We start from the raw sequence: 243,793 nt of genomic DNA on the forward strand, positions 1-243,793 counted from the left end.
ACCGGCATTGCGCTGATCCTGGAGTCTTCATAGCAGCTTCCTGGGTCTTTGCAGCTGAGCTTTTATAGGCTATTAACCCCCAGCCCTCTATGACAGAGGCTGCTACGTCCATTTTTAGCTGGGTACCTTACCAAAGACAACATGTCCTAGTCTCCCTTCCAGCTAGGTCTGGCCATGTGACTACATTCTGGATGTGAGCCAAAGTGGTTTGTTCTACTTTCAGGAAGTATCCTTAATGGGAGGGGATATGCCCTTTTTCTTCTTTCCTCCTTCCTATTGGTTGCAATGAAGTCATGGTGGCCGAAGCTCAATAGTCATCTTAGGTTATAAGGCAGGCATGGTATGCCGAGCGCAGCAGAGCAACAGCATAGACCAAACCAGAGTTCCTAACATTGTGGAGAGCTACACCCACTCTGCACTGACTACCTCCAGACTCCTTCCACATGAGCCAGAAATGCAAGGCTTGCTTGTTTAAGCCACTGATATTTGGGCTCTCCATTCCTCACAGTTTAATCCAAACTAATAGGTCCTGCTCACCACTGACCTTGCCTCCTTGCGTGTGTGGAGCAGTGGCAGCTCGTGTGATCCACTCCAGCCTCTGAGATGTACGATAGTGTCAGCCCTCTTCCAGCCCAGAGGTCTTCTCAATTTCTGTTTTCCGCTAAACTCTTCCTCTCCCAAACCCTGTGTCCGTGGTCCTCTAGGAATCACCTGGTGGCTTGTTTGAAATACAGACTGGTGGGCCCAGGCCTGGAGTTTCTGGTACTAGGCCTGGGAGGGGCCCCAGGAATCTGCATTTTAACATATACCTTCAGAGACTTTGATGCAGGTGGTTTGTGGACCAAATATTGAGAAACACTGCCTAAGTTTTATTTCATTTTATTTTGCTAATTTATAAAATTATGAAATATTTCAATCATATAGAAAAACAATGAATAATATGAGAAATACCTTAGTACCTACAACCCAGCTTTGTCAAATTTTACTTATTTTAACTGTTGTCAAGTATTGCATACTATGAATAACCCAAAACTTATCTATTCTTTTGTTGGTGGACAGTTAGGTTTTTTCCAAATTTTGGCTGTTACAAATAATTCTGGAATGAACATTCTTGAATATAGCTCCTTGTGCACACAGGGGAATTTAAAATACACTCTACATAAAGTTTACCACCTTCATCACAATTATACAGGGCACTTTACATACATGGTTCCAACTTGAGATCTTATAACAACCCGTGAGGCTACATGAAGGGGTGGTTACCTCCAGGAAACCTTTCTAGCACCAGCTCTTCTTCCTCCAGTTGTTCTCATCACTACTCGGCATGTACTTTCTCTGCACCATACACTCATGTGTCTCTATAATTCACATTGAAAACAACTGGTATGGTGGATATTGCTAGTTCCCACCTCATAGCCATTCATCCTTTTTTCATTATTACCAGAACATCAGTTTTACTTGGGACGGCAATATGCCCAGTTCTAAAAAGAACAAGAACATTACTCTCTATCTCCCATGCAGCTGGGTGGAGGACTCTGGCTAGTGAGGCTAAGTGGAAATCTGTTGAAGAGTCTGCTGGGCAGTTACTGAAAAGTCTTGTTTTCTTGATGCCTTCTCCTCCTCCTCCTCTTCCTTCTTTTTGTCTGAAACAAGGGTGAGAGGCTGGAGGTAGAGCCCCCATCTTGAACTATGAGACCGAGGCCACATGTGGAGTCTGGTGAAGCAAAAAGACAGGGGGAACCTGAGTACTTGATGGCATCATGGAGCCTGCATATAACCAGGTGCCCGCCTCTAAGGTTTCCGGTTACATCAGAGAAAGAAGCCTGTATTAGATTAAGTGTTCGTAGTCAGCTTTCTTTTCTTTGCAGCCATATACAATCCCTAATGGATACTAAGAATTTCACTTCACTTCTTCGTGTTTGCTCTATCTTTCTTTCAGTGGTTTATGGACTGGAGCTCTCTCTTCCATCAGAACAGATTCTTGGAGTGTGCTGGTCTGAATATAGGTGATGATAGGTGAATGGTTTTGGCTAATTAACTAAAATTTGATCTTTAAGATAGTAAATTCCAGGCAATTTAAGGCCATCCATCTTAAATCCATTTAATTGAATAATTCAGATTCTCTGCCCCAAGAGAATCTAATTTTTACCTTAATCTGACTGTTAGAAGATTGCTCTGAATGCAAATGAGTTATCACATGTGAAATACTGATTTAAACATTGCCTTCATAAACTTAGAGTTCTGTGTGCTTGAGTTTTAAATAGTAACATAAAGCCTAACATTTAAAGTAAGAGCTAATATAATAATCACTTATTTCCTTCAAAATTAGGGTTCATTTCTAGGGTTGGAAATTCCAGTGACATGGAAAGAGGTTTTGATAGTTCTACTGAAATGTATCTAGAGAAACTGTACCATTTTGAATATCGTGCATTAGTGTTCATTGATGTTTCATTTGGATCCTATCAGCATCTTCCTGATAAGTGCACAGTTATTTTTATGCTTGACTTCAGTAATGCTGAGCTACCTCACAGGAGGGCTTTGCAGAAATACTAATGAATATGATTGTCATGCTCTTTGCTAATATAAAGGGCCACCAAAATGCACAAAACAATAATATGGCACCATCTAGGCTGAAACATGCTGTTTGATGCAATTCTAGAAGTGGCATTGAAGTATTATAAAATAGTCATCTAACTATGTGCAGTGGACACCCAAAGCTAAAAATATCTGGATTTGTGTTTTGGAGGCAATGTGAGATAATAGATAATACTAACTTTTCATTTTTAATTGTTACTTTTTAGTGATGTTTTGATATAATTGTACCTATGATTTAAACAATAATTCACTTGAAAGTATCAGGTTCATACTTATAGTACAGTCATTCATACAGAATGAACTATATTATTATAAATTAATAGTTAAAGTTAGTAATACGTTATAGATGAGCTGTAATTTATGAAAATTTAAAAAAACATTAAAATTCATCTTAAAAAACAGAAATTAGGGCCTGATCTCCCTGCAAATAAGGCATTCTTTGTTTTCCCAGCAACACAGATCATTCATTAATTCAACAAATATTTAGATGACCACTATAGGCCAGGCATGGGGAAAGGAACTAGGGAGAGGTGTTGTGGGGATTAAATGGTACAACATGTATGACAACATCCTGTATACTCTTGGTTGCTATTAAAGAGAGCCAATAACAGAAAGGCCTCAGAGAAATAGAGGAGGCAGTCTAGAATAAGGAGAAGATGGAAATAATGGCATGGTCTGTTCTGATCAGGGCTTTGAAATGGAAGATGAGAATTTGGGGATTGCTTCCTGTAGCAGTGGGCAAATCATTGCAGTGCTTTAGGAAGGAAGTGAGGCCAGAGAGGAATATACTGTAATGCTCCATGGGATGGAGGATTTGGGATAAGGGATCAAAGGTGAACTTCCACCATGTGTGTTTTGAGAACATGTTTGCTCAGTGATCACCTGCCCTGATCAAGAAGACTTTAAACTGACCATGGAGAGAGAGGGGAAAGATGGCTTGATAAACCTGTCAAACAAGTTACCGTGGGGTAGGTATAGTAGTGACAGAAGAAAAAAGGTGTGGAATCTGCCCAGTGAGTCACAGGAGAATATAATTGGCAAAGGAGTTGGAAACAATACTTAGAGCTTCAGATATCCATATGCTGAGGGGCTGTGCCTACGTAATAAAAAATGTACACTTGAAATGATAACAGAGGAAAGTAAATATAGCTTCTTAAGGTTCATTAAGCTGTGGAAGCATGGGAATCATAGTGTGGGATGGGATTCCCATACTATTCCCATAGTATGGGAATCAACCCACTGCCAGTCACTATTGCATCAGATGAAAGGACTGAATTCACTGAATGTGAATCACCTAGAATGGTGCCTAGCACGGGTAGTTATTATTTGGAGTAGGAAAAATAGCTATAAAGCCTTTGTAAATTCCTGATCTTCTCTTCATCCCTACTCCCATCTCAGTAAATGCACCATAATCTTATCCAGTTTTGCAAACCTAGAAACCCAGCACCCTCCTACCTTATCAAAGCAAATGCCACATCTTGTTGATTCCACCTCATAAATATTCATGGCACTCATCCATTTCTCTGTCTCTCCACTTTACACTATGATCATCTCTGGGGCTGTTCCAATAGTTTCCTAACTAGTCTCCCCAGTTCTACTCTTACTCCACTTCTATCCATTTCTCACCATGCAGTCAGGGCCTTTGCTTTAAAACAAAATCCATTCATGTCACCTCCTATGTAAAACCCATCCATTGTTCCCCATCACTGAGGGTAAAGACAAAGATAACACTTTAACACAGCCTACAGTGCGCACTTGTTCTCGCCTCCACCTCCCTAGCCTCATCTCTCTGTCCTTGTTTGGTAGCTTTCAGCTCCTAAAATATGCCAGGCTCCTTCTTGCCATAAGATCTTTGCAGGTGTTACTTTGTTTGTCTAAAACAGTTTCCGCTGTCTTTGCCTAGTTAATTCCTATTTATCCTTCGGATCTCAGTTTACCTGCTGATTTTCTCTGGGAAAGCCTTCCTTGATCACCCATACTAAGGGAGTTCTCCTAGTACACATACTTGTAGCATCCTCTGCTTTTCTTCATCACAAGTTGTAACTAGTTTTTTGTAAAATTATTTCTTTAATGGCCCTCTCTCCTACTGGACTATAAACAACTAAGGGGAGAAACTATGTCTATTTTGCTCACTGTTATAGCTCTAAAACCTAGCAAAATGCCAATTAAATGGTGAAATACTCACTATATATTTGCTAAATAAACAAAGCACCTATAATCTATATCTGATTTAAAGATTAGATTAAGAAAAAACCCATTATGGTGCAGGATGTTGATAGTGGGAGAGGGTATGTGTTGGGGGTGGGCAGGGAGTGTATGAGAACTCTGTACTTTCAATTCAGTTTTGCTGTGAACCTAAAACTTCTCTAAAAAATAAAGTCTATTGAAATTTCTTTTTAAACTATTATGGAAAATTTCAAACAAAATTTTAAAAAATTAAAGAGAATAGTATAATGGATCCCCACGAACCCACCACCTTAGATTTTAGTATCATTTGAATGTTTGGGGTGACTAGTGAAATAATTTCTTTTTAAATTGACTTTAGATTTCATGACCAACATAAGAATAAAATGATTTACATTTATATATCCTGTGGAAATGATAAATTGCCTTTGTAAAAAGCATAGCATAAGTCTTCACCATTTTGGACTTTTCAGTCCCTAAAGGATCCTAGCGCACTTTCACAGCTACCTGATTTCACTGAACAGCAGGGCACATGGCATTGACCACTCACTATGTTATTTGGACATCAGAATGCACTGGTCCCCTCAAGAGCATTTGAAATCAACATGAAAACCCTAATTCATTTCAATGACCACTCACCCTTACACTTCAGCACTTTTAGACGAAAGCAAAGACAATTAGCCACTGTGAGCTATAAAAAAAAAAAGACTTTGAAAACAGTGACTAAGATGTTTACTCAAAGAAATACTTACAGTTCCTTCAATGTGTTGGGCTGCTTCGTACCCTCTAGGCCTTTGCACTTGCTGTACCTCTGTCCAGATGATGCCCCTGTGTTGATCTAGTGAACTCCTACTTTTCCTTCAGATCTCAATTCAAGTTCCCCCTCCCCTGAGAAGCCGTTGCTGATCCCCCTACTCTCCTCTCTACATAGATGGCCTTCTCTGTGTTCCGGTGTTATCCTTTGTAACCTCTGACCCTGTACTTAATCCTATCTGTCTTTCCAATTGTCTGTAAACTGTGTGAGAGCAGAAGTATTTAACTGTAGAGAGAGGCGTTATAATGTAGAAATTAAGCAACAACGTATAAATTTCAGTTTATGAGACCTGGGTTCAAATTATAATCCCAGCACTTACTGGCTGTGAGGCCTTAGGTAACTTCCTGAATTTGAGCCCCAGTTTTGTCACATGTTAAGTGAAGACACTAATACCTACATCATAGAGTTGTCATGAGGGTTATGAGAAATTATGAGTATAAAGCACTTAGAAGAATGAGTACCTAGCACATAGTTAATGCTCAAATAAAGATGTGTTGAAAGAAAGAAAAAGAACGAGAGGAAGGAAGAGGAGTGAATGCCTGCACAAAAAGCAAACAGATGAAAAATCCCCACAACTGTGAACAGATTCTTTTTTTTTTTTTTTTAAAGATTTTATTTATTTATTTTTTTTCCCCCAAAGCCCCAGTAGATAGTTGTATGTCATAGTTGCACATCCTTCTAGTTGATGTATGTGGGACGCGGCCTCAGCGTGGCCGGAGAAGCGGTGCGTCGGTGCGCGCCCAGGATCTGAACCCGGGCCGCCAGCAGCGGAGCGCGCGCACTTAACCGCTGAGCCACGGGGCCGGCCCCTGTGAACAGATTCTGATCCTTTTTTTTTTTTAATTTTTAATTTATTTATTTGTTCCCCCAAAGCCCTAGTAGACAGTTGTATGTCATAGCTGCACATCCTTCTAGCTGCTGTATGTGGGACGTGACCTCAGCATGGCTGGAGAAGTGGTGCATCGGTGCGTGCCTGGGATCTGAACCCGGACTGCCAGCAGCAGAGCGCGCGCACTCAACCGCTAAGCCATGGGGCCGGCCCCAGATTCTGATCTTGAGGATTGCTCTTCTCTATTTAGCAATGGCCATATTAGAGGGAATTAGACATTTCGAAGTTGAAATGCATACATTGCACTCTGTCTTTTATGGAGAAAAACATGCGTTTCAATTCATTTTCCACTGTTACCCTGAGGGGGAATGCACCAATCTGCCTTTCCACTTCTCCTTATCGGCTGATGTGATTTTCATCTTTCAACTGCTCTTTTGTATCTTTGGGCTCATTCATTGTTGACGAGCTTCATATCCTTTATTAATCTGAGAATTATATTTACTGGGCACCTAGTTGTACAGAGTATTACAGCTAACACAAATATGAAACAACATGGCTTTTTACCTCCGCGTTCCTATCGCCCAGGAGTTGGCAACATGAAGCATGCATGAGGTAAAGTGGTGGGTTAGGAGATTAATACGTGTAGCTCATGTGCTTGGGCATCTCCTTGCTGGAACAGGGACTCTGAATGACAGGTACTTTCATCTTTCTCAGAAAAGCTCAACTTTGCCTGGCACTGTGGTAGACACTGCAGGGGACACCAAGGAAACTAAGGCTCAACTCCTGCCCTCAAGGAGCTGACCATTGAGTGGGGGAGATTAGACGCTGAGATAAGTACAAGCTAAAGAAAATGCCACAGGAGAAACACAAGGAAAGTGCTCAAGGTTTCAAAGGAGGGAAAGGATGTATCAGGTTGGAGAGATAACAAAAGACTTTATTCATTCATCCCTCCGTTCATTCAATGAAAAATATTTATTGGCTGCCTATTATATGCCAGGCACTAAGCTAGCTATTAAGAACAAGAAAGAAATGAGCCAATATTCCTAACCTCGAAGACTTAATAATAAAGTGGGAGGGACATGTAAACAAACTATATCATTCATCCATTCATTCATTTATTCAACATTTATTGAGTGTCTGTTAAGTCCCAAGCTCAAGGATGAAATAAACATGGTCCCTGTGGCAAAAGAACCCATAGTACAGTTCAGGCAATACATATATAAACAAAAATTTCAATACAGTGTGTTAGGTGCTATGATAGGTATGTTAAAAATTGCAAAGTCACAAGGTGGAGAGTGAAGGGGCAGTTAATTGTTTCTGGCGTCAGGGAAGGCTTCTAAGGGGAGCACAATGGTGGGGATATTAGAGGATGAAGGACTTTGCCAGGTAGTTGTAGAGAGGTGGGCAGAAGAGTATTTGAGGCAGGTTGTACGACATGGCTGGAATAAGAAGCAAGAGTAGAGATGTTTTATAGATAGAGGACAGATTGTGGAGGGCTTATAAGGCCTGCAGCTGAAAGAATGGAATGTCAAGGTGCAAATGACTGCTCAGAGGACCTGGTGAATAACTGAGCTCAGAAGGGCATGGAGGGAACGTCAGGGAAAGGTTCACAGTGGAGCAGGTGTCTGAGACTCTTCAAAGATGTGTTGAAACTTGTTAGGAGACCAGAAAGATAAAAGCATTTAATTAGGAAGAAACAGTATTCTTCAGGAAGATGTTCCCTCTTCTTGGATTTTGATAGGTGCAAAGAATGGAGAGCAGGCATTCCAGAAAGAGAAAATAGCTTGAGCCAAAGGCAGAAGGCTCACACATATATAATTGAAGAGTAGTGAAAGCCTATGGAAGCAGCTTTTCCTGTGTTTCTAACGTCAGTTCTATTGTATAAATTGTATAAATTAACATAGCAGGGATGTCCTCCATCCACTCCTTTCTCTGTTTCAAGGATGGGTCTTGGGTATTCAGAGTTTGTTTGAAGTTAGGAGACCAAACTTGTTTTTACGGCCTCCAGATCAAACTTGTTTTTACGGCCTGCTACATGGCTTGAGGGCCCTGTGACAAAAAGGGCCCTGAGGCTCCAATGCAGGTGTGACCACTAGGTCCAGCTCCTCCTTCCAGACTGACCCACATCAAGGCCTTCTCCCTGTGTTGGGGGCTGGGGAGGCCAAAAAGGAACATCTCTCTTTTCTCCTTCTGAGTTTCGAATTAAATGAGAGGTAAGACCAGGAGGCAGACCATTAGAGATCAAAATATCAGCTTTATTTATTGATCAGGTTGACCTGAACAGTGTGGCTTGACCTGCAGCCAAATGGATTTCCTGAAATGCCCCTCCTGATCTTTGCTTACCCTGTAAAACTGCGGGCTTCCCCGTGCAGGGCAAAGCCTGCCTGGCCATGTTCACCACAGGGCAGACCAGAATGCAAGTGTCCTGTGGCCAGGCTGGCTCTGAAAGGACACAGAGAGAGAAAAGGCAGGGGCATCTGATTCATGGGTCAGGTAAGTCACCCCTTTCCTTGGGGCGAGGAGAAGCCCAGAGAGTTCCTCCATACTTTTCCCTTTCGGGGGAGTGACATGGAAATTCCCTTCTCTCTGAGGAATGTGAAAAGCAGGAAATAACTGTTGACCCCCATCCCACCACACACAGTAATTTCACCTTTTTTGCCCTGTAGAATTTTTACTTTCTACCACCTGATTAAGCACTTAGTCATTTACTTCTAAGTGGGAAATCTTTATCTCAAGTCTGCAAGCTCCTTGAGGTGGGGGAGCATCATGTAGTTTTTTTTTCAGTCTCTTCCCTCTCACACAGACTAGGAAGAGAGAGAAGGGAAGGAAGGAAGGAGGGAGGGAAGCAAAGGGGGAGAGAGTGAGGGAAGGTGGGAGGGAAGAATAGACCTATGGCTGGTGGTGACTCCCAGTGACTGGCTCCTCAGCTCTTCCCTGGCTCCAGTTGGCCCCCAGGGTCTCTGCCCCCACAGCTGGAGTCAGAGTCTTTAGCTGCAGGCTTTGGAACCAATCCTGAGGGCCAAAGCTCCTGGCCTAGTCTCAGGTCACCCTGTTCCTAGAATGGGGCTCCTGCTGCCTGAGATTCAGTGTCTGCCAAATAATTGTCTTGCTTGAATTCTGTTTACTCCCACTGGCCCTTCTGGAGATTGAGTCCTCTACCAGAACCTTCACTCTTAAGGCAGAATCCTTGTTTCTGGCCTTCTGTGCTGCCTTGTCTGGGCTGATTCCTGCCCCTGGCAGTGTGATGCGCCAGCACCCTCTTCCCTCTTTCCAAGCTCCCCCCTCTTGATGAGCCCTTCCCTGACCATTTGTATTGTTCTCAGCGAGTCTTGCTGGTTTCTGAGCCTCCACCTTCCCTCTCTGATTTGGCCTGTTTGATGTCACCAGATCCCTGGTTCTGACATCAGGAGGCTGATTTCTTTGAACAAGCACAAGCACTAACATACATCCAAATTAGGGCTGTCATTTGAAGGAATCACCTGAGAAGGTTGCATTACATGCCTAGTCCAGGGATGCTGCTCTTGTTCAAGGACACTTGTAGAATTCCTCTGTTGGAATTTCATAGAGTCACAGAGCAAGGACTCTGGATACCCCTCCCTCCCCTTCTACCCAGTTCTTCCTTTCACTTTGGATCTGGGGACGCTGAGGCTCTGGGAGCTTTGGAACCCACTGAGACCACACATCAAGTTACAGGAGAAGCTGAAATCTGCCCTCTGCTCTCCTACCACGTGACAATCCTTCAAAGCCAGCTTACAAGCCAGAGAAGAAATGATCTCATAACTCTACAGCTGTGGTGGTTAATCCTTGTTGAATCATGGAGTTGTTGGGGAATCTGATAAAAGCTAAAGACATGGTCCCTCAGGAAATTACATATACACTCAAAACTTCCACACACTCCAGGATAAGAACCGCTGCCCTATGTAAACAAACAAACACCTCCCCCCAAATTTCAACAGCAACTATCATGCAGCATGATGGTCTTCCTCATCCTCTAGACCTGCATCCAAAATGACTTCTAGCTGTTCCCAAATATCAAATCCCTGAAGGAACGAGATGTTCCTGTGCTGGGAGTTCAAAAGAACGTGCTGTAAGCTCAAAACGCATTTCCACAAAGAGCATTCCAAAGATGTCTGAAGAAAGCCAGGGTCCCTGGAAAATGCGGCTTCTCCAGATGACCACATGGAAGAGAGTAGCATCTGTGTTCCTGTCCTGGTCGGCTCTTAAACAATCAGTCCCTCTCCCTCTCAGGCAAAGCTCGTAGGGTGACTTTGGTGTGATAACTTCCTCTTTGCTAATTCAATGAAGGACAATTCCAAAGTTTAGCAGATACTGCCTCCTCCATGCAGGCTTCGGGGACCTCTCCAGACATTTATGTGCTTCTTCCTTCTTGTCCCAAAGCTTTATATAAACCTGCATCTCTATTTTCATCTCTACCTCTCCCAACAGACTTTGGGTACAGACCTGAAGGGCAGACACTGGATTCATGCATTTCATCATTTGACATTTACTAAGAAGCCACCATGTGTTAGCACTGCAGACACAATGGTGAACAAAACAGTGCTACAGACTCTCAAGAAGGCAGACAAACAAAAAATGACACAACAAAGTGTGCCTAATGCTCTCCTCTAGGAAATACAGGGTGCTTTACAGTCCAACCTGTCTCTTTGGGGAAGGGACCTTTAAACTAAGATGTGATGTGTATCTTCCCCAGGGCCCAGCACAAAATATGTGCTCAATCTTAAACATTTCCCCAGGCAAAATGCTCTGTGCTTGCCGGAGGGCTTACTCACTGAGGGCAATTGCTCACTAATTTAAGAGTGACTGTGGTGAACCAGGGCCTGGTCATTCGGAAATGATCCAGCTAGCATCAGGCCCAGCTGGTTACCTCCTTTAGCTCTTTCTAAGACATCTGTGAAGTGGTGGAAAAAGCAGTGGATTTAGAACTCTTGAAGGCTGTGGTCCTGGGGCTCTGTCACTGACTGCACTGGGGAGTTCTCGGGCCACACACTGTCCTTTTGTATACTGATGCCACCTCCCAGAGCAAAGGAAGCTATGAAAGCCCCTTTCAAACTTACGTAATCTCTATGTCTATCTATCCATCTAACCCATCGCCTAGCTGGTTCCAGCTTTGCAGAGGAAGAGGAGAACGGGGTAACTGTAAATTTAAGAGAACTGAGGGACGCATTGATTCGTAGAGCCTGTGCCTCAAGCCTTTTGCTGCCTCAGATGACCTGGATGTGCGAGGGAGGGGACAGTTTGAATTCCAGGCGGGCAAAAGGCCTTGGCTGAGAAGCTCTAGCGGATTTCACAACACAGCAGGGAAAGGCTTCCCACTGAGAGGCTGGGGGGCAGAAGAAGCTACAATTCTTCAAGTTGGGAAAGGGAGGAGGTGGGAGAATCTCGAAAGGCAGGATGAGGCTGGGTTAGAAAACCCCTGATTATCGGACACCGCCCCCCGCCAACAACCGCCACCCGCAAGCCATCTTATCTCAAACTAGTCTCCTGCCCTACCTATGACCCCTCCAGCGCGTCCCGAAAGACGCTGGCGGAGCAGGAGATGCCGGCTACCCCCGCATGGGCACCGCCTGCGCTGCCACCAAACACTTTCCAGACGCTTATCAGCGGTGCTCCATCCTCTCCTTTTATCTCCGATTGTGCCTCGTGCTCAATCCATAGCCTCAGCGTTCCTAGGCGGCCGGGGCCGGTAGGAACAAGAAGAAACAAATCGAGAAGCGTTCGGGCCTGGGACTACAACTCCCAGCAGACACCCCGCCGGCCCCGCCTTCTTGTGGGCGTGCCCGAGGGCGCCCCACGGCTTAAAGCGGCGAGATCTCTTTGTCGCTGGACTGCTCGGCGCTGATCCCGGGCATTCTGTTCCAAGCTGGGCAGAGTGGGGAAGTATGGTGTCTTTCCGTTTATGCGTGTTTGTACTTGAGCTAGCAAACAGCATAAAGCAAATAAGGAATAGTTAAGCGCGTTTAGAGGCTTCTCTCAGGTTAAGCAGCTTGTAACTGCTTCGCAAATTCTGAATTGTTGATTTAGCAAATGAGAACCTGAAAGATAGCTGTTACATTTCTGTAAGATAATTGTTTTCACTACCATGTCAGAGTGTTACTGAACCAAGTGGGCTCTCCTCCTGGTGAGTTAAATAAGACTACACCAGTGGAAGTTGTCTCACAAAGTAAAGTGTGTTTGTAACAGATAGGAGGCCATGAGGAATCATTTCCAAAGTCATGGCATCCAGAATAAAGGGAAGCAGGGACTTTTATTTGGGTTGGGGAATAAATATTCAAAAGGGAGAGGCGGGTATTCACTTGCACAGGCTCAGCTGGAGAACACGCTTCCACCTAATTATGCCTAAGCTCCTCCTAGAGAGATCTTTGCATTAAAAATAAGGCAAAAGGGCTGGCCCCGTGGCTTAGTGGTTAAGTGCACCAGCTCTGCTGCTGGCGGCCCGGGTTCAGATCCCGGGCGTGCACCGACGCACCACTTCTCCGGCCATGCTGAGGCCGCGTCCCACATGCAGCAACTAGAAGGATGTGCAGCTATGACATACAACTATCTACTCGGGCTTTGGGGGAAAAATCAATCAATCAATAAAAATTATTAAAAATAAGGCAAAGGTCATGGGTGTAGCTCTTGTGATGAGGTGTGGTCAGTTTCAGGATGGTTGGTAGTTACATCTCCTTAACATACAAAAGGAAAAGAAATGACTTGGAAAAACGTTTAATTGCTTCCAAACCCACCTTTGAGTTTCTGGAGGCACCTAGTCTGTGACAAGAGCAAGTTTATTTTCTTTTCTAGTTTGCAGGTGGCAATGGCTGATGTTTAGTCTCACTTATTTTCTCTAAAGACTCAACGCAATAAATAAGAGGTAAGTGTGTTTAAAGAAATCCTGCAGTAAATCATCCTGAAAAAGTAAAAGGTTATTTGTTGATTTGATGAAAAGTTTTCTACTTTAATTTTCTAAGTTTTAACTTTTATAATAAAGTGTTTTTAAAGTGTAGCACACTTGAAATCTTTTTGTAAGGCACAGATTTTAAAATTTACTTGTAATTGTAATCTAATATTTGACTAGGATGTAGAGGGGTGAGGTTTAAAACTGCTACTCTTTGCTTCTTGATTTCGGGAAGCAAAAAGTGACAGTGCTCAGATGGCATGAGGAATAACAACCAGAATGGTGCCATTGGGGTCCTAGGTCCTCATGACAAGAGTGGGTTTCTTGAACAGAGTAGTTACTGTGTTAAGAACTGACATAAAAGATTTTATTGGTTTAAGGCACTAAAATTTAAGAACTTCCCTACTCTCTGCTTCAAGTCCTAACCCTGATTTCTTACAGCCACTAATAAACCACCTCCACATGCTAACAATGAACTCCTTTTGTTTTTTGCAAACAAATACATTTTAAAGGCCTCAAAGGGAGTCAGTTCAGAACTTGAATGCAGAATAGTTGTTTTTTTTCCCTTGATTTTGGACTTCTCAACTTAAGCCTGCTGAGTTTTGTGACTATGTACGCGTTCAATCTGTTTAGTGTGGCATTTGTGGATAATATAAAATTGGCTAACTTTGCCAAAAATTGATAAGATGTATGATTTTTTACTTGTTCTTTGTGTGGAGGAGCCCAGCAATAGGCATACCGAAAAATGGAAATAATCGTTGATGTATAGTGATTTTTGAGATGACTAGAGCAGCTATTGTGCTCTAAACAAACCCTCCATACATTCTGAAACATTAAAGAGAGGAGAAAGCAATACTTGTGACATTTGGTAATATTTAAATTTTCCCCAAATTCTCAAACATTCTCTTTATAATCGGGAACAGAACAAGTTTTCTGGCTATCAACTCTTCTGTTAAGCCTTCAGTTTATGAAGTCAGGCAGCAGAGTAAGACAAGAAAGCATAAGATGTAAGACAATGTTATTGTGTACAAGAAAATTTCAACAGAACCTACAGACAAATTATTAACACTCTTAAGAGAGGGCAGCTGGAAATAAGTGCAATATACAGTAATCAAATTTATTTCTATCACCAACAACAAAGGACAAACATCAATTCGACAAAAGATACCACTTACAGTAGCAACAAAAAAACATCAGGAACCTAGAATAAATCTAAAAAAAGATGTGCAGGATTTTAATGAAGGAAAGTATAAAACTTTATTGAAAAACATTAAGAAAACATTTAAATAAATGAATATCTACATCATGTTCATGGATGAAAGGACTCTATTTTATATAAAACTATCAATTCTTCTCAAATCTATGTACTGAATGCCACCTGAATCAAATCCTCTGTAGTGGTTTTAGTGTTTGTATATTTACATACACTAAATAAATATTTAGTGTGTTTAGAGATTGTGTGTGACTTGACAAGCTTATTCTAAAATTTATGTGGAAGATCAGTGGTTCATGAATAACATATTTTTTAAAGAATAAAGTGGGGGCCCTACTAGATATCAAGGGTTTGCCCTACTAGAGATCAAGACATTTTATACAACTGTTGTAATTAGACAATGTGATGTTATTGCTGTAACAGGCAAATAGAGAACAGAACAGGGCCTGTGCATATATGGGGACATCTGTGATAGATCATCAGGAGAAGATGGACTCGTCAGTAAATGGTTCTTGGAATAATTGGCTAATCACATGAAAAAAAAAGATCTCTATCTCTCAACATACAAAAATAAATAAATAAGTAAATAAATTCTAAGAATTAGAGAACTTAGTCTAAGAAATGATTTCTCAAACCAGCCACATAGGGGCCAGCTGCATGGCGTAGTGGTTAAGTTTGGTGCACTCCACTTCGGTGGCCCAGGTTCATGGGTTCAGATCCCGGACGCAGACCTACACCACTCATCAGCCATGCTGTGCAATGACCCACATATAAAGTGGAGGAAGATTGGCACAGATGTTAGCTCAGGGCTAATCTTCCACAAGCAAAAAAAAAGAGGAAGACTGGCAACAGATGTTAGCTCAGGGGTAATCTTCCTCAGCAAATAAATAAACAAATAAAATTAATTAAAAAAAAAGAAGCCATGTAAAGTTCAAACCATGAAGGAGAAGATAGGCAAACCTAACTACATTAAAAACAAGTAAACAAACAAACAAACAAAACTTCTGTACATTAGAAAACATGAGTGAAAATGCAAGGCCCACACTGAGAAGACATTCGCAGCTCAAAAAGAGACAGAAGATTAATATTAGGGACATTTAATTACTACGAATCAATAAAACAAAGACAATAATACAATGTGCTGATATGATATAATAATGAACATAGATATGACCTGGCAACTCCCAGAAGAGGAAAACTGAATGGCTAATAGATAGTGAGGAGATGCTCAGCCTCCCCAGTAATCAGGGAAATACTAATTAAAACAACAAGAAGACATAGTTTCGCACTTCTCTGATTGGAAAAATTAATAAGACCAATAATATTCAGCATCGTCACAGATGTTGAGCAACAGAAACTCTCATCTACTGCTGAGATTAGTGTAAATTGGTTCAGTGTGGCAATATCACGAAAGTCAAGATTACAAAGCAAGTACACTTTGGGCACATATTTTAGAGAAACTCTTGTACATATGCATAAAGTGACATGTTGGAAAATGTTCATAATAGCAATGATAATGATAGCTAAAAATAGAATACAATGAAGATGTCCCTCAAGAGAAGAATGGATAAGTAATCAATTCATTCAATGGAATACTATAAAGCAGTGAAAATGAATGAATTAAAACAGCATTATCAACGTGTATAAATCGCAAAAACATAATTTGTGCAAGAAGAACGAGTTACAGAATGATGTGCACAGTGCCAGTATGATACCACTTATATAAAGTTTGAAACATACAAAACAATGCTACTTATTAATTATGGGCACTTTCATATGTAGAGAAAGTATAAAAAACATATATAGGATTAATAAACATCAAATTCAAGGGGAAGGAAGGAAATAAAATTGGAGGGAGCTTCAAATGTCTTTGTAACATTTTATTTCTTTATTTCTTGAAATTGTCCATTAAAAGAAAAAGACGGACTAACCTGTTTGGTGAACTGAAGTTAAACTTACATTTTCAAATAACTTTTGGAGTTTCCCTTATAATTCAATTCAATGAGCCATCACTCTCTAGAGGATCCCTTGGCACTGAGGACTAAGGCATGTAGGGGTCTTGCTGCCAGCCATCTGCCCAGCTTTCTGTCTCCACATCCCTGCAACACAGTAGGACTAGTGGAGATAACATGGTTAGCCTGCACTGAGGAGTTGAAATTGGCTAAGCATCCTTACTCTAGGAGCAGGGCAGGTGCAGGCTAAGAGCATGGCTCTCCACTACTGATCTGTGGTGGATGCAGATAGAAGCTCCGATTTTAAGCGTTAAACACCTCATCTCTTCGTAGGCATCTTGCAATCAAAATGGGCAAATTAATCTAATGGAATCCCAGATATTAGTGGGATGGCAGCTGAGCCATATTCTTGAACGAGGGTCTCTTCTCTCTGTCTGCAATTGGTTTTCAGTTTTAGAAAATGTGATTTTGGGAGTGGGTGAAATGGACGAAGAGGGTCAGAAGGTACAAACTTCCAGGTATAAAATAAATAAAGCCTGGGGATGTAATGTACAGCATGGTGACTATAGTTAGTAATATTGTATTGTATATTTGGAAGTTGCTAAGAAAGTAGATCTTCAAAGTTCTCATCACAAGAAAAAAGTTTTTTGTAACAATATAGGGTGATAGATGTTAACTAGATTTATTGTGATGATCATTTCACAAAACATACGTGTACTGAATCATTATGTTGTACACCTGAACTCATATAATGTTATATGTCAATTAGATCTTAATTAAAGAAAAAGAAAAGATGCTTTTTTATATCATTTTTTAAAGTATTGAAATGGCAAGAGATCCACCTGCAGAGAACATATTATACGTTGCTTTGCTGAAGATATTTAATTGTGAAAATACAATTTGGCTAAAAAGTTTTAATCCTTGTTTTCTTATTATTTTGGTAGTACACAGTCACTGTCATAATTGGCTTTTGAAAAATGTATCCAATCTTTTTTTTTCCCCCAAAACAAGAGCACTTGGAATGAATACTTCATAGGACTTATTGGCTCTTTACCATCTTCACCTTTATACCTTGAGTCATAGGTCCTCCTGGATTCTCAAGTGATGTGTATGACCTTGGAATGCTTTTCCATTTATCAGCAAAGTTTATTAATTAGGCACCTACACTTGCACAGTAGTCTATTGAGCGCACCTAATAAATAAGTTTTAAAGAGACACAGTCTTTGCCTGGTAGAGCTTATAAACTAAAGCAGTACCAGTTGTGCAGGCTGTTCAGTCTTCTTCTTTGGCCGCATGGTCATTGCTCACTCCTTTACAACCTCCAGATTGTTGGAATTGTTTGAGCCCAGGACTGTAGGTTCTGCTCCCCTGCACCCCCAGCCATGCAGCGGGCATTCACTACCCGCTTTGGCTAAAGGTGGTAGGAAAGAGCATCTCTGTCTTTAGGAACAGTCTGCTAAGGTTTTGCCATGGGCAGTTGGCTTTTTACCTTCTTAGTTGGTTTTAAACATGTGGTTTTCCTTGGGCAAAAAAACCAGATATAGCTTGTTTGGTAGAGTTGCACTCAGGGAAGGGAAAGGAGTCCCTATTTAGACCACAGTATAGAGCTCCAAGCAAAAGTCACCAAGGCAGTACCCGAAGCTAATAACACCCACCCACATGTAAACTTGATTCATTTTATGGGGCTTTTTCCCATAAGTAGTAAAGCCAAAAAGCATTTGCCTGTATACACATGATAAAATTCTAGTATCATATGACTGAAATAAATGGTAGCAGTTTAGATAAAAAATTTCTTGGTCAACAGAGATATGATCAACACAGTTTAATGTGAGAAGTCAGTTTCCACCCAAAAAGGCAATAGTTACTGAGGGTTATGGTGACTTGGGCAGCCATGTGTATAGGGGGTGGAAGAGAGCTGTCAACAAAAGGCACTTGATGCCTCATCACCTTCCCAGGGGACCATGTGAGAATACAATTTGTTTCTCGACCTTTTGTTGGTGGAATGTAAAGTATTATTAACCATCAAATGCCAACCATCCACATGGATAGTTGAATCCTTGGTGAATGGGAGAGGGGAAAATTTATGAGTTGGTTCATTCTCCTGTTTAGATTGCTGAGAAATTAAATGCTTCACAGCATGGTCATTTCTGATTTGCAAGTTCTCTATCCACATGATATCAGAAGGAATTATTTCCTTATTTCTTTTCCTTCTTTCCATTTTTCCTCTCCTCTTCTTCCTTTCCTCCCTCTTTCCTTCCTATCCATCCATCCATCCTTCCATCCATCCATCCATCCAATATTTACTGAGTACTTTCTATGTGCCAAGCTCCTTAGACCAGCAGCTGTGGTCCAGGAATAGAGTAGGTGGAGGCCTGTTCAAGGGCAGGGGCAGTGGGGATAATGAGTAGGGCAGAGAAGTGAGGGAATTGACAAGACATGACAACCAGTAGGAGGTGAAGGATGATGAAGGAGGAGCCAAGGATAACTCCTGACTGGAAGCCTTTTTTCCTCCCATTTTGTAGAGGTCTAGAGTCTCTGCCAGAAACTCTGGAACTTAAGTACCACTTAAACAAACAAAATGTGATAAGTACTGCATCTTTCTACATATATTTATAATGCTTAGACATGCCACCCCAAGGGTTTGTTGGGCAAAGTTTCACTTGATAACTATAGTCAACCAATATGTTACCATCCAGTGATTATGTATCAGTTTACATAATTAAAAGTTATAAGAAGCTTAAATGGCTGAGCTGTATAAATTTTTAATAAATTTTTGAACCCCAAAAGTCATATAAGAAAAACTAATGAAATATAGAACTATCAGATAGTTCAGGAGACCAACTCTAAAGACAGAGAACACTGATGAAAGAGAGAAAATGAGACACTCATGAAAATGAGACACATAAAAATGCATTGGGACTAATCACATAGAAATGCTGAGGGCAAATTATTAACAAGCCTGAAAAAGCATAACAAGAAATATTTGTTATTACAAAGAGCACTTCAATGCAGGAGTTAAAAATATACACTAAAGCCTGTTACGATAGGAGGATTTCTCTGGATCCTCTGTTTGAGACACCTACTCTATCACAAGAGCTTTTACAGGGGACACAGGCAGAGCCGAAAGCTGCAGAGACTATGTACAACTCAGTATAGACATCTCTGTGTTGCTGAATCTAATCACAAACAGCCATATGTTGCTCTCTCCAGAGCCTGATTATCAAACTCACTAAGTGCATCTAAGAACATTAAGTGCATAAGAAATATAAGTTCATTTTGCTTACAGTGAAATGTGTGAATAAATAAATGCATTAATACTTTAGTAAAATCTATTAAAATATGATGGCTTGTGGAGGTGCAAAGCACCAGAGGAGGATGGGGAAGGGAGAGCATTCATCTGGGAAGGGCTGCAATGCCATGCTGGTAGTTACCCTTCTGTGTCCTGGAACGTGGCCCTGAAGTCCCGAAGACTTGCACCATGCCAAAGAAAGTTGACATTTTCCCCTATGTGTTCTGCTTCCTAAGACAAGCACATCTCCTAAAGTAATTTTAGGAAGACTTCTAGTAATAAGAATAAAAGCAAAAATAGCTTTTGTCTCCAGTGCTAGAAAGGGAAATGGAGCTAGCAGAAGTGGAACGTAGGGCTCCTGAATCCCAGTCCATCAGTCTTCCTCCTACGTTGCAGAGCAACCTAGAATTTCACTTCATTTATTTTTATATCCAGCAAAATTCACTCTTTTTAGTGTACAGTTCTATGAGTTTTGAAAAATGCGTAGAGTCATGCAACCATTGCCAAAATTAAGATGCAGAACAGTTCTATCACCCCAAAAGTACCCTGTGCTGCCCCTTTGTAGTCGACCCTTTCTCCCACCTTAAATCCCTGGAAACCAGTGATCTAGTCTCTGTCCCTGTAGTCTTGCCTTTTCCAGAATGAAGTGCAAATGGGATTATACGGTAACAGCAACTTTTTAATTAGAGGATTTAAAACAAAAGCAAGCAAACAAAAACGAAAAACTAGAGCCCATTCCCTAAATATTCTAGTTAAATAAATTTACTGTGCCAGACTCCTCACATTTTCCTAATGCTTCTCAAAATATTTTTCCTGATTGAAGCAACTTTTGTTTCTCTTTCTCTTGGTCCTCACCCTCGATTGCTTAAGAATGTTGCGGGTAGCTTTGCAATTATTTCCTGCGTGGGAATGGTAGTGAGTTTGACTGCACAGAAGAGACTTGTTTTCTAATATTCCGTCTAGGAGAGAGGCAATGTTTTCTAGAAATTTTATAAACAATGTCTGAACTAAAGAGAACTCATTCTATGGAGTTCAATTAGGATTTTTCTGAAACAGAGCAGATCAGAAGGGTGTGGGAAGCCCAGGTAGGCCCACAAAAATTAGAAAAACTCTAAGGGCGCTCATGTCTGAAGGTCAACTTCTCACATAAGGGAACATACAAGTCCTGAAACATAAACATGTAAGGCATGCAAAGGAAAACCAGCGCTTGTGGGGTGTTTAGATGCCCACACAGACTCCATGAGGCAGGCAGACCAGCTGGAGGTATAGCATGAGTTAGTTGTCTTACTCTCCATTATCCTTCTCTTGCTCTTCATGATCCAGAACAAATAAATATAAAAACTAATGGTACAGAGCTGGATTTTACCTTGAATTCCCCTTGGCTATTATTGGTTTTTTATAAATGGATTTGAGGATGAGGGCTTGTTTTGTTCAATTCCATGAAGCATGGAATTAACACTACCTGTTGGGGGTAAGGATGGGGTAAAATTTAGGCAGCTTTCTGCCTTCTCCATCTTCATTGGTAGGGTTTATTGTGCGTCCATGCTGGACTAGGGTAGTTGGTGTTTGGCTGGTGCTATCTTAGTGTAGTTACCTTCTTTCTATTACATAGCCCATCTTTCCCTGCCAATTATTAAATCAGTTGTGTCAAACCGCTGTGTATGCCTGCTGGTTTCAACTCTGCCATTGTGCTTATGACCAGTATTAGACAGAGGAGCAGGGAATGGCATCGAGGGAAACACCATATAAACACAGTGATGGAGATAGTGGTGTGCTGACCCACAGGGGCCACCTATGCACAAGATCCCCGTATTTTCTCAACTCTCAAGTTGTGATAAAATCAAGGTCCTGGCAAGGCATTAATATATATTTTTATTTGTGAATGCATTATATACAAAGTCTTACCCAAATCTGTTATGCTTTATTAATAAAAATAAAACAAAATTCAGTTCTGCATTTAATAAATTTAACTTTTAAGATAGGAAAAAATAAATTCATGAAAGTGGTGGGTTTGATGTATAATCCCTGGCATCAGATGGTGGAACAGATGGTTTGTAAGCACACAGCAAAGAAAACAGCATGAGTTTACTAAGAGCAAGCCACGCTAAACTAACCTTGTTCACATTAATGATAGTGTTGACACTGATAGAAAAGAGAAATTTTGTGAAATCGGTGTATCTTGATTTCAGTAAGGTTAAAGTGTTTCCTTGAGGACAAGATGGAGAAAATTCACCTGAATGGTAATGTGGTAGATTTGTTGCTAGTTAAACATGTAGCTACTGGGCCAAGGGCAACCTCAAGACAGGTATATTGTGGCATGTCATAGGACTCTTAACTGTTCCCCAGTTGTATCAATAACTTGAATGAAATTTGTACATGCCTTTACACAGTATTTTGAGAGATACTGAATACAATGAATATCAAAATCAAGATTTTTTTAAGAAGAAAAAAAAAGCAGACTGGAACAACACCCCAGAGTAGTAAATGATTTGTAGTGAAGACAAATGTAAAGCCCTAAGCATGTGTCTTAAAAAATGCACAAGTAGGGCCGGCCCTGTGGCTTGGTGGTTAAGTGCGCGCGCTGCGATGCTGGTGGCCCGGGTTCGGATCCCGGGTGCGCATCGAGGCACCACTTCTCCGTTCATCCTGAGGCCGAGTCCCGCATACAGCAACTAGAAGGATGTGCAGCTACGACATACAACTATCCACTGGGGCTTTGGGGGGGAAGAAATAAAATAAATAAAATCTTTAAAAAAAAAAAATGCACAAGTATAGGATAGGGGAGAATTGACTTCTTGTTAGTTCATGAAAAGAGGACATGGAGATTTTAGTCAATTTCAAATGTTATGTGAGTCAACTGTATAAAATGGTTGCTGAATAATAGAAGAATAGTGTCCACGTGAGATGGAAATGCTCATCCCACGGTACTTTCTAATGGTCACACCAACGATAGTACTGTTTCTAGAACCACATGTTTGATCTTAGGAAGACATTAACAAACTGGAGCAGATCCAGATGATCTGATCGAGTTGATGGGGGCCTGAAGATCCCATCACAGGAAGAATAGGGGGACAGAATCAACATGTACTGAGTGTCTACTCTGAGCATAAGAGAAAAGGAGAAAAGGCTGGAAGTAAAAAAGAGGATGGAATAAGAATAAGTCAGCTTCCTAGGGGTTTAGTTAATAAGTAAATGTGTAGGAAGTAGCCCTAGAACACAAGTTATTTAGAATAGGGAAAGAGTCAATAGGGCATTCTACAGCTGTTGCTCTCTTGTCCTGAATAAGGCCTAGGGGTGTGCCTGTGTGCATGTGCAAGTGTATGTGTATGTGTGCTTGCATGTGTGCATGCACATGTATTGTATGTATACATGTCCAGGTAAGTAGGTAGCTAGGAGGCGATCAGAGTGTGTGTCTTAGTCAGTTTGGGCTGCTATAACAGAATACCACAGACTAGATGGCTTATAAACAACAGAAATGTATGTCTCACAGTTCTGGAAGTTCAAAATTGAAGTCCAAGATCAGGGTGCTAGCATGGTCAGGTTCTGGTGAGGACCCTCTTCCAAGTTGCAGACTGCCATCTTCTTGTTGTCTCCTTACATGGCAGAAAGGAGGTGAAGGAACTCTCTGGGGTCCCTTTTATTGGGGCACTAATCTTGTTCATGAGGGCTCCATCCTTATGACCTAATCACCTCCCAAAGGCCCCACCTCCTAATACCATCACATTGGGGGTTAGGATTTCAACATATGCATTTTGGGGGGACACAAACATTCAGTCCATAACAGTGTATACTCTTGCTCCGCCTCCTCCCACAGTGGTTCCCCCAGGAGAATCTTATTTGTCCTCAGGCACATTTGTTCATCATTCCGTGTTCACTCTTGTCACATACTTAGTGCTGGTCCTCATAGTAGGAATGAGAGATGCAAGGCTGAATAAACCCAGTTTCTACACAAAATGAGCTCACAATCTGGAGGGGGCAAATGGGCATTGTGGCTGCAAGTTGGCCCACTGAGGGCCTGAGAAGTGAAGTTAGGAGTCTAGAGTCACTGAGTTATCAGTGAAGTGACTAAGTGTCACCTGCACGGGCTTTCAGAGCTGGAGGGAATTTTGGGCATCTGCTCAGTGCATGGTTTTCAAACAGTACCTTGTGGAATCCTAGGGCTTTTGCAAAGCTTTCTTAGGGGTTGCAGTGTGTGAGAGGGGAGATCTAATCAGAAGACGTTTGGGGTCCTTCCCTACTCACACTTCAAGCAGAGCAGCTCCACTTCTATCTGCTTTATTTGTTCATTGTCCGGATATGAATTAACTTGAAGAAAGGGTACAGCTACTGCTAATGTTTGTCCATGCCCCAAGCCCACGCAGGAGGATAGTGAACAGCGGCCAAAAGGTATTGTGATTGGCTTGGTAATTAAAGAAATGTTTTTGTTGTATACCTATTATGTGCTTATAAAGACTGAAATCTATTCATTCAGTGATTTACTGAAATACCAAAAAATCAAAGATCCTATGTGCTTCTAAAATCCTCTTAAGATTTTCCCTCAGAAGTTTAGCTTTTTTGCAAGACTTCAAACTCTCTGAGGGTGAGAACTTTGCCCTACTCATTTCTGTTTCTCAAGTGAATAACACGGTGCCTGACACATAGGGGCATTCCAAATGCATGCTGAATATGTGAAGAAAGAATTAAGATAATGTATTAATTGGACCCAGAACAAATCTTCTGACTGATTATGGAAAACAAAATAAAATTCTGAACCTTATTCAATTCTCATTAACCTAATAAGCTGAATATATGTATATACGTATTTTCATTATACTGCATTAGCACTAACTATAGGAATCAAATTACATATTGATTGGTGTCAGAGAAGAGCTGAACATTTGACTCTAAAGCAGTGTCATTTCTTCCATCTGGGAACACTCAGCCTCCCATCCCTTCTTAGTGAATCCTGGAATCTAAGTCATCATGATAAAATTCTGCCAAAGATATTTCTCAGGAGGGATATGTAACTTCCTTCTCTGTGATACACTGACTCACTAAGCAGCTACCCTTATGAATTCCAATTAGCAGCAGTTCTTGTTCTTTCTGGTCAGACTTTTAGGCAAATCTAAAATCTTCAGGGATTCCTGTAGCCATTTTTTTTTTTTTTTTTGGTGAGGAGATCAGCCCTGTGCTAACATCTGCCAATCTTCCTCTTTTGTTGCTTAGGAAGACTGGCCCTGGGCTAACATCCGTGCACATCTTCCTCCACTTTGTATGGGACGCCGCCACAGTATGGCTCGACAATCGGTGCGTCGGTACGCGCCCGGGATCTGAACCGGCGAACCCAGGGCCACCGCAGTGGAGCGCGCGCACTTAACTGCTTGCACCACTGGGCCAGGGCCGGGGCCGCCCCCCGCCCCGTAGCCATTTTTGAGTGTGAGCTGAAAGCATTCAGACACTCCCCGAGGCACTCAGTAACCAACTGAGCCATGACTGTCTGGCTTGGCCTTGGCCAGACTGAAACCTGGACGTGGCGGTTCTCCTCAGAGGAGACGCCTTTGGGTGTGAAATAAAGACTACATGAAGAGATAGTGCATAGATAGGGTGCTTTTGCCAGTTTTACCAAAAGTGTTAACTTGTAAAGCTGCTACTAGTACACACACACTCACACTCACACACACACACACGCACACACGCACACACACAAATAACCACTGACATATTCATGGAAAGAGTCTTTAGTAAAGAATGGAAGCCAAGATTTTATATATAGACCAAGAAGGGGCGGGGTGATGTTCTTGGAAGGGAGTTGACAGGCAATAGCTATAAGTTATCCCAAGAAAGCAAAGAAAGGCCCCCAAAAGCTATGGGAGTGGTTAAGGATCCTGCTTTTGATTAGCAGCTCTTAAATTTTATACAGTCTTTTAGGGTTCCCCCTTTATATAGAGTAAATGGAATATTTTACAGATTGCTCCTCAGGCTCATATTCATACATTCTGAGGCCATGACTCTTAGGAGGATGTAGTGTTCCTCATTCTGGACAACTGAGTTCTATAGCTAAGGACACTGAGACAAACCTTTTGTCAAGTGTAGACTGGGTGTGTTGTTTCTTCTCCCATGAATGTGAAATGGTGCAGGAAGCAGAAACCCACTTTTAGCTGTGGGACTTATGTCAGTAGTACCTGTTTTCCTCAAAACAAATCCGAAATCTCAAAGATGGCTTCCATCTTTTCAGTGAAGTTCATTCTTCCTCTGAATTTGCTTTTTAAAAGCTGGAACTATCTTTTATTCTTTCATCCACATTTAATACATTTAGAGCACCTATTATATGCCAGATACCGCAGACACATTAGTTAACTAGCCACTGTCCTTATCTTCAAGGGTATACTGGGAAAACAGACAAGTGTTCCTAGTACGCACTGCTGCCTAAAAAGCCACCCAAACTTAATGCTGAAAACAAAACCAATAGTTTATTTTACTCATAAATCTCTAATTTTGGCAGGGTTCAGAGCACCAACTCATCTGTGTTCCATGTCTTCTGGGAAGTTCAAAGGCTGGGGGCTGGAATCACCTGATTTCAGCTTGCTCACTCTCTGGAAGTTGATGCCAGCTGTAGGCTGACATCTTAGCTGGGGCTGGGGCCACAACATCAAAATGTGGCCTGTCTGAGTAGTCTTTCCACTTCTTCACTGCATGGGGAGTAGGTTCCAAGAATGAGTATCCCAAGAGAAACCAGCACAAATTGCATGGCTTTTTCTGACCTTCTTTAGAACTCACACAGCATCACTTCTGGTGCATTCCATTCTCCAGGCAGTGACAAAAGCCCACTCATGTTCTAGGGGAGGGGAATTAGACTCCACCTCTTCATTGGACAAGTGTCAATATGCAGACATGTTTTAAAACTGCCACAAGAAAACAGACAGTTACCATGCAATGTGAAAAGTACTAAGTAGAAAGAGTAAGCACTAGGGCTTGGTAGAACCTCGGATTAACCCTTAACTCAATGGTCGGGGGCAGGAAAGACTTCCTAAAAGAAATTATATACAATCTGATTCCTGAGGAGTGAGTTGGGATTAGTCAGGAGAATGGAGGCAGCATGGTGGGAAGAGTGGTACATGTAGAGGAAAGAAAGAAAGAACTGAGCAAGTTTACAAAAGTACGAGTAATTTGGTAGAGCCACATGTAGAGTATGAGAAAGAGTGACAAGGTATGAGGCTGGAGAGGTGGCTATGAAAGGCCTTATAAATGATTATAGGGGTCTGGACCTTATCCTGCAGGCCATGGGCAAGTCATTAAAGTGTTTTAAGTAGGGAGTGACATGATCAGATTTGCATTTTATAAAAAAGACTTTGGCTGTAGTGTAAAGAACTTAGTATGGAGGAGGGATGGGGGTAAGACTGGCAGTAAATGACCAGTTCAAAGGCTGTTGGAGTAATCCAAATAAGGGATGATGATGGAGTAGGTTAAGGTAGTGGTGATAGGAGTAGAAAGAAAATGATAAAGTCAAGAGATCTTAAGAGTTAGGATTAATGGAACTTAGTGATTAACTGTTAGTTTGTGGGATGGAGAGAAAGGAGTCAAGGGTAAGAACAAGGTTTCTGCCTTGAGTAATCAAGTGATACCATTCACTCTTATATAGGACACAAGAAGAGGAAAGGTTTTGGGGGACGAGATAATGAGATGCTGGTGGATTCTATTTTGAGTTTGGAGTGCTTATGGGATATTCAGTGGAGCTATTCAATAGGCTGTTGGATATGTAACTAGAACTCATAGAGGAAGCCTGGGCTTTGAACAAGATTTGAGAGTCATCAGCATATTGAATTTATAGATGGCAATTGTGGACTTGGGTGGACAGAGTAAAAAGAAAGCCAAGAAGAAACCCTGAAGTTCACCAATATTTAAAGAATGAGGAAGAGAAAGAGAACCCCACAAAATGGATGGTAAAATAAGTCAAGAAAGTAGCCAGAAAGCCAGGAAGTGTGGCATTAGCCAAGGGAAGACTGTTTCGAGAAGAGAAAGGTGAACAATAATAGAGGCTGTAGAGAAGTCAAATAACTTGAAAATTGAAGAGGCCCCTGGGTAACTGAGACAACTGGGCCCCTGACATTCTCTGTTTTCTCCTACACCCTCTATGAAGTTAATCTCAGGGCAACGGGGTATCCCAAATTGCTCTCAAAATCAACTCCAATATCATCAATGAACAATATGAAATTGTACTGAAGATTTTGCGGGGCGGTAGAAGTGTAATTGCATACCACCTAGCAAAACTTGGTGAAAATCCTTTTTACCCATCTCTGTTCTTTCTCCAAAGTTTCTCTTCCTTTATCTCCTCTCTCTTCTCTCTGCATAAGCCTCTTTCTGCAGCTTCTTTGGTACCATCATCCCCCAATCTTTTATCTCTTTTCTTATCTTGTCCTCTCTCCCCTTTGCACTTTGCTCTGTGGGGCCATTAGTAATAAACAATTTTTAAAATATCACACTTGTGTTTAGCAACCTGGAGTTTTGAAACAAATTAGGCCAAGAACAATTTTAGTGTAGTGGTAGGGATGGAGGGCATGTTATAGTTGTTGAGAATCAATTAGACTTCCTGTTAAATATGTTAGATTAAACATACACATTTATCTCCATTCCCTTGTCAAACTTCACCAAAATGACAGCTGTGGCTTCCATGAAAATGTGCTCTTCAGACCTCCTGCTCTTGGGAGCATAACTCACCAACAGCCTCAGTTGCTACTCCTCTAGATCCACCACTGCCTTCATGCCAAGGCCACACTTTCTGTGGGCTGTTCCTGATGGTGCATGGTGGGGTACTAATATAAGCCTATTGCTGTGAGACATGAGATTCCTCCAGTGAGAGACACTGGCTTGAAGGCTCCTCATTGGCCTGGTCAAATCTTTCTTGGAACCATGATGTAGTCCTGGACTCTTCCTACTTAATCCTCAATTCCTTCCCTCCTTCCTTCCACAGGCGTCTAACCTCCATGGCAGTTGGAAGGCTCTGCTCCTCCCTTTCCACGCACCCCCCGCCCGCCCCCGTCTCTTGTGTGTCTAATCCAATCTTGACATCTGCTTCTCAGAAGACCCAAACTAACACAACTGTAAAATAAAAAAGGCAGAAATTTACAAGGAGAAAGAGATGACAGCAGGAGAGAGATATTAACAAAATTCTGGAAGATGGAAAGTTGTTGGATGAAAGGTAACAGACTTAGAGAGGAGAAAGATAAAACCTATGTGCTGACAAAGGGGCTAGCGAGCAAGAAGGAAGCTGATTTGAGTTGCAAACTCTCCAAAAGGTTCAAGAATTAAAAGCATAAAGCACTGGGGTAAGGCCAAAAATACAAGGAAATTGGTTGAAAAGTCTGCACAAAGAGCAGTAGATCACCGGATTTCTCCTTTCATCACAAGAATCCAGGTTCTCCTATTACTGTGTAAGGAGACTAGAGGTGCCAACCTTGGGAACACCAGGCCCAGGGGAAGGGTGATTAACTGCAAGTCTACAAACTGATGAGAACTACTCCCCTAATCCCTAGCAACTAGCAGCCCTCTCCTTAAGAAAGACTCTCAGAATGTCAACAGCCAGGCTTATATCTCTCCAGATAAGAGATTAAAGAATTCTTTTCTAGAGAAACTGGTTGACCCCAAAGAAAATAACTAGTGATACATCATTTGGAGTCCCCCAAACACAATCCCTAGGGCCAGGTCCAATCATCATGTAGTGAAATCCACCAGTCCATTTGCTGAATCTCCAAAAGAAACAGATGGACAAACAAACAAAAAGAGATAAAAGCAACTCAAAGGAAAAGAGAAACCAACACAGTGGTAAGAGAAACGTTTAAATATAAACCTTTTAGTTAGTAGCTTCAGAGAAATAGGAGTAGTTCTACAACTATGAAACAAAAATAAGATTCCCTAAAAACGGAACAGAGGACAAAAAATCTTTTGGAAATTAAAAATATGAAGGCAATAATAAAAAAGTAAGTAGAAAGTTTTATGAATAAGATTGTGGAAATATCAGTTAAAGTAAAACAAAAAATAAATGAGTTAAAAATAGGAGGAAAAAATAAGCAAGAAAATGGGAAAATCAAGTCCAAATCTGAGTAAAAGCAACTTCCAGAAAAAGAACCAAAAAGAAGAATATAAAAAAGGAGGAGGAGGAAAGAAGAAGAAAGGCATTATCAAATAGAAGAAAACATCCCAGAATTGAAGTCTGTGTTTCCAGAATGAAAGGGCCTTCTGAGTGTCCAACACAATGAATGAAAAAATTTACACCAAGGCACATTTTTGTGAAATTTCAAGACATTGGATCAAAGAGAAGAATTTACTTCCAATGTGTTCTCAAGAAGCTACTAGAGGATGTGCTCCACCAAGAAAAAGAGTCAACCAAGAAAGAGCTAGGTGGAGTGACCCAACACAGGAGAGCTGTGAGTCTCCATTTAGAGGCCTCCAATCAGCTCACACTTAAGATGCATCAGAGGCCCCCCTCTGCTAACCATCAGTTATTACCCAGTGCTCCCTTTTGTCCAGTTCCAGCATTGCAAATTTGAGACCCTAATCCTTACAAAATTCTTTTACTAGTGTCTAAATCCCTTCTTACTGTCAGTCCACTATTATAATAACCTGGTCCAATGATTTCCTTAATTAATTTATTAACTCACTTACTGACTGAGTGCCCACTATAGTTCAGTTGAATTTGAAGAGAAACTTTGGGGAAAAAATAGACATGAATAATCTTTTTCTGTTTCTCTTTGCATTTTTGTTAAGCCTTCCTTTCCCTGAGGCCAAGTTCTGATTTGAAAGAGGAACAGAAAGAATGTAGATAAAGAAATTTCTCCCTCCCTGAATTTTGCATAAGGTAGGTGTATATATACCTATCCTTTGAGCTACATATTGGACCCACTGTATGTGCCAAAGCCCTGCAAAGTAGGACATAGGAAAAAAAAGGTCTCTTTCTTCCAGGGAAATTATCAAGACCCAAGTGATGCCACAAGTTGTATTAATTTTCTAAAGTTTATATTTCTGAAATCTTACCTGTAGCATTTAAATTCTGTACCTCTAAGTGCAGAATGTTTTTGCCTTCAACCTACTTTGAGTTTTGAGAGATTATCTGAGTCATAGGAGGCCCAAATATTTAGCAATACTGGGGTCTGCACATGAGTTTCATAATTTTGATGTGTATTCAAGATACTGTTGGTACTTGTAGGGCATGTAGCAGATGCAGCTGATGCTGTTTCTGTCCCCTCTGCTCACTTATGCTCACTGGCAGCTACTGTAGACAGTTTACAGAGCATGGACAGCTTCGCTGAGCCCCTGCTTCTCTTTTTCTCTGCCTAAGGGCTTTCTTGGCACCATGCAGAGCTTGCAGAGCCTCAGACAGGCTCAGCCCAGAAGTGCAGGGGCATCAACACTCCTGGGGCAGGGGGCGATTCTTAACCAATGGGAGATGGGACTCTGTGGATAAATGCTCCAGTCTTCCCATCCTCCAGCGGAATGATTCTGAGCAGGGCTGACTCTGCTTTTGCATGACTTGAACTTGGCTGGCCTAGAGAGTGAGTGCTGCCTTAAATTTTGCACCCTGAGTGCCTCATTCACTCCACCCTGGTCCTGAATCTGATTCTGAGGCAAGTTCTGCAGTTTCTGAGAGAGTTCCCAGCAAGACCGAGCCCTAGTAGCTCATACTTGATAACCTACCCTTCACTGATGTTTCTCCTTTTCTTGTCTCACTTTCCGTACTTTCTCATTGGTGCATCCTGGGATTGCCTTTCAAATATGGTACCTACACCCATTTCTTTCTCAGCTTCTACTCCTGAAGGAACTTAAACTAAGGCAGGCACTGCTTAGAAATGACCCCCACCCCCACCCCCATTGCACAAGTGATTTATTTAAGCTTATGATCAGTTTATGATCTGATCCAATAGCTATAAAGGCTTATCTTCTCTGAGACAGAGCTGGGACTCAGATGCTTCTGGTGCTCAGGGTTAGGGAATTACTTCCTTCAAAGACCTCTTTGTACAAGTTCAAACAAATACATGTGTGCACTTTTTGTTTTTTGATGATTGAGGAAGGAGGTGTTGGATGTTGTTGCTCCTGTTTTGTTTTGTTTTGTTTTGTTTTTGGTGGAGAGGCCTTTCATGAAGTGTAAGGGGAGATAAAGACCATGGAAGGACAGGAAGGCAAGAATTGTCTGGATAGTCACCTCAAACTTTTCCATCACTTCGGCGTCATGACTGAGGGGCTGGTTGTGAGTGCCTGTGGGAATAGCGTCAGGGAAAGTAACAGCATCTGTGTTCATGAAAGACTGAGAAGGCTTGCGGTACACGCAGTCCTGCTTCGGGACCAAGGTGGCCAAAGGCAGCACACAATGAGCGACACATGCCCTGCACCCTCCTTCCCACCTTGGCCCCAGCCCTGGCCCCCAGACCACAGTGCTCATTTTGGCTTAGAGGCCAGTCTGCAAAAATGTGCAGAACTTGGTGGAATATTGGGAAGACCCAGGGCAGGGCATGGCAGCTGGACTAATGGAGAGTCCGCATCTCCCGTAAGGGTCTGGTGGGCTGCAGACTGTTCCCAACCAGGACAAAGCGAAGACTCTGGGTAGGAAGCCCTTGGGAAGGGGATAAATTCCTGAATGAGCAGGTACAGAGCTGACAAAGCTTGGGAGACTTTGTTCATGTGATCTACTTTGTACTCACCAGCTGGTGAAACCTGGGCTATTCAGCTATGTGATGTTTGCTATAAGCTTGCTGGCACCCACGTGATTCAAACAACCTGTCGGACAAAAAGCCTGGGAGTCATTTATCCTGGGCTCTAGCTCTATCACTAACAATAACCTTGGGCAAGTCATTGGACTCCTTTGTGCCTCAGTTTCCTTCATCTTATAATGATCTCATTGGGTAAGATGAAACCTGAGGTTCTTTTTAATGTTAAGATAACCAGAGTTCTTTCTCCAGAAAGTGCTCTTGGACACACGGAGGCCTAGAGAATGTCCCATCACGTGGCTCCTGCCTTGGAGTTCAGAAGTGGATCTCCACGGGCTGGGATCCTCTTTCTCTGACAATGCTCTTGGATAAAATGCCAGGTATGGTCAGACACTTGAAATTGAAGAGGAGTGTCAGTCACAGCTTTTGCATAAATGCCCACTTTGGGGCTTTATCTTAAATGTTTGAGAGACAACTCTTAAATTGATGTTTTATTGTCCTCGAGCCACCATATCTTTGTTGAGTTCATTGTAGATCATAAATTTGAGCATGAAACACAGTTTGCCAAACTGGCAACTAACGGCACCCATTTGTGGTTAGTTTGGAACGAACCCAAAAGTGCCTCTTGTAGCTGTCTGCTTATTCCCTGTCTGGCCTCTGATTTCTCTCCCATGCTTTACAACTGACACCTTTTTATTATTTTTACTCCCCACAGTGTTGGCAGATTGCTGTTTCAGAAAGTGAAATGGAATGCCTCCAGTGGAGATGTGATTTCATGGTGTCCCTGCTTTCGAGAGTGGAAAGTCCATCTCCAGGGGGCCATAATCTAGGAGCCCCAGAAAGACTGCTCCAAGTTAGTGGCCTCTCCCGGCCCAGGCTCTGCTGTGGGTGGCACAGCTGACCTGGCTGTGAACTGTCCGTTCATTTTTGACGAGCAGCCCGGCTGGACAGTGATCACACAAGACCAGTCGCACACAGCCACATGCTGCTCCACTTCAGAAGTAATTTTTAAGGAAGGATGTTGTCCTCGGGGCCCGGCAGGGCTGTTGAAAGAAAACAAAAATCACATGTGGTCTAAGCAGAGGGTCAGTGGGAAAGCACATGATGAAAAATAAACTTTTAAAAGCATATTATTAATTTCTGAATATGCCAATACAATCTAGTAATAATAATATCTAATATTTATTGAATGCTGACTATTTGTCAGCTATGTTCCAAGTACTTCTACATATATTAACTCACTCATCCTGACCACAAACCTGTGGGGCAGGTACTGTTATTATCCTTGCTTTAGAAATGAGAAAACCGAGGCCCAGAGATGGTAAATAATTGGCCAAGGTCACTGAGCTACTGAAGGGTCAAGGCTGGGATTTGAAACCAGACCGTTTGGTTTCAGAGTGTTCACACTTAATCACTCTACTGCTTCAAGAGCAAGGATGTTTCCGTCCACGTGAAGAAAGGAGCGTCGTTAACTATATTTCAGGCCAAATTAGAAGTGGAGGGGACATAAGGAAAAAACTTTTTTTTTTGGTATCTATATGAAATCATAGATGTTAACTAAACTTATTGTGGTAATGTCGCTCCTTCCTGCTTCCTCAATACCTGGCTTATCCCTTCACCATAACTTGTTTCAGGTAATATTGTCATTGCTTTCTCCCTCCCTACTTACTAAGCTATGAGCTCCTTCAGAACATGTAGAGTCTAGCACAGTGGGTGGCACGTAGCTGGTGCTCCATTAATGTTTACCGAGAAAAATGCCTAAAGCAAGTGTTACCACCATTAGATAATTATGGGCATTCAGAGATTCTGTCTTCAATCTTATGTAAAGAACTTTATTTTGGCTCTAATTATTCTGATAATTTTCTCAATCCTTTCATGTATTTTGGCTGGTTTGCACAAATTGTCGACACTTTATAAATATTTGACTATTTGATGATGAAAGGATACTAATATATGAATGAAGCAACCACTCTAAAGATGATGATAGTGACAATAAAATATATATACAAATAACATCCTTATTTTCAGGGCCAATCATGAAATCCTCCCTTTTTATTCATCCAAGTAAGGCAGGTGTGCAGGTAAAACTTGTAGGAGGATATGTTGTTCCTCTCCTGGACATGACAGGAGTTTGGAATTGTTGACACAGCTAATGAGCATTGGAGGTTCTTAAACAGAGTCTTTAAAAATGGGATTCGTTTGAGCATAATTTGTTTATAAAATATAGACAAAGCATTCGTTGCTTTTACTACAGAGTGAAAATTACAACTGATTACACACCTTGCCTCTGCTCCCAGGAGAGCTCCACTCTTTCCCTAAACAGTTGCTGACCCATCAAGGATACGTGGCTCAGCGGGGTTCAGGCCCCTCAACTTCTTTTGTCTCTTCTCCTTTGTCGTGGGGCTTACCATCTCCCACGGCAGTGCATTCATATCCAACACTTGCTTTGCTGCAGATCCTTATAGACTCCTTGCTCACTGCAGTTTGTCTTTACTGTGTTCTTTTCCTCTGTGCAGTTTACTCTCTTGCATATTAATTTTTTCCTCTTCTGGTGGTTTGTTCCCTTGGTTCTCTCCAGCACTCTACCCCCATTCTTGGAGCCCTTTGCCTCTACCTTCATCCTTCAGATCACCTTTGGGGCCACTTCTGCTTAGCTCAGCATTAATCCTATTTACTCACTAAAACTGTTCTTTGGAGTGTGTGGAATCTAAATCAGCACTTCTAGTAGTTAACTCTTGATTTTTAGAAAGGTCATTTTTTGCTCTCCGGGGAAAAGAAATGGAATTCTTAGCAAAGTTTCACCAGGGGAGTCTGTGTCCAGCCTCACGTCTGTCCTTCCCCAAAGAATCAGAACAATCTCCCTACCTGTGAAATATCTTGGCTTTTTTACCTTAAAGCTCAGCAGAATATTTTACATAATGTTTTGATGTGGTTGTATAAAATGGATCCCTGCTGATAGAGAAACACTTTTTGAAAAAAGCTTTGATTTTTTAAACAATGACTATAAGATGACTGTCCTGACCCTTACCCAACTTCTGAGCTCTTCCTATCAGGCTGGGGTGAGGGCGACTGGTAACAATAAAATAGAACGTTTACTCATTTATGTGAGTGCTTGAAGAAATTTGATTGAATATTTCTGTAATCTTGAAATGGATGAAAGAATCTGTAAACATTAAGTCAGAATCCCCAAAGGAAGAGATTTATAGATTTAACAAAGTAAAAAAGAAACGACGGCAATCTGGAAAAAATGTTTACAACACATATAACAGTTAAGGAGCTAAAACACTTGGTTTAAAAAACAAATAAGAAAAAGATAAACACTTGGATAAAAAAAGGTTGATAAACATGAAAAGATGCTCAATCTTATTAGTACAAAGAAAATATAAATCAAAACAATAAGTTAAATTGGACATAAAGACTGATAAGAACATTCATAAAAGGATGAAAAACTAGGCATATTCATACAAATATACGCCTATTAGAAAGGCTAAAATAAAAAATACTGACAATACCAAGTGCTGACAAGGATGTGGAGCAATTGGAACTCTCATACATTGCTGGGGAGAATGCAAAATGGAACAGCTACCCTGGAAAACAGTTTGGCAGTTTCTTGTAAAGTGAAACATACACCTACCATATGACCTGGCAATCTCACTCCTGGGTATTTATGCTGGAGAAATGAAAACTTATGTTCCTGCCAAAAAACTATATGTGAAGTTTATAGCAGCTTTATTCATAACTGCCAAAAACTGGGAAAAAATGTCCTTCAGTGGATGAATGAATAAACAAACTATGGTATATCCATGTAATGAAATACTACTTAGCAATAAAAAACCCCACCAGAACTATTGATACATGCAACAACTTGGATAAATCTGAAAAGCATTATGCTGAATTAAAGAAGCTAATCTCAAAAGGTTTCATACTTTATGATTCCATTTATATGACATTCTTGAAAAGACAAAAAATTGTAGGGACAGAGAATAGATCAGTGGTTGCCAAGAGTTTAGATGTGGGGAGGAGGTGTGCCTATAAAGAAATAGAACAAGGGAGATTTTGGGGAGAGGAAACTATTCTGTATCCTGATTATGGTGGTGGTGTAACAAATCTATATGTGTTAAGATCCGTAGAACTGTATACCAAAGGAAAAAAAAGTAAATTTTACTCTATGATAATTTTTTAAAAAACGCTAGGCATTCTCATGCCCTGTTCATGAGAGTATACATTGGTGCCAATTTTATGGAGGATCATTTAGCTATGTGTATCAAAATGTAAAGTATGTCTCTTTCTATTACCTTGCAATCCCACTTTTGCAAAAATACTCTAAGGAATCTTTGGGTATGTATGCAAACATAGTAGAAGGATGTTCATGGCTGCATTTTTATGATTTTAAAAAAGAGATACAAACTATATGTCTCTGGGGATTTGATTTCAAGTTATGATACATATGTACAGTGGAATATTATACATCCATTTAAAATGATATAAATCTATACCTTACATGGAAAAATGCCCATGATAGATTATGTAGTCAAAATAATAGTTAAAAAATAGCATATATGGCATGAACTTGTTTTAAAAAATGAGAAGTATGTGTCCAAATATATATTTATTCATAGAAAAGAAATTCTGGAAGAATGTACAGGAGACACATTGACAGAAGTCATCTGTGGGTAGTGGGCTTATAGTGATTATCACTTACCTCTTTGTACCTTTTTCATAATATTTTTATCTTTATACCTTTGTTATAGTCTGAACGTTTGACAGTGAGCATGTTTTACTTATATATTTTTAAAATTTATTTTGATTTTTATGAAAACCCATGCAAAGTCTGAAGGTTTGAGTTTTAGACCATGATAAAATTTTCCCAAGTCAAAACAGATATGTTCAAATATCATGTACTCCACAAAAGTATCCTGCCCAAATATACTATAAATGAGAGCATTTAGCTGCATATTTGTAGGACTGCTGAGACCAGCATTATTATTTCCACTGTTTAACTTTTCACCCTCCAATATGTGTGGGTTACTAACACTTCCTCATTTTTGAGGAATATTTGATATTTAAAATGTAATTCTTGGGCTGAAGAAACACAACTTCCAGGTATTTATATAGTTAAAAATCCAATAATGCACCTTGTATAGTATAAAGTGTATGATTCTATGCATGTGGTGATTGGGAGGATAAAATGGAAAGGTTATCTATTACTAAATTTGGAAATTATGTCCTGATAGATTGATGGTTGATTTAAATATAACTTCCTGTCAAGCATCTGTTTTTAGAATCAAATTACTTTGACTCTACAGTTTCCTTGAAGTCTCATAGTCTCACATTTCTGTTTGCATGGTTTTAAGAAAATAAAGAGTGTGAAAGTGCAAATTTAGTTTTCATTGTATCATATTTTATATGACACAATGGTCATTTCATAGAAATAATTGTCATTATCTCACTGAATCTTGGGTCATTCAAAACTCTCTCCCACATGCTGAAGATTCATTTGGGAATGCTTTTGTCTCCCCAGCTGCCCACATGTTTTTCTGATCCATCTCCTCTCCAGCTTTGCCTTATTGACCACCCCCAGTGGAGTGCTGACTGTTTTTCATCTTGCTTGCTTTGTTCATCTCCAGGGTTTAATTCAATAAACAAAGTGGCTTGGATCAAACTTTGGGCTCTTATGGGTTTGGATATGTTCTTTGGTCTCCTTTTTAGTTACCAAAAGAGAGTGTTGCTTTTGACCTTTTTGGCTCTTCCCTGCTGATTTTACTAGGCCTTTGATACTAGTAAAGGGTGAGATTTTTGAGAAAGTGGTGTTGCTTTTGTTAGAGGTGGTGATGCCTTTTATTGCTTTGTGACTCAAGTCGTGTTCAGTTATAATCATAAAAGTTTGTCTTAAAAAATAAAATTCAAACTAGCAAAAGTATAAACTCAGGGTTACCATCTTCAAGGAAAGATGTGATTCTTATTATTGATGCAGACATGAGAGTTCAGCTGTATGGTAAAAGGACTCTCAGCTAGGTTTAATTTCACCAAGATATAGGTAATTCACTGCCCTACGATACTCACATGCTCAGCCACTTCTCCCAACACACTCTCAGGGTGTGCAATGCACAAGTTTGTGTCTCCCTCTCCCCTCACCATACTGCCCCAAGAACTTCTAGGCCAAGGGGCCACAAACTCAGAATCTTATAGGGGCCAGGCAGGTAGTGCAGATGGGTAAGACAGGCTGTTTAAGAAAAACATGGATTAATGGGGAATTGAGTAAAGTGGAAACAGCATGTTCCATCTAGAGAGAACTTCTTTTCAGCATCAGCCAAGTGTTGCTATGTGGGAATAGGTCTGGTGTGGTCAGATCTTTCACCTTTTCAATAGAAGCAAGAAATAAAGATTTTTGTGTGACATTTCCAAACTTGTCAACTATTTCAAATAAAAGACCAACACACGGGGCTGGCCCCGTGGCTTAGCGGTTAAGTGCACGCGCTCCGCTGCTGGCGGCCCGGGTTCGGATCCCGGGCGCGCACCAACACACCGCTTCTCCGGCCATGCTGAGGCTGAGTCCCACATACAGCAACTAGAAGGATGTGGAACTATGACATACAACTATCTACTGCGGCTTTGGGGGGAAAAATAAATAAATAAAGTCTAAAAAAAAAAAAGTAAAAAGCAACGAAGACCACTGTTCCAAGATTCAGCTGTTTTAAAAAAAAAAAAAAAAAGACCAACACACTTTAGCCCAAACCATGTGTCAGAGAGCTGGATGTGGCTGTGGGCCACCAGTGTGCAACTTCTGATAAAAACTAAAGTGCATAAACTTGGGGAGTCCTAAGGCAGGATACCAGTGAAGGCTGTTCTGAGGTCAGGGCCAGCATGGACATAATTCTAGGCATGAACAAGGGTACATGGGACTTTGAGGCGCCGATCTTCAGTGGTACTGCTATGTGCTAGCGACAAAGCAATTGGTTGCTAAAAATTAGAGCCTGATTGGCCTCTCTAGATCTCTGTGGAGCCCCCAGGGCTCTTAGGCAATTCTAGGGAAGGGAAATCTCAAGAAACAGATACTGGACTTCCTGCTTATAGGCAAGCAGGGATTTGTGTAATTAAAGATTAAAAAGAGATATGACCGTATTTGAACTCTGGGCTGCTGAAGTGGTTTATACTGGTTAATCTAATTGAAAACATCAATTTAAAAATCCACAAATTGGAATTTTGGGAAAGAGTCACATTTATTAAGTTATTATTGGGCATTGAGGAAGAGTCATATTGTTGTTTGGGATAATAATAATAACGATAATAAATGGTCATAATAATAACAACGACTGTTATTTATTGAGCCTTTACCATATGCCGGGCACAGTACAAGCACTTCACATGTACTAACTCATCTAATAGCCATAGCAACCCTATAAGGTAGGTTCTACTATTACCTCCATTTGATAGATGAGTAAACTGAGGCACAGAGAGGAGAAGTAACATGCCCAAGGACACACACATATGTAGTATAAGGAATTTTGACTTAGCAGTGGACCCCTAGGATTGATTTAAAATCCTCTCACTTTACTTTTTTTACAGTTTATAAACCTACTCACCAAAAAGTTCTAGCTGTCTTAACCTTTTTCATCTCTCCATATTCTCTTCTATGCTTTATTACTGTGTACACATTCTTCTAAAATGTGTTAGGATTTATTGTTTCCATGTGGTAATTTGTGGTTTGCCTTTCTTCAGTTGTAAACCATCTCCTCCCACTACTTATCTACAAACTCTGTTCTTAATGCCATTTTTCTTAGCTAAAAAATAGCATATGTTTATCCTAGAAATTTTGTAGAATACAGATATGTATGGAAAAAAATTGTTCCTAATCCTACTATCCAGAAAATAGCGTTAACTTAGGTGAGATTCTTTCCATTCTTTTCTATGCATATATATTCAATGAAAAAGCCTAGAAATATACTAATTATTTTTACCAAATATAAATCTTATATACACATAACTATAGCTTTGCTTTTTACAATTAACATTTATTATGAGCAGTTGCCCATATCACTGCTTTTGAAAACATTTTTATTTTTAATGACTACATACAGTTCTATCATATGAGTTTACCAGAGTTTTAGAATTTTCATGCCATTAGATTAAATATTTTTGAAATGTTCACTCTTGCAGATAACATAGTGACAAACATTTTGAACATAAGTCTTTGACCATATTTTTGGATATTTTCTTAGGATAAATTCCTCCGAGTAAAACTAGTGGGTCAAAGCCTCTTAATGCACGTTGCTAAGTTGCCTTTCAGAATGCTGGGCCAATTCACACATCACTAACACCTTCAGTTTTTATAATCTTCATTTTTATATCATTTCCCTCTTTATTTAACCTCTGATTTTATTTCCTTGGATGTCCTAGGACTAGACCCTCAATTTAGCTTTCTTTTCTCATTCTAGTAGTGTGTCCAGGGCTGCCCATCCCCAGCAGTAAGTAGACAGATGTGGGACTTCCTGCTGAGCTCTGCTGGGTAACAGAGTTAATCCAGAGGAAACCAGCTTTAGGGTCAGCTCTGTGGGAAGCCCCAGGCCTCTGGGAATGGAGCCCATTCCCCACTAATTTACATACTTGTGGATGATTCTGCATGTGTAGGTTTCTGGGACAAGTAACCAGCTAAGAAATTGCTCAGATTTCACTGGACAACATCAGTCAAGTCTGAAGCATGGCAACAGAGAAGAGAAATAAAGGCCTGCTCCCATGGCATGGTCAGAGCACAATATCTGGACAGTCTTTGAGGAGGCAAAAACATTCATTCTTTCTAGACAATTTTAGAAGCTATGAAGGGTACTGATGCAACGATGGGCCAGACCAACACAAGACCACCAAGGGGGACAACAAAGGGAAGACCACACACTCCTGAAGGAATCGTCCCCAAAATGCTGAAGGGGAAAAAGAGAGGCTTGTCTCTCTAGGGGCCTAAGTGAAAAGGGACATCTGGAACAATTTCTAGGATTTCTTTGTTTTTTAATGACGTATACTGTTATTACTATGTCAGAGAGAAGGAAAGCTCCTGCCTAAGAAATAAAACAGTCCATCATCCTGGAAATCACAGCCAGGAATATGGATTCTAACAAGTGTCAAAAAAGCACTCTGAATAAGCAGAGAAGAATGCAGGATACATCAGTTCTGTTATAATAAATGCTTGATTTCTTTTAATCCCCAGAGTCCAATTTTCTTTTCAAACTTAAGGGTACTGTCTGCTCTCTGAATCTATTGTTACACTTACTGATGGATCTGAGCTGAGGGTATCATTTGCCTATTAATTTGAGTACTTAAAAAATATCTATCCATAATATTTCTTTATCTCTCTCTCTCTCTCTTTCATCTCCCTTCTATCTCGCGCCTTCCATCTAATGAAGGAAGTGGTTTTCATATCCTTTCTCTTTGGGCCCTTGTGCCTCCTGCCTCTAGAATAATAGCACAGCAAGTTACTTATTTAATCCCATTCATGTCCTTCCGTACTACTCTTACACAGCGGGGTAGGGGTGGAGATGAGAAGAAGGATTTCCAAGCAATGGGCAACTACACGAGCAGAGACATGGAAAGTTCGTGGAATGGGGGGTGGGGAGGGGGGAAGATAGGGATGGAAGAGGTTGGAGGAGGAAGCAAGGCCTATAATTAGTCTTCAAATGTCATGTTTGCAAAGGTCTTTATAGGTTTTCTTAAGGAACTTTGAGGGTATTTTTTCTCTGTAAGCAATGGAGAACCATAGGAAGTTTTGGGGGGGGCAAGATATGATTAGATAGTTTTTGGTTTTGTGTTGGTTTGCTTAGTTTTTTCCTCCCTACGCAAAAATCACTCCATTGTGATAGGGAAGATAAACAGGAAGGGGAAGAAACCAAAGGCAGGAACAGCAGTTTGGAGGTTACTGCAATGCAGAAGCCCAGACCTTCGGCTTGGACTTAGGCAATGGGGATGGAGAGGGAGGGACAGATTTAAGAGATATTTGGGAGGTTCAATTGACCTGACTTTGGTGATTTTTAGAATGAGAAGAGAAAGATAGGGATAGAGAGATGAAAAGTTAAGTGAGCATGACTATGATTTCGCATAGTCAATGTGTGGATGATGATGTCATTAAATGAAATAAAAAATGAAATGCAGATGGAGGAGGGAGATTTAAAGGAAAGATAAAAAAATTGCTTTGGCGTTTACTTGCAGAAATGTCCTGTTCAGTGTTGTGCTGGTAAATGTTGTGGGGGTAAATGTTAACTGGCTTTCCAAAAAAAGAAAAGAAGCCCTGATTGTATCGGATTTCCAATGGTGTAAAATATTCCCACCATTGGCCGATTTTAAGCTGGCTCCGTGGAAGTCACTTATTGCAGAGTTGGGAAGAGATATACACAGTCAGCTCTTTTGAGCTGGAGTGAGCCAACTCTAGCACACCACTGGTCCTGCTGGGTACTCGACCCTGCGTTAGGGAGCACAGTCGGGGAGCTCAGCAAGGAGATGAGAGCTGGCGATACAGGGTTTAAGTGAAGCCAAGGGAGTGGAGCATGTAGAAATAAACGGAGAAAACCAGTATTAGGAGACATATACATAAGGAAAGAGGAGACAGAAAAAGAGCAGTTAAAGAGGCAGGAGAGTCAGAAGAGAACCAGCTTCATGAAACACAAGAGAAGAACTAGTTTTGGGAAGGAAAGTGTGGTCAACAGTGTCAAATACCAGAGATCAGGTAGCCTGAGGACTTAAAGGAGGTCATCAGTGTTACCAGTTAACGGTCTTTCTGTGCTTGAGATATTTTTCTACATTAAAAATATTTTATAATGATGAAAATGAAAGCACGTATGCCTCTTTCTTTCTTTCTTTTTTTTTTTGTGAGGAAGATCAGCCCTGAGCTAACATCCATGACAGTCCTCCTCTTTTTGCTGAGGAAGACTGGCCCTGAGCTAACGTCTGTGCCCATCTTCCTCCACTTTATGTGGGACGCTGCCATGGCATGGCCTGAGATGCCGTGCGTGGGTTCGTGCCCAGGATCGGAACCCAGGCCCAGGATCCGAACCCGGGCCGCCAGCAGTGGAGTGCGTGCACTTGACAGCTACGCCACGGGGCCGGCCCTCTCTTTCTTCTTAAGGAGGTCATTATTAAATTTGAACAGAACAAAGTCAGAGTGGTGGGGGCAAGAGTTTGCCTGAAATGGGCTGGAAGTGAAAGAAAGGGAGGGAGCAGAGATGAAATTTTTCCAGCAGTTTGGCTCTTAAGGGAAGGCGAGCTTGAACGGTGGCAGGTTGGAAGGATGGCTTTTAAAAAGAATTATAACTCATTGATCAACTAGTAATTCAGGGGAATATATCTGTCTATAATCCAGGCTAATTTGTTGGTCCCAATGATAAGCAGAACAAATATCTTACTCAAGTCCAGAAGCAGTCATCGTTTTGAATCTTGCTTATGTGTCAATAAGAGACACATTAATACAGAAGGGGATTGCACTGGTCCAATTAAATTGAATTTGTAGGTATTGAGAGCCCACACTATACATGGTTTACTCCACAAATAATGGAGATTCCTTATATATTTTTAAGTTGAATATCAATTGCTTGATGATTTGTCTCTGTGTCTAACCATGTATTAGAATTACAATGACTCAGGGCCGGCCCCGTGGCTTAGCGGTTAAGTGCGCGCGCTCCGCTGCTGGCGGCCCCGGCCCGGATCCCGGGTGCACACCGCCGCACTGCTTCTCCGGCCATGCTGAGGCCGCGTCCCACGTACAGCAACTAGAAGGATGTGCAGCTGTGACATACAACTATCTGCTGGGCTTTGGGGGAAAATAAATAAATAAATAAAATTATTAAAAAAAAAAAGAATTAAAATGACTCAAATATGAACTGTAGGTCCTTTTATTCCTCTTTATGTGAAAGAAGTATTACCTATGTTTTTTTTTTAATTTTGAGGCACCTTTCATTCTTTAGGAATTCTCAAAAAAATCTAGCTATTAGGTCTTCTTAATTGTAACAATTTCAGCTTGAAAAGTTATTTTTAGAATACTTTTTTATTCCTCATTGACTTCCTGTAATACTCTATTTTTTTCAGAGTTTCCAGGAACCAAACAGTATGTGTACCAACCAAAACACATGGGTGGTGAAAATCATTGTTTTAAACAATATGTATACATACATTGATGTAGGCCGGTTAAAGGATATATATAAAGCAACCTCCAAGCAAAGCCTTTTAGGTAATCCCTAATTTAAAAGTCTCAATGGATGATAAAAATCGAGCTTCTCTGTAGCTCCATGACCTCTAGCAGGGTCTCCAAGGCCACAGCTGCCTGAAGGACAATTCTGTAACTAGAAGATGCCAGGGTCATCTGAGAATAGAACCTCAAGCCGCCAAGGCTGCTTTACAGAACCAGCTTCTCCTGAGCAACAGCAACAAAAAGGGGCCTTCCTACTTATTTGGAAAGGGTCACCTAGGGTGGGGACTTGGAGTTTTGGTGTTGGTGTTAGCAGGAATCGAAAGACTTGGAGAAAAGCTCACTGAAGCATACTCAGGAACAAATCAACCTATGACATTCAAGGGAGAGAATTCACACTTGTAAACTTTCTCCAGGGACACATTCTCTTAGGCTCTAACTTTTGGAATTCAGTATTTTTGTCATATGAACCTGTCACACTTGCAAAGTATGGGCTTGGTGTCAGCAGACTTATGCCCTTGTGTCACCTGGCCAAATCACTTAGCCTATTTAGGGGCATGTGCTCTTTTATTGGTAGAAATCAACGAGACTAATGAACATGTCTTAAATATGTTTCAAACATTACAGTGTGTTCATATATTCAGTGTAGGGGTGAGCAGATTCTTGACACCATAGGTTCTTAGTTAAAAATGATCAACTTTGGCTTTGGGGCCACAGACTTATGTATTTAGAATCACTGGCTGTCCTCTCTGGGGCTTCATCTTCTTCTTGGGCTCACCTCCTTTCTCCAGCGTCCTATCTTTGTCTTATTTGTACAGGATGTACAGTCACTCCTTCCTCAGTAGAACAGTCTAAGGGATTACTTTAATAGGGGTGTTCTTGGGAACCATAGCCTCCAAAATTCCAAAACGAATGATTTTGATGGGGGGATTTTAAGCACTGTGACAGGTAGATGGGGGCAGGGGGTAGAATGGGGCAGGGAAGAGAGAGTCAGAGAGACTTAATCACTCCCCAAAATCATACTTGGAATGGTAACACCTCCTCTGGGAGCTTTCCTTGATATCTAGAAGGTCAGAGAGATTACTTTTAACTCTTTGCTAGACCTAGAGTTTTAAAAGTTTGGCATGAGAAAACTTTATAGGCCATGGCTAGTACCTGCAAATGACATTAATAGTCAGCTAATAACACCCTCTTTGTTTACAGTGCCATTCTTCCGAGGAGCTCAAATAAACAAAATTCACTCTCAGAAAACCCCAGTGAGCTAGAGAGAGCATACATATTTTCTCCATTTTACAGATGAAGAAATGGAGGCAGAAAGTTGCAGATTAGGTGGTTCAGTCAAATTTGACCCCAGAACCCAGTCTCTTGGCTAGGGTTGTTCATTGATCCAGGCAAGAGGGGAGCCCTCTCTTGGGCCCTGGGTTTCAGAAGGCTTGACTCTGGCCCTCCTCAAACTTCATCCCTTCCTAAGGGTGAGCGGTCCTTCCTAAGGGTCAAAGGGCCATGCCACCAGAGTTATGAGTACGTAGACCCCAGAATTCCTTGCCCTAAGGCCCCTAAGTGCACTTCTAGGGCCTCCAGAGGCCTCCTCACTGGATCTGTCCTGAGTGTTGACAGTACCACTGATTTGTGCACCTGGGCTCAAGTTGTGGCCTTGATTGCAGTGTGGAAGGGGCTTGTGGAGCTGGTCGTCCACATGCACGCAGTGGAGTTTCTTCTTGAATACCATGGAACTGGGGGTGAGAAGAGAAGGGGTCTGGAGTCTGGCTCTCCCACTCCACCCCACTCTTGCCAAAACTCAGGTCAAGTTGTAAGGAGTCTGAAGGCGAACCTGCCCTTCCAGGTTGCTTCAAAGGTAACTTTGTCAAGGTAGGAGACATTTATTTTCAATTTGTTGACTTGATTTATGACCTAAATATTTAGACTTAAAGTATGTGGGCCTCCATTTGTACTCTTGCCTCTGTCCCTCAAATGTGATGGGTGGCCTTGCTCCTGACTGTCAAAGCCAAAGCCAGAGGAAAAAGCTGGTGAACTGGAATGGTTATATAATTTTACATGACTGCAATTCTCTAGCTGCACTTTGCAATCTATAGAAGCCAAAATACAAGCCCTGTGTATTTATCACTAGGACACTGACCAATATCATGAAAATAAAAAGGGGGCTGGTCGGGCCGGCCCTGTGGCTTGGTGGTTAAGTGCGCGCGCTGCGATGCTGGTGGCCCGGGTTCAGATCCCGGGTGCGCATCGAGGCACCACTTCTCCGTTCATCCTGAGGCCGAGTCCCGCATACAACAACTAGAAGGATGTGCAGCTATGACATACAACTATCCACTGGGGCTTTGGGGGGAAAAAATAAAATAAATAAAAAAAAAAAAAAATTAAAAGGGGGCTGGTCCACACTGTTCTGTTTTTTGCAGCCTCACCCTCCCCCCAGTTTACAAAGAGAAGGAGCAAGACGCTTTTCATTGGCCCTCCCAGGGACCTGGGAGGCCCTGGCCAGGAATCCCAAAGGCAGCAAGTCGCTATTGAATACCAAAGTCAGAGTTTGTGGTGGCAAACAAAAACAGCTAATTACCCAGAGGACTGTCCACCTTCCCCCACACCCCGGGCATTTGAAAGGAAAGAAAGACTAAAGGGTTGGCGTCCTGAGGGGTTTCAGCCTCGCGTTCTCTCACCCCCCAATCCCTCCGACTGAGTAAACTAACAAAAGAAGAAAAAAAAAATTGCGGAAAGCACGAGTTTAGAGGAAGCGATTTCCACCAGTGCTGTTGGCTGCCCGGAACGTGGACGAGAGAGAGTCTCCGGCTCAGCCCCAAGCACCGCGTTTCCCGCCAGTCCTAGGCGGGCAGGCCCGAGCCGGGGTAGGGGCGCCGAGCCAGGACGAGGTGATGCCTGCAGCATCCCCACCTACCACCCTCCGCCCCCAGCCCTGCACCGAGCCGCAGGACGTCGCCGGTTTAAGGGGCGGGGCGCGGCTCCACGTGCTTTCTGCTGAGTGACTGAACTACATAAACAGAGGCCGGGGAAAGGGGCGGGGAAGGAGGGAGAGAACAGGCTTTGACCGATAGTAACCCCAGCGCTCAGCGCAGCCGAATCTATAAAAGGAACTAGTCGCGGCAAAAACCCGGTAATTCCGAGGGAGAGTGAGTGGGGCCGGCGCAAGCCAAGCCGAGCTGACAGCTCTCTGCCTGGGCGCAGGTGGGCAGGGCAGGGGGCACCGCGGGACCAGCGCCGCCAGAGCCAATTTCTTGGGGCGCTTTGCTCGTCCCCCCCCCTTTTTCCTGGAAGGGATTTTCAAGGGGTGGGGGAAAGATACGCAAACACAAAAGTGGAAAACAGGTAAGAGGCTCTTCAGTGACTTGGACATTCTTGTTTTGTTTCTGGGCAGAGCAGGTTTTGAGAAGTGCTCGGTTTCAGGTACTTTGGTCCGAACCCCCATATCCCACCTCTTGCAACGCAAATGGGGCAGGGGCGGCTTAAATGGGGGGGAGGACGTCCTAGGACGAGCTCTGGCGACCCAGAGATTCGGCGCTGCTGCCCTCGGTGCTCGCCCGGCGGTGGAGCCCGGGGAGCATCTCTGGGCGTGGAGACCAGGGCGCAGTAGTCGGTGCAGTGGAATCGGGGGCTCCTGGTCGTGCTGGGGGCGCTGCTGCCGGAGTGGAGAGAGTGGCAGGTCCGGCACCCAGCGCTTCCCTTTGTTCCGAAGCGTCTGAGCCGGCTGAAAACCCTTCTGGCTGCAGGTAGGCCGGCGCCCACCAGGACAAATGCCAGCACTCAGTCCCTCCTCGGTTCTTAAAAAGCTGGTCTGAGTTGGGCTGTGACCTGGGCATCGGCCCCGTGCGCCCCGGACCTGGAGCGGCGGTCCTTGTTCCCCAAGAACTCGACTGGGAGGTGTCCCAAACGGGGTCCGTAGCGCTAGTGCTCACTTGAGGCCTCGGGGGCTTTGTTTGGCCTGGGGGTCCTGTCTATGGTCCTGCCTCCGTGAGCTTACCAGAGCTGGTGTCCCTGGCGCAGCAGGGGACGAGTTTTGTTCCTTTTAAAAACAGAAGACTTAGAGACAAGGAGAGTCTGTGGAAACTGGAGCTGAGGTACCTACTCTTCGCCCCCCATCTTCCTGCGCTTTGCTGCTTGTCTCTTGGGGCAGCCTCAGGCCCGGCACGGATGGGGAAGCTGGGGCGCGACGGTGCAGCAGAATGACCGGGAGTAACCCCGACAGGCGGTGCAGAACTCCGAGCCCCGCCACGCGGCTGGGCTCGGCGGTGGGGGTGGGGAGGGCTGGGCGCGGGCTGCCGGCGGCCTCGAGGGATTGGCCCGCAGCGCCTCCTGGCCGGGTGGCCTGGGAATCGGCCCCGTGGCCGGAGTGGGGCCGGGCTCTACGAGGCATTGTCGCTCGCGGGTTCCGACTGAGATCCCGTGAAGACGGGTGGTTGCAAACTGGGAGGAAACTTGGAGGATCAGGCAAAAGCCCATCTAGTGGTTTTTTGTTAGAATGTTTCCCGGACCCCGAGACCGTTGCTAAACCGGAAGGTTCTTGGGTCATGGGCCAGTGTGCCAGGGTTGTGTGTTGGTGCCTCTTCTTCAGCACTTATCAGAAAGAAGGAAAAAAGATAAAAAAGGAGAGAGAGAGAAGGAGAGAGAAAAAGGGAAAGAGAGAAAGAGGAGAGAAAGAAAAGCATCTGGCACAGGAAGTAATTGGCCCTTGTCTTTTGCAGCATAGATACCATCAGCTTTTAAAACGGGAGACTTATCAGTGACACCTCACAAAATGAGTGGATCATATATACATTCGTATAATAGAGGACAAATTTGATATTTTTAAAAACTTCCCTAGTGATGAAAATCAGCAAGTCATTTTCTAAGGCCGGATCTCGATTTACCTCTAAATAGAGCCCTGTAACAGACCCTGGACACTTTGACTTGGCGTATTTACAGTTCATGTGAGACGATGATTAGTCTAGGATTAGAAAGGGGTGATTAGCGCTTGGTTGGTTTCACCCTCTGCTCCAGGAAGTCTCAATGCAAACATTATTAAAAATGAATGAAACTGAAGGAAACTCAGTGACAGCTTTTTATTATCTTACGTAGTATGTACCTTATATGGAGAGAAGTTGGAATATTTTTTCATTTAAAATATTTTTTAGGGCTCTTCCCTCCCATTAACCAAATTGTTTATGCTATATTGGTAGTGATTGCAAATTGTTAATATCTTCGCTATTTCGATTTTTAGCTCCTAAAATAATTACATGGGCATTGCCTTAGACTCTTTAATTGTGAACCTTTTGGATATCTAGAAAATACCAATAGACATGATTTTTGCATTTCTAAAATACTCTCAAATCCAAATACGTTTTTATTTACTCTCTGGATATTAAAGAAATAATGCAAATATAATGCTCCTTATGATCAATTACTCCAGCATTAAATTTTAAAAGATCTTTCTGAAAATTTGTTTTAACTATTCTGAGAGAGGGCCTACACTAAAAACTGAGACCATCTTCATATCTGCATGTGGAAATAAGCATAAATGCCAAAGTTATTGCAATGTTTATTTAATAGACGCTGTTAAATAGCAGTATGTGCCAGGTACTTTTCCATATGCTTTTCAAATACTAACTAATTTAATCTTCACAATAAACCCATTTATTATCCCTATTTTACATATTAAGAAACTGGGAGGTTAACTGGCCACTCACTTTGCAAGTGGCAGAGCTAAGGTTTGAACCTAGCCAGTGAGCTCCAGAGTTCTTTAACTCCCACACCATGCAGTGAGGTGGTACAATTTCAGCTGCTGCAAGCAGAGGACTTTCTGAGGATGCTCACTATGTTCTGGCACATTCATCTCCTGTAGTCCTTATCAGAATTTACAGCCGGTATCATATTTCTGTTGTTGCTGTGAGTGGGCCAGCCAAATTCTCTTCAGCTTGCTGGGGCCTTGGTTGCATAGAGATTGCAACATCATGGAAAGAACATACAATAAAATTTACTCAACTCTAATTTCTTTACTTGGCTTAAAATGAAAACTTCACTATTGCTTCAGTCAAATATTTGTGAGTAAGTCTGTGATCTCAAAGTGATTTCCTATGCAATGTGTAGAAAATGGGAAGACAGTATTTGTCTGTAAAAGTGTATTAAAAAAAAGGAAAAGGGAGGAGAACTATTACTTTAGCTGTCAATCCCAACTTTGGTAAAACTTTTTTTGTTGGTTATAATACAATACAGTCTCTGCTTGTTCTCTCCCTAACTGTTGTGGACCTTTTGAAATGTTATTTCTTTTTTTTTTTAAATTTTTTATTGTTGAGATTTTTTTGTTTTTTTGTGTGTGTGTGAGGAAGATCAACCCTGAGCTGACATCCAATGCCAATCCTTCTCTTTTTGCTGAGGAAGATGGGCCCTGGACTAACATCCGTGCCCATCTTCCTCTACTTTATATGGGATGCTGCCACAGCATGGCTTGACAAGTGGTGCGTCGGTGCTCCCGGGATCCAAACCTGGAACCCCAGGCCGCCGTAGCGGAGTGCACGCACTTAACTGCTACACTACCAGGCCAGCCCCAATAAGTTATTTCTTTATTACTGCCATTACTGTCTAGGAATCAAAGTTAGGCTTTTCTTAAGGCATCTTTCTCTGAAAGTAAATACACTTTCACAGTCTGCTTTATAAAAGTGAAATAGGATGGGAAACTTTTTCTTATTAAATTGGCGTAGCAGGTTAGAAACAAACTCTTAGAAAGCATTTCTTCTTGGTAAAAACAGTTACATTTATTGTTGATTTACTGTATGCTGGGCGTTGTTTTAAGCATTTTACACATATTAATTCTGTTGATTCTCATGAGAACCACATGAGGGTGGGTACTGTTATCTTCATTTGAAGATGGGGAGACTGAGGCATAGACAGGTTAAGTAGCCTGATCATGGAGTTTGTAAGTAGTGCAGCTGAGGTTACATCCCAGGCAGTTTGGTTTCCAAGAATTTACCAATGTCGGGGTAAAGACTTGGTCAAAGTATCAATGTTTTGACAAATGAAAGACTAGCAAAAGGCAAAGAGGGATTCTCCCTTTTCATTTGGATATTTTCACTTGAAAATAGTTCCCTGGATAGGTAACCAGCATAGATGTTTTAGAGGTACATTTTAGAAATATATGAAGCCAGAGAGTGAAAATCTCATATATAAAATTGCTTTCAGATAGAGCCTTCGGATAGTCTGCATTCCACTGAGACCACAAAGTATATTAAAGCAAAGAGAATACACTCTAACAATGGAGGTGCATCAGACTTGGTTCCTAAAACAAAATAAAGTTTAAAATCCTGTCTTTTTCCGTTTTGAAAACCTACTTTAAGACTTGATTTTAGGGCCATCCTTCTCATAAGCTCTCCTGGATTCACTCCTCCCTGCCCACACTGAGTTAAAATTATCCCCTTCTTTTTTACTTCTATAGGATTGGATTCCAGCACTGTTCATGTCATGTATTTAATTGTGTTTTTTTGTTATAGTTAACATTTATTTGTCTTCCTCCTGAGTGTATGCTTCTCCAGGAGGAGGTCTTTGATTCCTTCTCCCCAGTCCTTAATTCAACCCCCCTGACATAGAAGGGGTTCAGTAAATGCTGACTTGAACCAGAGAGAATGGGAAACTGTTTGTTTCCCATATTCTAAAAGATGAATTAAAATGATGAGATAATCACAGAAAAGTATTAGAAATAGAATTATATGAGAAATAACTGTAGTTAAGGGTAAGTTTATGATAGATTGAGAAATTTTAGTGCGTACTTAAATTATTTAGGCCAGTTTACTTTTGTAGAACAAACAGTTTTGATTCCATTCAGTTTCATTTCTCTTTTTGAGGCAGCTGTGCTTTGGGAAATGCTATAGTCTGTGACATTTCACATTCAGATACTTTGATTTGCACATTAGTTAATTTTTTAAATAAGAATGAGATGATTCACTAAGTAATTCAGAATTTAAATACTTAAAAAAGACCCAAAATAACCTATTTTGCGTAGGATCTGTTCTTTGTTATTCATTCTTTTGGTGTATCTGTGTGTATTTGTTTAAAACTCTGCAACATTTTCTATCCCAAATACAACTTCCAAGAAGCATTTGGACGTTAAAGCATTTTATCTGGCTAGTCTTGAAGTCAAGATGTTTTATAATAACTGGTATTTAGTATGAGACATTTCCTAGGGACAATTTTGTATATATAAAACTAATCAGTTCATCATTTTGGGGAGAGGATTTTTGACTACCTTGAGAGTATGAGGAAAGCTATTGATTCTCTCTTCAGAAACAATATATGTAGGCATGTACACTCCAAATTTTACATATAATTATATTTTACATTTAATTCCAGAAACCCAGTAAGGAGCCATGTGACCTTGGGCAAGTCATTTTACTTTTCTGAGATTTAGGTTCTTGGTTTATAAAATGAAAGAGGCTAAAGTACATGACTTTTAAAGAGTCCTTCAAGCTTTTACATCCTCTAGCGGTAGGTTTGTATTTAGGAGAAAGGATGATCCTTTGATTGGAGTTGCCCAGAGGTATGTCCTGAGAGACATGCTCAGCATTAGTGTAACAGATCAGATGGATTTTGAGAGATAGAGGCAAAAACACCCAGGGAATGCACAGGAGCGTTCCTAATGAGAGTGATGATGGAAGAAAGGAAGATGATGGGAGGAGAGGAAGGTAGAGGAGAGAAAGCTTTGAAATTGCCTATTTTTCTGTATTAGGTGAACTAAGACTTGAATCATAGAAACAAAAGTGGATTCACATCTGAAATGCAAAGGAAGGAGGAGTTGGTTCATCTCAACTCTAAATTTCAATAGAGTCAAGATGATTTAGTGAGACATTGTTCTCATCTCCGACTCACCATTTGGAGAATCTTTCTGAAATAAAATATTCATTTGGCCTCTCCATCCTGGACATCTCCATTTTGGGTATAGGTTTTGCTTCTTATATTGCATTCCTGTTAAGCCAGTATGTGATAAAAAGAAAAGCTAACTGACTGCTAGGACTCATTCATTCTCCAAGAAAGGAGTGCCAAAGCCCATCCTAGGATGAGAATTAGACTAACCTTATAAGGGTATTTCTGAATATCTCAGAAGACTCTCATTGGGGGCAGGTGGGCAAGACACAAAGCTTTCTAAAGCAGTGTCCTGAATTTGCGGTTTGAGAGATCACAATAGGTTAGGACTAGAAGGAAGAAGAAGGAAGAAAAGGGAGCAAGAGGTTTCAGGATGGGAGGGGCATGGAAGGAAGACAGGAACTGCTAAGAAGTTGTTTAGGTTTCATATCCTTATTTACACTTGCTTTGAAAATTCCTGTAGGATGCCAGGTTGGGAATAATTGTTTTTTGCCGAGAGTCAAACCAAACTTGTTTTCTTGAAGAAGCAAGTCCCCAAGGGGATGTCAGCTTGAAATAAATTGGATCTTATATTTAGATGATCCAAGTTGAGATAAAGGCGACACTGATGGAAGCAGCAGCTTTCCTTGGAAAGGTAGAGAGAAAGTGAAGACCCAGACTAAGGAGTTTAGATTGACACGTAGACCCTTCTCCCAGATGCAGTGCCTTGGGTTGGAGGTGGCAGTCTATCTTACTGGGGTGAGGTGTGATCTCTGGTACTGGAAGAGGGAGGGAAGAGGAAGATATAATATGAAAAAAAAAATATATATATATATATATATATAAGCCTAGCCCTGGTGGTCTAGTGATTGATTCAGCAATCTCACCGTCAGGGAACCACACCCCCTGTCTGTCGATTGTTGTACTATGGCTGCTGTGGGTTGCTGTGATGCTGAAAGCTATGCCACAGGTATTTCAAATACCAGCAGTCACCCATGGTGGACAGATTTCAGCAGAGCCCCAGACTAAGACAGACTAGGAAGAAAGACTTGGCCACCCACTTCCGAAAAAATTGGCCATGAAAACCCTGTGAATAGCAGTAGAGCATTGTCTGATATAGCGCTAGAAGGTGAGAGGATGGCACAAAAGGACCAGGCAGGGTTCTGCTCTGCTGTACCATGGTCGCTAGGAGTCAGAATCAACTCCACAGCACTAACAACCAATATATGTATTAAATGTGTTAATATGCGAAAAACACCATTAAATTGAAATTTATTTGTTCAGCAAATATTTTTCAAATACCGTGTAAAGTACTAGATGCTGAACAAATAGCAAAAGACTTTAAAGATCTGCCACTGTAATGATCTTTAGCTTGGCATTCAAGGCTCTTTGAAATAAGACTCTGACCTCTTTTGACAGCTTCGTCCCAGATTATAAGAGGCACATGTGAAGGAACTGCATGTGGTTTTCTCACCAGTGATTAGCACATAGTGCGGCTTGATTTCAATCTGTTAACTGAATCTCCCTCTACAGGTTTTCCTTTTTTCCCTGACTTCTACTTTAAGATTCCCCCTCTTTCTATTTTTTGGCTCTTCCTTGTTCTGGAATCTGACATCCATCCTCCGTGGTTGCTTTTGTTTGCACTGTACCCTCTACTCATATTCCTCATTGACTGAAATTTTACTCATCGGCCGTGGGTAGATGAGAGCACGGTGTGGGCTAGACCATCCTCTGCATTAGGTCATTTAATCTTCACTGTGACCCTGAGATAGGCAGCATTGTAAGCTGCTTAAGTTATTTAAATTGACTCACATTTTTGTAATCATCAATATAGTTTTTTAAACTATATAACTAAAAAAATTAACCTTATATGGGTTCTCTAAATTGAAAACCCATAATAGTTGTCACAAATGGAAGGTAACTTAAGAAATAATTAGAATAAAAACAAATTATTTTTTTCAACAGCCTATCTGTAAAATAAACTTGCTTTCCAAAGGTGCTAGCTGATTCTGAGACTTGCTCTCGCTTTGTTAAAAAGAGAAGTTAGCAGGTGTTGAAGACGTGTTGAAGAAAGACCAAGCAAAGATTTTCTCCTTAACGTAGTAAAATTGTTATAAAGGCTAAAGAAGGGCTGAAAAGAGCAAAATTTTCTCAGTATGTGATTCAGTGTTTACTACTGTGCGTGTCCATCTCCTAAAATCTTCTGAGTATCGCTTAAATTCATCTCATATAACTCTGCACATTTGGAGAAATATCGAAGTTACCCCATTTTTCAGATGGTGCACCTGATACAGAGAGAAGTTAAATAGCTTGTTCCTGGTCGACATATTTGGCTAATGGCAGAGCCATGGATTCAAACTCAAGTCTGATACCCAAGCTCCGGGCAGTTTCCCTTCACTCAGTAGATCATCTGCTGCAGCTTTATCACGAAGACTTGTTTTCTGTTCTGTGGCTCATAGTGGCAGAATGGCTTGCGTAAATTCACTCTCCAGCTGTCATTAACTGGAAATTAAAATCTTGGCCCCTTGCCTCTTTGATCCAGGCTTCGTGATACTGTACTAGAATTTAGGGTAATATTTACAGTGTCCTTTTAGGAGAGAAAAAAGAAATTGTGTCTATAAAAGCCTATCCTTTTCAGCTTAAAATGGACACTTAAATATTGGACTGGCCTCATTTATTTATTATGTCTGTTGATCCAATTTGAATCTTAAGGGGTTTTTCAACTGGACTTTTTTCTCTCTCTCAAATAAAAATTGCTCCTTGGTTGTAAATTCGAATTGGAAGGAAATCTGCACAGAAGTCCTGAAGGTTGAAACTTTCCTAGGGACTGTTCCCTTTATGCAAAAGTACAAAACCCTGTGCTAATTTTGGCCAGTTAAGATTAATTGTGATTCAAGGCAGGGTGTTTTTTTTTACTTTGATGTTTGTGTTAATTGTAGTAAGGACCTTGAGTTCAATATGAAGAAAGCCTTTGGTCAAAGAATGTTTATTCAGTTATCAGTCTTGTGGCAGGATTTGCAAATTTAGTGGAATTCGTGCCATTTTCCAGTTTCCAACTGCAGTCACATTCATATGATCACAGTGTGGCTTTCTCCTCTACTGGGCAAATGGAGAGTTTTCCAAGGGTTGGTTTGAATGACCTCCATTAAGGGGAGTGGATGTGCTCCTGGAGGCTGCTGAGACCAGCAAGGCAATCTGTCCTTAGGTGCTCCATCTGGGGACTCTGATGCTCACCTGATGAGGACACTTAGCACGTGGTGCTTGGGAGATTGGACTGTGTGAATTTTAAAATGCCACTATAAAACCACAGTTGAAAAAAGGAGGCTAGCAGGAGTTCCACCCAATAGTTTAGTTCCATCTCTCCTTGAGCACTTTCTTCTCTGGCACATAAAATGTTTGATTTGTGAAAATCTTAATGACAGTAGCACTTTCTAGGAAGAATCCTCAGAATCATGATAATATGGGAATAATACAGATCTATTTCCTCTTGGAGGATCCTCCCAGACCTCAAATAATGGAGTTCACGTTGCCAGTATTTAAGAAAAAGGCTAATATCCTTCAGTTTTTGTTTCTCAGAATCACAAAAATGTGGATTTAAACTTGTGATCTTATTCCTCTTTTTTTTCTTAATCTAGTGAGGCAGCCAGCAAAGTGGTGTGTTTTGGTTATTATAGAGAAGGAGTGTACTTTAAAGTTGGGAGGGCAGGGCTTAGACCCCGCGCCTCTGGGTCTGCCCTGGAACCCCGACTACATTCTCACCTACCTAGTTAGCTGGCCCTCACCGAGCTGCAGAAACAGAGGCATCTCCGACACATGACATACGCCTGCACTGCCTCAGGAGCTGGCTGGTGAAAGAAGATGGACGTTCTGGAGAAGGTTGCTGGGTTTGGTCACATACTCTGAGCTAGAACTGGACAAGAGCCTGGAGGTTAGATAATTCATGTTGGCAAATGTAAAAGGAATCAAGTGTTGAGGTGGAAAAATTGTATCCAGCTATTGATAGCTTTCATTGAGTGGGTTCTTGACTTGAGCCTATGGGTTTAGAGTCCAAGGCACCTGACCAGTGCTGACAGTCTTGTATTCAGAGTTGATCCCCTAGGGGAGGTGTCCTTGTTAGTTGGGCTGTTTACAGGGGTTCTAGAGCCTCAGTCTAGCAAATTACAGATTCTCCTTTGCTCATGTGAAGTCAATGAGAATGAGTCTCCTTCCCAACAAATTAGAGTGCTTTGAGGAAAACCAAATTAAATGTACTCCTGTTAGAACTTGTGTTTCCTTGAACACAGCTGGAAATTTTGTCATGGTTTTGGGCTACCCTTTACTTTCAATGAAATTTCTGATTCGTTACTGTAGTGAATCAGCTTTAAACAATCTTTTCTCACCCCTGAGGTTTTACTTCAGAGGCCTTCAGTCCAATGTTTATGGAGCCCCGAGCCCCGAGTCATCCTGGGCACTGGGCTCAGTGTGGCAGAAAATAAGATGTTGAGACACAGTAGCTTGCTGCACATGGCTTACAATTTAGCAGGGACCACCTGATAAGTTGGTGCACTGGAGAAGCTTGTAGGGAGAGCAGAAAAGATGGAGGAATTATAAAGCCCAGATTGCAAATAGGCACTTGATTTAGAGGTTGGAGGAAGTGGGGTGGAAAGGAAAACTGCGGTAGGTGCTGAAGGCTTGGAGAAAGCTGCAGTGTGCCTGTATGGAAAAGAGGAGCCGACTGCCCTGAGTGTGGAGAGAGTAGTTTGAGTGGTGGGGGCCCCCAAAAGGGGGTTTTATGGTAAAACACTGGCCAGAAGTGGCATCAGGATATCAGGGTAAGCCCTTTACCTCTCCCGCCTGACCTGGGCACTGGAGAGAGCTCCAGTTTGTTCTGGAAAGGCCTGTGGAGGAAATAGCACCTTCTGTGGATAAAGAAGAGAGAAGAGAGATTTCTTTAATAAACTGCCCACTCTGTGCCCCACCCTTGATGAATGCTTTACCCTGTGAAGTCAGCAGCACTAATCATTATAATAGCCACTGTTTACCGGGTACTTTGTTCCAGGAACTGGCTAAATGTTTTTTATACATCATTAGCTCTGTTTTATGGAGAGGATACAGGGGCTCAGAGTCCCTGGAGTCCCAGAGCTGGTTGAGTAGAAGAGTCAGGATTCAAACACAGCTTTTTCTGCCTCCGAAACCTCCCTTCGCTCTACCTGTCAGTTCATTCAAGAAAATAAAAGGGTTAAGGCTGTTTGAGGGGGGTTTGCTGCATAGTTGCATAGGCCCAAAGGAAGGGGAAGGCAGTGAAGGGATTTGGGTTTGTCTGTCCCCCAAATCCTTTGAGCACTTTTATAAAAAGAAACCGTTTAGGCTGGGAGAAGGTTGAGCCTCTGAAGATGTTGACCCTTCAGAGATGTAAGCCAAACAAAATGGTTTTTGCTGATAGTCACTAAGCCTTTTATCCTAAAGTTCTCTTTGAAAACCCACTACAACAACAGGGAACATTATCCAATCAAGTTTTTCTGCAAAGAAAGGACTGCTCATGGAGGCTGGCTTGTGTTTCTATAACTTAGGGTGTTTATGACTTCAATAGTTTCTTCCCTACAGGTCCCTCTTATTTTGGCCTTATGATTGTGGTTGAAAAATTTTGATTTTTTTTCTATGACACGTAAAGTTGACAGGTTGATTTCTTTTCTAGGGGAAAGGTTCTTTTTCCTATGTTCTACATACCCCCCACCAGGGAGAAAGCAAATAGTCGTATTGCTTGCTGAAGTCTTCCTTTGAAGGTTGCTCTGTGTTTGTTTAGAGGAACTCAGCAGGGGAAGAAGGGCTCTCTTTAACATTTGATTAGAATTTCTCCATAATTGTACAGTGATGAAAGAAGACCTTGGGTGCAGGATAGATTCGCTCTCAGAAACCCTGGCTCTTGACAGTTTTAGAAGTCCTGACTGTTTTAGCTGATAGCAACTGGAATGTTGAGAGTGATAAATAGGGTCTTTGGTTGTCCAAATATCAATGACATGATAGAAATAGATTTAAATCTTTTGAGTCTCCTTTAAAATAGAATTGTTGACAGCGTGAGGAATTATGCTTCTCAAAGGCTAGTTACAGATTTGTGCAATATTCATGGTTCTCTTCTAACTTTCAGTTTTTATGGATTCTTTCATAGTCCTCATTTTGAAAATTAGCTATTAGCAAATAATTTTGTCCAGGAAATTCAATATGTATTCCAGGTGAAAGAAGAGTATGCAGTTATCTATAAACTTGTTACTAATAGTAAGTATGATGTATTTGGTAATTTCAAAAAAGTCTGCCTACGTTACAGATTGTTGGAATTGATAAAATTCACTGGATCGATATTTTTTAACTGGGTAGTGCAATAGCAGAGCCTCTTTTAGAATGATAGAAATCTTCTAGAATGATAGAATGGCTTTGTTTTATCCTTGACTTTTGTCTTGGAGGATTTCTTACACCTTTTGTCTCCTCAAATTTGAGTATTAAAGTGTTATGGTTTAAGTAGGAACACAATTTCAGGGGTAACTGAGTACTAGCTCGTGGCCTTTCTGCATGTCCCTGAGGGCCAGTGGCAACTAAGGGCAGTTTTACTGAAATTGTGGGTCTACAGGATGGTTGAGGAGTGCAAGGGGGTGGAATTTAAGGGCTAACAAGGATAGAGAGGCCTTAAGGGTAGAGAGCTCAGTAGCTTCTGGAGGCCAGAAAAGTTAAACTGAGGTAGTTAAATTAGCTTCCGGCTTAAAAAACCTGATGGGTTCAGTCTGGGAAAAATCACAGGATGACTCAAAATCCCCTCCCATCACCACAGCAGCCATGTCTTGTCTTCAGTCATGGGTGCAATGAGCCCGTTTCAGCCTGGTCTTCTGACTGTCAGTGACCCCGTTAGCCTTTTCCCTGAATGTGGCTACTGATCCAGAGACATATGCTCAAAGGAGGCAGTTAGAGAGCTGACCTTTTCCAAAGCAAGCATACTCTGTTGGGCTTACAGGTTTCATATCCTCATTTCACAGGACCATCCATATCTCTCTGGAGATGGGGTGCGTAAACATGTGATTTTTGCATCAACATCCATGAATAGGCAATCAGTCGAACTTGAGTGCCAACATATTTTCAATTCACATGTGATATTGTTAAATCCTGCCTTAAATCTACCTCCTGCGTTGTAGGTTACTGGCTAGCTATTTATTGATACTTACATCTAGAAACAATTTCATTGAGAGAGATACTGATAGCTGTCTTCAGAAATTTCAACTTCCATCTCACTTCTAGTAACTATGTGGAAACTTGTCTAAAAGCAGAATGCACACACACACACATACATTTATTTATTTATTTAGAGTTTAGAAAAATAGCTGTCATAACACCGCTGTTTTGAAGGATGAAGATTAGTCATTGACTGCACATTCTGGATATATAAACTATTTGGATAGAACTCGCAAGAAAAGTGTGTTTAGAAGAACAAACAGAATCATAGGAGAAATAGCATAGTGGGAAAAGGCATATCACAGTTGTTGAAAAAGTTATTCCTTGAGAAACCTGGGGGCAGGTTCTGACTCTAGGGGGTGGCTCTGAGCAAGTCACTTGATTTTTGGGGTCTCCACTTCTCTTTGAGATTGGAGCAGGGGTGTGGTGTGAGCAGATCTCCAAAACTGCATCAAATTCTTTCTGTCTGCTAATACAACAATCACCTGGAGTATGGTCTTTGCAAAAGGTTGTCCTCTTTGGCCTGTTCAGTCTCACTTCTCTGCCACAGTGAGAAATGGCGCCTGTGTGGTTCCTACCTGGAGACTGTCGTCTTCTGGAGCGGGCCCTGGCTAGGGGGTTGACTCCCAGCCTTAGGAGGAAGCTCGGTTCTAGAGCTGTAAGGCATGGCCTCACGTGCTCCCAGTGTTCTTGCAGGAAGCAAAAAGACCAACTGACGTTTTTGTTACTGCACAAACGCAGGGTTTCTGGTCGCAATGCAAACATGTGCAGTTTTTCCCCTTACTACATTTCCGTAGACAGATTTAATGCTTTAGAAGGGTAGAAGGCAGTCACGAGAAGTAGTTCGTGTTTTTCTTTCGGCTTCACCAAGTGGGAAAAAACCTACCTTGTCCTTTTAGTATGTCTTCCTCTTCCTCTTCTCTCCTCCTTTCTTCTTTATATTTCTTATCGCTCTTTGAAACTTACATGTGAAGTTCAAAAGAGCCAAACTGTTGTGGGGAGGAAGTGGGGGGGAGCAGTGTGGTAGGTGCTCACCGGGGTCGTCATTTCCCCCTTCACACTGAGCTTCCTGTGACCCTGTATTTTTTTCTTTTGCCAGCCCCACTGAGTCTGTCTGGCATTTCAGGTCTTGCTTTAGGGAAAAGTTAAAAGAATTCATAATCCCTGCTGTCACTTGGTGACCCTATTGCAAGTAACATATGGTCCACTCTCTCATTTCACTGTCCTAAAGGCTCTTCATCAGAAAGGAGTTACCCATCCCCATGACTTTCTGTCCCCTTAGTCTGCTTTATTTTTCTTCATTATTCCTACCACCCACTGCCAAACAACCCACTGTTATTTGTCTATTTTCCACCTCCCTGCTGGAGGAGAAGTTCTATAAGACAGGAATTTTGCCTCTTTTGTTCGTGCTGAATCTCCAGTGTCTAGAACAGTGCCTGGCATGTAATAGGCACTCAGTAAATATTTGTTGCTGCTAATGGGAGTCTTGTAGAGTTAAGGCTGAGTTGTTTGTTGAATGAATATGCGTTGAGTCAATATTTTATACACTATTCACCTTCCTAGGGAATCTCACAATAATCAGGCTTTACACTATGCAGTTCTTAGGTCTTCCAAGGCATGATTTGACTTGTGGATTATGTTAATTATTATAATAGAAGCTACTTTTTTTGGGGGGGGGTGGAGGTCAGATTATTGATGTATAATTTACATGCAGTTACATTTACCCTTTGTAAGTGTACAGTGTGATGAGTTTTCATAAATGTATATACTTGTGTAATCACTACCACAATCATGATGTAGAATATTTCCATCACTCAGTGCTCCTTTGCAGTCTGTCCTCTCCCCCACCCATAACCACTGGCAACCACTGATCTGATTTCTTTCCCTATTGTTTCACCTTTCCAGAATGTCATGTAAACCGAGTCATATAGTAGTAGTCTTTTGTGTCTGGCTTATTTCTCTTAGCATAGACTTTTGAGATTCATCCATTCTGTTGCATGTATCAGTAGTTTGTTTCTTTTTTTATTGCTGAGTAGTATTCCATTTTTATTTATTTACTAGTTGATGAACATTTGGGTTGTTTCCAGTTTGGGGTATTCTGTATAAGACTTCTATAAGCATTCACACACGGGTCTTTGTGTGAACATATGCTCTCATTTCTTTTGGGTAAATACCTGGGATGGGATGGCTGGCTGTATCATAAGTCTGTGTGTAACTTTACAAGAAACTGCTAAACTGTTTTACAAAGTGGTTGTTCCATTTTACATTCCCACAAGCAGTGGATGAGAGTTCCAGTTGCTTCGCGTACTTGCTAACACTTTTAAATTTTTAAAATGTTAGTAGTTCTAGTGGGTGTGTAGTGGTACCTCATTGTGGTTTTAGTTTGCATTTCTTGCAATTAATGATGTCGAGCATCTTTGCTTATTTTAGAAGGTTATGTTTTAGCAATCTGTTTATTTTCTGGATATTAATAACTTTAAAATATCGGTGGTATTGGAAGTGAAAATTTCTTTAGAAAATTGGTCAAAGGTTTGAACAGTCGCTTCTCCTAGATCCATACTGTACAAAAGAAGGTTAGGGTGTGAAAACTACCTGTTAAATTTTGGCAAGGGATGATCCACCTGGGTAATGGATAATGAGACCTGGAGAGAGTGCCCTAGCATTTGAGCATGAAGCTTGGCAGAAAGCAGATTTCATGGCTCCGCTGGCCTTGGCAGAGCCTGCTTGGTCTATAGCTAAACCTGGTTTTATGGGAAGCAGATGTAGATTCAATTACATTTTCCTGGGTGCCCCAGGAGTCACCTGGGAAGCTCAACAGTCCTTTGTGGCCTTCATGAGTGTGTGGTGAAGCCTGCAGAACATAGAGCTCCCTCTCGGGGGACAATTTGCCTGAATTCGTTAATCAGGCTTGAGAAATCAGTTACCACAGGTCCAGGAATGCCACCATCCTTATGTTCTGAAACCCTATTTCTCATGTCCATCTCTTAGTTGATTAACTAAGCAAACAGTCCCTGAGCGCTTACTACAAGTCAGGTACCATTTTTTATACTAGGGAAAACAGCGATGAAGGAAACAGGAATGGTCCCTACGGACTCAGAATGTGGGGAAACAGAGGCTGCCCCGGGAGCACCTAAGAGAGGTTCCTGACCCAGGTTTCAGTACAGGGGAGGTGATTGGGAAAGGATCCTGGCCAAGTGGCTGCTGAATGGAGACCTAAGGTTGAGGAAGAGTTAGGCAGGCTGACAGTTCTTCGAGAAAGTGTTTCAGGACAGGGAACGACTCCAGAAAGTCCCCGTGATGGGAAAGAGTGTAGCTGTTCACAGCCTGTCAGTAGTTTTCCGGGGCATCACAGGAGGTGGGGAGTGGTGAGGGAGGAGGCTGAAGTCATCAGGAAGACCACAGTGAGGACTGGACGTTATCCTCAGGGTGATGGGGAGCTGGCAAAGAGTTTTAAGTGGGGCATGTTTGGTTTAGTTGAATAACTTTGGTTGCTCTGTGATAAATGGATGGGAGAGGGAGACTGGAGGCAGGGACACCAGTGAAGTGGCTGTTGTGGTCACCTAGGAGCGGGATGAGAGTGTCCTATTGATTGGCTGTGATTGTGAAGCAGGACCCTTTCCAGCCAGTAACTGGAAATGTGCATAAGGGCAGGAGTAAATGTGCTACTAGCTTTGAAACATTGAGAAATCCAGTACATAGGACCACTTTCTTTTTAGTTCTGGTTTGTTTGTTCACTTCCCTGGAAAACTGATGTAGAAATGTCCTTTTGGCTTCAGTTACCCGAGCAGAGGGGTTTGAGCATTGCCAAACCCTCCTCTTTGGACAGAATTACTCCTAATGATGATCTGAGGTGGGAGGAGGGAATTATGCGGGCAGCCAGGGCCATGCCAATGTCGGTGGGGGAACTGGGGCAAGAAGTCTGCCTGTTTGCACCCAGCAAAGCCAGAACAGAACCTTCTACTGCTGCTCTGGGCTATTTCTTGCTCACCTGCTCTACGTGTCTTCTGGAGGGTCCCTGGTATCATAACGTGTGATCTGGAGACTCAGAAACTCTACTTTTAGGAAAATATTCTCCAAAAAAAACTCCTCCTGGGCTCTCTTCTCCTGAACTTCTATAGAGGTATGTCTTCTCTTCTTTTGAGATTCTTCAGTCAGGTTTAAGGGAGGCAGTCTGTGCTCTGGTTTGGCTCTAGGGAATAGAAAAGAATGTTTGGACAACATATAACCGTTTCTCTGCTAGAGGGTACCAATAGAACAGAGAAAGATAAGTTAGGGGAAAGGAACTCATTTCTTGGCACTTATAATGTGCCATGTTGGGAATTTGTTTATAATTTCATTTAATCTTTAGAACATCACGCAAGGTAGATATTGTCATCCCCATTTTATAATGAAGAAATGGATGCTCGGAGAACATAATGGCTTGGCCAACAGAGGGCATGTAATTGGGAAGCTGGAGCTAATTCATGTCTGGGCTCTTTCAACTAGGTTAATTTTCCTTTTAATTACAAACTTGTGTTCCAGCCTCCTCATTGTTACCTTGGGGATCTGAAAAGATTCATGTAGCTTCTAAATCAACTAAGCGATGCCTGGAGAGCAGCTTTTGCATGAGAAAAAAATCTAGCTAATTATTTATTTCACTGTTTCTGGAATGCAAGTCCTGTCCTAGGCCACTTACAAAACAATTTGGGATTACAAACGCGTGTCTCACCATTGCGTTCTGGCTCTCAGCGCTCGACGCCAGTCGACATCTTTAAACAACAAATTGCAAACTGACACAGTGCTGGTTTAACTCTTCCTTTTGGAGTGAGAAGTTTTGAGGGTGTGTGTCCTTCTAGAGGTTTGCTGAGCAAATGAAAAAGAAATGAAATAGGTCCTAAGGCTTGACTATTTCAGAGGAATTCCTGATTTGTTGGCTTGTCAATGAATGAATTAAAATACATAATAGTAGGGTCATTCCTTCTCAGACACTGCCGACTCTCTCCGCTCTCTTTTTTTCTCTAGAAGATTTTAATCCGGGTCTTGTAGGGTGGGGGACAGAAGGGTAAAACCCTACTAGAAGTTGACCTTTGCGTTGAGATCTGATTTGGACTCACAGACTTTTAGTCCAGTACTTGGTTTTGTATCCACAAGTGGTCACTACATTCTTAGCTCTTTTTGCTGTTTGTTCCTCATGCCTACTATCCCACTCTCACCCTTACTCTACTAGAGGCCACAACGATGAACTGAGACATTTTAGAAGTAAAGCTGGTTTCTGCCAAGGGTTCTTGACTACGAAGTGCCAGCAAGGCCTGGCTTTGACCTGTGTATCCCTTCGTTCTTCCACTTTTCATTTTCTTTCCCTTCCCCAACTTTAACTTTGGTATGACAACTTGTGATTATTCTAGCATTAAATGAATACAGTTGTTGAGTGGGCAGCTGGGAATGCACAGAACATTGCGTCCCCTGTTCGTGAGAACCTCATCTTCCCCCAGCATTGCAAAACAGTCCTCCAAGGAGTCAGCTGTGACACCTGACAGGAAGTAGCCAGGCCCTGTGTGCAGGTGCATGTGGAGCTAGGCCAGGAGTATGCATATGTCTGGACAGTGGGAGCTTGTCAGTTTCACAGGCAATGCTCTCTGCCTGCCTTAGCTGACTTGTTTCTCCACGGGATATTGTTTTCTTTCCACAGACACACAGAACTGGGATTGTCCTCATCACCTGGGAGCCAGGTGTCAGTGGCATTTTCTTGGTGTTTACTCACAGTCATCTAAGACAGGTTGTGGCTTTTCAGATTAGGAAACTGCTTTATTGATGGCGCCATTCATCATTTGAAGGACTCAACTTTGTGGCCAGATGAAAATGTAGTCTGTAGCGAATTTCAGGGAATAGCATAAGTTATTCCAGGTTCAAGGCAAAGTTTATCAATGCTGCTGACATTTTATGTGAGGGGAGGCATTTTGGAGAGAAGGGAGGTAGGTCTCTGGGATTCTAGTATGCCATTTCCAGCCTCAGTGTTTTGGCCACCTAAGATTTCTCACTTAAGTCTGTTTTCGTAACTGCATTTTTCATTCCCAAATGATCATACCCATGGAGCTAAAATGATTGGGATTATAATGACTAACTCCCAGGCTGCCACCAGAAAACCTCCAGAATCCCTGTTTATTGGAGAACCCCAAGGCTGGAAGCTGGGGACTCATGACCTATTGAGGAGCAGTCATGACGCAGACCCGGGTGTTGAGGTGACAGGTAAGGGGGCTGGAGCACCAGCCCTCATTGGCGTGTGGCTTTGCAGCAGTAACTAACGACTCTCTCCCCTCCTGCTTTATCTTTCAGTTAATGACCAGCCACAGCGTCCCTGCCGTGAGCTCCGGCCATTGCCTCCACGGGCTCCCCAGCCACACGCAGGTTGCTGTGGGTGCCAGCTGAGGTAACATGGCTTGTTGGCCTCAGTTGAGGTTACTGCTGTGGAAGAACCTCACTTTCAGAAGAAGACAAACAGTAAGCTTGAGTTTCTCCCGATTCTCCCATGCTTTTCTTCATGGTTTTGAGTTGGGGATTGGAGGAGGGAGGAAAGGGAGTCTTGTTGGTTTTCTCAAAGTGATTATATGAATCTGGCCCTGGTGGACACAGGACTGTGCGGTCCTGATATGGCCCTATCGCTTATCATAGAGGGCAGATTTGCAGCCAGGCAGAAATGTTAGCTTTGGTTTGTGGTAGTGTCCAGGCATGAGTTCTGACCTTGGGACTCTGGCACAGAATTGCCCCTGACCATCCCACTTTTTCCTTTTGCTGCAGTCCTGGGGGCCACCTGGCCCCCCAAGAGCATCTAATGGGCCCCCATATTTCTGGGAGGAGGGAATGAAGTGAGTTAATGACCCAGCTCTTAGAGATCAGAGACTTGATATCTTAGTTCAGTGTGGACTCTCTCCTTTCAGCTTTGATGGCAAGCATGGAGGAATATAAAACTGAGGTTTGTTTTATTTCTGTGGACAGTTCTAAGCCATTCACTTTCCAGATGGGACAGTAGTTCTTTGAGCAGTCCTGAGAAGATCATCTTTAATGTACAGGTGAATGTATTTTTCCACAGAGGAAGGTGGGGGATGGTGAACTCCTTGAAGCTCAGACATCAGCTTTTGCTTCTCTATCTCAGAACACTCTTAGAAATCCCGTCTAGTCTCCTGGGTTTAACTGCACCTCTCTGCAGTTGGCTTCTAAATCTCTGTTTCCTGCCCTGCCTTTTATTCCTGAATTCTAAGCCTACATCTCTATTTGGCTATCTTAACAAAGCTTAACATGTCTATAACCAAAATGGTCATCTTTCTTAGACTCGAAGAGCTATCAGGGACCTTGGAGAGAATTTAATTCAGTGTTTCTCAAATTAGAATAATGCTTAGATCTTCTTTAAAAGCACAAAAATGTCAAGGTCCCCTTGTGTTCACTAAATTTCTTTTTTACTTTAATGTTACTTAAGTATGTGCATATGTGAAACTAGAGATAAACCTCTTATACTTATAGTCTGTTATACAACCATATGAGCCATACATACTTACAAATTAAATGCAAACAAAATTGCAAAACCAATACAATTCAAATTAACACCGTAATATAGTAAGACAGCTGACATTGGTTAGCTGAAACCAAATAAGTAGTAATGTGAATATAGTTGTGAATGTTGTAGTGCTGATCTTTTGAGCTCGGACAGTCTATATGACTATGTGCTAACGGTTCGATTCTGCAACCATTTTTCCAATGACCTTCATTTGATGTCATTTGGCTTTCATTTGGTCCAATCTCATCATTCATAAATCGCATCTGCATCTGTTCCTTTCTCATTAGTCAGCTACAATTATATTGGTGCCAACATAATCACAAACACAAATATAAACTTAGGTTTTGAAATCTTGTGCCAGAACTTGGTTAGAAAGTAGGCATTTAGAAAGTCCGGATATGTTCAGTCAAGTTTGTTTAGGTGACCATTGAAATGAAAACACATAATGTTTAAAATTTTCAGAGAACTCATATATAATCCCACATGAATATATATGTATATATTCTAGTTTGAGAAACACTGATTTTTTTTAGCCCCTCATGTTACAAGTGGAGACCTGAATCCCCAGGTCACTAGTGAGAGGGTAGGAACTAGAATCTATATATCTTATCTGTCTTGGTAATAATAATAGTAACAGTAAAATATAACATAATATTATGTAATGTAATAAAAGCAAACACTTAGAATGAGCTTCCATGTGCTGGGCACTAAAGTGGGTTATTAACTAGATTAATCCTTTTAAGACCCCATGAAGTACTGTTATTTCCTTGTGTTGGGGAACTTGTGTTATTGTATTATTTCCTTGTGCTGGGGAATGTGAAGCACAGAGAGAGTTGAAGTAATTTGTCTGAGGTCCACACTGCTAGTCAGGAACACATGTGGGGTTCAGATCTAGATAATCCAGAGTTGGTACTCTAAACCACTATGTCAAATTGCTTTTCTGTAGTATCCTTATTTTTTCTATCCTCAGTCTCAAAATCTTGAAGTTTCTGACCTCTTCCTTGCCTTTGCCCCTGCCTCCTATGGCAGTTCCCAGGTCCTATATGTTCATCTCCTATCCTCATTTCTTAGCTCTGTGTGGTCCAGCTCCCCTGCCTCTTCTCATCCTGGTGGCAGCGGCCTACGTGATGGGAAACTGTCTCTGCCATGATGTGTCCATTAGCCAGTGACTAGTGGAAAGAACTGTATCATCTTAGCAGTGAAAGGAGGTCTCAAGGGTAGTCCAGTCCATACCTTTCATTTTACAGATGAGAAAACCGAGGCACAAAGCAGGGAAGGGATTTCCCCAAGCTCAGCCAAGGGATCAGGAGCACAGGGTCCTGGAACAGGAGGTGGGGTTGGGCCATTCAGGCTGTGCAGTCTCCACTGGTCTTGAGCGTGTTGCTTCTTGCTCAGTATAGCTTATGAGTTTGAAAAGAGTTAGGGTTAGAGAGATAGACAGACTTAGTCAAAGGCAGTTTGTAGCCTTGTGGCAGAGTTCTTGTTGGAGGAGGAAGTGGGAACACAGCATCCTAACACAAAAGGGCTTTTCTAGATAATCCACCACTGCCTGTGAGCTTGTCCTTGTTACCCCCCTTCCTGATTTCTGAAGGAAATGTATTTTGCTGAACCAGAAAGGAACATGGTTTATTTCAGGTCACAGATGCTTAGACTATCAGAGCTGGAAAGATCTGGCCTGTTCCCTGTACAGTTGGTGGAACTGGCATTTGGAGTAGGGGGCAGGGGTCCAGAGTGGGTCAGTCACGGAAGTAGCACCAGAACCAATTACTTGGTGGCCCTCCAGGCACAGGCCCTTGTTAGCAGGCTTTGCTTTATCTTCACTAAAGGTTTAATGTCCCTGGATCTTAAGTTCTGACTGGTAGCTACTTCCCAATCCACCTGGCTTGCATTTCTAGATTATATTGTTTAAACATTGGAACCCATTAAGGGTTTTGCTGCCACCTTGTTAGCTTGCATAGTCAGAACCAGTCCTGCCCATTAGACAGGGGAAGAAGTTAGCAGCTCCGTGATAGTTGTTGCCCACAGTGTATAGAAAATCATTGCTTGTTTCTCTTCTTCTGAGATCTGGAGTGTACACACTAGACCCCAGAGCCTGGCAGCTGGGATATGCTTAATAAGTATTTGCTGAATGAGTGATAAATGTGTTAAAGGGGCCATTAGTTTGCAGTCTCAAGGAGGCTCCCCTGCTAGAGGGGCCTGCGTGCTGCTGCCAGGAAGAATAGAAAGAATGTGTAAAAGCTGGGAGCCGAACAGTACACCTCAGAGCAACCTTGTTGAAAGGCAGCCGTTTGCCCTTTCGCTCAGTGGCTTTGTTTGCTAGTGAATCCTGGGGACCTCTTTCTTGTGCCCCCATTGTGCAGACTCATGGGGACATCAGCCAGGAGTAGCTTCCCGCTATTGCTGTCGAGCAAAGAATGCATTGAAATTGAGTTGTGGAAGTTGGGTGCAAAGCTCAGTTTGGGTCCAAAGTAACGGTTAACTTGTGTGGGTGGCGGTGATTCAGCACAAACAGGGCTTGGGACAGGAAGGGCAAGGGGCTTCAGAGTCCTCAGGATCCTCATCCAGTTTCAGGCTGAGCCAGAGGCCAAGGTCCCCGTGGAACAGATGGGACCGAGTGTGGCCATATGGCTTCTCTTTTTTTGCCTTTCCTATTAATTTTTTCAATTAGATCTGACTAGCCATGTGGCTGAGAAAATAGCTAATTCTAATTTTTGCATAAATTAGAGTATCAGTATTTGAGCATTGTTTAATGACAAGGAATAAGCTATCAAATAAATAAAAATTAAAACTCCTCATTTAAGAGCCATTAGAGAATTTTTACAGGGTAGATGAAACTCTCCACATCCCCTCTTCACTTTCAGTATCACCTGACACATTTCTTCTCTGTCCTTAGTCCTGGCCTGGCAGGGATGGTTCAAATCCAGAGAATAATTCTATTTATTATCTAATTCCAATTCAATTCTAATTCCAGCTTGACCACTATATGCCTCAATGGCTTAGAGAAACTCATTTCTCCTGAGTTTTAGTTTCCCCTTCTACGGAATGAAGAAAGTTAGAACAAATAGCCATTTATTATTTCATTTGGGTAAGTATTTATTGAGCATCTACTGCATGTGGGGCAATGTGCTGGGTGTACGGTAGTGAAGCAGACAGACACGATCCCTGCCCTCATAGAGCTTACGGTTCAGGGAGGGAAGCAGCTATGAAACACATTATCACATAGGTAAAAATATGATAATATAATAACAAACTGTGTTAAGTGTTATGAAGAAAAAAACCCAGACAAACTGTGGTACTATTAGACACTATCAGGCTGTGGTTAGGGACTTAATTTAGAATGGAAGGTCATGACATTTAAGCCGAGAGTCCTGAAGTTCAAGCAGCATTTGGCCAGGGGGAAGATCAGGAGCTCAGAGATCGGGGCCACTGTATTCCCAGCAGAGAGACTAAGGGTGTGAAGGCTGTGCAGCCAACACGTGTACCTGAGTCGAGGAACAGAAAAGCCAGTGGCACTGGTGGAGTGAATGAAGACTGGCTGGGGATGAGCTGGGAGTCAGCAGGACCACATCATGCAGGACCCTGGAGCTGGGGAAGAGCAACTGGATTTTATTTTGTGTGCAGAAGGAGTCCCTGAGTTAGATAAGTCATAATTACTGGGGTCAGATTGTGTGGCCCTTGGCACTGAGGGGATTTGAGTGACAATAGCCCAAGGAGACAGCTGTAATCATTACATACATATATACCATTTTATGCTCTGTTTTCTTCTTTCATTTAACCTTAATTGGTGTGTATGTTCCCATATTTCCAAATAATCTTCGTATTTATAATAATGAATCTTGACATGTAGGCTGCATTTTGTAGTTTTGGAAGTACTTTTATATCCATTATCGTCTTGATTTTCACAGCAATTCTGAGAGGTATGCATTACACTTTCTGTTTCACGGGTCAAGAAAGTATTGTAAGTTAGTAAGTTAGTCAGAGGAGAGGCTGGATCTTTTGGCCCCAAATCTGCCATGGGATGATGCTATTGACGTTTCTGGTAGCTTTACAGTAATCCAACGATGCTGTTTTTATTTTATAAGTCCATACCCTGCGGCCAACATTTAGATGTTTCCAGTATTTGCTGTTATAAATAAACTACTATAAAAATTTTGTATATCTAGCCTTTTCTTACTTTTGTGTTATTTCCTTAGACCAAAATCTCAGGAGTGGGATTATAAGGTCAAAGAGGAATGGCCCCTGAAGTGTATGATCCGATGTCCTTCCAAAGGATCAAACCAACTTAAAAAGCCACCATCAATACATGAGGCTTTATAGTTCTGGGAGGGCAAGCGTGGTTTTAAAAATTGTTTCCCCCCCCCAGCATTTCTCTGATTTGATCATAACGATTCTTTAATTTTCCAAGACCTAATTGAGGTGTATGGTATCAAGAATGGGTCTAAAATGAATTTTTCTTCATTTATGTCATGTCATCCCAGCAGCTTTTGTCAAACAGTGATTCTTTTTCTAGTTATGTTTGGAACATTTATTAAAATCTTCTCTGTGTAGAGGGCTATCTTGGGGTTATTCATTTGGTCATGTGATAAATATTTTTTATTTTGATGCTGATACAGCCCAGAACGTGCTATTACTTTGATGAATGTTCTGATATCTTGTGGATCTCATTGTCTCACACTTCCTTTTTGCCTCTCAGAATATTGTTTGATATTTTCATCTATTTCTTTTTCCCATTGAATCTTACTACCTTATCAAGTTCTAAAAAGTATTCTATCACTATTTTAATGCCCCAGGGACGTTTGGTAAGGTCTGCAGATATTTTTTGGTTGTCACAATCCTGGGCAGGGGTGGTTGGTGCTGTTGATGGGTAGAGGTCAGGGATACGGTAAACATCCTACAATTCATAGGAGGGCCCCTCACAACAGTTATATGGCCCAAAATGTCAATAGTGCTGCTGTAAAGAAACCCTGCTCTAAATGCTTGCTCATATTATCCCCATGTTATAGCTGAGGAATTACGAGGTGGAAAGTGCAAGGTGATGCTTTGGTGCTCCCCAGAGCAGGTCAGTGTAGCAATTCACTTAAATACCAGAATTATTATTTTAATACCCAACACTGAGAAAAAGCTTCTGAGTTTTTGACTTTGGTGAGAAACACCTTTTGAAAACAGTGTTCCTCTCCATCTCCCCCACCTCATGGGGGAGGAGGTGTGGAGGTGAGCGGGTAGGTACCAAAGTAAGATTAGAAGAGTTTCTAGAGGAGTTTCTAGCAGTAGAGCATCAGTCTTACTTCCAAGCTGTTTGTGAGGGCCTCTGTGAAGGAAAAGTGCTAAGCTTAGAGATGGGGGAGAAATCTGATTTGAATAATGAATGGAGCCAGAATGGCATTCCTGGCAGAAGTCAAGTTACGTTTCTAGAGGGAGGCTATTAGGAAAAGAAATACCTAGAAGATTCCCCTGAGTTTGGAAGTGAATTCTATGTTCAATGACAGAAATAATTTTAGAGGTAGCAAGTAAAAGGGCTCAGATTGAATTTTGTCTCTCATGAGTTCTCTGGGTGGTGTGAGCTTTGGAGACAGTCTCTTGATTCATTCATACATGTTAGTGTCTCAGCTCAGCAAGGCCTTTGAAAGATCAAGAGTCTAGATACTCTGGTAATAGAGCAGGGAGTGTAAGGAGGTTGGGGTGCATAGTGGCCAAGAGCGGGGACCCTTGAGTCACACTGGCTTTGAATTCTGGTTCTGCCATTTACCAAGCTTGTATCCTTGGGCAATTTATTAACTCTTTGAGCCTCAGTTTCCTCATTTGCAAAATGGGTATTATAATAGTACTAATGGGTTTTTTGAAGATTAAATGAGTTAATATACGTAAAGTAGTTAGAATACTGATACATAGTAAGACATGTTTAAGTGTTAGCCGTTATTATTATTACCAGTCTTTTTCTTACCTCTTTCCCTAATCTGCTTACACCCACTGGCTTCAGTTGCTGAATATGATTTGTAAGATTTTCTTTGTGCCCTTTGCTATCAGTGCCATGGGGAAGATCCATTCATTTTTTTCAACGAGTCAACATATTTTGAGCATCTGCTGCTCTGCAGGGTCCTGGATGTGGGGGCTGCAGGAATGTCCAGGAGCATAAGGCTTGATTCGTTGGGTCAGATCAGTGCTCAGGAGGGCTGGTGAGTGCTAGACTCCTCCTAAATGGCCATCCTAAAAGGTATATGTCGCACCCACGGCTCTGTAAGAGGCAGCATGGGTGCAAAAGCACATGGGGTCAGTAGATCTGGGTTCAAATGCTGGTGCACTCTCTTACCAGGCTATGGCTCATAACCTGTCCCAACCATAGTTTCTTCACTTCTAAAATGGTAGTGATACAACCTGCCTCACAGAGTTGCATAAAAATCCCTGGTACACAGTAGGTGCTCCGTGTTGGCTGTAACTATTATGAATCTACAGGCCACAAGTTCATTTTGCCTCTATGGAACCTGTTGATGTTTTTTGACCACGGCACCTTTTTTGACCACGGCACCTCGTGGGGTCGTTTCCCACCTGGGCCACTTGCTGTGTCAAATAGAATTTCATATGGTCTCCGGAGTTGGACAGAACTAGCCACTAATCTCAACCCTGCCACTGACTATCTCTGTGGCTTCCCCTTCCTTGAGCTTTAGCTGTGCCACATATAAAATGGAGACAATGATGGTTCCTACATCACAGGATTGTTCAGAGGATTAATATTGTAAGTGATTTTATTTAGCTGTAAGCTTGGAATGCATACAATTTTGTGTTCTGCATTTTTCATTTAATATTACATGGTTAGTAGTGTCATGACAAACATTGTTGTCATGACTGCATAGTATATTGTCTAGTAGGTGTACCATAATTTAATCATTTCCCTATTGCTGTGTAATTAAGTTGTTTCCAGGGCCGGCCCCGTGGCTTAGTGGTTAAGTGAGCGCGCTCCACTGCTGGCGACCCGGGTTCGGATCCCGGGCTCGCACCGACGCGCTGCTTCTCTGGCCATGCTGAGGCCGCGTCCCACATACAGCAACTAGAAGGATGTGCAGCTACGACACACAACTATCTACTGGGGCTTTGGGGGGAAAAATAAATAAATAAAATCTTAAAAAAAAAAAAAAAGTTGTTTCCAATATTTTGCAATTATAGTGTTTCAATGAATGAATAACTTCATGCATATAGCTTTTTGATATTTTAGATTTAGTTCTGTAGGATGTATTCTTGAGTATATTACTTGGTCAAATGGGATAAACATATCTTTTGAATACATATGGCCAAATTGCTTTCCCAAAGGGCTCAACTGATTTATATTTCCATCTTCATTATTCTATAAACTTCAGTTCATTCTCTTACTCAACACACATTTTTTAAGCCCTTATCATGTGGCTTAATGAGAAGAAGGTGACACTAAGGGAGAAGCTCCTATATAAATAGGGCCCCTGCTGTGCCAAGTGCTGTTAAAGGCTCAGAGTATCCTGGAGCTCCAGTGAGGGACATCCAACTCAGCTGATAGAAGAGGTCTTTTGAAAGCTTGGAGCTTTCAGTGTGTGTTGCCTCTTTGGGGTTATTTACAGAAATATTTAGCAAGACCAGCCCTGTCTTTGGTCTTGGAGACCCCATGACAGCATGCTTTCTTCCAAAGAGGGACCCATTTGTCTTTTCTTTTCCTGGTGTGCTATCTGTAGCAAACTATTCTTCATAGTTATATGGTAACAGTAGTTTTTTTGTTCCCTTAGAGAAGTAATACATGCTCATTATGGAAAATTTAGGAAGCAGAGGGAAGTATTGAAAAAATCACCCATGTTCTTATCACCCTAGGACATCCACTATCATCCTTGTATTTCCTTCCAAAAAGATTTAAAAAAGAGTTTAATGTGGAACCGTATCAGAGGTCTTTGGAAATTAAAAACAGATTACTTAAAATACCAAAAATCCAACAGCAAATAATAAACAAAAAACCAAAAACAATTTGAAGCACCAGCAATAGCAGAAAGGTCGAATTAATTATGATCTATTCACAGAGTGGAATATCAAGTTGCCATTAAAATCCATATTTCAAGAGAATATTTTATGGCGTGGGAAACACTCCCAGTATGATGTTAAATGAAAAAGAAAAATACAAAAGTATATGTACTATATAATCTCAATTTTGTAGAGAAAAGATATCATTTATGTATGCATAGAAAAAAAGACAAAAAATATTAACAGAGAACCATTGTTAGCTCAATTTACTAGGGAAGTACGATTAAGGGTAATTTATATTTACCTTTTGTTACTTTTTTGCATTTTTTTTAATTTCAGATTTTCCACAATAAAATTATATAGACTGGGGCCAGCCCGATGGCGCAGCGGTTAAGCGCACGTGCTCTGCTTCGGCGGCCCGGGGTCCGCAGGTTCAGATCCCGGGTGCACACCAACACACCGCTTGTCAAGCCATGCTGTGGCAGCATTCCATATAAAGTAGAGGAAGATGGGATGTCAGCCCAGGGCCAATCTTCCTCGGCAAAAAGACGAGGATTGGCATCGGGTGTTAGCTTAGGGCTGATCATCCTCCTAAAATAAAATATATATAGACTTGAGGATCAAGAAAAACATTCTGTTTAATGCAAAAGGGGGCTTTCATAGTAGTCTTCTCTTGGCTTCATGGCTCTGAAACCACAGTTGTAATTACTCTTAACCACAAGACCCCATGACTCTTCTGGGCTCTTTGGTGTTCATCCTAATTAGAATGTCGGAGTCTAGAAATGAAAGAGGTGAGAGACTTCAGGCAGTGTGACTAGTTGTCTGAACACACTGGTTCAATTAAATTATGTCTAATGATTTCCATCCTGACTCTGTGCTTATTTATCCCTGGTAACTCATTGATATAGGGTTGTCTTTTAGAGAAACCTCATTGCTTTAACCAGTGGATCATGCTTACTTACAAGTTTAATAATCTTCTAACCCATTGGAGAAGATGGTGACCAGACATTGATGGATGAGAAGAACTTTGCACTTTTTCCAGTCTTGGGTGCACACAGGTTCATATGGAACCATGTGTGTGAATTTCCACTGTCCTTTGGAGTCCTCTTCTCTGCCCCATGGGGCAACTTCGTGTGCATTTAAAGGGGCAGAGGTGGTGTGTATTTAGCACAGCAGGTTGCCCTGGCCCTCTCCTTTCGTCATTACGTACCTGATACCACACTAAGGCTAGGAATGCAGAGATGACTCAGATCCAGTGCTTGTCTTCAGGATGCTCATATTGCAGTGAGGAAGCTAGTGACAGAAACACATGATTTCAGGGGCTTAAGGAAAATGCTATGGGAGGAGTGTGCAGGGGTCTCTGTGGCAGCACAGGAGAAGCGCTTCTAACTCAGCCTGAGATTTTAGTAGAGGAAATCATGCCTGCTTGAATCTTGAAGAATGAGTCGAAGTGAGCCAGATGAAGCAGGGTGGGAAGCAGTTTCCCTTTCTTAAGGAAAACAGAGGTATGGAATAATATGTTGTAAGGTGAGAAATGCAAACAATTCAGTGTTATTAAAGCTTAGAGAGTGGTGGGAGAGGCTGGAGAAGTTGATCAATTATTTAATTAAGTTTCCTGTGGATTTCCCAAAGCCCAGAAGCGTTAGGTATCCATGTTATATTTTAAATTCACAGTGCTTTGTCTTATTTTCCACTCAGTGTCAGCTGTTGCTGGAAGTTGCCTGGCCTCTGTTTATCTTCCTGATCCTCATCTCTGTTCGGCTGAGCTACCCACCCTATGAACAACATGAATGTGAGTATCTGAGCATCCTGCCGGAGACTCACCACTGCAAGTGAAATCCAGGCAATGGGCATGGGCTAAGTTTAACCTTTCCAAGAGGCTATCTTTAGGAAACAGCACAAATGGTTTGGAACAGAAAAGCTAGGCTTCCAATTTTTTGATAAGGCATGAACTCAGGAAACTATTTTCAGTTCTAGTGAATGGTGATAATAGTAATTATTATAATAGCCAACATCTGTTTCATACATTTTAAATCATGAAAGTAAAATAGCCTTACTGATAGTTCAGAAAGTGGTGATTAAAAAAGCCCTCTAAGGCAATGCCTTACACTACTATCATCCGGTCCCTGTCAGTCTCTTTCATATGCGTTATGTCTTTATTACACAGTTGCAAATCCTGGAACATATCATTTTAAGCAGCATTTGTGTAGAACTTTTCAGATTGATTAGTATCATTTCATTTGATTCTCATAACAACCTTGTATAATAGACTTTATTATTGTTATCATTTGCTTTAATTTCTTGATAAGTAGATTGGGGCTCAGAGAAGTACAGGGACTTGTCTGAGGTCACATGTCTAAGTGACGGAGATGAAATAAAGCTCAGGTCCTCTGACTCTCAAGCGTGTGTTTTGATGTTGGCCTTCACAGTGAGCGTAGAAAATACAGTAGTGGCTAAGAACACAAGCTGTAGATGTCAGGTTACCTGGGTTTGAATCCTGGCTTCAACACTTACTAGGTATATCACCTTGGGCCCGTGACTTAGCTTCTCTACCTGACTTTCCTCATTTCTATAAAAGGGAAATAATAGAATACCTACCCCACACGGTTGTCGTGAGTGTTATCCCACATTCACAGTCTTTCTCTCTTGGCTGGGCTTGCTGGATGGATTGACACTGCAGAAATGTCCCAGTTGAAAAGAACCTCCCATTTGTGTGGGATCTTCACCTGGGACCTCTGCTCCATTGCCCCAGTGACTTTTCTCACCATTAACCAGTTCTACCCACACCCCGCCAGCCCCGTAGGCTTGCAGGATGGGGCCAGGGTCATCTTTTAATGTGTTCTTGGTCTGGCCCCATCTCTCTCACAGCACACCATGGCAGTTATTTCCCTTCTAATTTGCTAGTACACGTTCTACATATTCAAGTTTAAAAAAAACCCACAAAACCTCGAGAACATTCTACTAGACATGATTTTTTGATTTCTCCAAAAAAGAAAGGAGCATAAAATGAAATACACACTAAATATGTGGGCCTGGGAGGTAATTTTGCTTTCTCTTTTGGAACCCCAAAGATTGATGAGCAAATACACATTTAATTTTGTTTAAGCGTTACCCTAAGCCTCACTGAAGTACACGTTTTAGTGAAAACTCAGCTTTTTTGTCTGCTAGGCTATCCTCTCTTTGGAATGATCTCAAGCAAGCAAGATGGTGTAGTGGAAATAGCGCAGACTTTGGCATCAGACAAATTGGGATTGGTTTGGATCCTAGCTCTGCCACTTGCTGAAGTTGTGATCTTGGGCAAGTTGTTGCATTTTAACCCAGATCCCTCTGAATCTGGACCATAGATTCTCAGAGATATTGTGAAATTCCTGTACCTATAGAAGGCAAATGAGACTTTTGCCCTCCATCTATGCACTTTTTACAACCTTACCCCCCATTCTCACCACCTTCTAGGGACCTAGCTGGAAGGGCAGAGAGCTAAGGTGAAACTTGCAGAGGTATCTTGTCTCTGTGGTGTATAATTCTTCCCCATAAATCTTTCCCAGTTTGACCCAGAGCCATCAAGGTCCTAATCACTTCTGTGGGTCTTGGGAGTCCATTATGTTATTTGATTGGCATCCTGTGCACCCAACACCAAGTCCTCATCCTGCTTTTGTTTGCAAATCGGATGGGACACAACATATGGGGAAGGGTCTTTGCTTCACCCACCAAGGAGTAGCCTGAAACACCTTCACTTTCCATTGCCCTGTGCTGCCTGGAGCAACACTACCCTGTCCTTGGTGCCAATATCTCCAGGAGGTTAAAAGGGAGAATCCCTTGGTCCTTCGAGTATTTGGTTGGGTCACATAAATCTCCCCTGAATGAGGAGCTGCTGACTTAGGCAAGGGACCTTGTTTGATTTTCCTTGAACTATTAACAGGGAGATAAGGAGGTGGTTAACTGAGTAAATGTTCAACAGGCCAGAGTCCCTGAAGGGGGTGGCCACAAGGATCAGATCTTGTTACATCCTTGCTCTGGATATTTCCTCTCTGGTTGGAATATGGATAGAAGAAAAGGACAGATAGAAGGACCCCAATATTGAAATGCAAAGTATAGCAAGTCCTGGCTGTGGGTTAACTTCCAAGGAGACTCTCTCTCATCACATTTGCATGAAAATAGTAAGATGAATAAAACAGGGTTCCCACTTTGGAGGAAGATGGTAGCTCTGAGATGGAAGGAGTGTTCCAGCTGGACACTATTGTACTATTGCAGGCTCACCACACAGGGCCTCAATAACCCCGACAGGCCTATTCATTGAGCCTGTACCCTGTGCCAGGCACTCTGCTACATGCTTTGCCTGTAAGAGCTCATATAACACTCACTGCAGCTCTGTGAAGTAGATCGTAATTTTATCACTATTTTACAGATGAGGAAACTGAGGGTTAGGAGGTTCAGTGACTTGGCCAAAGTCACTGCTTAGCAAGTTGCAGAGACTGGATTTGAATCCTAGTTGGTCTGACCCCAAAGCCTGTGAAGATACATGGCTCTTTGCCACCTAGAGCCATGGTTCTTAATGGTTGTTAACTCTTTTGGGGTCACAGATAACCCTGAGCATATGATGAAAGCTGGAGCCATGGCCTTCTGTCCAGAGGAATTCACACATGCTTGGTCCTCAGGTTAAGAGCCTCTGGTTCCAGGACACATTTATCTTGATCTTCATAAGCAGCATCCATGGCTGACTGCCACAAAGCAAACTGTGCCTTTCACGCCTACAACCAGCCCAAATGCACCCCATCTTGCTGTTTGTAAGAAGCTCCTCCATATTGAAGGGAAGAGAGTGAGGAGATGACCTATTGGATGGAGCTCACTGTTTTAATGAGTGACAAAACAGCAACAACAACGAATGTCACTTCACAGATGACATCTCACCCCAAGTCAAGCATGTTTAGTAGGTGCCTTTGAAGAGCTTGTGAGCTGGCAGAGGAGGTGAAACTAACATACATTTGGCCGACAGAGGACAGTACCAGAGGGGATTGAGAAGAGCTAGAGTATGAAGGAGGCCACAGGTGTAAGGGAAGGAGCGTGGGTTGGGATCACAGAAGTGTGGGTTCTATCCCAGTCCTGCCCACTGACTCCCTGAGTGTTCTTCATCAGCCACTTTATCTTGCCGTAGTTTCCTCCTTAGGGTGTGAGGGAATTTGATGAATTCATCCCCAGGGCCCCTCTATGTCTCTGAAAGGTGAGGCAAGTGATGGAAGATGAGCTAAGGATGACCAAGTACTTGCTGGATGCCAGACACTTTCTGTCTATGGGCTAATCTGCCCTTCTGGTCACTTTCCCAAGGTTGGTGTCATGAATCCCATTCAGAATGTCAAGTAGATTAAGAACCGCTATCTGATGCCAAGTTTCCAACTAAGGGTCAGATTAGTCCAGAGGTGGCAGGTCTCTGGGATGTGGGGAATGGGGCAGACAGATTTGAGATGGAGCAGTGTGTGGGTGGAACAAAAAGAGATGGACAGGACTTCCTATCAAGTCCCCAAATCACTTCAAAGAATGAATGTTTCTCTTTGTGTTTTTCTTCTCTTCAATTTCAACAGGCCACTTTCCAAACAAAGCCATGCCCTCTGCAGGAACGCTTCCTTGGGTTCAGGGGATTATCTGTAATGCCAATAACCCCTGTTTCCGTTATCCGACTCCTGGTGAGGCTCCCGGGGTTGTTGGAAACTTTAACAAATCCATGTAAGTACCAGATCAGATTTTCCTTCCCAGACTTGTCAGTTAATACTTTTCTTTCCCTTCTCAACCTCTGGAGAATTTCGAATGGCTGGATTTGATTGAAGTTGCTTTTGTAAGTGTTTGTGTGATAAAGTCTGCAAAATGAGGGCAGGGAGAATTGCCGCCAGGATTTCAGACTGGGAGCTTATGTGGGTGCATTTTAGGTGTAACAATTGTAGCTAAAATTTGTGTGGTTGGGGCTGTTCCTTCAAAAACTGACTAAGTTGGGCAGGGAGACACAGCATGTCAGCTCTATCCTTTAATGAGTCCACTCTTGTATCAAACATTTACTGTGCATCTGAAATGGCTGGTCTAGGAGCTGGTGGGAGGGGTGCAAAGATGTGCAGAGGGAGGGGCCTGCCCTCAGAAGCTCACAGCCAAGGCTGGGAGAGTTTGGTCCTCTCTGCTCTCAGATCCCCTCTCTTCCTCTCTCGTTGCCCTATCATACTGCAGCATCTTGCTGCCTGCAGGTCTTTCTCTTCCCTGGGCGTGAGCTCCCTGAGGGCCAGGATGCTGCTTTCTTCACTTCTGTATTCCTGGCTCCATGCTTTAACACCAGACGTTAGCGTGGCTTAATAAGTGTTTGCCGAATGAGCCATTGAAGATTCTTGCAATTCACAGAACCATGGCTTGAGTTAGAATGGATTAAGAACTGTAGGAGAGGTATCAAGACAGTTCTGAGGAAGCTGCAGCCGGGGTGGGCAGGGCCGTGTTATACTGTTCATGGACCTTAGTCTTTGTAGCTTTCATGGACCCCTTCTTCTATGCAAAAATATTAAAAATTTTATTTTATAACTGTGTTGGTCTAAAGATGAATGTAATCTAGGCTGGATTCACTGTCATGTACAGTCATTCTGAATTTCGTTTTTTATTCTGATTTTAAAAGAAATTAAAATTTTTTGTGGACCCCTAAGAGTATCCTGGGCCCTAGGCACTGTGCCCACTGTGTGTCATGGATAAGTCGGCCCTGGGGGCGTGTGTTTGTGTGTTTGTGAGGGAGGGCTTCCTGGAGAGGAGGCACATGGTCTGGGCCATGAAGGGTGGTAAGATTTGCTTGTGTGGACACGTGGGAAAGGACATTTGGGGCAGGGATGGTGGGTGGGTGGTTGGAGCACAGGGTATCAGTGGAGCTGGGTGTGGGATGCAGTAGGAGTGGGCCAGGGCCTGGCAACCAGGCTGGGGCTTGTGCACCTGGCAGGTACTTTCTTTAAGCCAGAGAGTCAGCCAGCCTAACCAGGGCTTTTCTGCTTTTCTTGCACCCCCTACAGTGTGTCTCGCCTCTTCTCAGATGCTCGGCGGCTTCTTTTATACAGCCAGAAAGACACCAGCATGAAGGACATAGGCAAAGTTCTGAGAACGTTACGGCAGATCAAGCGTTCCAGCTCAAGTAAGCGAAAGCCTTCTGCATATTGGTTCCTAATTGGAAACTGACCTGCGCCAGGGAGATAGCAGCCCGGTGGCCTGACGCTTATTCCTGTTAGCTCTTCCCTACGGGGTTTCCTCCTCAGTGGCTGGGCTGTAAGGCCTCTCTGCAGGAGGTGCCTGAGAAGAAACTAGGAAGACAAGGAGGGTGCTGGCCTCCTCTGGGGAGACAGAAGACAAATCCCCTGAGTGAAATAGCACAGGCTTGGCGTTAGGACCGTTAGGGGTGCAGGTTCCTGCCCACTTCACTTATTTGGGCTTGGCCATATGGTTGCAGTGAATGGGCAAATTTATAGACAGGGGATACATCTGTGCATATAAGAGCAATTAAAGTTGCAACTTGATATGGATAAGTGAAAGTTAAGCATTTATTTCTAAAAGGAAAATGCAGTTTATCTTCCCTCTAGTCATTTGATTTAGTCTGATGGGCGGTTGAACTCTGATCTTTAAAAAGCGAAATCTTTCTCTCGGATCTGGTAAGTGCCCAGACAGTTTATTGCATGCCATTGAGAAAGTGTTTGAGATGCTGGCAGTTTGCTGACTGAGGCATTGGCTAGAAGTCATGGAACAGCCTCCTAGGCTGTGGCCTACCAAGAGGGCAAGGGGCCGTGGGAGCAGTCAGCTGGGTGCAGGCAATGATCACGTGCATGATCTGTAGAGAATTTAAAAGCAGTAACGAAGCCACCTAAAAGTCGGTCTGCTTTTTATTATCACCAGGCACTGATGGTTCTAAACAACGGCAGTGATAAATGACCCCCATCATGGGCCAGCTGCTGCCACTGCTCCAGGAAAGTACTTGTCACTCAGTTTGGTGTTTCAGGAGGGCTGGGGTGGGCCAGCTTTTGCTGAAAGGCCTCCCAGTTTGTGATCCACTTGCTGAAAGAAGAAATGGTATAAAGTGCTAGAGTTTAAACCAGACTTGGATTGGAGCTTTTTCTTGGGGAGCCAGAACTGTGCATTTCCTGAGTAGGAAAGAAGGCAGTGGGCAGTGTGGGACCTGATGACAAAGGGAGGCAAAGTAGGGTGGCACGGAGGCGGTGTCACTTCACATCAGATGTGTGACTGTGCTTAGGCTCCTGAGTCAGCTTCGAGGAGCTCCCAGATGGACCACTCCTGGCTGCACAGCCAGGCCATCTGGATGCTGTTCCCTTGCCTGTAGGTTCCTGGTCCTGCACACATGTGTGCCCCAGTGCAGGACACAGAGAGGTAGCAGCCCCCAATCACAGCATCAGTCCTTCCTCATCTACTGGAGGGCCCTTGTCTGGTAGAGCAGAGGCAGAGCTAGGGTTATTTCTTCTACTACAGAAAGACAGTGTGGCCCAGAGGAAAGAGTGCTAGGGTATCTTATTTGCTAGATTTGTGACTTGTGAATAAGTCATTTAGGCCCTTTTGGACCACTCTTTTCATCTGTAAAATGAGGACAATAGGAGAATCTATCTCATAGGATTTTTGTCAGGAATAAATGAGATAAAACATTTAATTGCTTAAAAACAGCATCTGGCACATAGGAAGCACTTAGTGAATATGAGCTGTGATTACTTTGGAGTGGTGATATCTTGGCCAAGCCATTTAAACTCTCTGAGCCTTAATTTCTTATGCTTTAGAATAATAGGTAAGTTAGTTTTGCAAAGTAAAATGTAAACCCTGAAACAGTGTTCTGAGCACTGTATTTCTGTTAATGCAATCTGAGATTGCGTTAGGCTCTTTGGCATCCGCGTCACACTGTTGACTCATATTCCATGTGCCGTCAACCAAAATTGCGGATTCTTTTAAATATACAATATTGCAAGTTGCTTGTTCTCCATTTCTTAATGGTGCTGTTGGCTTATTGAACCTAAAGGGAAAGTATCTCTCTCTTTTCTGTTTTGCAGTTTTAGATTCCCCATGTCATCTTGTCCTACCAAAACCATTTTAGATTCTGATTTTGCTATGTACTATATTTGCTGCTGCTTGTTGTTTCCTGTCATGTAGGAATTTGATAAATAGCTCTCTTTCTTCTCATTCAAGCCATTGGTGACTGTGGGACCGAAGCTTGAGGTTTGGATCAGTCCACTGGAGACTAACAACCCCTTTGAGACATGACCACTCAGGCTCTTAAAGATCCACCAACCTATGTTGTCATCAGTGCTGGGCCACTGGGCTCCTGCTCCTGTGATCTAGGTGGAGGACTTGTTCTTTCCTTCAGCTTGCATGTGCTAAATCCATTGGACTATCCACCGAAAATTTGTGGATATGGGAGTCTCTCCTCAAATACTCTCTTCTAGTACCATGGTTTCCTGGGCTGAAGCTTCATTTTATTTCCACCTATTGGACAAGACCTTAGAGGCCATTTAGTTCATTCATAGATAAATAGATTGATTGATTCAATTGTTCAGCCAATATTTATTGAACACCTCATATGGGAAAACCACTGTTCTAGGTGCTGGGACACAGAGATGTACAGAACAAATTTGGCCCCTGTCCATGTGGAACATCTGTTCTAGAAAAGAATCTGATCCAGAAGGGAGGAGTGACTTTCCCAAGTTTGCCCAGCCACCAGAGGGATATTCTGGGAATGGAACACAGCTGAACCTCTGCTGCTCCATGCAGTTCTTTCTACAGTGCTATCTTGTGCTATTCTATTAATCTTCCAACTGAGAAGACCTCCACTTTTAAGAATTAAGTCATAGACAAGTCTAATTATCCTTGAAAGCCTCCTAGTGAGAACCCCATGTAGGAAGGCTTACAGAGGGGTCTTACCCAATTTTCTCATCACTGGAACTTTTTGGACATTTTATTATTTTCTTCCTAAACCTACAAACATCCAGGTTGTAGGTTGAGTAGTAGCTAAATTAATGTTTTGGGAGCCAGTGTGAGGTGCATTTTTTCTTGATAAGTCCCTATCGTTATTGCAACCCAATGGAAATATAAAAATTGCACAACTTCTCAGAAACTCTAGAAAAAGTGACAGGTCTAGATTCTGTCTCTGTGAGTTGCAGACTGGCAAGGAGGAGTGTTTCTCTGAATGAGTTTTGTGTGGTATCTGAGATGATTTCAGGCAGTACACAGATGACAACTTTTAATTTTAACCCATATCAAATTGGAATTTCACTGGTATTAGTGCTTAGGAAGATGATAAATAGGAAAAAATTAAAGTTAATTTAAAGAAGACGTTGTTTTGTGTGGATATGGTAAAACTTGTGCGAGTAGTTTGTAAGTGATTGAAGACTGGAAAACGGTGATGTAAGAGAAAGAGTTTTGGGCTTTGTATTAAGATTCCTTTTTGGGGGGCTGGCCCAGGGGCGTAGTTCACGCACTCCGCTTCAGAGGGGTTCACAGGTTTGGATCCTGGGCGCAGACCTACGCAACACCTATCAAGCCATGCTGTGGCAGCGTCCCACGTATAAAGTAGAGCAGGATGGACACGGATGTTAGCCCAGGGCCAGTCTTCCTCAGCAAAAAGAGGAGGATTGGCAACAGATGTTAGCTCAGGGCTAATCTTCCTCACCAAATAAAATAAAATAAAAGATTCATTTTTGGGGAGTGATGTCACCAAGATAGTGATATAGGTCGTTCCTGATTTCACTCCCCCTCACAGGAAGATTCATTTTGGGAATAAATTCAGGCACTATCCCTCATTAAGTGTGAACCTTTGGCACGTTTTGATTCTCTCTGACCCTCAGTTTACCTGAAAAATGGAAGTTAGCTGCCCCAAGTGTTGTTGAGCAGTAAATCAGATGACGTCCGTGGATGACTGAGCAGGGTCATAGCACATAGTTGACATGCCAGAAATCTGAGTTGGTTTTATCTCCCCTTCTCTTCCTGGCTAACTTTTTGGCCTTTGCCAATTTGTTCAACCTCTCTGGGCCTTAACTGTCCTTGCCTCAAAATTGGGACTTTGGCAAAACAACCTGAAAATGTTTCATCTTGGAAACTTGGTCAGTACTTGGATGGGGGATTATCTGGGACTAATTGGTGATGTAGGCCTCCCTGAGACTGTAGCCCCTTGAGGGCGGGACTGGACCTTGTTCATGGCTTTATCCCAAGCATCAGCACAGTAGCAGGCACATGGTATACAGTCAGTGAATCTTTCTGGAATAAAGGTGAGAGAAAATATGCGCCTTTTCTCCTTCACAGAGTATTTTTTTTTGGTGAGGAAGATTGGCCCTGAGCTAACATCCGTTGCCAATTTTCCTTTTTTTGCTTGAGGAAGATTGGTCCTGAGCTAACATCTGTGCCAGTCTTCCTCTATTTTGTATGTGGGTCACTGCCACATCATGGCTTTGTGAGTGGTATAGGTCCACGCCTGGGATCTGAAACCACAAACATCAGCCGCTGAAGTGGAGCGCACTGAACTTAACCACTACAGCACTGGGCTGGCCCCCACAGAGTATTTTAAGGGTCAAGTGAATGTGCTTTGAAAAGTATAAAAGCCCAGCCCATGTAATTGCAGAGTTGATTCCCTTGTGTGAACCCAAGTTAACAGAGCTCTAAATTAGTAACAAGGACAAAAGTTCTAGTAAGAGTCTTGGCTTTCTTTCTTCCACAAGGTTTACCTTCCAGAATGTTACTGGAAGGGCTGCCATGGACCCAGAAGCCTGAAGTGGATTTACTGAGAGCTAAAAAAGTTTCACTTTCACAGTCCCCTTCCAAGTCTCTGGTAGGGAGCTCAGCAGTCAAAAATTGCCAAAATTGGATTTTCAAAAAATATTCCTTTTCTTAAAGAGAGCCCCTCAAATTGTGTCAGCTTCAGTCCTCACAAACCTGCATCTGCCTGAGCCAGAGGCACTGGGGAGCCAGGAAAAGCTGCCTCCTCCCTCAGCCTTATGCTTCGCCCGGCCTGGCAGCCTCTCTCACCACTCCAGCCCACCTGCCCTCTCTTTGGTGAATCTGGCATTTCAGATGGAGTGACCAGCAGGCTGGTCAGAACTAAGGCCGCCCAGATGGGGCTGGTGCTGCTCACATCAGGACTGGGCTGAAAAAGGAGATGTTCCTTTGCTCTCTTCTTTGTCTTTACTGCTTATTTCCTTTTCAGCTACTTAAATGCATTGCTGAGTGATACCAGGCTCATTAGTCTGCTTCCTGCTGAACATTTCTGCTCAGACATCCACTTTGCCCCAGGGCCATGCTCCGCTCTCAAATCTTGGAATCTCAACTGCACACGCTCCTTCGTCTCTAGGTAGCACCACGGGCCCAGGCCTCTCTTGGGTTTGTACCACATATAGTGGTCAGGGCTTACTGTTTGGCTGGAAGTTGGGAAGTAGATATCCCGGAGCTGAGGCTTCTTGCCTTCCTGGGGTATGCCATCCTCACATACCCTATAAGAAGTTCCCAACTCCTCACTGTCCCCCATTCCCACAGTTAGCTAGACTCTTGTACACTGCTGCACCACAAGACTGCACCCCCAGCCTCACCATTGCTTATGCTGGCCCAGGGACAATTCCTAGGCTTGTGGGGATCTCATCTTTATCAGCTGTGGCCTGGCCCAGTGGACAGGGCTTTGGGTTCAGTGGTGGCTGGATGCCAGGTCCTCAATCTCCCCTGTTCATGGGACTCAGCAACTTCCATCCTCAGCCAAGATCTTAGCTCTCCAGGTGTCTGGTCCTGTCCCAAGTTATAGCCACACCAATGCCCTTTAACAGAAGACCAGTAGGTGCTCTGTGGGACTTCAGAAGATCATTTTTTGGACCTGCTGAATTGGGCCAGGGCACGTAAGTGGGGCAGTTGAGGGATGGCTTTCAGGCTTTACTGAGGGCTGCCAACTCACACATTTCTGGGGATGCCATGTACACCCCTGTGAATGGCACTGCCCATGAGAATTGTGTTCCCTGAAGTTGAGTAGTGAACAACCTATGTGGCTGTGTGCCATGGCCTGAGTACCTTATCTCAGCTTCCCTAGTGAGAACTAGGGTTACAACTGGCCTCCCACAGCCCTTGATTCAGGGGCTTCTGAAATGCCTTCTCTCCAGCATGCAGAGCTCTCTGAAGCTTATGAGAACTTTGCCAGGAAAGAACAAGGAAGAACTTTGGGCATTTGGTCAGTGGGCTGGAGATGTCCCTTTGGAAGACATCCCCCATTGTTGAGGTCACAGGTGGGAAAGGGGAAGGACTGGAGGAGAGATCCAGAGCAGCTCTGTGTGCATCCAGATGTCCTGACTTGGGTCTTGAGCTTCTCCATCCCTTCGGCTAGATTTTTGTGTATCAGTGGCATGGCTGTCATTTTCTGTGTATTCATGGTACAAATCTGATTTGTTTGGCATTTTTCATGTGGCTCTGACCCAGACTTTTGTGAAATAAGTCCTGAAGGTTATGCTGGACTTTATGCTTAGGAAAAGGGAAAAGGGACCCTTAGGGAAAAGGGTCAGAACTTTCAGGCTGTTGGATTTCCTGGTAATACTGAAAACTCACTGTATGGACCTTTGAGTCTGCTTTGATCTCTGTAAGTCAAAAAGACAAGACCCCCAGAGGGCAGGGCAGGCTTTAGTGACATGGCAAGGTGGTTGGCTGTGGCGGGGAGTTGAGGGAAGAGGATGTAAAATTATCATCTTGTGACATCCACTGGACAGTACAATTTAGTGTTAAGAGAACAGCCTTGGCAGCCAGACTGCCTTGGTTCAAATCTTGGCTCTCCTGCTTCCCAGCTGTGTGAACTTGGATACTTCTGTAACATCTGTGTGTCTCAGTTTCCTCAAAATGGAGGTAATAATCTTCTCTTAGAGATGTCTTGTGGGGAATAAATGAGCTAATAAGGGTAAGCATTTGGTATGGTATCTGGCACATCGTAAGTACCAGGCTTGTGTTGTAGTTCACTGTACAACCATCATGTGAGGTAGGGAATTTTGTTCCTTTTTATCCATATGAAGGAGCTGAAGTTCAGAGAGGCTCAGTAACTTGCCTAAAGAAGCACAGCTGGCAAGGGGCAGGAATAGGACTAGAACTCCAGTCTTTCATACTCTGCTGTCAGTTCATCCTAAAGAGAGCAGCCCAGGGTAGCCAGAAACTTCCCCAAGGTGATAGGATACTAGGCATAGATGGGCTGGGATCAGAAAGGAGACGAGGGCTTCCGAGAGAAATGCCAGAAATGTCTAAGTGGAGACAACAGACTTCCTCCATTTCCTGGCTTCATAGGTATCAGGCACGGGTGGAACATTCCTTAAGGCCCATCTAGAAAGAACATCCTGTGACTCACAGCCACTTCTCCTTCCCTGCCCGAACCCCCTCCTTCCATTTGGGCAGCTGCTGAAGTTGAAGTTGCAGCCCCAAACTTTGTTTTCTGTCCTTGTGGTCCCCCATGTGTCATCTTGTTCGGAGATCAGATGACATATGTGTCAACGTTATGTCATCAAACTGGAAATTCCTTGAAATCTTGGGGTGATTGCAGTTCACGTTCTCTATGCTCTTATCAAAAGTTCTGATTTAGGGCCTTAGAATTTCATAATTGGAAAGTTTTCTCAGACCTGTCAAAGCTAGGCTGTGTCCCAGAGCCCAGGCTGTTGGTTTCCATCCAGGGTGGGGGCCTGGCCCCAGCAGGGCTATAATCGGGGGGACGCAATGCTGTACTGCTGTGTTGAAATATTGCTTGCACTAAATCAAATCAAAGGTCAACTTTGCCCAGACAAGAATAGAAAACACAATTGTACTCAATTACAGGACAGCATGTACCCCACAATATCAGACTGCCTTTAAAAACTTTGGGTTGTTAACGTCAAGAACACTGTTTTATGTCTCTTGCTTTTCCAGCATGAGATTTTTTTACCTTGTGGGTGGCAAAGAGCAATTTGGGAATCCAGTTTGTTTCTCACTGAAAGCTTCCCATTTCTAGCCCTCTCATCACTGTTGCATTGAGGCACAAAAGGGCAAGCTTAGGGTGACACTTTGTCCAGCAGACTAAGTTGAACCAGTAATGATGCCATTTTAGATTTTAATATATTGTTATATTCAAGGCTTATAACAGCTCCACCAGATTAGTATTATCATTCCCATTTTATTGATCAGGAAGCTGAGGCTCGAAAAGGTTCTTTCTGTTGCCCAAGGTCACAGATTAAAGTTGTGAATTGAATCCAGGTCTGTCTGATGCAAGTCTCAGCATCTTTCCACCATAGTGTGCTGCCATGTTGCCTTATTCCAATACCAGGAAGCATGGGTGGCATCACCAGCTTTACTTAAAAGAGTAAAACCATTATTTAATTCCAATGTAGTGGAAGAGCCACAACTTTGTAGTTGGAGCTGATTTGGTTCAAATTTACCACTTGTTCTTTGACCTTGAGCAGGATATTAACTTCTCTGGGTCTGTCACCTCATTTGAAAAATGGGAATAATAATACCTTTCTGGTAAGCTTGTTTTAGGGATTCTAGAAAATAATACATGTGATGTGTCTGATGCTCGTAAATGTGAATCACTTTCCTCTGCCCACAAGGCACTACCGTGTCTCTTAATACATTTTATTAATTTTAAAAGTAAGAAAAAATTAAGCAATTTATACATTTTATGTATTGATAATGCTTCCTTAGTCCAGGCCTAGAAACGTTCTCTTCTCAGCCCCTAACTCATAAACTCATCTTCTTTTCCTTTCCTTTGTTCCTCGGCTTCTCAGGGCCCTGCAGGCTGGTTCTAATCCCACGTCGTGTGGTGCTAGGAGCATCCGGTCTCGTTTTCAATGAGAGACCAGCTCCTCAGTGAGGACTGAATGCCTCAAACTCTCTTTTCTTTCTTCCCAGCTCTTTTTCTCTCTGCTCTTTCTGTTTGATTCAGTCTTTCCTTTTTCTGGATTCTGTGTTTCATCGTCTTGACTTCTTACCTTCTCTTTGTTCCTTGCCTTTTCTGGGCGTCCTCTCCCACCTTTCTGGCCTTCACAAAGGGTTCTCCGTGCAGGGATGTATCAGCCATTTTCTTGCTTTGTGTAATATTGGCTCCTTGTCTCTTCCTTTCTTTCTCTTCAGGTCCAGAACTCATTTGGGCCAATGCTGCCTCCAGGAGTTACCTTTCCTTTCCTTCTGGGCTTCCAGAGCCAGCCCAACTGTGCCTGCCACGCCCTTTGCATCAGGAGAGCTCCTGGCCAGTGTGAACAGGCCACTCTTTCCCTCTTGGGGTCACAGTCTCCACTGGCTCTTTGGGGACCTGGTTACCATTCAGCTTCTTATCAGCTGATGTCAGTCCTCATTCCGGGGGCTACCAACAGCCTCTCCCACCTTGCCCACTTCTCAGTAAGACATAGGTATGTTATTGTCTTAGTAGATCTCTCTGTCCATCCCCCGATTCAATGATGACTGATTCTGGAGTGGCAGAGACGGCTGGAGGCTCACAACTCTGCTCACCATCTCCTCTTGGAAGGCAAGGGCAAGGATCATGTCTTTATACAACATCTCTTTTGTTACAGGCTCCTGCTTTCAAGGAGCACTGAGAAATATTGCTACTTTAAACCATAGCACTTGTGTTTTGGGTTCAGTAGCCATTTAGAAGTTTGTTGAGCTAATGCAGGTTCGCGTTACATGTAGACTACTTTAAGGAATATGTGGTTCCTGAAGTTATAATACTCCTGCTGGGCTCAAGAGAAGACTCTGGCTTCCCTGGTACTGGACTCAAGGGTTCAGGGAGTGTATCCCTAAATATTCTGGTTTCTCTTGGGAACCCTTCACATAATTGTCATCTGTGACTTTATCAACGTTAATTTTTAACTTGTTTAATTTTAAGTTTGTGTTTTCTCTTGCAGTATGTGTGAGTCAGTATTCAGAGTCCTGTACACACTTAGTGTCATTAGTGCTTACCTAACCCACACCCCTAGTAAGGTAGACTCCATTTATAGAAAAATGCAGACTCAGAGAGCCTAAGTGACCTCTCCAAGGCCACACAACTGGAAAATTCTGGAACGGAGATTTGAACCAGGTTAGCCAGACTCTAGAACCTGAGATCTTTCGGGTATGTCTTGGTATCCCTCAGCAAACCCTCACTGTAGAGAAGGAAACTTCTCCCGGGTTGGGAACCCCAGGCCCAGATGCACAGCAGGGTGGTCCTGAGGCTGTGTGTACCCCAGGCTCCAGGCCTCCTCTCCCCTGCCCTAAGGAGTCACCCCAGGGATCAGCCAGATCACCCTGGTCCCCCTTCTGGTCCCCCTTCTCCAGAGCCCTGACTGTCCCAGAGGAGCCCTGGTCTTCCCAGAGAGGGTCCAGCCATCTCAGTGAGGCGGGCAGTAGCTATCCTTGAAGAAGAAAGTAGAGCCCTAGCATCAGAAAAACAAACCAAAACAACAAAAAACACCTAGAAAACACCGAAGTGTGTTTGTTACCAGCCCTTTTATAGCAGGGAAATGTTTCAAAGTCGTGTTTATATGGCTGGACAAGCTTAGGCTGAGTAAAGCCTGAGGTAGAATTTGGCCCGGCCCCGCTAGGCCGTTGCCCGTTTGACAGGGCAGGGGCTGGGGGTCCCTCCTGGGGTCCTTCTGAGAAGAGTATCTGGGCCTTGGAAGCTAGCGTGATCTCTTTCTCCACTTCTCCTTTTTCTCATTTGCCTCCTCCACCCACTTCTCTAGCAGCTGATTGCTGTGGTTTCTTTTCATGTTGAACAAAAGAGACTGCAGTGATCTTGAAACCCGAGCTGGGGACTGGAGGGCACTGACCGAGAGTAACCCCAGCCGGCTCAGCTCGCTGAGGGCTCCCCTTCTCTGCCTTCCGGTCTCTGCCGCCTTCCCTCCTCCCTCCTCCTCCTTCCCTCGTCGCCGCTCCGTGCCCCTCCTCCTCCGCTGCGCTCAGGCAGGCTGGAGAGAAGCAGAAGGAACACTAAGGGGCCCTGAAAGCATCCCCCAGTGCAGGGCATCTCCCCACCACACCCCTCCACCTGCTATGTTGGTGTCTCCTTAGCTTGGTCGGAGAGCCTGGCCCAGAGGACTGGCCAAGAAACCGAGGCTTCTGTCCTGTTCTTCCCCAGCCCACAAATGCACAGTTCCCTGGTCTTGTCCTTTAGACTCCAAGTTCCTGAACTGGTTTTTTTTTTTTTTTTCTCTCCTTTCCTTTGCCCCACATCTAACTGCACCCAAAGCAGAGCTCTCTGGGAAACAGATAGGCCAATGTTTGCTTCTCCAGGTGAAACCAAGGAGGCTGAGCTCAGCGGATCAAATATTTTGGTCCAAATCGGAGAGATTGCGGCAGGAAAACTCTCTCTGCCTTTTGCTGGATAGTGACTTTCAGTCTTCTCTTCGGGCAGCAGGGACTCACATTTAATTTAGGGACCAGTTCAGCTCCCTGATAACTGTGTTCTGTGACAGCATTTACACCCTCTCAGTTACCCATGTAAACTCTTGAGGCTCGTCATCTCTTTCCCCCTGAGTGAGTACTTTCACATTCTTGGTCTTGGTTTTCACAACAACCTGTGAATGTTGTTAGTCTCATTTGACATCTAAGGAAACTGAGGCCCAGAAAGATTAAGGGGAAGAGTGAGGTTCATGGTTGCACAGTTAGGAAACAGCAGAGCTGGGACTTGAATTCAGCTGTTCTGATGTTATATCCAGAGCTGATTTCAGAGTTTTACCCCAAGTGTACGTTAATACCATGAATAAGTGGATCGGAGATGTTCTTCCACAGCCCACACCTTTTACAGTTAAGAAAATCGAGTACCAAAACATCTACTTAAGTTCTCTGATTTGTACCATTCCTTCAAATAAAGTAATTTGGTACCCCCCCCCAAAAAAAAAGAAAGAAAATCGAGGTCATGTCAACTTACTTGGGCAAAGTTAAATGGCTAAGTGTTCCCTATCTTGCCTCCCATGACTTGTCTTTCTTACAGGTTTTTGTCGACATATGCCTATCCTTGCACTGACCCCATAGATGTGATCATTCCCGTTAATTCTCTATAAAATGCTAAATTTATTTATCCTTCTATAAAGTTCTGAATAGACAAGTTAGCCAGCTTCAACCTTTTCTTCACCTTATAGACGGTCTCAGCAGAAAGAATTCAATAATTCTGTCTGACTCGGGAGCTCAGCCAGGCGGATACATAACACACACTCACATGTGCACACACACACACACCCCCCCCTTAGATCGTAGATTCAATTTCTCCTCTTAGTTGGCAAAGTCACTTCTGTGTTCTTATCTCTTCTAAAAGCATATGCTTTAGGGTCAATTTAGCAAGGAAGCTAATAAGATCAGTGTTTCCTGAAAGTGATGATGATAGTAGCCATCCATTATTGAGCGTGTTTCTTGGTGCCTGGTATTATACTGGGACTCGAGGTACATTTTCTCATTTAACCCCCAGCTCAGCCCAGTGAGGTAGATACCACTGTCATCCCCATTTGTTCTGTTGACACTTGCCCACCCCCTGCTTCCAGCTTCCACACACCTGCCTGTCTTCTTGACCTGTGCTGATGCGGCTGAGAGGGCTTAGAGAAACTCGACACTATCTTGACCTGGTTTGTTTCACATTCATTTCCTGTTCCCTCTTCCCCAACCATTGCAAGGTGACTTTACTTCTCCATAATTGGCCATTTCCCAGGTCATCTCAGTTCATTAATTTATTCATGCATTTGTGCTCCCTCATTCCTTCATACATGCACCATATACTGAGTGCTTCCTCTGTGCCTGGCACTGCTGCACTTTGGAATTACAAAGTCCTAGCCCTCAAGGCACTTCTGTTCTTCTAGGGAGAAAGACGCGTGCTCAGACCACTGAAGCTCCCTCTGTGCAGTGCTTGAGGGACACATGGGATGCTGTCAGGGCACCGAAGAGGGCCACCTCACTCAGCTTGAGGGTGGGAAAGTCAGGGCAGGTTTCCTGGAGGAGATGACTCTTGGGCCAAGTCATAAAGAAGGGGTAGGAGTTAGCTAGGCTAAGAGGAGAAGGGCTGTTTCAGACATCTGGCTTTCTCAATATTCTTGGCTTCTCCACTCATTTGCCTGCCAGCAACGTAATGGAAAAAACTGAGGCCAGAGGTCCAAAGCCACCGTACTCTCGCCTCACACCATACCTCTTTCACTTCCTTCTCCCATCCTACTCCCCAAATCTTAGGTTTTGAGGAATCTTCTCTCTCTGTGTTTATCTGCTTGTTCCTTTATTTATTCATTCAAAAACATTTGTGGAGAACCCACTATGTGCACAGCACTGTGACTCCCCAGTGTCCTGGTCCCTGCCATCATGAGGGGCCTTACCCTCTCCTCACCAGCCGCAGCCTGCAGAGATTTTTGGCTCTCTGTCCTTTTCCAGAATGGCTTCAGCCTGACTCCCCCTATGAAGCACCTGCAGATAAGCCTCATCTTGGTCAAATGCTTCCATGAGCTGTCTTCCTCTGGTTTCTCATCCCTGCTTCTGCTTGCTCTATTGACTTGCCTCTTCTCCCTTATCAGCCTGGGAAGTTCCTTGAGGACAGGGACTGTGTCCTCACCTTTTCTCTCTACTTCATTGTGGTACAGTGGTAAAAGTTGAGTGAAAAGAATCCTTTTCAGTAATCTCAAAATTATTACTGTTTATTGAGTTCCTATCATACACCAGTTGCTCACTATTCATGCTTTACATATGAATATCTCTAATCATCATATCTTCAAAAGGTGGATACTGTTATCCTTACCTCTTAGGTAGGAAAACTTGGGCTCAGAAAGGCAAAATGAATTTCTCAAAGCCACACAGTTAATAAACAGCAGAGTCCAGCATCAAACTTAGATTTTTCTGGTCCCACACCCCTGATCTTTCTGCCACACCGTTTTTCTTAAACTTGGCTGGAATCATCTGGGGAGTTTTATAAAATTCTGATGCCTTGGTCTTACCCCTAGAAGTTCGGATTAGTTGTTGGGAGGCGTGGCCTGGGCGTTGGGATTTCTGTAAAGTTTCCTGTGCGAGTCTAATGGGAGCCAAGATTGAGAACCTGTGCACCGCACCACATCGCCTTTCTGCGTCCACACTGGCTGCAGCTGCCATTGGTGGTGTGTGAATCTAAGTCCACATGTGTAGTATGTGTGTGACCAGAGTGCAAGTTCTTTGTAGCCAGGGCTCTTAGGCCCCCTGCTGCTTCTCCACCCAGTGACCTCCGCACCGGCACTCCATGCACATGCACTGCCAAGGGTTGTTGACTGTTTAATCAGCCTCTTGGTTCTTATGTCTCTTCCAGGGGATTCACTGATAGGTGGTTGGAGATGGATCACATCCAGCTGTTCTCATCTCAGAGCCTGTTGACATAACAGAAGAGTCTTATAAACACACTGTGCATACTTGCTGGTCTCCAGAGTGTTGCTCGTGACCTAGACCCATTGCAAATGCAGCCTGGGTCGGCCTCCCAGACTTCAGCAGCCGTGCTCTGGAGGGAGGAGGCTGTTGTGAAGTTCCCTAGCACAATGTCTGTATGCTGCTCTGGCTTTTCACACACAGGAGGCGTTTGTCGCCCACCTGGTCAATGAGGGTCAGCTCATGTGTATATTCTGTTCTGTCCAGGGCTCAGAGAGGTCTTTTTTTTACCCCTTATTTTACAGATGAGGCAGTGGAAACACAGCTAGGTGAAATGACCTGGAGAATAAATGGATACAGATCCCAGATTTTCTGACCCCCGTGTGGTGCTATTCATGTTGTTCCACAGTGGACAGTGTCTGGCTTTTCATGCCAGGCCTCAATTGAAGCCACTAGCTTTCCTACCTTCCTTCCTGTTTACCCCACCATAGGGGTACTGGGAACCCTGGATATCACTTTGTGTCCCTGGGAATATAGTACCAGCGACTAGGGGTCCTGTTTACTCTTGGGGTGCAGCCTAGGGATCGTCCTGCCCTAGGCCCTTCTTGGACCTGCTGAGCTGAAAGGAAATCGCCTGTGATGCTGCTTAGGTACTTCGGGAATCTTCCCAGCCCTAATTCCATCTCCTAGGATTTATTATCTAGCCATCACTCACTGACCAGTAATTCTTTGCCAGGCCCTAATCTGGGCACTGGGATACAGAGATAAAACACATATCCTGTGCCCCAGAGGCATAGTCTAGTGGAGATAATATGCAAATAAAACAACATTCCTAAAAGCAGGGTCCCCCCAGTCCCCTGCATTAGAAGTACAAGGGATGTTATTAAAATGTAGATTCTTAGGCTGCACTCTGGATCCACTATTTTAGAATCTCTGGGAGTTGGGCCCAAGAAACTGCGTTTAGCATTTTCCCTAAATGAATCTTAGGTGCTCTGAGGTTTGACCACCACAGAAGTGAGCCCGATGGTAAGAGTGTAGTATCATGTGCGATGGGGAGCACCAGGCGTGTGGCTGTCTGCAGGAGCACTAGTTCTGAGGTGGGACACTAACTGGGCAAGGAACAGCTTCTTGAAGGTGTCGTGAGGAATAACTAGGAGTTAGACAAATAAGGTGTAGCCAGAGAATCATTTCTCTAGAGATGTGGATCATGCTTAATTTGTCTTTTTTATAATTCTCTGTTATTAAACTTTGTGTAAGCAGAACATACCTGGACCAGGCAGCACTGAAGAAAGTCTGGTTGGGCTTTTGGGCCCTCCTGCTGCTTTATGTCTGCACGTGACCCCCTTAGCTCCCAGGATTAACTCCTGTCTCCTTAAGCCTCACACCACAGCCCCGTTTTCAGATCAAACCTCTGTTTCTCTTCTTGAATCCTCTTAAATGATTTGGGTTTGCAGGGTTTGCCCCCTAGAGGTCAGTTAGTGCCTGGGCCTGTGGGCTGCAGTCTGCAAATGATGACTGCCCAGCCATGTGGTCATGATAAACTGGTTTTCTTTTTATTGAAAGGAGAAGTTGGATTATTAAGAGGGTGGGGCAGAAGGAGACGTGGACAGTCAAATGAAAGATATGACATACCTAAGTGACACCACCAGGCACAGCCTCCAACACTGGGGACTAAAATTCTGGATTTCTGGCCAGTGCTTTTTCTGCTTCACTACACTGGATGGAAACCTTTTCTAAATGTACGTGAAGGGCTTATTATTTAAAGGGATTCTGTATGAAACCCTGCAGCAATCCAATCATTTAGTAGGGTTGATTTCTTAAAATATATGCTTGTGTGTTTTCTTAATGCATGGCAGACCTGGGTTTTGGAGCTCCAAAACGTGTTCTACGTTTGGAATTAAAATGAGACCATGACTGTGAGAGTGCTTTGATATGCATAATGCTCTACATCAGTCATTCTCCAAGTGTGGGCCCCAGACCAGCAGCGTCAACATCACCTGGGAACTTGTTAGAAATGCAGATTCTCTGGCCTCATCCCAGGCCCTCTGAATCAGAAACTCTGGGGGTGGGACAGACAGCAGACAGCAGACAGCAGAAACTCTGCTGTCTGTTAATACAGACAGCAATCTGTATTAACAAGCTGTTCAGATGATTCTGATGCCCACTCAAGTTTGAGAACCACTATTCTGCATCAGGAGGAAATCGGCCCCTGGGGGTTGTGAGAATAAGACCCCCCCCCATTTTTAGCCATCTGAGATGGTATTGGGGAGACAGGAGTAGTGGGGTTAGTGTCACGAATCTCACGTGCGATGGAGGAAATCATTTAAAAGGTTTGGCTTTTCCCTTGAAAAGCAAGGAAAGGCTGTGCATGTGTGTGTACAGCACTGTCGCACTGTTTGAGTCTAGGAGCACACGCTGAGTGTGGTTCTACACGTCTTCAGAAAGCAGTCTTTTCCTGTCTTTCCTGATAAGGCGAAGCTCCCTGAAGCTCGTGTCTCTGTGTGCTTAAACCAGAAGCCTGTGGTTATCAATCGCTTCAAAATGAGGCAATCAATATTATGATATTTTCCTCCACTTGCCCCATTGTGCCAACTTTTGTTTTTTGGAGTTACTTATTAAATGGAAATAAAACGCTGTTTCTCGGCAGGCTTGAAGCTTCAGGATTTCCTGGTGGACAATGAAACCTTCTCTGGATTCCTGAATCACAACCTCTCTCTGCCAAGGCCTACGGTGGACAGAATGCTGGGAGCTGATGTCAGTCTCCACAAGGTAAGCTGCGACCTTCAGCTTCCTCTGTGGGGCTGGTGGCAATTACAGTGTCTGAGAGTGCCAGGAAAGAAATGAATAAATCCCTGTCTTTGTCATGGCGCTGAAGGACGTTGTTTGCTTCACCTACTTTTACCTCCCTGCTCAGGCTGGTATTGCCAAACAATCCAGAGAGTGGAATGTGCAACCTGACGTCATGGGCCAGCTGGTTGAAATAAAATGATTTCCTGCCTGTCAGTTGGCATTGTTGATAACTTCTCCCTAAAAGCGGGATGAATTTAAGATGAATTAAACATTTTCTTTAAAATTTCATGGTTCTGAGACAGTAACCAAGGTTGAAGATTGTTGATCTGGAGCAGCTGTGTCTATAAAAATCTAAGACAGGAGATTTAAAAAACTGAATGCTTCCTTTAAAGATAGACAAGAAAGATACATATGGAGAAGATGTTTGTTTTTTTTCCTTAAATTTGTAAAACCAGGCAGTAATATTAGTGTTTATATAGAATTTTAACCTTCACTCTTAGAAAACTTCCTCTGGTATCGTTAGATATCACACAGCTCCTGTGCAGTGGGTAGCAGACCCAGATTGCATGGTTAATGATTTTCAGAGCAGCTTCTCAGGTTTATTCTCTGGCAGAAAGAGGAACTGTTTCCTTACTCTGTCTTATGTCCACATACTAGCTTGTCTTTACAATAAACAAAAGTAGTGGAAATATTTATGCCTGGAAAGAAGATCTTTGCTCTACATGATCTAGAATTTTTAAAATTAGAAAAATGTGCTTACTGCTTGCCCTATGAAACTAGAAAAATATGCCTTGTGTTTACCAATTGTATGGTTGGGAGATGGGCCAAAGGCAGCAGGCTTATGAAAATGGTTGCATTTAGGACGATTTCCATTGCCCCCTGCCAATTTCATATCTGTCATGTCCGATCAGTTTAAAATAACGGGCACCCTAAGTACGGAGGTGGTCCTTGCATGGTAGTCTGGGTGTAGTCAGTTTTATTCAACACGGACAGTAAAGGTAGGCTGACAGCCTGGCAGCAAGGACTAGTTACAGAAAGGAGAAAAACCAAAGTGCACTTGAGCCTCTGGCAGTAGGTGAAAACCTCCTGGAAACTGTGGCAGGCCAAATGCTCTGCAGTGTTAGAAAGCCACGTGGGTCTTGAGAGGCTTTCGGTCCATCACTCACATTAGGTTGTACTACAAGCAAGTCAGGCTGCACTAATTTAAACTAACAGGGGAGGTAGCAATGGAATAATAAAGAGTCTGCATCATCCATTCATTCGCTCTACAAATATTTACTGTCTAATGTTCCAGCACTGTGGACACACAGTGAACAAGAAAAACAAGACCCCTCATCTTCCTGAACTTGCTGCCTAGTGGGTAGTATGGACCATATATGAAGAAGCACAGGTTATTTAGGCCCAGAAAAGCTAATTAAGTAACAAGATATGACCAAGGAGAGGCTCTCTAGGGGGTCTGCTATAATGAATAGATAAGAATGACTTAGAATTGGCCTTAGATTTGCCCTGTCAGAGATGACAAGAGGCTTGGCTTTCTGTTACTCTGTCCTGGGGCAAGTAAAATGAAGAGTTCCAAATTCTGAAATAGCTCGAACATAGTTCTTTGCATCAGTTAAATATCTGTACCGACAAATAAATAGTATAAATGCTTTTTTTCCCCTAATTCAGCCCAACCCCAGTTTAAGATATTATAAGTTCAACAATAATGAGTGTTTTTCTCTAATAAAAGTGGTTTCGGGAGTTCAGATGCCAGATTCCTATTAGCGTGTACCACTTTAGAGAAAAAGAGTTGGACTCAGGATTTCCCTTCACAAGAACAAGAGTGCAGGAGATGACGAATCAAACACAGCATTCAGGTTTTAAGTGTCATGTCAGATTGTGCCTTGATACGTTCCCAAGTTCAGTAAAGAGACCTGATGCATTGGTCTATTGCTGTGGTGTCCATTCTTCAAAGCTGTATTGATTTGAAATCCCCCAGAAGACTTCAAGGACCCAGCCTCCCATCTTTGTAATTCAGTTTTGCTTGCCTCTCTCTGCCTGAAATGCTTCCAGCTATTTTTGCAAGGCTACCAGTTACATTTGACCAATCTGTGCAATGGATCAAAATTAAAAGAGGTGATTAAACTTAGTGACCAAGAAGTTTCCAAGCTTTGCAGCCTGCCAAGGGAGAAACTGGATGCAGCACAGCAAGTTCTTCGTTCCAACGCGGACATCCTGAAGCCCATCCTGGTGAGTAGGCTTGCTGTGTGGAGAAGTTTCAAGCACTAATGCCTTTGGAATGTGAACTTTTTCCTTGGGCAATGTGACTTTGTTTTTTTAGAAACATAGGGCTGGCTGGAAGTTTGAGATATAATTTAGCTCAGTGGTATGCTAATTGTTCCTTCAAACTTTTGGACCACCTCCCAAAGGGAAAATGGAGGAAGAATGAGTTGGGTGTGGCTCTGAGTCCAAGCCTAAGGTCCCTTGCACCTGTTTCAGTCAGAGAAGACCTGCTTTTTTCTTTTTTGTATTATAATTTGAGATTATGAGTTCATTTGAAGAAAGAGTTCCCCAGATTTTAAAAAATGTCTCAAAACCATTAATAGGAAGATGGATATCTGTTCATTTTAAAAAGCCTATCAGAAAGGAGACACTGTAAGCTGTCAGAGAGGGAAACCCTGGCATTGGATGGGAGCACACTCAATAATTAGCTTAATCAATGACAAAATTACATTCGCAGAAAAAAAATCCCAAGAAAGTCTGATTGGCTGGGAATCAAGAGTTCAGAGAAGCAGTCCTTGAGAATACACATTCATTCTTAATCAAAAAATGCAGATGAGCCTGAGCATTTTGGTCATTGGAGTGCTGTGTATAGGTGCAGAACAGGTGCATTTCTTTGGGTTTTCTGGGAGCTCTGGTGAAATGCCCCTTATCCACTAATATCATTTAGAGGCCAGTGTTCTGGTTTCCTGCTCACCAGATAGCATTCTGATTTGTCAGTAGGTTCCCTTAAAACCAGAGAAAGAGCCCTGGAAGAAAGATGTGCCTGGAAAGAGATGTTCCTCATTATAATAAAAAGAAATTGGAATCCTCTGGGACCTCGTGCAGTATGATTTCTTTACAGAGAGATGGGCCCTCCCAGGGGTAATAAGAATGTTCAGTTTCTGGACCCTGTGCCTGGATCATACCCTAGAATGTGAGCTTAGAAACCCATCACAGGGTTGACACTCTAGACCGACCCTCAGGCAGTTCTTGCATCCTGCTTGTCTCTGATGTGGCAGCTTCTGCCGGAGGCGAAGATTGTGGTAAAACTGTGTGAGTTCTTGGTGCTTCTTGGGGAGGGTTCGTGGTGAACCACTTGGTGTGAGGGGCTTAGGCCTAATGCTTAAATCGGTTTTTGTTTTATTCCGGAAGTAGTGTGTTCTGTTTCAGTGTTTAAAAAAAGACTGAGTTGCCTTGTTCAGTGGTCTGTGATTCTGTTGGTTAATGTTTCTAGAGTATGATTTTGAGAAAGATATATTTCTGGATGGGGATGTCTGTAGCCCTAAATAACTGCTAGATAAGCTCATTGGTGCAGATATTTGCACCTGTTGGCCGTTTTTGTGTTGTGAGACTTTGAGGGTCGAAGGTTAGTACGAATGGTAGACCACTTCCTTGAACTGTTTCGGCAGCTTTGCTTTACTTCGCTACAAGACAGAAATGCTCCCCCTTTCAGCCAGGATGACTCTAATACTGGAAAGATGGGTGCTTTTAGAAGATATAGTAATCTATTCTGGTGCCCATTCATTGCTTCATTTCTTTTTACTCATTAAGCACCTATTGTGTGCACAACCCAGTAAAATCCCTCCACTTACATAGTGTCTGAGTTATGCTCTAAGTAGAATGACAGTATAACCTTCATAATCTGACAATCAACAGTTTGGGTTTCAACTTGAAAATCTCTCCCTGGTTAGGAGGATTAGCATGATAGGGTGCAGGGAAATGCACTGTCCGAACTGTCAGCTCCATCACAGTCCATCCTGTTGTGTTGTGTTTGTGCCTTGTCGGTCAGTTGGTTCCCGATGGGGTGTTGATGAGGGCGGCTACCATATGCTTCTGCACACCTCTTGGGCATAAGAGCATCTCAGATTCTGCTCTTGCCTGTCTCCCGTTGCTGAGATCTCTCTCCGTAAAGTCAGAAAATGGGGCTATTGAATTAGAATATAGTAATTTGTCAGCACGGTTCTGTGTAAAGATGGTTTTAGAGGATACCTTTGGGATGAAATGACTTCCAAACATTTTGAAATATGACTCTTATTTAATGAATTAAGCAGAGCCTTAACTGGAGCCCTGGGAGTGATATTTGATTTACATCAAGCAGCCTTCTACTCCTGCTGCTTGGTTGAAATTTCAACATTTGTGATGGTAGATGGGTGTGACACATGACATCATTGCATGTAGGCTGTTAATTGTGCCAAGCAAGGCAACAGGAGCAGCATCCAGATGTAGGCCCAACATCACAGGGAGGGAAACTGTTCTGTTAATATGCGTTTCTGTACCAAAAGTGGGTTTTTAGTAGAGACATGATTTGAAACGTTTCTCCTCTTTTTTTCTTTCTTGGTGTGGCTGTTTCCCTGTTTTTCAGCCAAGGGTATTCTGACTCTTTCTCCTGGGCCTCCTTCAGTCTCTGCACGACCTGTGGACAGTAGTGTTTTGACAACATGGGGGGAAGTGTGGCAGAGTGGGAAGGGCATGGGCCCAGGGTCAGTTGCATCTGGGTTCAAATACTGCCACCCACCTGGGTGACCTTGGATAAAGTATTTAGCCTCTGAAAGCCCCAGTTTCCTCATCTTTTACATTCAGATAATATAGTTTACCCTGTGTTGTGATTATGGGTCATGCATATGAAGAACCTGGCATAGGGCCTGGTACATATTAGGTACTCAATAAATAGAAGTTAATAATTTAATTGATATGAGTAATATAAATTATATGCTGAAAACAATTGCTGGCAAGATAGTTTTCTTCTGTAGATCAGTGTTAGGAATCAGTCATGCCAAGCAAAGTCCTGAAGAATATTTCAATGAAAAATTGCATCCTTTCCCTAGATATTGCCTAGCCTTCTTACCCTGTAGATTCTTATTTATGTTTATGCCTCAATTATACCTTGCATGAAAATTAATACTGGATGACAGAATGCTATCGCATTCTTTAAGTTCTCTGGGATTAATGGTAGTTTCCATTAGACATTTTCTTTTTTATTTAAAAACGTATTCATTCATTGAACAATGTTTATTGAGTTTATTATGTGTCAGGTATATTCTAGGAGCTGGACTCCACTGAGGTCCTCACAAAGATGACTTCCTGATGGGTACAAGATGGGCTGATATATGAAATATTATCTCTAGGATAAATGCACTTAGTTATGACAGGAGACTTGTGTTACTTAGTATTCATGTTGAGATAATAACCTCTAGGAGGAGGTCAGGGCCGTCTGGCAGTGACTTCTGTTGTCTCACTGCTCAGCAGGGTGGATTTGGCTGTACTGGTTGGCTGGGCAGGTGAACTTCCCTTCGCCTTCCCTGCAGGTCCTTCCTGAAGCAACACACACCTTTCCCAGGCAGAGGAGAAGTCCATATGGGGGCCTCTCTCTGCTGTCCTCTCATGCTTTTCATATGGCCTCCAGCCACAATGTGTTGAGTCTTTCTCATGCTTTAAATCTCTCTGACTTCTTCTGCCATATCTCTCTGCCTCTAGCCAGAGAGAGAGTTCTCTGCTTTTAAGGGCTCATGTGATTAGATTGAACCATCTAGATAATCCAGGATAATCTACCTATTTTAAGGTCTATAACTTTAATTATGTCTGTAATATACATTTTATCATGTAATGTAACATATTCAGAGGTTCCAGGGATTAGAGTGTGGCCAGCTTTGGGGAGGGGGCATTCATCCTGCCACAACTGTCTTTTGATGGGAAGGTATATTTCATTATGTCTTCAAAGTGCTTCTTCAGTGCCCTTGACTTTCATTAGTCCCTCTTGAGCTCTGTGCACTTTCTTGCCTATATTCTGAGAGTGACTCTCAAGTGTAATAAACACTACCCATTACAAAGAGAGCTTTGACTTTGGGAAGCAGAGCATCTCTGAACAAGGCATGAAACATTCATCAACAAAACCAACAAATATTTACTATGTGTCTGCTTTGTACCAGGTGCTGTTCCAGGCACTGAAGGTTCAGCCATGAACAGGGCAGACAAGATGCATATAGAGCTTTCATTCCATTGGGCACTGAGCACCAACGTTGAGGCTGAGGTTGGGAATTTGAGGAACTCTTCATGGGTTCTGGGTCTGAAGAGTGAGGGCTGTTGTCCCATCTCAGTTTCACCAATGACTTCCCAACAGCCCCCTGACAACCATCTTTGCCAACATGGGACACTGTGAGCCATAGTGGAAAGAATGTGAGGTTAGCTAGGCTTGGGCTCTAGTCCTGGCTCACCATTGACTCAGTGATGTGAAGACGGTGTCTGATCCTTAAGGGGAGGAAAACAGGGTCTGACTCTTGAGTTAGGAAGGACAGGCGTACAGATTTATCTCCACCTCAGAAACAACGTGGATACTGCACAACCATGTGGTTAGATTGTCTTGACCTCTGATGATACCTTCACCCTAAAAGGGAAAGTTCTGTTTCTGTGGAACAAAGAGCTCTGTTCACATGTCTTCTGGTGCATGCAGCACATTCTCGCAAAGGCGGAACTCAGTTCATGGGACAAAGGAGGTGAAGTGAGGGTGCCCTGAGGTCCCCAGAAGACCAGTGATCTCACGGATGGAAGGAGCAGATGGAGAAGGGGTGAACAAAGTCATCCTTGTCTTGGAGGGTCTTTGTTTGGCGTCTTCTTGACCCTTAGACAAGGACTCAGAATACAGAATACACTTGGCTTGTGGCTTTTTGGGGCTAGATACTTCAACTTGTCGCATGCAGTCCTTAAAGCATTTGTGTGGGTTTTTTGCAGGAGAAAACACTTGCTTTTTCCTCTTCTCCAGCCTGAAATTCCTATGTTTGTGGGAAGTGTCAGGTTTTGTTTGGCTGTGTTTGATTTTACTGTCCACCTGTTTACAACATATGCTTTCGCCCGGCAAGCAATTGCAGTCTTCATCATTTGGTATTCGGTAGAATGACATGCCTTGTGGAATAACTCTGCAGACTCTGTTTCACCTAATTCCTATGGGAAAATTGAAGCACAGAACTGAGGAATAAATTGCTGAATTAGCAGTGTGCTAATATGACTACTCAACTCCATCTGTACAGACATTTTTGCCTCAATTATACAATTTCTCTCTTGAAAAGTACTGCCATTTCTAAGATGAAGATTTGATTTTGGTCTTGAATTATGTGGTAGTAGATGTATTTAACTGTGTTTTGAAACAGCAAAAATTTTTAATTTTAACAGAGTATTTTAATGCATTAAACACATCAGGTTTAAAATTTAATATTTAAATTGTTGAATTGTTTTTATAAGAGTAATACCTTCCTCAGACATGAGTTTTATAATTCTGTACTTCAACAAAAAATATTAAAATGTTCCCCAAAGGAAAACTTTATTATCATGTAAATCTTTGGAAAGAGACAGTGATTGCTTCTGGGTGGTGATAGTCTTTGTACCTAGTATGTGGCTTACTTATTTTCAATTTAAACTAAAACATATAAATACTAGCCCTGAGTCGGATTTTCTGCATATTGGCAAAGTGAAATAGAGACTTAAGTCTACTTTATGAAAGTAAAGAAGTTTGAAATGTCCCAATGAATGCATTATAACGTGAATTTGCAGGAGGAAAACAAAATTGTGTATTATATTGAGAAACTATTTTAATATATGTACACCCACATCTCACTTTATTTAGAAGTAGTCCCTGAAAAATTTGGGCGTGGATAAGATTTTTATAAATTAAGAAGAGTTTTCAGTTACATTTTAATTTTGCTGATGTTCCGTCTTCTGTTTCTATTTGGCTGTGACTTCTAATGCATTAGTAATGTTCTCTTCCAGTCTTCAGTCTGTATAGAGATCATCTGTAAATAAACACTTGAATTCATTCAAATATTTATTGACCCCTGGTCTGTGCCATGCACTGGGCCAGGGAGGCAGTGGTGAGTAAGGTACAGCTCTTTCTGAGTTTCCCTGCTGGTGGGGGAGTGGGTGGGACAGACCAGGAAAGGAGCATATGCTGTGCAGAATGATGGACCCTCTGCTGGGTACTGTGCAGGCCCTGATGGGGCCTCCAAACCCAGCTTTTGAGGATCAGGAAGAAATATCCTTTAAGTTGGGACCTAAAGAATAGAGGTTAGCCAGATAAAGAATAGGGAGAAACGAGTGTTCCAGGCAGAGGACGTGGCATATGCATGGGTCCAGAGGGGAAAGAAAAGAGAAGGTGACATTTAGGGCAACTGCACATAATTGAGTAGCTCAGAGTGGAGCGGATGTAGCTACGGGGAGTTTGATGGGAGAAGGAATGGTAAGACATGACACTGTGGAGGTGAGCTAGCTGAGGCCAACTTTCAGGAACCACGTTAGGCTATTGGGCCTCATCCCTAGAGCAAGAGGATCTTCCGAAAGGCTCCAGAAGGTGAATAACTTGATGAGGTGAATACACAACAGAGTATATCTGTGAATTTGAATGACCTTTGAAGTAGGACTCTCCCCAGTCCATCTCTCAACCTCCTAATGTGCTTCTCCCTTCCTTTTGGGTTTTCTTCCACGTTTACTAGGTGCCTAGTTATTATGTGCCAGGAACTGTGCTAGACATGGAGTTGAAATAAAACACCAGCTCAGAAATTAAAGTCAAATTGGCTTTACTAAGTTGCTGCCTTTTTTATTTTCAGTCTTTTACAATTTAGTTATTAAGATAGTGAGGATTGAAAGAATATAATGAAGTCATCTGTTAGACCCAGAAAGGATGGGGCACAATGGCCTTTGTCATTCTGGGGCCAGCACCCCAGAATGTCATGCTTTAGGAAATGTTGCTATGTTGTGATTAACACATTTTGCAGAAGTGGGTGGGAGCTTTTGAGTAATACAGTAAGTCCTTGTGTATTCTTCCCCTAATGATATTACAGTATGTAATATGATCTAAAAATATTGAATAATACATGAATTCCTGGTAGCCTAACACAGACTGTATAGTCTGTTACTAAAGGCTTTATTTTCCCTCTTTTCCCCCCTTTCCTTACTTCATACAAGAAAATCATTTGCCTCCTATGATCAGTGGGGACCTCTGTGAGTTCATAGCCAAGGGAATTTTTTTGGTTAGGAAAAATAATAGTAGGAATTCTTAATTCTGTGAATTGTTTACTGGAGCCCTTTGGAAATATGGTTTGGCAAGTTTTGCCTGCCCTTGTCAACTAAGTCTGAGCAGGAGACCACAATTAATAGTAGGTGCAGGCACGTGATTCTCAGACTTCATTTTGTGGCCTAGTTTCAAGGCATGTTTCCTGGGGTTTACTTTACTTAAGGAAGTTAGACATCCTTCAGATATGATTTGTACTGAAGCCAACTTATATTCTTTATCTGTCCTTCATTCCTGCTCAATCTCCCTCGTTTCCTTATCTTTCACTGAATTAGAAAGAAAATTATGAAATAGTTCAAACATACAAAAGGGTGCAGAGAATAACATAAAGAACACCCATGTACCATCATCCATCCTTTTGCCACAGCTGCTTCAGATTCTTTTCAGGAAATAAAATATTACAGATACAGTCGATGCCACCTGCGTGTCCCCATCTCCTTCCTCAGAGATAACCACTATCCTGGAGTTGCATGTTTTTATGCTTTATACCATATATGTTTGCATTCTGTTAATAACAATATACTGTATTGGTTTGCATGTGACCACATTGTATAAATGTGCATATTGATCTACAACGTGTCTTTTTCACTCACCATTACATTTTTGAGATTTATCAATGTTGATACATGTGGCATCTGGTTCATTTTAACTGCTGCATGATATTCTGTTTTTATAGTAAAATTTAAAAAAATCTGTTCTAGTTTTTGGCTTGTTTCTTTGATGCTGTTTATAGTGTCTTTTGCTGTACAGATTTTACTTTTAAAGATTGGAGTGATGTTTTTTTCCATTTTGGTTTGAACTTTTTTTTGTTTTTTGTAGTCAAATCTCCATCTCCCTCTTAAAATGACACTGGTGATTATTACATTGGGCCCACCTGGATAACTTCCGGGATAATTTCCCCATCTCAAAATTCCTATTTTAATCATATCTGCAAAGACCCTAATTCCATATTATGTAACATTTACAGGTTCCAGGGATTAGGACCTGATGTCTTTGGGGGTCATTTTTCAGCCCTGACACTTTTCGTTTTTTTTGGTTTTTTTTTTTTCGTGTGTAGATTGGGCTATATTATTATTATTATTTTTTTAAATTTTTTGTTTATTGCAGTAACATTGGTTTATAACATTGTATAAATTTGAGGTGTCCATCACCACACTTCTATCTCCGCACAGACTACACCGCGCCCACCACCCAAACACCAACCACAACCCATCACCACACACATGAGCCGAACCAACCCTTTCACCCTCCTCCCGCCCTGCTTCCCCTCTGGTAACCACCAATCCAATCTCTGTCTCTATGTGTTTGTTTATTGTTGTTATTATCTACTACTTAATGAAGGAAATCGTATGGTATTTGACCTTCTCCCTCTGACTTATTTCACTTTGCATAATACCGTCAATGTCCATCCATGTTGTCACAAATGGCTGGATTTCATCGTTTGTTATGGCTGAGTAGTATTCCATTGTGTATATATACCACATCTTCTTTATCCATTCGTCCCTTGATGGGCACTTAGGTTGCTTCCAAGTCTTGGCTATTGTGAATAACGCTGCAATGAACACAGGGGTGCATGTACCTTTATGCATTGGTGTTTTCAAGTTCATTGGATAAATACCCAACAGTGGAATAGCTGGATCATATGGTAGTTCTATCCTTGATTTTTTGAGGAATCTCCATACTGTTTTCCATAGTGGCTGCACCAGTTTGCACTCCCACCAGCAGTGTATGAGAGTTCCCTTCTCTCCACATCCTCTCCAACACATGTTGTTTCCTGTCTTGTTAATTATAGCCATTCTGACGGCTGTGAGGTGATATCTCATTGTAGTTTTGATTTGCATTTCCCTGATAGTTAATGATTTTGAACATCTTTTCATGTGTCTGTTGGCCATCTGTGTATCTTCTTTGGAGAAATGTCTGTTCAGGTCTTTTGCCCATTTTTTAATTGGGTTGTTAGTTTTTTTGTTGTTGAGATGCATGAGTTCTTTATATATTTTGGAGATTAAGCCCTTATCAGATATATGGTTTGCAAATATCTTCTCCGAATTGTTAGGTTGTCTTTTCGTTTTGTTGATGGTTTCCTTTGCTGTGCAGAAGCTTTTTAGTTTGATGTAGTCCCATTTGTTTATTTTTTCTGTTGTTTCTCTTGCCCGGTCAGACATGGTGCTTGAAAATATGTTGCTAAGACTGATGTTGAAGAGCGTACTGCCTATGTTTTCTTTTAGAAGTTTCATAGTTTCTGGTCTTACATTCAAGTCTTTAATCCATTTGGAGTTAATTTTTGTGTATGGTGTAAGGTAAGGGTCTACTTTCATTTTTTTGCATGTGGCTATCCAGTTTTCCCAACACCATGTGTTGAAGAGACTTTCTTTTCTCCATTGTATGTTCTTGGCTCCTTTGTCGAAGATTAGCTGTCCCTAGATGTGTGGGTTTATTTCTGGGCTTTCAATTCTATTCCATTGATCTGTGTGTCTGTTTTTGTGCCAGTACCATGCTGTTTTGGTAACTATAGCTTTGTAGTATATTTTGAAATCAGGGAGTATGATACCTCCAGCTTTGTTCTTTTTTCTCAGGATTCCTTTAGCTATTTGGGGTCTTTTGTTGTTCCATATAAATTTTAGGATTCTTTGTTCTATTTCTGTGAAAAATGTTGTTGGAACTTTGATAGGGATTGCATTGAATCTATAGATTGCTTTAGGAAGTATGGACATCTTAACTATGTTAATTCTTCCAATCCAAGAGCATGGAATATCTTTCCATTTCTTTGTGTCTTCTTCAATTTCTTTCAGCAATGTTTTATAGTTTTCAGTGTCCAGATCTTTCACCTCTTCGGTTAAGTTTATTCCTAGGTGTTTTATTCTTTGTGTTACAATTGTAAATGGGATTGTATTCTTAATTTCTCTTTCTGCTACTTCGTTGTTAGTGTATAGAAATGCAACTGATTTTTTATGTTGATTTTGTATCCTGCAACTTTACCGTATTCGTTTACTACTTCTAAAAGTTTTCTGGTGGATTCTTTAGGGTTTTCTATATATAAAATCATGTCATCTGCAAATAGTGAGTTTCACTTCTTCCTTTCCAATTTGGATCCCTTTTATTTCTTTCTCTTGCCTGATTGCTCTGACTAGGACTTCCAGTACTATGTTAAATAGGAGTGGTGACAGTGGGCATCCTTGTCTGGTCCCTGTTCTTAGAGGGATAGCTTTCAGTTTTTCACCATTGAGGATGATCCTGGCTGTGGGTTTATCATATGTGGCCTTTATTATGTTGAGGTACTTTCCTTCTATACCCATTTTATTCAGAGTTTTTATCATAAATGGATGCTGGATCTTGTCAAATGCTTTCTCTGTATCTATTAAGATGATCATGTGATTTTTATTCCTCATTTTATTAATGTGGTGTATCACGTTGATTTATTTGCGAATGTTGAACCATCCCTGCATACCAGGAATAAATCCCACTTGATCATGGTGTATAATCTTTTTAACGTATTGTTGTATGCGATTTGCTAGTATTTTGTTGAGGATTTTTGCATTGATGTTCATCAGTGATATTGGCCTGTAATTTTCTTTTTTTGTGTTGTTCTTGTCTGATTTTGGTATCAGGGTAATGTCGGCTTCGTAGAATGAGTTAGGGAGCTTCCCCCCCTCCTCAATTTTTTGGAAGAGTTTGAGAAGGATAGGTATTAAGTCTTCTTTGAATGTTTGGTAGAATTCACCAGGGAAGCCATCTGGTCCTGGACTTTTATTTTTGGGGAGGTTTGTGATTACTGTTTCGATCTCCTTACTGGTGATTGGTCTATTCAGATTCTCTACTTCTTCTTGATCCAGTTTTGGAAGGTTGTATGATTCTAAGAATTTATCCATTTCTTCCAGATTGTCGAATTAGTTGGCATATAGCTTTTCATAGTATTCTCTTATAATCTTTTGTATTTCTGAGGTGTCTGTTGTAATTTCTCCTCTTTCATTTCTGATTTTACTTATTTGTGCCTTCTCTCTTTTTTTCTTGGTGAGTCTAGCTAAAGGTTTGTCAATTTTGTTTATCTTTTCAAAGAAGCAGCTCTTGGTTTTATTAATTTTTCTATTGTTTTTTAGTCTCTATTTTATTTATTTCTGCTCTGATTTTTATTATTTCCTTTCTTCTACTGATTTTCGGCTTTTTTTGTTCTTCTTTTTCTGTTTCCTTTAGGTGCATTGTTAGATTGTTTATTTGAGATTTTTCTTGTTTGTTGAGATAGGCCTGTATCGCTATAAACTTCCCTCTTAGAACCGCTTTTGCTGTATCCCATAAATTCTGGCATGTGGTATTTTCATTTTCATTTGTCTCCAGGTTTTTTGATTTCTTCTTTGATTTCTTCATTGACCCAGTCGTTGTTCAGTAGCATTTTGTTTAATCTCCATGTATTTGTGGCTGTTCTGATTTTCTTCCTATAGTTGATTTCCAGTTTCATACCATTGTGGTCAGAAAAGATGCTTGGTATTATTTCAATCTTCTTAAATTTATGGAGACTTGTTTTGTGGCCTAATATGTGATCAATCCTGGAGAATGTTCCATGTGCATTTGTAAAGAATGTGTATTCTTCGGGTTTTGGATGGAATGCTCTACTAGGTCGATCTGTTCAAGTGTGTCATTTAAGGCCAATGTTTCCTTATTGATCTTCTGTTTGGATGATCTATCCATTGGTGTAAGTAGAGTGTTAAAGTCCCCTACTATTATTGTGTTACTGTCTATTTCTCTTTTTATGTATGTTAATAATTGCTTTATATATTTAGGTGCACCTACATTGGGTGCGTAGATATTTACAAGTGTTATATCCTCTTGTTGGATTGTTCTCTTGATCATTATGTAATGCCTTTGTCTCTTTTTACAGTTTTTGTTTTAAAGTCTATTTTGTCTGATACGAGTATGGCTACCCCAGCTTTCTTTTCATTGCCATTTGCGTGGAGTATCTTTTTCCATCCCTTCACTTTCAGTTTGTGAGTGTCTTTAGGTCTGAAGTGTGTCTCTTGTATGCAGCATATATATGGGTCTTGTTGTTTTATCCAATCAGCCACCCTATGCCTTTTAATTGGAGCATTTAGTCCATTGACGTTAAAGTAGCTATTGATAGGTATGTACTTACTGCCATTTTTACCTTTTTTTTTTTCTCAGTGTTTTAGTAGTCCTTCTCTGTTCCTTTCTCCTTCTATACAGAATTGATGGTCTCTTTAGTTTGACCTCTGTCTGAAAGCTCTACTCTTTAACTCCCCTCCTCCCTCATTTTATGTTTTTGATATCATATCTAACCTCTTTTTTGTGCATTTGTATCCATTACCCTCTTATCATGGAAATAGATAATTTTTCCTATTTGTGCTCTTCTCTTTTCCCCTTAAATCAGTCCCTTTAACATTTCTTGTAGCACTGGTTTCTTGGTGACAAACTCCTTTAATTTTTGCTTGTCTGGGAAATTTTTGATCTCTCCTTCCATTTTGAATGATAACCTTGCTGGGTAGAGTATTGTTGGCTGTAAGTTTTTTCCTTTTAGCACTTTAAATATATCATGCCACTCTCTTCTAGCCTGTAAGGTTTCTGCTGAGAAGTCAGCTGATAGCCTTATGGGGTTTCCTTTATATGTAACTTGTCTTTCTCTTGCGGCTTTTAGGATTCTCTCTTTATCTTTAATTGTGGACATTTTGATTATGATGTGTCTTGGTGTGGGCCTCTTTGGGTTTATCTTGTTTGGGGCTCTCTGTGCTTCCCGTACCTGGATGTCTGTTTCCTTCCTTAGGTTAGGGAAGTTTTCATCTATTATTTCTTGAAATAGATTCTCTGCCCCTTTGTCTCACTCTTCTCCTTCCGGGACACCTATAACACGGATGTTAGTGCGCTTGATGTTGTCCCAGAGGTCCCTTAGACTGTCCTCACGCTTTTTAATTCTTTTCTCTTTTACCTGTTCAGCTTGGGTAATTTCTTCTAGTCTTTCGTCCAGCTCGCGGATCCGTTCTTCTGTATCCTCTACTCTGCTTTTGAGTCCCTCTAGTGAATTTTCCATTTCCAGTATCGTATTCTTCATTTCTGATTGGTTCTTTTTATATCTTCCATTTCTTTGTTGACATTCTCACTGAGTTCATCTATTCTTCTCCCCAGATCAGTGAGCATCCCTAACACTCTTTGTTTGAACTCTCTGTCAGGTAGGTTGCTCATTTCTGTTTCACTTAGTTCATTTTCTGGGGTTTTGTCCTGTTCCCTTGCTTGGAATGTATTCCTTTGCCTCCTCATTTTGCCTCTTTCCCTGTGCTTGTGTCTACGTATTAGGTAGGTCAGCTACGTCTCCTGCTCTTGGATAGGTGACCTTATATAAGTGATGCCTTAGGGGCCCTGCAGTGTGCTTCCCTCAGTTCTCAATGTTCCAGGGGTGACCCCTATGTGGGCTATGTGTGTCCTTCTGTTGTGGCCTGTTTGCTTCCCTGTAGGGTGAGGCAGGCCCGGTTATGCTCCTGGTCAGCTGTTGTAATGCTCAGCTGTTTGTAATTATTGTGGACCCTTCAGTCTCTTTATCAGGTATGGGGAGCCCCAGCACAGTTGGCTGCAAGATCTAATACCATATTTCTGTTGCAGTATTTCTTTTAAGTGAGTAGGCACCCAGTGTGGCAGGTTGTTAGGCTCAGGGGCTTACAATTGCTATAGCCTCCAGCCTTTAGGTCTCTTGTCAGCTCTCTGAGGATTGCAGCTGGGTGGGGCTGGCCTCAGGCACAGGAGCACCCAATTGTTTCAGGCTTTGTAAGGTGGGGCAAACCCCCTATGTCTTTGAGAAGCACAAGTCTTCTGCAGCTGACAGGCCCTGTCGCCCACAGGTTCACACACACAGTCAACACAGTCCTGCCCCGTGTGCTCGCCCCAACCTCCTCAAGTGGACCCAGTCTCTCCACGGTGGGAGCCCTATACTCTCCACCCACTCCTTGTGCACACCCTGCCCCACTGAAGTCGGCTCAGTTGCCAGGCTGCAGAGAATCCAGTCACCAATCTATGCAGGCCCACAAGTTGCCTGAGGGCTTGTTGTTGGGTGGGGCCAGTCTCTAGGGTGGGCTGCCTGCCCTGGCTGAGCTGGATTAAATCGGTGCTCTGGTGGGTGGGGCAGACCCTGGGCTAGCAGGCCTCAGGGAGGACTCCAATGGCGTCTATGCCAGCATGCCCACACCAGGCCACAACAATGGCCGTCGCCAAAGTCCCAGTCCCTGGAGAGGTCTCACCTCTCACCGAGATGCACTCAGGGCCTATCAGTTGAGTCTCTTTTCACCCAAGCACTGTGCACCTTTCTTTCTGGTGATTTTACCGTTGCTGTCTGAAATGGGTGAGTTTGCGCCTGGGCCCTTTAAGAGCCAGTTTTAATTTCTTTGTGAACCAGCTTTTCTGGGGGTGCTCCCCAATGTTTTAGTAGCAGGCAAAGTCAGATATTCTGCCACTCGTCTGGATTGTGCTGGGTCCACAAAATGCCCACAGCGGGGGCACTCTCCGGCTCCGGGCCCCACTCCTCCAGGGAGGCTGCGTACCTGTGAGCTGCTTCTGGGTGGCCGTGAAGCTGGCGGCTTGGAAGGCAGCGTTTTCTGCCTCTTCCACTTCAATTGGGATTGTCCTTTGTTGCAGGAGTTCCTCTTATCCGGTTTTCAGTTCTCCTTCAGGGGTAATTTTTCCACGAGTAGTTGTAAATTGGCTGTGTCCGCGGGAGGAGTTGAGTTCAGAGTCTGCTTATGCCGCCATCTTGGCTTCTCTCCTGGTTTGAACTTTTGATATTTGTTTAAGAAGCCCTTTCCTACCCCAAGTGCATAAGTATATTTTCTCTTATATGTTTGAAACTTTAATTTTTACTTTTAGCTCTTTAATCTACCAAGAATTTAATTTTGTACAGTGCTATGAGAGGAAAATTTATAATTTTTCTTATATAAATAACTAGTCCCAGCAATTGAATAGCCTATACTTTCTTCACTAATTTGTAATATTAAGTTTCCTGATTTGCATCAGTCTATTCTCTCTATTTTATAGTGTCCAAGCACAGAAAAGTAAAATGAAGTCTTGAGCAAAATATCTGGATAATTTAAGCTTTAAACTCGACGTTGAATTTGAATTGTGTTTTTTTTAAGCCCTGTGATCTCAACCCACACCTGTATGTGTAACTCCAACCAACACTCCTTTGAAAATGGAAATTTATTTGTATTGACTACAGGTTGCCAGTACTGTTAATGAATAGTAAGCATTTAATCTCAAACAACGATTAGTGTAAAAAGCATCCTAATAATGACATTGACTGTTCTACCTATTACTTATGGATGGGTTTAGCCAATGTTTCTCTTATAGACCAAAACCTAAATCAATCAGTTAAACAAACAAACCAAAGCTTAGACTATTGACAACAGTAGTAAGATGTGATATCGTTTTGCGTTGGTGTCTGAATACGTAAAGGTCCGATATCCACAGTAAATGTAGCGAAGTCCTTATATTTATAGCTGTGGTCAACTATATTCATAGGTTACACAATCATGTAGTAAGTCCTGCGGTGTGCTTGGAGTTTGCTGAATTGTATAGCTTTTAAAACAAGAAGAGTAAGCTTGCCCCAAAGTTAAGGCATTTAAGTTGAAAAACCTTAAGGAACAATCATTACCTATGAAAATTTAAATTCGTTCAGATGGGGAAGACCTAGTCTACGAACATGAACTGCTCATTGATTTGCACCGTTCAGGGGAAAGATGACCCCTAATGGTGAGAGCAGACCAGCATTGGGTCTGGAGCTTTAGAAAGCTGGTCTTTTACACTTGGTGACTTGTGTACATGATTGATGTGACATACCTGGCCTCACATGTGTTTGCCACCATCTTGGATCCCACTCAGGGCCAAGTGAACTGACTAGCCTCTCTTCCCTGCGTCACAATCCAAAATAGACAGAAATGTGTGGACCAGAAATGGAGTGCACAAACAATCAAGTTCATGCAAAGAATGCTGTGAAAAAGGTGTGAACATCACCCAAGTGCTGTGTCTCTGTGGTTCTCAAACTTCAGTGGGCAAAAGAATCCCCTGAGGATTCTAAGGTCACACCACTAGCTTCTGAATGAGCAGATCCAGGAGGCTGGGAGTCTGCGTGCTGAACAAAAGCAGCACAGGGGGTTCCTGTGCAGGCGCTCCCAGGACCACACTGTAGCAGCAAAATCTGGTCGTTCACAGTCCCCTGTCATAGTTTCGGTTGTATTCAAGTGCAATTGGTACCATTTTAATTTAATATTTCCTTTTAATTGACTGACTTTTTTGTATAAATTTAATTAGAAAAGAAATTTATCACTACTGTAAAAGCAAAATCAATATCACTTACTGTCAATAGAAGGTACACATGAATATACATTAAGATAAAGGTGTGTGTGTATATCTATATATAGATATAGATACACGCAGATACATAATCATCGGTAATGATTTTTCATTCAGATTTTTCAATTTAAATGTCAACTCTGGGGCATGTTTGTGTATATGGTATAAAAATATATATATATTCATATTTTATCCACTTAACATTATCGTCTGTTTCACAGTTTGGCAAACATTGAGTAAAAGAAAAAAGGTTATAGAAGAGAGAGAAGCATTTTATCTCAAGCCTTCAGGAATTAGGATGAGGCTGTCTTGCACTGAAGAGTATTTATAATTTTAGAAATAGCAGTTGGAGTGTGGCTGATGTGCTTTGAGATGACAGCTCGAGCTCTCTGCCTAGCTAAGGGAGGGACCCTCAAGAGGAGAAAGTGTTCATCGAGAGCTAGCCAAGAGATGGGAGGGAGGATGTATGTCTTTTCAAAAACTGGAAAACCCTGTTTGCAGACAAGAGCCCTTCAGTTTTGGTAGTAAACTTTCAAGGAAGGGAAGAGAAAGGCAGGGATGAAATTATGTATAATTTTGACGATCTGCTATGTGCCAGGCATGGTGCTCTGCACATGTCCTCTAGTTTATTGTTCATGAAAATGCTGTCATATGTGCACAGCATTATTAACTCTGCTGTATAGCTGAGAAAATGGAGGCAGGAGGAGTTTGAGTCATTTGCCCAGGCTTCTGTAGCCCCCCCAGGTCCCTATAACCAGAGAAGAAGGGGCAGAGTGACAAAAATCATAAGAATCTTATTTCCATTCAGACTTTATAAAAGAAATGGATTAACTACCAAATTTTAAGTTTAAAAAATTTACGTTAAGTTAATTTGGTATTTTTTTGTTTTGCTGTACAATCCCGAGTGTATTTCATCCTGTGGGCCTCATGGTAAGCACAAAAACACTTTACTTCCTATGTCTTCCAATTAAGACCTCTCAGTTTGCAGAAGTTTTCCTTATGGCAAGTTCTCTGTAAGGTCAACTTCTAGTGTGTGAACCTTTAGTTGTAACATGAACCTGAAGAGAGAAAGTAAAAAACAAAAACACTCCACCTGTTTTTGCTCATGAATTACTTCATGGAAGGGATGATTATTAACACAAGCCGTGAACTGTACCATAGAGACCTACCTGAGTATAAGGGAAACCACAGGTCCATCAGAGGACTGAGTGTGGGAATGTTGGACACCTGTGAGTAAGCCATTCTAGAAGAGCTCATGAACCAGGCTGGAAAAATTCTTTCATAGCTTTAGACAGATTCTCTTAGAAATGTACATTCAGGATTATATTTGAATATTATGATGATCGTGATGATACTAACTCAATCTTCTGCATTTGGAGTTCTTTTTAAAGGAAAACATCCCAGGCTGCTATTTCTCAGAGGTAATGATGAGTTCCATCCACTTTAAGCCATTTTCCATGCAGTCTGCATTATAATTTGACAGCAATCTCTGATATAAGACAAATATCAAAATAGCCCAGCCTTCTCTATATTTCAGAAGTGTCTGATATTGAATAAAACAATACCCATAGAAACACCAAGGAAAGATGAGTTTTCCCTGAAGACTTTTTTTTTCCCTATTTGACAAATAAGAATAGTGAAACTGACCCTGTATCTTTTTCTCTTGGGAAGCCTGAAAACTTAGAACCAAACTTGAGGATCCTCAGCTATAGCAATTCTGGCCTCAGAGCCTGTGCATCATTGTTCTATTCCTTCTCTAGCCTAGGCTTTCTGCCCTAATTTATCTTTTTTTGGGCCTAATGAATTATTTTCTTACAGTTGCTATGCAGCTAGGTGGTATATAATAGCAATTAAATATATAAATATGACTAAAACTAGACATAAAAATGTTCTGTATTAAATTTCCAGTGTTAGAAACAGTGCTGACTTGAGCAAAATGAGAGAGAATTCCTTCTTCCCATGCTTTTGGCAGCTGTAAACTTTCCATTTTCTTCCTTGCTTGTGAGCCATCACAAACTTGTTTCTCAAGGCCATTCCCATGTTACCTGTCTTGCAGAACTAGAGACAGAATTGGGAATTTGTGGTCAGAGTAGCATTGGACCACACACACATACCTCGCATGAGATATTTTTATGTTGCATATCAGCTAGTTTTAAATATATATTCCTACTCTATTTAAAAGCATTCATCAAAGAATTAGTAATTCTTATCTGAAGAAAACAACATGCAAACATACAGTAAAATAATTTTAGTGTCTTATTTTGGTTAAGAGTGGGTTTCTTGTTTTTTAAACTCAAGATTGTGAATGGTTTTAATTAACTTGCTTATTTTCAATAGAGATTTCAGGTTTACATTTGAGTTTAGAAGCAAAGTATTTTTTTCTCATTCCAGACAAGACTAAACTCCACATCTCCCTTCCCGAGCCAGGAGCTGGCTGAAGCCACAAAAACTTTGCTGGATAGTCTCGGGACGCTGGCCCAAGAGGTAAGTTGTGTCTTTCCGGTGCCAGAAGGCAGACCATCCACGATCACTTTTTTTTTGATCCTGAGTTTGGCTAAGAGGAGCCCTTTGATTTGAATGTCATATGAAATGTAAGAGCAATTTTAGAAGCATAAGTGATCTTAAAAATTATCTGGTTTAATCTCCTTACTTTAGAGATGAAGAATCCAAGATTCATAGGTATCTCAGAGTGAATGAGTTAGTGGCTAAAGGCCTGATATCTAGTCTGTAAGTTTCTCCCATTGTTACTCTCTGCCCCTAGTTAATGACACATTTGTAAAGAGGATAATCCCCCCTCACCCCCCATGTCCTGTTTTGTCTTACCAGAAACTTCTCCATATTTCTTCTTCAGTAGAAGGCCAGACAGTCTTTTTACCAGAACATTTGTTTGCTAAGGGAATCACATGGTACCCCTAATTCAGATCTTTCCCGTGTAAACATCTGGCCTCTGATGTTCAGCTTTGGGAATATAGTCTCTTGATGAACGTGAAGCTGTTTGCCTTTCAGGGTCACATGTTGACAAATGCATCAGAATAACCTTTGTTTTAGGATTAGAAGGCCTGTAGGTGCTTGTAAAAGCGGTTAACCTTTTCCTCTGCCTCCCAGCCAGCGTGTGCTTCACCCTTCTGATGCCCAGCCCTGTTTCAAGTTAGACTTGGAAGAAGGGACTTTCTGGAGCCTGGTGTGTAGGGAGCTGAGCAGGGGCTCGTGGTCAGAAACAAGGCAGGCTTCAATGGATAGGACGTTGGATAGGAATAATTTGTGGAGAAATTTTCTCAGACTTGACTCAAACTTCTTTTGAGTTGCTTCTCTAACTCATTTTTTGTGTTTTTATTATTTTTCTCAAATATCAAAATTTGCTTTGTTTTCTGAGAATAAAAGTATTGAATGTTCATTGAGTGAAATGCAGAACGTTTGGGAACATACGGAAAACACTGAGGTTCAACACTGTCTATACTTGAGTGAATTTCTTTTGGTTCTCTTTTCTTTTAATTCTGCTCATGTGTGTCTCACTGAAGAGGCTTGGCTTTCAGGTCCCTTTCGGGAGGAGAAGCCGTCTTCCCGCCTGCCATATGTTACTCTGGTTATGAACGCTGGTGACTTTTCTGTAGGTGGAGAAGCTAGGTCACCCGGGGTTCCTGCAGGAGGCAGAGGGAGACACAGAAACTGCCTGCAAGTCCATAGCCATTGCTCTAGGGTCCTGTTAGCGGACAGTGACATGCTCTGCACTGATCTTGTAGGTCCCCTCCCAGCCTTAGAGGCAGCAAAGTGGGGACTGTTCATGGAGTCCCTGCAACATGGGAGGCTGCCTCTGAAACTCAGGGTCTGGTTACAGCTGTTTCCTCTTACACCACTGGCCCGCCTTTTGTCTGGGGTAAAAAGATAATTGAAAGCATGTGATGTTCCCACTGCTGTTGTGGCGGAAACTCTCCAGAGAACTGAGCAATATACATTTTTCTTGGCAGCTGTTTCGTGTGTCCTGCTTGCTCCCTGTTCCAGGGCAAACAAGGGCCACCCACTCCTCTCAATGGAACACCTTCTGGTCACTTTGACCACGAGTTACTCATTGTCCAACATGCCATTTCTCTGGGACAAATGGGAGAAGATAAATAAATATATGCACTTATCTGTTTAGTGTTTGGAAAGAAAGTTGATTGTTTTGACCAAAGCACAACCCTTGAAAGGAAAAGGGAGCTAACGTTTTCTGAGGAGCTGCTCTGGTTTATGCACTTTCACCTAATTGCCCTGTATAATCTGCATGACAAATGTGAGTGGGGCTTATTGTGCCCATTTTACAGATGGCACTCGGGCTCAGAACAGTTAGACAACTTGCCCACAGTCATCTAGTTAGTTAATTGGCAAAACTGGGATTTGAACCCAGGACTGTTGGACTCCTGTGGTCTTGCTGCTATAGCCCCCTTTTTGTCTGATGAACTCTGATGGTAACTGGAATAGAATAGAAAGGAGACTCTTCAAAGAAAGACAATATGGATTAACAGGACCTAGCAATTGGGTAGAAATGGAGATTTGGAGAGCCAGATGAGTCAAAGCTGACATGAGCTCCACATGTGGGTGACAGGGAAGGTGTGCCTGAAGAGATTGGAAAGGCAGGACAAGGAGCAGCGTCTGTTACCCACCTAGCACCTGCCAGGCACCTGGCATTGCTACAGTTGGGGACAGTGAGCACACAAACTTCCCTGTTCTCGTGGGGCTCGCATGGGGTGGGAGACAGGTCAGTGTATAATGTGACAGCAGGGATATGTGCAATGAAGAAAGTAAAGCTGGGTGAGGGAGATAGAGAGTGATGAAGTGTTGTTTTAAAGGAGGTGATTAGGGAAGTCCTCTCTGATAAGGTGACAGTTGAACCTGGCGGAAAGGATAGTGTGTCAATGGAGAAGGAAGGGCACTCCAAACAGGAGGAACCATAGATACAAAGACACTGATGCTAGGATATGAATAAGGAATGTGTTTAAAGACCAGGAAGGAGGCTAATATGGCCAGAACAAAGTCAGCAAGTGAGAGGGTGTTCAGAGATAAGATCAGAGAAGAGAAGGAGGTGAATGCCGTGCAGGTCTGGTAAGGCTGAATGCCTGCTGAGCGAGGTGGGAAGCCTGCAGAGGGTTCAGAGCAGAGTGGAGGACATGATGTGACCTAGAGTGTGTAGACTGTTTACATTCTGGCTGTTAAATTGAGAAGAGACTGTGGTCAGGGGCAAGGGCAGAAGGAGGCCATCGCAGTGGATTGAGAAAGCAGTCGGTCGGTCTGCCATTCATTCACTCCACAGATGGTTGTGAAACACCACCTTTCGGGGGCTAGGGGGACAAATGGCTGCCCCACCCTGTAAATCAGGAGCACTTCACAGAGGAAGTGCAGACCATGAGCTGGGGTGGAGAAGAATGAGTAGGAGTTTGCCCCCAAGACAGGTGCTAGAAAGAGCCAATAGTTTGGTGCCTCTGTCCAAAGATGTGCTAGCTTTATGTGGGAAGAAATTTGTTCTTTTGATTGGGGGATGGCAGGATGGTGGTGGTGAGGCAGCCTGTGGAAAGAGAAGTGAGTGGCTGTTACTCACCATCGTTTAAAAGTCTCCAGGGCTGTTCCACCCACCAACAAAAGGAAAACTGGTCTGCCTACCTCTCTCCCCGCTGTGTATATACCATATATAGGTTTTGAAAAGATAACATAAGGAAAAGCTGACCACCCAATAATTGTGTTCTTGTGGCATGTGCTAGATGCTCCCTTTCTGGAGGGCGTAATCTTTGTGACACCTGACCCACCCCTGAAGTGCCTGGTCCCCCTCTGGAAGCAGAAGGCAAAGTCAGGATCCACGGCATCAAGGACCATGGTTACCCATAGGAACCAGCAGGCTCTGTGAGATAGAAAACTGGGCGTGTGGAGTCCAAATCTAGGTCTTCTCCAGGGTGCACGCAGGGTCCCACGGCCTCTCCTCCCTTCTCTCCACCACTCAGTCTTCTAGGTGGTGACAACACGCAGAGATATTTTGAAGAATGTATGGATTTATTAATGATTTATTGTGAAATGCATGGAAATACAAAGTGCTCTATAAATATTTAATAATAAGAGCAATTGGGCCAGAACTCCACAAGGTGCTGGAGTATATTTGTATGTGAGACAAAGCGCTTGCTGAGTGTAAGTCACAGACGCAGCCTCTGGTCGCCCGGGGCATCTGACTCAGCCCGTGCAGTGCCCTCTCTCGTGTATCTGTGATTACTCTGTTTTAGCGTCATCGTCTTGATGAGAAGTTGGAACCTTAGAGAAGTGACTTTTCTAAGGCTAGAATAAGCTAATGAGGGACATAGCTGGGATTCACACTTGGGTCTCCTGCCTTATGCTTTTTCCATTGCCTGACACTTAACTGAGATGAGAGAGGGGGCTTCAGACACAGTACCTTTTCTCCTGAGGAGCAGAGGACTCCTCAGTTTACACAGTGAAGTTTGAGGTGTTTCAGAAATGAGTCAGTGATGGAGGATGTAAGCCGTTCCTGATGTACTCATCCGTGGTCAGACATGGCTGTTCAGAGAAAGCATTCTCTTCTATAAACCAGAAGATAATCCCAGCAAAATAAAGCCCATCACCAGGGGTTCCACTAACTCCTAGGCTCTGCTTCTCAACCTTTAATGTGCATAGGAATCATGTGAGCGTCTTGTGAAAATGCAGAGGGGTCTCAGAATCTGCATTTCAGACGACCTCTCAGATAACGCAGATGCTACTGGTCCCCTGACCACAAATGGAAGAGCCAGGTTCCAGCAATCTCATCACAAGACTTGGAGGAGATACCATCAGACAAAATGTGTTCTGGGATGTGGCTTTGGAGAGGTCAAGAAAATAAGATGTTTCTTTCTCTTCCCTGTCCCCACCGCTTTTCTCCCCTCTCCTTTCCCTCTCCTTTTCTTCCCAATCCCTGGCACCAGCTGTTCAGCATGAGGAGCTGGAGTGACATGCGGCAGGAGGTGATGTTCCTGACCAGTGTGAACAGCTCCAGCTCCTCCACCCAGATATACCAGGCTGTGTCCCGCATCGTCTGTGGCCATCCCGAGGGTGGGGGGCTGAAGATCAAGTCCCTCAACTGGTATGAGGACAACAACTACAAAGCCCTCTTTGGAGGCAATGGCACTGAGGAAGATGCTGGCACCTTCTATGACAACTCTACGAGTGAGTGTCTGTGCAGGCCAAGGCCCTGGCCCCAACCCCACCTTGGTTCTAGACTCAGCCCCATGTCACCTCCCACCTCGTGCTTACCCTCATCCTCTGTAGCAGCATTGGAGGTTGATGTGTCTGTTTGCCCACCAGACTGAGCTCCTAGAGGAGAGAGTCTTTGTCTCATCAGCTCACTGTCCCCACTTCTTTAAATGCAGCCTGGCCCATCTTGGGTGCACAGTAGTGTTTATCAAATGAGTGAATGATTGCAAGCCAGTCACCTCAGTTTTCTGGGGGATGTAGGAGGCTGGTTCCCAGAGTAATCAAGGATTAGATACTGATCATCTTCCTCCTCCTCCAGCTCCTCCTCCCCTTATTATTATTACCATTGAGGTATGCTTTATAATAAAAACTTAAAAATAACAGTAATAACAATGATAAAATCTAACATTTAGGAAACATTTCCTATGTACTGTGCACTCTATTTAAATTATCTCATTTACCCTTACGATAATCCTGCAAGGAAGGTTTTATAACCCCACGTTTTATAGGCTCAGAGAAGTGAAGTGACTGGGTCAAAGCCACACCATAGCTAATCCACGAGAGCCAGGATGAAACCCAGATCCACCTGGCTCCATGCTTTTTTCTGGGAAACCACTCGGCCTCTGAAATACCTGTTAATGGTGGCGTGTGTCTACCATCAGACTCAGACATTTGATCTGCTTTTTGTTTTTGGTTCTTAGCTGCAAGGCAGTGTTAAAGAACCTTGTAACTCCATATCTGCTCCCTACACTTGGGCACTTCTGTGGGGATGTGTGTCTTGTGCCTGGTGGCAGCGAGGAGCCAGTGTTACAGTTTTAGACAATGACATCCTTTTCCTTGAAAACATGATGCAAGTGAGCCTGTCTCCATTTCCAACCACAGGTGTGTCTTTCAGACACTGAGTGAGGCAGCTTTCTGTGAGTTACTGTAACATAAGAACCTTCTATTCTTCTCTGGAGTAAAGCACTCCAGACGTTGCAGGTTGCTTTGCAAGCCTGAAGGGGATGGCATTATAGGCAGTTTTCTGAAATGCCATCCCGTCCTCTCCCTCACTTTGCAAGTCAACCCAAGGGAGGCTTCATTTGCACAACAGATATAATTGTGAGCAAATCCACTTTAAAAAAAAAAAATCTATTATCTTTGTAGCATATAGAAGATACTTGGTATTAAAGAGAACCCGGAGTGAAATTAAAAAAAAAAAATTTAGGAATCTTTCTGGATAATCAAACCCAGTTTGTTATACTTTGGATTTTTATTACCTGTAACTCTACTTGTGATGAGACCTATTAATTAAAGGGAAAATTTTTATTTTTGCTTGAAAACTGAGGTCTGAATTTAGCCCTCTGTTTTCAATGAAAACAAAGTGGTGAGGGCTGGCGAAATAGCATGAGTCTCGAGTTACACAGGGTTGTGTATAGTAAAAACATTTCCCTACATTGTCTCAGTTGTGAGTTATCCAGGATCAGTGTCATAATAAACTATAATTATTTATCAAGCATTGTTCTAGGGGCTCTACAGATAACATCTCAGTTAATCCTCCCCCATCTCTGCCAAGTAGATGTTATTAACTTTATTTTTACAGAGGGGCAAACTGACCACTTCAGACAAGTGAAGTTATTTGTCTTTTTTTTCAAATGTGACTTTTGGACGTTTTTATTTATTTTTACTTTTTTATGAAGTTATTTGTTACATAGCTATTAAGTGGTAGAGCTGGGATTTGAACCCAGGCCTGTCTGGCTGGCTCCAAAGCCCTTGTTGGTTCCTGTAAGTATATGACTATGCATATGAATGAGTATTTGCCTTTCATCTTCTTCACAGCTCCTTATTGCAATGATTTGATGAAGAATTTGGAGTCTAGTCCTCTTTCCCGCATCATATGGAAAGCTCTCAAGCCTCTGCTTGTTGGGAAGATCCTGTATACACCTGACACTCCCGCCACAAGGCAGGTTATGGCTGAGGTAAGCTGCCTGGGCCTAAGACTCTGTCTTGAGAACCTTTCTAGTATTGGGGGCAAAAAAGTAAAGGCAGCTTTGGATGGAGCATATTGAGTATACTCATGGCTCTTCTGGGATTTCCAAAGAGTAGGAACCTCAAGTCTGATCCAGACCAGAGCCCACTGCTGAGGGCCAGCTCTACAGCCTTGGGCACTTGAATCACAGCTGCAGGCAGGCACTTCTTGGCGACGGGGAGGAAGGAAAAGGGCCACTCTGATGGAATATCTTTTCAGGGAGCAGCTGAATTTCTCATGTCTCTTCCTCTCGTTCTGCTGCTGCCCCTGGCTCCCCACCTGACTCCAGGTGAATAAGACCTTCCAGGAACTGGCTGTGTTTCATGATCTGGAAGGCATGTGGGAAGAGCTCAGCCCCAAGATCTGGACCTTCATGGAGAGCAGCCCAGAAATGGACCTTGTCCGGGTGAGTGTCTCTCTGATTACTGTGTGCCTGCTTGATGCTGGAAAGGTGAGTTTCTGGTCACTTTACTGGAAGTGACTGAGATGAGAATTCTTTACATTTAACCAGTATAGATGTATTGAGTATAGCTCAAGCCACAGGGCTGCCACCTTGTCAGAGATACAGATCATGGTACACAGATAACACATTTTGTCTTTCATGCACATCAGCATCCGTGTGTCTGGTGGTCAAATTCAGTTTTCTAAGAAACTTAGTGAGGGCTGGTATTTGGAGCAAGAGTTTGGTGATTGCAGGACCCTGACTATTTTCATTTCTGTCTCCAGAGCCAACTATAGCATCTTGCTTAGCCTCCCTGTGTCTTGGTAGTTCTTGGAAAGAGGTATGGGAGCAAAGGCCTGGTCTGACCTGTGGACAGGGTCTGAGATACTCACTCCGTAGGCACTGTGTGAGTGTGGAGCCTCCATTACCACGTGGAGGGGAATTGCACTCAGTGCTTCAGAACCACTTGAAAGGGATAAGTGCTCTGGAGACAATTGGACTCAAAAGTGGAGGAGTCTGAGCAAAGAATGTCTCCTTTACTTGAGCCTGAGTGCCGTTTAATCACATCATCCCTGCCTTGGGCTGAGTCAGAGAATCATTAGACTATTTCCTGTCTCCATGGTGAGGGAGGAGGCCTCTTCCATTTGTTTCTGCTGCTACTAAGAGGCAGGAGTGGATTTTTCCTGGTTTCTTGTCTTGGCACCTCATTGATCGGAGGGGCAGCTGGGTTTTAGAGGCAGTACCTCTAAAGGAAGGTACTCTCCCAGGCTTAGGACTGTCCCCTGATGCCCTGAGAAGGACGGTACCTCAGGGGCCTTCCAATGATGGGAAAGCTGGACTTATCTTTGTTGTACTAGTCCTGTTACATGTGCAGAATTCTTAAATTGGGACCTTTAAAAACCAAGGGACTTCAGTGAGAAAAGCGTGAACAGTAATTTGTATAGATTTACTGAATAATTCCTGACTAATAATAATAATAACAACAACAACTCATGCCCTTCAAATATGGGTTGCTTTTGGGCGTTAGTCTCTTCTCTGTGATTCAGCCAAAGACAGCACCATAGACCTCGGTGTGGTCTCAGACCTCTTCTTCCTGGTCCTCTCTTTGGAATCCATATTTCTACTTATTGGACTTCCTCCATCTGAGTCTCAGAGGATGATGAGGGGCCTTGTTGAAAGGACTCATGAGTTTTGGTCTGCAGGCAGATGGCTACTTCCCCTACTCTTAAATGGAGAGTTTGAGTGCAGATGCTCCAGCTGCTCATAGGCTCCCAGTTCTTATGGGACAAGGCCCTTGTAAACATGGCCGTGGCATTCATTAGGAGTCCTGGTGGGAGAATCCAGAATGTGCAATGGAAATGTAGGAGCTGTGGCTGGGGAGAAAGGCATGGCATGTGGTTTGGAGAGCCTTGTTTGTCAAGCCAAGGACCTTTCCTTTAAGCTCTGGAGGACCATGAAAGGATTTTAAGCAAGGGGAAATGTAGATACATTACTCTGATACAGCAGATGTATTAAAGAGGAGCAGATGGAAGGCAGAGACCAGGGTGGAGGCTATCCAAGTAAGAGGCCAAGGCCTTGGGCAGGAGGTGAAGCCTGGTGACTGCTCGGTTGTGGAGGGATGAAGGAGAGGGAGGCATCAGGCTGATTCTTGATCTCTAGCTGGTAGATGGTGGGGATGTCCAATAGGCCGACGGATATTAGGGCCTAGAGTGCAGGGGTTGGTTAGGCTGGAGACACTGACTAGGGACTCATCAGCTTGTGGGTGGAATGTGAAGGAGCCTCCTCCGACTGCTTTCTTTTCTCTATTATGGAGTGTTTGTTTAATTCCACAAGCTTGGGCTTCTGAGTCCTCTGCACCCCCTGCAGCCTCGTGTCTGGTACGTGAGGCTGTGCCTGAGGCTTCTTCTTCTGTTGGAGTAGCTCTTATCTTTTTTTCTTTCGCTTTTTTCAGCTTTAGTGAGGTATAACTGACAAATAAAAATTGTATATATTTAAGGAGTACACCTTGATGTTTTGATATACAAATACATCGTGAAATGATTACCATAATCAAGCTAATTAACATATGCATCACCTCACATGGTTATCTCTTAGCAAATTTCAAGTATACAGTACAGTATTGTTAACTTATTCACCGTGCTGTACGTTAGATCTCTAGAACTTATTCATATTGTATAACTGAGACTTTGTGCCCTTTGACCAACATCTCCCATTTCCCCCATCCCAGCCCCTGACAACCACCATTCGACTCTCTGGTAGCTCTTATCTTTCTGCTTCTCTGGCTCTGTCTGTACCGGTTGTATCACCCCCACAGATCCGGAGACACTTCTCTGTTGAGTCATGGAAACCACTGATACTCAGCTGTCCCCTTTTCTGAGCTGCTCTTTGCCGCCTTCACCTCAAGGCCCTGCTTTCTCTCTGGCTACCACTCCCAAAGGTGATCTTAGGTCTCCTGGTCCCCTCACGTGCCCTAGAATGGCAAAGCGATCAGTGATCTCATGGGCACACCTCTCCAATCTTGCTGCCTTCCTTGGCCACATTGCTCAGAAGCCACACTGGGCAGGGCAGGCCTCACCCCAGACACTACGAGTCTTCACTCAGCTCTTATTTGTTCAGTTCAAGTCTCCAAATAAAGTCATTTTAGCCTTGCTAACCCATACCCCTGTGAACTTTTGTGAGGTACGGTTTTGTATCGTTTATGTTAACAAAAGTAGTTATATACCTTACTGATGACAGTATAAATTGTTATTCCCTATGGGAAACAATTTGGAATGAAAATTGTAAGAACCATGAAAAATGTGCTATTCTGTGTACCACCATTCCACACACCCTCAGGGATGTATCCTACAGAAATAATTTTAAAGAAAGAAGTCACTGTATGAGAGAAAATGTTATTGCTATAATAATTGTTACTGTGAGAAGTTAGAAATAGACTAAATGCTTAGCAGTACAGGAATAGGTAATGAAATTACAGTATATATACTCTATAAAACCATTATGCTCCCATTAAAATAGTAAATATGAAGCCACATGGGGCAAAAACTTATAATGTTAGTGAAAGTAAGAATGATTTAAAAAGTAGCCGTGTTTGGCCCCTTAGAGATTCCATTTCAGTAGAGCCAGAGTTTCATCTTCCTTCTCAAAGCTGTGACAGGAGCTGCGCCTGCTTTACCTTTCCCATGAGCTGAGTTTGAGCTGACCCATTTTTCAGGCAACACATCTGTTCAGGCCTCTGCCCCAGCCCTCTGGACCTACTGAGTGATTGGTTTGCCCTTCTCTTCCATGTTGACCCATGTGGTTCTTGTCCTTCTCTTCCATATTGACCCATGTGGGGAACCAACCAGCTAGGGAACAAGAAATGGAAGTTAGGTCTCCTTTGCATCATGACCCATGCGTCCTGCAATGGGGAAAGATCATATTTCACTTGGTTTAACAGCAGCAATATTTTCCCAAACTAAATAGCAAAAGCGGGTTTGTCTTAATTCGGTCTAGAAATAGAGTCTTTATGAGAAGTCATCAGCCTGGGTCTCAAAGTAGAAGATGATATAATGCAGTGGAGGGTGCAGTAGAATCAGAGTCCATGTTTCGTATCCTGGCTTTGCTCTTTACTAGCTGTGTGACCTTATGGTAGGGCCCCATAAGGCCCTGAGAGGTCACTTGACCTCTCTGAACCTGTTTTCCCATCTGTAAAATGGGAACTATTAAAGATACCTTCCTTGTGGAGTTGTGTGAGGTAAAGCATATAAATAGTCCAAGATAGTAATTGTACAGAGTAAGTATGATCAGTGTTGTTACTGCAGTTAATATTGTTAAGCTAGGCTGGAAACATATGGACTCTGAATTCAGATTGGTGTGACTTTGAGTGTCCGCTCCATGCCTGTGAGCATAATGACTCAGCCTTGGTTAAAATCTTATTCTGTTTTTTTCAACCTCAGTATTCTCAGCTGTAAGATGAGAACACTATTATCTACCTCACAGTTTTCTGTGAAGACAAAAAAAAGAGACAACGTATGTGAAAGGGTTTTGTGAATCATATTGTGCTTATCAAGACTTAGCAGGTTTTACTACTTGTACTTTCTCACTGGAATGGCAGACGCTGTTGGACAGCAGAGGCAATGACCACTTTTGGGAACAGCAATTGGATGGCTCAGATTGGACAGCCAAAGATATCATGGCATTTCTGGCCAAGCACCCAGAGGATGTCCAGCCCATGAATGGCTCTGTGTACACCTGGAGAGAAGCCTTCAATGAAACCAACCGGGCTATCCAGACCATATCTCGGTTCATGGAGGTGAGGATCTGTCCCGTGGATCATTTAGAAAAGGCTTTGGCTTCTTTTCTGAGATGGGGCAGTAAGGTTCGGATTGGAGGAAAGTTTACAAATAATGTGTAGTCTTATTCCCTCAAACCTAACACAAGGCTTGGTGTACAAAAGGCACCCAATAAATGTTAGTTGAATGATTGAGTGAGTAAATAAACAGACCTAACTCTAGTTTTATTCTCTCTGACTCAAGAATGTTTCTGTCCATCTCCTTCTAGGTTTTCCTATGTTTTGATATCCCAATACCTAATGACAACAAAGTATTCCCTTAAAAAGGTATTATTGATGAAACTTATCTAAAATCTAATAAGAGAGATTACATTTAAAAATTTAGTCCTAAAAATTACATGACTTAATAGGGACAAATAAAAGGGTTTTTTGGTCTTTTTTTTGTTTGGTTAGTTGTTATGACTCCAAATAGCTAAGAAAGCAAAGAGGAAAATGAGGTATGATCATTGTTTCAACCTCTTTCCCTCCATAAAAATCAACATGAGTAACTTATCTCTAAATACTTCCTGCATTTTTCTTAAATTGCATTTAAAAAACAAAATTGGCGGCGTAGGGGTTGAGTTCGCGCACTCTGCTTCAGCCACCCGGAGTTTGCAGGTTCGGATCCTGGGTGCAGACCTACATGCTGGTTGTCACACCACGGCTGTGGCAGCGTCTCACATACAAAATAGAGGAAGATTGGCACAGATGTTAGCTTAGGGCCAGTCTTCCTTACCAAAAAAAAACAAAAAGATCCATTCTTGGTTGGATATTGGAAAACGACTTTAGAGAGGATTAGAGAGTGAGGAGAAAAAAGTCATACAGTTAGCACTTCCCTCCTAGGATAGAGTCAGCCTCGGCCACAGCTTGTTTTCCTGGCCACCAGAGTTCTCATGAAGGCTGTTCTTCCATCAGTGTGTCAACCTGAACAAGCTCGAACCAATAGCAACAGAAGTCCGGCTCATCAACAAATCCATGGAGCTGCTGGATGAGAGGAAGTTCTGGGCTGGTATCGTGTTCACTGGAATTGCTCCCAACAGTGTGGAGCTGCCCCATCATGTCAAGTACAAGATCCGAATGGACATTGACAATGTGGAGAGGACGAATAAGATCAGGGATGGGTAAGTTGAATCCCATCACACCAGCCAGTCTTGGGTGAAGTCAAGAGCAGCTAATATGACTAGAGATATTTTATTTTAACTAATAATTTGGTAGAAATTTCAACAAAAAATAACTCAGATTGGTGGCATGATTTTGGTGAAACTGGCACATTCATTGCTGGAGACAATTACATCAAAGGTCATAGAATATTATCTTTTGATTCAGCATTTCCACTCAAGGGAATTAATCCCAAGGAATTAAATCAACAGAAAAAAAGAAGAAAAAAGACTTTAGGTTCCCCATGCTAGCATTATTCATTTTTACAAAAAGGGGCCAACAACCAATATAAAAGGGAATAATTAAGTAAATTTTGGTATGTCCACTTGACGCAATGTTAGGTAGCCAATGGAGGGGAAGAAACCAAACCAGCAAGTGGTATGCTGCTTCTGATTATATGTATTTAAAAATATGTGTATGTGTCAACTGAAACCAGAGAGTAACATAGAAAAATAAAAATAGTGGCTCTGTAATGGTGGTAGGATTGTGGGTGATTAGATTTTTTTTTAATTTTATGGTTCTAAGGAATGTTTGATCACCTGTGGTTTGGTTTTAGGTACTGGGACCCAGGTCCTCGTGCTGACCCCTTTGAGGATATGCGATACGTCTGGGGGGGCTTCGCCTACTTGCAGGATGTGGTGGAACAGGCAATCATCAGGGTGCTGACGGGCACCGAGAAGAAAACGGGTGTCTATGTGCAGCAGATGCCCTACCCTTGTTATGTTGATGACATGTAAGTTACCAGTAAGCCACCATCTTTATGTAACTGGTTAACGCTGTCCTCGGATGGAGTGTCTATACAGACACACACACACACACACACGCCAAAGGAGGAGACAGAATGCTTGACTTTATTTTACATGTGTGTTCATACTGGTGAAAAAATTGTTTTTGAAATTCTGTGAAGATTTTAGGAAATAAGATGCCAGGTGTAGGTAGTTGACAGTTTCAGCCACATCACAGACACGTGCACTGATCATCCTCCCTCCTTTTTCATCCGTGATTACCAGCACTTATATTTTGTCCGCTCTATCCCTTTGGTCAAAATATGCACAATCTGCAAGCTTAAAATATGTCATGGCAAACGCATGCAAGCAAATACACACATCCCCCAAATACAGAAACAGCGGTCTAGACCTATAAAAGGTAACATCATATAAATTTGTCCACTTCCTCTCTCTAAGTGGTAAACCACATTTTGAGACGATCCAAATAAAATTGAACAAGGCCGTTTGATCTTAGACTTTTTAGATAACCTTTTAGTGCTTAGTCATTAAGCTGCCAAGTTCTCATTGTGAGAACTGTGCCTGTGGATCTAATGATTTCCTGTAGGAGAGAACAGACAGAGGTGTAGTTATTACAGGCATCTGAAATATGTACTGTCTCTTCCAAATTCTGGAAATTCTCCTGTTCTCTGTTGTGATGTGTGTGTAGAGATGAGAGTGCAGAAGGAGCAGGCTGTTCTCCTTGCTTTTGCTCTCTGCTTTGCATGGAACAACTGTTTGCTTGCATGGCTCACTCTAGCTTTTCCAGGTCACCAGGAATTATCTTCTGTTTCACCTTCAGAAAGATTAGCTAGAATTTTCCGAAGGAAGACTTTTCCAAAGACCCACTCAGCCAAGATTTACTCTAGAAAGGAGATTTCAAGATGAGGGCATGATGGGGGCTCAGAGGTATTAAGGCCTTTGCCTGTTGTCACATAGCCAGTAAGTATGTAAGTAGTAAAGCTGAGTTCTAGGATCCACATTCTATGTCCCTTGTACTTCTCAGCCCTGCATTTCCTCTTCTAGTTTGGAATCTGAAATATTCCTGACAAGAGCTGCACCATCTGTGATAAGAGTTATGCAAGGCAAGTCAGTAGTGAGATGACCTTGGAGATATTGAACTTTCGTGAGAGAAGGAATTAGTTTTTGTTTTGTTTTGTTTTAGTACTTTAAAATAACCCACACTTAGCTTAATTACATCTCACAGTTACCTAGTTACTAAAGTAGGCCCCCAAAGAAATTTTACTTGACAACACTAATTTTTATCCCTATGATGCACTGCTCATGAAGCATTTGACAACCTATCCGTCTCAGAGTCCAGAATGCCTGCCCATCTTTGGCTCAGTCATGGTGGTGGTGCTTTCTCTTGCATGCAGGCCTGGAGGCATTGGCCATGAGTCTGGCTCACACTTGTCTTTAAATCCCCCCGCTGCCCTTCCCTGCGGCCTCCAGCTTCCTGCGGGTGATGAGCCGGTCAATGCCGCTCTTCATGACGCTGGCCTGGATCTACTCTGTGGCTGTGATCATCAAGGGCATCGTGTATGAGAAGGAGGCGCGCCTGAAGGAGACCATGCGCATCATGGGCCTGGACAATGGCATCCTCTGGTTCAGCTGGTTCATCAGTAGCCTCATCCCTCTGCTCGTGAGCGCCGGCCTGCTGGTGGTCATCCTGAAAGTAAGGCTGCCTCACTGGCTCCTCCCTGCCAGGGAACTCCTTAACAGCTCAACACTGGCTACGTATGTGAGGAGAAGAAAAGTGAAGATTCTTTGGGAGGGAAGGGGTCGTACATGTCATCTCCTGCAATGCCCTCATTTTATAGTTGGGGAAAGTGGGGCCCAGAGAGGGGCAGTGACTTGCCCAGGGTCAACCCAGGTGGTTAGCAGCTAAGCAGGACTAAAACCCAGGGCTCTTGCTTCCCAGGTAACTGAACTCTGCCATGCTGTTGCTTGGCAGTGGGTTCATGGCAGTATCTGAGAGCATCTGCGATGCAGGGCCAAGCCCTTGGGCACTCTGGAGCATGTACAGCTTGTTGGGGCTGTCTGTCATTGAGCTGAAAAATCCAGCCCTTTAGCTTCCCCCAGGGCCTCCCTCATTCACACCCAATACCCCAGACCTGTCAATCAATCATTGGAAGGGTGTGTCCCAGGGCCAGGCAGCTCTCTGCAGCTGTGACAGACCTGGAGGAGTTGACACCTAGAGGCTGTCTGCTGACAGCTAGGCAATAAGTCCCCCTTGAAGGTGACTCTGGGCAGTGTGTTTCTGTGTCTAGCTCATACATTAAAAGGTTTATATGCCAATTTTCTTTCTCCACAATCATTTCATTTAAGGATGCATCATGTAAAAAAAAAGTTTTTAAAGAGAGGGGGAGTGCAAAGGGATAGAAACTAACATTTAATTTAATACTAGCTACTCTTTGTTACAAATGAATACTTACTGATTGCCCAGCACTGCGTAAAGCACATCACATGTGCTGTCTTATCATATCCTCACTAAATAACCCATTTAACATGCAAGGAAATGAGGCCAAGGAAGGTTAAGGACTTCACTGAGGTCACCCAACGGTATGGCAGAGCAGTTCTTGCTAAAATCAGTCGCCTCTCATGCTCTGATATCTGACTGCAAAGACCTGGCTCTGGGTGGGGAGTGGTCCTGTGGCTGGTGAGAGAGAGCTGCTTTGGGACCACTGTGTGCTGGTGGGTCCTGCTCAAATATGCCCAGATAAACTGGGGAGAGATAAACTTGAAAGGTCTCCAGGAGTTTGGATGAATGTGGGAATGTAAAATCCATGGCAGGTTAGCAAGGAGGAAAATAAGATTTCCTGGCCATTTTTCTTGGCTTTTGGAGGGAGGAGTCATGTAGGATGCTGTCTCCCACAAGTCTTTCTTGCTGCCAGGAGTCATAGTCCTTATGAAAGGAGAAACCGGGTAATATTATTTCTTGGAGAAATGAAGAACAAAATTGTCCGTTGAAACGAACCTTGATGAATATCAACCCTGGACTCTGTTTTATTCCTGACTCTACCATTGTTTTGCTGTGTGGTCTTGGGGGTCATTTCCCTTCTCTAGGCTTCAGTTTCCTCATCAGAAAAATGAACAGCACTGTTCCTCTATTTTGTCTCTAGGATGAGTATGAATAAGCCCTAGCTTCTTCCCATAGATCATGCAAGGATGTGCTTGCTTGTTGAGGCAGCATATTTAATGGGTCTCTTCCTTCCCAGTTAGGCAACCTGCTGCCCTACAGCGACCCCAGCGTGGTGTTTGTCTTTCTGTCCGTGTTCGCCGTGGTGACCATCCTGCAGTGCTTCCTGATCAGCACACTCTTCTCCAGAGCCAACCTGGCGGCAGCCTGTGGAGGCATCATCTACTTCACGCTGTACCTGCCCTACGTGCTGTGTGTGGCGTGGCAAGACTATGTGGGCTTCACACTCAAGATCTTCGCGGTGAGTGACTCTGGCGCTTCTGCAGTAGCTGCAGTCACAGCCACCTTGGTATTTTACCTCCCCTTTTAGTCCAAGCTGAGAACAGAAGATAAGAGAGTCCCTTCCAATAGGCCTTGAACCTCAGTTCTAGATTCTAAGCTCCTTAAAGGCAGGGGTTGTGTCTATTAAATTGCTTATCTTTAGCCTTCTCAGTGAATGCTGTCGAATTGAATAGAATGGAATTTTTTTAGAGAGCCAGACCGCACTGTGAACCAGGCTAGGGATAAATGGCATTGAGGAATGCTTTTAGATGCCATCCCCACCTTTTATCTCCCAGCTTTGTTGGCCATGTTAAGCTCTCCACAAAGTCACAGCCACAGATAGAACGGAAAGCTCTTGAGCTCAGAGATGGCTCCTTCTTGACTCTTGTCTTCCTTGTGTTCAGTATGGGGTTTCGCTTGAGTAATGTTTTCTGAACTGAAAAAGACTGAGGAGCAGGTGCCCCATCTCCCCACCAATCCCTGACTTCAATACTCTGTTCCATTGTACAGAAGAGTAGGGACCTTCGAGGGTGTGCAAGCTATAAGAGCAAGTTGCCAGTTGTCCTCTGAGTTTTTCACAGGATGCTCCAGGTGCCTCAGTCTGGACCCCTTAGGCAGCAGCAGCCCCAGACAGGTTCCTATGACACTGAGCCATCACTGGCTGAACAGGGAGCTTGAGAAGACCTTGATGAATGTGTGTGTGTGTGTGTGTGTGTGTGTGTGTGTGTGTGTGTGTAGGTAGGTAGGTAGGTGTAGGGCGCAGGGTTGCTGAGCCCTTGGGGCATCTTTGGAAGCGTAAAATTCGAAAAGTTTTATATTCCATCATACATACATTTCTGAAATGTGTATGCATAATGAGTGGTTATAAATAGAATCATTTTATATGCTGCCAGGAAGCCCACTCCCCTAAAGGGACTCTGTAGATGAATACTTCCATATCTTGTAATTGATCCATTTTGCAAATTCAAATTTCTCCAGGTGGAATTTACGTTAGAAATGATAGAAAAATGAGAGAGACAAGGAGATGGATAAGTGACTTTTGCCTCTTTCTCACAGAGCCTGCTGTCTCCTGTGGCTTTTGGGTTTGGCTGTGAGTATTTTGCCCTTTTTGAGGAGCAGGGAATTGGGGTACAGTGGGACAACCTCTTGGAGAGCCCCGTGGAGGAAGATGGCTTCAACCTCACCACCTCGGTCTCCATGATGCTGTTCGACGGCTTCCTCTATGGAGTGATGACGTGGTACATCGAGGCCGTCTTCCCAGGTACACTGAGCCTCCACACTGCTTTAGCCATCTGCTGGGGAAGTGTGATTTTGAGGTGCAGAGCTTTCCTCCTTTTGTGCTGGAATTTCTGCAGGGCCTGGGGCTCCTGGAAGTTGGCTAGGACTTTAGACTCGTGGCAAACAAGTAGATCAAAGAGAAGCAGCTAACGCTAAAAGTGTAATTCTTAGTACTGATATAGCTCTCATTTCCTGAACACTGTGCCAGGCACTGTGCAAAGTGTTTTGTATATTTTGGTTAATCCTCGTAAGACTACTTTGAGGGAGTTACTCTTATAACCAGTTTTTGCAAAGGAGAGAACTATGACTCAAAGAAGTTAAGTAACTTGCCCGTGGTCACATGGCTAGTAAGTATTGGTGTTTGGAGGTGAACCCAGTTGGGAGAGTCCTCCCACTGCTGACCCAGTTCTCTCATTCTGTATCCCCAGAGTTACCATTAGTGGAGGTTCTGTTTCCTGAGTATAGTTATGCGTTGCTTAATGATGGGGACATGGTCTGAGAAATGCATCATTGGGCGATTTTGTTGTGCAAACAGCATAGAGTGTGCTTACACAAACCTAGGTGGTATAGCCTACTACACACCTAGGCTATATGGTAGTAATCTTATGCAGTACCATATATGACTAACCGTCATATATGCAGTCCATCGTTGACCGAAATGTTGTCATGCAGTGCATGACTGTACAGCCTGTGAATAATAAGGTATATTGGCTCTAAGCCCTTGCTTGTGATTTAATTGAATTAGTATTCATAAAAATTCACTTTGATACTTCCCTTAATAAATCTCCTTGATCAAGACCTGCCTTGGATACATTTGCATATAGATCAAATTCTGAAAGAGCAAGGTTTAACTTTTTGGTTCACCTTCTGATATTCTTCTGAGGGAGTGTACATGAAATGTTTAATTACCCCTACCTGAACTTCCTGCATTGAATATGCAATTTTGTGAGATGAAGATCTGGATTCAAATTCTGAGTCTTTCACTTACTGGCTGAGTGACCTTGGGTAGGCTTCTTGTCCCTCAGTTTCCTCATCTCTTAAATGGGGACAGTACCTGCCTTGTGGGGTTGTTTGGAGGATTCAGTGAGGTGCAGAACATATGTTATACGTACTAGGTCTCAGCAAATGTTAGCTCCCTCTTCCTCCACCTCCATTCCTGTCTGTCCCGTCCCCAAAGGCTGTGTCAAGGAGGGAGTGGTTCTGGCTGGAATACCTCGGGAATGCTGGGATGTGGCTGAGCCTGGCTCGCCTGTGCTCTGCTTTCAGGCCAGTATGGAATTCCCAGGCCCTGGTATTTTCCTTGCACCAAGTCCTACTGGTTCAGCGAGGAAAGTGATGAGAAGAGCCACCCTGGTTCCAGCCAGAAGGGAGTATCGGAAAGTAAGTACTACTGACCTGCTCTCCCCTTAACCGAAGTGCTGCCCCAGGGACTGTGGGGCAAGGGATGGCTCTTGCCCTTTAGAAGAGCCTAAAGTCCCTCTAGGGGCCCCCTCTAGGGGCAGAGGAATCACATGCAATGCCCCTTTCCAAATTGTCCCATGCCATTTGTGTCCAGTGCTGTCACTTATTGAGGAGTCACCATCTGAGTCCCTGAGGGCCATTTCCTTTGCTTGGCTTCTAGGAAAGTGGCTCTTGATCTCTATACCTTCATCCCTCCCACCCTACGCCCACACTTTTCATAACACCCTAACAGCTAGAAGGAAGAAGTAAAGACACTTGTGACTGTGGAACTGTAACCTCGCTGCCTGCCTTGTCATAGTGATCGGTGTATGAGCCTGTGTAGACTGACAGCAAGTGGCTGCCACAGAGCTCGGCCGGTGCTTCTTAATGTTCTCACCCTTCATTACCCAGAGCCCCAGTCCTCTCTTGGCTCCTGACTATAGGGAGAGGTGCCCATAGTGCAGCAAAGGCTCTGCCTTCTGGGCTGTTTGTTTAGGTTCTTGGGAGGAAACTCCATCTTTGTGTTCAGTTTCCTAAGTAGTTAATAAGTCTCTCTTCTGCTGATCTCTTCTGTGCCTTCCCCCAGTCGCCAGTGGCACAGTATGATGTTCCTTGGCAGGCACACTAGACTGCTTACAACTAGCCTTTGCCCGCTAGTCCAGCTGCTTCTGCTGTTCCTGCTCTTCTTGTCCAGCCTCCTCTCTATACTTGGCTTCTGGACAGTCACCTAGAACTTCTCACAGTTGTCGGAACACGTCACGTTCTTCCACACCTCATGCCTTTGTATGTACTGCATCCTCTCACAGGAGAACCCTCTCTCCAACTTGCCTGCCTTCTAAATTCCTACTCGCTCTTCAAGATCTAGTTCAGTGCCCCTTCCACTGAGTAGCCCTTCTAGATTCCCAGGAAGTCAGTCACTCCCTCCTCTGAGATTCCATGGCATTAAAAAAAAAAAAAAAAAACACCTTTTTATTTTAAAATAATTACAGATTCACAGGAAGTTGCAAAAGCTTCTATGGGTGGGGGGTGGGGGTGAGGTGTGGTGTCCTTTGTACTTTTCCCCCAATTTGCCCTGGTGGTAACACCTTGCATAGCTGTAATACAATATCAAAACCATGAAATCGACATTGGTACAGTTCACAGACCTTCAGATTTCACCGGGTTTACATGCTCTCATTCACATATGTGTATTTAGTTCTGTGCTTTTTTATCCCATGTGTAGATTTGTGTAATCACTGGCTCAATCAAGATGCAGCACTGTTCCATCACCCCAGACTCCCTCATGCTACCCCTTAATAGCCACAGCCTCCTCGCTTCCTCCCCAATCCCTGACACCTCTCAACCACTAATCTCTTCTCAACTTCTACATTTGATTATTTCCAGAATGTTATATAAATGGGACCATACAGTACATAACCTTTGAGATTGGCTTTTTTTCACTCAGCATAATTCCCTTGAGATCCATCCAAGTAGGGATGTGTATCAGTAGTTCATTCCCTTTCATTGCTGAGTAGTATTCCATAGGGTGGCTGTACCACAGTTCCATGGCATTTTTAGATATGTTTTTTAAACAGCTTTTACCCATCCTATATTTTAATTGCTTGTCAAGTCTTTTCCCCCCAATAGACTGTGAATGCTCCTTTATCATTGAATTCCTATCGCCAACACTACTGCTTAAATAGGCCCTAAATAAATGTAGTCTGCGTGCTGCCTGAGAAACCAGAAGTAGCCACGGAGAGAGAACAGTTCTAAAAGTGCAAGTGTAGCCCCCTGTGTGTTTACACTCTACTTGTCAGTATTTTCTGTGGGTTCATTCTTGTCTTCTCTCTTCTCACAGTCTGCATGGAGGAGGAACCCACACACCTGAAGCTGGGTGTGTCCATTCAGAACCTGATGAAGGTTTACCGAGATGGCATGAAGGTGGCTGTTGATGGCCTGGCCCTGAATTTCTATGAGGGCCAGATCACCTCCTTCCTAGGCCACAATGGAGCTGGGAAGACCACCACCATGTAAGAAGGGGATGTGGCTCTCTCGGAATCAGCCACAGGAAGGTTCTGTAGTGCAGTTAGAAAACCATACCTAAGGACCTTGCATTGGTCACTGGGGCGAGGGTAGAGCACTTGATTGAGGAGTTGATGAGTGTAAAAATATTATCTCCTACAAGAGTGCTCTTCAAGTGCTGGTTTTTGCTCGATGTTATTTCTTCAGCCTAAAACAGGCTGGGAGCCTTTTGATGATCTTTCCCATTTAGTTCTCAGAATTCTACAGTGTTCTTGAGGTGCCTGAGGCTGTGACAGCTCTGAGAAAGGGTCTCCTTTTAAGCTGGTTTGGTCAGAACTATGAAGCAAGAATGTGGAAAGAAAGATTGGATGTGTTGGAGGGAGGAACTCTGTCTCTGAGCAGATGTGAGAAACCTCTGGAAAGCTGGCTCTACAGTTGCCCTCTCTGGGACCCACAAGGGCCTTATAACGGATGCAGCTTCAGAAGGGAACACGGGCCATAAAAGCACCAGAGTTAGCCTCAATGGCTTTCAGTGAGGTCCCTCAGCCATTGCAAAGGGTATATCTTTGGTGGTGACTTTCTTTTCCTGTTTTTCTTTTACCTTTTTTTTGTTAATGCAAAATTAATGTATCATGAATGTTGCAGAAATTTTTTAAAAGGCACACAAACATCCTACCAGCTAACAAAAATTATTTTTACCTTTGAATAATTTGTTCTGGTCCATTTTACATAGGCGTACAAAATGTATGTTTTAAAGTGTACTTTCCATTGCAAATTGGAATCTTCATTTAAAAAATGTTCACACTGAAGCTTCCATTTCCAGCACATCATCCCACTCTAGTTATTTACCAGAGCAAAGACTTCTTTGCTTTGTAGGGGTCTGTGGGGGTCCATTAGAAAAGTGGGGATGGGAGGGTTGAGTCCTCTGCTCTGTCTGCCCTGGCTCTGCAGCCTGGAATGGAGCATCTCCAGGGGAGATGGGGTTTAATGCTGACTCTTGTACTTTTTAATATTTGTCCTCAGGTCAATCTTGACTGGGTTGTTCCCTCCCACCTCGGGCACTGCCTACATCCTGGGGAAAGACATTCGCTCTGAGATGAGCAGCATCCGGCAGAACCTGGGGGTCTGTCCCCAGCACAATGTGCTGTTTGACATGTGAGTACCATCAGCTCTTCGAGGAGCAGAACCTCTCTGGATGTGTGTGTTGTGAGTCATGGCGGAGTGGGACGTAAACATTTTACCTTCTTTGGTGGTGGCAGGCCTGGCCTTCCTGGACACGTTGAGACCCGGTTGTCCTTCAGTTTTAGGAAAAGTAGGAGGTGAATTGTTGGATGGGAGATGTTACATCAGTCCAGCAGGTGGATGGGGGCTTGGGAAATGGTGCTCTCCATTATCATCATTCTGGAGGGCAAGTTAGCCCATCCTCTCTCCTGCCACACACATCTCTGATGCCAGCTGCAGCTTAACCCCCAGACCTGGCAGTGCCCCAGGGCCCTTAGTATAATGGCCTCACAAGTTTCCTGCTCAAGACATTTGCGTCCATTTGCGTTGCCCCTTCAGCAAGTAGGGCCCCCAGGGAACCCTCATGGTGGAGCAGAGAAAGACCTGAGCTCTGTGACCTTGGCCAAGGACTTTTCCCCTCTGGGCCCCAATTTCCTGTTATCTAAAGTGAGCAGCTCGGGCTCATGCCCTCCACAGGGGCCTCCCTCCTCTTAGGATCTGAGGTCCTTTGAGGTTCAGGAGGGTTGCCACAGGTTAATGGAGATAAACCAGCTGTGTGGTTGATGGGGCTCCAGGGAGGGCCCTTTGAAGAGCTGAGATTTAAAGTTGCAACTGCCTGATGCACCGTGGCTGGGCCTGCTGGGAATAGGCAGGAAGTGACTTGTCACCTTTCAGCTTTGGCTTCCTGAGCAGCTCATGTGGGTGCTCACTGTTGTTTTACTTCGAATCCTTGAAGATTATTTTTCAGAAGTGATAAAGTTTTAAAAAAAAAGGTGGAGGGTGGGGGAATGTGCCCATTCTCTTCTCTTCTGGCACTCAATTCTGGTATATCCTGTGGGGCCCAGAGCTGACCTGCCCCCCTGTCCTTAGGCTGACTGTTGAAGAACATATCTGGTTCTATGCCCGCCTGAAAGGGCTCTCAGAGAAGCACGTGAAGGCGGAGATGGAGCAGATGGCCCTGGATGTCGGTCTGCCACCCAGCAAACTGAAAAGCAAAACAAGTCAGCTGTCAGGTGAGGCCCTGAGCTGCCTTCCTCCCCCCGTTCCCTCCCCTGCCACATGCACATGCACACGTGTGCACACACACGCATGCACACATACACACGCACACAAACACCAGCTGCCCCAGGGTCCCTGGCCCCGGGGGTAGGGAGTGAGTCAGAAACATGTCCTGAGCCTGTCCCCAGGAGGGCGCCTCCATTCCTCTCTCAGCACTTCTGCCTTCACTCGCTGTCTGGGGCTGGTCCTGGAGCCTCTCTCTCTTTCTTATAGGTGGAATGCAGAGAAAGCTGTCTGTGGCCTTGGCCTTTGTGGGGGGATCTAAGGTTGTCATTCTGGATGAGCCCACAGCTGGCGTGGACCCTTACTCCCGCAGGGGAATATGGGAGCTGCTGCTGAAATATCGACAAGGTAGCTGAGGTGTATTTATTTTGTGTCACGGGCTGGGAGGGATGGGGGGAAGGAGAGGCTCTCCCTGTAGCTCAGGGCTGTTCTTGCTAGAGCAACAGAATTGCCTCTCAAGGAAAATGCAGAACTTCTTAAAGCTCTGTGCTCACCCATGGTTTGGAGGTGGGAGGCCTGGTTTATAAAACACTTAAAGTTTACCCTTCATTACCTAAGGGGCTGCAAGATGAAGAGAAACTGTGATAAAGGGCATCTCCTCTGGGTCCCCACAGCCCCCAGTGCTACCTCTGGTGTAGAACTTACCCATGTGTATTATAACTATGTCCCCTGTAGACTGAGGTTCCTGAGAGCAGAGGCTGTGTCTTTCTTTATCTCTGTCCCAATGTGGTACACTAAATTTATGTTTGTGGGAAGAGTGGATGAGTAAATGAATGGGTGAGAGAGAGGTGCAGGAGCATGATGGGCATCTAGAGATGTAGAAGGTATATAAATTACCACCTCTGGTAACAATATGAGGAGCATAGGCTTTGGAGCCAGCTCTTGGTGGCCCTGAGACCTTGGGAAAGTCATTTAACTTGCCTCAGTTTCTCTAACTACAATAATAGTAGTGCCTGCCTCATAGAGAGTAAGTTAAATGAGAACGCATGTAGACTACCTAGCACACTGCTTGGCATGTAGTGAGTTCCCAAATAAATGTTCCTGTTCTTATTTCTATGAGGATGCAGTAGCTGTACTCATAGCTTTGTCATCCTAGGGGTCATGGCCGCAGGGTTTCAAGTCTTTCTCCCATGCTTACCCCTGGTAATATTTCTGTAGCCCTGGCCACTGCAATCAATGAGAACTGACAGGCCTCACCTGTCTCAAGTCCTTGTATTTTTGCCTGGCAGGCCGCACAATTATTCTCTCCACACACCACATGGATGAAGCCGACATCCTGGGGGATAGGATTGCCATCATTTCCCATGGGAAGCTGTGCTGTGTGGGCTCCTCCCTGTTTCTGAAGAACCAACTGGGAACAGGCTACTACCTGACCCTGGTCAAGAAGGATGTGGAATCCTCCCTCAGTTCCTGCAGAAATAGCAGTAGCACTGTGTCGTACCTGAAAAAGGTGAGTTGGAGTCTCAGTGCTGGGCTGGTGCTGGGTCTGGGGAGTCAGGACTTGTTGGCTGTGAATGGCTTGTCCACCTCCGCCCCACTCTGCCACATTGAGGCCACCACCTCCCTGCTCTGTTGTCCCTTTGGAATCACATCATGCCTCATACGTGGAAAGCTCAGGAGACTTCTGTTTCCATTGTGCCAGCTCTGTTGAATCCTATTTCCTTTTTCCTTTGGAGGCACAGTGAGTGATGGAGAAGGTCCTTAGAGGACTTTATTATGTCAAAGAAAAGAGACTTGCCAAGAGTTAAGAGCCCTGGCTACAGAATGCCCTGCTGTTCCTGTTCATTACCTTTAGATCTCGTTGACCTTAACTTTTAAACTGCAAAACAGCAAATATTTGTGGAACACTGATTTCGTGCCAGACACTCACTCTAGCAGACTCTGGGCATAAAAGAAAATAATGATAATAATTCTTTGTAGCATTGTTTCCATTTACAAACTTTTTTTTACACCTATCATCTCACAGTGCAGAGCAACCCTGGGAAGAAGGTGTGATTATTATCCCAGAGGAGGGAGGAGAGGCTGGTAGGGGTTTGGTAGTTCATTCAAGTTCACCCAGTAGGTAAATACAGAGGTGGGACCAGAACCCAATAACCAGGTACGTTTTCTCTCTACCACAATACATGCCTAAGATTTATTTGTTTGTTGAAACCAGTGTTGCCTAAAACATTTACATGCCAACTTTGAAGTCCAGTCTACTTATTTACCTTTTAACTAGCACCTGGTTACTCAAAGCGTGGTCTGAGGACCAGCAGCATCGGGATCACTTGGGAGCTTGTTAGAAGTGCAGACACTTGGGCCCAGCTCAGACTTACTAAATCAGAATCTGCATTTTAACAGGGTTCCCTGGTGATTAAACACACACTACAGCTTGAGAACCACTGAACTAGACAACTTTCCAGGTAATGCCCGAGATGGCTGGTGAATGCCTGGGTGCAGCATTCATCAGCAGGCCACAGTTCTGTTGACAGCTCTGCTTCCCAGCCTCTCGTCCACACAGCACACGTGTCAGACAGTGGCCTCGGAAGCCGTGGCTGCCCAGTTGCATGCATCCCAGGAGAAGCTTTTTGCTCCAGTTCCCACACAGTAGAGCCTCTTGGAAGCCCTCCCTGGCGAAGGTGGTGGTGGCTGTACCTTGCTCGGTCCCTGACCCATTCTCACCTCCTTCTTTGCCATCAGGAGGACAGTGTTTCTCAGAGCAGTTCTGATGCTGGCCTGGGCAGTGACCATGAAAGTGACACGCTGACCATCGGTAAGGACTCTGGGGTTTCTTATTCAGGTGGTGCCTGAGCTTCCCCCAGCTGGGCAGAGTGGAGGCAGAGGAGGAGAGGTGCAGAGGCTGGTGGCGCTGACTCAAGGTTTGCTGCTGGGCTGGGGCTGGGTGGCTATGGGGGAGGGTGCAGCTTGGTGGCAGATTGGCCTAATGCTTGCTGGAGAGCTTGGGGCTTGGTCTGGGAGCTGGCAGGGCAGTGTCCCAGAGAGCTGAGATGATGAGGGGTGGGGGGATCCCTTAAGGGAATGGATCTGGCTGGCCACTGGAGACCAGGAATGAGGAGCTGAGGGCCAAGCCAGTGGGGAAGGATTTAAGCTCAGGACCTCAGGAGAGTGAGAGCACAGGAGATGAGGAACAGCTTGCTGGGTTTTCCTCAGGAGGCATGTATAGGAGGCCAGTGTCACCAGTAGCACATATGTACCAGCAGCCTTTATCCTAACAGCAGCCTTTATCCTGGCCATCTCTGTCCAGGCCTAACAGCTGGCTTTTTCCAGGGAGAATTCTCCTTCCATGAACTGTTTGATTAATTCTCTGTTGAGGTAAATAGAAGGAGGCTCCTTTTAAAGGTTGGAGAAGGGTGAAGAATCATTTAAGGTTCCTTTACTCATGTTTTCCATTGGAGAATCTTAGTGTTTAGGCAATAGACACCAGGCTTTCAACCTCAAAAAGTCACCCACCCGTCCACCTACCTACCCATCCACTCATCTATCCTCCCATCTACCCACCCAACCACCTACAATGTGCTTGGCTTTGGTGACACAAAGGTGAATAAGACATAGTCCTTGCCCCCAGGAACTCTCATGCCAGAGATGAACACGTGGAATGACTTAAATTATCTGAGACAGGTATGGGGCATAGTGTATGGGGCGGCAGGCTTCTGAGGAGTAGGAAAGGGAGAAGGTGGGAGATGGCTGGCCCTTCATGTGGGGCCTCTGAGCTGGCTGAGCCATCTTTGTGCTTTGGTCCCTACAGATGTCTCTGCTATCTCCAACCTCATCAGGAAGCATGTGGCTGAGGCCCGGCTGGTGGAAGACATTGGGCATGAGCTGACCTATGTGCTGCCCTATGAAGCTGCCAAAGAGGGAGCCTTTGTGGAACTCTTCCATGAGATTGATGACCGGCTCTCAGACCTGGGCATCTCAAGTTATGGCATCTCAGAGACTACCCTGGAAGAAGTAAGTTAAGTGACTGACTTTTGGAAGATAACAGGGCCAACAATTTCAAGGCCAAACAGGCAGCCTGCGTTTCCGCTGCCAATAGAATTACCATAGAGCTGTTCCTTGAGCCCTTAGGTCATTGGCATCTGGGTAATGTTGGCCCCAGTTAACCCTTTAAGGTTGTAGTAGGACGTAGCAGGAAGGAAGTATTAGGATTGCTCCCTGGTGTGACTGTGCATAACCATGCATAGGAAATGGCCAACATTTATGGAAAATCTGCTTGTGCCAGGTTCTGAGCTTGGTGTTTTCTGTTTTGTTGTTGTCGTTTTTAAATCATTGTAACTTCATTTAATTCTCATAGCAAGATGAGAAAGTGGACACTCGAATGCTAAGCTGGGATTCAGAATTGGGGGTTTTGGGCTTCAAAGCCTATGTTCTCTTTATTGTGCAGCAATGCCTCCCTTTAGAGACACAGCATCACAGACCTTGAGGCCTGGAAGGGATATAAAAGTTGTCTGGCTCAGTGGTCCCCGCGCTTGACTGTGCAGCAGAATCATCTGGGGATATCACTGACAATAAAAATTCCAAGGCTCAGCTCCAGGGTCTTTGAAACAGAATTCTGGAGGTGAAGCCTTGATATCTGTTCTTGCATGCTTCCTCGGCAGTGGTCTGTAGATCAGAGGTTAGAAATCGTTGGTCTAGTTCAAATTCTCTTGTGATGTTTGATCCCTGCCATAACATTTCTAGTCATGGCAAACCCATTGTCTCCTGATCATTCTGTCTTGGATAACTCATCATGGTGCTAGCCCACTCAAAGATTTGCGGTCAAAGACATGGAGGAAGCTGCTTGACTCATTCCCTGTAGGTTCAGAACAAATTTCTTCTGCTTCAGTGTCCTAATGTCATCCCTTTAATTTGAAAATGATTGTCTAGATTGATAGCTCTTACCACTGAGGAAATGTTCTCTAGTTAAAAACGGCTTCTTTCTCCAGTGACTATGACAAGTGTTATTAACAAATGAGGCTTCTACTTTTTGTCTGTAGGGCTAACATGCCATTCAGTAATGTAATAATCATGGCAGTGATGGTTGCTCCCATATCACGGTGCTTATAATATTCTCACTTACCCTTATTTTTCAGATATTTCTCAAAGTGGCTGAAGAGAGTGGGGTGGATGCCGAGACCTCAGGTAACCCTCCAGGGGGTGCTGCACCCTCTCTGGCCTGTGCCTCCTGCAGGCTGCCTTAGCTCACCACTGTAGTACCTTTCCCTTTGAATTGTTTTATGACATTATTATTTTTAGTGTGATAGGTTTGTTACAGATGGGGAGAGTTTGTTTTGTTAGAAATAAAATGTGGGATTCTTTCCCTTTGCCTTCAGATGGCACCTTGCCTGCAAGACGAAACAGACGTGCCTTTGGGGACAAGCAGAGCTGTCTTCGCCCTTTCACTGAAGATGATGCTATTGATCCAAATGATTCCGACATAGACCCAGGTCCGTTTGGGCAAGATCTGTGTTTCATCGCTTGAAAGTGAATTTCTCTCAAGTTCTTCTCCGGTGTTATCTTTTGATGGCCTTAAACCAGGATGATAGATGCCTATAGGGTCCAAAGGGAAGAGAGAAAATGAGAAAAGCCACTTCCCTTTTCCAATGTGTGCATACGGTCAAACCTGAAAGAGCCTGGTCTCATCACGTCCTTCATTGAGCTAAGATCTTTCTCTCAAGATTCACATCAAAAGATGCTCCCACAGTCCTCTGAATCCGTTTATGATCTTTTCTGTAGAGTCCCAATTTCTTGCATACATTAGAGTCCCAGTTTAGTTGTTGAATAGATATTCTTTGAATGGATGGATGATTTTGAAAGAGTTAAACAGGTGAATTTGCTTTTAGAGTTGATTGTACCCTTATACTTGGATATTTTGGATGAGTATGTCCCTGTGTGTTTGACTGGGATGGAGAAGGGGAGGCAAGAAATCAAGCAATATTGGTAAGATGTCAAACACTGCAGTTAGGAATCATTTGTGTAAGATGAGGATTTCTATAAATTTTTGGGAGCAGAAAGCTTTCCGGCTCTCCCGATCTCTGCTCATGTGAGTGTGTGGCTCTCATGTTCTCCCCGACTTGGTACGCTCTCAGCTGTCAGTACTTAGATCATTTGAAAGTCTTCACCTTTTACCAAAAATACAATAGATGGGAGACAAATTGCCGTTGTGTGTCCTCAAGTATGTCAGCCTACAATCGTGGCCTGTTTTGTAGAATATTCTATAAGAAATTGGGATGACTTGAGGCATCTGAATGACTGGATGTAACACCCAGTTAGGTGTGAACACTTCTCTTCACTTGTCTCAAGGCACTTTCATTTTCTGCACTCATCAGACGAGAACTAAAAGGTAGAGACTACTGTTGTTGCACATTTTGAGTCATAACTTTTCCTTGGACATGGATTTCTCATGAAAGCCCTCGACTTCTGAGATAGTTTTACCTTCAAATGCAAGCCTCAAAGATAGTTGCTGAAAATGCCAGAAGCAGGAGCATGGTGACGTCAAAAGTGCCTAAGGTAATAGGTGACCCTCAGCGTTGACTTCTTGCAGAATCCAGAGAGACAGACCTGCTCAGTGGAATGGACGGCAAAGGCTCCTCCCAGGTGAAGGGCTGGAAACTCACACAGCAGCAGTTTGTGGCCCTTTTGTGGAAGAGGCTGCTGATTGCCAGACGGAGTCGGAAGGGATTCTTTGCTCAGGTGAGAAGTGCTGTTCCTGGCCAAGAGCCTGGGCTTCATGGGTGGTCTCCCTGACCAATGGAGGCAGTATAGCATCATGGTTATGAGATGGATGCTGGAGCCAGATTATCTGTCTTTCAATCCCAGTTCTGCTTCTTGCCACTTGTGTATCTGCTGGCAAGTTAATTCTCTGTGCCTCAGTCTCCTCATCTGTAAAATGGGGATAATAATAGTACCTGTGACATAGAGTTGTTATGAGGATTAAAATGAGTGAGTGCTTAGAATGGGCCTCACATTAGTAATTATTGTTATTTTGTTGTTGTTAGTTTTGTTGTAGAGGAGAGAATAACAAGGACAAAGTTTAGAAAACCTGACTGGGCAAATTCAGTTTTCATAACCTGAGAGATGATATGTCAAGTCCAGATGTACTTGACATATGAACTTATTGGAAACACGATTTTTCTCTAAGTTGATGTTTAACTGCAAACTGATAGAAAAGATAACCAGAGGTCAGAAAAAATCAGTAAACAGAGACGACTCATTACACTGTTGCCTGCGTGTCAGTGTTTGCATGCTAACTCGCTTGGTTAGGAGGGATAAAATTATTCCATTCTGTGAAATCAAGAAGTACAGAGGAAGAGTCTGCAGAGATTCTTTCCTGCAGACTGTGTGGGTAATGCAGAGGTGAGTTTGGAGCATCCAGACCTGGATTTGAATTCTGGTTCTGCTATTTATCGGCTTTGTGACTCTGGGCAAGTTACTTAGTCTCTGTGAGCCTCTGTTACCTTGTTTGTCGATTGGTGATAATGATACTACTGCTTAGGGTTGTAGTGATAATTAAATGAGAGAATTCTCATTATAGTACATTCCCATGTAATTACTCACTCAGTGATAATTTTCTGCATTGAAACTCTAGGATATTAGAACCAGGGGCATCATTTAAATCTTTTTTTCTGAGGATAAATTTATTAGGAATAAATGGAAGGAGCTTAGAGTTTACCTGTAAAGTATGTACAAGTCATTGATCTCAGAGAAGGTACAGGTATAAAGTTTGAGGAGGTACAAGAAGGATTTAGATAATTATGCTTTTTGAGGCCATCAAGGGAGACAATGGCTGCTGTTCCCTTTCATTAGAGACAGTGCTGTAGAGTGGTTTTATCAGAGTGTGGGATCTGAATGGGTCATCTAGTCTCTGTCCACAGATTACAAATGAGAACACTGAGGCCACAGTTGGAGGTGACTTCACGTGGATACACTTGTAGTAGAGGCAGAACCAGACTTCAGGTCTTCTGGCCTCTGGTCCAGGGCTTGTCTCAGCCTTCCTCTGAGCTGAGCTGGGCTCATGGCCCAGTGTATCTTTCTCAGGTTTTCAGAGGGAAGAGGGCAGGACCCAATGTTCTGAGTCACCCTGATGTGTGAGCACTGTTTACTCTGTGAAGTTCTCAGCTTAGCGCCTCTACCAGGTGGCCATAGCCTCTGGCCTGGTGCTGCTAGCTTCCAGAAATCCCTTGAAGGGAAGAGGTTTAGTTTTCAGGCTCCACTGCTTCCAAGCCACCAAGAATGCCTTGGTGGAGCTTGGCTATGGGCCCTGTGCTCCTCAGTTGCGTGCTGGCTGGTCTGGGAGGCTGGCTGGACGCACTCAAAGGGGCTTGTCGTTTGGCCTTCTTTCTAACACCTGCCCTTCTCCTGCGATTTCCCTTCCCCCTCTACCCGCTGGTTATAGATTGTCCTGCCAGCTGTGTTTGTCTGCATTGCCTTGGTGTTCAGTCTGATTGTGCCACCCTTTGGCAAGTACCCCAGCCTGGAACTTCAGCCCTGGATGTACAACGAACAGTACACATTTGTCAGGTATGTGTTTGCCTTCTGCGCCCAAGGAGAGAGGAGAGCTCTGGCAGACCAAGAGTGTTTACTATGCTGAGGGCCGAGGGGAGGTAGACCCAAGAATTACACAGTGGAATGGATTTTATCAGCTGTGGCTAAAGCCCCTACGCAAACTAATATTAGATGCAAAGAAGAGCAGTGAACAAACCTGAGATAATAGTCCTCTGTGGCCGCCAGAGCTCCTTTCCTCTTTATACTGCTGTTGTCAGGAACAGTCATATGTGTTTTATGTAAATAATCTGCCCTTGCAAAAAAAATCTTTGAGCTATGATGTATTTGGACATTTATTTTGTTGTTAGTGCCGAGTGGATTCTGACTCCTAGTGACCCTGTGTACAGCAGAGCAGAGCCCTACCTGGTCTTTTTGTGCCATCTTCTCACCTTCTGGCACTATATCAGACAATGCTCCACTGCTGTTCATAGGGTTTTCATGGCCAATTTTTTCAGAAGTGGGTGGCCAGGTCTTTCTTCCTAGTCTGTCTAGTCTGGAAGCTCCGCTGAAATCTGTCCACCATGGGTGACCCTGCTGGTATTTGAAATACCCGTGGCATAGCTTTCAGCATCACAGCAACGTGCAGCCGCCACAGTAGGACAACCCACAGACAAGTGGTGTGATCCCCTGACCGGGAAATGAACCTAGGCTGTGGCTGTCAGAGCGCCGAATCTTAACCACTAGACCACCAGGGCTGGCGTTGGATATTTATAGCTATATTTAATTTTTGTAGTTTAATCACAGGGCTTCCATACACTGTCAGAGAATTGCACCTTCAGGTTCTTGTTTTCTGCACAGGACAATTCATGTATTTATTATGTTCTTTTAGGTTGTAGATATTGGCTAGTGTTTGTTCCTTAGATAAAAATACTAGCTGCGCTGTCACAATCCAGTGCACAAACAAAAGGACAAACGAATTTCTCCATCTCTTTACACAGGAGTTTTCTTCAGTCCTGTAGTGTTTATAGACTTTTAGATGGGGGAAGTATATCAGTGAAGTAAAAAGGGAAGCTTAAAAAAAAAAACAGAAAAAAATATAAACATGTGAATTGGCCTCTTTTCTCTAACTCCATGTTTCCTTCCTATTTAGTTCAGTTTTACTGTCTTCTTTCCTTTCCCAGTTGCTGACTCTGTGTTGCCCAGGGCTGTGGAACATGGGCTGGTCATGTGTTTGTAATCTGTGCCCAGTGTTGTTTGTGTTTTCTAGTTGTCCACGCAAACATTCATCCAAGAACATCTGCCTCCCTTTTCCTAGAAAATCCTGGCTGTCTGTGCCTAATGGATAATTGTGAAAGTATTTTTGAAATACTGATTCTTAATGAGTTTCTTTACTTCACATTAAAATACATATGTAAATGTGTATATGTATGTGTGTGCATACATGTGCACACACACACGCACACCTTCATACATGTAACTTATTTACGCAAGCTCCACTTTGCAGTGCTGTATGTTACCTTGATAACAAATATATGGCCAGAGTCTGAGCTCCTTGTGGGTGGGTTCTGTGTTTTATTCGTGTCTATCTTAAGAGCTTGGCACACAGAAAATACTTAATAAAAAACGTGGTGTAATTTAGAAAAACTTTCCACCTCCCCCTTCCTAGTTTTAATGAATTGCTGAGCTGGCTGTCTCTCATGTACCCACAGTAATGACGCTCCTGAGGACGTGAGCACCCAGGAACTCTTGAATGCCCTCACCAGAGACCCTGGCTTCGGGACCCGCTGTATGGAAGGAAACCCAATTCCGTGAGTGCCGCTTTAGACCCTCCATGGCTGGCTTCTCGTGCTCGTCATCTGGTGTGATCTCTGATACACTGACTGCATTTATCAACTGCATGCCACACAATGACCACCATCATTTGCTCTTGGAATCATTTTTTATTTTAAAAAAGCTAATCAGAACATCTAGGAACACACATAGTAGACTAGGAGAGTCTTCTAACATCCTGCAAAGCAAATCACTACAGTCCTTTGTCTACTGCTTTAGAAATTAATATTTAATTTAATTTCACTTTATACTTACTGATAAATGCTTTTTCCCTTTTCTCATTCCCCCCAACTCCTGTACCTGAATGCAGAGATGGGCTACCATTATTATATTATTTGCAATTTTGCTTATCAGCTTCTTCACTTTAACAACCTGAAAAGATGATGTATTAATTTTTATGAAAATGGACATTTTCTTCTTTTAGAGTTGCATATTTTTATCATTCTTTCCTTAAATCCTTTTTTTAAAAAGTAGTCAGTGTATAACTAAATTCAGCAAAATACCTATGTGACTCTAAGTGTGTATGGGGGACAGGTATGTCCAGAGATCTTTGTGAGTAAAGACAGTGAAGAGAGAGGAGGAGAGAGCTGAACCATGGCAGAGGTGGGTTCAAGTTCCTAGGCTCAGGTAGAATTTGCAGTTGAGATTGTTAACCACTTTGAGGACTTATGGAGAGTGTGGAAGGGTGTAGGAAGATTGCAGAAGGGCTAACTTGAATTCTAGGTTTAAAGAGAATATACTGACCCTGCCAGTGACAGACCAGTGATTGTGATACTTGTGTGTGCAAGGTTCTAGAGCAGATTTCTAAATGGATAGATACTATGTACTTGTTAGCTCTTGTTAATTGGATACTTACTAAACATTTGTTAGTGCTTAATACTTAATAGGTGGTAAGTCCTAGCAGTCAATATTAGTTCCTAGAGAACAAGATGACCAAGGTGGAGAAGGACACAGGGACATCCTATCTGGATTTCACAAGACTTCTGGTGACATTCCACTTGAAGGCGAGATAGAAGAATGAGATGAGATGATAATAGAGTTAGGTGGCTTCATTACACGCCTGCTGAACAATATGGACTCATAGATTGATGCCAGCCTAGGAAGGATCTGTGGGAGCCGGGTCTGGATTGAGAGCTAGCCTACAGAGACAAAAGAGGTGCCACCCGTGACATCAGAGGCTCTCAGCCTTGAGGCAGAGCACCGCTGAACGTGTGTTTTTTTTTTTTTTTTTAAAGATTTTATTTATTTATTTTTCCCCCCAAAGCCCCAGTAGATAGCTGTGTGTCATAGCTGCACATCCTTCTAGTTGCTGTATGTGGGACGCGGCCTCAGCATGGCCGGAGAAGCAGCGCGCCGGTGGGAGCCCGGGATCCGAACTCGGGTCGCCAGCAGTGGAGCGTGCTCACTTAACCACCAAGCCACGGGGCCGGCCCTGAACGTGTGTTGAGGGCAGTCTGATGTACGGGCCCCACTCTGGCAACTCTTAGGCTTTTCAAAAAGTAGTAGAACTGAGGGAAGTTTGGCTGGGACATTTCCCTGTGGCATTGAACTTTGTCTCAGACAGTCATTTTTCACAGGTTTTAGAGTGTGAGTTTCTGGAGGGCACCATGTCTTAGTTTGATTTTTTCCTTTTGTTGGGGTGCTTTAAAGAGAGAACTAGAGAGTAGCCCCCAAAACTGTTCCATTTGATACAAGAATAATATAACGACTGTGGCTTTGCTTTAAATTGTAGCATTTTGGAACTGGAAGGGACACTAGAAGTGACTTGTTGAAACGTGACTTGTTGAAGTCATGTTTATACTTTTGTTTTACTAGTGGAGGAAATAAGCGCCAAGAGGGCGAGTGACTTGCTGATGGTCTCACAGTAATTCAGGGCCAACTCAGGCATAAAGACCTTGTCTTTTGTCACCTGGGGTGCTTGTAAACAACCTAACTCTTCATGTGCCAAGCACTCTCACCCCCACTCACACCCTCCAATTTTTTACTTGTGTTAAAACATAAAGTGAATCTTGCCATTCTCCACCAGATTTTCAGCAAATAGAGTGTAAAATCCAGGCTCCTTCCCAGGCCTATGTCATCTGGCTCCTGCCTGCTCCTCATGTCCCCTCGCTCTTCCTCATGGCTCATCATATTCCAGCCACACTGCCTCCCTGTGCTTCCTCAAACACAGCGCATTTCTTCTGAGGGACTTTGTACCTACACTTTCTATTGCCTTTGCTCGTAGTGTTCTTCCTCCCCAAATCTTTTCCTGGCTTGTTCTTTCTGCTCGTTTATGCCTTAGAAGAAGTATTACCCTCTCAGGAAGTAGTCCTTCTTCTCCCCACTCAGTGTCCTCTTATTTTTGGCTAAGTGATATTACATATTTATTTGTTTATTGTCAGAGTCCTCTATGGGAACACAAACTCCCTGAAGGCAGGGACTTTGTCTTGTTCATCCCAGACTCTCAAATATGCAGCACAGTGTCTGGCACGTAGTAGACACTCAGGGAATATTTGTAGAGTGAACACATGGGCTGTGACTGTGTGCTGGTGGATTGGGTTGACTGCAGTTCAGTATATGAGCATTTGGGGCCTCTTTGCTTTCCATTATCCTTATCTGTAAAATAGGTTTGCAGCTTACAAGTGTCTGAGGGGGTAGAATAATCAAATGAGATTGTGCTCATCCTTTCCAAATGGAGAGGGGATGGATGCATGTTTGTGGTTGTTATTGATTGATCCTGCGCTCCTGAGGCAACAGGAGAGGCCAGGCCCTCTCAGACGATCCTACCCTTGATGTCCCCCTTTTGCAGAAACGTGCCTTGCTCCATGGGGGAGGAGGAGTGGACCACAGCCCCGGTTCCCCAGACCATCAGGGCCCTCTTCCAAAATGGGAACTGGACGATGGAGAACCCCTCACCCACCTGCCAGTGTAGCAGCGACAAAATCAAGAAGATGCTGCCTGTGTGTCCCCTGGGGGCTGGGGGGCCACCTCCTCCACAAGTGAGTCACTCTCTGGGTGTGAATGAGCAGGTGGGGGTGCAGGGTGGGCCCGGGAGCTTCTGCTTGGGAAGAAGGAGTGGATGATGTATCGCTCAGGAGGGTCTCTTTTAGTCTTGATCTTAATTCTTGTCATAGGGAAGAGTGTGTGAATTTTGAGGGGAGGGGGCTTAGACCACATGGTTCCCATATTTGAGGGAGCTTAGTACTTATTTGTTTGCATTAAAGCCAGAACACAATGCTCTGGATCAATGGGCTGTGGTTGACATGCCGTGGCTGCTCCCATAGTGTTGGTGTCACACTACATACTGTGACAGGTCCAGCTTCCTCCCTGGCTCTGCCACAGATGAGCTGGTGACCTTGTATGGGCCACTCTGAGTCCCTGGGCCTGTTTCCTCACCTCTGAATTAGGGAGGCTGGCCCATAAAACTTTGGCGGGTCTCATGAACTCTGACATTCTCTGAGACTCTGAGTGTGAGAAGTGGTTCTAAGCCATTTTTCTGAGACCAATTTCAGGAAGAGGCCTGCTTGTGATATCTCTCTGCTGCTTATCAGCATCCAGGTTGCCGGGTGAAGACAAGCAACTTTAAATGGGTGTGAGAACTTGAAGAAGTCCTGGTTGTCTCTCTTTAAAATAACAGCTAATCTGTTCATTAGTATGATTCCAATGAAAAAAGAATTCACTAGGCATAGTCAATGATGCTGCTCCCTAAAAACTTTTGTGACTATAAAGCATCATATTTTACTGTCTGTTGTTTAGCGGTTCAGAATAATTTCCTGGGGAAGACTTTGGCTTGGGATAAGTGAATGGCCAGTGCCAAGGGCAGAAGGGACCAGGTCTTGGTGGTTGGTTGGTGGCAGTGCCTGGGTCCTGTGGGCAGCGTCTGGTCACACTGTGGTCCATGTTTGAGGGACATGTGTCACTGTTGTCCTTGTTTTGTTTCCTGCCCCAATTCTGGTCCATAAAGACACATGTGCTTGGTTTTCCTGATAACAGAGAAAACAGAACACTGCGGACATCCTTCAGAACCTGACGGGAAGAAACATTTCGGATTATCTGGTGAAGACCTATGTGCAGATCATAGCCAAAAGGTCATTATTTACTAAACTTGGCCCTTGCTTTGTCATTACTCATCAAAGAATTAGAGGCCTAAAAATAGTGGACTGAGTAGTGGGGGAAACATCAAATTTTGGCCTGATGTTGTCTTTTGGAAGTTTAGGATATTCTTTCAAACTAGAAAAGATGATGCAAAGTATTATGAATATTTGGTTGTCAGCTGCCTGGTTCCAGAATGAAAATAAATCTGAATTCAAATTTGAATTCTGCCCCTAAGTAAAGGCTGTTTGACCAGGGGCAGCCAGTTATTGTTTTAAAGCCTTAGTTTGTATAAAATGTGATGATAATGTTGCTCTTATTAGTTTTTTGTGAGGATTAAATGAAATGACATATGTACAGTGCCTCTCCCGGATGGAATGCATGATAATATGTGGCGTATAGGGATAATATGTGGCTACCTGGGCCACTCGGTAGCCTGCCGTGGCTGTGGAGCCTCGGAAGAGCGGTGTAGCTTCCTGGGGCATCGCAGCACAGTGCTGAGTCCGTAGCTGATGTTTAGGAAATGTCTGTTCTGGCTTCCTTCCCATCAGCTTGGTTAGTTGGGCCTCTGGGTTAGGAGTTCTCAGTGACATTACATGACAGGGCATGCTTGAATGCCAGTTACTGTGAGTTTCCGAGCAAGAGGCATAATCTCTCCATATGTCATCCGTAATTGAAGTATTACTTTGAATTTAAAAAGCTTCTAGTTCTGTCCCTTCTTTGTCTATAAGGTGGTTTTTGAATCGGTTTAATCCAAGGCATGATTTTCATATAAATAATAAGGTTTTAAGATGGGGAGAAGAAAGGACATGCTGATTAGGGCTTCTTTCTGTGGGCACAACCCTACATCACCGCCCTGATCACAGGATTATTTCTGTCCCTTTGTTGTATCCTCAGGTAGGATCAGTGTTTCTTTGAACTGATTTTTGGTTTCTTTGTCTTTGGCTTCTGCAGCTTAAAGAACAAGATCTGGGTGAATGAGTTTAGGTAAGTTGACCGCCTTCTGTGCTTTCTTTAGTTTCCTCGACTGCTGCGTTGAGGAGGATGCTTTTGATGCAGGGGTCATGGATCCTGGGAGGTTGTTGTTATGGGGATTGTTTTGCCCGTAGTATTTCTGCTTGGTTCCCAACTGCCACTTCGGAGGCCTTTGAAAACTTGGCATGCTGATTTCCTTGAGGAGATTCAGAAGTTTCTTGTGGGTCTCTAGGGATTTAATAGGAAGCACAGTGTTGTGAGGAGAATACCTATGCTAGTTACACTTTGCCCCAAAATCAGATCCCGGGGGTCCTAGGGACTCAAGGACAATTTTTCAGGCCGTTGGAATCAGACTAAGAAGGTCTTGGATGAAATAAAAGGCATCAAAACCGTCTCTTGGAAAATGAGATAACCTTATATCGCCACCTCAAAACTTAGCTCTCTGTCACTGCTTCCTACCTTTGCTCTTTGCCTTTTCCCTAAAGGCTAAGACCTACAGAACTCTGAGCAGAGTAGACTGGGACCCCTATAGTGGCCCTCATGCTAGGAAAGAGCCAAGGCCTCTCTATAAGCCCTCCTTAGCCTCTCTGGTCAGTGTCCCTCACTACTCGTCCTGACTCCCCGTCTGCCTTGAGACCCAAGTTCATGCCTGAGCCCCCAGGGCTGAAGGAGCAGCTGCGAGATGAATGACCATTCTTTCCTCAATGTCTCAGATGTCTCACTCTGTCTATAATGAGGCCCAGGTCCTTCCCACTTAGGCAGGAAGCATAAAAGTTAAGAGATTGCCAGAATCCATTAGAGAAGGCCAAATTGTAACCTGTTCTGAGTCTAACTTTGGTCCTACTTTGAATAAGCAATTCATCTATGTGAAGCATGTCCACACTCAAGTGGTGTCTGCTGTTGAGGGATATCGTGCACCACACTGTCTGCGTTTTAATGTTAGGCTGTTGTTTTAGGTATGGCGGGTTTTCCCTGGGTGCCAGTAATTCTCAGTCACTTCCTCCAAGTCAAGACATTAATGATGCCATTAAGCAAATGAAGAGACACTTGAAGCTGGCCAAGGTACAGTATCCATCCCAAGACCTGTCAGAAAATGGGCCCAGAGTTGCTGGTACATGGGAGTAGTTGGCAGGTAAATCAGATCACCTAGCAGCTTATTGTTAAGACTTTTGAATACAAAGCCATCACTGGCACTTAGTGATCTTGTGCCAGCCAAGACTGAGCAACTCAGTGTATATTTAATATCTGGAAGTGTAGATCAAAAACCAATTCAGAGATTTAAAATCTCTCATAATAACTTAAGTTTATAAATTTAGCCAGTGGGTACATAAACTGGGCATCAAGCATCCTTTTCTAAAACAATTACTGGTTAAACAGGAAATGAATCATTTTCCTTAAGCTGGCAGCTTGCTTTAGGACCTGAGAAGCACTCACTTCATTTCTCTGTATCTCAAGTTTCCCATTTTTAAGTGAGAATTGAGAGGGTCGGATGATATGGACTCAATCACGGGTGGCAGTGAAAGTCCTAGAATCTGTGTCTCTGCTTTTGAGGCACAGACCCCACGAGTCTGACACATATACACATTGAGTATAGTTTTGGGTCTTAGGATGACGCTAGGGGAACATTTTGAAAAATCCTCACCACCCAGTTACAGCCAGACATCTGTGTCTTAGGACTTTGAGTCACAGGGTTTTCCCATGATTCCTTCAAGACTTGTGGCTCGTGGCAACATCAGTGCTTTAGATTTCTGGTCACTTGTTTCTCAGGAGCCAGTTATTCAGTGGCTTCAAATTTCACTTCAGTGAAGGAGGCAGTAGTGGTGTTGCCCTCCACAAGGTTATCTGGTTGTCCAGACTGCAGACTTCCTGTTGCCGTTCCCTTGTGAACCATCCCAACTGAGGCGCATTTCTTTTGTTCACAGGATGGTTCTGCGGATCGATTTCTCAGCAGCTTGGGAAGGTTCATGACAGGACTGGACACGAAAAATAATGTCAAGGTAAAGCCCCCTGTTTCAGTAGCTTCTTTATGAATGATAATCTTTATGTTCCCTGAAGTACTTCCAGCTCATGATAATGTTGATAGGGGTATTCATGACAGAGAAGAGCAGACTGGTAATTTTACTGGCGAGGCTGTACAATATAATGGTTAAGAGAATTTGCTTTGCCACCAGACCCACCAGGTGAACCATTGTGACCTTGACCAAGTCACTTAGCCTATCTAAGCCTCAGTTTCCTAATCTACAAAATAGAGGCAGTGATCATGGTATCTCAAAGCTGTGGTGAGGATTAAAGGAGTTACGGATATAAGGTAGACAGCACAGTGCCTGGCCATACAGTCAGTGCTCAGTATACGCTGGCTGCTGTTGTTACTTCGCCATGTTCTCTAACCATAACGTTTTGTCCTGGTATGTGACTGGAATTTCTGAAGTTTACATGCATGTTTTTTTGTGTGCATCTACCTCTGGGAGCAGGGTTTGGGAGCATCACCTTGTACCTGCTATGTTTTATTTCAGGTGTGGTTCAATAACAAGGGCTGGCATGCCATAAGCTCTTTCTTGAACGTCATCAACAATGCCATTCTGCGGGCCAACCTGCAGAAGGGAGAGAACCCCAGGCAGTATGGGATCACTGCTTTCAATCACCCCCTGAACCTCACCAAGCAGCAGCTCTCAGAGGTGGCCCTGTAAGTGGAGCTATGTCTGGACGGATCAGGTGGGAGAGGAGAGGGTGTTTGGGGGAATCTTGGAGCAGGGAAGGAAGTATGAGCTGGTTGTCTACAAACACTTAGGGAAACAGTTACGTTATGGGATGTCTGGGCTGGTCCAGGCTCTAGACAGAAAATGATCAGTTTATGAATTGGCTGACAGGGATTAAACTGCAGAAGATAAATGACTCTGATATGTAAAAACCATTACATTTAGTGAATTCATATAAAGTCAGTTACATTGTTAATAAAATCCTAAAATATTTTAACTCACCATTCACACGATGTTTAATAAAAAGTCAGTTTCATTGGTTTTGAAACCACTGTTTTTAAACTTGGTGAAACATGCCTTAATCAGCTTGTGTTTTTAATTCCTGGAGAGTGTGTCTGTGTGTGTGTGGTGGGTGGTGTGATATGTGGGTGGGTGGGTGGGTAAGAAGTTCACAGTATGATCTAATTTAGTGTATAGCCTTTGGAATCATAGGGATCTAGGTTTGAATCTGGTTTCTAAACTTTCTGGATGTATGGTGTTAAATGAGGCAATTCATGTAAATTGCTAAGTCCAGCACTGGGCATATAGTTGATATTCAACACACGGTAGACCTTTTCCTATATATGGAGCATGGCACAGTTGTTATTTCTGCTTAACTCGTATAGAATATCAATATATGTCACTGGGATCTTTATACTAAGCTCAGATAAAATTTATATATATAAATTTTTTTATAGTAAACCTGTTTAATGGACTTATAACACCATTCTTCTTATAATAAGAATCTGATAGAATTTTTGTGTGTTAGATTGATATGCCACACGCTGTTATTTTCAAATTTATTTACAGCCAGAAATTGTTTGAAGAGTTTCACATTAATATTTCTGCTTTATTTAGTTTTCAAGCTACACTAGTCTTTTATGTGTGAAAATTTACAACTTATTGCTTTTAGAAAGTCAAGAACAGTGGAACAAAGTGAATGCCATTAGGCCACTCTTCGACTTCCTCTAATAGTTTCTTTATGGCGCTTTTGACCTCAGTGGAATCAGTTTTGCATTTAAATTGTCAGGTTTTTTTTTCCTGACTTGAAAATAATCATCTTTAACCCTGAATAAAATCTATTTGGTGAACAGATTTTTTTCCCTGGGCTATGCTTCGGATATCTGTGTGTGTGTGTGTGTGTGTGTGGCCTCCTGATTGAGTCCTCAGCGACATCAATGGCCCCTCATATCCTCACTGCCTTTCTTTTTCAGGATGACCACATCAGTGGATGTCCTCGTGTCCATCTGTGTCATCTTTGCAATGTCCTTCGTCCCAGCCAGCTTTGTCGTGTTCCTGATCCAGGAGCGGGTCAGCAAAGCGAAGCACCTGCAGTTCATCAGCGGAGTGAAGCCCGTCATCTACTGGCTTTCCAATTTTGTCTGGGACATGGTAAGAACACCGGTCTGCTGCTGCTTATAAATCTCCATCAGGGCTGTGGATTGGATGAAAGAGCCCCTGGCTAGCACCAGGAAGTGTTCTAGCTGGTCTAAAAATGAATGAAAAAGGAAAAGGCAGAGGCAGTTGTACACTTCCATGTCACCAAACACGGTGTTAAATACAGAGCTGATCTTACACCAGAGAGAAAATCTGTCCACACTGACTGCAATTAACACCACCACCACCTAATTTCCTAAGTGAAAACTTTTCAAAGAAACACTGAGGTGGAAGACTCTTAGTCAAAACTCCAGTGCCTCTTAACTTGTCTGATAGGTTTTAACCTCCAGAGTCAGAGCATTCTTTTGACTTACTACGAAATCCGTCTGTCATTTGAAAACTCTCTACATTTTACCAGAAGCTTATCCGTCCACTGCAAATATGTTTTTTATGCCAGCTATCGTATATTGCTTCTGTTTGGACCAATATGGAGGACTTCAAAGAATTCTGAAGTTCTAATTTTTGTAAAGTAGAGTTGAAATATATCTCCCTGTGAATTCCATTAATTGTAAGCCACACATGTGTGAGCAAATTTAATTCTTCTCCCACTGGATAGGCCCCTCAGATATTTGACGACAACTTTCATTTAACCTAAATCTTTCCCAGATAAGATGATATATGAGAACACACTGTAATCTCTAAAGCACTGTACAAATGTGAGTGATGATGATGGTGATGATGTCTGTGCTGATTAGAGGAAGCCTTTCAGACTTGTGACTCTTCTGATCTGATCACCTCTCTATGGCCATGCTGCATATTGTTAATGTCCCTTTTGAAAAGCAAAGCCCAGAATTAACCTTGTGTTCAGGCTGTGGTCTGAACGGTTAGGAGTCTGGAGAGAGTTGACCTTTATCCCATGCTTCTGTTACTCAGCCCAAGGGTATTGTGTTTTGGGAGTAGCACTGTCTTGTTGGCGACTTGGTAGTGAACTGAAATCTCCATTTCACAGGAATGATTGTTGAATAGGGTCTCTTTCATTCTATACTAATGCAATGGACTTTTTTGAACCCAAACTTTATATTTATCCCCGTTAAACTGCATCTTGTTTAGTCTCCATTTGTTTTTGTTTTTATCTTGATCCAGTAATTACTTCGTTCAGTAAACACACACTGAGTGCTCACTATGTGTTTGACTGTGCCGGGTATAGGAGATTCAGAGATGAAAGTTCAAGTCCCAGAACTCAGGGACATCACTTATCTTCCTGTGTAGTATCTGTCCCTCCCTGCTTTAGAGCCTCTGATGTTTGCTGTAAGCATGTCTGAGGCAGAGCCCTGTGGACTGAATCTGCAAATTCTTCTAACAGCCAACAAACCCACCATCCCCTCCCTGCCCATGCTTTGCTCTGCCAGCTATGAATTCTCATAATTATCCTGTGGTCAAGTCTTTATTTCTGCATTTTAATGCTTGATACACTATCTAGATAGACTTTAAAATTATTTTCAACGTGATGAAACAATCTGACATTCATGTTGTAAGCGCTCGCCTCATAAATAGATTATATGTGAGATTGAACTTGGGCAGACTATAATATAGCATTAATGATGAAACAGACACAATCATCTTCGGGAAGAATAATGGAAGCTTATTTGTTGCCTGTGAAGTTGAAATTACTGACTGGGAATCCATCGTTCAGTAAGTTTACTGAGCGTGACACCTTGGCTTAGCTGTTGGAAAGACAGAAAGGGCATGTAGTTTATAAAATCAGCCAAGGGTAAAATGCTTGTCAAAATGTATTGTCCAGTATTTTGATTAACAGTTTATGTGGCTTCATTAATTGAAAGTTATTCTCCAATATGTTTTTCTGCCCTTGCTTGTCCGATGGTGGTGAGGGCTTGGGCTGTGTTGTGTCTTTGACGGAGGGGTGAATTTTATTCCCTTGTTTCACTTTCAGTGCAACTATGTGGTCCCTGCCACGCTGGTCATTATCATCTTCATCTGCTTCCAGCAGAAGTCCTACGTGTCCTCCACCAACCTCCCTGTGCTAGCCCTTTTGCTTCTGCTGTATGGGTAAGGCCCCTCGGGGTGGGGGGTGTCAGTGAGTAAGGCATATGGTGCCCAATGTCAGAGGGAAGGCAGGGGGCACCCAGTGGACATTTGTCTTTGTGCCTTACCAGGTGGTCCATCACACCTCTCATGTACCCAGCCTCCTTCGTGTTCAAGATCCCCAGCACAGCCTATGTGGTCCTCACCAGCGTGAACCTCTTCATTGGGATCAATGGCAGTGTGGCCACTTTTGTGCTGGAGCTCTTCACCAACAATGTGAGTTTCTGCAGAGAGAATACCTCCTGCTGGGATGAGCATCTCTGGGGGCCAGAGGACAATGTTTAATCATGATTTTCTTCTACTTGTCTGTGGTGTTAACACCACAACCACTCACTCTGTCCTTTTTCAGATTCTCTCTTCCCTGGGTTTGCACATTATCTCTCTCTCCTCCTTTTCCTTATATTTCTCTGATCAAACCTTTCAGTTTCCTTTGACATGTTTTTTTATACTCCTTTCTGTTTATTTTTTTTATTTTTTTTTAAGATTCTATTTATTTATTTTTTACCCCCAAAGCCCCACCAGACAGCTGTATGTCATAGCTACACATCCTTCCAGTCGCTGTACGTGGGACGGGGCCTCAGCAGGGCCGGAGAAGCGGTGCGTCGGTGTGCACCCGGGATCCGAACCCAGGCCGCCAGCAGCAGAGCGCACGCACTTAACCGCTAAGCCACGGGGCCTGCCCACTCCTTTCTGTTTAAATGTTGCTGTTTTCAGTATTCGGTCCTCTGCTATCTCTGCTTTCTGTTTTAGATACTATCTCTGGGTGATGCTATTCATTCCCAAGGCTTTACCACCACCTCTCAGTGTTGTTTGCTGTAATCTCTCAGCTCTGTGCCTTTAGCCCTGATTGTTTCTGTGAACTCTAGTCCCACAGTCTCACTTGCTTAGTGGATGGCTCCGTTTAGATAATTTACAGACACCCCAGACTCAATATGCCCTAATCACCTGTCCTCTCAGAACCTAATATTTCTCTTGCCATTCCTGTCACTCTGGATGGCGTTACCATCCATCCAGTCACTCCAGCTGACAATATTAGGGTCATCTCATCTTATATGCTTTGCTTTTGCTTATTCAGCTGGTGGGAAGAATCTTGTCAGTTATTCTAACTATAGATCTCTTCAGCAAGGTTCCCTGTCCAGTCCTCCTGTCATTACCTTTGTCCAAACACCTTAACTTAGCACGCAAGGCTTTTCAGAGGGGTACAACTCTTTCTGGCCAGTTCCCACCACACCCTTTCCCAATGCACTGTGAGGTGCTGCTTCAGCTGAGTTGTCCCTTAAACCCACCACACTCCTGTAGGCCTGGCTTTAAATGCCCTTCCTCTATCGGAGTCTGTTAGTATCTCACTTATCCTTCAAGACTAAACTCAAATGTGAAGCTTTCCTTACCTGCCTCGTAGGAGGTGCTCTCTCTTCCCTGTGCTCCCAGAGCCTGCAGTTCATGCCTCCAGTACAACACATATCCAATTATGTAGTAATTTCCTCAAGAGTCGAGACTGTTTCTTATTAACCTTTGCCTCCTGTGCCCTAGTACAGTGCATCCAGCACATAGCAATGTACTCAATTGTTGGATATTTGGCCACTGCTTGCTTGATGTATTTGAGAAGAATTTTTAAAATTCCAGCAAAATCCTGAAACTGAAATATTGACCCAGACATGAGCAATTTGTTTAAAATGCTAAGCAAATATTTTGTTATGGATTTGCTTTTGATTAAACATAACCATGTTTCTAAACTTTGCTCATATTTCTCCATATTCATAGCATTATACAGGATATTCTAAAGAGCAAAATTTTATGGTGTTATATATCATCAGCTATGGCTGCTGCTATTTATTAGTATCTGAATGTAAAGGTTCAGTTTGACCCCAGGGAATCAAATTCTTTTCTTCCCTTCCATATTTCAGACTTTGATAAATTTTTAGCCTACGCCATGAATGACATTCAGTTTCTCCCTCTCTCTCTCTCTGTCTTATGTTTTCAGAAGCTGAATAACATCAATGATATCCTGAAGTCTGTGTTCTTGATCTTCCCACATTTTTGCCTGGGACGGGGGCTCATTGACATGGTGAAAAACCAGGCCATGGCTGATGCCTTGGAAAGGTTTGGTGAGTGACAGCAGTGACTAGAGGATGCTTCAGCAGAGATGGCAGTTTGCATGGGCCTTGCTACTCTGGCCTTTGTTTTGGAAAGAGGCTGGTAATGGGGCACAGGACTTCCCACCACTGATAAGGCTCATGATAACGAAGCTGGTTGTGGCGTGGGTCTTGTGACACAGCCATTTGTCTGTGCCTCTGATAGCATTGAGAAAAGTATAGAGGGCAATTTTGGAGATAAGATACTGGCTTTAGCGTGGACCTAATGCCACTGGTTGTGTTTGTCAGAGTTATTGGAAAAGTTAAACCACAGCTTTGAGAATTAGATACAGGCCAGAGAATCAGAAGGAAAGATGCAAACTTTGGCTCTGACTATTAGGAAAATCATGGGCCTGCAGATGTGGCCATATATTACCTTTTACATAGTCTATAAAAAGGTAATTTACTGCAGCTCTTTCTACCTTTGGAGTCTTTAAAAATTTTTCTCCTGTGGCCACATTATGATTCTTTACCACTGGCTCATATAGTTAGATGGGCCATGTTATTTAATGGACATAGAAGAGGGACTTTTTTTTTTCCCCCAACTTGGAGGTACAAAGGAGATGTATAAGGAATTTAGGGAATATTTACATAAAACCAGATGATTTAATTGAGTCACTAGGTTACATTATATGCTACTGAAAGGTGCATCTCTTTTTTTGAGGAAGATTAGCTCTGAGCTAACATCTGTTGCCAATCCTCCTCTTTTCTTGCTGAGGAAGACTGGCCCTGGGCTAACATCCATGCCCATCCTCCTCTGCTTTATATGGGACACTGCCACAGCATGGCTTGGTAAGTGGTACGTAGGTCCACGCTCGGGATCCGAACTCGTGAACCCCGGGCTGCTGAAGCAGAGCGTGCGAACTTAATTGCTACGCCACCTGGCCTGCCCCATGAAAGGGGCATGTTTTAAAAAGTACTTTCTAATCTTTCTCAAGTGAAACTTGTAATTTGCTAAAATACCCTAAGAATTATTGTGGATTGTTTGCTTTTTTAAAGAGAATTTTTGGCATGTCTCATTAAAAAGGAAACATTAGATATCTTAGATGAAGTTACAGATCTAATACACACTGGCTCTGAAATTCTGATTGACACGGGGTCCCAGTATATTTCCCCAAAACCCTACCCTGAATCAGATTTGGAAAGCGGTCACTCCGTTATTTTTTCTTCCTTGTCATGAGTGAAAACCATTGGTGTTTCTAGGAACATAGGTGCATGTGACCCTGAATTTGAGGTCTTTAGTGCCTCCATTCTGACTGGATCTCTGCACTGTGTCTGCCAGGGGAGAATCGCTTTGTCTCGCCACTCTCTTGGGACTTGGTGGGACGAAACCTCTTCGCCATGGCCGTGGAAGGTGTGGTGTTCTTCCTCATCACGGTTCTGATCCAGTACAGATTCTTCATCAGGCCCAGGTGAGCTTTCTCTCAGAACTCGTGGAGCGCCTGGTTGAGGCCACAGAGGAGGAGCGCAGGGCAACGCTCATCACTGGTGGTTGGATTGAATTGAACGCAAAGCAGATAATCAAAGTGATTTTCCTAATGTGGGCAGCCCCTGGCCTCCAACACTGCCGATCCGGGAAACTGTGGAGAGTAGATTTTATAGGACTGCTTTAGAAACCAGATCTTTCTCTTGAAAAGCAGCTTAGAAGTTGATTTTTCTTAAATTTTTTCCCCTAAGACCTATAAATGCAAAGCTTCCTCCTCTGAATGATGAGGATGAAGATGTCAGGCGGGAAAGACAGAGAATTCTTGATGGTGGAGGACAGAATGACATCTTGGAAATCAAGGAGTTGACTAAGGTGAGGCAATGAATACAAGCTGTAACAACTTGTCTTCAGTTTTTCCAGCTTTATGTGTTGGAAATTAGCTTTTTGCTGACTTGCTTAAGAAAAAGAGCATGCTTCCCAAAATGTGCATCTAAACCAAACTTCTGTCAATTTAATTTTATTTAAAGTACACCACGGAGGGCCGGCCCCGTGGCTTAGCGGTTAAGTGCGTGTGCTCCGCTGCTGGCAGCCCGGGTTCGGATCCCGGACCACACCGACGCACCGCTTCTCCGGCCATGCTGAGGCCGCGTCCCACATACAGCAACTCGAAGGATGTGCAACTATGACATACAACTATCTACTGGGGCTTTGGGGGAAAAAATAAATAAATAATAAAAAAATAAATTAAAAAATAAATAAATAAAATACACGATGGAGATTTCTTAATTAAAGAAATCCTACTGAGAATACTTTTGTAATGTGAATTCTCATTCTTGAGTATATTTGTTTTTCACACTTACATTTATGTGTTTGTTATTAAAACATACTAATATTGTATATCTAATCAAAGCTGAGGTAGGGAGAATGAATGGTTGATTTTGAGTTTCATGGTCCACAAAGTTGATACTGTATATCGCTGTTGCTCAGGGGGAGGATCTGTTTCAGCCTTCTCTAGGTGTCAGAATCCTAAGAATTCACTTTTTTGTGATATGTACAATATTTGCAATGTTTTGATTATAAATTTTTACCCTATAGAATTTAATGTTTAAACTATTTACAATATCTTTATATATTAAGTAAATGAAAAATTATGTAGATATTAATGACCAATATGTTTTTTAAAAGGTTGATATTAGATTAAAAATAAAAATAAATTCACTTTTATTTTGAGCTTCAGAGTCATTCAGAAGGCAGTTGCCACAGAGATAGGCCAAGGCTCTTAGCACATCAAATATGTGACTTAGTCTTATCTATGGGTCTTATTTCATGGTGTGTTTGGGCTATAATTCCCTCTTCCTCAGTTGCTTGAGATGGCTGTGAGTTCCTGCGGCTCATGAATTTTTGCATTTTGTTTATCGTAGGTGTATAGAAGGAAGAGGAAGCCTGCTGTTGACAGGATTTGTGTTGGCATTCCTCCTGGCGAGGTAAAGGCACTTTGCCTACGTTGTATTTGTCCCTATTAATTCAGACTGTCTCTACCCAATCCAACAACACTATCTGTGAGGGGTAAAAGTGGTTTCTAAAGGCCTCTCTATTTATGTCTGTGTGGAGCAATCAGTCATTGAGAGGATGGGGACCCCATTTGTCAAAAGAGAATGATTTTGGATAATCTCAGGCAATTTAAGAAAAGCATGCACATCCAGTGCATGATTTTGTGATCTGCTGAAGATGACGATGAAATTCAAATAGATTTTAAAAAATAGATGTTCTCCTTTCTCATTCATGTTGGTGTTCTTTTATGCCCTTTAGCCAGATTAGAGGTGAATGTGACAAGTTGGGTTTCATGACTGCTTCACACATTAACTTTGGCCCCAACCTGATGACTCAAATAATATTTACAAATATGCCCACCCTTAAAATGGTCTCATTATAAAATATATGTTTAAATATCTACATGAGTTCTTAAAACCCAAAAAATATTTAATTCTTCATTGATCGTGTTATATAAAAACTAAGCTGAGGTAACTCTTTTACAAGGGTCATTTATATTCAGATTTTTAGTAATTTGCTTACACAACTTACCCAATATTTTCCAGTGCTTTGGACTTCTGGGAGTTAATGGGGCTGGGAAATCATCAACTTTCAAGATGTTAACTGGAGATACCACTGTTACCAGAGGAGATGCTTTCCTTAACAAAAATAGGTGAGACAAGAAGTGGTCTGTATTTTGCCACAGAGACTTTTTTTTTACTTTATTTAAATAAATATATTGTTCTTTTTCTTTTTTTTTTCTTTTTCTTTTTTTTTTTTTTTGCTGAGGAAGATTAGCCTTCAGCTAACATCTGTGCCAATCTTCTTCTGTTTCGTATGTGGGTCGCCACCACAGCATGGCTAAGGAGTGGTGTAGGTCCATACCCGGAATCTGAACCTGCAAACCTGGGCTGCTGAAGCAGAGCACGCCGAACTTAACCACTATGCCACAGGGCCGGCCCCTGTTATTTTTCTGATTATAACAGTACTATATAGTTTATTAAAATGCTGAAATATAGTAAAGTGTATAGAAGAAAAATAAAAACATCCATAATCCCTTTTTCTAGAGGTAACCACTATTTACATTTCCTTTCAGTCTCACTCTATTTTTTTTTTAACAGCTTTATTCAGGTATAATTTACATACCGTACAATTTACTTGTTTTAAGAGTATAATTCAATGATTTTTAGTCAATTTACAGAGTTGTGCAACCATCAGCACAATCCAATTTTAGAACATTCCCATCACCCCAAATCTATTTTATATATACATATAAATGTATTATAAAATTGAGAGCATACTGTATCTAGATTTTTAAATTAGTTTTTATTGTTAATGAGCGTATTATATTTCCCAGTGAGTTATATATTCTGAGATATAGAATTTCACATTGCTGCATAAAATTCCTCTATATACACGTACCTGTAGTTTATTTAGTCAGTTCCTTTTTGTTGGACATTTATTAGTTTCTATTTTTCACTATGTAAATATGTCCTTGGATTCGTCTTTGATTATTTCCTTAGGGAAAATTCCTAGAAGGTAAAAGGGTATGTACTTGCCAAATTGCTCTCTATAAAGGTTGTACCAGGTGATGAGGCCACCATCAAGCCATTATCTGAGAATGCACAGGTCACTAAGCAGTCTGATCTTTGGGTACAGCTCCACTTTAGAGACCTGTTAGGCAATGTTACCCTTGAGTACTCTAAATATGTGGGGCGTCTCTAGGCTTTTTTTTTTGCTGAGGCAGACCGGCCCTGAGCTAACATGTATTGCCAATCCTCCTCCTTTTTTTTTTTCCCTTTTTGTCCCCAAAGCCCCAATAGATAGTTGTATGTCATAGCTGCAGATCCTTCTAGTTGCTGTATGTGGGACGCAGCCTCAGCATGGTCAGACAAGTGGTGCATTGGTGCGTGCCTAGGATCCGAACCCGGGCGGCCAGTAGCGGAGCACGCGTACTTAACCGCTAAGCCATGGGGCCAGCCCCCTCTCTGGGCTTTTTATATGGAGAAATGGTACAAGGCAGTGGCTTTCAAACTTTTCTGACCATGACCCATAATGGCAAATACATTTACCTCTCAACCCGTAAATATACAAAAACACATAAACATGCACACACATAAGTTAAGTAAAAGTTTCATAAAATAATACTACTATTGCTACTTGTAGTGCACTCTGATATTTCCTATTCTTCTCTATATCATGTCATTAAAAAATGCTGATCTTGACCCACTAAATTGATTTCACAACCCACTAATGGCTGATGACTCACAATTTGAAAACAATGAACAGGGGCTAGTAGCCAATATAATTGAAAAGAGCGCAGAACTTAATGTACTCGTGGGGCTCCTCTTCTGTCTCTTACCAGTTTTTTCAGTAGCAGTGTAAAGGAGATATTTAAGAGAACAGAAATTCTGGAATGGCAGGCCTAAGGCTACACACCTGCTTCCCCAGGCTTGTTCCTAGTACCAGGATCCTGGGGCATCTCTAGCAATAGCAGCAATAACTGGCCCAAACTAAGGTTTGTCACAGTGACTGGTTGTAAGAGCTAGCTTGGGCATTGTAGCTGTGAGGGCCAGGCACAGTGTCCTTGGGCGCCTCAATCATAATTCTGGAAAAGGCTGGACCTGGGACTACTAATTAGATATACAGAGAAGCATGAATACTGCTGAAAGGCCAAACTCAGGGCTCTCCAGAGGTGGCTGAAGTGCAGCCATCAGACTGGATGTAACACTGAGTTTCTCCTACATCAAGGATTCTTAACCTGAGATTGGCTTCATAGGGCCTAAAAGCTGCCCCCACAATTTTATATGTAAAATTGTGTCTATAGGTATATTTTTTTCTTGTCACTAGATTCTCAGAGGGTCTATGATCAAAAACACCAGGAGAGTGCCTGGCTTGGGTATTTAGTAGAACCAAGGGGTCTGGAACATGCTGTGGCCGAGTCGTTGTATAAGCATCATAAAGCAGAGGGAGGTCACACCCAGAGTTGCTGGGCTTCCTGTGCGTCTGAATGGTCATGAAGGAGACTTTGGAGCAACAAGGTGCTTGGTACATTATCACTGGGCTACAGAATCAAGTCGGGGATGGAGACTTAGTGTTAAAGCCCCAGGACTGTGTGACCGAGGTTGTTGGTGGAGATGGTGCTGCAGTTGGGATGGACTTGGGGATTTTGAAACAGGACTGAGTCTGCCGATTGAGGTGTTGGGGGAGCCAGGTGCAAGGACTGGGCAGGATAGAGGCAGGAACCCTGACTGCCAGGAGGGGCTGGCATCCTGGGGGCAGAAAGGCTATTCCTTCAAGCTACAGCAGGTGTGCTCACTGGTATTTTTGTCATGCACAAGCATGCTTTATAGGAATATTTGGCAAGATTGTCTCATCATAGTATCTCTGAATGCTTAAAACCTGACCAGTTTTGTCTTTTTTGCAGTATCTTATCAAACATCCATGAAGTACATCAGAACATGGGCTATTGCCCTCAATTTGATGCCATCACGGAGCTACTAACTGGAAGAGAACATGTGGAGTTCTTTGCCCTCTTGAGAGGAGTCCCAGAGAAAGAAGTTGGCAAGGTACCTTGGGCACCAGAAAGCCGGCCTGCCTCCTTTGGCATCCTAACAATATACCTTATGGCTTTGACTTGCACACATGACCATCAGCTTCAGGCTGATTTTCCTCACGGATGCAGCATCTGACATGCTGGCTCTTTGCACTTACTTTCAGGGTGGGAATCTGTGGTGGCGGTGGGGCGGGGATGGGTGGGCAGGCACATGCTGGAGGGTGAGGGAGAGTGCTGCTCCCACCCACATGAATCTCTTCCCTCTGGTTTTGGCTCCTTGACACTTGCCAGGTGATGATTACAGAATCTGATCTTACCTCGGTGAAAGAATTTTCATATGTAAGAAAGCATGACATAGTTACCAAACCAGACAAAAGCCAAGGTTTTTTTTTTATCGCTCTAGGTTGGTGAGTGGGCAATTCGGAAACTGGGCCTTGTGAAGTATGGAGAAAAATACGCCGGTAACTACAGTGGAGGCAACAAACGCAGGCTCTCAACAGCCATAGCTCTGATCGGCGGGCCTCCTGTGGTGTTTCTGGTGAGTGTGACTGTGAATGGAAAACATTACTCTTCTGAGGACCTGTATGTCCAGGGATATTGCATGACTGGCTGGGCAATCACAAGCCCCCTCCCCCAACCAGGAACAGCAGAGCAGCCTCAGAGAACCAGAGAGAAGCTTTCTTGTTCCTCTCCTTGACACATAACTGGGGTGGCTCTGCCATGCCCTCAGATGCTCCAAAAGAGAGGTACTCGAGAGACCTTGTTTCTCTGGCATGGAGAACCCTGACAAGTGTGGCTGAGGCTGGATTTGTGATTTGACCTTTCTCTGGAACATTCTTTCTGACCATCTATGTGTTCAGCCCCTGAAGATAAAGAGTGTATGGACACAGCTTCAAGATCCCTAAGGTTGCACCTGGGTCATAGTTCGTTACATACAGATAGATGGAAAACAGAAAATTAGACTGGACAGTGACCCTTGACCCTTTATCTTCTGCGGAGCAGAGGATTGAAGTTACTACAGGAAGAAGGCTTGGGTTGAGGCTTTAATGTTATTCAGACCATTTGGATCTGGAATTTGTTTCTCTAAGACTGGCAGGTACAATATAACATGCTAAGCTGGAGTGAGCTAGAATAAAAAAAGAAGAAAAGGAATTTTATGCAAACCTTATACTGACTTTAGTAGAGATTTCAAACAAAAAGAATTTTTAGTATATACCTGTCAGTCATGAAAAGATAAATGACAGTAAATGGCTTTTTCCCTTCCCTTTATGAAATTTAATTTCATAAAATATTAAATTATTTGAGTTTCCTACTTCAATGACACATTTATAGAAATGAACTGGTTACAAACGAATATGAAACTTATTTTTGTGTGTAAGGTCTGGTTCTTCTTTGGCCCATCAAGAAATAACTAGAATGATAAGTTAAAATTTAGGCTATTTCAAAGATGCTTCTGCATTTAAAAACAAATCTTTGGTGTTTTTCCAGCAAATAATAGAACTTATTTTATTCCAATTATAGGATGAACCAACCACAGGCATGGATCCCAAAGCCCGGCGATTCCTGTGGAATTGTGCCCTAAGTATTGTCAAGGAAGGAAGATCAGTAGTGCTTACATCTCATAGGTCGGTACTGAAGACTTGGCTTGGCTTCTGTGTTGTCTGATTTTTAAGTTTTCCAAGTAGTATATATGATCATTGTGTAAAAATTAGAAAATTCAGAAAGGCAAGGAGAAAAACAATTATAATCACCTGAAATTGCATCACTAGGAGACAGCCATTACTATCATTGGACTGTATATCTTCACAGAGTTTTCCTATGAAAATCTATACACACAAGTGTGTGTATGTTTTTACAAGGAAAAATGCAAGCTTAGTATATATATTGCTCTTTTTCACTTCACAATATATTGTGAACATTATTCCAAGTCAGTAAATTTAGATATGTCATCATTTCTTATAGCTGTTAGTCGTGTTAGCACTGTTCCTCTTTTTGTAGACACTGGGATAGTTTCCGATGTTTTTCACAATTGTAAACAGCACTGCATTGTTATCCTACATCTGCATTTATTTGTAACAGGATGCAGTGATGCCTTAGGAAGCTGAGAATCCATTTCTTTGAAATGCTGGATGTCATGCTGATGTTCTGATGGTGGTAGGAGCATCTCTCTGAAACTAAAACTCATTCTCTTTTCCCACAGTATGGAAGAATGTGAAGCTCTGTGCACTAGGATGGCAATTATGGTCAATGGGAGGTTCAGGTGTCTTGGCAGCGTCCAACATCTGAAAAATAGGTAACAAAGATAATTTCATTGGGATAGCACCTACTGAGAAAGCTTGCATTTATTCTTTTGTGAGTGTATAAATGGTGAGATAAAATAAAGGGAAATAGGGGCGGCCAGGTGGCTTGGCGGTTAAGTGCGCGCGCTCCGCTACTGGCGGCCCGGGTTTGGATCCCAGGCGCACACAGACACACCGCTTCTTCGGCCCTGCTGGGGCCGCGTCCCACATACAGCAACTAGAAGGATGTGCAACTATGACATACAGCAATCTACTGGGGCTTTGAGGGGAAAAAAAAAAAAAAGGAGGAGGATTGGCAATAGATGTTAGCTCAGAGCCGGTCTTCCTCAGCAAAAAGAGGAGGATTAGCACGGATGTTAGCTCAGGGCTGATCTCCCTCACAAAAAAAATAAATAGATAAAATAAAGGGAAATAAACTGAGCAAAATGGTATAGTAGCAAGAATGAGGGCTCTGAAGTCAAACAGAGACACATTCAAATTCTGTCTTCACTTTCTACTGGTTGTGTGCCCTTGGGCAAGTTACTTAACCTTCCTGAAAGTCAGTGTCCTAGGGATATCTACTATGTAGCTTTGTTATATGGATGAAATGGAAAAATTTGCACACACCAGGATGGTTAGAGCATAGGCTTTGGAGTTGAACACAAACGAGTCCGCATCCTGGCCCTTCCACTGATGAGCTCTGTGCCATGGGCAGGTGACTAACTCCCTGGGCCTCAGTTTCTCTGTGACATCAGTCAGACTTCATAGGTCCAGGTGAGGATTAAATGACATCACATGTCTCAGGCACTCGGCATGGCACCTCACACAGAATAGGTATTCAGTAAATGAGAACTGGTCCCTCACTCTGTCAAGGACCTTTTTCATGACATGAGTTGGGTTCTCAGGGTTAAATATTCTTTTGAGAAGTTTCCTGAGGATCTTCTATTTGGATTTTTTTCTCTGCTTTCAGGTTTGGAGATGGTTATACTATAGTTGTGCGGATAGCAGGGTCCAACCCTGATCTGAAGCCTGTCCAGGAGTTCTTTGGACTCGCCTTCCCTGGAAGCGTCCTAAAGGAGAAGCACCGGAACATGCTCCAGTACCAGCTTCCATCTTCATTATCTTCTTTGGCCAGGATATTCAGCATCCTTTCCCAGAGCAAAAAGCGACTCCACATAGAAGACTACTCTGTTTCTCAGACAACACTTGACCAAGTAAGCTCTGAGTGTCAGAAACAGATTTACTTTTCAGGGCGAGGATTCCTGCCCTCTCTCCCTTACCCCCATTATGGGCCCTAGAGCAATTGAGACCATCTGAGCTGAATTCCTGGTGGTCTTCTACTAGCCATGCTTTGTACTAAACCTCTCTGAATCTGAAAAGAGAGACAATGCTATCTACTTGATAGGGTTATTGTGAGAATAGATTGTAACAATCACAATAACTGCTATTTGTTGAGTACCTACCATGGCCCAGGCATTTTGCCAGATGCTTTTTTCCATTTAAATTAGATAACATCAAATACCAAACAGATCCTGGCACTTAGTAGGTGTTCAGTAAATATTAGTTTTTGTCCCCCTTCCCTTTAATCAAGCCTGTATGAGTCAAAGTAAATACATGGTTGAGCAGTTGATGTGAGGGGCAATATAGAAGGTCACTTTTTAAATGGTTTGTGCTTTTTCAGGTATTCCCCTCTCCCTCACACACAGAGTTTTCTAGTTCATCTGTTTATGCAACCTTCTATTCTCTTACCTGATCTAATTTTTACATGGGGGAAAAATGTAACTAGAAAGCGAGCAAGTTCAGTGGTATTTATGAAGGTCCATCTTTCTTTTGACAGGTATTTGTAAACTTTGCCAAGGACCAAAGTGATGATGACCACTTAAAGGACCTGTCATTACACAAAAACCAGACAGTCGTGGATGTTGCAGTTCTCACATCTTTTCTGCAGGATGAGAAAGTGAAAGAAAGTTATGTATGAAGAATACTGTTCATGCAGGGTGGCTGAAAGAATGGAAGAACTAGCTCTTCTTTTGCACCATGTGAAGTGTTCCAGAGGAAAGAGCTGGATGTTTTTGTGGGAAGAAATAAACTGGATACTGTACTGATACTATTCAATGCAATGCAATTCAATGCAATGAAAACAAAATTCCATTACAGGGGCAGTGCCTTTGTAGCCTATGTTTTGTATGGCTCTCGAGTGAAAAAGACTTGAATTTAGTTTATTACCTTATACCTATGTGAAACTCTAATATGGAACCCAGCGGACATATGGGTTTGAAGTACTTTTTTTGTTCCTTTGTATTCTCACTTGGGTTGCAACAATAATTGATCAAGTAATCGTGGCCAGTGGTTATTTTTCAAAATCAAAAGTCATGCACATCCTTGTTCATTGAGCCATGCCATGCCAGGAGATTGGTTTCCTGGTGACACATCCATTGCTGGCAATGAGTGTGCCAGAATTACTAGTGCCAAGTTGCTCAGAAAGACTGAAGCACCATGGTGTGTCATCCACACTTTTTGTGAAAGCTGCTCTGCTCAGAGTCTGTTGACATCATTAACTATCAGGTGACAAAATGGTGCCATATGTGGGGAAGGTCCTGCTTTGATTCCCACTTTGAGGAGCTGCTCTGGTGGTGGTAACATGCCAACTGTGGGTGGCTCTAGACAAATGAAGTTTGGTTCCATTGTTATGTTGTCCTCTGCTTGGAGCCACGGGTCTCCAGGGTCATCTTTCTGGGACTCTTTAAATATACTTAGATCCTGGTAAGAAGCAAAGAATCAGCAGCCACGTTGTTGGGGCTGCAAGCTGCAGAGGACAGGGCATGGGATTAAAGAGATGGCACGTTCAAACCTAGGGAGGCCTGTGTCCGTTTGTTCTGAGTGTCTACTAACACGGTACACCGCATCTCAAGATCTTGTTGTTTGACACACATGTAGTATTATGTCTGGCTTTTTAAATTAATCTAGAATAGGAAGAGACAGTTGTATTTTGACAAAAATATTTGTACTTTTAATGTTACTTGGAATTTTAAGTTCTGTCAGTGACTTCTGAAACAGAATGGCCTCTTTGTAGAGCCCCGTGGCATAGAGGAGTATTGCCTCGCTAGCTTTATTTTCTCATGTAAATTTGCAGATGGATCGTCTGACTAGTGCCTAGTGACCGGAAAACAATGTGATGGTCAAGATCTCATGACATTATATTTGAGTTTCTTTAGGATCATTTAAAATATTCTTAATTTCAGTTCATTAATCAACTATTTTTTGAGTGTATGTTATAGCTGAATGAGGAATTATGTATGGATGGGGTGGGGAGAAATTAAGTCTCAGTAGATTTCCTGTGCCATGTTATTCAGCCAACTGGTTTACAAATGTAGGTTGTTTGGTGGTGGTGGTTGTGGGAGCCCACTGAAAGAATACCAGGCAGCCCACTTTTTGAAAATAGCAACAATGTAAAAGCCAAGAGAGTTAAATGTCATAAGGGTCACAAGACTAAAACAATGAATACTTTTACAGAGAACACAGCTAGCTTCAAAACTTGTTGAACTTATGCTTATGGCATTTAGTACCTTCAAATAATTAGCTTTGAAGATCTTAGATACCCCATTCTGACAATCTGATTGTTCATCTCTTCAATCACTAGTCTACCCTAAAAAAAGTAAAAATAGCAAATGCCCCCACATTAAGTATATTTCAGACTTTTATAACCCAGTCTTATTCTTTTTAAGTCAGTAAACTTTAAAAAAATATTATTTGAGTGATGCTTAATGTCATCTGTCTTGAGAGAACAAAAATATGAGGGAACTACTGTTTGGGTCAAGTTCAAGCAATCTTTCAATATCATTACTAGTTTCTTCTCCTTTTTCTAAAATTTAAATATTCTAAAGGTGTAAGATTTCAAATCTATTTCAAATTAATCTATATTCTTTTAAAATTTATAGAATGTTATCATGTAACTTGTTAGAAAAAGAAAATGACTTGTAGAAATTAATGCCAATATTGTTTTCTAAAATGATAAACAAGTAATGAAGGCATATTTCCAATAACTGTTAGCATGAGATCATTATATTTTATGCTATCTTTAATGATGTAAAATTCATAGAATAATTTAGTTTCTTCTTGTTTAATATTTTTTTCAAAATCAAACTTCTGTTTTCCCATTTCACTAGAATCATGTTTTAATTCTCTATTATATTAACTCCATGAGCCTCTCCTTGCTTTAATTACTCTAACTTCAAGGCCATATTTTAAAAAATCAAAAGGCACTGTGAATTAGTTTGAAAAAAAAGAATACAACTTTTCAATACAGATTTAAAAGAAACTCTTCTGAGGCTAGAAGCAATCTACAGTTACACGTCAACTTCATTAATATTGTTACCTTTTAGACTATCCAAATACTAATCTTTTAAATTTTCCTGTGTAAACCTAATTATAGTAGAAATTTTTAACAACTCTATACTCAATCAAGTAAGATTTATATACATATTCCCTGTGGAAATGTAACTGTGTGAGTTTCAAAAATTCTCAAAAAAAAGTGTTCAAAGATTTCTGCCTTTGCTTCTTTTGGACACTTTGGAAACCTTATTAACAACTGTGAATGTGAAAAATACAAAAGGAGATAACAAAGCTCTCTATACATAAATGCCCAGCACAGTTAACTGTTAAAAAAACAAACCACCAAACCTCAAACTACTGTATTTCACTGTTTGTACTGAAAGCGTATGCATCGTGGCCATTAAATGTTGCACATCATTCATTCACTGTACAGTGATCATTGACTAAAGGGATTTGTCTGTTTTCTTCTAGTGGTTGTATATATCAGGTAAAGTTTTTTCCAAAGAGCCATGTGTCATATCATATTGAACCACTTTGATATTGAGATATTAATTTGTACCTTTGTTACTATTTACTAGTAATAACATAGTACTATAGTAATGTTGCTCTAATTCTCTTCAGAATTGTTGCATTCCTTTTTATAGACTGTTTATATGACCATAAGGATTAAGTATTCTATTCTCCCTTCTTGTACCCTAGGATGAAGCTATGTTTCTGTGCTTTTTCTTTATCATTGGCCCTTCATCCCAAGCACTTTATGCTGTCTGTAATGGGATCTATTTTTGCACTGGAATATCTGAGAATTGCAAAACTAGACAAAAGTTTCACAATAGATTTCTAAGTTAAATCATTTTCATTAAAAGGAAAAAAAGAAAAAAAAGTTTGTATTGTCAATAACTTTATATGAAGTATTAAAGGCATATTTCTATGTTGTAATAGGTTTCAAAATAAAGCTGTGACAATTCTATGGGTCTGTACACATTTATTTTCGTGCATTTGTAGCACCACCTACTGTTAAAGCATTATAAAGCCATTACAAGAACAGGAAATGTCGGCTTGTAGAGGGGGAAGCTATTTGGCTCAAAAGTAGAAATTTTAGAAAAGGCTATGTGTCCTGTTAATCACAAAAGAGAACTGAAGGGGCTACTTGGAAGTAAAGGAAAGGGTGTTTTGCACTTTCATGATTCAGTTAAGATAGTAACTGATGTTAAGTGAGTTTAAGAGGTTTTTAGATAAACTTATTCTACTTAATGATTATGAAGCTGTGGAGACCTCTGAAGATACTCTGTAGCCAAGCCTATTTAATTGAAACCTCATTCCTTCATTTGGTATTGAGGAAGTGACAAAGGCAGCCTTGGTGCTCTTTAGTTTTTTCAACCAAAACTACAAGGACACAGGGTGGCAAGTATTCTGGCAAGGTGCTGGGCGTGGTGGCAAGTGTGAGCATGCAGGGAAAGTAGCAAAGCTGGCAGGAGAAATGAGACTGAGACTAATGTGGGGGGTGGCTTCACATTCTCCTGTACACTGCTGTGCAGAGCCAGCCCTGATGGTCTAGTGGGTAAAGATCTGTGCTCTCTGCTTCAACGGCTAGTTTGTTTCCTGGTTGTGGCACCACACCATCTGTCTGTCAGTAGCCATGCTGTGGCAGTGGCTCACATAGAACTAGTAGGACTTACAATTAGGATATACAACCATGCCTGGGGCTTTGTGGGGGGTGGGGAGAAGAAGAAAAAAAAAAGCGCTAAAGTGCTGTGCAGTCTACATCCAAGACGGTGTAGTGCTAGGATGAGACGTGGATGTTATTTTTCATAGCTAATTAGCAATCAAAGTCTCAGAAACAATGTCTGCTTCTCTTGGTACTTGCAGAACCCCTGTCAAACAGCCACTCGTAGGCAGCACAGTGGAGTCATGGCTCTCCTTGTGACCCTTTCTGAACAGCCGTGACGACATGTAGCGAGCAGTCCTTTGCTGAGGTGGGCTCTGAATTTTTGTGAAGGATCTTGGCTTGCGTGTGAGCCTGGCTGACCCCTCAGTATCAGTGTCACAACTCTGTCCTTCCCCCTTGAAGTCCACATTATAGCAACTTCAATGAAATGAAAGAAAACTGTTTCTTTGTGAAAATGACAATTGAAGGAGAGAAAAGAACTACTGAAAAATGAAAAGGCAGATAATTTAGACAATAAGTTATCCATGAGTCTTGACTAAAACATTCTTCTATCTAGAGAAAAGCCTATATAAACATTTACAGGTTCAAAAATGTCTGGAACTTTTGGAATGCTAATTCATATTTAAATATGAAAAAGTATAAGAGAAAATTAACCACCTTTTTCAAGTGTTGTACTGTCTTGTCAGGCACTTCATTTAATCCTCAATTAATACCTGCTCTATGAGGTAAGCAGTACCATTTGACATATGAGTAAACTGTGGCTCAGAGGATAAGGAACTTGTCCCAAGTTACACCGCCAGTAACTGGAAGAGAGTTCTTTCTGGGGAAATTGGGTATCAGTTAAAATTGTCCTCGTAAAATCAGTTCGGCAATAATTTAACAAATATTTATTAAACTCTCTTGTGAGTCTGATATTTTCTAGGTCCTGGGGATACAGTGTTGAAGAAGACAGAATTCCTCCTCTAATGAACTTAAATCTCAGTGGAGAAATTATATTCACATCACAGTGGATGTGTGGACAAACAAATGTAATGAATTCAGACAGCACTAAGTGCTAAGGAGAAAACAGAACATGGGAATGGGATAATGATGGGGAGCAGTCTGAGGAGACACCTTTAAGCTCCGATCTGAATAAATGAGTAAGAGCCAACATTTGAAGGTGGGCAAGAAGAACATCCCTGGAAGAAAGAGCACCTGGTGTAAAAGCCCCAAGCGGGGAAGAGCTTGTCAAGTTGGGGGAGGGGGAAGAGCATTCCAGTGTCTCTGCAGTGGTAGGGGATGGACTCAGAGATGGCAGACACCAGCACTTGTAGGGCCTCGTAGGCATGTTAAGGTATCTGGATTTTATTGTTAGTGCAAGGAGGAGCCACTGGGGAGTTTTAAACAAGGTAGTGGTTTGATCTAACCTGTTTCAGAAAGAACGCTGGCTGTACGGGGAGAAAGGATAGTAGAGAGGCTAAGAAAGAGACGGTGGATTGCGCGAGGGTGGTAGCAACAGACATAGGCAGGAGGAGTAACATTCAGGATCTACTTTAGAGATAGAGCCAACAGGATTGGCTGACAGGCTGCATGTGGGGATTGAGGGAAAGAGAGCTATCAAGACGACTTCAAGTCTGTGACCAGACTAGGTAGATGGTTGTGTTAAAAAGGCAGTATTTCTCTCTGGAGCTCAGGGGCAGTGACGGGAAGATAAATATGTGTGAATCATCAGTTTGTGTGATGTGCGAATCATCACCTTAGGACCGAATGAGCTTACCCAGGGAGTGTGAAGATAGAGAATATTCTTGAGCCTTGAGACCCTACCACATTTAGAAGAGAAGCCAGCAAAGGACACAGAGGGACTGGCCAGTGAGGAGGAGGAGAATCTAAGCGTATGACACTATATATTGAAGCTCAGAATCAAGTGCTTCAGGAAGGCAGAAGCGGTCAACTGTGTCCAACACTGCCGAGAACATGAGCAAGGTAAAGGCAGGGAAAGACCGTTGAATTTGCTAAGACAACGTCCTCAGTGACCTTCAGAAGAGTCACTTCAGTGGACTGACAAGGATGTAGGCCTCGCTGGATTGGGTTCAGAGAAGAGTAAGAGGTAAGGAAGGGAAGATTGTGAACATACACAACGCCACAGAGAGTTGTTCTTGGAAGAGAAGCAGAAAACGTGACAAAGGTGGAACTAAACTTTTGAGACTTCTACCTCTAAAAATGTTTTATTCTACCAAGCCTCTTGATTCATATTTTGGGTAGGTATAAAATTCTACATTGGAAATAATTTTTCCTCATATTTTTAAAGGTAATTCTCCAAAGCTTATAGCTTCTAGTGAGAAATTCACGCCATTCTGAATGCTGATTCTTTGTATGTGACTTGTTTCTCTCTCTCTCTTTGCAATCTTTTATGTTTTTCTCTTTGTCCCCGGTGCTCTGAAATTTCACAATAATGTGCCTTGGAGTAGGTTTTTGTTTTTCATCCCATAGTGTACCCTCATAATGTGGACACTCTTCAATCCTGAAAAATTTTTGTGTTTCTTGGATTTTTTCTTCCCTTGTTGATCTCTGGAACTTCTGTTATTCAAACATTATGCCTCCACTTGATCTTCTAATTTTTTTTATTCTGCTATGTTACATCTCTACTTTTTTAGTCTAGGTTTTTTAGGGTAAAGTACCACATTTTTATCTTCTAACTCATCTATTGAATTTTAAACTTCTACTTTCACAGCATTTATTTCCAGGGCTCCTTTTTTATCCCTTTCCCAGAATATTTCTTTATTTCTGTCTCTTTTCAGAAATAATATCCTCTTTTTGTTTCATGGGTTTAATATCTCTATCTCTCTGGGGACATTAATTACAGGTGTTTATTTTTTATTGTTCCTGTATTATCTCTGTTTTCAAATTGTATTATGTTTTCTAATATTTGTTTCGTTTCCTGCCTTGGTACTTGTGTTTTTCCTAAAATATTTTTGTGTTTGTGATCTTGGCTATCAGCTCATATTTTGGAATGAGACAGAAAAATTTGTCGGCTCTTTGAGTATGAGTGGGGCCTGTCAAATAGTGGGCTTCACTGTACGGTTTTCTGAGTACGCTGTTTCATTCAGAGGATGTAGCCCCATCTGTTATCGTCTGTAAGTCATTTCTCTAGTCTCGTCAGTTAGCCCTGTGAGGAAACTTCCAGGGTCCCATTTGTGGATTAAGAAGCATTTTTGACAGGCTCCTGTAGCTGAGAAGGGAAGGAGGCTGGATATCTCGGTATTTGGTAGGTAGCCATTCAATTTATTTGTTTATGACTGGTTCTGACCCCTACAGCTGCATCTGGTATTCCTCAATGTGGTTCAACCTTTCAAGAATACTGTATATTAAACAGGATAGGCTAAACTGCTGTAACAAATGACACCAAAATGTATAACGTCTCAAACGTAACAGGATCTTATTTCTTGTTCCTTAAGAATCCAAAGTGGGTGGATTAAGGACCCAGGCTTCTTCTACCCTGTGGCTTTGCCATCCATAGAGCCCCCTCATCAACTGCATCTAGTCAGCAGAAAGGTAGGGAGAACTTCCAAGATGAAAATACTTAACAGATAGTGAAGAGCAAAACTTATGGCTGCAACGTAGAGAGGGAAAAGGTTGGTTAAGTGCTGCTAGGTGCCTAGACAATCTCCTATTCCCTTTCTCACAGGTTCTAATTATCCTCAAAACTCTGTGAGTTCAGTTTTATCTCCAAATGAGGAAGATGAAGTTCTGAGAGAGAATTTTCTCAGGGTCACTGCTGCTAAGTTGCACATCCAGGGATTGAAGCCAGATTGTAAAACCAGTTCCGTTTACCATTTGTTTTTACAAGATGTGTGATCTTTAAGGTGGTTTTAGATTTGTGGTGGAAAATAGCTTCTAAACAGCATTTAACAAGAAATGTTTTTCTCTGACTTTAAAAAGAAAATCACTCAAGTCCCTAAAAGATACATAGTGTAAGTATTTTGAAAATTGTTGTGTATATCCTAAATTTCTGAGAAGTAGTCCAAAGGACAAATAGTCCCAAGCTAGATAAATCTGGATTATTAAAATAGGCTAATGGGATACAGAGTAACTGGTAGTTATTTTAGATTGGGTGGACTGAAGTTGCCTATCTATGGAGGTAAAATGGGAAACATGTATCATCCATACAAAACTGTATGTAATGTATCGGTAAACTTTTAAAGAAGTATAATAAAGTGAATGCCTGTCACCCTGCCACCAAGCTTAAGAAATAGAATATTGGCAGTAATTTAGAAGCCCAATTCCCTTCTGGTCACATTCTCCTCCCTACAACAGCCTCCCCGACCTCCCTCAAGTAGCCATGATCCCGAATTTTGTGTTAATCATTGCATTCATTTTTTAAAAACCATATTTGCATATAACTCTAATCAATATATTGTTTTGGTTTGCATATTTTAGAACTTTCTAGAAATGGAAACGGAATATTTTTATTATTCTGTTACTTGATTCTTAGCTTTGACATAAGGTTTTTAAAATCATGTATATTTATGGAGTCACAGTAATTAATACATTTCTCTGCCTTATGCTGTTCCATTGTATGGATATATCTTTATTTGTCCATTTGACTATTATGGACAAAGATGTTTTAAAATTTTTAATAGGTATTTCCATACGAAGAATTTCTCTAGTGCAGGGATCCTTAACCTTTTGTGTGCCATGAAACCCTTGAGAAATCTTGTGAGTCTATGGAACCCTAATGTTTTTATATGCCTAGCAAATATATAGGGTTACATAGAAAACAGATTTTATTGAGCTACAGTCATTAAAATATAAAAGTAAATTCTTTTTTAAATTTGTTTATTGATATAATAGTTTATAACATTGTGAAATTTTAGTTCTACATGATTGTTTGTGAGTCACTGTACAAATGCATGCCTTCCCCCTTTATGCCGACCTGGCAAGCCCCTTGCCCCTGGTAACCATCAAACACTTCTCTCTGTCCATGTGTTAGTTTATCTTCCACTTATGAGTGAAATCATGCGGTGTTTGTCTTTCTCTCTCTGGCTTATTTCGCTTAACCTAATACCCTCCAGGTCCATCCATGTTGTTGCAAATGGGGCGATTTTGTCTTTTTTTTATGGATGAGAAGTATTCCATTGTATACATATAGCAGATCATCTTTATCCAGTCATCAGTCGAGGGACACTTGGGTTGCTTCCACTTCTTGGCTATAGTGAGTAATGCTGCAATGAACATAGGGGTGCATAAGCCTCTTTGGGTTGCTGATTTCAGGTTCACTGGATAAATACCCAGTTGTGGGATAGTTGGGTCATATGGTATTTCTATTTTTAATTTTTTGAGGAATCTCCATACTGTTTTCCATAGAGGCTGCACTCGTTTGCATTCCCACCAGCAATGAATTAGGGTTCTTGTTTCTCTACAACCTCTTCAACATTTGTTGTTTTTTAAAAGTAAATTCTTGATAAAGAAATAGACATGCTTCTTTATTAAGAATAACTAAATAACTAAATAACAAGATGAATCGTTGGATTTATCAGCTATCATAATTTTGAAGTAGTGATGAGCATAAAAGCAATTTTGATATTTTTGCAACAACTCTAAATGGAATTGGACAACATCGATGGTATTTATTGGTCACAAAGTCACAGGTCCTGTTAACAATATTGTAATTTATTGCCTACATTCATATTCAGAAGAAATGCTTATTTTCAGTTAGAAGTTGGTGACAATAGAGATTTTTCCCATCCCAGTTACTGGACCCTCTGGTAATCTCTGCATAGACCCCTGGGGGATCTGTGTACTGGAGGATAGGAACCGCTGCTCTAGAGTGTTTACCTAGAGGTGGAATTGCTGGGTCATAAAGTATGTACATATTCATCTTTACTAAATAGTGCCAAACTGCCTTATAAATTTATACCCTTAGTAACAGTGTATGAGGTTTCTCTGACCAATTTTTTTATTACTGCTCGTTTAGTCTGATGAGTGTGAAGGTGCATTTTTACACCTCACATAGATAGGTATCAGTTAAGGGGTGGAGGAAATTATATGAGGGGGGCAAAGGCAACAATCCACTTGATGATGTTCCCGCTTTCTTTTGTCCAAAGGTCAGGCTCATGCAAATCTGCAGAAGGAAGAGGAGAGGTGGATCCAGTGCTGGCCCAGCTGAGTAGGAGGGCGGTAGCTGTGCATGTGATCTCCAGATTCTCGAATTTGGTGATATGCCCCTGGGTAAGTGCTCTCTTGGTGCTGTATTCTGAGGCCACTAGGTGGTGGTATAACTAGCTTTTCCTTCATTAGGTCTCAAACTGTGTGCATGTCTATTTTTGTTGTGATTTTTGAGTTCCTGTAATTTAAGCTATAGGTTTTTAGTGTGGAGTTAGCTTACAGTTCCTTTTTTGATGTGTATTATACAAGATTATGTTTTGGAGAAAAGAAATTTCATAAAGGTGAATTATCATCATGTTCATGGGTTTATTTTTATTATTATTAATAAAAGTAGTTGGTAATAAAATACTAATTCAATTTTCATTCAGTGTCCCCAAAAAAGTTTCCTACTCATATCCGTGAATATTTGTTCAGCACCTGTGGTGTGATGAGCAGTGAATTCAATACTATGAGAAGGAGAAAGACTGGATGCCTCTTCTTGAGCTTGCCCACGTCTTGATATTTCTATATCAGCATCTTTGCTTCTAGTCTTCTTAAAATAAGTAGCAGGAAAGACTTGTGAGCAGCTCAATATTAAATATAGTATGGATTCGTTTCATGTTTGTATTACTAAAACAAATTGTTTCTATTACTAAAACATATGAACATGTGAGTTTAAGATATATCCAATATATCCCTTTTCAGATATATTAATTGGCTTTACGTTTTGCATTGGAAAGTGAATTCTAGTGCCAATGACATTTTAAAACTTATTAATAAATGCAATTATTTCTCAAAATAGGCTTTGCAAGCCTACTGCTTTGAAGAATCCTTGTGCCTCCCAATTGGAGTTAGAGAGAAATGTTGCAGGAGACATTTTTCTGGACCTGTGCTATTTGTTTTAGATTTTTTGTACTAAATATGGCTGATTTCTTTACTAGGTATAAGTTGAGACATCTTCTAGCTTTAAATTCACTTAGTTTGTGACTTTTTTTTTCATGAAGCTCCTCTTTCTAATGAACACCTATTATCCAGTGTTCTCCAGTGTATTTTCCTTTAGCTCCACAAGTTGTCCCAGATACCTACTAGCTGAGGAATTAATTCACATTTTAATCTGCTCTAGGTTTCCTTGACCATCATTGGTTACTTTTGCAGCATCTTTATAATTTGTTACATTTATTCTTAATAATGTATTGAGGTCCAGAGTGTTAATATAAGGGGCTTGTCAGCTGTGTCCAGATGCAAGGGCCTCGTGTCTCTTTTGCCTCTTGTTAGGTCTTTCAGGATATTGCCTAGGATCTTTGCAAACACACTCTATGACCTAAGTTCAATTGTCCCTCTATCCCTTATGAAGGTTGACAGACACATAGTTTATGGGAAATCAGCACTACTCAGATTAAAACTCCCTCTGAAAAACATTCTAAGTTGACTTTACAAAATAGCTTAATACTATGTACTCCTAGAAGTAAGCTTCATATTCAAGATAATTTTCTTTTCATATAAAGACATTAAGGACTAAAAAATATAGTTCCCAGTTTTCATGCCCTCTGAAATCATCTGAAGCTCCCACTAGCACAAAATATACTGAGGCAGTGCAATTCCTATTTCATAGTATTTTTCACTGACTGTCAGTTGGTCCTGAGCCTGTATGTTTCTTGGAAAGAGGCATGCTGGTCGATCCATGTTACCAGTCTCTTTTATGATTATCTCATTAATGAGAGCTGGTCTTTCATTTGACTGATTAATCTTTCCCTCATTCCTATTTAGCTGCCCTTCTCATTTTTTGAGAGGTTTTAATTAATATTTACTTAAAATTTTGAAATCACATATCCCATTCTTATTGCTCTCTCTCTCAGAGAATGTCAGTGATACCCATCTCACAGACAAGAGAACATCAGATTCTAATGTGCCTGATATCAAGCAGGAGCTGTCGTGTATATTATATCTTTTACTTAATCCTTTCTCATTCTCTTTCATTTCAGTTCATGAAGTTGATATTTCCATTTTAGATTAAAGCAAACACAGCGAACAAGAAACTCAAAGAGGCTAAGCCAAAGGGTAACAAAATGAGTAGTTAGGAGCTGGTTCATTCATTTTAATTACTGTCCAATAATCCAGTGTTTGAGTGTACCATAACTTTGTTATTGTTCCCTGTTGATATTTAAATGTTTCCTTATGTTTATTGAGCTTACCTACGGAGAGTGAAGAAATATTCTTGAGCCCTGAGACTCTACCACGTTCAGAAGAGAAGCCAGCAAAGGACACAGAGGGACTGGCCAGTGAGGAGGAGGAGAATCTAAGCGTATGACACTATATATTGAAGCTCAGAATCAAGTGCTTCAGGAAGGCAGAAGCGGTCAATTGTGTCCAACACTGCCGAGAACATGAGCAAGGTAAAGGCAGAGAAAGACCGTTGAATTTGCTAAGACAAGGTCCTCGGTGACCTTCAGAACAGTCACTTCAGTGGATTGACAAGGATGTAGGCCTCGCTGGATTGGACTCAAGGAAGAGTAAAAGCTAAGGAAGAGAAGGTGGCGAATCTACACAACTCTACAGAGTTTTGCTTTGAAAGGAAGCAGAAAACATGACAATAGGTGGAACACAAAACTTTTATCTGGATTCATTTCTTGTCTGTTAATAGTATAGGCTGCAGGTGAGCACCATCTCACCCTTCCTGATTTTTTTTGTGGTTTAATCCTTTAGACATTTCTTCTGTCAGGAGCCTTATATACTGTACTTTCTGTTTTCCAAATTTCCCTTAGACAGCTAATTCATAATATACTGTTTTACATTTACAGTATGTTTTAGGAATGTAGAATAATGTAGCTGTAAACGTTGACTATGAAGAGAGCTTGGAAGTACCAAACCTAGTTTTGGAAGGCAGAGGCACTCAACTAAAATAAAAATTAAAAGTGTTTCAAGGAATATCCTAGCTTATTTGTGGCAGTACTAAAGAAACTCTCATCTGGGATTACTATCATGCTATTTTCTTGATATAACTTAACATATTTACAATAAAGTTGGTAAATTATTACTGTGTCACTACCCTATAGCAACACAGTAAAAGCTCCAGAGAAAATATAAATATAAAACTCAAATAAAAGGAAAAACCAGAATGGATATGTAGGCTTTTATTAGGGCAAGCATTCCATAACCGTAAAGATCTCTTCAAAACAAACACATGTCCAAAGTATCTTAAATAGTGATCCAAATGTTAAATAGTGATCCAAAGTTAAGTTAAATAGTGATTCAAAATGGACAAAAATTAATAAAATTAACTATAAATGAACACATTTCAGCATATAAAACAGGTCTTCTGAAGTTTTTTTTAACACTCAGACCTAATTACATTATTTTCCACTTCTGTTAGAGCAACTAATAATTAATGTGAAAATATAATTAATATATTCACACACGTGATGCTGTACTTTCCCAAAGTAAAGGAATATATTTGATCTAATATTCTTTGAATCATGAAATATCATGAAATATCATGAGATAAACTTTACTGGGCAGAAAATTTTTTTAAATCTCAGAAATAGACATGAAGGAAAGATAGACATTATATATATATATATATTTTTTTTTTGTGAGGAAGATCAGCCCTGAGGTAACATCCATGCCAATCCTCCTCTTTTTGCTGAGGAAGACTGGCCCTGGGCTGGCATCCATGCCCATCTTCCTCGACTTTATGTGGGACGCTGCCACAGCATGGCCTGACAAGCGGTGCACTTAACCACTACACCACAGGGCTGGCCCTGACATTGTACATTAATAATTTAAAAAAAATATTGTCAGGCACAGAAATGTAAAATCATCATTTGAATATAAGAAAATGCTATAAAGCAAAGGGTTGTCAAAATAGAGAATAAGAGATATTCTGAAAGAAATGAAAAATCAAGATCATGAAGTAGTGGCAACTATTTCTACTGTATAATAGATACTGAAACACCGTGGGGAAAATGAACAGAACTATTTCCTGAGGTGGTCGTGACAAAGGACAGAGATGGCTTTAAAAATGCAGAGACATAGCGATTAACTTACCACCTCCTTCAAATAAAAGTGAGGATCTCTTGGGAGAATTTAAGCACCTTTAGCAGACATATCTTATGGCAGTTAATGAAATGCTTCGTATTTCAGTGGAAAACTATTTCAGTGGTGAAAATGACTCAGGAATCAGAAGCATATTCTGCTGAGACACTAGGTAATTGACACTCTCCCGAACTGGAAAAGACATTTCATAAGAAGGCATATGAAGTTACTGACTGAATCAAATTTGTTCTAAGAATAATTCATGCCTAGTGAAACCGCTTACCCGCCGCCACAACTCTGGGATCCTCATGGGACTGATGTCTCCCCGCTGCACGACTGTCCGCACTCTCATGCCACCAGAGAACATGAACTGCAGAAATACACAGAGATAGGTTCTAAGATGAGGGCATTCCTTCAAATAAGAAACACAGAAAAATCAGAACAACAAACGTTAGACAACGTTTAACGTTGTCCCTCTTTAAATCAGAATAGTGAGTATCAGAAAAGTAAAACTAAATATGTGAGTAATAATATTTCAGAGGGGTCAGAGATTTCAGAGAGAAATTTATAAATAATGAAACTCGTTTTATAGATGAAGAAGCAGAAGGCTGGAGAGGTGGAGTAAAGTAACACAGATAAAGACACAATCAAGACTAGACCCAGGTTTCATGACTTCCTACTACATTTTAGTTTATTTAAAAATACCCAGATTTAAAAAAAAAATGTTTGCTACTGAAAATTTGGATGATACAAAGAAGAACATAAAAAGTAGCATAATCTTAACCACCCAGAGAAAACTTCTAGTAATATTTAGTGTATTTCCTTTAGAAAATACGAGTAAAATCAAATTAGGGTCTTACTGTATATTATGCCTTGTAATAGATTTTTAAAATCAACAAAGTATTTTCTATGGCAATAACATTAAATTTTAATGGCTATGTGAATTCCTCCTTATGGATATAACAACATTTCATCCCAGCCCCTTATTATTGATTATTTATGTTATTCAAAATATTTTAGTATTCTACAAAATACTGAAATAAATGTTCTTGTACTTAATTATTAAAAAAATTTTTTAAATAATTACAATGTAATACATATTAGCTGTATAAATTTTGGAAAATGCAGATAAACAAAAAGAGAAAGCAGGAATCATTTCTAATCCTACTACCCTGAAATAACCACTTTTCTATTTTGGTGTATCTTTTCCATATGTATATATGTATGTATGTGTTTTTATATGTTTACATGTTTATATACACACAGCATATATGTTTATGCTCATATAAGATACACAATGTGTATGATGTATATGTCCATTTGTGTATTACAAGTATATTATATACACAGCGTAACACCACATTGTTTGCAATGTTTCCTTATTGTAAACAATGCTGACAGAAACTTCTTTAGAACAGCACTTAGATGATATCTATAATAATAACAATGTCAATGACAACTACTACTGACATTTCTTGGGTGCTTCCTATGTACCCAGCTGGGTTCTAAGCAATTTGCATGTATTAACTCATTTAGTCTTCACAATAATCTTAGGTGGTAGGTTATTATCATCATTTTATGGATGAGGAATATAAGGAACAGAGAGGTTAAGTAACTCACTCAAAGTCACAAAGTTAGCAAGTGGTGGAGCTGGGATTTAAACCCAGGCAGTCTAGATCTGACTATTTCCTTAATATAAACTCCTAAAATTCAAGTTGAAAGGACCAAAGAGTATATCTTAAGTATACTTATATGTGTACAGTGTACATATTATACGCTGTACTCCAGAAATGATGTACTGATGTATACTCAGCATATTACTGTTCTCCTCCTATGCTGAGAATGAATTTAAGATTAATAAGTACACCCACATTTTCAGTAGTTTTTGCTTATAAAAGTTGATATACGTCCATTATAGAAATTTATGAGAGACTTAATAAACATTAATCTCATCATTCCAATGACCACTACATATTTTATATCCTTCCTGTATAACTGAACACACCTATGCATATCTCCTAGAGTATTGGCAAAAACAATTGAAAAAAAAGGCTCTTTATTTATATTTCCAAATTTTGGGGGAGAAAGATTAAGCCAATGAACGCTACACAGTATAAGAGTACTAATTTTTCCCAACCTATCTAATACTATACTTATATGTTTTTATCAAGTGAGAAAAGGCATCTCATTATTGTTTTAATCTACGTCTTCTTTAATATATACTTAGTAGTCATCTATATGTCTACCGTGCATAAGTTTTTTTTTTTTCCTTTTTGCTTTTGAATTTCATTTATGGTGTTTTGGGGCAGCAGAAAGATTGAGCCCTTTTATAATAAAATCATCAATTGATTTTTTTTCCCTTTATCATTTCTTCATTTCCTTTCTGGCTTAGAAATATAGTTCTCATCCATATTATTAAATAAATTCATTTATATTTTATTTTAGTAATTCTATGACTTCTTTTTTTCCCCACTGAAATCTATAATCCATTTGAATTTTATTTTAGCAGATACTGTGAGATAGACATCTAATAATTTTCATAATTTTTCTCCTGTTCATATATTTTCCAACTAGAAAATATCTTTTTCTGTATATTCTGATTCTTTTCTTAGGATATATTAATAGAAATTAATTTCTGGGTAAGGATCAGAAGCTCAGCTTTGAATATGTTGGGTCTGAGATGTCTACTGGACATTCAAGGAGGGAAGTTCAGGAGGCAATTGGATATAATGAGTCTTTCAAATATTTTATTAGCTATTTTTAGTCATTTATCCTTCCAGATGAACTTTATACTCATTTTTTAGAGTTTGCCACAAAAAACTCTCTGAAAATTCTGAGTGCAGTAACTTTCAACTTGAAAAGTTAAATGCCCTGGGGCCGGCCCTGTGGCTTAGTGGTTAAGTGCGTGCGCTCCGCTACTGGCGACCCGGGTTCGGATCTGGGTGCGCACCGACGCACTGCTACTCCGGCCATACTGAGGCCGCGTCCCATATACAGCAACTAGAAGGATGTGCAACTATGACATACAACTATCTACTGGGGCTTTGGGGAAAAAAAGGAGGAGGATTGACAGTGGATGTTAGCTCAGAGCTGGTCTTCCTCAGCAAAAAGAGGAGGATTAGCATGGATGTTAACTCAGGGCTGATCTTCCTCACGAAAAATAAATAAATAAATAAAAATAAAATAAACTGTTGCTCTTTAAAAAAAAAAAAAGTTAAATGCCCCAAATAGGTGTTTATTAGACAAATTAAAGTATGTATACTTATCTATCTGTCTGACGTGTATGTGAATGTTAGGAAATCGTTATTAATCACGCATATCCATTATTTCTAGCATATACATATATATATAAATAAAATAACATTTTGGTCTTTTTGTTCCTATGTCATTCATATACCATATACATATTCATATATGTATTATCTCTAAGGAGTGGGAAATGTCACCCCCCCCCTTTTGGGCATGTCCATGTTTTTAGTATTTGTAAAAATATGTATTACTTTTTCATTCAGAGACAATCTCTCCATCCCAAGTAATGTTATATTAAAAAATCAACAGAAGTATACTTATAGGAAAAAAAAAATGAAAAGATCAGATAGGCTCCTTGCAGTATTTTATTTTATTTATTATTTTTTTTTTGTGAGGGAGATCAGCCCTAAGCTAACATCCGTGCTAATCCTCCTCTTTTGCTGAGGAAGACCAGCTCTGAGCTAACATCTATTGCCAATCCTCCTCCTTTTTTTCCCCCCAAAGCCCCAGTAGATAGTTATACGTCATAGTTGCACATCCTTCTAGTTGCTGTAGGTGGGACGCGGGGACTCAGCATGGCCGGAGAAGTGGTGCGTTGGTGCGCGCCCAGGATCCGAACCGGGGCCACCAGTAGCGGAGCGCACGCACTCAACTGCTAAGCCACTGGGCCGGCCCACCTTGCAGTATTTTAATTTTATCATTTTGATGTATCATGGAAAACAGCAGTTCAACATTTGAAAAAGGCTTCATAAGGTGTTAACATTCAAAATAAATAAGATATAAAACAGGTTTTTTCAACCCTTAAAATTACAAAAACACTAAAAATTTGGCACTAAAAATTAAAATATATGCCATAATGAAAAAGAGAAAAACTGACCCACGGAACTTAGTAGATCACAAATATACTTTGCAATTTCAGAGAAGAAATGGCCAACGGTACCTCTGTTGAGTGCTCCATATTCTGTGTGGAAAACTCCAACTAGTTTTGAGTAGCCTAGATTGACATGGGCATTAACTGCCCTTTTAAATGGGTCACCCCACAGAGCTGGCCCACCTGGTTTCATCTGAAAAGTAGCCAGTTCATAGACTCCTAGAGTAAGAAGAAAAATAATTATTTTACAAAATATATTCAAGAAATTTCTAATCAGATTAGTGGACGCCTAATGTACATACACAGATTTGGAAGATCATATGCATATACATATTTATGAATTCTATGCATTATTTTTCCTTGCTTTTATGTGTAGAAAAAGTCCTTGTCCATGTTTAAGGGTCAGCTGTTAAGCTTATAATACAAAACAAAGAAAAAGCTATAGTAAGCCATTATCTAGAATATTTTGTCTATAAAATTTGTCAATAAAACAAATATTGAGAATTTATAATAGGATTAGGATTTCTGAGCAGCCCAAGTCTACACTTTTAGGTAAAAAACAAGTAAGAAAAGTATTATCTGATCTCCTATATTTCCTCCTTCTTTCCAATTTTGAGAGGAAATACTTTTTTGTTTGTATAATTTTCCCCATAGGACTCCATTTCTAAAAGAAACAACAAGCAAACAATGGACTCAAAGTGATGTTTGAGGTTTCGAGGGGCAAAAAAAAACAACTGAAGGAGATGGTTTTATCGTTCCTAAATATCCAGGTAAACACTTCAAAAGTGTTTTACCTTCTGGTCACCAGTATGAGGCAGGTAGAGAGAAAGAAACTAGAGGACAAGTAGATGTGAAAAATAAAAGGAAAAAAAGTACAAAGTTACTAAAGAATTATAAACAACACAGAGGAAGAGAATCAAGATTCAATACTGTTCTAGAAGCCACTTAGTTCATTTAGATAGTGCTGAAAGCTGAGGGGAGAGCTAGGTGGCTAAGGATCCAAATAAGACTTTTCAAATCTCTTGTAATCTAAGATACACTATAAAGTTGAGAGTATGGGGAAAATAAAATTAAATTAGTTTATGTTTTTTTAAGATCTAACCTTTGTTTAAAACTAGGTTGAGGTAGATATTTCTTTAGGTCAGCAAGAAAGTGAAATAGCAAGAAGACAAATCTTTAGTAAGTATTTTCAAACTGAGAAATAAGAAAGAGGAAAACAAAAAAGAAACTACAGTAATACAGTTTAACAGTTTAAGTTAATTCATTTCCCCCCCACACAGTCTTACCAGAGAAGATAGACTTAATGTTTTAAGGTTAACTTAAATGTTTTAAGGTAATTTACATAAAAAAAATACTAAACTAGGACAAAATTTCATACATTATCCTTCACCTACCTATACGTTTCCCTGCTCTAAATCTCCAACTTCTCAACCTTTACTCCCATGTCAACTTTTTATATTCATACCTAAACTTTAAGCGCTTTTCCAAATTGAAAAAACACTTCATTGTACAGTGCTCTTTGTTTTAATTATAAGCAAAGAGCTCAAATTCATTTTCATCTCTATAATCACAATATATTCCTATATAAAACAAATGATTATTTTATTTTTTCCTATAGAACTTTAGTTTATATAGCTTAAAATCTTCAGTATTTTCTCCACTAAAACTGAAACTGACTAAAAGGGAAGGACTTACCTTCTTTTGGAGGTTTTTCTAATTTGCACCATGGCACCAGGTAAGTAATGTCCAACTCTTGTTTATCAACGAGAACCCAATTTGGAATGATAAATTGTTCTTGCCATTCCTTATCTTTGGCCAAGGCTTTCCGAACTTCAGTTCGATGAGCAAAATTATCTGTGGGAAGAAAAGGAGGAAGAAAAATACAAATTTTGATTTAAAATCACCTGTACCTTTTTTGGATTTCATTCAATTCAGCAAATGTTCGAGGCCACATAAAGACACTGCATTATATTAGTGGAGATACCAACATAAATAGATGTGACATCAGTCCCCAAGTTTCTCATGGTGTAGAAGGGGAGTAGAAATATAAACAACAAATGCTAATGTCATACGTGGGCTTTATAGGCTCTACCACTTGGTAGGTAGTTGTGTAAATTAGGTAAGTTATTGAATCTGTCTGTGCCTGTTTCTTACTCTGTGAAATGGGAATAATGATATAGCATGTACCTCCAAGGTTGCTGTGACGATTAATTACCTAGTTGGTACTCAATATATGTTAACTATTTGTATTAATTTATTTGAGGCAATTAAATTACAGTGCCAGTTTAGAAAAAGGCAATTTCTCTTTGGTGGTGAGGGGTGGTCAGGTACACCGTGAATTAAATGTAACACAAATGAAATTAAGATTTGCTTTTTCAGCCTCTTTGAACAAACAGCTTCCAGAGAAATAGTGCTGATTCTCTTACTTATTGTCACCCATTCTTTTTACCTAGTACTATTTCTCTTCTCTTTGATACCAAAACAGGTAAAAGCATTTACTAACATATGGGCCTAGTGCCATATTTACTGTCAGTAAATAAGACTCAGGGTAAAAGAATTTTCTATGGTTTATGCTGTGGGTAAGGAATAACATCTATCTTGGAGCTAAATAAGTTCTATCAGGACCTTACTTGTAATTTTTTCATTGGGACATAATTCTACTCGTTACACATTAAAGTATAAATTGTGTTTTAATGGGGTGTGTTCTATTACAACAGGGAGAACCCCAAAACTATGGCCATGTTTAGTATAGAATGAGTACCCTTCATATTAAACTATTTTATGACTATTAACTTTGGACACTGATGACTGAACACTAACTGAAATTCTTAAAAGTTCTTTGGATATCATCAGGTCCTGACGTGCACTTCACAAAGGTTACACACTGGGGTAACAAACATTCTGGGGATTCCTGTAACCTGTTCTTTGTCTACTAAGCCAGGAGCAAGTCAGCTTCAATATGGTGAGAACTCTGATTCCTCTGACTTTACTTCCCTAGAGCATCAAAATGATAGCGAATTCCCTGAAACCTTGGGGTGCACAAATTATTAAATCTCAGAGTTGAGGCCTAGAAGTTAACTAACATCCCCATCAACCTCCACTACCGTAAAGCCCCTAATTGTTTGAATTGTTTCTACTAAAATGCTAATATCCAGCTGTAGTTTCAATAATTAGAAACAATAATTCCACTTTCCCTTTATGATCTTAACCCCCCAGGTTCTTGCAATCCCTGTTTAAATTTTTCATAAGTCATCTTTACAATAAGCCATTCTATAATTTTTCTGAGAATTAAGGTCTAGTTCACAGCTGTATGATCTGAAATATGAGATGCCACATTTTCCCATTTATGATAACATAAGGTTTTGAGCAAGAGGTTGTTAGAGATATGGCTCTGGGAGGAGTATTCACAAAATTGTTTTTTTGTTTTTGTTGTTTTGCTTTAAGAGTTTAATTTAACCTGTATGTATTTATAGTAATACAGATCCAAGAGCTAAGTGTCAGAATGAAACTCTATACTGAACACTTAAACTGGAAAAATCATACCGTACTGCCAAATATGAAACACTTTATTCATTCTGCCTCCAAATTCTACACTCCAGAATCCAACCAATTCAGAGTGAGCTGTCCGAAGATGTATGTTTTTCTTAAGATTTTCCATAAACTCATTCATCGTTGAAGGTTTAAGGCAATAAGTACGAAATTCATAGAACGTTCCATCATATTGTCTGGGGCCTGTAGCAAAAGATGAACACACCTGAAGAAAGATAAGGCAAATTTAAATATTTTGGGAAGGTAGGGTTTATAATATTATGTTACAACCAAATCTCAATCTGGAAACAAGGGACCCATATTAGGCTCATAATCCATGTTTGTACTTCTGCTGTCATTTCTCCATAGATATTTGTTTAGAGAGATGTCAATAAAGATAACTACTCTTAAGTATGCTGAATATATAGCTACTGTTTCCTAGCAGGGGTCCACTGTTAGCCAGCTTCTCATGAAAAGTTAATCATAAGAAGGCACTGGGGTCTTAATGAGAGTCCTTTACTCAAGAACTACAATTAGGATTCTAATAAATTTACAAATGTTTTACCTCATTTAGCCAGTATTCTTTCTTTACTCAATACCATGTGTGTTACAGTTAGGTATTTAAATAAACTTGATAAAATATGCAGGTGTTTTGGCAGGCACAATGGAAATGTGTTTACTAGCAGAAAACTCTTTTTTTAGGTTTTTTTAAAAATGGAAATTGCTATTGTCGACTGAGGAAAAATCCCTACAATTTAAACAGCAGATATTTATTGGGGCAATTAGAAGTGCAATTCTGGAGACACAGATTCAGGTAGAAACCCAAAAATGTGCTCCGAGGAAGACAAAGGAGGTACGAATATATAAAGGCAAAAAGAGATAAATTACACAAGTTACTCTGCAAGATCTGTGATTAGTGCCAGCAACAACTGTTACTTTTTGGCTATACGTGATTGGTTAGTAAGGCCATCTTCAAGGCACAAAGTTCTTATCTATGGGAGGAAGCATATTTCTTGAAAGAAGGTTAAGATGACAACAGTGAAGCACAGTTACTTTCCATCTGGGCAGAGACGTGGTGTGTGTGCATAAGTCCCCTTTCCTCAATGGCCTCCTAGCTCCATCCTAGAAGCCTTGACATATGTTATTCCATTTTGTTATCACTGTCCACACTATTCAGGTCAAATATTTCTCAAATCCAATGAAGCAGATCACTGGTAAAAAATAGGACTGAATGTAAATTATGCTAAAAGAATCTATAACCTATCCAATTATATTATAACATGATGATAAGACTATGAATGCTATAAAGGAAAAAATCAACGGGTCAGAATTGTCTGAGTCATTATTACGTTTAATGACAGATGCAATGTGAAGAAGGGCATTTAATCCATCCAACCATGCCAGGCTGATGGAAATATCCCTTAAGAACCATTACTTCTTTTTTTGTATTAGTCACATGCTCACGATATAAATTTTTGTTCTAATTTAGTCCCCTCAGTTAGAGCAAACTTAACTTTAGGTAGGAAATGCCCTGCCAGAAAATATTGTCAGTGTTTGTATATGTATATATATCTATACACACTCATGGTATTTGCATTTACAAATCCATCTTATGTGCCAATTTCCTGAAGCTGATTATTCAGATTTATTTTTTAAAGTTTTGGTACAAACAAAGCTGTGACAAATTTGGGGCTTATATTGACTACCTGGTATGCTAAACGAAATCAGTAAGCTGCTTTCTCTGACATGTTTTGGGTAAAACACACCATTGTCTTATGTATTTTATTTAATTGGGTATAATGTCACAGTCATAATTATCTACTTAGTTTATTCCATTCATGTCCCCTGTGAGCTCCCTTCCTATTGCCCAAGTGTCTAAGCTTAGCTGGAAAGCAGGTATTCCCTCCAAAAACAACTGCAGCTACTCCTACGTTTGGTGGACATGCTTTTTGTGTCATTTAAGCCAAAGTGTAATAAATGTTATGCAAATTAACTGCCTAGTATTATAGTTTAAAAAGTATTATAAATAAAATATATCAGAAAATGGGCCAGTGGCATATTTGTAATAACTGCTTTTTAAATTGATTTTCAGGGAATTTGTATTTGGAAAGAAATATGTGGTCAAAGGCACATATTTTTATTATCTTTCACAGGAGAAACAGTAAGAGGGGAAGCCCAGGGAAAGGTTCAACAGCAGTGAGAAAGTGTGCGTGTGCTTGGGGGGAAAGTGATTTTTGTTACAAGCCAGAAACTAAAACTAGCTTGGGAGGAATCATGAGTGCTTCAGGCTCCCTCATCTTCAAGTCAGGGCTCCTTTTCAGCAGCAATAACTTCCAATTCACTTATAAGGGAACATCTGGTCGATTCAATAACGTCCAAGTTCAAAACAAAATTGTAAGGAATAATTCTTGGCCCTGCCCCAGGAGAGAGAGAATCAGAAGGATAAAGACTATTGCTAATCTTGGGTGAATGGGCCATGAATGGCTCTTCTTCAGTCTTCACCAGAAAGTCAGTCTCTAGGTTAACCTGTTGAGAAAGGAGTACAAATCTAAACATAAAAAGGAAAAAAAATCTGTTAGATTCACAGAATAGGCCAATTCCCTACAGTTAAGGCTGAATCACCAAAATGTACTTTGTACATTTCTCATCTCAAGTTAAACGAGGTTATCATCATCATATTTGCTGCGAGGTTCCTGACCCCACCTGGCTTGGGCACCGACCACAGGAGACAGTGGGCAGCTGGGCAGGATGCTCCACCACCCGCACCCTGGCCTCCAATGCTCGGAAACTGTGTACTTCCTTTAAAGCGGGGAGGCCGGTTGTGTTGCCAGCGCCTGATTGACCTGTATCTCCTTCTACTTTCAGTCTGGGGGGGCGGTGGCCGGTCAAACGACAAATCAATAGCAGAGCCCCCATCAAAGCCGGCACCAGCCCGAAAGTCGCGAGGGGAAAGGCGCTGGGCGGCAGAAACGCGGCCCCCGGCGCTGCAGGGGTGTCCTTGGGCCGCGTGGCACCTCGGCCAGAAAAGCCCTCTGTCCACGGCTGCTTGCGAGCGGCCGGGAGGCGACACTGGCAGCGGGTCTTGCCCCTAGCGACGCCCCTTCTGTTCCCCCGGATCCCGGGGTCCCGCGCCTTGGGGTTCTGGGACTTGCAAGCGATCTTTGGCTGCTACACCACACGTAGTCTAGGCGAGCGAGCCGAGTGCGCGCACGCGCTGGGCCGCGCGCTCCCCGCAGACGCCCCTCCCTCCCGCCGACGCCCCCTCTCTACCCCCCAGGAGGCGGCCTGCGCGCGTCCCCGCCGCGGGTACCTGAGGCGCGAGCGTCCGCGCGGCCAGAGCCCTGGCCAGGCCGCTTCGGAGGACGAGCATGGCGCGGATGGGAGCGCAGACGGGCAGCCAGCCACTATTCTTCCTCAGAGTCCTCTTGCGCCTTCCCGACTGCGGGAGAGCAGCGACCGGAGCGCGGGCGACGCAGGGTCGTGGGGGGGCCCGGCGGGGTCAGCTCCGCCCCGGCGCCCGGGAGGCGCGGCCCGACCGCCCAGCCCGCCAGGCGTCGGTCCCAGCGCCGGCGCGCTTGTGTCCGCGCGGAGCCTTGGGAGCCATGTGTTTCCTGAGGTGTTTTTACCTCAGACGTGCGAGGTGACGTCAGGATCTGCTGAAGGCTGAGATCGTCCCTGTGCCTCCTTTGTGGGCCCGTCACCTCATTTCCGTGCGCAGTTGCGGAAGATTCGTAAATGTTTGTGTGTGGAATGCGGGTGTGTGTCCATTGAGGAGTGTGGGTGCGCACGTGTCATGCTTTGCGTTTAAAGTCGTGGAGGTTTTTGCCAGGTTAAGTTTTATTTGGTGTGATGTACATATAGCTGCAGACCAGGGAGCCTTCACTTTTCTGCTCTGAGTGAATTCTCTCTCCCTATCTGGTGGTCTAGTTAAGATTCAGCCCTCTCACCACCACAGCTGGGGTTCATTTCCGGGTCAGGGAACCACAGCACCGGTCTGTAGGTTGTCAGACTGTGGCTGCCGTGTGTTGCTGTGATCCTGAAAGCTATGCCACTGGTAGTTCAAATACCAGCAGGGTCACCATGGTGGACAGGTTTCAGCAGAGCTTCTAGACGGAGATGGCTAGGAAGAAGGACCTGGCCACCCACTTGCTAAAGCAGCCCTGAAAACCGTATGAATAGCGGTGGGGCCTTGTCTCATATGCTGGAAGGAGAGAGGATGGCACAAAAAGACCAGGCAGTGTTCCGCCCTGCTGTCCCAGGGTCGCTAGGAGTCTGAAAGGATTGGAAGGCACTAACAACAAATCTCCCTATGGCCATCCCCAGCATGTTCTTGTAAGGCTTCTAATAATGAGTTAGATGGTATTTCTCAGGAGCTCCGAAGATTGGAGGCACCCAACTAGATATGAGAAAGTCTAATTTAAACCTACATAGTTTAAAAAGTCAAATCGTTTTGTAAGCCTTAAAAGCAAAACAGCTAAGGTGGGCCGTGGCGGAGTGGTTAGGTTCGGCGCACTTTGCTTCGGCAGCCCCTGTTCGGTTCTGGGGCAGGGACCTATGCCACTCCACAGCAGCTGTGCTGTGTGGGTGAACCACAGACAAAATAGAGGAAGATTGACACAGATGTTAGCTCAGGGAAGATCTTCCTCAGAAAAAAAAAAGCAAAACAGCTGACCTCTGATCCTGGCCGCCCTGTCCCTGATTATTGGTCCCCAGAAGAACTACTTTCAACATTTTTCATCTGTTTCTTCTAATGTTTCGTTTCCCTTTTTCTAAATTATAGGCATTTTTCTGATGTTTCTTAATATTTTCACTTAGAGATAGTATCTGTTGCTTGGAAAATAAGGGTTTAAGTCTCTTATATTCCACTCCCCCCAAATACACTTCCCTTCCCACATCTGATAACACATTAAGAATAGTTCTTACATTATTAATTTATATTATATTAATATTTACATTTTTATTACTAATTACATTAAATTAGTAATGTAATGCAGTACACACATAATGCATAAACACAATTACACACACAATAGTTACATTATTGCACACATTGAAATAATATTGCTTACACTATTAAAACTAGGGAATTATTACAGGGCTAGCACCTGTGATTGTATTGGTTGTGCCTTGTGCAAAAACTTTTGAATCATCTGTTCCTAGGAAGGGAGGCTTTTTAAAATTAGTAATTCCAGAGAGGGTAAGTCAGTTTTTTCAGTTGATGGACATCATTTCTAACCAAGCAAGACAAAATGAAGCATCATCTGTGCCTGGACTGGATCTTTATGTTTAAATTTATTTTCTTTTTTTTTTAATTTTTTGTTTATTGCAGTAACATTGGTTTATAACATTGTAAAAATTTCAGGTGTACATCATTGTACTTCTATTTCTGCATAGATTACATCATGTTCACCACCAAAATACTAATTACAACCCATCACCACACACATGTACCCAATTATCCCTTTCACCCTCCTCCCTCCCCCCTTCCCCTCTGGTAACCACCAATCCAATCTCTGTCCCTATGTGTTTGTTTATTGTTGTTATTATCTACTACTTAATGAAGGAAATCATACGGTATTTGACCTTCTCCCTCTGACTTATTTCACTTTGCATCATGCCCTCAATGTCCATCCATGTTGTCACAAATGGCTGGATTTCATCGTTTCTTATGGCTGAGTAGTATTCCATTGTGTATATATACCACAGCTTTTTTATCCATTCGTCCCTTGATGGGCACTTAGGTTGCTTCCAAGTCTTGGCTATCGTGAATAAGGCTGCAATGAACACAGGGGTGCATGTACCTTTGCAAATTGGTGTTTTCAAGTTCTTTGGATAAATACCCAACAGTGGAATAGCTGGATCATATGGTAGTTCTATCGTTGATTTTTTGAGGAATCTCAATACTGTTTTCCATAGTGGCTGCACCAGTTTGCACTCCCACCAGCAGTGTATGAGAGTTCCCTTCTCTCCACAACCTCTCCAACACATGTTGTTTCCTGTCTTGTTAATCATAGCCATTCTGACGGGCGTGAGGTGATATCTCATTGTAGTTTTGATTTGCATTTCCCTGATAGTTAGTGATTTTGAACATCTTTTCATGTGTCTGTTGGCCATCTGTATATCTTCTTTGGAGAAATGTCTGTTCAGGTCTTTTGCCCATTTTTTAATTGGGTTGGTAGTTTTTTTGTTGTTGAGATGCATGAGTTCTTTATATATTTTGGAGATTAAGCCCTTATCAGATGTATGGTTTGCAAATATCTTCTCCCAATTGTTAGGTTGTCTTTTCGTTTTGTTGATGGTTTCCTTTGCTGTGCAGAAGCTTTTTAGTTTGATGTAGTCCCATTTGTTTATTTTTTCTATTGTTTCTCTTGCCCGGTCAGATGTGGTGTTTGAAAAGATGTTGCTAAGACTGATGTCGAAGAGCGTACTGCCTATGTTTTCTTCTAGAACTTTCACAGTTTCAGGTCTTACATTCAAGTCTTTAATCCATTTGGAGTTAATTTTTGTGTATGGTGTAAGGTAAGAGTCTACTTTCATTTTTTTGCATATGGCTATCCAGTTTTCCCAACACCATTTGTTGAAGAGACTTTCTTTTCCCCATTGTATGTTCTTGGCTCCTTTGTCAAAGATTAGCTGTCCATAGATGTGTGGGTTTATTTCTGGGCTTTCAATTCTATTCCATTGATCTGTGTGTCTGTTTTTGTGCCAGTACCATGCTGTTTTGGTTACTATAGCTTTGTAGTATATTTTGAAATCAGGGAGTGTGATACCTCCAGCTTTGTTCTTTTTTCTCAGGATGCCTTTAGCTATTCGGGTGCTTTTGTTGTTCCATATAAATTTTAGGATTCTTTGTTCTATTTCTGTGAAAAATGTTGTTGGAACTTTGATAGGGATTGCATTGAATCTATAGATGGCTTTAGGAAGTATGGACATCTTAACTATGTTAATTCTTCCAATCCAAGAGCACGGAATATCTTTCCATTTCTTTGTGTCTTCTTCAATTTCTTTCAGAAATGTTTTATAGTTTTCGGTGTACAGACCTTTTACCTCTTTGGTTAAGTTTATTCCTAGGTATTTTATTCTTTTTGTTGCAATTGTAAATGGGATGGTATTCTTAATTTCTCTTTCTGCTACTTCGTTGTTAGTGTACAGAAATGCAACTGATTTTTGTATGTTGATTTTGTATCCTGCAACTTTACCATATTCGTTTATTACTTCTAAAAGTTTTCTGGTGGATTCTTTAGGGTTTTCTATATATAAAATCATGTCATCTGCAAATAGTGACAGTTTCACTTCTTCCTTTCCAATTTGGATCCCTTTTCTTTCTTTCTCTTGCCTGATTGCTCTGGCTAGGACTTCCAATACTATGTTAAATAGGAGTGGTGACAGTGGGCATCCTTGTCTGGTTCCTGTTCTTAGAGGGATAGCTTTCAGTTTTTCACCATTGAGGATGATATTAGCTGTGGGTTTCTCATATATGGTCTTTATTATGTTGAGGTACTTTCCTTCTATACCCATTTTATTCAGAGTTTTTATCATAAATGGATGCTGGATCTTGTCAAATGCTTTCTCTGCATCTATTGAGATGATCATGTGATTTTTGTTCTTCATTTTATTAATGTGGTGTATTACGTTGATTGATTTGGCGAATGTTAAACCATCCCTGCATACCTGGAATAAATCCCACTTGATCATGGTGTATAATCTTTTAACGTATTGTTGTATGCGATTTGCTAGTATTTTGTTGAGGATTTTCGCATCGATGTTCATCAGTGATATTGGCCTGTAATTTTCCTTTTTTGTGTTGTCCTTGTCTGGTTTTGGTATCAGGGTAATGTCAGCTTCGTAGAATGAGTTAGGGAGCTTCCCCCCCTCCTCAATTTTTTGGAAGAGTTTGAGAAGGATAGGTATTAAGTCTTCTTTGAATGTTTGGTAGAATTCACCAGGGAAGCCGTCTGGTCCTGGACTTTTATTTTTGGGGAGGTTTTTGATTACTGTTTCGATCTCCTTACTGGTGATTGGTCTATTCAAATTCTCTACTTCTTCTTGATCCAGTTTTGGAAGGTTGTATGATTCTAAGAATTTATCCATTTCTTCCAGATTGTTGAATTGGTTGGCATATAGTTTTTCATAGTGTTCTCTTATAATCTTTTGTATTTCTGAGGTGTCTGTTGTAACCTCTCCTCTTTCATTTCTGATTTTACTTATTTGCGCCTTCTCTCTTTTTTTCTTGGTGAGTCTAGCTAAAGGTTTGTCTATTTTGTTGATCTTTTCAAAGAACCAGCTCTTGGTTTTATTAATTTTTTCTATTGTTTTTTTGGTCTCTATTTCATTTATTTCTGCTCTGATTTTTATTATTTCCCTTCTTCTACTGATTTTGGGCTTTGTTTGTTCTTCTTTTTCCAGTTCCTTTAGGTGCATTGTTAGATTGTTTATTTGAGATTTTTCTTGTTTGTTGAGATAGGCCTGTATTGCTATAAACTTCCCTCTTAGAACCGCTTTTGCTGTATCCCATAAATTCTGGCATGTCGTATTTTCATTTTCATTTGTCTCCAGGTATTTTTTGATTTCTTCTTTGATTTCTTCATTAACCCAGTCGTTGTTCAGTAGCATTTTGTTTAATCTCCATGTATTTGTGGCTTTTCTGATTTTCTTCCTATAGTTGATTTCTAGTTTCATACCTTTGTGGTCAGAAAAGATGCTTGGTATTATTTCAATCTTCTTAAATTTATGGAGACTTGTTTTGTGGCCTAATATGTGATCAATCCTGGAGAACGTTCCATGTGCATTTGAAAAGAACGTGTATTCTTCGGTTTTTGGATGGAATGCTCTGTATATATCTACTAGGTCCATCTGTTCTAGTGTGTCGTTTAAGGCCAATGTTTCCTTATTGATCTTCTGTTTGGATGATCTATCCGTTGGTGTAAGTGGAGTGTTAAAGTCCCCTACTATTATTGTGTTACTGTCTATTTCTGTTTTTATGTCTGTTAATAATTGCTTTATATATTTAGGTGCACCTACATTGGAGTGCGTAGATATTTACAAGTGTTATATCCTCTTGTTGGATTGTTCCCTTGATCATTATGTAATGCCCTTCTTTGTCTCGTTTTACAGTTTTTGTTTTAAAGTCTATTTTGTCTGATATGAGTACTGCTACCCCAGCTTTCTTTTCATTGCCATTTGCGTGGAGTATCTTTTTCCATCCCTTCACTTTCAGTTTGTGTGTGTCTTTAGGTCTGAAGTGTGTCTCTTGTATGCAGCATATATATGGGTCTTGTTTTTATCCAGTCAGCCACCCTATGCCTTTTAACTGGAGCATTTAGTCCATTGACGTTTAAAGTAGCTATTGATAAGTATGTACTTACTGCCATTTTTTAACTTTTTTTTTTTCTCAGTGTTTTAGTAGTCCTTCTCTGTTCCTTACTTCTTCTATACAGAATTGATGGTCACTTTAGTTTGACCTCTGTCTGAAAGCTGTACTCTTTAACTACCCTCCTCCCTCCTTTTATGTTTTTGATATCATATCCAACCTCTTTTTGTGCATTTGTATCCATTACGTTCTAATCGTGGAAATAGATAATTTTTCCTATTTGTGGTCTTCTCTTTTCCCCTTAAATCAGTCCCTTTAACATTTCTTGTAACACTGGTTTCTTGGTGACAAACTCCTTTAATTTTTGCTTATCTGGGAAAATTTTGATCTCTCCTTCCATTTTGAACGATAACCTTGCTGGGTAGAGTATTCTTGGCTGTAAGTTTTTTCCTTTTAGCACTTTAAATATATCATGCCATTCTCTTCTAGCCTGTAAGGTTTCTGCTGAGAAGTCAGCTGATAGCCTTATGGGGTTTCCTTTGTATGTAACTTGACATTCTCTTGCGGCTTTTAGGATTCTCTCTTTATCTTTAATTCTGGACATTTTGATTATGATGTATCTTGGTGTGGGCCTCTTTGGGTTTATCTTGTTTGGGGCTCTCTGTGCCTCCTGTACCTGGATGTCTGTTTCCTTCCTTAGGTTAGGGAAGTTTTCATCTATTATTTCTTGAAATAGATTCTCTGCCCCCTTGTCTCGCTCTTCTCCTTCCGGGACACCTATAACACGGATATTAGTGCGCTTGATGTTGTCCCAGAGGTCCCTTAGACTGTCCTCACTCTTTTTAATTCTTTTCTCTTTTACCTGTTCAGCTTGGGTAATTTCTTCTAGTCTTTCTTCCAGCTCACAGATCCGTTCTTCTGTATCCTCTACTCTGCTTTTGAGTCCCTCTAATGAATTTTTCATTTCCAGTATTGTATTCTTCATTTCTGATTGGTTCTTTTTTATATCTTCCATTTCTTTGTTGACATTCTCACTGAGTCCATCTATTCTTCTCCCCAGATCAGTGAGCATCCTTAACACTCTTAGTTTGAACTCTCTGTCGGGTAGGTTGCTCATTTCTGTTTCACTAAGTTCCTTTTCTGGGGTTTTGTCCTGTTCCCTTGCTTGGAATGTATTCTTTTGCCTCTTCATTTTGCCTCTTTCCCTGTGCTTGTGTCTACGTATTAGGTAGGTCAGCTACGTCTCCTGCTCTTGGATAGGTGACCTTATGTAAGTGATGGCTTAGGAGGCTTCCAGTGTGCTTCCCTCAGTTCTCAATGTTCCAGGGGTGACCCCTATGTGGGCTACGTGTATCCTTCTGCTGTGGCCTGTTTGCCCTCCCTGTAGGCACCCAGGGAGGCTGAGTTATGCTCCTGGCCGGCTGTTGTAATGCTCAGCTGCTTGTAGTTGTTGTGGGCCCTTCAGTCTCTTTATCAGCTGTGGGGAGCCCCAGCACAGTTGGCTGCAAGTTCTAATACCACATTTGTGTTGCAGTATTTCTTTTAAGTGAGTAGGCCCCCACCGTGGCAGGTTGTTAGGCTCAGGGCCTTACAATTGCTGTAAGCCTCTAGCCTATTAGGTCTCTTGTCAGCTCTCTGAGGATTACAGCTGGGTGGGGCTGCCCTCAGGCACAGGAGCACCCAATTGTTTCAGGTTTTGGAAGGTGGAGCAAACCTCCTATGTGAGTCTTTGAGAAGTACAAGTCTTCTGTGGCTGAGAAGCCCTGCCGCCCACAGGTCCACACACACAGTCAACACAGTCCTGCCCCGTGTGAGTGCCCCGACCTCCCCAAGTGGACCCAGTCTCTCCACGGCGGGAGCCCCACACACTCTGCCACCGCCCCACACTCTCCACCCGCTCCTTGTGCACACCCTGCCCCGCTCAAGTCAGCTCAGTTGCCAGGCTGCAGAGAATCCAGTCACCAATCTATGCAGGCCCACACGTTGCCTGAGGGCTTGTTGTTGGGTGGGGCTAGTCTCTAGGGTGGGCTGCCTGCCCTGGCTGAGCTGGATTAAATCGGTGCTCTAGCGGGTGGAGCAGACCCTGGGCTAGCAGGTCTCAGGGAGAACTCCAATGGCGTCTGTGTCAGCACGCCCACCAGGCCACAACAATGGCCGCCGCCAATGTCCCAGTCCCTGGAGAGGTCTCACCCTCACCGAGATGCACTCAGGGCCTATTAGGTGAGTCTCTTGTCACCGAAGCACTGTGCACCTTTCTTTCTGGTGATTTTAGAATGCTTTCTGGAACGGGTGAGTTTATGCGCGGGCCCTTTAAGAGCCAGTTTTAGTTTCTTTGTGAACCGGGTTTTCTGGGGGTGCTCCCCAATGCTTTAGTAGCAGGCAAAGTCAGATATTATGCCGCTGGTCTCAATTGTGCTGGGTCCACAAAATGCCCACAGCGGGGGCGCTCCCCGGCTCAGGGCCCCGCGCCTCCAGGGAGGCTGCGTACCTGTGAGCTGCTCCCGGCGGCCGTGACGCTGGCGGCTTGTGAAGGCGGCGTTTTCCTCTCCAGAAGGGAGTCTCTGCCTCTTCTACCCCAGTTAGGATTGTCCGTTGTTGCAGGAGTTCCTCTTATCCAGTTTTCAGTTCTGTCTCAGGGGTAATTTTTCCACGAGTAGTTGTAAATTGGCTGTGTCCACGGGAGGAGGTGAGTTCAGAGTCTGCCTACGCCGCCATCTTGACTCCGCCCCCCTAAATTTATTTTCTTAGGCATTTCCTCCACCCCCCAGGAATTAATTCATTCATTCAACCCGTATTTATTAAATTCCTTGTATGCCTCAGGCACTTTTCCAGAAACGGGATACAAGGGTTAACAGAAGACAAAGTTCTTGTCCTCTTGGAACTTACAGGTTGGGGAAAACAGATAAACAAATGAAGAGAAAATATACCAGGGATTAATAAATACTATGAGGAAAAACACAGTAGGATATGGAGCGTAGAAAGTGCTAGGCGGAGGTAGCAGAGACCGCCAGCTATTTCTTCATATCATATCCATTCTCCCCCCACCCCCCCACCCCCCCGCTTTTAAAAATTAGTAATTGTTGAATGAAATAGAGTCTAGGTAAAAATTAAATGAAGGAATTTATTTGATAATCAATGTGAGGAACTCGAGTCCTGGGAAACAGTCCAACAGAGTATTCTGAGGAACTGCTCATTGGTCGACAGGTCTGAGGGAGTTTATATACCCTTTAACAATGCAGTGTATGTGTAGGAAAGGGCTTACACATCTAATATTCGTATACTTCAAAGATAACATGAACAAGAACTTTTTGGTTATGCATCAAACAAGGCTTGTAATGTTATCTATGTGTGGAGGGAAGGAAGGACCAGGGTCATTACTTTTTCTCTCAATCTTTAAGAAATGCAGCTGGGAAATGTGAGAGCTAGGTACCCATTATCTCTTCCTGTTGCTGATTCATCCTGCTGGTATCTTCAATCATGAGATGAGGGGTTGCAAGGTCATTTAGACACAGGCTTACGAGGCCTGCATGGCTGCTTCACAGTACAGTATGGATTTTTATTGTACTGACTTTAAGCCTATGCAGCTTGCTTGCTAGATTTGCATAGACCAGGGAGAGGGGTCCCAAATGTTTGTTCACATAATAGAACCCACGCACTTGGTGCAGCTGTGTGACCAAGTCCTGGCCAGTGGGATGTACTAGTGCGTTCATGACCTACTGTGAGGGATCTTAAAGCAGTGTAGGAGGGGTTGTTCCCCTCTTTGTTCTTTTCTTATTTCTGCTTGCTGGAATGTGGATGTCATGGCTTGAGTTCTTGGATTATGGGGTAGAAGTCACATGCTGAAGATGGTGGAACAAGAGAGAAGAAGCCTAGGCTCTGACACTATGGAACACCATACCAGGAGCCCTGGACTGCCCATCTCTGGACGTCTTTGACATGAGAAATCATCTTCTAGTTTAAGCCACTGCTATATAGCCTAAACCTATGATCTTAATCAGTAGGAGGGTGACTATTTCTTTTTTCTCCTTCTTTGCTTCATTTGTTTCTGTTGTTTCCCATACTATCACTTATTAATCACCAAATTCTTTGCCATAAAAATAAATTTCCTTTCAATGTGATTAAACTTGTTAATTACCTTATCAGTTTCATCTTCTAGAGTTATTTTTTGGGAGTCCTTCGTTTTCTTGCTCCGGTGTGAACTAGTTGTTGTCTAAGATGGCATGGTAGTAATTCTGGGATCTCCTTTCACTGATATCCTAGGACGTCTCATTTGTCTTGTGTTGGACTTCCTGTTTCCAGGATCTTCTATCTTTTTCTTTCACTCCTAATTTTAGGAGAGGTTATGTGGGAATTAAACTTTTGAGACTTGCATCTCTCAAAATGTTTTGTTCTACCAACCTTCTTGATTCATATTTGGGCTGGGCATAAAAATATACGTTGGAAATAATTTTTTCCTCATATTTTTGAAGGTAATTCTCCAGTGTTGATAGCTTCTAGTGAGAAATTCATGTGATTCTGAATCCTGACTCTTCATATGTGACTTGTTTCTCTCTCTCACTTTGGAACCTTTTGTATTTTTCTATTTGTCCCTGGTGTTCTGAAATTTCACAACAATGTGCCTTTGAGTAGGTATTTTTTCATCCATCACTGTACACTCTTAATCTGGACACTCTTTGATCCTGACAAATGTTTGTGTTTCTTGGATTTTTTCCTTCTCTTGTTGATCTCTGGGATTTCTGTTGTTCAAACATTATGCTTCCACTTGATCTTCTAAATTTCCTTTTTCTGTTATTTTACATCTGTACTTTTTTAGTCTAGGTTTTTTTGGGTAGCTACCACAATTTTATCTTCTAACTCATCGATTGAATTTTTTGTGTGTGTGTGAGGAAGATAAGCCCTGAGCTAACATCCATGCCAGTCCTCCTCTTTTTTTGCTGAGGAAGACCGGCCCTGAGCTAACATCTATTGCCAATCCTCCTTTTTTTTTTCCCCTTTTTCTCCCCAAAGCCCCAGTAGATAGTTGTATGTCATAGTTGCACATCCTTCTAGTTGCTGTATGTGGGACGCCACCTCAGCATGGCTGGACAAGCCGTGCGTTGGCGTGCGCCCGGGATCTGAACCCGTGCCGCCAGTAGTGGAGCACGTGCACTTAACTGCTAAGCCATGGGGCTGGCCCCCATCTGTTGAATTTTAAACTTCTACTTTCACAGAATTTATCTCCAAGAGCTCCTTTTTTATTCCTTTCCAAGAATATTTCTTTATTTCTCTCTGTCTTTTCAGCAAGAATATCTTCTTTTTGTTTCATGGGTTTAATATTTCTGTCTCTGAGGACATTAATTACAGGTGTTTATTTTTTAGTATTGTTTTATGTCTTCTTCCTGCATTATTTCTGTTTCTTTTAAGTTTTATTATGTTTTCTGTCATTTTATTTTTCTGCCTTGGTACTAGCATTTTTCCTAAAATATTTTTGTATTTGGGATCTTGGTATCAGCTCATATTTTGGAATGAGACAAAAGAAATTTGAAAGCTCCTTAAGTATGAGTGGGGCTTGTCTCGTGGTGGGCTTCACTGTAGGGTTTTCTGATGGTGCTATTTCACTGCAAGGAAATGGCCCCATCTGTTATCATCTGTAAGTCATTTCTCTTAGTCTTTTCAGTTAGCCTTTGAGGAAACTTCCTGGGTCCCATCTGTGAGTTATAAGCCTTACTGCCAGTTTCCTGTGAGTGAGGAGGGAGGGAGGTTGGATATCTCAGTATTTAGTAGGTAGCCAGTCACTTAATTTAATTGTTTATGACTGGTTCTGACCCCTACAGCTGTATCTGGTATTCCTGAAAGTGGCTCTACCTTTCAAGAATACCATTTATTAAATAGGATAGGCTAAACTCCTGTAACAAATAGACACCAAAATGTATAATGTCTCAAACACAACTGGATTTTATTTCTTGTTCCTTAAGAATCTAAAGTAGATTTTCCTCACTGGCAGGCAGCTCTTCTATACATGGTGAATTAAGGGTGCTGGCTTCTTCTACCCTGTGGCTTTAGCATAGAGCCCCATCATCAACTGCATCTAGTCAGCAGAAAGATAGAGAGAATTTCCATGGGGAACATACTTAACAGATAGTGAGGAGCAAAATTCATAGCTGCAACGTAGAGAGGGAAAACGTTGGTAAGTGCTGATTGGTGTGTAGACAATCTCCTATTCCCTTTCTCATGGGTTTTAATTATCCTCAAAACTCTGTGAGTTAAACTTTATCTCCAAGTGAGAAAGGTGAAGTTCCAAGAGATGAAAAATTTTTTCAGGGTTACTGCTGCTAAGTGGCACATCCAGGGTTTGAAGCAAGATAGTAAACCAGTTCCATTTACCATTTATTTTTAAGAGATGTGGATCTTTAAGGTAGTTTTAGATTTGCGGTGGAAAATAGCTTCTAAAACAGCTTTTAACAAGAAATGTTTTTCTGTGAATTTAGGAAAAAAAGAAAAAACAAATCCCTAAAGTGCCTGGAAGATACATGGGGTAAGCATTTTGAAAATTATTGTTGTATATCCTAAATTTCTGACAAGTGGTCCAAAGGAGCGCTAGTCCCAAGCTAGATAATTCTGGATTATTAAAATAGGCTAATGGGATACAGAGCAACCGGTACTTATTTTAGATTAGGTCGACTGAGGTTGTCTATCTAGGAGGTAAGAGGAAACATTATCATACATACAAAATTGTATATAATGTATCAGTACACTTTAAAGAAGAAAAATAAAGTGAATGCCTGTTACACTGCCACCAAGCTTAAGACAGAATATTGGCAGTAACTTAGAAGCCCAACAATACATGTTCCCTTCTGGTCACATTCTCCTCCCTACAACACCCTCCACAACCTCCCTCAAGTAACCATGATCCCTAATTTTGTGTTAATCATTGCATTCATTTTCTTTAAAATTGAACTACGTTGGTATATAACTTTAGACAATATATTGTTTTCATTTGCCTGTTTTAGAACTGCTATAAATGGAATGAGACTATTTTTTATTATTCTGTTATTTGATTTTTAGCTTTGACATAAGATTTTTGAAAATGACATATTGATGCAGTCACAGAAATTAATACATTACTGTATGCTATTCCATTGTATGGATATATCTTTATTTATTTGTCCATTTGACTATGATGGACAAAGATCTTTTGAATTTTGTAATAGGTATTTCCTGTTTCCATAGGAAGAATTTCTCTAGGGCAGGGATTCTTAACCTTTTTTTGTGCCATAAAACCCTTTGGAAATCTTGTAAGCCTATGGAATTCTAATGTTTTTATATGCCTAGCAAATACCTAGGGTTACATAGAAGACAGATTATATTGAGCTAGAGTCATCAAAATATAAAAGTAAACTCTTGATAAAGAAATAGACATGCTTCTTTATTGAGGTACTAAGTAACGAGATCTATTGTTGGATTTATCAGGTATCATAATTTAGAAGTAGTGAAGGGGTCGGGTCGGCCCCATGGCTTAGCGGTTAAGTGCGCATGCTCCGCTGCTGGCAGCCCGGGTTCGGATCCCGGCGCCAAGACCGACAAGACGGCTTGTCCGCCATGCTGAGGTCAAGGCCCCACATACAGCAACTAGAAGGATGTGCAGCTATGACATACAACTATCTACTGGGGCTTTGGGGGAAAAAAGAAAAATTATTAGAAGTAGTGAAGGGCATAAAAGAAATTTTAATATATTTGCAACAAGTGTAAATGGAATTGGATAATATCTATGATATTTAGTGGTGACAAAGTTACAGGTCCTGTTAGTAATGTTGTGATTATTATGTGTTGCCCACATTCATATTCAAAGGAAATGCTTATTTTCAGGTTGAAGTTGGTGACAATAAAGATTTTTCCCATCCAAGTTACCGGACCCCCTGAATTCTATCCATAGACCCCTTGGGGATCTGTGTACTGGAGGTTACAAACTACTGTTCTAGAGTGTTTACCTAGGGTGGAATTGCTGGGCCATAAGAGATGTAAATACTCATGTTTACTAAATAGTGCCAAACTGTCTTATAAATTTATACCCTTAATAACAATGTATGAGGTTTCTCTAACCAATTTTTTATTACTGCTCGTTTAGTCTGATGAGTGTGAAGGTGCATTTTTACACCTCACATAGGTATCAGTTAAAGGGTGGAGGAAATTATATGAGGGGGGCAAAGGCAACAATCCACTTGATGATGTTCCCGCTTGGTTTTGTCCAAAGGTCAGGCTCATGCAAATTTGCAAAAGGAAGAGGAGAGGTGGATCCAGTGCTGGCCCAGCTGAGTAGGAGGGCGGTAGCTGTGCATGTGATCTCCAGATTCTCGAATTTGGTGATATGCCCCTGGGTAAGTGCTCTCTTGGTGCTGTATTCTGAGGCCACTAGGTGGTGGCATAGACTAGCTTTTCCTTCATTAGGTCTCAAACTGTGTGCATGTCTATTTTTGTTGTGATTTTTGAGTTCCTGTAATTTAAGCTATAGGTTTTTAGTGTGGAGTTAGCTTACAGTTCCTTTTTTGATGTGTATTATACAAGATTATGTTTTGGAGAAAAGAAATTTCATAAAGGTGAATTATCATCATGTTCATGGGTTTATTTTTATTATTATTAATAAAAGTAGTTGGTAATAAAATACTAATTCAATTTTCATTCAGTGTCCCCAAAAAAGTTTCCTACTCATATCCGTGAATATTTGTTCAGCACCTGTGGTGTGATGAGCAGTGAATTCAATACTATGAGAAGGAGAAAGACTGGATGCCTCTTCTTGAGCTTGTCTACGTGTCTTGATATTTCTATATCAGCATCTTTGCTTCTGGTCTTCTTAAAATAAGTAGCAGGAAAGATTTGTGAGCAGCTCAATATTAAATATAGTATAATTTATTTAATGTTTCTATTAATAAAACAAATTGTTCTTATTACTAAAACATATGAATATATGAGTTTAAGATATATCCAATATATCCTTTTTTAGATATCCTATATTAATTGGCTTTCTTTATGTTTTGCATTAGAAAGTGAATTGTAGTGCCAATGACGTTTTAAAACTTCTCATTAATAAATGCAATTACTTCCTAAAATAAGCTTTGCAAGCCTATTGCTTTGGATAATCCTTGTGCCTCCCAACTGGGGTTGGGGAGAAATGTTGCAGGAGCAGTATTTCTGGACCTGTGCTATTTGTTTTATATTTTTGTTACTAAATTTGAACAGTTTCTTTACTAGTTATAAGTTGAGACACCGTCTAGCTTTAAATGCACTTAGTTTGTGCCATATTTTTTTTTTTTTTAAATTTTATTTATTTATTTATTTATTTCCCCCCAAAGCCCCAGTAGATAGTTGTATGTCATAGCTGCACATCCTTCTAGTTGCTGTATGTGGGACGCGGCCTCAGCATGGTCAGAGAAGTGGTGCGTCGGTGCACGCCCGGGATCTGAACCCGGGCCGCCAGCAGCGGAGCGCGCTCACTTAACCGCTAAGCCACGGGGCCGGCCCATGTGCCATATTTTTTTTATGAAGTTTCTCTTTCAAGTAAACACCCATTATCTGGTGTTCTCCAGTGTATTTCTCTTCAACTCCACAAATTGTCCCGGATACCTACTAGCTGAGTAATCAATTCACTTTTTAATCTATTTTAGGTTTCCTTGATCATCATTGATTACTTTTGCAGCATGTTTATAATTTGTTATGTTTTATTTTTTCTTAATATTGTATTGAGGGCCAGAGCATTAATGCAAGGGGCTTGTCAGCTGTATCGAAACACAGGGGGCTTATTGTCTCTTTGCCCCTTGCTAGGTCCTTCAGGATATCACCTAGGATTTTCCCAAACACACTCTGTGATCTAAGGTCAAATGTCCCTCTATCTCTTATGAAGGTTTACAGACACATGGTTTATAGGAAATCATCACTATTCAGATTAAAATTCCCTCTGAAAAATGTTCTAAGTTGACTTGTCAAGATAGCTTAATAGTACATATTCTTATAAGTAAGCTTCATATTCAAGATGATTTTCTTCTAATATAAAGACATTAAATATTAAAAAATATAGTTCTCAGTTTTCATACCCTCTGAAATCATCTGAAGCTCCCATTAGCACAAAATATACTGAGGCCGTATAATTCCTGTTTCATAGTATTTTTCACTATCAGTTGGTCCTGAGCCTGTATGTTTCTTGGAAAGAGGCATGTTGGTCAATCCATGTTACCGGAGTCTCTTCTATGATTATCTCGTTAATGAGAGTTAGGCCCTCATTTGGTTGGTTAATCTTTTTCTCATTCCTATTTAGCTGCCCCTCACATTTTTTCACAGGCATTAAAATAAATATTGACTTAAAATTTTCAAATCATATATCCCATTCCTATTGCTCTCTCTCTCAGAGAATGTCGGTGATACCTATTGCACAGACAAGAGAACATCAGATTCTAATGTGCCTGATATCAAGCAGGAGCTGTTGTGTATATTATATCTTTCGCTTAATCCTTTCTTATTCTCTTTCATTTCAGTTTGAGGTTGATATTTCCATTTCACAGATTAAAGCAAAAACAGCAAACAAGAAACTCAAAGAAGCTTAGTGACTTGCCAAAGAATAACAAAATGAGTAGTTTAGAGCTGGTTCATTCATTTTAATTACTGTCCAATAATCCAGTGTTTGAGTGTACTGTAATTTTGTTTTGTCTCCTGTTGATATTTAAGTGTTTTCTTATGTTTATTTTATAAATAATTCTTCCATGAGTAACTTTGTACACATCCTCTTGGGTACAACCTGTAAGTAGAATTACTGAGTCAACCTCACTGGTTCTTGCTTATTTGCTCATTGAAGTATCATGTATACTCTCACTGGCTGTGAATGGGATTTCCTCTTTCTCCACATTCTTGGCAGTTCTTCTACTGTATGACTTTAATATTTGCCTATTTATCTGTGAGAAAAACCTCTATTTGATTTACATTTCTCTGATTTCTTGTGAATTGAGCATACTTTCATAATTTTATAGGCCATATCATTTTCATTTTTTGGGGTCTCACTTTATTACCATTGCCCAATTTTCTGTTGTATTGTTCACTTTATCTTATTGATTTGAAGGGTTGCTGAATATGCCAGAAAGAGGAGCATGGTGATGTCAAAAGTGCCTAAGGTAATAGGTGACCCTCAGCATTGGCTTCTTGCAGAATCCAGAGAGACAGACCTGCTCAGCGGGTTGGACGGCAAAGGCTCCTCCCAGGTGAAGAGCTGGAAACTCACACAGCAGCAGTTTCTGGCCCTTTTGTGGAAGAGGCTGCTGATTTCGAGACGGAGTCAGAAGGGATTCTCTGCTTAAGTGAGAAGTGCTGTTCCAGGCCACGGGCCTGGGCTTCATAGGTGGTCTCCCTGACCAATGGAGGGAGGATAGCATTGTGGTTATGAGACAGATGCTGGAGCCAGATTATCTGTCTTTCAATCCCAGTTCTGCTTCTTGCCACTCGTGTATCTGCTGGCAAGTTAATTCTCTGTACCTCAGTCTCCTCATCTGTAAAATGGGGATAATGATAGTACGTGTGACATAGGGTTGTTATGAAGATTAAAATGAGTGAGTGCTAAATGGGTCCTGATATTAAGTAGTGCTGTGTGTATATGTGTTAGTTTTATTGTAGAAGAGAACATAAAACGGACACAGTTTAGAAAACATGGCTGGGTAAATTCAATTTTCATAACCTGAGAGATGATATGTCTGGATGCACTTGAGATAGGAACTTATTGGAAACATGATTTTTCTCTAAATTGATGTTTAACTATAAATTAATAGAAAAGATAGCCAGAGAGGTCAGAAAAAAATTAGCAGAGAAGATTCATTATACTATTGCCTGCATGTCAGTGTTTGCATGCTAACTTGCTTAGTTAGGAGGGATAAAATTTTTTTCACCTATAAAGAAGTATAGAGGAAGAATAGAGAAGTATAGAGGAAGAGTCTGCAGAGATTCTTCCCTACAGACTGTGTGGGTAATGCAAAGAGTATGAGTTTGGAGCACACAGATTTGGATTTGAATTGTGGTTCTGCTACTTATTGGCTGTGTGATTTTGGGCAAGTTAGTCTCTGTGAACCTCTGTTACCTTGTTTTTTGATTGGTGATAATGATACTACTGCTTAGGGTTATAAAGGTAATTGAATGAGAGAATTCTTATTTCAGTACTTTCCCATGTTTAATTATTCACTCAGTGATAATTTTCTGCATTGAACATTAGAACCAAGGGCATCATTTGAATCTTTAAGTTTTTTTAAGGGTAAATAAGTGGAAGGAGCTTGGAGGTTATTTATAAAGTGTGTACAAGTCATTGATCTCAGAGAAGGTACAGGTATAAAGTTTGAGGAGGTACAAGAAGGATTTAGATAATTATGCTTTTTGAGGCCATTGAGGGAGACAATGGCTGCTGTTCCCTTTCATTAGAGACAGTGCTGTAGAGTGGTTTTATCAGAGTGTGGGATCTGAATGGGTCATCTAGTCTCAGGCCACAGATTACAAATGAGAACACTGAGGCCACAGTTGGAGGTGACTTCACGTGGATACACTTGTAGTAGAGGCAGAACCAGACTTCAGGTCTTCTGGCCTCTGGTCCAGGGCTTGTCTCAGCCTTCCTCTGAGCTGAGCTGGGCTCATGGCCCAGTGTATCTTTCTCAGGTTTTCAGAGGGAAGAGGGCAGGACCCAATGTTCTGAGTCACCCTGATGTGTGAGCACTGTTTACTCTGTGAAGTTCTCAGCTTAGTGCCTCTACCAGGTGGCCATAGCCTCTGGCCTGGTGCTGCTAGCTTCCAGAAATCCCTTGAAGGGAAGAGGTTTAGTTTTCAGGCTCCACTGCTTCCAAGCCACCAAGAATGCCTTGGTGGAGCTTGGCTATGGGCCCTGTGCTCCTCAGTTGCGTGCTGGCTGGTCTGGGAGGCTGGCTGGACGCACTCAAAGGGGCTTGTCGTTTGGCCTTCTTTCTAACACCTGCCCTTCTCCTGCGATTTCCCTTCCCCCTCTACCCGCTGGTTATAGATTGTCCTGCCAGCTGTGTTTGTCTGCATTGCCCTGGTGTTCAGTCTGATTGTGCCACCCTTTGGCAAGTACCCCAGCCTGGAACTTCAGCCCTGGATGTACAACGAACAGTACACATTTGTCAGGTATGTGTTTGCCTTCTGCGCCCAAGGAGAGAGGAGAGCTCAGGCAGACCAAGAGTGTTTACTATGCTGAGGGCCGAGGGGAGGTAGACCCAAGAATTACACAGTGGAATGGATTTTATCAGCTGTGGCTAAAGCTAAAGCTACACAAACTAATATTAGATGCAAAGAAGAGCAGTGAACAAACCTGAGATAATAGTCCTCTGTGGCCGCCAGAGCTCCTTTCCTCTTTATACTGCTGTTGTCAGGAACAGTCATATGTGTTTTATGTAAATAATCTTCCATTGCAAAAGAAATCTATGAGCTATGATATATTTGGATGTTTACAGCTATGTTTAATTTTGTAGTTTAATCACCGGGCTTACATACATTGTCAAAGCATTGTACCTTCAGGTTCTTGTTTTCTGCGCAGTAGAATTCATGTATTTATTACGTGTTCTTTTAGGTTGTAGATATTGGCTAGTATTTGTTCCTTAGACAAAAATACCCCCTACTCTATACAATCCAGTGCTTCAAAAAAAGGATAAAGGAATTTCTTACTCTTGTTAGGCAGAAATTTTCTTCATTCCTATAGTATTTATAGACCTTCAGATGAGGGGGAAACATGTCAGTAATATAAAAGACAAAGGACACTTTAAAAAAATATATACAAATCTATTTATCTATCTATCTATCTATCTATCTATCTATCTATCTATCTATCTATCTATCATCATCTATCTATCTAATCTATACCTATATCTATCTAATCTCTATCTATCATGTTTCTATCTATATCTCATCTAATCTCTGTCTGTCTGTCTATCTATCTATCTATCTATCATCTGTCTATCTCAGGTTTATTTTATTCTTCTATTCTTTCTTTTCTAGGCTCACCCTGTGTTGCCCAAGCCTGTGGAACATGGGCTGGTTATGTGTTTGTAATCTGTGCCCACTATTGCTTGTGTTTTTTAATTGTCCATGCAAATATTCAGCCAATAAAATCTGCCTCCCCTTTCCTAGAAAATCCTGGTTGTCTGTGCCTAATGGATAATTGTGAAAGTACTTTTGAAATACTGATCCTTAATGAGTTTTATTTCATATTAAAATATATATGTAAATGTGTATATGTATATGTGTGTTTATACATATATATGTACACACACACATGCAGCTTGATACCTATTTATACAGTCTCCACTTTGAAGTGCTGTTTTTCATCCTTATACCAAATATATGGCCAGGGTCTGAGCTCCTTGTGAATCTGTATTTTATTCATTTCTGTTCTAAGACCCTAGCACATGGGAAGTACTTAATAAAGTGTTTAATTTGAAAAACTTTTCCAAATCTCAATTCCCAGTTTTAATGAGCTACTGAGCTGGCTGCTTCTCATGTACCCACAGTAATGACGTTCCTGAGGACGTGGAAACCCAGGAATTCTTGAATGTCCTCAGCAAAGACCCTGGCTTCGTGACCCAGTGTATGGAAGGAAACCCAACCCCAAGTGCCATTTTAGCTATGAGACCCTCCACGGCTGGCTTCTTGTTCTTGTCATCTGGCGTGATCTCTGATACACTGACTATATTTATCAGCTGCATGCCACACAGTGATCACCATCATTTACCTTTGGAATCATTTTTTATCCTAAAAAAGCTAATATAGTAACCTAATCAGAACATCTAGGAATAAACATTTGGAGAGTCTAACATCTGGCAAAGCAAATCATTATAGACGTTTTTTACTGCTATAGAATATTAATCTTTAATTTAATATTTCTTTATACTTGCTGGTCAAATCATTATAGACTTTTTTACTGCTATAGAATATTAATATTTAATTTAATATCTCTTTATACTTGCTGGTCAAATGCTTTCTTCTTCTCCCCCTTCCAGCAACTCTTGTACCTAAGTGCAGCAATGGGCTGCCATTGTATATAATTTGCAGTTTGGCTTATCAGCTTTTTCACTTTAACAAGCTAAAAAGATGACATACTTTTTATAATGCATATTTTCTTCTTTTAAAGTCATATATTTTTATTACATTTTCCTTCAAAATCCTTTTCTAAGGAACTATATAAACAAATTTACTGAATACCCTAAGCCTCTAAGTGTCTGGGTGGGAGAAGGTGAAGGTTTGTCAGGAGATAACTGAGTAAAGACAATGAAGAGAGGTGAGGAGCTTATAAGAGAGCCCAATGCTGGTAGAGGTGGGTTCAGTTTTCCAGGCTGGAAAGACAGGAGGCACAGCCCTGATTCAAAGGCCACAGTTTTGATAAAGAGCACCAGAGATGTGTATTGGAGGCCATCTGAGGGCAGGATCTCTACACTGACAACTCAAATTTTAAAATTTTAACTTTTTAGAACAGTGTTAGAACTGAGGGAAATTTGGGACACTTTCCAGGGGTATTTAACTTTATCTCAGGCAATCAACTTTTGAAGACTTTAGAATATGAGCTTCAGGAGAGCACTGTGTCTTACTTATACTTTTCCATTTAGTTGAGTGCTTTAGAGAGAACTAGAAAGCAATCCTCGAAACTGTTCATTTGATTTCTCAGTACATACAAGTTAACGTAAGAAGTGTGGCTCTGCTTTAAATTATAGAATTTTGTAACTAGAAGAACACTAGAAATAACTTGTTGAACAAGTCGTTTCATTTTATTTTTTTTTGTTCTATACACATTATTTATTTTTTGTTGGATAAATTTGACATGTGACATTGTGTAAATTTAAGGTGTACATCGGAAACAAGTCATTTTACACTTTTATTTTACTAGTGGAGAAAATAAGCCCTGACAGGGCGAGTGACTTGATGGTCTCACAGTAATTCAGAGCTCAAGTCAGGCATAAAGGCCTTGTCTTTTGTCACCTGGGGTGCTTGTACACCACCTACTTCTTCATTTACCAAGTACTCTCACCCCCACTCACACCCCTGCAATTCTCTACTCATTTTAAAACATAAATTGAATCTTGCCATTCTCCACCAGATTTTCAGTACATTGAACATAAAATCCAGATTCCTCCCCAGGCCTATGTTGTCTGGCTTCTGCCTCCCTCTCCTCCTCATCTCCCCTCACTCATCCTCATGGCTCATCACATTCCAGACACACTGCCTCCCTGTGGTTCCTTAAACACAGAAAGTATGTTTCTTCTGAGGGACTTTGTACCTACTCTTTCTATCGCCTTTGCTCTTAGTGTCCTTTCTCCCCAAATCTTTTCCTGGCTTGTTCTTTCTAATCGTTTATGCCTTAGAAGAAGTATTACCCTCTCAGGGAATAGTCTCTCATCTCCCTACTCAGTGTCTTCTTATTTTGCTTTATTTTTGGCTAAGTGATATTATTTATTTATTTGTTTATTGTCAGAGTCCTCCACAGGAACGCAAAGTCCACGAAGGCAGGGACTTTGTCTTGTTCACCCCAGTCTCTCAAATATGCAGCACAGTGTCCGACACATAGTAGACGCTCAATGAATATTTGTAGAGTGAACCTATGGGCAGTGACTGTGTGCTGGTGGATTGGGTTGACTGCAGTTCAGTATATGAGCATTTGGGGCCTCTTTGCTTTCCATCATCCTTATCTGTAAAATGAGTTTGCTGCTTACAAGTCTGTGAAGAGATAGAATAATCAAATGGTGATGGGATAGATGTGTGTTTGTGGTTATTGTTGATTGATCCTGTGCTCCCGAGGCAAAAAGAAAGGCCAGGCCCTCTGGGGCTATCCTACCCTTGATGTCCCCACTGTGCAGGGACGTGCCCTGCTTGGTGGGAGAGGAGGAGTGGACCATGACCCTAGTTCCCCAGACCATCAGGGCTCTCTTCCAAAATGGGACAATGGAGAACCCCTCACCCGCCTGCCAGTGTAGCAGCGACAAACTCAAGATGCTGCCTGTGTGTCTCCTGGGGGCTGGGGGGCCGCCTCCTCCACAAATGAGTCACTCTGGGTGTGAATGAGCAGGTGGGGGTGCAGGGTGGGCCGGGGAGCTTCTGCTTGGGAAGAAGCAGTGGATGACGTATCACTCAGGAGGGTCTCTTTTAGTCTTGATCTTAATTCTTGTCATAGGGAAAAGCATGTGAATTTGAGGGGAGGGGGCTTGGACCACATAGTTCCCATATCGGAGGGAGCTTAGCCTGTTTCTCTATTTTGAAAAGTCAGCCTAGGTTACTTACTTGTTTGTGTTAAAGCCAGAACACAACACTCTGGATCAATGGGCTGTGGAAGACATGCCGTGGCCTTTCTGACAGTGTTGGTGTCACACTACATACTGTGACAGGTCCAGCTTCCTCCCTGGCTCTGCCACAGATGAGCTGGTGACCTCGTATGGGCCACTCCGAGTCCCTGGGCCTGTTTCCTCACCTCTGAATTAGGGAGGCTGGCCCATAAAACTTCTGTGGGTCTCATCAACTCTGACATTCTCTGAGACTCCTAGTGTGGGAAGTGGTTCTGAGCCATTTTTTCTGAGACTGATTTCTGGAAGAGGCCTGCTTGTGATATCTCTCTGCTACTTTATCAGCATCCAGGTTGCAGGGTAAGGACAAGCAACTGTAAATGGGTTGAGAACTTGAACAGGTCCTGGTTACCTGTGTTTAAAATAACAGCTAATCTGTTCATCAGTATGATTCCAATGAACAGAATTCATTAGGCATAGCCAATGATGCTGCTCCCTAAAAACCTTTTGTGATTTTAAAGAATCATATGTTACTGTCTATTGTTTAGTAGTTCAGAATAATTTGTGGGGGAAGACCTAAAGACCCTAAGTGAATGGCCAATGCCCAGGGCAGAATGGACCAGGTCTTGGTGGTTGGCTGATGGCAGGGCCTGGGTCCTGTGGGCAGTGTCTAGTCACACTGTGGTCCATGTTTGAGGGACATGTGTCACTGTTGTCCTTGTTTTGTTTTCTGCCCCATAAAGACACGAGTGCTTGGTTTACTTTGAATTAGAAAGCTTCTAGTTCAGTCATATCTTATTCTATAAGGAGGTTTCTAAATTGGTTTAATCCAAAGTATGTCTCATATCCTAGTAACGCTTTTTTCCCAAATCAGATTCTCAAAGGGTCCTGTGTACTCAAGGACAATTTTTCAGACTTTTTACATGGACTCAAGGAGTTGGATGAAGAAGTGGTATCAAGACTACCTATTTTCAGGCTGGCCCAGTGGTGTAGTGGTTAAGTTTGTGCGATCTACTTTGGGAGCCTGGGGTTCACAGGTTTGGATCCCAGGCGTGGACCTACACACCGCTCATCCAGCCATGCTGTGGTGGCGTCCCACATACAAAACAGAGGAAGATGGGCAAAGATGTTAGCTCAGGGACAATCTTCTCCACCAAAAACTAAAAGCAAAAGCACCTATTTTCCCTGCTTTTCAACCCTTTTGTCCCTTTCTTAGTTTTGAAGGAAGAGGTGGAACTGGGGAATAAAAGAAGGAATACTTGAAGTAGGTTCATACCTCTTGGAAAATGAGATACCTTATATGGCTGCCTCAAAACTTAGCTCTGTCACTGCTTCCCACTATTTCTCTTGGCCTTTTCTCCAAGGGCCAGGAGCCACAGAACTCTAAGCAAAGCAGACTAGGACCCCTATAGTGGCCCTCATGCTAGGCAAGAGCCAAGGCCTCTCTATAAGCCCTCCTTGGCCTGTTTGATCACTGTCCCTCACTACTTGTCCTGACTCTACATCTGCTTGCCTTGAGACCCAAGTTCAGGCTTGAGCCCCCCAGGTTGGAGGAGCAGCTTCGAGATGAATGACCATTTTTTCCTCAATGTCTCCTGTCTCACTCTGTCTATAATCAGGCCCAGGTCCCTCCCCTTTCCCCATTTAGTTTCTATTAGCCCCCAGGCAGGAACCATAGAGTTAAGAGATTGCCAGAATCCATTAGAGGTGGATGAGGTGTAACTTTCATCAAGTCTAACTTGGACTTTCTTTGGAGGGGGAATTCATCTGAATGAAGCATGTACGTACTCAGGTGATGTTTTCAGCTGAGGGATATCGTGTTCCACACTGTCTGTGTTTTAATATTAGGCTGTTCTTATTAGGTATAGTGGGTTTTCACTCAGTGCCAGTAATTCTCAATCACTTTCTCCAAGTCAAAATTAAGGATGCCATCAAGCAAGTGAAGAAGTACTTGAAGCTGGCCAAGGTACTTTATCCATCCCAAGACATGTCAGAAAAATGGGCCCAGTTGCTGGGACATGGGAGTAGTTGGCATGTAAATCAGACCACCTCGCAGCTTGCTAAGATTTTTGAATATAAAGCCATCACTGGAATTTAGTGATCTCGCACCATTCAAGACTGAGCTACTCAGTGTATATTTAATATCTGAGAGTGTAGATCAAAAACAAATTCAGAGATTTAAAATCTTTCAGAATAACTAAAGTTTATAAGTTTAGCCAGTGGGTAAATAATTTTTGAATACAAAGCCATCACTGGCATTTAGTGATCTTGTGTCAGCCAAGACTGAGTTATTCTGTATATTTAATAATTGAAAATGTAGATCCTGGATATGGAGCACAGCAATTATTGTTTCTACTTATCTCCTACAGAATATCAATATAGGTCACCAGGAATTTTATACAAGACACTGTGTAATGAGACCATTCTTATAACAATCTATTAGAATTTTTGTACCAGATTGATATACTGTACACTGTTGTTTTCAAATTTATTTACAGCTGGAAGAATTTAACTTATTTGAGTAGTTTCACACTAACATTTCTGCCTTTACTGTTATTAAGCCGCACCCGTCCTTTGTGAGTGAGAATTTACAACCTGCTGCTGTTACAAGGTTGAGAACAGTGGACCAAGTGAGCGCCATCATGCCACTCTCAGACCTCTTTCAATATTTTCATTTTGGTATTGGACTCTTTTTTGAACTCAGTGAAATGAGTTTTGCATTGAAATTTTCAGTCTTTTTGACTTGAAAATGATCATGTTTAACTCTGAATAAAATAAATTTATTTATTGAACAGATGTTGTTCCCTGGGCTATTCATCACAAATTCATGTGTGTTTGTGTCCTCCCTGATTGAGTCCTCAACTGCATCAATGACCTCTCAGATCCTCACTGGCTTTCTTTTTCTAGGGAGAGCGTGTAGGTGGACATCCTTGTGTCCGTCTGTGTCCTCTTTGTGATGTTCTTCATCCCGGTCAGCTTTGTCATGTTCCTGATCCAGGAGCAGGCCAGTAAAATGAAGCACCTGCAGTTCATCAGTGGAGTGAAGCCCGTCATCTACTGGCTCGCCAATTTTGTCTGGGACATGGTAAGAACACCAGTCTGCTGCTGCTTATAAATCTCCATTAGGGCTGTGGATTGGATGAAAGAGCTCCTGGCTATTCTAAAAGTGTTCTAGCTAGTCTAAAGATTAATGAAAAAGGAAAAGGCAGAGGCAATTGTACACTTTTGACACCAAGCGTGGCGTAAAGCACACAGCTGATCTCACATCAGAGAGAAAATCTGTCCACACTGACTGCAATTAATACTACCACCACCTAATTTCCTAAGGTGACAACTTTTCAAAGAAACACTGAGTTAGAAGAATCTTAGTCAAAACTTCAATGCCTCTAACTTGTCTGATAGGTTTTAACCTCCAGAGTCAGGCTGTCCTCTACCTTATGAAGAAACTCATCTGTCCTTTGAATCTCTGAGGACTAGATAAATGAGAGATGACTGTGCTTCTTGTTTTCAATTTTCCTTCCAATAGCTAATTTACAATTTACCATGTTGTATTTATAATATATGTTATAAAAATAAAATAATATAGCTGTAAATATAGACTACCAGGAGAACTTGGAAGTACCAAATCTAGTTTAAGAATGCTGAGGCACTCAACTAAAATAAAAATTAAAGTTGTTTGTAGGAAAATCCTAGCACATCTGTGACAGTACTGAAGAAATTCTCCTTGTAGGGTTACTAGCATACTATTTACTTGAGGTAACAATATTTAAATAAAGAGTACAGTATTAACTGTCTCATTACCTTATAGCAACACAACAACAGCTCCAGAGAAGAGGATAAAAATATAAAACACAATATAAAGAATCAGGATGGATATATAAGCTTTTATTAGGGCAAACATTTCCATAACCATAAATATCTTATTAAAACAAATAGATGTCCCAAGTATCTTTGTTAAACAGTGATCCAAATTGAGGTAAAAATTAGTAAAATTAACTGTAAATGAAGACATTTCAGCATATCAACCAAAGAGTCTTCAACGATTTTTAATACTACAACCTAATAACATTATTTTCCAAGTAAGTGATGAATTATTAATGTGAAAACCATAATTAATACAGATGACACAGATGACAGTATACTTTTCCATAGTAAAGAAATTTGTTTAATATTTTTATGAATCCTATTTGGTATTACAAAAAAAACTTTTAAAATCTCAGAAAAACAGACATAATGGGTTGATAATGTATATAAATAATTTAAAAAATTATCACAGGCATGGAAATGTAACAATCATTTGAATATAAGAAAATGCTATAAAAGCAGAAGGTTGTCAAAACAGAGATCAAGAGAGATTCTGAAAGAAGTGAAAAATCAATATTGTGTAGTAATGATAACTATTTTTAATGTATGACAGGTACTGAAATGCCAAGGGGAAAATGAACAGAACTATTTCCTGAAGTGGTGGTGACAGTGGACAGAGGTGGCTTTTAAAAATGCAAGGGACAGAGTGAATTAACTTATCACCTCCTTCAAATAAAAGTGAGAATCTCTTGGGAGAATTTAAGCACCTTTAGCAGACATATCTTATGGCAGTTAATGAAATGCTTCGTATTTCAGGGGAAAACTATTTCAACGGTGAAAATGACGCAGGAATCAGAAGCATATTCTGCTGAGACTCAAGGAAGTTAACACTTTCCCGAACTGGAAAAGACATTTCATAAGAAGGCATATGAAGTTATTCACTGAACCAAATTTGTTCTAAGAATAATTCACGCCTAGTGAAACCGCTTACCCGCCGCCACAACTCTGGGATCCTCATGAGACTGATGTCTCCCCGCTGCACGACTGTCCGCACTCTCATGCCACCAGAGAACATGAACTGCAGAAATACACAGAGATAGGTTCTAAGGACTATGGCATTATTTCAAATAAGAAACACAGAAAAACGAATCAGAAACATTAAGTCTTATTCTTTAAATCAAAATAGTGAGTATCAAAAAGGTAAAACTAACTATGTTAATGATAATATTTCAGAGGGGTCAGAGATTTGGGAGATAAATTTATAAATAATCAAACTCGTTTTATAGATGAAACAGAAGGCTGGAGAGGAGTCAAGTAACACAGATAAAGAAACAATCAAGACTAGATGCAAGTTTCATGACTTCCTAACACATTTTATTTTATTTAAAAAAAGCAAGATTATAAAAATATTGTGTTTGCTACTGAAAATTTGGATGATACAAAGAAGAAAATAAAAAGTAGCATAATCTTAACCACCCAGAGAAAACTTCTACTAATATTTAGTGTATTTCCTTTAAAAAAATATGAGTAAAATCAAATTAGGGTCTTACTGTATTTTATGCTTAGTAATAGATTTTTAAAAATCAACAAAGTATTTTCTATGGCAATAACATTAATTTTTAATGGTAACATGAATTCCTCCTTATAGATATAATAATATTTTATCCCAACATCTTATTGTTGCCAATTAGATTATTTCCAATATTTCAATATTCAATGAAATACTGGAACAAATGTTCTTGTGCATAGTTTTTTATAAAATTTGTATAATTAAAATGTAACGCATGTTACCTATATATGAAAATGTAGATAAATAGGAATCATTTCTAAACCACTCAGAGATAACCACTTTTATATTTGGTGTATCTCATTTGGTGTATCTCTTTCCATATTTGTGTATATATGTATGTATTTTTATATATATTTATGTACACATAAACACATATAAGAATATATGTTTATGGTTACATAAACACATGATATCTATGATGCATATATATATATTTCTGTATTACATGTGTATTATATAAAGGTCATACCACATTGTTTCCAATGTTTCCCTATTGTAAACAATGCTGACATAAACTTCCTTAGAGCAGCACCTACATGTATATCTATAATAACAATGCTGATGACAACTACTACTAACGTTTATTGGGTGCTTACTATGTGCCAGGCCTGGTTTTACATTTTGCGTGTATTAAGTCACTTAGTCTTCATAATAATCTTAGGTGGTGATTATGATTATCATCATTTTATGGATGAGGAAACTAAAGCACAGTGAGGTTATGTAACTTACCCAAGGTCACAAAGTTATAAGTGATGGAGCTGGGATTCAAACCCAGGCTGTCTGGATCTGATTATTTTCTTAACATAACTCCTAAAATTTAAATTGAGAGAACCAAAGAGTGCATCTTATCTACATACACTTACAGATATACAGTGTATATATTGTATACTGTGCTCCAGAGGTGATGATTTACACTCAGCATATTACCATCCTCCCAGAACAGAGAATGAATTTAAGATTAAAAAGTGTGTGCACAGTTCAGTAGTTTTCTCTTATAAAAGTTATACACATCCATTATAATAAATTAGAGACTTAAAAAACCTTTAATCTCATGATTCAAATATGACTATATATTTTATATCCTTTCAGGTTTCCTCTTGTATAACTAAACACACCTACACATCCATGCATATTTCCTAGAATATTGACAAAAACAATGAAAAAATTAAGGCTTTTTATTTTTACTGTCAAAAATTATTGGGGGGAAAACAGCCAATACAAACCTTACACAATATTTTTCCCTGACCTATCCAATACTATGTCTAATATGTCTTTATTAGGTGAAAAATGGCATCTCATTATTGTTTTAATCTGCATCTTCTTGAATGTATATTCAGTAGTCATCTGTGTGTCTACCTTTGCATAAGTTTTTTTCTTTTTGTTTTTGGATTTCATTTATGGTGTTTTGGGAGTGCACAAAGTTTGAGCCTTTGTATAATAAAATCATCATTTGATTCTTTTTTTCCTTCATAGTTTCTTCATTCACTTTTTGGCCTAGAAATATGGTTCCCATCCATAATATTAAATACATTCATCTATATTTTGTTTTAGACATTCTATGAATTCACCATTTTTACTGCAATCTATAATCTGTCTTGATTTTATTTTAGTGTATAGTGTGAGATAGGCATCTAATAATTTTCATAGTAATTTTTCTCCTCTTCATGTATTTTCCAACTTGAACATACATCTATTTTTATATAGTCTAACTACTTCCTTACAATATTTAGTAGAAATTAAATTTCTGGGCAACAATAAGCTCAGCTTTGGATATATTAGAGCTTCCAGATGTCCATTGGACACAAAGTGGAGAAGATGAGGAGGCAATGGGATATTATGAGTCTTTCAAATATTTGTTAGCTATTCTTAGTCATTTATCCTTTCAGATAAACTTGACAAACATTTTTCAGAGTTTGCCACAAAAAACCTCTCTGAAATTCCGATTGGAATATCTTTCAACTCTAAAAGTTAAATATCCTGAATAGGTGTTTTATTAAATAAATTAATATACCATATATATATATGGTATATATACTATATATATCTAAGTAGTGGGAAATGGGCTTTTCTTTGGGCTTATCCATGTTTTTAATATTTATAATAACTACATGTTACTTTTTCACCCATAAACAATCTCCCTATCCCAAGTAATGTTAATTAAAAAGAAAAAAAATCACAAAAGTTATAAACTTCCAGTTCTGGGGATGTAGCATACACCATGATGACTATAGTTAACAATACTTTATGTATATTTGAGAGATGCTAAGAGTGGATCTTAAAAGTTCTCATCACAAGGAAAAAAATTGTTAACTATGTGAGATGATTGAGGTTAACTAAACTTAACTGTAGTAATCATTTCAGAATATATACATATATTAAATCATTATGTTGTACACCTTAAACTTATACAATGTTATATGTCAATTATATCTCAATAAAACCAGAAAAAAAATAAACAATGAAAAAAATTAAAAAGTACATTCAGAGGACAAAAAGATGATGAAAGGAAGAGATGATTTCTTGAGGTTCCTTCCAGTTTTTTAAAATTTTATCATTCCTTTTTTTTTTTTTTGTGAGGAAGATCAGCCCTGAGCTAACATCCATTCTAATCCTCCTCTTTTTGCTGAGGAAGACTGGCTCTGAGCTAACATCTATTGCCAATCCTCCTCCTTTTTTTTCCCCATAGCCCCAGTAGATAATTGTATGTCATAGTTGCACATCCTTCTAGTTGCTGTATGTGGGACGTGGCCTCAGCATGGCCGGAGAAGCGGTGTGTCGGTGTGCGCCTGGGAGCCGAACCCCGGCCGCCAGTAGTGGAGTGCGCGCACTTAACCGCTAAGCCATGGGGCCGGCCCCAAAATTTTATCATTCTGATGTATCAGGAAAAAGAGCAGTTCAGTATTTGAAAAAGTCTTCATAAGGTGTTAACATTCGAAATAAATAAGATGTAAAACAGGTTTGCTCAACCCTTAAAATTATAAAAAACTAAGAATTTGGCAATAAAAAGTTAAATATACTCCATAATGAGAACTGACTCAAGGAACTTAATAGTGGATCACTAATACACTTTGCAATTTCATAAAGGAAATGGACAACTGTACCTCTGTTGAGTGCTCCATATTCTGTATGGAAAACTCCAACTAGTTTTGAGTAGCCTCGATTGACATGAGTATGAACTGCCCTTTTAAATGGATCGCCCCACAGAGCTGGCCCACCAGGTTTCATCTGAAAAGTAGACAGTTCATAGACCCCTAGAATAGGGAGAAAAATAATTATTTTACAGAACATATCCACACGTTTAGTTTGGTTACAGTGGAAGGCTAATCTACATATACAGATTTGGAGGATCATACACATATACAAGTTTATGTAGATACATTTATTAATAATTTGCATTGTTTTTCTTTGCTTTTATGTTTAGAAAGTCCTTGTCCTACTTTAAGGGTCAGTTGTTAAGCTAATCACACAGAACATACATAGACTGTTATCTCAAATATTTTTAATCTGTAAAATTTGTCAATCAAACAGTGAGAATTTATAATGCAACAGGATTTTTTAGCTGCTTGAGCCTATACTTTTAAAAAAGAAATGAATAAAGAAGTCTTTCCGTTCTCTTAGAATTCAATTCTTCTTTTTCCAACTGCCACTAATTTTTTCTTTATATAATTTCCCCCATACGATTCCATTTCTAACAGGAAGAGCGAGCAAACAATGGATCTGCAGCCACTGTCTCAGAGTTTTTGAGGAAGAGAAAAACCCTAAAGGAGATGGTTTAATATTCCTAAATATACAGGTAAATACTTGAAAAGTATTTTACCTCTGGATGGAAGTATAGGGTGGATGGAGGGAAAGAAACTAGGGCACAAGTAGATTTGAGAAGTAAAGGAGAAACATGCAAAAGTTACTGAAGAATCATGAATAACACAGAGGAAGGCAACCAAGATTTGACACTGCCTGAGAAGCCAGCTAGTTCATGTCGATAGTGCTGAAAGCCAAGGGGATCTAAGCGGATAAGGGTCAAATACGACGTTTCAAATCTCTTGTTGTCTAAAATGCACTACACAGTTAGGAATAACAGGGGAAGTAAAATTTAAATTAGTTTATGCTTTTTCTAATCTGACCTTTGTTTAAAACTGGATTGAGGTAATAATTTCTTTAAGTCAGCAAGAAGTGAAATCAGCAAGAAGACAAATCTTTAGGAATTATTTTCAAACTGAGAAATAAGAAAGAGGAAGACACAAAAGTTAGACTCAGTAATACAGCTTGGCAGTTTCATTCATTCCCCCAAACAGTCAATTTTATAAGCAAACATGTACAAAATGATTTAAGATTAGTTGTAATTTATGGGAAAATACTTTTATATTTAAAAGTTTACATTATTTTAAAATTATGACAAAATAACACACACTGTCCCTCACCTACCCACACGTGTGTTCCCTACTTTCAAGGCCCAACTTCTCAACCATTACTGACCATGTCAACTTTTTCTATAATCCAGCTAAGCTTTAAGAATCAGTAAGATACCGGGCCGGCCCCATGGCTTAGCGGTTAAGTGCGCACTCTCCGATACTGGCGGCCCGGGTTCGGATCCCGGGCGCGCACTGACGCACCGCTGCTCCGGCCATGCTGAGGCCGCGTCCCACATACAGCAACTAGAAGGATGTGCAACTATGACATACAACTATCTACTGGGGCTTTGGGGAAAAAAAATGAGGAGGATTGCCAATAGATGTTAGCTCAGAGCCAGTCTTCCTCAGAAAAAACAGGAGGATTAGCATGGATGTTAGCTCAGGGCTGATCTTCCTCACAAAAAATAAATAAATAATCACATCTGTTAAAAAAAAAAAAAAAAAAAAAAAAGAATCAGTAAGATACCAATTTGGAGAAATACTTCATTATTTAATGCTCACTTTTTAAAGGATAAGCTAAGAGCTCCAGTTTATTTTTATCTCAACAATCAACATATGTTCCTATATTAGACAAAGGATTAACTTCATTTCTTTTCCAGTAGAACTTTAGTTTTTATAGCTTAAAATCTTTAGTATCTTCTCCATCAAAATTGAAAGTGACTAAGAGGGAAGGACTTACCTTCTTTTGGGGGTTTTTCTAATTTGCACCATGGCACCAGGTAAGTAATCTCACTCTCTTGTTTATCAATAAAAGCCAAGTTTGGAATGAGAAATTGTTCTTGCCATTCCTTATCTTTGGCCAAGGCTTTCCGAACTTCAGTTCGATGAGCAAAATTATCTGTGGGAAGAAAAGGAGGAAGAAAAATACCAATTTTCAATTTAAAATCACCTGTACTTTTTCTGGGTTTCATTCAAGTCAGCAAGTGTTCATCAAAGCCACATAAGGATACTGTGTTATATCAGTGGAGATACCAACACAAACAGATGTGACACCTGTCCCCTCATGGTGTAAAAGGGGAGTAGAAATGTAAACAACTAAATATTACGTCATATGTGGGCTTTATAGGCTCTACCATTTAGTAGGTAGTTGTGTGACTTACGTAGTTATTGAATCTGTCTGTGCCTGTTTCTTACTCTGTGAAATGGGGATAATGACATAGTTATCTACCTCCAGGGTTGTTGTGAGGATTAGTTACCTAGTTAGTACTCATATGTTAACTATTCATATTAATTTAATTGAGGCATTTAAATTATAGTATCAGTTTAGAGAAAGACTATTTTTCTTTGGTGGTGAGGTCAGGGTACACTCTGAATTAAATTTAACACAAATGAAATTAAGATGCACTTTTACAGCCTCTTCTTTTTTGAACAGACAGCTTCCAGAGAAACAGTGCTGATTCTCTTACTTATTGTCACCCATTCTTTTCACCCAGTACTATTTCTCTTCTGTTTGATACCCAAACAGGTATAAGCGTTGACTAACGTATGGGCCTAGTGCCATATTTACTGTCAGTAAATAAGATTTAGGGTAAAAGAGTTTTCTATGGTTTATGCTGTGGGTAAGGAATAACATCCATCTTAGCTTAAGTAAGTTATATCAGGACCTTACTAGTAATGTTTTTAATGGGACATGCTTCAACTGGTGGTGCATTAAAGCATAAATTGTGTTTTAATGGGGTTTGTTCTGTTACAACAGGGAAAACCCTGAAACTATGGCCATGTTAAGTACAGAGGAGTACTTTTCATATTAAAGTACTTTATGACTATTAACTTTAGCACTGATGACCAAACACGAAATGAAATTATTGAAAGTTCGTTGGATATCATCAAGTCCTGATGTGGACTTCATAAAGATTAGACACTGGAGTCACAAACATTCTGCGGATTCCTGTAATCTGTTCTTTTCCTCTTCTAAACCAGAGGCAGGTCAGCTTCAATATGGGGAGAACTCTAATTCCTTTTCCTTTACCTCCCTAGGCTAGTATAATAACAGTGAATTTCTTGAAACTCTGGGGTGCAGAAATAAAACAAAAGTGGTCCTGAGACATAACAGAATTATTAAATCTTACAGATGATGAGGGCTTCAAAGTTAACGATCATCCTCTATCAACTTCCATTTCCCTAAAGCCCCTAGATGTTTGAATGATTTCTGCTAAAACACTGCTATCCAGCTCTAGCTTCAATAATAAGAAAAAATAATTCTATTTTTCTTTTATGATCGTAACCCATGTGGGTTCTTGCAATCACTACTTTAAGTTTTTCATAAACCATCTTTGCAATAAGCCATTCTAAAATTTTTCTGAGAATTAAAGTCTAGTTCACAATTTTATGACTTGAAATTTGAGATGCCACATTTTCCCAATATCATATTCCCATATGGTAATATAAAGCCCATATGATAATATAAAGGTTCCAGCAACGGGCTCTTAGAGGTGGACCACTGGGAGGAGTAATCACTGAATTTATTTTTTTTGGTATTGCTTTTTAAAAGTTTATCAACCTGTGTATATTTATAGTAATATATCCAAGAACTAAGTCTCATGTAAGATCTAACAGAATGAAAATCTGTACTGAATACTTAAGCAGATGACTCATACCGTACTTCCAAATATGAAACACTTTATTCATTCTGCCTCCAAATTCTACACTCCAGTAGCCAACCAATTCAGAGTGAGCTGTCCGAAGATGAACGTTTTTCTTAAAATTTTCCAGGAACTCATTCATCTTTGAGGGCTTAAGACAATAGGTACGGAATTCATAGAATGTTCCATCATATTGTCTGGGGCCTGTAGCAAAAGATGAGCACACCTGAAGAAGGAAAAGGCAAATTTAAATATTTTGGGAAGGTAGGGTTTATAATAATTATGTTACAACTAATCTGAGTCTGGAAACAAGGAACACTCAGTAGAATCATAATCTATGTTTGTACTTCTGTTGTCATCTCTCCATAGACATTTGTTTAGAGGGATGTCAATAAAGACAACTACTTTTAAGTATTTTAAATATATAGCTACTGTTTCCTAGCAGGGGGTCCAACTTTAGTCACTTTTTTATGAGAAGTTGCTCATAAGAAGGCACTGGGGCACTTTCTTTACCCAAGAACTATAATTAGGATCCTAATAAATCTTACAAATAGTTTTTTCTTATTTAGCCAATATTTCATCTTTAATCAATAATATTTGTGTTACAGTTAAGCATTTAAAAAAACTTTATGAAATACACAGATATTTTGGCTGGCACAATGGAAATGTGTTCACTAGCAAAAAATTCATTTTTTTTTAGGTTCTTAAAACAACGGAAATTGCTGGTCAGGTCAAAATATTTCCTAAATCCAATGAAGGAGACGTGGTCAAAAATAGGTCAGGAATGTAACTAATGTAATAAGAAACTGTGACCTATCCAGTTGCATTGTAATATGGTGACAGACTGTGTAAACGATAGAAAAAAGGAAAAATCAATGAATCAGAATTGTCTGAATCATGATTAGTTTTTAATACAAATGCAATCTGAAGAAAAGCATTTAATCCACTCAATTACACCAGGTTGATGGAAATACCCCTTAAAAACCATTAGTTCCTTCTGTAATGATCATATGCTTACTATGTAAATTTCCAATTTGGTTCTCTGAAATTAACTTTCAGCAGGAGATGTTTTGCCAGAAATTATCCTCCGTGTACGTGTATGTGTTTGTGTGTATTTATATGCATACACAAATATATGTATACACACAGACACACTCATATGGCATTCTAGTTTACAAATCCATCTTACGTAAATTTGTTTAGCATATGCGCATTTCCTGAAGCTAATTACACCAGAGTAATCTATTTAAACAGTTTTGGTACCTACAAAGCTGTAGATGAATTCTGGCCTTATAGTGACTACCTGGTATGTCAAAGGAAAGAAGCAGGCTTCTTGCTCTGACATATATTTTGTTTACAAAACACAACAGTGTATGTATTTTACTTAATTGTGTATAAGGCTTAATTACAGTTGTCAATTTTGAGCTCATTCCATTCACGTCTATTGTGAGTTGTATTCTTATTGCCCAATTGATTAAGCTTGCCATCAAAAACAATTGCAGCTGCTCCTGTATTTGGTAGACATTCCTTTTGTGCCATTTTACGAAACTCTAATAACAGAATGTTATGCAAATAAAAACTGCCCAGTATGTATAGTTTAAAAATTTATAATATAAAATATATCAGAAAATGGCCAATGGGGTACTTGTAACAGTTGTTTTTTAAGTTAATTTTCAGGGAATGTGTATTTGGAGAACAAAATATGTGACAAAAGGCACACATTTTTATTATCTTTCCCAGCAGAAATATATAATAGGAAAGTCTAGGGAAAGGTTAACAGCAATGAGAGGGGTGTGTGTATTTTCCTGGGAAGGGGTGAGGTGATTTTTGTTGCAGGGTCACTAGAACTATGCTGGGGGAGGAATCATGAGTGCTTCAGGCTCCCTTATCTCCAAATTAGGGCTCATTCTTCACAGCAAGGACTTCCAATTCACTTATGAGGGAACATTTGGTGGATTTAATTAAGTCAAATTTCAGAGTAAAGTTCTAAGGAATAATTCTTGGCCCTGCCGCAGTAGAGAGAGAATCAGAAGGATAAAGACTGTATTGCTAATCTTGGGTGAATGGGCCATTAATGGCTCTTCTCTAGTCTTCACCACAAAGTCAGTTTTTGGTTTAACCCCCTTCCTATGCTACCCATTGAGAAAGGAGTACAAATCTAAACATAAAAAGGAAAAACAATCTCTGGATAGATTCACAGAATAGGCCAATTCCTGGCAGTTAAGGCTTAATTACAAAAATCTACCTTGTATATTTCTCATCTAAGGTTAAACGAGGCTGTTGTCATATTTGCTGCGAGGTTCCTGACCCCGCCTGGCTTGGGCACCGACCACAGGAGACAGTGGGCAGCTGGGCAGGATGCTCCACCACCCGCACCCTGGCCTCCTCTTCACGGTTCTCTGCAAAATGCTCGGAAACTGGGTATTCCCTTTAAAGCGGGGAGGCCGGTTCTGTTGCCAGCGCCTGATTGACCTGTATCTCCTTCTACCTTCAGTCTGGAGGGGGCGGTGGCTGGTCAAACGACAAATCAATAGCAGAGCCCCCATCAGAGCCGGCACCAGCCCGAAAGTCGCGAGCGGAAAGGCGCTGGGCGGCAGAAACGCGGCCCCCGGCGCTGCAGGGGTGTCCTCGGGCCGCGTGGCACCTCGGCCAGAAAAGCCCTCTGTCCACGGCTGCTTGCGAGCGGCCGGGAGGCGACACTGGCAGCGGGTCTGCCCCTAGCGACGCCGATGCAGCTCCCGCGCGTCTCTGGCTCCCCCGCCCTCCGGATCTGAGACTTGCACTAGAACTGCGGCGGCGGCACCGCGCTCGCAGGTCTGGGCGAGCGAGCCGAGTGGGCGCATGCGCAGTGCCGCGCGCTCCCCCCAGACAACCCCGCCCCTCCCCCAGGAGGCGGCCTGGGCGTGTCCCCGCCGCGGGTACCTGAGGCGCGAGCGTCCGCGCGGCCAGGGCCCTGGTCAGGCCGCTTCGGAGGACGAGCATGGCGCGGCTGGGAGCGCAGTCGGGCAGCCAGCCGCTATTCTTCCTGAGAGTCGTCCTGTTGCGCCTTCCCGACTGCAGGAGAGCAGCGACCGGAGCGCGGGCGACGCAGGGTCGGGGCGGGCCCGGCGGGGTCAGCTCCGCCCCGGCGCCCGGGAGGCGCGGCCCGACCGCCCAGCCCGCCAGGCGTCGGTCCCAGCGCCGGCGCGCTTGTGTCCGCGCGGAGCCTTGGGAGCCATGTGTTTCCTGAGGTGTTTTTACCTCAGACGTGCGAGGTGACGTCAGGATCTGCTGAAGGCTGAGATCGTCCCTGTGCCTCCTTTGTGGGCCCGTCACCTCATTTCCGTGCGCAGTTGCGGAAGATTCGTAAATGTTTGTGTGTGGAATGCGGGTGTGTGTC

The 243,793-nt window shown here is 41.8% G+C and overlaps 3 protein-coding genes and 2 long non-coding RNA genes across 13 annotated transcripts; 3 read left to right on the plus strand and 2 right to left on the minus strand.

The window, feature by feature from the left end:
• Positions 1–12,806: 12,806 nt before the first annotated feature.
• On the plus strand, positions 12,807–38,094 carry LOC147913241 (uncharacterized). The gene is made up of 3 exons (XR_015548968.1): positions 12,807–13,296; positions 30,515–30,605; positions 33,164–38,094. It is a non-coding gene; the product is annotated as an uncharacterized LOC147913241 (long non-coding RNA).
• Positions 38,095–47,639: 9,545 nt separating this feature from the next.
• Positions 47,640–182,967, plus strand: ABCA1 (ATP binding cassette subfamily A member 1). 2 transcript variants are annotated; one of them, XM_004423291.3, is made up of 50 exons: positions 47,640–47,950; positions 66,953–67,117; positions 77,838–77,931; positions 81,716–81,857; positions 83,162–83,280; positions 100,084–100,205; positions 102,279–102,455; positions 121,246–121,338; positions 125,784–126,024; positions 127,870–128,009; positions 128,349–128,465; positions 132,595–132,792; positions 133,726–133,931; positions 134,525–134,701; positions 136,185–136,407; positions 137,951–138,172; positions 139,249–139,453; positions 140,737–140,850; positions 142,748–142,919; positions 143,935–144,066; positions 145,003–145,145; positions 145,405–145,542; positions 146,424–146,644; positions 147,874–147,946; positions 148,940–149,142; positions 150,264–150,312; positions 150,504–150,617; positions 151,715–151,863; positions 153,566–153,690; positions 155,364–155,462; positions 158,273–158,462; positions 159,457–159,551; positions 160,510–160,542; positions 161,487–161,592; positions 162,453–162,527; positions 163,044–163,213; positions 164,480–164,657; positions 166,594–166,709; positions 166,817–166,961; positions 168,727–168,850; positions 170,160–170,289; positions 170,555–170,675; positions 171,725–171,787; positions 172,400–172,506; positions 175,261–175,402; positions 175,793–175,927; positions 176,911–177,014; positions 177,590–177,682; positions 178,639–178,882; positions 179,506–182,967. In XM_004423291.3, exons 2-50 carry the CDS (start codon positions 67,052–67,054, stop codon positions 179,644–179,646), a joined length of 6,786 nt encoding a protein of 2,261 aa, XP_004423348.2. In that variant the 5' UTR covers positions 47,640–47,950; positions 66,953–67,051; the 3' UTR covers positions 179,647–182,967. The 2 variants fall into 2 exon arrangements, with proteins under 2 accessions (XP_004423348.2, XP_014637527.2); XM_014782041.2 differs by lacking the exon at positions 147,874–147,946 and adding an exon at positions 147,974–148,052.
• LOC101404878 (protein NipSnap homolog 3A-like) lies at positions 176,852–204,982 on the minus strand. 4 transcript variants are annotated; one of them, XR_015548969.1, is made up of 7 exons: positions 204,780–204,982; positions 201,485–201,695; positions 199,637–199,795; positions 198,011–198,160; positions 194,105–194,191; positions 193,834–194,013; positions 176,853–177,671 (listed from the first exon to the last, which is right to left on the minus strand). XR_015548969.1 is itself a non-coding variant. In XM_087419366.1 (6 exons), exons 1-6 carry the CDS (start codon positions 204,837–204,839, stop codon positions 177,646–177,648), a joined length of 693 nt encoding a protein of 230 aa, XP_087275492.1. In that variant the 5' UTR covers positions 204,840–204,982; the 3' UTR covers positions 176,852–177,645. The 4 variants fall into 4 exon arrangements, 3 of the variants coding, with proteins under 3 accessions (XP_087275492.1, XP_087275491.1, XP_087275493.1); XM_087419366.1 differs by lacking the exon at positions 193,834–194,013 and having other exon boundaries at positions 176,852–177,671; XM_087419365.1 differs by lacking the exon at positions 176,853–177,671 and having other exon boundaries at positions 192,886–194,013.
• Positions 204,983–204,992: 10 nt separating this feature from the next.
• LOC147913242 (uncharacterized) lies at positions 204,993–232,545 on the plus strand. 5 transcript variants are annotated; one of them, XR_015548973.1, is made up of 7 exons: positions 204,993–205,225; positions 217,247–217,293; positions 219,010–219,133; positions 221,860–223,913; positions 230,611–230,679; positions 230,957–231,134; positions 232,467–232,545. It is a non-coding gene; the product is annotated as an uncharacterized LOC147913242 (long non-coding RNA). The 5 variants fall into 5 exon arrangements; XR_015548970.1 differs by having other exon boundaries at positions 219,010–223,913; XR_015548971.1 differs by having other exon boundaries at positions 204,993–205,206; positions 219,010–223,913.
• NIPSNAP3A (nipsnap homolog 3A) lies at positions 231,914–243,513 on the minus strand. The gene is made up of 6 exons (XM_014782045.2): positions 243,337–243,513; positions 240,430–240,640; positions 238,512–238,670; positions 236,525–236,674; positions 232,845–232,931; positions 231,914–232,753 (listed from the first exon to the last, which is right to left on the minus strand). The coding sequence occupies exons 1-6, from the start codon at positions 243,394–243,396 to the stop codon at positions 232,677–232,679; spliced, it is 744 nt and encodes a 247-aa protein (XP_014637531.1). The 5' UTR covers positions 243,397–243,513; the 3' UTR covers positions 231,914–232,676.
• Between the last annotated feature and the right edge of the window lie 280 nt (positions 243,514–243,793).

This window comes from Ceratotherium simum, chromosome 29 (genome assembly GCF_057802395.1).
Source record: "Ceratotherium simum simum isolate JZ-2026a chromosome 29, ASM5780239v1, whole genome shotgun sequence".
Classification (NCBI taxonomy): Eukaryota; Metazoa; Chordata; class Mammalia; order Perissodactyla; family Rhinocerotidae; genus Ceratotherium; species Ceratotherium simum.

Coding starts and splice junctions, on each gene's coding strand:
- LOC101404878 (XM_087419365.1), bottom strand. CDS start 204,839: ATGCTCGTCCTCCGAAGCGGCCTGGCCAGGGCTCTGGCCGCGCGGACG. Junction 194,192..198,010: donor ATATGGAGCACTCAACAGAG/GTACCGTTGGCC, acceptor GTATTTCTGCAG/TTCATGTTCTCTGGTGGCAT. Junction 194,014..194,104: donor TCCCAGAGTTGTGGCGGCGG/GTAAGCGGTTTC, acceptor TGTCTTTTCCAG/TTCGGGAGAGTGTCAATTAC.
- NIPSNAP3A (XM_014782045.2), bottom strand. CDS start 243,396: ATGCTCGTCCTCCGAAGCGGCCTGACCAGGGCCCTGGCCGCGCGGACG. Junction 232,932..236,524: donor ATATGGAGCACTCAACAGAG/GTACAGTTGTCC, acceptor GTATTTCTGCAG/TTCATGTTCTCTGGTGGCAT. Junction 232,754..232,844: donor TCCCAGAGTTGTGGCGGCGG/GTAAGCGGTTTC, acceptor TGTCTTTTCCAG/TTCGGGAAAGTGTTAACTTC.
- ABCA1 (XM_014782041.2), top strand. CDS start 67,052: ATGGCTTGTTGGCCTCAGTTGAGGTTACTGCTGTGGAAGAACCTCACT. Junction 142,920..143,934: donor GCTGGGAAGACCACCACCAT/GTAAGAAGGGGA, acceptor ATTTGTCCTCAG/GTCAATCTTGACTGGGTTGT. Junction 177,015..177,589: donor GTAGTGCTTACATCTCATAG/GTCGGTACTGAA, acceptor CTTTTCCCACAG/TATGGAAGAATGTGAAGCTC.